Source organism: Ranitomeya imitator, chromosome 2 (genome assembly GCF_032444005.1).
Source record: "Ranitomeya imitator isolate aRanImi1 chromosome 2, aRanImi1.pri, whole genome shotgun sequence".
NCBI lineage: Eukaryota > Metazoa > Chordata > Amphibia > Anura > Dendrobatidae > Ranitomeya > Ranitomeya imitator.
The window spans coordinates 251,459,606-251,734,104 of NC_091283.1; the positions used below are offsets into that span (position 1 = coordinate 251,459,606).

At 47.9% G+C, this 274,499-nt stretch overlaps 2 protein-coding genes and 2 long non-coding RNA genes across 5 annotated transcripts; 2 read left to right on the forward strand and 2 right to left on the reverse strand.

Annotated features, from left to right (window-relative positions):
- Positions 1-1,739: 1,739 nt before the first annotated feature.
- LOC138662929 (gastrula zinc finger protein XlCGF57.1-like) lies at positions 1,740-48,053 on the reverse strand. The gene is made up of 8 exons (XM_069748936.1): positions 47,994-48,053; positions 32,515-32,657; positions 17,007-17,156; positions 16,698-16,877; positions 16,492-16,615; positions 16,310-16,407; positions 16,021-16,111; positions 1,740-3,056 (listed from the first exon to the last, which is right to left on the reverse strand). Exons 3-8 carry the CDS (start codon positions 17,082-17,084, stop codon positions 1,867-1,869), a joined length of 1,761 nt encoding a protein of 586 aa, XP_069605037.1. The 5' UTR covers positions 17,085-17,156; positions 32,515-32,657; positions 47,994-48,053; the 3' UTR covers positions 1,740-1,866.
- Positions 48,054-58,785: 10,732 nt separating this feature from the next.
- Positions 58,786-60,770, reverse strand: LOC138667354 (uncharacterized). The gene is made up of 3 exons (XR_011318723.1): positions 60,691-60,770; positions 60,223-60,283; positions 58,786-60,126 (listed from the first exon to the last, which is right to left on the reverse strand). It is a non-coding gene; the product is annotated as an uncharacterized lncRNA (long non-coding RNA).
- A 23,834-nt stretch (positions 60,771-84,604) lies between these two features.
- LOC138662930 (gastrula zinc finger protein XlCGF57.1-like) lies at positions 84,605-235,465 on the forward strand. 2 transcript variants are annotated; one of them, XM_069748939.1, is made up of 8 exons: positions 84,605-84,870; positions 87,923-88,094; positions 126,115-126,264; positions 126,394-126,573; positions 126,656-126,779; positions 126,863-126,960; positions 127,159-127,249; positions 234,304-235,465. In XM_069748939.1, exons 3-8 carry the CDS (start codon positions 126,187-126,189, stop codon positions 235,410-235,412), a joined length of 1,680 nt encoding a protein of 559 aa, XP_069605040.1. In that variant the 5' UTR covers positions 84,605-84,870; positions 87,923-88,094; positions 126,115-126,186; the 3' UTR covers positions 235,413-235,465. The 2 variants fall into 2 exon arrangements, with proteins under 2 accessions (XP_069605040.1, XP_069605038.1); XM_069748937.1 differs by lacking the exons at positions 84,605-84,870; positions 87,923-88,094 and adding an exon at positions 115,741-115,780.
- On the forward strand, positions 101,250-101,588 carry LOC138667355 (uncharacterized). The gene is made up of 3 exons (XR_011318724.1): positions 101,250-101,292; positions 101,388-101,447; positions 101,556-101,588. It is a non-coding gene; the product is annotated as an uncharacterized lncRNA (long non-coding RNA).
- Positions 235,466-274,499: the final 39,034 nt, after the last annotated feature.

Here is a 274,499-nt window from a genome sequence, read left to right on the forward strand (position 1 = left end):
TGGCCCTATCCTGGATCTCGCCATACCTAACTGACCGAACATTCAGCGTCTCCCATTCACACACCACCTCCTCACCTTGCCCCATATCTGTCAGAGTCCCGCAAGGTTCAGTTCTAGGGCCCCTGTTCTTCTCCCTTAACACTTTTGGCCTGGGACAACTCATAGAATCTCACGGTTTTCAGTATCATCTCTATGCTGATGACACACAGATCTACATCTCTGGACCAGATATCACCACCCTACTAAGCAGAATCCCTCAATGTCTATCCGCTATTTCATCCTTCTCCGCTAGATTTCTAAAACTTAACATGGACAAAACAGAATTCATTGTCTTTCCCCCATCTCACGCAATCCCGCCAACAAACCTATCCATTACAGTAAATGGCTGCCTACTCTCCCCAGTCCCACAAGCTCGCTGTCTCGGGGTAATCCTTGACACTGATCTCTCCTTCAAACCGCATATCCAAGCCCTTTCCACTTCCTGCCGCCTTCAACTCAAAAATATTTCACAGATCCGTACATTCCTAAACCAAGAATCTGCAAAAAACCCTAGTCCATGCTCTCATCTCCCGCCTCGACTACTGTAACCTCCTGCTCTGTGGCCTCCCCTCTAACACTCTCGCATCCCTCCAATCTATTCTAAACTCTGCTGCCTGACTAATCCACCTGTCCCCCCGCTATTCCCCAGCCTCTCCCCTCTGTCAATCCCCTCACTGGCACCCCATTACCCAGAGACTCCAGTATAAAAGCCTAACCATGACATACGATCCTCACAAGATCTCCTTCTCTACTCCCCTCTTATCTCCTCTTTCCACAATCGCATACAAGATTTCTCTCGCGCATCACCCCTACTCTGGAACTCTCTACCACAACATATCAGACTCTCACCTACCATCGAAATCTTCAAAAAGAACCTGAAGACCTACCTCTTCCGGAAAGCCTACAACCTGCAGTAACCACCGATCGACCAAACCGCTGCACGACCAGCTCTATCCTCACCCATCCCTTGTAGATTGTGAGCCCTCGCGGGCAGGGACCTCTCTCCTCCTGTACCAGTTGTGACTTGTATTGTTCAAGATTATTGTACCTGTTTTTATTATGTATACCCCTCCTCACATGTAAAGCGCCATGGAATAAATGGCGCTATAATAATAAATAATAATAATTCCTTGACCACAGCATGGCCATTAGTTAGAGGCTGAGTGGTACATATTGGGCAGTCTGAAAATGGAGTTTAGTCCAGGACAATTTGTCTGCACTACTAATTAACAGCTGTTACAGTACCAAACTAGGGCAGTCCCTATATGAGGAAAAACACAAGAATTATACTGTAATGTCACATACTATCTATTCCGGATACTGCAGTGGCTTATAAACTTATGAAGCATATAGATTGAGGTCTGGGATCTGCCAATATGTGGCTAGTTTTCTGACTGTTTCGGATAACATGATACATGACTTTATTTTTTGTCTAGTCTCGCTTGAATATAGGTCAATATTAAATAGTCTCCTGATGAGTCGCCTTTGGTGAGAACGATGAAACCCGTAGAAATGAGAGGCTTGAAGATTGTGTATACGTCACCTCACCCTATATAGTGAACTGTGGGGTACATGTTTTTTCTATTAGTCACCTACTGACTAACCTTCAGGGGTTGAATTATGGTTATAGTTTTACATTTGGAATTAATAAAGTTTAGTTTTATCCTTTTGTCAGCAAACATGAGGAATGACAAGAGATAACCCATTTAAGAAGATTCAATTTTGGTTAAAACTATTCCAACATTATGAACATAAAAAAGGCTTCTCCCCTATGTGACATCTCTGATGTTTATTAACAGTTGATTTCCAAGTAAAATATTTCCCACATTAAGAAAATGAAAAAGGCTTCTTCTCTGTGTGACTGCTCTGATGTCTATCAAGAAGCACTTTCCATTTAAAACATTTCCCACATTCTGAACAGGAAAAAGGCTTCTCCCCTGTGTGATTTCTATGGTGCCTAACCAAATCTGATTTTTTGATAAAAGATTTCCCACATTCTGAACAGGTAAAAGGTTTCTCCCCTGTGTGGGTTTTCTGGTGAGTAACCAAATCTGCTTTCTGGTTAAAACATTTCCCACATTCTGAACACGAAAAAGGCTTCTCCCCTGTGTGGGTTCTGTGGTGACTAACAAGATACCCTTTCTGGTTAAAACTTTTCCCACATTCTGAACAGGAAAAAGGCTTCTCCCCTGTGTGGGTTCTCTGGTGACTAAAAAGATTCCCTTTCTGGTTAAAACTTTTCCCACATTCTGAACATGAAAAAGGCTTCTTCCCTGCGTGGGTTATCTGGTGAGTAACCAAATCTGTTTTCTGGGTAAAACATTTCCCACATTCTGAACAGGAAAAAGGATTCTCTCCTGTGTGGGTTCTTTGGTGACTAACAAGACGACATTTATGGTTAAAACATTTCCCACATTCTGAACAGGAAAAAGGCTTCTCCCCTGTGTGGGTTCTCTGGTGACTAACAAGATGACTTTTTCGGTTAAAACATTTCCCACATTCTGAACATGAAAAGGGCTTCTTCCCTGTGTGAGTTCTCTGGTGACTAACAAGATTCCTTTTCTGGTTAAAACATTTCCCACATTCTGAACAGGAAAAAGGCTTCTCCCCTGTGTGGGTTCTCTCGTGACTAACAAGATGCGATTTATGCTTAAAACATTTCCCACATTCTGAACAGGAAAAAGGCTTCTCCCCTGTATGGGTTCTCTGGTGACTAACAAGACGACATTTATGGTTAAAACATTTCCCACACTCTGAACATGAAAATGACTTCTTTGCTTTAGGAGCAGTTGGTTTTTTAATGCCTCTTTTGTGACTTTGATTTTCCTTAGTAGTCAATAATGAATCAGAAGATGAGACCTGTTTCATAGGATCAGATGACAAATCTTTGGTGTGAATTAATGATAATATATCTGGAGAAACAGGAATCACTTCAGTTGTATCTTGTAGGATCTCAAGATCATCAGATTTAAAAATTGAAGATGTCAACTGTCCCTCTGATCTCCTGGTGCAGTCATCTGTAAAGATAAACAATTTTTTTTTAACAAAATATCCTTGAGTTTTATATTATTGAACATTTCTACTTAAACTGTCGATAAAAATGGCAAGCTATGTACAACAATATTATTTACTAAGGCAATGACTGTTTACAGTCTAATAGAAACCTTGTTGGATGAGCCAGTAGTGTGTGGTGTTCAATTGTTTGTTCACTCTGCCTCCCATATATCGAATAGAAAGAAACCAATCAATGTTATTGTCACGCTCACGCCCTGACTGATGGGCGTGAGCTTGGGGGGGTTGCGGCCCGACTGTGCCACAAACCAGACTACCCTGGAAGGGGCATAACTATGACAGCTGACTTGGTCTTCACTGGAGCCTCTGATGGTGAGGTCAAGCTTGTGCGGCAGGCAGCTGCCAGGTGCTACTCCAGGGTGGTGTCTGGCTGTGGCTGCTTATCCCACTTGGGAATCAGGAACACCAGGATTGGTGCGGGCATCAGGCAGGACTAGCAGATGAGCACGGATGAGATTCAGATGAGTAGGCTGGCATGGCTGAGACACAGAGCTGGCAGAGACAGGGCTGGCAGGAACGGCAGAGACACAAAGCTGGCAGGAACGGCAGAGACACAGGGCTGGCAGGAACGGCAGAGACAGGGCTGGCAGGAACGGCAGAGACACAGGGCAGGTTGGAACGGCAGAGACACAGGGCTGGCAGGAACAGCAGAGACATAGGGCAGGTTGGTGTGGTGTATGAAGGAACAAGTAGGGACCTGTTCACACTGGAGGTGCAGGTACGGAAACAAGCCAGAAGGAAAGGAGAATGAAGCAACAGGTTGGGACCTGTTCACACAGGAAGAGAAGTGCAAGGCTGCAGATAGAAGCGGAAGAGCAGCAAGAGATAGCATAGCAACAAAAGCTAGGCAGAGCAGAACCGCAAGAAATGCATAGAGGAGCTGCAGCAAAAGGTTTCTGCTGCAGCAAAGCAGAGCAGAACCGCAAGGAATGCGGAGAGGAGCTGCAGCAAGAGATTCCTGCAGCAACAGGAGCAAAGCAGAGTAGAACGGAGCAGAACCTCAGGAGTGCGGAGCAGAGGTAAAGCCACAAAGGTACAGAGCAGGCGGAGTCGCAAGAGTGCGGAGTATAAGTAGACTGAGAATACAAGGAAAGACACAACAAGGAAGGAAGCCATAGACAAGGAGACCAAGATAAGACTAAGTTCAGACAAGGTAATGGAACAAGACAAGGAACAAGAATAAAGACACAGGGACCAGGATATTCTGCCTCCTGGAGGGCGGACAACAAGATCAAGGCAAGAACACTGAGAAAAGCCTCTAGAGAGGGAGTAACACAGAGTAAGGCATGGCAAACTCAGAAGCTAAACACAAACTGAGCTAACACATTGCACAAGCCCAGTCCACTGGGTGGAGCTGCACTAAATACTGAAGTCCTCTTGGTAATTGGTCAGGAACAGATTAGACAGGTGCACCTGGTTCCTATAAGAACCAGAGAGTTCAGGTGCTGCCCCCCTATGCACACAGCCAGGAAGCATGCAGAGAGCAGAGTCACAGAATATGAAGCTGGCAAGAAACAGAAACCACAATATGACCTGGAGCATTGGGTAAGATAGGGTGAGAGATGAGAGGCCATGCCGTGATGCCAACAGAGTTGTTACAGTTATGTAGGCGAAAATAATACCAATTCTCATCTCGCAAAAAACAAGTTCCCACTCAGGTCCATCATCTGTCTATGGAAAAACAGAGGTTTCCACACTATTAGTGGCTCAAAGGCTATTAAAAAGCAACAGAGGTTCTATAAACCAATCCAGCAAAATCCGCTCTCACTTCTGAGTCTTGCAGTCTGCTCAAACAACATTTAGGATCCCTGTATTTAGCAATATTATAGTGAGAAGAATCCACTTAATTTGCAGTGTGTGTCTCCAGGAACACAATCTGGGCACTATGTGCTGGGTAATAAAATGGCAAATGTGTAATTTTCACTCTCCAACATCTACTGCGTCTTAATTTCCAGAAAATGACAGTGGAGTCAAAATAGAGTGAATATTTTGACTCCACTGTCATTTTCTGGAAATTAAGACACACTTGGTCAAAATTGTTGGTACCCCTCGTTTAATGACTGAAAAACTCACAATGGTCACAGAAATAACTTGAATCTGACAAAACTAATAATAAATAAGAGATCTATGATAATGAACAAATTAAAGTCAGACATTGCCTTTCAACCAGGTTTCACAGATTTGAAAAAAAAAATAAAACTCACGAAATAGGCCTGGACAGAAATTATGGTAGCCTTAAAGGGACTCTGTCACCTGAATTTGGCGGGACTGGTTTTGGGTCATATGGGCAGAGTTTTCGGATGTTTGATTCACCCTTTCCTTACCCGCTGGCTGCATGCTGGCTGCAATATTGGATTGAAGTTCATTCTCTGTCCTCCGTAGTACACGCCTGCGCAAGGCAAGATTGCTTTTGCTTCAGGTGACAGAGTCCCTTTAACTTAAGTGCTTTGTGACCACCAACCGTAGATAAACTTCTGCGCTGCTAGCGCCGGCGTTTAGCTACCGTTTGTCTACGGTCGGCGGTTTTGTGCTTAACGGGACCCCCACGTACCTTATAATGAAGGGATTCCGGCGCACAATAGTTCCAGTGATCCCCGACCTCATCGAGACCTGATTGGTTCAGGTCCTGATGACGTCAGCGTCACACCAGCCAATGAGACAAATCACTAGGAAAGTTTGTTGTAGCAACCAACTTTCCCGGGTGATCTGCCTCATAAAAACGCTGTTTCTCCTCAGATCTCCTGTCAGTGAGAGATTAGAGGAGAAACAGTGTTACAAGTGTTGCTGGCAACAGCTGTGTCAGTCAGCGATCTGGTTAAAAAGTAAAAAAAAAATAGATGGCAGGTTATTGTGTTACACAAAAAAGCCGGAAATGCAGATACTTTACTTGATTATCAGGAAAAGATCAGTGAAAATCTTGTTTTTGAAAATGTTGTCCCCGCCAATCCTTTAGAATCTGAAGATGTCAGAAGACTCACTGAGCGACATTTTATTGCACTCATTCCAGCAACTGAAATAGGAAAGAACCCCCAGAGAAGATGTTGTGTATGTTCCAAGAGAGGAATGAGGCATGATACCCGCTATTATTGCCCACAATGCCCATCATTGCAGCCTTATGCCTCCATGACTGATTTACAATCTTCCACACAGAACCACGTTTTTAAACTGTTTTGACAGTCAAGCATTTGGTTTATTTAGTGACAGACACATCTGAGTAGAGCTGACTTAACAATTTCCGGGGGTAGGTGGGGGGATGTCTCCAGAGACACAAGCTGAGCACAATATATTGGGCACTACAATGACATTTTTGCTCTAAAACTTCCACTACGTGTGTCTGGAAATCATCCATGTAGTGAAAATGGTCACAACATCCATAGATGAATTCGCAGAGGGGATTTATTGCCAAAATGGGGTCACTTCAGGGGGGATTCTGTTGTTCTGACACTTTGTGGCTCTCCAAAGTGCCATAACAGCAGAATCCCCCCTGAAGTGACCCCATTTTTGCAATAACACCCCTCTGCGAATTCATCTATGGATGTTGTGACCATTTACCTATGTAGCTATTTTCCAATGTCAATACCACCAAGATAAAAAGACCAACCAGAAAGTCCAAAGAATATATTTCAATATTGTTTTCATATGATTTGTTAAATAACAGGTTTAAAAATAACGACGTCAGGGGTCCCTGATGAAGGCAGCGTGTTGAAACGCGCGTCGGGTGTGGGCGTCAGTCTAGGAGACTGGGCATTTATTACATCACTGTAAGTTTTATGTTATTTTGTTTATTCTGATGATAAATGCTGAGTACTTTATCTTACAGCTACTTTGTCTTCCTGGTCGCACAATATAGTATGTGGAGACACTTACCCCTTGGGGTTTTTTTCTTGCACTATTTTTGCACTTTATCGTTGCTCATTTGGTATTCTTTTTCACTAATGCAATGTTTGCACATGCACATATTATATATATATATATATATATATATATATATATATATATATATATATATATATATACACATATAAATAAAGTTTTTTCGATTGGATTTTTTCATTTTGAGCATTATTATATATAACATATTTTTTAACTCATGTATATAGTTTTTGCACCACATGTATTAACATGTGTTTATGATTCTCTAGTCACATATACAGTGGGGCAAAAAAGTATTTAGTCAGTCAGCAATAGTGCAAGTTCCACCACTTAAAAAGATGAGAGGCGTCTGTAATTTACATCATAGGTAGACCTCAACTATGGGAGACAAACTGAGAAAAAAAAATCCAGAAAATCACATTCTGTTTTTTTATCATTTTATTTGCATATTATGGTGGAAAATAAATATTTGGTCAGAAACAAAATTTCATCTCAATACTTTGTAATATATCCTTTGTTGGCAATGACAGAGGTCAATGACAGAGGTTTCTGTAAGTCTTCACAAGGTTGCCACACACTGTTGTTGGTATGTAGGCCCATTCCTCCATGCAGATCTCCTCTAGAGCAGTGATGTTTTTGGCTTTTCGCTTGGCAACACGGACTTTCAACTCCCTCCAAAGGTTTTCTATAGCGTTGAGATCTGGAGACTGGCTAGGCCACTCCAGGACCTTGAAATGCTTCTTACAAAGCCACTCCTTCGTTGCCCTGGCGGTGTGCTTTGGATCATTGTCATGTTGAAAGACCCAGCCACGTTTCATCTTCAATGCCCTTGCTGATGGAAGGAGGTTTGCACTCAAAATCTCACGATACATGGCCCCATTCATTCTTTCATGTACCCGGATCAGTCGTCCTAGCCCCTTTGCAGAGAAACAGCCCCAAAGCATGATGTTTCCACCACCATGCTTTACAGTAGGTATGGTGTTTGATGGATGCAACTCAGTATTCTTTTTCCTCCAAACACGACAAGTTGTGTTTCTACCAAACAGTTCCAGTTTGGTTTCATCAGACCATAGGATATTCTCCCAAAACTCCTCTGGATCATCCAAATGCTCTCTAGCAAAGTTCAGACGGGCCCGGACATGTACTGGCTTAAGCAGTGGGACACGTCTGGCACTGCAGGATCTGAGTCCATGGTGGCGTAGTGTGTTACTTATGGTAGGCCTTGTTACATTGGTCCCAGCTCTCTGCAGTTCATTCACTAGGTCCCCCCACGTGGTTCTGGGATTTTTGCTCACCGTTCTTGTGATCATTCTGACCCCACGGGGTGGGATTTTGCGTAGAGCCCCAGATCGAGGGAGATTATCAGTGGTCTTGTATGTCTTCCATTTTATAATTATTGCTCCCACTGTTGATTTCTTCACTCCAAGCTGGTTGGCTATTGCAGATTCAGTCTTCCCAGCCTGATGCAGGGCTACAATTTTGTTTCTGGTGTCCTTTGACAGCTCTTTGGTCTTCACCATAGTGGAGTTTGGAGTCAGACTGTTTGAGGGTGTGCACAGGTGTCTTTTTATACTGATAAGTTTAAACAGGTGCCATTACTACAGGTAATGAGTAGAGGAAAGAGGAGACTCTTAAAGAAGAAGTTACAGGTCTGTGAGAGCCAGAAATCTTGATTGTTTGTTTCTGACCAAATACTTATTTTCCACCATAATATGCAAAAAAAAATGATAAAAAAACAGACAATGTGATTTTCTGGATTTTTTTTCTCAGTTTGTCTCCCATAGTTGAGGTCTACCTATGATGTAAATTACAGACGCCTCTCATCTTTTTAAGTGGTGGAACTTGCACTATTGCTGACTGACTAAATACTTTTTTGCCTCACTGTAATTTTGAATTTGAGGGTATTCCACATATACTGTATATATATATATATTTATATATATATATATAAAAATATATATATATATATATTTATATTTATTTATTTATTTATACGAACTGGACTTTGGCGTTCCTGCAGTAACATAAGAAAGTTGTTTTTAAGTACTATCATTCTTTATTATGGATATATTTTTTTTTGATCTCATTGTTTTTAAACCTGTTATTTAACAATGAAATCATATGATAACAATATTGAAATATATTCTTTGGACTTTCTGGTCGGTCTTTTTTCTTCTTCTTGGTGGTATTGATATGGTATTTCCGACTGTACTTCCATTTTGCTAGAGCCACTTCCCAGGAATACATATGGTTCACAATAGTTGACACAATGTGTGTTTGACTTGTGTTAGATATATTTTTTTATAGTATTCTTTGGGTAGTGTCCCTGATTCGTGCTAATTGTTACTATGTTCCAATGTAAATTCTGTGGTTAAACAACATTTTAGTGGTAAAAATGTAATTATTATTTTTTCTTCACTGCCCAATGGTATAATTTTCTATGGAACAGCTGTGGTGTCAGTATGCTCACTGCACCACTAGAAGAATTCATTCAGGGAAGTATTGTGCAAAATGCAGTCACTTTTGGGGGCTTATGCTGTTCTGGCACCTCAGGGGCTCTGACAATGTGACATGTCACCCACAAACAATTCCAGCAAAATCTGCTCTCCAATATGGCGCTCATTCCCTTCTGAGTTCTGCGATGCGCCCAAACAGTAGTTTACCCCCACATATGGGATGTCAGCATACTCAGGACAAATTGCACAACTTTTGGGGAATAATTTCACCTGTTACCCTTTGGAAAAAAATTGAGGGCGCAAAGATCATTTCTTGTGGAACAAATATGATTTTTTATTTTCACAGCTTTACGTAATTAACTTTTGTGAAGCACTTGGGGCTTCAAAGTGCCCACCACACATCTAGATAAGTTCGTTGGGGAGTCTAGTTTCCAAAATGGGGTCACTTGTTGGGGGTTTCCACTGTTTAGACACCTCAGGGGCCCTGACAATGTGACATGTCACCCACAAACAATTCCAGCAAAATCTGCTCTCCAATATGGCACTCCTTCCATTCCGAGCTCTGCCATGCGCCCAAACAGTAGTATTCCCCCACATACGGGGTATCGGCGTGCTCAGGAGATATTGCACAACAAAATATATATAGTCCATTTTCTCCTGTTACCCCCGTGAAAGTAAAAAAAATTAGGTCTTAGGCTGTGTGCCCACGCTGCGTTTTTTAGGCGTTCTGCTAAAAATGCATTCCTATGCAATCCTATGGGATTCTGCAGTTGCTGTGCCCATGCTGCGGATTTTCCCACTGTGGAATCGCATAGCGGTAAAATCTGCAGCATGTTCATTATTTCCGCGTAATCGCGGTGATTCCGCAGCCATAGGATTGCATTGAAACGCTCACTTTACGCATGTGGCTATGCCCACCATGCGTAAAGTGAGCGCTTCATGTGCGGATGGTACCCAGGTCTGGAGGACAGGAGACTCTCCTCCAGGCTCTGCTGAGATCCATATTCATGTAAAAACAAAGAATTAAAAAAAAAAAATAGGGATATACCGTACTTACCATCTGATGGCCCCCGGAGTCCTCCCGCCTCTCAGCAGTGCACGCAGCGGCTTCCGTTCCCAGGGATGCATTGCGATAAGGACCTTTGGGACGTCGCGGTCACGCGACCGTGATGTCACAAACGTCCTTTCGCGCAAAGCATCCCTGGGAACGGAACGTACCAGGAGCAAGGCTGGGGAGATCAGGGGCTATCGGAAGGTGAGAATAGCCATATTTTTTTTTATTATTTTGATTCTATATTTTAACTGTTGATGCTGTAAAAGTTGGTCACACTTGTCAAGCACTATGCACTATGACCAACCTGTCAATCACTTTTCCAAGCAATGCTTCAAATCGCTTGGAAAAAACAAGCATTCTGCAAGCTAAAAACGCTTGCAATATGCTTGTGTTTTGCGGGAAAATGAATGCGAATTCTGCATGCGTTTTACCCGTGGCAGGGAGTTGTGGAAATGCTGCGGAAATTTCTGCAGCATTTCTGCAACGTGGGCACAAAGCCTTAATGAAAATTTTCGTGAAAGAAAAGTAAATCTTTATTTTTTCCTTCCACATTCCATTCATTCCTGTGAAGCACCTGAATGGTTAATAAACTTCTTAAATGTGGTTTTGAGCACCTTGAGGGGTGCAGTTTTTAGAATGGTGTCACTTCTGGGTATTTTCTGTCATATTGACACCCCCAAACTCACTTTAAACTTGATGTGGTCCCTAAAAAAAATGGTTTTGTAAATTTTGTTGTAAAAATGAGAAATTGCTGGTCAACTTTTAACCCTTATATTTTTCTAAGAAAAAAAAAATGTCTTTCCAAAATTGTGCTGATGTAAAGTAGCCATGTAAAAAATGTTATTTATTAACTATTTTGTGTGACATGACTGATTTAAGAGCATAAAAATACAAATTTAGAAAATTACTCGAGTATATATGGTATATTCCAGCCATCAGCCACGCACAGCTCAGAGATATATCATGGCACTGGTGTGATGGATTTATGTAGATTATCACAATCCTCCTGGAAGTTAGTCGGTTTTATTACAAATTGAAAAGTCAGGATAAAGGGAAACTCTGTTATTGTCCAGAAATTCACACTTGGCCTCACTGCACATTTAATGTTGTCGATCATAAAAGTGAAGTTTGGCCAGAAAGACTGGACCTGGTCTTGTAGCGACCATATGATCACATTCAGCAGCACAGAAGGGAGAGAAGGGAGATTCCTCCGATAAGATCTCCGGGTTCTAGGAAGCCACCAGCATCATTACCCTCCGCTTTCTCTTACAGGCCCATCATCATATTTTTCTTCAAGTGATTTTCTATCTACGTACGCTGGCATTTGGCTTTATAGTTCACAGATCTGGGCAGGTAACAGCGTCTCCTAAACCCAGGGGGTAGGTGGATCTACCAGGTTGTAAGTTCTATAGAAAAGGGCTTTCAATGCCCAAAGTCATTAGAACAGTTTTGGGTGGAGGAGAATGTTGTGGTCTAGAGGTAAAATGGTGATCATGGTAATACGGCTGGACTACACCACCGATAAAGCAGCCACAGCCGGTGACTGAGAAGAATCTGTGACCTCTCTGCATTTAGTGGTTACTACTCACCTGGGTAAAGCAGAAACATTACTTGCCACTCACTATTTAAAAAAAATAGATTCCTTCTTTATTGTACATCTGGGCCAAATAAATTAAATGAAACATTTTCAGTCCGTCTTAGGACCTTCATCAGAGTATTCTTATTGGAGAAAACTATATGTCTTATGTAATTATGGGAATAAAGGCGGCTGTATGTGGTCTGGTGACGGTGGTGCCAGCTGGACCTGGTGGGGCTATTCACATAATAGGAGAGGAACCTCCTCACTCACCGGTGGTATCGCCATATGACAGACCTGGGCAATAAGCACCATTCCCCTTGCTAGTTTCCTGCCAAGTTCTGGAGTGCTGACATCCCTTAGCAGCGCTATTCCTGTTGCAGGTTCTTTGCATATTGCATATTGTTCCTCTCCTATTATGTGAATAGCCCCACCAGGTCCAGCTGGCACCACCGTCACCAGACCACATACAGATGCCTTTATTTTGATGAAGGTCCTATGACGGACCGAAAATGTTTAATTTAATTTATCTGGTTTGGATGTACAATAAAGAAGGAATCTAGTTTTTTTCAAATAGTGAGTGCCAAGTATTTTTTTTTGCTTTATTGTATGGGTTGGATACCAGACTTCAGCACCACCAGCCAGGGCCGGCTCCAGGTTTTTGAGGGCCCCGGGCGAAAGAGTCTCAGTGGGCCCCCCCTTTAACACATACCACGATTCATGATCGCTTATAACACAGCCATGTAGTATATAACACAGCCCACTTAGCATATAACAGCCCACGTAGTATATAACACGGCCCACGTAGTACAGGTCCTTCTCAAAAAATTTGCATATAGTGTTAAATTTCATTATTTACCATAATGTAATGATTACAATTAAACTTTCATATATTATAGATTCATTATCCACCAACTGAAATTTGTCACGTCTTTTATTGTTTTAATACTGATGATTTTGGCATACAACTCCTGATAACCCAAGAAACCTGTCTCAATAAATTAGCATATCAAGAAAAGGTTCTCTAAACGACCTATTACCCTAATCTTCTGAATCAACTAATTAACTCTAAACACATGCAAAAGATACCTGAGGCTTTTATAAACTCCCTGCTTGGTTCATTACTCAAAACCCCCATCATGGGTAAGACTAGCAACCTGACAGATGTCAAGAAGGCCATCATTGACACCCTCAAGCAAGAGGGTAAGACCCAGAAAGAAATTTCTCAACAAATAGGCTGTTCCCAGAGTGCTGTATCAAGGCACCTCAATGGTAAGTCTGTTGGAAGGAAACAATGTGGCAGAAAACGCTGTACAACGAGAAGAGGAGACCGGACCCTGAGGAAGATTGTGGAGAAGGACCGATTCCAGACCTTGGGGAACCTGAGGAAGCAGTGGACTGAGTCTGGTGTGGAAACATCCAGAGCCACCGTGCACAGGCGTGTGCAGGAAACGGGCTACAGGTGCCGAAATGGGCTACAGAGAAGCAGCACTGGACTGTTGCTAGGTGGTCCCAAGTACTTTTTTCTGATGAAAGCAAATTTTGCATGTCATTCGGAAATCAAGGTGCCAGAGTCTGGAGGAAGACTGGGGAGAAGGAAATGCCAAAATGCCTGAAGTCCAGTGTCAAGTACCCACAGTCAGTGATGGTGTGGGATGCCATGTCAGCTGCTGGTGTTGGTCCACTGTGTTTCATCAAGGGCAGGGTCAATGCAGCTAGCTATCAGGAGATTTTGGAGCACTTCATGCTTCCATCGGCTGAAATGCTTTATGGAGATGAAGATTTCATTTTTCAGCACGACCTGGCACCTGCTCACAGTGCCAAAACCACTTGTAAATGGTTTACTGACCATGGTATTACTGTGCTCAATTGGCCTGCCAACTCTCCTGACCTGAACCCCATAGAGAATCTGTGGGATATTGTGAAGAGAAAGTTGAGAGACGCAAGACCCAACACTCTGGATGAGCTTAAGGCTGCTATTGAAGCATCCTGGGCCTCCATAACATCTCAGCAGTGTCACAGGCTGATTGCCTCCATGCAACGCCGCATTGAAGCAGTCATTTCTGCCAAAGGATTCCCGACCAAGTATTGAGTGCATAACTGAACATTATTATTTGATGGTTTTTTTGTTTGTTATTAAAAAACACTTTTATTTGATTGGATGGGTGAAATATGCTAATTTATTGAGACAGGTTTTTTGGGTTATCAGGAGTTGTATGCCAAAATCATCAGTATTAAAACAATAAAAGACGTGACAAATTTCAGTTGGTGGATAATGAATCTATAATATATGAAAGTTTAATTGTAATCATTACATTATGGTAAATAATGAATTTTAACACTATATGCTAATTTTTTTAGAAGGACCTGTATGTAGAACAGCCATGTAGAATATAGCACAGCCCACGTAGCATATAACAGCCCATATAGTATATAGCACAGGCATAGTATATAACACAGGCTCTACACACAGCCTTCGTGCACCATCACACAAGCTTTATCCACTATCAGACATGCTCTTTACATTGCTAGACAGCCTTCTTGCTTAACCATACTGGCTTTATCCATTACCGTACAGGCTGCACACACTGCCATACAGCCGTTGTGCATCACCATGCAGGCTTTATCCTTTACTGTACCGGCTCTGCACACTGCCATACAGGCTCTACACATTGCCATAAAGCCATCATGCACGATCATACAGGCTTTATCCACTACCGTACAGGTTCTACACGCTGCCATTAAGGCTCTACACATTGCCATACAGGCTACATGTGTGGAAATCCTTACACTGCCATATAGGCTCCATGCACTGCAGTAATGGCTTTATACATTGCCATATAAGCTCAGTCCACTATACAGATACCCTGAGTTACCATTTAGGTTCTTTTAACTGATGGACAGACTCCACCCACAAGATCCATGCATTGGCATACTGGCTCCATGCACTGCAATACAGATTGCACTGCCATGCAGGCTTCATGCACTGTAATACAGGCTCCTTGTGTTGCCATGCACAGGCTTCTTGCCTAATGCAGAGGCTCCATTTGTGACAGTTCCAGCTTCATACACATGTACAGAATCGCAGCTTTGCCACACAGACTCTGTACACTGCTGTACAGTCTCTGTGCACTACCATGGTTCATGGTAGTGCACAGAGACTGTACAGCAGTGTACAGAGTCTGTGTGGCAAAGCTGCGATTCTGTACATGTGTAACTTCCATGATACATGCTCCATTGCTCCATGCATTGCCGTATACACTCCCACAAAGGCTCTCTGTGTTGCCATACAGGCTTCATGTACTCCCATGCAATGCTGTGATTGGTGTTCCAGGCTCCGCAGGCTGCATCCCCCCGCCCTCGCAATGAATTGGGACTGAAGACTCACTCACTGCTAGACACGGCGCCGTTGCCCCTTTGTGGACACAGGGACAGGGTACACCGACCGTGCAGCTGCTGCTCGTCTTCTGCTTAGCGCTGCCGCTGGACCTGTCCTGGAGGGTGGACGAGGAATCATGGATGATCTTCTCTGAGCTCTTGCCTCTTAGAACGACGAGCTCTCACCCCGGAAGTGACAGGACAGATGACCGCTGGCCCGGAAGTGACTCTCTTCGTATCCATGGTGACGGCAGAGGTATGTATTGCCGCTGTGCAGCGCCAGCGAAACCCTCAGAGAGCTCTGTGGATGTGCTCCGCCAGGCTCCGAGTCCTGGCTGGGAGAGGGATTTGAATGACTGAGTGACAGTCACACACAGCAGGGATGTACTCCGGCTGCGGGGCCCCCAGGAGCGCATGTGTGTGTACAGCACTTGTAAAGTTACTACCATAAATGGGCCCCCCTGTCTCGCCAGGGCCCCGGCATTTGCCCGGGTACGCCGGGTGCTGACGCCGGCCCTGCCACCAGCAGTATTATTCCAGAGTGCCGTGATATTTATTTCCTTTCTACTCACCTGGGTAGCCATATGTAGGAATCTCCTCTTTACACCACTCATCCCCCCTCACATATGTCTCTGTAGTATTAATATGGGTCAGATCTTCACCCTGAAACAAATATTGTAAAAGTCACCGACAGATGGAGAAGTCACATCTATGATCAGCTCTAATCCTGCCATCTCCACCGTTCTCATTACACAAGTATAAAACATATAATACTAGTGGATAAAACAAGACTGAGCACAAGACCTTCACCGGCGTCTACACATCATAGAGGAGATCTCCTGACGCTTTCTCTCCATCTACCTGATGATCCTGAGGAGCATTGGGATCTTCTTGCTTGCAGTCCTGTGGAAGAAGAGGACGGGGACATCTCGCTGGTGTTGTCCTCTTACTGGATAGATCTGGAGGAAACACATACAGGGAGTGAATTCATTCTTTACATACAGATAATTATAAGCCGTGTGTATTTAGTCCTGTCCTATTACCTGGAGATGTGAGGGGCTGGGGAACCTCCATTATGACGTTCTTGTACAGATCTCTGTGTCCTTCTAAATACTCCCACTCCTCCATGGAGAAATAGACAGCGACATCCTGACACCTTATAGGAACCTGACACATACAATGATACCGTCATCTCCCGATCCCTTCATAGTGTTACTGTATAATGTCCCACCATTCCCAGCAGTGTCACCTCTCCAGTCAGCAGCTCAATCATCTTGTAGGTGAGTTCTAGGATCTTCTGGTCATTGATGTCCTCATGGATCAGGGGGTGAGGTGGAGGCCCCGTGATTGGGCTCAGGGGTCTTCCCCATCCCTCAGACACAGGGTCCTGACAGCGATCACTAGAGGTCTTCTTCACCACTGTGTAATCCTGGTAATGGAGAGACACATTAATAAATCTCACTACAGACATCTCCAGAGTCCTCACCTCTCCAGTTCTGTCCATCTGTTATTCCCATAGATAAGAATGATGTAATGTGACGTCATCAGAATCTCTCACCTCTCCAGTAAGCCGGAAGAGGATCTCTAGGGTGAGGTGTAATATCCTCTCCGCCATCTTGTCTCTGTCCATATCCATCTTTGATGGGTAAATCAGGAAAATTCTCTTTTGTAGAAGATCTTCACTGAGAGGATCCGATATTGTAGAGACCTGAATGAGAAGATGAGCTGATGTAACATCATAAGAATCCTGTAATAATACAATTACTGAGATAATAAGGGAAACATATGAGGAGATTTATTATTTTACAGTATTTAGTTTCCTTCTTTACATCTACTAATAAGTCCTATATATTTAGGCCACAGACAACAAGCAGTTTCCTCCTCGGAGTCGGCAGCTGAATACGTTTCTCATAGACTCATCTTCCATAACGCTAATTCTCGTCTCATTTACCGACCCTGGAATCGGCATTAGCAATACTGCAGGAGATAATCATTACACACGACATGAGAAATAACTACTTCATGATGAGGACGACATCTTCATCTTCTACTACGGCTCTAGAGACATATTTGGCCAGAGTCGGTCACTGACTCCATCACCACCGGCCTCTATATGAAGGTTTCCCGTCTTCCCCGCACTGTAATCTTCTATCACGTTAGATCTCAGCTCTGATTCACACACAGAAGTTTGAGGCTTTTAGAAAAGAGTTTTTGTTTCCACAATCAACGCGAACAGAAATGATCTGATCCCAAAGTCTCCATGTACAGTGATTTATGGGGTTTATTTCTGGCCTGAGGCTTTCCTATATGACAGCAAAAACACCAGAAAAAAAAACAGATATTGAAATGTTTCTAAAGAAAATTGGCTCCAACAATTCTTGTAAAAAGAAAAAAAAACATGGAAAACAGAGAAGAGATTTTTTATTTTTTTCACACAAACTATTGTTTTTTGTTTTCCTAAATTAACTCTTTTGGGTCCCAGAACATAGATGTGCACCGCAGGGACGGCGCAGATGAGGCTGCACAAAAACCCTGGCAGTTTAACCACTTGCTGCTGTGAAAAGCAAACATGGCATCTAAGAAGGTGACAGAGTTTGGCTGAATGCTCCCCGCCCCCAAGTACTGGATAGTATGGGGCGGCCTAGTTATTACGATACGCCAATCATAGTTTCAGCAACAAGAAATATCCATCACTATATGGAAAGCAGAGTCACTGCACAATGTTAGTTAAGTCTCGTCCATAACTACTTTATTATACTCTATTATCCTGTACACAGTGGAGGAGATAGAAATCACAGGTCCGACAGCAACAGCTGAAATTGGGCCTCCAACGGAAAGAAAAAAACATCTATATATATATATATATATAAAGCTGAGTGTATGCAAGTACAGTACAAACCAAAAGTTTGGACACACCTTCTGATTTAAAGATTTTTCTGTATTTTCATGACTATTAAAATTGTACATTCACACTGAAGGCATCAAAACTATGAATTAACACATGTGGAATTATATACTTAACAAAAAAGTGTGAAACAACTGAAAATATGTCTTATATTCTAGGTTCTTCAAAGTAGCCACCTTTTGCTTTGATGACTGCTTTGCACACTCTTGGCATTCTCTTGATGAGCTTCTAGAGGTCGTCACCGGAAATGGTTTTCACTTCACAGGTGTCCCCTGTCAGGTTTAATAAGTGGGATTTTTAAATGGGGTTGGGACCATCAGTTGTGCTGAGCAGAAATCTGGTGGATACACAGCTGATAGTCCTACTGAATAGACTGTTATCATTTGTATAATGACAAGAAAAAGCAGCTAAGCAAAGAAAAACGAGTGGCCATCATTACTTTAAGAAGTGAAGGTCAGTCAGTCTGAAAAATTGGGCAAACTTTGAAAGTGTCCCCAAGTGCAGTGGCAAAAAACATCAAGCGCTACAAAAAAAACTGGCTCACATGAGGACCGCCCCAGGAAAGGAAGACCAAGAGTCACCTCTGCTTCTGAGGATAAGTTTATCCAAGTCACCAGCCTCAAAAATCACAGGTTAACAGCAGCTCAGATTAGAGACCAGGTCAATGCCACACAGAGTTCTAGCAGCAGACACATCTCTACAACAACTGTTAAGAGGAGACTTTGTGCAACAGGCCTTCATGGTAAAATAGCTGCTAGGAAACCACTGCTAAGGACAGGCAACAAGCAGAAGAGATTTGTTTGGGCTAAAGAACATAAGGAATGAACATTACACCAATGGAAATCTGTGTTTTGGTTTGACGAGTCCAAATTTGAGATCTTTGGTTCCAACCACCGTGTCTTTGTGCGACGCAGAAAAGGTGAACGGATGGGCTCTACATACCTGGTTCCCACCATAAAGCATGGAGGAGGAGGTGTGATGGTGTGGGGGTGCTTTGCTGGTGACACTGTTGGGGATTTATTCAAAACTTAAGGCATACTGAACCAGCATGGCTACCACAGCATCATGCTATTCCATCCGGTTTGCATTTAGTTGGACCATCATTTATTTTTCAACAGTACAATGACCCCAAACACACCTCCTGTGTTATGACCTGGTGGTCAGGACAATAATGGACCTGGTGGTTAAGAGCACACGAAATGACCTGATAGTTACTGATAATATAGGACGAGCTCTGAGACGTGGGAACTCTGCTGACCGCAATCCCTAAACCTATCAAACACACTAGAAATAGAATTTGCGGTCAGCACAAAAAACTACAAAAAGACCATGCAGAGGGCGCAAAAAGACCCTCCGCACCGACTCACGGTGCGGAGGCGCTCCCTCTGCGTCCCAGAGCTTCCAGCAAGCAAGACAACAATCAAAATAGCAAGCTGGACAGAAAAATAGCAAACCAGAGAAAAACAAGCAGGAACTTAGCTTCTGCTGGGAAGACAGGTCACAAGAACGATCCAGGAGTGAACTAGACCGATACTGGAACATTGACAGGTGGCATGGAGCAATGATCTAGGTGGAGTTAAATAGAGCAGCCAGCTAACGAATTAACCTCGTCACCTGTGGAAGGAACCTCAGAAGCCGCAGAAAAAAGGCGAAACCAAAGTAGCCGAGCTGGCCCGATTATTAAGGGCGAACTCAGCCAAAGGCAAAAAGGACACCCAATCATCCTGATCAGCAGAAACAAAGCATCTCAGATATGTTTCCAAAGTCTGATTAGTTCGTTCGGTTTGGCCATTTGTCTGAGGATGGAAAGACGAGGAAAAAGACAAATCAATGGCCATCCTAGCACAAAAGGCTCGCCAAAACCTCGAAACAAACTGGGAACCTCTGTCCGAAACGATGTTCTCCGGAATGCCATGTAAACGAACCACATGCTGGAAAAACAATGGCACCATATCAGAGGAGGAAGGCAATTTAGACAAGGGTACCAAATGTTAGAGAAGCGATCACAAACCACCCAAATGACCGACATCTTTTGAGAGACAGGGAGATCCGAAATAAAATCCATAGAGATATGCATCCAGGGCCACTTCGGGACCGGCAAGGGCAAAAGCAACCCACTGGCACGAGAACAGCAGGGCTTAGCCCGAGCACAAGTCCCACAGGACTGCACAAAAGAACGCACATCCCGCGACAAAGACGGCCACCAAAAGGATCTAGCCACCAAATCTCTGGTACCAAAGATTCCCGGATGACCAGCCAACACCGAACAATGAACCTCAGAGATAACTCTACTAGTCCATTTATCAGGGACAAACAGTTTCTCTGCTGGGCAACGGTCAGGTCTATCAGCCTGAAATTTTTGCAGCACCCGCCGCAAATCAGGGGAGATGGCAGACAAAATTACCCCCTCTTTGAGAATACCCGCCGGCTCAGGAACACCCGGAGAGTCGGGCACAAAACTCCTTGACAGGGCATCAGCCTTCACATTTTTAGAGCCTGGAAGGTATGAAACCACAAAATCAAAACGGGAGAAAAATAGCGACCAACGAGCCTGTCTAGGATTCAACCGTTTGGCAGACTCGAGATAAGTCAAATTCTTGTGATCCGTCAAGACCACCACGCGATGCTTGGCTCCTTCAAGCCAATGACGCCACTCCTCGAATGCCCACTTCATGGCCAACAACTCTCGATTGCCAACATCATAATTGCGCTCAGCAGGCGAAAACTTTCTAGAAAAGAAGGCACATGGTTTCATCACCGAGCCATCAGAGCTTCTTTGCGACAAAACAGCCCCTGCTCCAATCTCAGAAGCATCAACCTCAACCTGAAATGGAAGCGAAACATCTGGCTGGCACAACACAGGGGCAGAAGAAAAACGACGCTTCAACTCCTGAAAAGCTTCCACAGCCGCAGAAGACCAATTGACCACATCAGCACCCTTCTTGGTCAAATCAGTCAACGGTTTAGCAACACTAGAAAAATTACTGATGAAGCGACGATAAAAATTAGCAAAGCCCAGGAACTTTTGCAGACTCTTCACAGATGTCGGCTGAGTCCAATCATAAATGGCCTGGACTTTAACAGGGTCCATCTCGATAGTAGAAGGGGAAAAAATGAAACCCAAAAATGAAACCTTCAGAACTCCAAAGAGACACTTTGACCCCTTCACAAACAAAGAATTCGCACGAAGGACCTGGAACACCATTCTGACCTGCTTCACGTGAGACTCCCAATCATCCGAGAAGACCAAAATATCATCCAAATATACAATCAGGAATTTATCCAGGTACTCTCGGAAGATGTCATGCATAAAGGACTGAAATACTGATGGAGCATTGGAAAGCCCGAATGGCATAACCAGGTACTCAAAATGGCCCTCGGGCGTATTAAATGCTGTTTTCCATTCATCGCCCTGTTTAATACGCACAAGATTATACGCACCACGAAGATCTATCTTGGTGAACCAACTAGCCCCCTTAATCCGAGCAAATAAATCAGACAGCAGCGGCAAAGGGTACTGAAACTTGACTGTGATCTTATTAAGAAGGCGGTAATCAATACAAGGTCTCAAAGAACCATGCTTCTTGGCCACAAAAAAGAACCCTGCTCCCAATGGTGACGACGACGGGCGAATATGACCATTCTCCAAGGATTCCTTTACATAACTCCGCATAGCGGCGTGCTCTGGCACAGATAAATTGAACAGTCGGCCCTTAGGAAACTTACTACCAGGAATCAAATTGATAGCACAATCGCAATCCCTATGAGGAGGTAGGGCACTGGATTTGGGCTCATCAAATACATCTCGGTAATCCGACAAAAACTCCGGGACTTCAGAAGGGGTGGATGACGAAATAGACAAAAATGGAACATCACCATGTACTCCCTGACAACCCCAGCTGGACACAGACATAGATTTCCAATCGAATACTGGATTATGGACCTGTAGCCATGGCAACCCCAAAACGACCACATCATGCAGATTATGCAACACCAAAAAGCGAATATCCTCCTGATGTGCAGGAGCCATGCACATGGTAAGCTGGGTCCAGTACTGAGGCTTATTCTTGGCCAAAGGCGTAGCATCAATTCCTCTCAATGGAATAGGATACTGCAAGGGCTCCAAGAAAAAACCACAGTGCCTAGCAAACTCCAAGTCCATCAAATTCAGGGCAGCGCCTGAATCCACAAATGCCATAATAGAATAGGATGACAAAGAGCAGATCAGAGTAACGGACAAAAGAAATTTCGACTGTACCGTACCAATGGTGGCAGACCTAGCGAAACGCTTAGTGCGCTTAGGACAATCGGAGATAGCATGAGTGGAATCACCACAGTAAAAACACAGCCCATTCCGACGTCTGTGTTCTTGCCGTTCAGCTCTGGTCAAAGTCCTATCACATTGCATAGGCTCTGGTCTATGCTCAGATAATACCGCCAAATGGTGCACAGCTTTACGCTCACGTAAGCGTCGATCGATCTGAATGGCCAAAGACATAGACTAATTCAGCCCAGCAGGCATGGGAAATCCCACCATGACATCCTTAAGGGCTTTAGAGAGACCCTTTCTGAAAATTGCTGCCAGGGCACATTCATTCCACTGAGTGAGTACAGACCACTTCCGAAACTTCTGACAATATATCTCTACCTCATCCTGACCCTGACACAGAGCCAGCAAGATTTTCTCTGCCTGATACACTGAATTAGGTTCATCATAAAGCAATCCGAGCGCCAGAAAAACGCATCAACATCATGCAATGCCGGATCTCCTGGCGCAAGGGAAAATGCCCAGTCTTGAGGGTCACCACGCAACAAAGAAATAATGATTTTCACTTGTTGAACAGGGTCACCTGAGGAGCGAGGTTTCAAAGCAAGAAACAATTTACAATTATTTTTGAAATTCAGAAACTTAGATCTATCCCCAAAAAACAAATCAGGAATAGGAATCCTAGGCTCTAACATTGGATTCTGAACCACAAAATCTTGAATGTTTTGTACCCTTGCAGTGAGATTATCCATACAAGAGGACAGACCTTGAATGTCCATATCTACACCTGTATCCTGAACCACCCAGAGGTAAAGGGGAAAAGAGAGACAAAACACACTGCAAAGAAAAAAAAATGGTCTCAGAACTTCTCTTATCCCTCTATTGAGATGCATTAGTACTTTGGGCCACCTGTACTGTTATGACATGGTGGTCAGGACAATAATGGACCTGGTGGTTAAGAGCACACGGAATGACCTGATAGTTACTGATAATATAGGACGAGCTCTGAGACGTGGGAACTCTTCTGACCGCAATCCCTAAACCTATCACACACACTAGAAATAGCCGTGGAGCGCTCCTGACGCTCCCTAGGCGCCTCGTCACAGCCTAAGGAACTAGCTAGCCCTAAAGATAGAAAAATAAAGCCTACCTTGCCTCAGGGAAATTCCCCAAAGGAAAAGGCAGCCCCCCACATATAATGACTGTGAGTAAAGATGAAAATTACAAACACAGAGATGAAATAGATTTAGCAAAGTGAGGCCCAACTTACTGAACAGACAGAGGATAGGAAAGGTAGCTTTGCGATCAGCACAAAAAACTACAAAAAGACCACGCAGAGGGCGCAAAAAGACCCTCCGCACCGACTCACGGTGCGGAGGCGCTCCCTCTGCGTCCCAGAGCTTCCAGCAAGCAAGACAACAATCAAAATAGCAAGCTGGACAGAAAAATAGCAAACCAGAGAAAAACAAGCAGAAACTTAGCTTCTGCTGGGAAGACAGGTCACAAGAACGATCCAGGAGTGAACTAGACCAATACTGGAACATTGACAGGTGGCATGGAGCAATGATCTAGGTGGAGTTAAATAGAGCAGCCAGCTACCGAATTAACCACGTCACCTGTGGAAGGAACCTCAGAAGCCGCAGCCCCACTCACCACCACCAGAGGAAGCCCATGGACAGAACCAGCTGAAGTACCATTCATGACCACAAGAGGGAGCTTGACAACAGAATTCACAACACTCCTGGCTGTGTAAGGGCTATGAAAGTGATGGGGTGCTACACCAGATGACCTGGCCTCCAGTCACCAGACCTGAACCCAATCGAGATGGTTTGGGGTGAGCTGGACCGCAGAGTGAAGGCAAAAGGGCCAACAAGTGCTAAGCATCTCTGGGAACTCCTTCAAGATTGTTGGAAGACCATTTCCGGTGATGATCTCTTGAAGCTCATCAAGAGAATGCCAAGAGTGTGCAAAGCAGTCATCAAAGCAAAATGTGGCTCTTTTGAAGAACCTAGAATATAAGACATAATTTCAGTTGTTTTACACTTTTGTGTTAAGTATATAATTCCACATGTGTTAATTCATAGTTTTGATGCCTTCAGTGTGAAATTACAATTTTCATGGTCATGAAAATACAGAAAAATCTTTAAATGAGAAGGTGTGTATGTATGTATGTATAGTAGCATTTCCCTTACTTCGGGTCTTGGGGGACACTCGCTTGGCACGGGATCAACGCACACAGGCTCGGTTTTCTTACAAAACACAGTCTCTTCTCTTAGGTTTATTTCACATCCACATAAACAACATCTTCAGGAACTTGACAACAGCATGAACACCGTCTGTACATATTCATCTTTATCACGGTACCTCACTGATCCCGATCAGCATAACACACATTTTTCAGACCGTTACCCGTTGACAATCTACACGGGTTCCTGGACACCTCTTGGCCTCAAAGGTGTCCCATACACAATGTGTCTCTTTTCATTCACTCTGATCCCGGTCAGTACAACACGGATCTCCATCCGTTACCTGTTGGTGCCGCACAGGTTCTCGGACACCTCTCTTCCTTAGAGGCATCCCACAGACATTTTCACTCTTCCTTTCATTCTGACCCCGGTCAGTACAACACGGATCTCCATCCGTTACCTGTCGTCGCTTCAAAGCTGCACAGGTTCTCGGATACCTCTCTTCTTTCGAGGCATCCTTCCGACATTCCTTCTTTCTGATGTTGCTGTCACTTGGCACTGCCACATCTATTATCACTGCTGTCTTCTGATCCTTGTCTACTATCACAATGTCTGGTTGGTTAGCCACCACCTGCTTATCCGTCTGGATCTTGAAGTCCCACAGGATTTTAGCCCTTTCATTCTCCACAACTATTTTGGAGGTCTCCCAACTGGACTTAGGGGGAATTAGCCCATATGCTGTGCAGATGTTCCAGTATACAATTCCCGCTACTTGACTGTGGCATTCAGTAAACGCTGTTCCTGCTTGCATTTTGCATCCTGCCACTATGTGTTGGACGGTTTCTGAGGTTTCTTTGCATAGTCTGCACCTTGGGTCTTGTCTTGTGTGGTAGATTCCTGCTTCTATGGATCTGGTACTTAGTGGTTGCTGTTGTGCCGCTATGATTAGTGCCTCTGTGCAGTCTCGGAGTCCAGCTTTCTCCAACCATTGGTAGGATTTCTCCATGTCAGCCACCTCCATTATCTGTCGATGATACATCCCATGCAGCGGCTTGTCTTGCCATGGCGGTTCATGTTCCTGTTCTTCCTTCCAGATCTGTTGTTGTTGCTGCCTTAGGCTTTCTCTCAGCATCTCATCTTTTGGTGCCATTTTTCTGATATATTCTTGGATACTCCTTATTTCATCCGTGATGGTGGCTTGGATGCTTATCAAGCCTCGACCACCCTCCTTTCTGTTGGTATACAATCTTTGGGTGTTAAACTTAAGGTACCTTCACACTAAGCGACGCTGCAGCGATACCGACAACGATGTCGATCGCTGCAGCGTCGCTGTTTGGTCACTGGAGAGCTGTCACACAGACAGCTCTCCAGCGACCAATGATGCCGGTAACCAGGGTAAACATCGGGTTACTAAGCGCAGGGCCGCGCTTAGTAACCCGATGTTTACCATGGTTACCATCGTAAAAGTAAAAAAAACAAACACTACATACTTACCTTCAGCTGTCTGTCCCCGGCGCTCTGCTTTCCTGCATTGACTGTGAGCACAGCGGCCGGAAAGCAGAGCGGTGATGTCACCGCTCTGCTTTCCGGCTGACCGGCGTTCACAGCCAGTGCAGGAAGCAGAGTGCCGGGGACAGACAGCTGAAGGTAAGTATGTAGTGTTTGTTTTTTTTACTTTTACGATGATAACCAGGGTAAACATCGGGTTACTAAGCGCGGCCCTGCGCTTAGTAACCCGATGTTTACCCTGGTTACCAGTGAAGACATCGCTGAATCGGCGTCACACACGCCGATTCAGTGATGTCTGCAGGGAGTCCAGCGACGAAATAAAGTTCTGGACTTTCTGCAGCGACCAACGATGGCACAGCTGGATCCTGATCGCTGCTGCGTGTCAAACACAACGATATCGCTAGCCAGGACGCTGCAACGTCACGGATCGCTAGCGATATTTTTGTGAAGTTGCTTAGTGTGAAGGTACCTTTAGGGTTGAAACCTCCATGCATTCTGAGGAGCTTTTGTGTTTTCACATCTGCAGCTTCCATCTCTTCTTTTGGCCAGCACAGAATGCCAGCAGGGTATCTGATAACTGGCAGGGCATATATATATATTGATGTGGTGGATTTTATTCTTCCCATTGAGCTGGTTCTTCAGGACCTGTCTTACCCTTTGATGGTATTTGGATGTTGCTGCTTTCCTTGCCTCCATCATGGTTACCATATCTCTGTGGGATGCCGAGGTACTTGTAGCATGTCTGTACATCTGCTATGTGCCCTACTGGTAATTTCCCCTGGATAACTTGCTAGCTTATCTTGCTGTATTATGTCAGAACGTGCAGGTGATGCGAATGATTTAAATAAATGGATCTTTCTTACTGCCTTGTAGAGATCTATTTTAAAATCTACCATATTGAATTCCATCCGGTAAGCAATAATTTAGACCCTTTGACAAAACAGAAAGATGTGCCTCATTTTTACATCGGCAAGACAATTCGACCTCTGTTTGTCCGAATCAGGGAGCACTTCAATTCAATACGTACAGGGAAGGGGGTGCCCCGATTAATTAAACATGTAAGAGAGCAACATGAAGGTAACGTCCAAGTATTAAGTTTTGCAGGGTTAGAAAAAGTTTCCTTGCCGCAACAAGGAGGAAACCTTCATCGCATCTTGCTGAGAAATGAAGCCAGGTGGATTTTGCGTGCAGACGCATCGGATTCGGGACCAATAGGGTTCAATGAAAAAATTGATGTCAGTTTTTCTGTAAAGGGCTTTGATGTTGAACAATTTGTATCATTGCAGGTAATTTGTTGCGATATGTAATTGTTTTTAATCTTTTATATTGCGTGTTATTTCACTTGTTATTTCACTTGTTTTCCGGTTAGTGGTTATCCAGCCACTGTGACGTGTGAGGAGGAGGGAGGGGTCAGAAGATCTCATAGTTAAAAGGACCCACCTCACTTCCTCCCATCATAGGACCTGTTGAAGTGCTTTAAGCATGAAACGGCCGTCGTCCGTGTGTGTTCACAACCCTCCCTGCAACACATAAGTTATGTCCGAATAAACTTGATGGTTCATCACGGGTGAGTGTGCTTCACTTTTTTTCTTTTTTTGGTATTGTGTTGAGATTTGTCTGTCCGGATCTTGAGTCTTGAGAGACTACTCTATCTACTAGGAGCTGGTGCTTAGAGCCTCTGGTGTCAGTCCCAATGCCTTTCTGAGCTGGATTCATGTACTGGTTCATATGGTTCTGTAGCTTGGTGGCTATGATGCCTGACAGAAGTTTCCATGTTGTTGTAAGGCAGTGTTACCGATGCTGCTCCTCTGCGTCGCCGCTCCTCCGCTGCTCTGCCTGGGGTCCGCAGCTCTCACCGCTCTGTCCCGAGGTCTGCTCCCGCCCGTCCTGCTCCTGGCCCTGTGAGCGCCGGATCCTCCTCTGCTGCAGCGCGCTCCCAGCATTCCATTTCCGAGTCCGTGCGCTTCTGTGATTCCCCAGCACTTCCGGTGTCCGGGTCCTTGGCAGGTACGCTCTCTTTGCGCAGGCGCTCTAGGTTTCCCCAGGGGCGCAGGCGCAGTTTCCCTGTTACCCCTTCCTGAGGTCATTAGGTCAGTCTTCTCTTACCCAATCCTGTTCCTGCCTCTACTATAAGAGGTAGGCTCTCTGGTTCTCTGGTGCCAGATTGTTTTAGCTCTTTTGCTATTGCCTCCGGCTCTCTCCGCTTCCCTCCTCAGCGTGCTCACCGTTTTCGTCTGTGCTTACGCTTCCCTTCCGTTCCTGCCTTCTCTTGGTTTAATACCTTTCTTTTGCTGGTCACCCTGCTTTTGTTCTTACCTTCCTTTTGCTGGTCACCCTGCTTTTGTTCTTACCTTCCTTTGTTGTTTTGTTTGTTTCCTCAGCGGCCTCTTCGTTCCGGCCTCCCGGTCCTCCAGTCACGTCCACGGATACCTGAATGATCTTCTTGTATCCAGCTTCCTCTTTCTTCCTTCTTCCTGGAGCCGTCCCTCCTGGTATCTTCACCGTGGGTGAGTGACCTCTGGGCTTGCTCCTTGCGGTCCCTGTATAGGGGTCGTTTTCTACCTTAGGTCCGCTCGCCCAGGGATAGGTCTCCCCACGGTCCAGAGGGTCCACTCTAGTTTTCTTCTCGGAACGCTATAGTACAATCTGGCCATGGACCCCGCAGGTACCCTTTTTTCGGCCCAGAAGGAGTTAGCCCATTTGCGTGATAATCAGCAGCGCATAATGGCTTTTATGAAGTCTATGGAGTCACGCTTAACCTCCATTCAGACTACTGACCCTGTTAATGCCGCCCAATTGGCTCCAACAGGAGCTTACTCAGCAACGGGATACCCAGGCCCGCATACTGAGCTATATGGCTTCTATCGATGACCGCCTGTTTAGTCTTCAGTCTGCCCCTGCTGCAGCGGCGCAAGCATCCCCTCTCGCCTCCAGTCCTTTGCCTACTCCTCATCCTCCTCCTCGCCTGGGCATACCTCCCAGGTACTCTGGCGATCCTAAGCTCTGTCGGGGTTTTTTAAATCAATGCCGTTTCCATTTCGAGCTTCTGCCTCTTCAGTACCCCTCGGATCGGACTAGAGTGGCATTTATAGTGTCTCACCTGGAAGGAGAGGCGTTGGCTTGGGTTAATCCCTTGTGGGAGCGTGATGATCCCTGTTGTGAATTCAGCTTTTGGGCTCCCTCCGGTGGTTGTAGAGGGTAATGCAGTTTTGCCTGGACTGCAGGAGTGGACAGGTGTATCTACTAATTGCAAAACTGACTGGGGTATAGAGCTTTGCTGGATCCTTTAGTCAGTGCCAGTTGTCCATTGTTCTTGAAGGATTCACTTCCCTGCTGGTCTCTCCAGTTTGCTGTGTTTTTCTACAAAGATAAGTCCTGGCTTTGTTTTTGCTGTCCACCTGCTGTGGACCTTACAGTTCTGTGCATTTTCATGTTTTAGTCTTGTCCAGCTTGGTCTGTGAAGGATTTTTTGCAGCCTAGCTATTTCTCTGGAGATGCAGATATACCCCCCATGTCTTTAGTCAGAGGTGGTGATCCGTATTTTCTGCGGTGGATATTTTCTAGTGTTTTTATACTGACCGCATAGTACTCTGTTCTATTCTTTCTTTTTAGCTAGTATGGCCTCCTATGCTAAAATCTGATTTCATATATGTGTATGTTATTTCCCTCTCCTCTCACAGTTAATATCTGTGGGGGGCTATCTATCCTTTGGGGATTTTCTCTGAGGCAAGATAGGTTTCCTGATTCTGTCTTTAGGGGTAGTTAGATCTTAGGCTGTGCCGAGGGGTCTAGGGAGTGTTAGGTACCCCCCACGGCTACTTCTAGTTGTGCTGCTAGGTTCAGGGTTTGCGGTCAGTACAGGGACCACCTTCTCCAGAGTCCGTCTCATGCTGCTCTTAGGCCACCAGATCATAACAGATCCTGTAGTCTGCCACCTGGAGGATTTTCTTGAGACCTTTCGTAAAGTTTTTTATGAGCCCGGACGTTTAGATTCTACTACCGAGTCTCTCTTTAATTTACGTCAAGGTTCCTCTTCTGTTGGACAATATGCCATTCGCTTCCGTACTCTGGCCTCAGAACTGGGGTGGAACAATGAGGCTCTTGTGGGTGCTTTTTGGCGGGGCTTGTCTAGCCGGATTAAGGACGAGCTAGCCGGTCGTGATACCCCAACTTCTCTTGAGGATCTTATCTCCCTCGCTACCCGGATTAACCTCCGCTTTCAGGAGCGATCTCGGGAGTCTGCTCGAGAGAGGAGACCTAATCCTATCCCTTCTACCTTCCGTCAGTCTAGCAGTCCTCGTGCTCCCGTTTCTGTTCCTTCTTCAGCGCCAACTTCTGAACCCATGCAAGTGGATCGAGTAAAAATGGCGGAACAACGCCGCAAGGAGAGGCGCACCCAGGGCCTCTGCTTTTAATGTGGTAGTGCCGCTCACTTGCTCCGCAGCTGTCCAGATAGACCGGAAAACTCTTCCGCCTAGGACAGGTAAGAGAGGCCTCCCTAGGTGTCCGTGTTTCCTCTCATCCTTTGACTCTTTCTGTTCTTTTTGTCTCTAATCAGTATCCGTCTTCTGAGGTGGCGTATGTGGATTCAGGTACAGCAGGCAATTTTATAAGTCTTGAAGCGGCTCGGAGGCTTCGCGTTCCTGTATTCTCTTTGGACTCTCCTCGCCTGATTGCTTCTGTGGATGGAAGACCTTTACAGGAGGCAATTTCTTTCGTTACAGAGGAAGTGGAGATTCAAATCGGGGCTCTGCATCAAGAAAGGATCGCTTTTTATGTTTTGCCTAACCTCTCTCATGCCTTCTTGCTTGGTCTCCCCTGGCTTCGAGTTCACGAACCTACCCTGAATTGGCGCACAGGAGACGTGCTTCGGTGGGGCCCTTCGTGTCATGATCGCTGTCTTTGGTCAATATGCCCTGTTTCCCCTTCTCAGCCTACTGGAGTTCCTGTTGGTTTGCCTACTCCTTACTGGTCGTATGCTGACGTCTTTGATAAAAAGGAGGCTGAGAGTCTTCCTCCCCATCGTTCCTACGATTGTCTGGTGGATCTTCTTCCCGGTTGCTCTCCACCCAGAGGGAGAATTTATCCGCTTTCAGCAGCTGAGACCAAGTCTATGTCTGAGTACATACAAGAGAACCTTGCTAAAGGATTCATCCGGAAGTCCTCTTCTCCTGCTGGAGCTGGGTTCTTCTTTGTGAAGAAGAAGGACGGTTCCTTAAGACCATGTATTGACTATCGGGGATTGAACAGTATCACGGTCAAGAATAGGTATCCCCTGCCCCTTATACCGGAGCTCTTCGACCGCCTTCGAGGTGCTCGTATTTTTACTAAGCTTGATTTACGAGGCGCCTACAATTTAGTCCGGATCCGCTCCGGCGACGAGTGGAAGACCGCCTTTAACACCCGGGATGGACATTACGAGTATTTAGTTATGCCTTTCGGCCTCTGCAATGCTCCCGCGGTATTCCAAGAGCTCGTCAACGACGTATTCCGAGATCTCCTCTACTCTTGTGTTTTGGTTTATTTGGATGATATTCTTGTTTTTTCTCCAGATCTCCCATCGCATCGCAGGAGTGTTCGTGAGGTCTTGCAATGCCTAAGAGACAACCACTTGTATGCCAAGTTAGAGAAATGTGTGTTCGAGCAAACCTCTTTGCCATTCCTTGGATACATTGTCTCGGACTCTGGTCTTAAAATGGATCCTGAGAAGGTGAATGCCATTATTAACTGGCCGCGGCCCTGCGGAGTGAAAGCCATCCAACGCTTCATCGGATTCGCCAATTACTACAGGCAATTCATCCCGCATTTTTCTTCCGTGATCCGTCCTCTTTGTTCTCTCACTCGCAAGGGTTCCTGCTCCAAGGAGTGGACTCCAGAGGCAGAGGAGTCCTTTGCTCTACTTAAAAAGTCCTTTTCTTCCGCGCCTGTCTTGCATCACCCGGAGAGGAACAAGCCATTTATTCTGGAAGTTGACGCCTCTTCTACAGGTGCTGGAGCCGTGCTCTCACAAAAGACCCCTGAGGGTCGAACAGCTCCATGCGGTTTCTTCTCTAAAGCCTTTTCGACTTCTGAACGGAACTATACCATTGGAGATCGAGAGTTGTTGGCCATCAAATTGGCTTTAGAGGAGTGGAGGTATCTGCTAGAGGGGTCTGTTCATCCTTTTGTAATCTTCTCCGATCACAAGAATCTTACTTACCTGCAAACTGCGCAAAGATTAAATCCACGTCAAGCTAGATGGTCTTTTTTTTTTTGCTCGCTTTGAGTTTGAACTTCGTTTCCGGCCCGGCAACAGGAACATAAAGGCTGACACTTTGTCCAGGTCATTCCAATCGTCAGATTCTGTGGAGGAAACAGCATACATCATTGATCCTACTAAAATTGTAACCGTCGCTCCCTTACAGATGTTACAGACGCTAGTCTCGGATGATGACACTAGAAGGGTCTTATCTTGGGGTCATTCTTCCAAATTGGCTGGTCATGCAGGTACTAAGAAGACTTACCTTCTCATCTCTCGGTACTATTGGTGGCCTACCTTACGTCAGGATGTAAAGGAATTCGTAGCTTCTTGTCCCTCATGTGCCAGAAACAAGGTACCTAGATGACTACCACTTGGGAATCTGCTTCCTCTTCCAGTCCCATCTGCACCGTGGCAGCATATTGCCATGGACTTCATCACCGATCTTCCCTGCTCTTCCGCATGTACGGTCAACCTTGTCGTAGTGGACAGATTCTCTAAGATGGCTCACTTTATTCTGCTGACCGGTTTACCTTCTGCTCCTAAGTTGGCAAACATTTTTATTCAAAACATCTTCAAATTCCATGGTCTTCCTCAGCACATCGTGTCAGACAGAGGGGTACAATTTACTTCCCGCTTTTGGAGAGCTTTGTGCAAACTTTTAAAGGTGAACCTGGACTTCTCTTCCGCATATCACCCACAAACCAACGGTCAGGCGGAACGAACCAACCAGACTTTGGCTGTCTATCTACGGCATTACTCTAATGCTCATCATAATGACTGGGTCAATTTGCTTCCTTGGGCGGAGTTTGCCTACAACAACCATTCCAGCGAGTCCTCTGCAACAACTCCGTTTTTCATTGTTTTTGGACAGCACCCTGGTGTGCCCCTACCAGTCTCTCCTGCCTCTGGTGTTCCAGCAGCTGACTCTATGGCTCTCAAGTTTTCTTCAATCTGGGACGAGGTCAAAGAGACGTTAAAACAAGCTTCTTCAAGAATGAAGAGACAAGTACACAAGAGGCGTTTAGATTCTCCTCCTTTCTCTCCTGGTGATAAGGTCTGGCTTTCTTCAAGATTCATCAGACTCAAGATTCCTTCCTACAACCTAGGTCCACGTTTCATTGGTCCTTTTAAGATTCTGCGTCGAGTCAACAATGTCGCTTACAAGCTGAGATTGCCTGCTTCGCTTCGTATACCCAATACGTTTCATGTCTCTCTTCTCAAACCAGCCATCTTTAACCGTTTTCATCCCTCCTCTTGTACCTCTTCTCAACCAGTCAGCACTGACAACGTCTTTGAGGTGAGGGATATTTTGGCTGTTAAGAGGATTCGGGGAAAGGAATTTTTCTTGGTTGATTGGAAGGGTTTTGGTCCTGAGGAGAGGTCCTGGGAGCCTTTGGAAAACATCGATGCTCCTCGTATTCTTAATAAATGTTTTGCTGCTTTACGTAGGGGGGGTTGTAAGGAGGGGGGTACTGTTACCGATGCCGCTCCTCTGCACCGCCGCTCCTCCGCTGCTCTGCCTGGGGTCCGCGGCTCTCACCGCTCTGTCCCGAGGTCTACTCCCGCCCGCCCTGCTCCTGGCCCTGTGAGCGCCGGATCCTCCTCTGCTGCAGCGCGCTCCCGGCATTCCATTTCCGGGTCCGTGCGCTTCTGTGATTCCCCAGCACTTCCGGTGTCCGGGTCCTTGGTAGGTACGCTCTCTTTGCGCAGACGCTCTAGGTTTCCCCAGGGGCGCAGGCGCAGTTTCCCTGTTACCCCTTCCTGAGGTCATTAGGTCAGTCTTCTCTTACCCAATCCTGTTCCTGCCTCTACTATAAGAGGTAGGCTCTCCGGTTCTCTGGTGCCAGATTGTTTTAGCTCTTTTGCTATTGCCTCCGGCTCTCTCCGCTTCCCTCCTCAGCGTGCTCACCGTTTTTGTCTGTGCTTACGCTTCCCTTCCATTCCTGCCTTCTCTTGGTTTAATACCTTTCTTTTGCTGGTCACCCTGCTTTTGTTCTTACCTTCCTTTTGCTGGTCACCCTGCTTTTGTTCTTACCTTCCTTTGTTGTTTTGTTTGTTTCCTCAGCGGCCTCTTCGTTCCGGCCTCCCGGTCCTCCAGTCATGTCCACGGATACCTGAATGATCTTCTTGTATTCAGCTTCCTCTTTTTCCCTTCTTCCTGGAGCGGTCCCTCTTGGTATCTTCACCGTGGGTGAGTGACCTCTGGGCTTGCTCCTTGTAGTCCCTGTATAGGGGTCGTTTTCCACCTTAGGTCCGCTCGCCCAGGGGTAGGTCTCCCCACGGTCCAGAGGGTCCACTCTAGTTTTCTTCTCGGAACGCTATAGGCAGGTTATTGGGCAGTATTTGGATGGAACTGTTCCTTTGTGAGGATCCTTCATGATCAGCACTGTTCTTCCTTGTGTTAGCCAAGCTGGGTGGTGACCTGCTTCTAGCAGTTGGTTCATCTGCTTTGCCATGCTTTTATGTACCACTGTGAATTTCTTTAGCCAGTAGGTAAGGATCATGTCTGGGCCAGGTGCTGTCCAGCTCTTCATGTTCTTCACCCGCTGTTGGATGTCTTCTTCTGTAATGGTGACTGGTTCTTGCTCTAGGTGGTTGCTGTGCTTCATTCTCAAATATTGCAGCCATATTGCACTCGTGTTGTGTTTTTCCTTCTCCAATATGTTCCTCCAGTTTTGTTTATTATCTGCTATTGGCGGAGTTGCTGCCTTTGTGCTGTTGCTCTGTAGTTGGGAGTACACTTTGGATGGTTCTTTGGAGAACAGGGCATTTATCTGCTTGGCCTCAGCTTCTCTAATGTATCTCCCTTGTCTTGCAGCGAGTGCTGTGAGCCTTTGTTTAGCATTCTCTTCAGTTGGGGTCAGGCCTTTGTACTTGTCCAGCTTGGTTTTATTCTTGATCTTTACACACTTCTGTATTTCTGATAGTTGTCCGACTTCCCTTCGTGGCACCTTGATCTTTGTCTACAGTCTTGTTTTCCAAGGGGGGCACTTCTGCTGTTCTTGCTGGTTGTATAGCCAAGCATTTCCATGATTGCTGAGGCAGTAACATAGATCAGATTATTAGTTTGAGTTATGGTGGTGGTAGGTATTGATGCAAGTGCTTCTCTGTTGGCATCCTCTAGCATACTGTTTGGTGGGCTTTCTTTGCTGAGCCTTGGCAGTCGATCTCTGGTATTGATGGTATTTAGTTTATCTAAGATCTTCTGTTTCAGACCAGCTGCAGTGCTCTCTAGTTGCAGGGTTGGATCAGGATCTTCAGGGGGTTGCACATGTTGTTCTTCCAGGTCTTCATGTGGGGTGGATCTACAGTGAAGTTGATCCATCTCAAGTTGTGATAATAGCTTTCTCTTTATGATATTGATATACAATAACACATTGCATTGTGGTACCGTGTTAGCCAGAAAAATCAATGTGAATATTTTTCTGCCCAATGATAACAGAAGTATTCTAGGAGTGATACCCTTATTGGCTAACCAGAAAATAATATGTTTGCAGCCTTCAGAGCACAGTGGCTCCTTCTTCTGGCAAGATTACAAATAGATTAATTGTAATCTTGCCAGAAGAAGGAGCCACTGTACTCTGAAAGCTGCAAACATATTATTTTCTGGTTAGCCAATAAAGGTATCACTCCTTCTGTCATCATTGGGCAGAAAAATATCCACATCATCTTTATGATATTGAAACGTTGGGTGACTAGTTGTTTCTCAGTTAGTGGTCTTGTATTCATCCAGAGTTTCGTCATACGTTTCATATATCCTCTCTCATTTGGTCTGCTGTTATAGTAGCATTTCATCAGATCCATGTTCTCTTCCTTGTCCATGTAAGGTTTGGTCCATTTATCATCAGATTGTCCTGGTTCCTCGACATCTGATGCGGATCTTATTAATCCAGGCGACGTCTGAGCCGGCATGAATCTCTTTGCTCGTGACACTTTCATGTTTCTTGAGGTAGGCACCATAGTGTTATGGACCATTACTGGTATATTATGTACAACAGGGCAGAACCAGGATGTGATTTTACTAAACGTGGCACATGTATTGCCGGCTTCTATTATATAATTTACCGAATGTTACCTACTTTTTCCGATCATAAGAAAAATGCTTGTGTTACCGATCATGAATCCGAATGTACCATATTCGTGCCGAATTTATGTTTGGCGATCGTTTTCCGAACATATTTGCTCATCTCTAATTATGGCCTCCACAACCTGCTACACAAAATAAAACCCCACTCAGTATGGAGGCATTTACAGTCCACCACAACCCCAGTATAATGGCCCCCACCAGCCACACATTCAGTATGAGAGTCCCAACAGCTCTTCTCTTAACCCCTTAGTGACAGAGCCAATTTGGTACTTAATGACCGAGCCAATTTTTGCAATTCTGACCACTGTCACTTTATGAGGTTATAACTCTGGAACGCTTCAACGGATCCCGCTGATTCTGAGATTGTTTTTTCGTGACATATTGTACTTCATGTTAGTGGTAACATTTCTTCGATATTACTTGCGATTATTTATGAAAAAAAACGGAAATATGGCGAAAATTTTTAAAATGTTGCAATTTTCAAACTTTGTATTTTTATGCCCTTAAATCAGAGAGATATGTCACGAAAAATAGTTAATAAATAACATTTCCCACATGTCTACTTTACATCAGCACAATTTTGGAAACAACATTTTTTTTTGTTAGGGAGTTATAAGGGTTAAAAGTTGACCAGCAATTTCTCATTTTTACAACACCATTTTTTTTTAGGGACCACATCACATTTGAAGTCATTTTGAGGGGTCTATATGATAGAAAATAATGAAGTGTGACACCATTCTAAAAACTACACCCCTCAAGGTTCTCAAAACCACATTCAAGAAGTTTATTAACCCTTTACGTGCTTCACAGGAACTGAAACAATGTGGAAGGAAAAAATGAACATTTAACTTTTTTTTGCAAACATCTTAATTCAGAACCATTTTTTTTATTTTCACAAGTGTAAAAACAGAAATGTAACCATAAATTTTGTTATGCAATTTCTCCTGAATACGCCAATACCCCATATGTGGGGGTAAACCACTGTTAGGGCGCACCGCAGAACTTAGAAGTGAAGGAGCGCCGTTTGACTTTTTCAATGCAGAATTGGCTGGAATTGAGATCGGACGCCATGTCACGTTTAGAGAGCCCCTGATGTGCCTAAACAGTGGAAACCCCCCACAAGTGACACCATTTTGGAAACTAGACCCCTTAAGGAACTTATCTAGATGTGTGGCGAGCACTTTGAACCCCCAAGTGCTTCACAGAAGTTTATAACGTAGAGCCGTGAAAATAAAAAAATCGCTTTTGTTTACACAAAAATGATCTTTTTGCCCACAAATTCTTATTTTCACAAGGGTAACAGGAGAAATTAGACCACAAAAGTTGTTGTGCGATTTCTCCTGAATACGTCGATACCCCATATGTGGGGGTAAACCACTGTTTGGGCGCACCGCAGAGCTTGGAAGTGAAGGAGCGCCGTTTTACTTTTTCAATGTAGAATTGGCTGGAATTGAGATTGGACGCCATGTCGCGTTTGGAGAGCCCCTGATGTGCCTAAACAGTGGAAACCCCCCACAAGTGACACCATTTTGGAAACTAGACCCCTTAAGGAACTTATCTAGATGTGCGGCGAGCACTTTGAACCCCCATGTGCTTCACAGAAGTTTATAACGTAGAGCCGTGAAAAAAAAAAAATCGCATTTTTTCTACAAAAATGATCTTTTTGCCCACAAATTTTTATTTTCACAAGGGTAACAGGAGAAATTAGACCACAAAAGTTGTTGTGCAATTTCTCCTGAGTACGCTGATACCCAATATGTGGGGGTAAACCACTGCTAGGGCGCACCGCAGAGCTTGGAAGAGAAGGAGTGCCGTTTTACTTTTTCAATGTAGAATTGGCTGGAATTGAGATCGGACGCCATGTCGCGTTTGGAGAGCCCCTGATGTGCCTAAACAGTAGAAATCCCCCACAAGTGACCCCATTTTGGAAACTAGACCCCCCATGGAACTTATCTAGATGTGTGGTGAGAACCTTGAATGCCCAAGTGCTTCACAGAAGTTTATAATGCAGAGCCGTGAAAATAAAAAATATTTTTTTTTTCACAAAAAAGATATTGTAGCCCCCAAGTTTTTATTTTTACAAGGGTAACAAGAGAAATTGGACCCCAAAAGTTGTTGTCCAATTTGTCTTGAGTATGCTGGTACCCCATATGTGGGGGTAAACCACTGTTTGGGCGCACGGCAGAGCTCGGAAGGAAGGAGCGCCGTTTTGGAATGCAGACTTTGATAGAATGGTCTGCGGGTATTATGTTGCATTTGCAGAGCCCCTGATGTACCTAACCAGTAGAAACCCTCCACAAGTGACCCCATTTTGGAAACTAGACCCCCCAAGGAACTTATCTAGATGTGTGGTGAGAACTTTGAATGCCCAAGTGCTTCACAGAAGTTTAGAATGCAGAGTCGTGAAAATAAAAAATATTTTTTTTTTCACAAAAAAGATTTTGTAGCCCCCAAGTTTTTATTTTCACAAGGGTAACAGGAGAAATTGGACTGCAATAGTTGTTGTCCAATTTATCCCGAGTACGCTGATGTGCCATATGTGGGGGTAAACCACTGTTTGGGCGCACGGCAGAGCTCGGAAGGGAAGGAGCGCCTTTTTGGAATGCAGACTTTGATAGAATGGTCTGTGGGCATTATGTTGCGATTGCAGAGCCCCTGATATACCTAAACTGTAGTAACCCCCCACAAGTGACCCCATTTTGGAAACTAGACCCCCCAAGGAACTTATCTAGATGTGTGGTGAGAACTTTGAATGCCCAAGTGCTTCACAGAAGTTTAGAATGCAGAGTCGTGAAAATAAAAAATATTTTTTTTTTTCACAAAAAAGATTTTGTAGCCCCCAAGTTTTTATTTTCACAAGGGTAACAAGAGAAATTGGACCCCAGAAGTTGTTGTCCAATTTATCCCGAGTACGCTGATGCCCCATATGTGGGGGTAACCCACTGTTTGGGCGCACGGCAGAGCTCAGAAGGGAGGGAGCACCATTTGACTTTTTGAGCGCAAAATTGGCTGTCGTGTTTGGAGACCCCCTGATGTACCTAAACAGTGGAAACCCCCCAATTCTAGCTCCAACCCCTAACCCTAATCCCAACCTGATCCATAATCCTAATCACTAACCCTAACCATAATCACAACCCTTACCCCAAAACAACCCTAATGTCAACCCTAACCATAACCCTAATCAAAACCCTAAATCCAACACACCCCTAATCCTAATCTCAACCCTAACCCTAATCCCAATACACCCCTAATCACAACCCTAACCTTAACCCTAATCCCAAACCTAACCCTAATCCCAAGCGTAACCCTAATGCCAACCCTAACCCTAATACCAACCCTAATCCAAACCCTAAACCTAATCCCAGCTCTAACCCTAACTTTAGCCCCAACCCTAGCCCTAACTTTAGCCCCAACCCTAACCCTAGCCCTAAGGCTACTTTCACACTTGCGTTGTTTGGCATTCCGTCGCAATCCGTCGTTTTGGACAAGAAACGGATCCTGCAAATGTGCCCGCAGGATGCGTTTTTTGCCCATAGTATTGCCGACGGATCGTGACGGATGGCCACACGTCGCGTCCGTCGTGCACTGGATCAGTTGTGTTTTGGCGGAGCGTCGGCACAAAAAAACGTTCAATGAAACGTTTTTTTGTACGTCGCATCCGCCATTTCTGACCGCGCATGCGTGGCCGTAACTCCGCCCCTCCTCCCCAGGACATAGATTGGGCAGCGGATGCGTTGAAAAACTACAGCTGCTGCCCACGTTGTGCACAATTTTCACAACGTGCGTCGGTATGTCGGGCCGACGCATTGCGACGGCCCCGTACCGACGTAAGTGTGAAAGAAGCCTAACCCTAAATTTAGCCCCAACCCTAACCCTAAATTTAGCCCCAACCCTAACCCTAAATTTAGCCCCAACCCTACCCCTAACCTAACCCTACCCCTAACCCTACCCCTACCCCTAACCCTAACCTACCCCTACCCCTAACCTAACCCTAGCCGTAACCCTACCCCTAACCTAACCCTAGCCCTAACCCTACCCCTACCCCTACCCCTAACCCTACCCCTAACCTAACCCTACCCCTAACCCTACCCCTACCCCTAACCCTACCCCTAACCCTAACCCTAACCTACCCCTAACCCTACCCCTAACCCTACCCCTAACCCTACCCCTAACCCTACCCCTAACCCTAATTTTAGCCCTAACTGCTGTTCTCCTGCCGGCCGGCAGATGGAGACAGATGGCGGGCGCACTGGGCATGCGTCCGCCATGTTCTTCTGCCGGCGGCCAGGAGGAGCAGCAAGAGGATCCAGGGACCTAGGTGAGTATGCTAGGGTCCCCGAATCCCCCTATTTCTCTGTCCTCTGATGTGCGATCACATCAGAGGACAGAGAATTACACTTTACTTTTTTTTTTTTTTTTTTTTTTTTGCGGTCGCCGGTAAACAGTTAATTACCGGCGATCGCAAAACAGGGGTCGCTAAAACCGACCCCCGATCATGCTCTTTGGGGTCTCGGCTACCCCAGGCAGCCGAGACCCCAAAGATTCTCCCGGTGCCGGCCGGCGGGCGCACTGCGCATGCGCCCGCCATTTTGAAGATGGCGGCGCCCACCGGGAGACACGAGGAGCATCGGGGGAGCTAGGTGAGTATTGGGGGGCCACCTGGGACCTCTTTTCTCTGTCCTCCGATGTGCGATCACATCGGAGGACAGAGAAATTAACCCCTTCCCGACCTTTGACGCCACGTAGGCGTCATGAAAGTCGGTGCCATTCCGACCCATGACGCCTATGCGGCGTCATGGAAAGATCGCGTCCCTGCAGATCGGGTGAAAGGGTTAACTCCCATTTCACCCGATCTGCAGGGACAGGGGGAGTGGTAGTTTAGCCCAGGGGGGGTGGCTTCACCCCCTCGTGGCTACGATCGCTCTGATTGGCTGTTGAAAGTGAAACTGCCAATCAGAGCGATTTGTAATATTTCACCCATTATAACGGGTGAAATATTACAATCCAGCCATGGCCAATGCTGAAATATCATCGGCCATGGCTGGAAATACTAGTGTGCCCCCACCCCACCCCTCCGATCGCCCCCCCACCCCCCCGATCTGGCCGGTACACTGCTCCGGCTCCCCTCCGTCCAGTGCTCCGCTCCCCCCCCGTGCTCGTGTCCGCTCCCCCCGTGCTCCAATCACCCCCCCGTGCTCCAATCACCCCCCCCTGCACTCCGATCCACCCCCCCCCGTGCTCCGTTCCACCCCCCCGTGCTCCATTCCAGCCCCCCCGTGCTCCGTTCCACGCCCCCCGCGCTCCGTTCCACCCCTCCCGCGCTCCGATTCCCCCCCCCGTGCTCCGATCCCCCCTCCCCGTGGTCCCCCCCCCACCCTATCATACTTACCGATCCAGCCGTGGTCCCGTCCGTCTTCTCCCGGGCGCCGCCATCTTCCAAAATGGCGGGCGCATGCGCAGTGCGCCCGCCGAATCTGCCGGCCGGCAGATTCGTTCCAAAGTGCATTTTGATCACTGAGATATAATCTATCTCAGTGATCAAAATAAAAAAAATAATAAATGACCCCCCCCCCTTTGTCACCCCCATAGGTAGGGACAATAAAAAAATAAAGAATTTTTTTTTTTCCACTAATGTTAGAATAGGGTTAGGGTTAGGGGTAGGGTTAGGGTTAGGGGTAGGGTTAGGGTTAAGGTTAGGGGTAGGGGTAGGGTTAGGGGTAGGGTTAGGGGTAGGGTTAGGGTTAGGGCTAGGGTTAGGGTTAGGAATGTGCACACGTATTCTGGTCCTCTGCGGATTTTTCCGCTGCGGATTTGATAAATCCGCAGTGCTAAACCGCTGCGGATTTATGGCGGATTTACCGCGTTTTTTTCTGCGCATTTCACTGCGGTTTTACAATTGCGATTTTCTATTGGAGCAGTTGTAAAACCGCTGCGGAATCCGCACAAAGAAGTGACATGCTGCGGAATGTAAACCGCTGCGTTTCCGTGCAGTTTTTCCGCAGCATGTGTACAGCGATTTTTGTTTCCCATAGGTTTACATTGAACTGTACACTCATGGGAAACTGCTGCGGATCCGCAGCGTGTGCACATACCTTTAGAATTAGGCTATGTGCACACGGTGCGGATTTGGCTGCGGATTCGCAGCAGTGTTCCATCAGGTTTACAGTACCATGTAAACATATGAAAAACCAAATCCGCTGTGCCCATGGTGCGGAAAATACCGCGCGGGAACGCTGCGTTGTATTTTCCGCAGCATGTCAATTCTTTGTGCGGATTCCGCAGCGTTTTACACCTGTTCCTCAATAGGAATCCGCAGGTGAAATCCGCACAAAAAACACTGGAAATCCGCGGAAAATCCGCAGGTAAAACACAGTGCCTTTTACCCGCAGATTTTTCAAAAATGGTGCGGAAATATCTCATACGAATCCGCAACGTGGGCACATAGCCTTAGGGTTAGGGTTGGAATTAGGGTTGTGGTTAGGGTTAGGGGTGTGTTGGGGTTAGTGTTGTGGTTAGGGGTGTGTTGGGGTTAGGGTTGTGATTAGGATTATGGCTACAGTTGGGATTAGGGTTAGGGGTGTGTTGGGGTTAGTGTTGGAGTTAGAATTGAGGGGTTACCACTGTTTAGGCACATCAGGGGTCTCCAAACACAACATGGCGCCACCATTGATTCCAGCCAATCTCGTATTCAAAAAGTCAAATGGTGCTCCCTCACTTCCGAGCCCTGACGTGTGCCCAAACAGTGGTTTACCCCCACATATGGGGTACCAGCATACTCAGGACAAACTGCGCAACAATTACTGGGGTCCAATTTCTCCTGTTACCCTTGTGAATCTAAAAAAATGCTTGCTAAAACATAATTTTTGAGGAAAGAAAAATGATTTTTTATTTTCACGGCTCTGCGTTGTAAACGTCTGTGAAGCACTTGGGGGTTCAAAGTGCTCACCACATATCTAGATAAGTTCCTTGGGGGGTCTAGTTTCTAAAATGGGGTCACTTGTGGGGGGTCTCTACTGTTTAGGCACACCAGGGGCTCTGCAAACGCAACGTGACACCCGCAGACCATTCCATCAAAGTCTGCATTTCAAAAGTCACTACTTCCCTTCTGAGCCCCGACGTGTGCCCAAACAGTGGTTTACCCCCACATATGGGGTATCAGCGTACTCAGGAGAAACTGGACAACAACTTTTGGGGTCCAATTTCTCCTGTAACCCTTGGGAAAATAAAAAATTCTGGGCTAAATAATTATTTTTGAGGAAAGAAAACGTATTTATTATTTTCACGGCTCTGCATTATAAACTTCTATGAAGCACTTGGGGGTTCAAAGTGCTCACCACACATCTAGATAAGTTCCTTTCAGGGTCTAGTTTCCAAAATGGGGTCACTTGTGGGGGGTTTCTACTGTTTAGGCACATCAGGGGCTCTGCAAACGCAACGTGACGCCCGCAGAGCATTCCATCAAAGTCTGCATTTCAAAACGTCACTACTTCAATTCCAAGCCCCGGCATGTGCCCAAACAGTAGTTTACCCCCACATATGGGGTATCACCGTACTCAGGAGAAACTGGACAACAACTTTTGGGGTCAAATTTCTCCTGTTACCCTTGGGAAAATTAAAAAATTCTGGGCTAAATAATTATTTTTGAGGAAAGAAAACGTATTTATTATTTTCACGGCTCTGCATTATAAACTTCTATGAAGCACTTGGGGGTTCAAAGTGCTCACCACACATCTAGATAAGTTCCTTTGGGGGTCTAGTTTCCAAAATGGGGTCACTTGTGGGGGGTTTCTACTGTTAAGCCACATCAGGGCCTCTGCAAACGCAACGTGACGCCCACAGAGCATTCCATCAAAGTCTGCATTTCAAAACGTCACTACTTCACTTCCGAGCCCCGGCATGTGCCCAAACAGTGATTTACCCCCACATATGGGGTATCAGCGTACTCAGGAGAAACTGGACAACAACTTTTGGGGTCAAATTTCTCCTGTTACCCTTGGGAAAATAAAAAATTGCAGGCTAAAAGATCATTTTTGAGAAAATAATTTTTTTTTTTATTTTCATGGCTCTGCGTTATAAACTTCTGTGAAGCACTTGGGGGTTCAAAGTCCTCACCACACATCTAGATTAGTTCCTTTGGGGGTCTAGTTTCCAAAATGGTGTCATTTCTGGGGGATCTCCAATGTTTAAGCACACAGGGGCTCTCCAAACGTGACATGGTGTTCGCTAATGATTGGAGCTAATTTTCCATTTAAAAAGCCAAATGGCGTGCCATCCCTTCCGAGCCCTGCCGTGCGCCCAAACAGTGGTTTACCCCCACATATGGGGTATCAGCGTACTCAGGACAAACTGGACAACAATATTTGGGGTCCAATTTCTCCCATTATCCTTGGCAAAATAGGAAATTCCAGGCTAAAAAATCATTTTTGAGGAAAGAAAAATTATTTTTTATTTTCATGGCTCTGCGTTATAAACTTCTGTGAAGCACCTGGGGGTTTAAAGTGCTCAATATGCATCTAGATAAGTTCCTTGGGGGGTCTAGTTTCCAAAATGGGGTCACTTGTGGGGGAGCTCCAATGTTTAGGCACACAGGGGGCTCTCCAAACGCGACATGGTGTCCGCTAACAATTGGAGCTAATTTTCCATTCAAAAAGTCAAATGGCGCGCCTTCCCTTCCGAGCCCTGCCGTGTGCCCAAACAGTGGTTTACCCCCACATATGAGGTATCGGCGTACTCGGGAGAAATTGCCCAACAAATTTTATGATCCATTTTATCCTACTGCCCATGTGAAAATGAAAAAATTGAGGCGAAAATAATTTTTTTGTGAAAAAAAAGTACTTTTTCATTTTTACAGATCAATTTGTGAAGCACCTGAGGGTTTAAAGTGCTCACTAGGCATCTAAATAAGTTCCTTGGGGGGTCTAGTTTCCAAAATGGGGTCACTTGTGGGGGAGCGCCAATGTTTAGGCACACAGGAGCTATCCAAACGCGACATGGTGTCCGCTAACGATGGAAATAATTTTTCATTCAAAAAGTCAAATGGCGCTCCTTCCCTTCCGAGCCTTACCATGTGCCCAAACAGTGGTTTACCCCCACATGTGAGGTATTGGTGTACTCAGGAGAAATTGCCCAACACATTTTAGGATCCATTTTATCCTGTTGCCCATGTGAAAATGAAAAAATTGAGGCTAAAAGAATTTTTTTGTGAAAAAAAAGTACTTTTTCATTTTTACGGATCAATTTGTGAAGCACCTGGGGGTTCAAAGTGCTCACTATGCATCTAGATAAGTTCCTTGGGGCGTCTAGTTTCCAAAATGGGGTCACTTGTGGGGGAGCTCCAATTTTTAGGCACACGGGGGCTCTCCAAACGTGACATGGTGTCCGCTAAAGAGTGGAGCCAATTTTTGATTCAAAAAGTCAAATGGCGCTCCTTCCCTTCCAAGCCCTGCCGTGCGCCCAAACAGTGGTTTACCCCCACATATGAGGTATCAGCGTACTCAGGACAAATTGGACAACAACTTTCGTGGTTCAGTTTCTCCTTTTACCATTGGGAAAATAAAAAAATTGTTGCTAAAAGATAATTTTTGTGACTAAAAAGTTAAATGTTCATTTTTTCCTTCCATGTTGCTTCTGCTGCTGTGAAGCACCTGAAGGGTTAATAAACTTCTTGAATGTGGTTTTGAGTACCTTGAGGGGTGCAGTTTTTAGAATGGTGTCACTTTTGGGTATTTTCAGCCATATAGACCCCTCAAACTGACTTCAAATGTGAGGTGGTCCCTAAAAAAAATGGTTTTGTAAATTTCGTTGTAAAAATGACAAATCGCTGGTCAAATTTTAACCCTTATAACTTCCTAACAAAAAAAAAATTTGTTTCCAAAATTGTGCTGATGTAAAGTAAACATGTGGGAAATGTTATTTATTAACTATTTTGTGTCACATATCTCTCTGGTTTAACAGAATAAAAATTCAAAATGTGAAAATTGCGAAATTTTCAAAATTTTCGCCAAATTTCCGTGTTTATCACAAATAAATGCAGAATTTATTGACCTAAATTTACCACTAACATGAAGCCCAATATGTCACGAAAAAACAATCTCAGAACCGCTAGGATCCGTTGAAGCGTTCCTGAGTTATTACCTCATAAAGGGACACTGGTCAGAATTGCAAAAAACGGCAAGGTCTTTAAGGTCAAAATAGGCTGGGTCTTGAAGGGGTTAAAAAGAGATCGCTTTTTTTTTTTTTTTTTGCGATCGCCGGTAAACGGTTAATTACCGGCGATCGCAAATGCGGGGAGGGTTAAAACCCCCCCGAATCATGTTCTCTGGGGTCTCGGCTACCCTCGGCAGCCGAGACCCCGGAGAAAATCGGCCTGTGGGGGGCGCTATACACTTTTTCCACAGCGCCGTTAATTAACGGCGCTGTGGTTTAAGTACCCTTAGCGGCCGCCGTTAAAAGGCGTATCGGCGGTCGCTAAGGGGTTAATATGATGCCCCCACAATTCCTGATATAAAACCTCACACTACTCAGCCAACCCGGTTCCTGAGGAGCGCTGCTCTGGTCTGTGCGGTGTGAGTACTGAGGCTCCGTACTACAGGTGTGATGTAGTGACGTCATTGTGCCTGCAGTGCACGGAGTCTCAGACTCAGAAGTGAAGGCTGAATGGTGGATCAGGAGCTTTCCACTCCCTGATTCACTAATCTATTCAGCGGTATCACCGTCATGGGAATGTGGATATCACTGAAATTGTGATGATGGGAAGGAGAGGGTGACCAATACCGCACCCCACCGAGCCCTGTCAATTCATAGGCATCATAGCAACCGAGTGGGCTACCTTTATGGATGATGCACTCCTGCCTATCCAACTATTGTATGGTAAATATCTCATAGATCCTGGGTTCATTAGTATCTGCACCAAGAATGAGGCTAAGTGAGTATTTTATTAATGGTCAGAGGTAGTCAGTGAGGTGGATGGTGCCATATTGTGCATGTAGGGGGCAGTATTGTGGGAACATTAGAAAGTGCGGGGATGGCAGTACTGTGAGAACATTATACTGTGTGTGAGGGGGAAGCCACTATTGTGGGAACAAAATACTGTGTGTGGTGGGATGATGGTACTATGAGAACTTTATATTATGTGTGTTTACACTGTGTGGAGCCAAGAAAGGGGCCCTGTACTAGGAGAACAATCCGCTCCCTCACTTCCTGTCCTCCATAGTTGCCTTGTATGTATCTATTACAGGAAACAGAACAACAACGTTATGATTCTTATAAAGTGGCAACAACAACCCCAAAAGAGTCTCCATGCAGAAGGGGTTAATGTCCCCGTGCTCAGTAATGGGGAATCTCCACATACCTCCACCTGCAGAGCCGCACTCCACATATATGGCTGCTCTGTGCGCACAGGACCTGTGATGAGGTCACAGGGGGAGGAGTCAGGGGTCACGTGATCCGCAGTGAAGACGCTACATGGAGACTTCTCCTCAGTCAGTGACATTTCCGCCATTATTCGCCCTCACTACTGGCACAATTACCTCGCGCCGCCTTTTCTACACAATGTTCTGTGTGGAATGTAACGTGTTTTTTCTCTGGAGACAAATAGACCCCACACATGAGGGAATTATTACCGGTTACCGGACGTCTAGTATATGGCGGCATATGATTGTGCTATCGCCTCAACACCAGGAGCTAAAATACCGAAATCTTGCTTATTTACCCCTTCCAGTATCTGGTCATATACGGCCATGCAAATACGAGGATTTAATCATCACCCACCCAGACGTATTAGAGTCCAGTTCTCAGTAGACATGTGCAGAGTTCGGGTCACCACCAAGTTCCTGCCGGCCGACTCCCAGGTGAAAATGGAAATCCCTCACTTCTCCGGGTCATGGAAATACTGAATGGAGATGAAGATAGAATAAAATCATGTCCTTTATTGGGGCATCATAAAAACAAGCTGACGCGTTTCAGGCGATACTGCCCTTAGTCATAGCATAATAAAAACACATTACAGCACGATATATAAAGGCACATAACAAGGCTGCAGCCAATCACAACCATATATCACACACCCGAGTATCCATTAGACGCAGACACCCACCCGCCCAACCTGAGTGTTATACAAATGTTATAGCCACTAAGTCTATATACAAATTGTAAGAATACGACAATTCCCTTCACCTATTCACTACAATCTGCGACATAAACACATTTGTAAGAGGGATAGTACTGTGAAAAGACGTTTTGCACATGATATCGATTGTTCATATGAACCGAATCTGCATAATAATTGTGATTTACTTTCAGTTCACAAAAATGTGGAGTTCAGCAAAGAACATTCTCTGGATGAAATAGTTTCAGTGGTTGCCCTGGATGAATTGCTTTCTGAATCATCATGGTTCAGTAATAATAAAAGCAGTTTTGATATTAGCAGTCTACAACAAAAAAATGTTCCGAATGCATTGTTCTATCCTGTGCAATCCAGGTGTAAAGGTCTGGATATATTCCAACAATAGGTGATGGAAGAAATTAAAGAGCTGTTAGATGTAAAAAATACCGCGGAAAATAAAAAATATAATGTGAGATATGATGAATCCCTTACCGACGTCCGCCGTAGTAGTACTGCAGAGGTCGGATCCCGTGGTTTGATGCCGGCTCCAGCAGTGACATGTCAGCCCGAATAGCCACAGGTGGAATCACGATTCACCCACTGCTATTAACTAGTTAACCCCTTTACCCCCAAGGGTGGTTTGCACGTCAATGACCGGGCCAATTTTTACAATTCTGACCACTATCCCTTTATGAGGTTATAACTCTGGAACGCTTCAACGGATCCCGGTGATTCTGACATTGTTTTCTCATGACATATTGCACTTCATGATAGTGTTAAAATTTCTTTGATAATACTTGCGTTTATTTGTGAAAAAAACGGAAATTTGGCGAAAAGTTTGAAAATTTCGCAATTTTCCAACTTTGAATTTTTATGCAATTAAATCACAGAGATATGTCGCACAAAATACTTAATAAGTAACATTTTCCACATGTCTCCTTTACATCAGCACAATTTTGGAACCAATTTTTTTTTTGTTAGGGAGTTATAAGGGTTAAAAGTAGACCAGCAATTTCTCATTTTTACAACCCCATTTTTTTTTAGGGACCACATCTCATTTGAAGTCATTTTGAGGGATCTATATGATAAAAATTACCAAGTGTGACACCATTCTAAAAACTGCACCCCTCAAGGTGCTCAAAACCACATTCAAGAAGTTTATTAACCCTTCAGGTATTTCACAGGAATTTTTGGAATGTTTAAATAAAAATTAACATTTAACTTTTTTTCACAAAAAATTTACTTCAGCTCCAATTTGTTTTATTTTACCAAGGGTAACAGGAGAAAATGGGCCCCAAACGTTGTTGAACAATTTGTCCTGAGTGCGCTGATACCCCATATGTGGGGATAAACCACTGTTTGGGCACATGACAGAGCTCGGAAGCAAAGGTGCGCCATTTGACTTTTCAATGCAAAATTGACTGGAATTGAGATGGGACGCCATGTTGCGTTTGGAGAGCCACTGATGTGCCTAAACATTGAAACCCCCCACAAGTGACACCATTTTGGAAAGTAAACCCCCTAAGGAACTTATCTAGAGGTATGGTGAGCACTTTGACCCACCAAGTGCTTCACAGAAGTTTATAATGCTGAACCGTAAAAATAAAAAATCATTTTTTTTTCACAAAAATTCTTTTCGCCCCCAATTTTTTATTTTCCCAAGGGTAACAGAAGAAATTGGACCCCAAAAGTTGTTGTACAATTTGTCCTGAGTACGCTGATACCCCATATATGGGAGTAAATCACTGTTTGGGCGCATGGGAGAGCTCGGAAGGGAAGGAGCACCGTTTGACTTTTCAATGCAAAACTGACAGGAATTGAGATGGGACGCCATGTTGAGTTTGGAGAGCCACTGATGTGCCTAAACATTGAAACCCCCCACAAGTGACACCATTTTGGAAAGTAGACCCACTAAGGAACTTATCTGTTGTGAGTTCCGTTCTGGAGCTCCCTCCTGTGGTTGCTAATGGTATTTTTGCGAGTTCTGCCCTTGGGCTCCCTCTGGTGGTTTCGAGTGGAACTGCTGCTCCGTTAGGTAGCTGTAGCAGCTGCCTTCACTAATCGCCTTGCCTGGGTTTGTTATTTAAACCTGCTCTGGGCTTTAGTCCATGCCTGCTGTCAATGTTCTTGGTTGGATTTGATTCTTCCCTTGGATTTCTCATATGGCCAGTCCTTGTCTGCAAAAGATAAGTTTTGCTAGTTTTGTTTGTCCATTTGTTTGGACTCTATTGCTTTGCATTTTGTCTCTTTTGTCCAGCTTGTCACTATGTCTTATTCAGGCTAGCTGGAAGCTCTGGGAAAGCAGATTTGCCCCTCCACACCGTGAGTCGGTGTGGAGTTCATTTTTGTAAACTCTGCGTGGATTTTGTAGTTTTTAATACTGACCGCACAGTATCCTTTGCTCTCTGTCTATCTAGTTTAGTATTGGCCTCCTTTGCTGAATTCTAATTTCATTTCTGAGTTCGTCATTTCCCTCTCCTTTCACAGTCAATATTTGTGGGGGGCTGTCTTTCCTTTTGGGGGTTTCTCTGAGGCAAGATAGCTTTCTATTTCCTTCTTTAGGGGTAGTTATATCTTAGGCTGTGATGAGGTGTCTAGGGAGTGTCAGGAACATCCCATGGCTATTTCTAGTTGTGTTGTTAGGATTAGGGACTGCGGTCAGTAGAGATACCACCTTCTCACAGCTCGTTCCATGTTGCGTTTTAGCCACCAGGTCATTCAGTGTGGCCTCTTAACCACCAGGTCCTAACAGTACAGCAGGCCAAGAATGAATTGAATGCATCCCAAAAGAAGGAAAAAAAAAGAGTTCTGAACCATTTTTTTTTTCTGTGCTCTGTTCTGTCTTCTTTTTCCACTTGATATCTGGGTGGTGCTGGATATATGCTCTGGTATGGAGGTTCAGGGTTTGTTTTCTCATGTGGATCAACTTGCTGCAAGAGTCCAGAGTATCCAAGATTATATTGTTCAGACTCCGGCTCTAGAGCCAAGAATTCCTACTCCTGATTTGTTTTTTGGGGACAGATCCAAGTTTTTGAACTTTAAAAATAGCTGCAAATTGTTTTTTGCTTTGAAACCCCGTTCTTCTGGTGATCCCATTCAGCAAGTGAAAATCATCATATCCTTACTGCGTGGTGATCCTCATGACTGGGCATTTGCTCTTGAAACAGGGAATCCGGCATTATTGAATGTAGATGCATTCTTTCAGGCGCTCGGATTGTTGTATGACGAACCTAACTCTGTAGAGCATGCTGAGAAAACACTGTTGGCCCTGTGTCAGGGTCAGGAAGCGGCAGAGTTATATTGCCAGAAATTTAGAAAATGGTCTGTGCTCCTTAAATGGAATGAAGAGGCGCTGGCTGCTATTTTCAGAAAAGGTCTTTCTGAAACCCTTAAAGATGTTATGGTGGGCTTTCCTACGCCTACCGGTTTGAGCGAATCTATGTCTTTAGCCATTCAGATTGATCGGTGCTTGCGTGAGCGCAAGGCGGTGCACCATATGGCAGTGTCCTCTGAGCGAAGTCCTGAGCCTATGCAATGTGATAGGATTTTGACTAGAGCAGAAAGGCAGAAATTCAGACGTCAGAATGGCCTGTGTTTTTACTGTGGTGATTCAGCTCATGCTATTTCTGAATGCCCTAAGCGTACTAGGAGGGTCCCAAGGTCTGTTACCATTAGTACTGTGCAGCCTGAATTTCTCTTGTCTGTTACCCTGATTTGCTCATTGTCGTCCTTTTCTGTTATGGCATTTGTGGATTCTGGCGCTGCCCTGAACTTAATGGACTTAGAATTTGCCAAGCGCTGTGGTTTTTCCTTGGAACCTTTGCAGAGTCCTATTCCCTTAAGGGGGATTGATGCTACGCCATTGGCCAAGAATAAACCTCAGTACTGGACACAGTTAACCATGTGCATGGCTCCAGCACATCAGGAAAATATTCGTTTTTTGGTGTTGCATAATTTGCATGATGTTGTTGTGCTGGGTTTTCCATGGTTACAGGTACATAATCCAGTGCTGGATTGGAGATCTATGTCTGTGACTGGTTGGGGTTGTCAGGGGATACATAGTGATATTCCTTTGATGTCCATTTCCTCGTCCCCTTCTTCTGAAGTTCCTTAGTTTTTGTCGGATTTCCAGGATGTATTTGATGAGCCCAAGTCCAGTTCCCTGCCTCCTCATAGGGACTGCGATTGTGCCATTAATTTGATTCCTGGCTGTAAGTTCCCTAAGGGCCGACTTTTCAATCTGTCTGTGCCAGAGCATGCCGCTATGCGGAGTTATGTAAAGGAGTCCTTGGAGAAAGGGCATATTCGTCCATCTTCGTCACTGTTGGGAGCGGGATTTTTTTTTGTTGCCAAGAAGGATGGCTCCTTGAGACCCTGTATAGATTATCGCCTTCTCAATAAGATCACTGTCAAATTCCAGTATCCGTTACCTTTGCTTTCTGATTTGTTTGCTCGGATTAAGGGTGCTAGTTGGTTTACTAAAATCGACCTCCGAGGGGCGTATAATCTTGTGCGTATTAAACAAGGTGATGAATGGAAAACAGCATTTAATACGCCTGAAGGCCATTTTGAATATCTTGTAATGCCATTCGGGCTCTCTAATGCTCCATCGGTATTTCAGTCCTTTATGCATGATATCTTCCGGAATTATCTGGATAAATTTATGATTGTGTATTTGGATGATATTTTGGTTTTCTCCGATGATTGGGAGTCTCATGTGAAGCAGGTTAGGATGGTGTTTCAGGTCCTTCGTACTAATGCGTTGTTTATGAAGGGGTCTAAGTGCCTCTTTGGAGTTCAGAGGGTTTCTTTTTTGGGTTTCATTTTTTATCCTTCGGCTATTGAAATGGACCCTGTTAAAGTCCAGGCCATTCATGATTGGACTCAACGTACATCTGTAACGAGCCTTCAGAAATTTTTGGGCTTTGCCAATTTTTATCGTCGCTTTATTGCTAATTTTTCTAGTGTGGTAAAGCCTCTGACCGATTTGACGAGGAAGGGCGCTGATGTGGTGAATTGGTCCTCTGCGGCTCTTGAGGCCTTTCAGGAGCTTAAACGTCATTTTACTTTTGCCCCTGTGTTGCGTCAGCCAGATGTTTCTCTCCCTTTTCAGGTTGAGGTTGATGCTTCTGAGATTGGGGCAGGGGCCGTTTTGTCTCAGAGAAATTCTGATGGCTCTTTGATGAAACCTTGTGCCTTCTTCTCCAGAAAATTTTCGTCTTCTGAGCGTAATTATGATGTCGGCAATCGGGAGTTGTTGGCTATGAAGTGGGCATTTGAGGAGTGGCGACATTGGCTTGAGGGAGCCAAGCATCGCGTGGTGGTCTTGACTGATCACAAGAATCTGATTTACCTCGAGTCTGCTAAGCGGTTGAATCCTAGACAGGCTCAGTGGTCTTTGTTTTTCTCACGTTTTGATTTTGTGGTCTCGTATATTCCTGGATCTAAGAATGTGAAGGCTGATGCCCTTTCTAGGAGTTTTTTGCCTGATTCTCCGGGAGTTCTTGAGCCGGCTGGGATCCTCAAGGAGGGGGTGATTCTTTCTGCCATCTCCCCTGATTTACGAAGGGTACTTCAGGAGTTTCAGGCTGATAAACCTGACCGCTGTCCTGTGGGGAAATTGTTTGTTCCTGATAGATGGACTAGTAGGGTAATTTCTGAGGTTCATTGTTCGGTGTTGGCTGGTCACCCTGGGATTTTCGGTACCAGAGATTTGGTGGCTAGGTCCTTTTGGTGGCCTTCCTTGTCGCGGGATGTGCATTCGTTTGTGCAGTCCTGTGGGACCTGTGCTCGGGCTAAGCCTTGCTGTTCCCGTGCCAGCGGTTTGCCTTTGCCTATTCCTGAGAGGCCCTGGACGCATATTTCCATGGATTTTATTTCTGATCTTCCTGTTTCTCAGAAGATGTCTGTCATCTGGGTGGTTTGTGACCGGTTTTCTAAGATGGTCCATTTGGTGCCGTTGCCTAGGTTGCCTTACTCTTCTGATTTGGTTCCATTATTTTTTCAGCATGTGGTTCGTTTGCATGGTATTCCGGAGAATATTGTGTCTGACAGAGTTTCCCAGTTCGTTTCTAGGTTTTGGCGGTCCTTTTGTGCTAGAATGGGCATTGATTTGTCTTTTTCTTCTGCATTCCATCCTCAGACAAATGGCCAAACGGAGCGAACCAATCAGACCTTGGAAACCTATTTGAGATGCTTCGTGTCTGCTGATCAGGATGATTGGGTGACCTTTTTGCCGTTGGCCGAGTTTGCCCTTAATAATCGGGCTAGTTCGGCTACCTTGGTTTCGCCTTTTTTTTTGTAACTTTGGTTTTCATCCTCGTTTTTCTTCAGGGCAGCTTGAGCCTTCTGACTGTCCTGGTGTGGATTCCGTGGTGGACAGGTTGCAGCAAATTTGGACTCATGTGGTGGACAATTTGACGTTGTCTCAGGAGAAGGCTCAGCGTTTTGCTAACCGTCGTCGGTGTGTTGGTCCCCAGCTTCGTGTTGGGGATTTGTTAAAAAACACAGATGCACCAATAAAATATAAAATGATATATGAATAATAATATAAATCTGAAATCAATAATATCAGTGCTCTGTGAAAGAATAGTGACTAAACACTAGAATGTGAAAGCAAACACTACAACCAAGACCTGGAGCGCCAAAGGGAGTGAATCCACACAGGAGATAAATATTAAATAGCCTTTATTATAGTGAAATGGCAACAAAGTTATACATAAAAATATTAAAAAATCAATAAAAACAAGTACGCGGTTTTATAACAGGACCATTAGAGAAAATATACAATTATGGTGATAAATATATGTGGTGACCTCCAGTACCGGTTAATACAGATAGAACACTAAAAAAATATAAAAATGTGTAAAGAAAAAAATAAAAAATAAAGAATTTTTTAAAAAAAAAAAAAATATATATACAATTATCTGTGTACTAAAACATATGTGCAAAATTGCAAAAACCAAATAATTAAATCGAGCAGCAAAAAATTAGTTATCAAAAGAAACTCACTGAATAGTGGCGTGTATGATATACGATATACCCTGTGTTAAAATATATATGTGCAATATTATAACATAAAATAAGAGCCAAGCTATCGGCTCAAAAGCACCGGATAAAGTGCATACGTACAAAAAAAAGGGGGAGATGCAGGAGATGGGCGAAAAAATAACTACAAAATAATGAAAGTGAAGCAGCACACAATTAGCGTGCTAAAATATGGTGCAAAAATATGAGGGATCTATCCTTGTGCCACATATGTTAGTGTGCAGAGCCACAAAAAACACACAGCCATAATATGCAATGTGCCATGGGTATTTTCTCAATGAGTGCAGAGCCACAAGTGAGACCAGTACGCAGCTGCAGGTAAAGTGAACACACCAGCAAGGTGCAAAGTGCAATGAACAAATAAAAAAGAAAGGTCACTGTCTGTAAATTACCTCTCGGGAGAGTCACCAGGTCCTGACACCGCGCACCCCGACGCGCGTTTCGGAAAACACTTTCCTTCGTCAGGGGGACCTTTCTTTTTTATTTGTTCATTGCACTTTGCACCTTGCTGGTGTGTTCACTTTACCTGCAGCTGCGTACTGGTCTCACTTGTGGCTCTGCACTCATTGAGAAAATACCCATGGCACATTGCATATTATGGCTGTGTGTTTTTTGTGGCTCTGCACACTAACATATGTGGCACAAGGATAGATCCCTCATATTTTTGCACCATATTTTAGCACGCTAATTGTGTGCTGCTTCACTTTCATTATTTTGTAGTTATTTTTTCGCCCATCTCCTGCATCTCCCCCTTTTTTTTGTACGTATGCACTTTATCCGGTGCTTTTGAGCCGATAGCTTGGCTCTTATTTTATGTTATAATATTGCACATATATATTTTAACACAGGGTATATCGTATATCATACACGCCACTATTCAGTGAGTTTCTTTTGATAACTAATTTTTTGCTGCTCGATTTAATTATTTGGTTTTTGCAATTTTGCACATATGTCTTAGTACACAGATAATTGTATATATATATATTTTTTTTTTTTTTAATTCTTTATTTTTTATTTTTTTCTTTACACATTTTTATATTTTTTTAGTGTTCTATCTGTATTAACCGGTACTGGAGGTCACCACATATATTTATCACCATAATTGTATATTTTCTCTAATGGTCCTGTTATAAAACCGCGTACTTGTTTTTATTGATTTTTTAATATTTTATGTATAACTTTGTTGCCATTTCACTATAATAAAGGCTATTTAATATTTATCTCCTGTGTGGATTCACTCCCTTTGGCGCTCCAGGTCTTGGTTGTAGTGTTTGCTTTCACATTCTAGTGTTGGGGATTTGGTCTGGTTGTCTTCTCATCATGTTCCTATGAAGGTTTCTTCCCCTAAGTTCAAGCCTCGCTTTATTGGACCTTATAAGATTTTTGAAATTATCAATCCAGTGTCTTTTCGTTTGGCCCTTCCAGCTTCCTTTTCCATTCATAATGTGTTCCATAGATCCTTGTTGCGGAGATATGTTGTACCTATGGTTCCCTCCGTTGATCCTCCTGCTCCGGTGTTGGTTGAGGGGGAATTGGAATATGTGGTAGAGAAGATTTTGGATTCTCGTTTTTCGAGGCGGAAGCTTCAGTATCTGGTCAAGTGGAAGGGTTATGGCCAGGAGGATAATTCTTGGGTTGTTGCCTCCAATGTTCATGCTCCCGATTTGGTTCATGCTTTCCATTTGGCTCGTCCTGATCGGCCTGGGAGCTCTGGTGAGGGTTCGGTGACCCCTCCTCAAGGGGGGGTACTGTTGTGAGTTCCGTTCTGGAGCTCCCTCCTGTGGTTGCTAATGGTATTTTTGCGAGTTCTGCCCTTGGGCTCCCTCTGGTGGTTTCGAGTGGAACTGCTGCTCCGTTAGGTAGCTGTAGCAGCTGCCTTCACTAACCGCCTTGCCTGGGTTTGTTATTTAAACCTGCTCTGGGCTTTAGTCCATGCCTGCTGTCAATGTTCTTGGTTGGATTTGATTCTTCCCTTGGATTTCTCATATGGCCAGTCCTTGTCTGCAAAAGATAAGTTTTACTAGTTTTGTTTGTCCATTTGTTTGGACTCTATTGCTTTGCATTTTGTCTCTTTTGTCCAGCTTTTCACTATGTCTTATTCAGGCTGGCTGGAAGCTCTGGGAAAGCAGATTTGCCCCTCCACACTGTGAGTCGGTGTGGAGTTCATTTTTGTAAACTCTGCGTGGATTTTGTAGTTTTTAATACTGACCGCACAGTATCCTTTGCTCTCTGTCTATCTAGTTTAGTATTGGCCTCCTTTGCTGAATTCTAATTTCATTTCTGAGTTCGTAATTTCCCTCTCCTTTCACAGTCAATATTTGTGGGGGGCTGTCTTTCCTTTTGGGGGTTTCTCTGAGGCAAGATAGCTTTCTATTTCCTTCTTTAGGGGTAGTTATATCTTAGGCTGTGACGAGGTGTCTAGGGAGTGTCAGGAACATCCCACGGCTATTTCTAGTTGTGTTGTTAGGATTAGGGACTGCGGTCAGTAGAGATACCACCTTCTCAGAGCTCGTTCCATTTTGCGTTTTAGCCACCAGGTCATTTCAGTGTGGCCTCTTAACCACCAGGTCATAACACTTATCTAGATGTGTGGTGAGCACTTTGACCCACCAAGGGCTTTCCAGAAGTTTATAATGCAGAGCCGCAAAAATAAAACAAACATTTTTTCCCACAAAAATTATTTTTTAGCCCCCAGTTTTGTATTTTCCCGAGGGCAACAGGAGAAATTGGACCCCAAAAGTTGTTGTCCAATTTGTCCTGTGTGCGCTGATACCCCATATGTGGGGGGGAACCACCGTTTGGGTGCATGGGAGGGCTCGGAAGGGAAGGAGCACCATTTGGAATGCATGTAGCAATAGTAGACACGGCACTCAGGGCTTCTTGGAGGTGCACAAGTTAGGTATCCAACCCGTCAGATATAAGCAATAAATTACTTGGCACTCAGGAGAATTTTTTCTTGATAAGAAGTGAACAATTCGTTTATTTGGTGCATCCAGTTCATATTTATTATTATTATTATTATTATTTATTGTTATAGCGCCATTTGTTCCATGGCGCTTTACATGTGAGGAGGGGTATACATAATGAAAACAAGTACAATAATCTTAAACAATACAAGTCATAACTGGTACAGGAGGAATGAGGACCCTGCCCACGAAGGCTCACAATCTACAAGGGATGGGTGAGAATACAGTAGGTGAGGGTAGAGATGGTCATGCAGCGGTTTGGTCGATCGGTGTTAACTGCAGGTTGTAGGCTTGTCTGAAGAGGTGGGTCTTCAGGTTCTTTTTGAAAGTTTCGATGGTAGGCGAAAGTCTGATGTGTTGTGGTAGAGGGTTCCAGAGTAGGGGTGATACGCGAGAGAAATCTTGTATACGATTGTGGGAAGAGAAGATAAGAGGGGAGTAGAGTAGGAGATCTTGTGAGGATCGGAGGTTGTGGGTAGGTAAGTACCGGGAGACGAGGTCACAGATGTATGGAGGAGACAGGTTGTGGATGGCTTTGTACGTCATGGTTAGGGTTTTGTAGTGGAGTCTCTGGGAAATGGGAAGCCAGTGAAGGGATTGACAGAGGGGAGAGGCCAGGGAATAGCGGGGGGACAGGTGGATTAGTCGGGCAGCAGAGTTTAGAATAGATTGGAGGGGTGCGAGAGTGTTAGAGGGGAGGCCACAGAGCAGGAGGTTGCAGTAGTCAAGGCGAGAGATGATGAGGGCATGGACTAGGGTTTTTGCAGATTCATGGTTGAGGAATGAACGGATTCGTGAAATATTTTTGAGTTGAAGTCGGCAGGAAGTGGAAAGGGCTTGGATATGTGGTTTGAAGGAGAGATCAGCGTCAAGGATTACCCCGAGGCAGCGAGCTTGTGGGACTGGGGAGAGTGGGCAGCCATTTACTGTAATGGATAGGTTCGTTGGGGGGGTCGCGTGAGATGGGGGAAAGATGATGAATTCTGTTTTGTCCATGTTAAGTTTGAGAAATCTAGCGGAGAAGAAGGATGAAATAGTGGACAGACATTGAGGGATTCTGGTTAGAAGGGAGGCGATATCTGGTCCAGAGATGTAGATCTGTGTGTCGTCAGCATAGAGGTGATACTGAAAGCCATGAGATTCTATGAGCTGTCCCAGGCCAAAGGTGTAAATATTTAAACATTTTCGGTCTAATCACAAGACCTTCAAAAAATTACATGATGCACAGTATATATACAAACGTGATACATTCTGGTCAAAATAATAAATACATCACTTGTTACACGACAGACAACAACAGTGGCGGTCTGAACGGATCCGGCCTGGTGTTCCGTGAGTCGTGAGCTTCGTTCAGGGGATGCTATAGACTGTGAACGTGTATAGGAAAATTGTACAGTGACAGTAACAAATCCTACCAATGGAATAGCCGAGTGGGAGGCAAATTGACCATCCCCAAAGGATACAGAATATGAAGTGACCTCCCAAAACGCGGGGTCACAGAGCTAAGGTGCAAGGTGAAAATGCCTAAAACATAAAAACATAAAAGCATGAACACATGAGTATACACATTGATGCCATAGTGCAGGTATCGTGTGGAGCGACTGGGCATAAGGCCCTGTTAAATATTCTGAGCTAACGGACCAGCCCTTATGTGTGTCCACCTAGAGCCTGTATGTAATGGATACAGATATGTAGGTATAAATATACAGTGTATGAGACCCAGATAGTACGCCTCCAGAGGCCCCAAAATAATACCTGGAAGACACAAAGACTATGTATGGGCCCACAAAGGTGCCGGCGTCAGACGGGGTCCGGGAGAAGAGGGCGCCTGGGAAACAACATGAGGGAGGAGCATGACATATCATATGGAAATGGATAAATTGCCCAAGCCAGGGAAAAAGGGAAAAATACCCTGATGCAGTCACTGTTACCTGGGAGTCCGGAGGTATGGGGGATGAGACCTATAGAGAGGCGAGATATTCGCAGAAGCGGTAGCGCTGTGGAAGAGAGAAGAAAGGGGTCAGTAACGGGGCTAAGGTGAGCGCAGGAGGGAGACGAGCGCTGCTGGGAGAGGGTATAGGAATTACCTAGAACCTCGGAGCGCACCGGCACCGTGCTGTAGGGGTCGCGTTGCTCCCAGGACTGGTGACCGGCAGTGGCACTTCCGGGTTTAAGTGCGTGCTGCCTGGCGGTCACCTGACCAGCCGCGTCATAGGGGACACGTGACCGGGAAGGCTGCGCACGCGCAGAAAAGATGCTGGCATGAGAGGAGCCAGTGAGGTGACCGGGGCCTGCGGCACCTGCGCAGAAGGAATAGAGCCCAAAGAGGCTGTGTGTGTGACAATAGCGGCCATATGTAGGGAGAGCCGCAGCGCCGGTCGGGCCGTAAGATAACCGGAGCGGTGAACAAGGGACTGGAGCAGATGAATGGGCAGGGCTGAAGACAAGTGTTAGAACACTCTGCATAAAAGATAGGCTAACCATGTAGATAAGAACAGGACCCTAAGAGGTGGTCACACAGATGCGATATAGAGATAGGGGTAACACTCTATATCAAAAATGGCATTGTGCATGAATACTGTACCATGTGGGGTAAGACCAGTGCTCGGTGCGAGAGGTGCAATTAACGGTTCTGTGGGGAAAAGACATGAAACAGTTAAAATCAAGACATAACTAGTCAAACAAGGTCAATATACCTGACAAATGTACTAACATCGTACACAGTATGTTACAAAAAAGCTGAGACATCATAGTCCCTATTAAATCCCTTTGGTTCTAGGGTCTGTAATGTGTAGATCCAGTATGCTTCCCTTCTTTGAAGCATTTTAGTACGGTTTTGGCCCCTTCTAGGGATGTCTACCTGTTCCAGAACCTGGAACCTGAGTTGGGAAATGCTATGATTCTTTTCAGAGAAATGATGTGGGAGGGGGAGGTGCGTCTTATTACATCGGATGGTGGACTTATGTTGGGCCACTCTATCCCTCACTGTTTGTGTGGTCTCGCCCACATAGGCCAGACCGCAAGGGCATTTGATAAGATAGACCACGAATGTGGACTCACAGGTGTAAAAGCCTTTTATGGGGATGGCCTTGCCAGTTTGTGGGTAAAAAACAGAGGGACCCTTTTGTACGTTACTACACTGAAGGCAGTTTAGGCAGGGAAATGTACCACGTCTCTGAGTTTGTAGGAAAGTTTGCTTAGGGACCACTGTGCCTGGGCCAACATCTGCCTTGACTAACCTATCCTTAAGGTTCCTAGCTCACTTAAAGCATGACAGGAAAGGCACTTTGAACTCTGGAATTTTGGGGTAGCTTTTGGTTAAAATGATCCAGTGTCTCCTTATGGTAGATTGTACTAGGCCAGAGAATGGGTGGAAAGTAGAAACGAAGGGGATTCTCTTTTGATTATCCTTGGGTTTACTATTTGATAGGTTCCTTTTGGCATCCGTCAGTACCCCAAGGGAATAACCCCTGTCAGTGAATTTATGTTCCATCTCAATGAGTCTAGTTTTTTTTATATTTTCATCGGAGACAATTCTGTCCACCCTATGAAACTGTGATTTCGGGATGGAGTTCTTAATGGAGGGTGGTGAAGGTCTTGTGATTAGACTGAAAATCTTTAAATTTGAACTGGATGCACCAAATAAACGAATTGTTCACTTCTTATCATGAAAAAATTCTCCTGAGTGCCAAGTAATTTATTGCCATTTGGAATGCAGATATAGATGGAATGGTCTGCAGGCGTCACATTGCGTTTGTAGAGCCCCTAATGTACCTAAACAGTAGAAACCCCCCACAAGTGACCCCATATTGGAAACTAGACCCCCAAGGAACTTCTCTAGATGTGTTGTGAGAACTTTGAACCCCCAAGTGTTTCACTACAGTTTATAACGCAGAGCCGTGAAAATACAAAATAAAAAAATTCCCCCCAAAATTATTTTTAGCCCCAGTTTTGTATTTTCCCGAGGGTAACAGGAGAAATTGGACCCCGAAAGTTGTTGTCAAATTTGTCCTGAGTACGCTGATACCACATATGTGGGGGGGAACCACCGTTTGGGCGCATGGGTGGGCTCGGAAGGGAAGGAGCGCCATTTGGAATGCAGACTTAGATGGAATGGTCTGCAGGCGTCACATTGCGTTTGCAGAGCCCCTAATGTACCTAAACAGTAGAAACCCCCCACAAATGACCCGATATTGGAAAATAGACACCCCAAGGAACTTATCTAGATGTGTTGTGAGAACTTTGAACCCCCAAGTGTTTCACTACAGTTTATAACGCAGAGCCGTGAAAATAAACAATCCTTTTTTCCCACAAAAATTATTTTTTAGCCCCCAGTTTTCTATTTTCCCAAGGGTAACAGGAGAAATTGGACCCCAAAAGCTGTTGTACAATTTGTCCTGAGTACGCTGATACCCCATGTGTTGGGGTAAACCCCTGTTTGGGCACACGGGAGAGCTCGGAAGGGAAGGAGCACTGTTTTACTTTTTCAACGCAGAATTGACTGGAATTGAGATCGGACGCCGAGTCGCGTTTGGAGAGCCCCTGATGTGCCTAAACAGTGGAAACCCCCCAATTATAACTGAAACCCTAATCCAAATATACCCCTAATCCCAACGGTAACTGGATCACCCCCAGATGCAGGGCCACAGGTTACTTGGTACCGGTCCTTTCTGTCTCAGTTCTGGGGTTGTCACGTTGGCTGGACCCGGTCCGTGACCCAGCTAAGGGGCGTCCAATAAAGAGTGATGGGATGTAGTGCGAGGAATAACGAGGACACAGGGTTCAGTTTCTTTACCTTTTACTGAAGGTTTCAGGATCCTCAATCCAGGGCACTTTCAACAGGGCTTTCTAAGACCGGCCGGTCCGAAGGCACATCAGAGTTCCCTTTGCAGGTGGAAATCAGTGTCTACCCACTAGCGCCTGTGTGTTGTAGTGCTTCCCTGCTGAGCATTCAGGATAGTCCTCACAACTTCTGTTCTCGTTCGTTCTAGATCTTTCTCTTCTCCGTCCCCCAGGTATGTTATGGCTAGGACGCACCTTTATGACAGATAGGCCTGGAGTTATTCTGGAACCCTAGTGTCGCCCCTCTCCCACGATTGCCTTAGGTGTTGTATGGTAGACAGCCAACCTGTAATTAACTGTCCTGCCGCTGTTTGAAGTAATGCGTGGAGACTGTTACTTCTTCGGCGCTCCGGCCACCGACTATGCGCCTCAGTAAGATGTTGCCGTTCTCAGGGCACGACTCCTACTGGATCTCCTTTATGCTGATCTTGTTTCTCACTGTTCCACAATATCCTTCCTTTCTTGTCTCTTTCTTAGAATACCGCCGCAAGGTAGTGCAGGCGCGGTTCCGTAACAATCTGTCCTTTCGCTAGGTACCTGCCAGATTTCCCAGTTCTGACAGGTCCTCCCTGGAGTTCTCCCAGGCCTCGTTCTGCCTAACTTCCTGTCCGACCCCTAGTTTTACCAATGTGAGAAGTGGCCCAGTAAATAAGCCTTTTGCCCCCCCTAGTGGCCGGAGTGTGAAGTGTAGTGTGTGCTTGGTGATACCTGGTCAGTAGAACTCCTTTAGTGCCATCAGACGTACCATCACTCCCCTTAGTGGCAGAGCGATGTTACTGCAATGACCAGATCTCTGGGGCGCTGCACTCCCCCCCCCCCGTTAAATCCAGTACTCCCGGACTGGGAAAAGAAGAACAACAATACATGTTAATAGAAAACACACAAAAATTCTCATATATATACTATGAACAAATAAACATAACAGTGCTTTCCGTTATGGAAGGTAAGGACGCTTGAACATTGCAAAAGATTGGTCATGCACAGTCCATGACTCCCAGTTCTGAAGGTGTAACCATAGAATACCAGGGACCCCGGGTAAACAAAGGGGCCCCTGTGAAAGTTTTGGAGTGATTCACTGTCCATCACACCATTGTCCATTTTTAACCTATAACACAAATATTTACACAAGCATTTTCAACCAAATAACAACTATCGTTAATATCGCCAAGGTCTATAACGAAATGGAGTCTGGTTCTTGGTGCTACGCGTGGACCTCCGCAGCGCAGGGGTTGCTACTGGCCTGACAGGACCCGCTACGCTTGCTATCGCTAGTGTAGTGCACTGTCTTCTAGCTACACTTCTAGTGATTCTGGGCAGCACTGGCATACTTGTGTCCTCAGTGCTACCACTATTAGTGTTGGGCATGTGTTATGAACTGGTGGTTTAGGAGCAACATGGGATGAGCTCTGAAGGAGGTGGTACCTGTTCTGACCGCAGTCCCTAAGCTCAACACAACAATAGAAGTAGCCGTGGGATGCTCCTGTCACTCCCTAGGCACCTCGTCACAGCCTGAGAACTAACTACCCCTAAAGATAGAAACAGGAAAACTATCTTGCCTCAGAGAAAATCTCCAAAGGATAGATAGCCCCCCACAAGTAATGACTGTGAGTGGAGAGGGAAAAGACATACACAGAATGAAACCAGGATGTAGCACAGGAGGCCAGTCTAGCTAGATAGATAGGACAGGATAGAATACTGTGCGGTCAGTATTAAAAACTACAAAAATCCACACAGAGTTTACAAAAATCTCCCTCCACATCTGACTAAAGGTGTGGAGGGTAAATCTGCTTCCCAGAGCTTCCAGCTTAACTGAATTAATCCCCCACACGAAGCCGGGGACCAACACACCGACGGCGGTTAGCAAAATGTTGAGCCTTTTCCTGAGACAACATCAAATTGTCCACCACATGAGTCCAAATCTGCTGCAGCCTGTCAACCACAGAATGCACACCAGGACAATCAGAAGGCTCAACCTGCCCTGAAGAAAAACGAGGATGAAAACCAAATTTACAAAAGAAAGGTGAAACCAAAGTAGCCGAACTAGCCCTATTATTAAGGGCAAACTCGGCCAACGGCAAGAAAGCCACCCAATCATCCTGATCAGAAGACACAAAGCATCTCAAATAGGTTTCCAAGGTCTGATTAGTTCGCTCAGTTTGGCCATTAGTCTGAGGATGAAACGCCGAAGAAAAAGACAAATCAATGCCCATCCTAGCACAAAAGGCCCGCCAAAACCTAGAGACAAACTGAGAACCTCTGTCAGACACAATATTCTCCGGAATGCCATGCAAACGAACTACATGCTGAAAAAACAATGGAACCAAATCTGAGGAGGAAGGCAACTTAGGCAAAGGTACCAGATGGACCATTTTAGAGAACCGGTCACAAACAACCCAGATAACAGACATCTTCTGGGAAACAGGAAGATCCGAAGTAAAATCCATGGAAATATGCGTCCAGGGCCTCTCAGGGACCGGCAAAGGCAAAAGCAACCCATTACCGCGGGAACAGCAAGGCTTGGCCCGGGCGCAAGTCCCACAGGACTGCACAAAAGCACGCACATCGCGTGACAAGGAAGGCCACCAAAAGGACCTAGCAACCAAATCTCTGGTACCAAAAATCCCAGGATGACCAGCCAACACTGAACAACGAACCTCAGAAATTACCTTACTTGTCCATCTATCAGGAACAAACAGCTTCCCCACTGGACAGCGGTCAGGCTTATCAGCCTGAAATTCCCGAAGCACCCGCCGCAAATCAGGGGAGATGGCAGAAAGAATCACCCCTTCCTTAAGAATGCCAACTGGCTCAAGGACTCCAGGAGAATCAGGCAAAAAACTCCTAGAGAGGGCATCAGCCTGAACATTCTTAGATCCCGGAAGATACGAGACCACAAAATCAAAACGGGAGAAAAACAGGGACCATCGAGCCTGTCTAGGATTCAGCCGCTTGGCCGACTTGAGGTAAATCAGATTCTTATGATCAGTCAAGACCACAACGCGGTGCTTAGCTCCGTCAAGCCAATGTCGCGTAGATATACCCAGACCGGCTAGGTGTTAGCTTTACGTGATCCAGCGCGACCAACTCGAGCGGCCGTTTGGTGATGATGGGCTGCAAGGGAGCCCGTTGGCTGTCACGATCCTTCCGGCGTAGGCTACATGGGCCACACTCTCGACACCACTTCTCGATGGCTTTCTTCATGCCGACCCAGTAGAACCTCCCACGGAGTAGCCTCTCCAGCTTCCTCCATCCGAAGTATCCTGCCCCATCGTGGTACGCTCCCAGGACCATGGGCACATCTTGTCTGGGGACCACAATCTGCCACACTAATTCATGGGTGCGAGGGTCGATGTTCCTTCGGCACAGCTTGCCATCGTGAAGAAACAGTTTGCCCCTCTCCTTCCACAACTGTAATGTCTCCTGTGGATCATCCGGGCAAGGATGCAAACCTGCCTGCGTCAGGAGCTCCTTCACCCGACGGACCGCAGGGTCACCATCCTGGTTCTCTGTCCACCCGTGGTGGGGCAGGGGATTCAACGGGGCGCCCTATTTGTTTCTGCGCCTGTTCTCCACCTGATGGGAACACTGTGTTGCCTTGGGACGATGGAAAGCAGGCAGCTCCACCTCTTCAAATGCTTCTGGGTCTTCCTCAGTTTCGGGTAGGTGAGGCATTCGGGACAGTGCATCGGCATTCGCATTCTTGTGCCCCGCCTGGTACTTGATGGTGAAGTCATAATTGGACAACCGGGCCATCCACCGCTGCTCCAAGGCGCCGAGTTTCGCTGTGTCCAAGTGCGTAAGTGGATTATTATCCGTGAAGACGGTGAATTTCGCTGAGGCCAGATAGTGCTTGAACCTCTCCGTCACGGCCCAAACGACTGCGAGGAACTCCAGCTTAAAGGAACTGTAGTTGTCTGGGTTCCTTTCAGTGGGGCGAAGCTTCCTGCTGGCATAAGCGATTACTCATTCCTTGCCCTTCTGGACCTGGGACAGCACAGCTCCCAGCCCCACGTTGCTGGCGTCCGTGTACAATAAAAATGGTTGGTCGTATTCCAGGTAGGCTAGTACTTCCTCTCCCGTTAATGCCGATTTTAAGCAAGTGAACGATCCTTCCAGTCCGTCGTTCCAATCCAACGGGGTATTCTTACCCTTGGGTTTCTTGGGCTGGCCCACCAACAGGTCTTGCAATGGTGCGGCCTTCTTGGTGAAGTCCTTGATAAACCTCCGGTAGTAGCCCACCAACACGAGGAACTGCCGGACCTCATGAATGTTACTGGGCTGTGGCCAGTCCCTGATCACCGTGACCTTGTCGGGGTCTGGGGCCACTCCTTCGGCACTCACCACAAGGCCCATGTACTGTACTTTGGGTTTGAGCAGATGGCATTTGGACGGTTTCACCTTTAGGCCAAAGTTGGACAGCGCTTCAAAGACCTCGGCCAGGTGCTTCAGATGGTCTTCATAGGTCTTAGAGAAGACAATGACATCGTCCAGATACAGCAGCACGGTCTCAAAGTTCTTGTGTCCCAAACAGCACTCCATCATCCTCTGGAACGTCCCCGGGGCGTTGCACAATCCAAAGGGCATGTAGTTGAACTCGCAGAGACCCATCGGCGTCGTGAAGGCTGTCTTTTCTTTGTCCGCCTCTGCCACGGGAACCTGCCAATACCCACTGGTGAGATCTAAAGTAGAGAAGTAATTAGCAGACTTTAACGCAGCCAAGGACTCCTCTATCCTAGGCAGGGAATATGCATCCTTATGTGTAATGCGGCTTAATTGCCTATAATCCACACACATCCTCATAGTGCCATCTTTCTTTCTAACGAGGACTAATGGAGCTGCACAGGGGCTACAGCTGTCTCTCACTACCCCAGCCTCCTTCATCTCTCGCAACATGTCCTTGGCACACTGATAATGAGCTGGGGGTAAAGGACGGTATCTTTCTTTTACGGGCGGGTGATCTCCTGTTGGGATGTGATGTTGAATCCCTTTTACCCGCCCAAAATCAAGGGGGTGTTTGCTGAATACCCGCTCATACTCGTGAACTACCCTGTAAGCCCCCTGTATCTGGTGAGATGGAGTAGCATCAGTGCCCACATGTAATTCTTGGCACCAATCTTTTGATTGCTCTGCAGAGCCGTTGTCCTCCGCCGACTTGGACGGAGCCAAGGGCCCGGGTGCCTGTATCACACTATTATTAACAGTAAACAGCTTGGCAAGTGTGACATATTTAGTTAGGTGGACTTCCTCCTCCCCGCAGTTAAGAACACGTACCGGCACCCTCCCCTTGCGGACATCAACCACCCCTCTGGCTGTCAGGAGGATAGGCCTATTCTCCGAATACACAGGTTCTACCAGGGCCTGATAGTCTTTACCCCCGAGACCTATGGCTGCCCGACACCAAATTAACATTTCACTCCTGGGGGTATTGCAATGGGGTTCAAATCACTCACTGTGACCCGGCAAATCTCACCACCAGTCAGCTCCACTTGCTGTCTCCGCATTAGGGCTCTGATTTCTTTCTGTAAGGCACGTTGTTCACTGTGACCAGCTCTCTCTGCTACTTGCTGCAACAAAACAATAACTTCTGCAAGACAATTTTCTATGACATTAGTACCGATGGTCATCATGGGGTTACGTTCACGCCGGTCAATATCAACAATGACAATTCCTTGGGCCTCCAATTCTACCCGCCCCACCTTAATAGTGACCTCTTTATATCCCACTTTCGGCAGTGGCTGACCATTGCTAGCTATTATGGTGAAATCATCATCAGGGGCACGGGTGATGTCAGTGTCCTCTCAATAACGCCTATAAAGAATGTAGGGCATAGTTGTCACCTGGGAACCAATTCTAGTATAGATGGTTAGCACTCGACCACTAAAGGCCCCTTCACATTAAGCGACACTGCAGCGATACCGACAACGATCTGGATCGCTGCAGCGTCGCTGTTTGGTCGCTGGAGAGCTGTCACACAGACCGCTCTCCAGCGACCAACGATGCCGGTAACCAGGGTAAACATCGGGTAACTAAGCGCAGGGCCGCGCTTAGTACCCCGATGTTTACCCTGGATACCATGCTAAAAGTAAAAAAAAACAAACACTAGATACTTACCTACCGCTGTCTGTCCTCCAGCGCTGCGCTCTGCTTCTCTGCTCTCCTCCTGTACTGGCTGTGAGCCGGAAAGCAGAGCGGTGACGTCACCGCTCTGCTTTCCGGCTCACAGCCAGTACAGGAGGAGTGCAGAGCACAGCGCTGGAGGACAGACAGCGGTAGGTAAGTATCTAGTGTTTGTTTTTTTTTACTTTTAGCATGGTAACCAGGGTAAACATCGGGTTACTAAGCGCGGCCCTGCGCTTAGTTACCCGATGTTTACCCTGGTTACCAGTGAAGACATCGCTGGATCGGTGTCACACACGCCGATCCAGCGATGTCTCCAGGGAGTCCAGCGACGAAATAAAGTTCTGGACTTTGTTCAGCGACCAACGATCTCCCAGCAGGGGCCTGATCGTTGGTCGCTGTCACACAGAACGATTTCATTAACGATATCGTTGCTACGTCACAAATAGCAACGATATCGTTAACAATATCGTTATGTGTGAAGGTACCTTTAGAGAAATGGTGCCAGTGAAAAGGAACCAAAAGTTCCGTAAAGTCCAAAATAAATATAGAATCACTGCACTCGATGAGAAAATATGCTTTCAAGTGAATACATTTTATTAACGGTGGTGGGTGAAGCAACAGTTTTTTTTGACGTTTCGGCCGGACTCTGGCCTTTATCACATAGTCGCCTTTAAGGTCACCGAAAGATTATTGGCACCGTATTTGGAATTTCTCAAATTGATGATATACATCCAGTTAAATGGATGGTCCAGGCGGGGTTTGTGGCAAGCCAAGGGAACGCTGTCCTGACCGTGACAACTGAGAAGAATTGGTGGTGTAGTAGTCCTGCAGGAGCAACGGCGTGCTAGTGCAGTATATGTGTACTGCACGGGAGCGGCGAGCCAGGGGAGCGCTGTCCTGCCCGTGATAACTGAGTAGGATTGGTGGCGCAGTGGTCCTGCGGGAGCAACGGCGTGCTGGTGCAGCAGGTGTGTCACCAGCACGCCGTTGCTCCCGCAGGACCACTGCGCCACCAATCCTACTCAGTTATCACGGGCAGGACAGCGCTCCCCTGGCTCGCCGCTCCCGTGCAGTACACATATACTGCACTAGCACGCCGTTGCTCCTGCAGGACTACTACACCACCAATTCTTCTCAGTTGTCACGGTCAGGACAGCGTTCCCTTGGCTTGCCACAAACCCCGCCTGGACCATCCATTTAACTGGATGTATGTCATCAATTTGAGAAATTCCAAATACGGTGCCAATAATCTTTCGGTGACCTTAAAGGCGACTATGTGATAAAAGCCGGAGTCCGGCCGAAACGTCAAAAAAAACTGTCGCTTCACCCACCACCGTTAATAAAATTTATTCACTTGAAAGCATATTTTCTCATCGAGTGCAGTGATTCTATATTTATTTTGTCACCTGGGAACCGGTGTCCAGCAAAACGTTCATGGGGATACCGTCGATCACGATGGGGAGAACAGGACGCCCCCCGACGTATTTGTCTCTTCAATTTTTCGGGCCTGGGCGTTCTACTCCTGGGGGTTGGCCCTTGGCCCCTGGGGTTGCTCGATTAACTGACAGTACCTTGCAAGATGCCCCACCTGATGGCAGCGGCGGCAGATAGGTCGTCCATCCTGATGAAAACGATTGTCATCTCGGCCTCTGGTCGATGGAACCCTCCTTGGTCGTTGCCAGGGGACATCCTCTGGACTGGAAGCCAGCTGGATCTTCTCCTTGGGGGCCTCCTGTAGGGACTGGATGGTCCGGGCTAGGGCAGCAACGCTCCTGGTCAGTTCCTGTACCTGGAGGCGTAGTCCTGCAGGGGAGTCGTTGTCCAGGATCTGGACATCGGCCTCGGCGGAGACAGGTGCGTCCGGTGCCACCTCCTGGTGGTATGTGAGGGCTTGCCGCCTGGGAAGTGTGGCACGGCTGTGCTGCCGCTCCGGTAGCGCCTGGATAGCTTTATCTTTGAATTGCGCGAAAGTCAGATCTGGATTCTGCATGGCCAGGAAGTGTAGCTGGGTCCTTTGGTTACTGCACAGGAGCCCTTCGATGAACCGCTCTTTCAGGAGTTTATCTTCATCTTGCATGCTGTTTGGGTCACTTTGCTTGATGGCCCGCAGCGCCTCCTGCAGATTAAGGGCATAGTCCCGTAAGCTATCCTGCGGCCGCTGCTTGCACCCATAGAACGTCAATGTAATTTCCATAGCGGTGCGGGTGTCAAAGGTGGCTTTAAGCTTGGCAAATAATTGATGCTCGGTTTTCTTGTCCGCAGCGGGCCAGGACTTTACTTCCCTCAATGCCGCTCCAAAGAGTTGGCCGATTATCATATGAACCTTCTGAGGCTCCGTCAAGGGATAAAACTCGAGCAGGCTACAAATCCCTTCTTTAAAGTCAGTTAACGTATGAGCTTCTCCAAAGTATCGCGGGAGCCAGGAGACCCCTGGTAGGTACGGCATAGAGAAGGGCATTATGGCTGCTGTAGCGGCGGCACTATCTGGCTGGTTGGTGGGAGCGGTAAGCCCCGCGGCCTCTGGCGGTGATACCGGGTTTGTGGCTGCGCTTACCGCGGAATCCGGAAGTGCTTCCGAGTCTGCAGCTGTGGCCGCCGCCTCCGCTCCTCCGGGGTCCGACATGGCCGTTCCTCCCCCTTGCTAATCGGTCGGGGTCGGGGTTCTCCTTCCGGGGTCGGCGCCTCACCCCGTCTTCCGCTCTGCGCGCTTTTCCAGCCGGCTCCACCCACGAAGCTATGGCTCCTCCCTTCGCGCTCCACACGGCGCGGCAATGGTGGATTTTTGGCGGCAAATAGTGGTACACAGTCTTTGCAATAAGTCACAGTTCCAAGGCACACATGACCTGATTCTTCAGGCTTAAGTAGAATCCTGTTCGTGACGCCAAGTTGGATCACCCCCAGATGCAGGGCCACAGGTTACTTGGTACCGGTCCTTTCTGTCTCAGTTCTGGGGTTGTCAAGGTGGCTGGACCCGGTCCGTGACCCAGCTAAGGGGCATCCAATAAAGAGTGATGGGGCATAGTGCGAGGAATAACGAGGACACAGGGTTCAGTTTCTTTACCTTTTACTGAAGGTTTCAGGATCCTCAATCCAGGGCACTTTCAATAGGGCTTTCTGAGACCGGCCGGTTCAAAGGCACATCAGAGTTCCCTTTGCAGGTGGAAATCAGTGTCTACCCACTAGCGCCTGTGTGTGCTTCCCTGCTGAGCATTCAGGATAGTCCTCACAACTTCTGTTCTCGTTCGTTCTAGATCTTTCTCTTCTCCATTCCCCAGGTATGTTATGGCTAGGACGCACCTTTATGACAGGTAGGCCTGGAGTTATTCTGGAACCCTAGTGTTGCCCCTCTCCCACGATTGCCTCCTATGTCCTTCTTAGGTGTTGTATGGTAGACAGCCAACTTGTAATTAACTGTCCTGCCGCTGTTTGAAGTAATGCGTGGAGACTGTTACCTCTTCGGCGCTCCGGCCACCGACTATGCGCCTCAGTAAGATGTTGCCGTTCTCGGGGCACGACTCCTACTGGATCTCCTTTATGCTGATCACTGTTCCACAATATCCTTCCTTTCTTGTCTTTCTTAGAATACTGCCGCAAGGTAGTGCAGGCGCGGGTCCGTAACAATCTGTCCTTTCGCTAGGTACCTGCCAGATTTCCCAGTTCTGACAGGTCCTCCCTGGAGCTCTCCCAGGCCTCGTTCTGCCTAACTTCCTGTCCGACCCCTAGTTTTACCAATGTGAGAAGTGGCCCAGTAAATAAGCCTTTTGCTCCCCCTAGTGGCCGGAGTGTGAAGTGTAGTGTGTGCTTGGTGATACCTGGTCAGTAGAACTCCTTTAGTGCCATCACTCCCCTTAGTGGCAGAGTGACGTTACTGCAACGACCAGATCTCTGGGGCGCTGCATAACCCTAACCACACCTCTAACCCAGACACACCCCTAACCCTAATCCCAACCCTATTCCCAACCGTAAATGTAATCCAAACCCTAACCCTAACTTTAGCCCCAACCCTAACCCTAACTTTAGCCCCAACCCTAACTGTAGCCTTAACCCTAGCCCCAACCCTAACCCTAGCCCCAACCCTAACCCTAGCCCTAACCCTAGCCCAACCCTAGCCCTAATCCTAACCCTAGCCCTAACCCTAGCCCTAATTTTTATTTTCAACATCAGAAAAAAAGGCAGCAACACTTACCTGCCCAGATCTTAGAACAAATGCACTGCAGGGTGCAGCCAGCCCATAAAGCAAGATGTTAGCAACACAGGTGCAAAATACCAGATCAACAGCCACTCTCCACATACCCACTCCTGGAGGGGGTGACTGCCCAGTATACAATTGCACAATAAAGGCCCACATAGGGCGTTGTTCACACAATGGTACTGCATAGTGTCTGGTTCACAGTCTATTAGTCACGCCCCTACTTTTCGATTAGGCGGGCTGGCCAGTACACACTTATTGCATCCCAATGCGAACACCCCTCATGCGAGACCGAACGTGTTTGGGCTTGGCTGCACCCCGAAAAATATAGTGCAAAAAATAATCAAAAATAGTGAGGTATTGGTTGATATTTTGGCCAAAATACGCAAGCTCATAACCCGCGCCAAGGGTCCCCACGCTTATGAGTCCTACACTAAACTAAATAGCAAAGCCACTAGAGACTCAAGGTCTACAAAAATTCAATTTTCAACAGCAGAAAAAATGGCAGCAACACTTACCTGCCCAGATCTAACCCTAGCCCTAACCCTAACCCTAGCCCTAATCCTAATGGGAAAATGGAAATAAATACATTTTTTTATTTTTTTAATTTTTCCCTAACTAAGGGGGTGATGAAGGGGGGTTTGATTTACTTTTATAGCGGGTTTTTTAGCGAATTTTTATGATTGGCAGCCGTCACACACTAAAAGACGCTTTTTATTGCAAAAAATAGTTTTTGCGTTACCACATTTTGAGAGCTATAATTTTTCCATATTTTGGTCCACAGAGTCATTTGAGGTCTTGTTTTTTGCGGGACGAGTTGACGTTTTTATTGGTAACATTTTCGGGCACATGACATTTTTTGATCGCTTTTTATTCCGATTTTTGTGAAGCAGAATGACCAAAAACCAGCTATTCATGAATTTCTTTTGGGGGAGGCATTTACACAGTTTCGCGTTTTGGTAAAATGAATAAAGCAGTTTTATTCTTCGGGTCAGTACGATTACAGCGATACCTCATTTATATCATTTTTTATATTATGGCGCTTTTATACGATAAAAACTATTTTATATAAAAAATAATTATTTTTGCATCGCTTTATTCTCAGGACTATAACTTTTTTATTTTTTTGCTGATAATGCTGTATGGCAGCTCGTTTTTTGCCGGACAAGATGACGTTTTCAGCGGTACCATGTTTATTTATATCCGTCTTTTTGATCGCGTGTTATTCCACTTTTTGTTTGGCAGTATGATAATAAAGCGTTGCTTTTTGCCTCGGTTTTTTTTTTCTTCTTATGGTGTTTACTGAAGGGGTTAACTAGTGGGACAGTTTTATAGGTTGGATCGTTACGGACGCGGCAATACTAAATATGTGTACTTTTATTGTTTGTTTTTTTTATTTAGATAAAGAAATGTATTTATGGGAATAATATTTTTTTTTCATTATTTAGGAATTTTTTTTTGTTTTTTTGTTTTTACACGTGTGGAAATTTTTTTTTTAACTTTTTTACTTTGTCCCAGGGGGGACATCACAGATCGATGATCTGACAGTTTACACAGCACTCTGTCAGATCACCGATCTGACTTACAGCGCTGCAGGCTTACCAAGCCCTGCTCTGAGCAGGCTCTGTGAAGCCACCTCCCTCCCTGCAGGACCCAGATGCCGCGGCCATCTTGGATCCGGGCCTGCTGCAGGAAGGAGAGGTAAGAGACCCTCGAAGCAACGCGATCACATCGCGTTGCTGCGGGGGTCTCAGGGAGCCCCCTCCCTGCGCGATGCTTCCCTGTACCGCCGGCACACCGCGATCATGTTTGATCGCGGTGGATCGCGCTGGACGTACTATTCCGTCCATGGGAATTAAGGCCCACCCCACATGGATGGAATACTACGTCTAAAGGCAGAAGGGGGTTAAATGCCGCTGTCAAATGCTGACAGCGGCATTTAACTACCGCTTCCAGCCATCAGGCCGGAAATGAGCGCATCGCCGACCCTCGTCATGTGATAGGGGCTCAGCGATGCGTTGGCATGAAAACCAGAGGTCTCCTTGAGACCTCTTTGGTTGTTAATGCCAGACTGCTGTGAGCGCCACCTTGTGGTCGGTGCTCACAGCAATGTAGTAAATCTACTACATAGGGGCGGTCTGACGATCGCTCCTATGAAGCAGAGCCGATCGACTTGTACCAGCTTCTAGCCTCCCATGGAGGCTATTGAGGCATGGCAAAAGTAAAAAAAAAATGTTTTAAAAAATATGAAAAAAAAAAATGAAAGTTTAACCCCCTTACCCCCAAGGGTGGTTTGCACGTTAATGACCGGGTCAATTTTTACAATTCTGACCACTGTCCCTTTATGAGGTTATAACTCTGGAACGCTTCAATGGATCCTGATGATTCTGACATTGTTTTCTCATGACATATTGTACTTCATGATAGTGGTAAAAATTCTTAGATATAATGTGCATTTATTTGTGGAAAAAATGGAAATTTGGCGAAAATTTAGAAAATTTCACAATTTTCCAAGATTGAATTTTTATGCCCTTAAATCATAGAGATATGTCACACAAAATACTTAATAAGTAACATTTCCCACATGTCTACTTTACATCAGCACAATTTTGGAACCAAATTTTTTTTTGTTAGGGAGTTATAAGGGTTAAAAGTTGACCAGCAATTTCTCATTTTTACAACACCATTTTTTTTAGGGACCACATCTAATTTGAAGTCATTTTGAGGGGTCTATATGATAGAAAATACCCAAGTGTGACACCATTCTAAAAACTGCACCCCTCATGGTGCTCAAAACCACATTCAAGAAGTTTATTAACCCTTCAGGTGTTTCACAGGAATTTTTGGAATGTTTTTTTTTTTTTTAAATGAACATTTAACTTTTTTCACAAAAATTTAATTCAGCTACAATTTGTTTTATTTTACCAAGGGTAACAGGAGAAATTGGACCCCAAAAGTTGTTGATAAATTTGTCCTGAGTACGCTGATACCCCATATGTGGGGGTAAACCACTGTTTGAGCGTATGGCAGAGCTTGGAAGAGAAGGAGCGCCATTTGACTTTTCAATGCAAAATTGACTGGAATTGAGATGGGACGCCATGTTGCGTTTGGAGAGCCCCTGATGTGCCTAAATATTGAAGCCCCCACAAGTGACACCATTTTGGAAAGTAGACCCCTTAAGGAACTTATCTAGATGTGTGGTGAGCACTTTGACCCACCAAGTGATTCACAGAAGTTTATAATGTAGAACCATAAAAATAAAAAATCCTATTTTTTCACAAAAATGATCTTTTCGCCCCCAATTTTTTATTTTTCCATGGGTAACAGAAGAAATTGGACCCCAAAAGTTGTTGTAAAATTTATTTTGAGTACGCTGATACCCCATATGTGGGGGTAAACCACTGTTTGGACGCATGGCAGAGCTCAGAAGGGAAGGAGCGCCGTTTGACTTTTCAATGCAAAATTGACTGGAATTGAGATGGGACGCCATGTTGCGTTTGGAGAGCCACTGATGTGCCTAAACATTGAAACCCCCAACAAGTGACACCATTTTGGAAAGAAGACCCCCTATGGAATTTATCTAGATGTGTTGTGAAAACTTTGAACCTCCAAATGTTTCACTACAGTTTATAACGTAGAGCCGTGAAAATAAAAATTCTTTTTTTTCCACAAAATTATTTTTTAGCCCCCAATTTTGTATTTTCTCAAGGGTAACAGGAGAAATTGGACCTCAAAAGTTGTTGTCCAATTTGTCCTGAGCACGCTGATACTCCATATGTGGGGGGAGAACCACCGTTTGGGCACACGGGAGAGCTCGGAAGGGAAGGAGCGCCATTTGGAATGCAGACTTAAATGGAATGGTCTGCTGGCGTCACATTGCGTTTGCAGAGCCCCTGATGTACCTAAACAGTGGAAACCCCCCACAAGTGACCCCATATTGGAAACTAGACCCCCCAAGGAACTAATCTAGATGTGTTATGAGAACTTTGAACCCCCAAGTGTTTCACTACAGTTTATAACGTAGAGCCGTGAAAATAAAAAATATATTTTTTTCCCACACAAATTATTTTTTAGCCCCCTGTTTTGTATTTTCCCAAGGGTAACAGAAGAAATTTGACCACAAAAGTTGTTGTCCAATTTGTCCCGAGTACGTTGATACCCTATATGTGGGGGGGAACCACCGTTTGGGCGCATGGCAGAGCACGGAAGGGAAGGAGTGCCGTTTGGAATGCAGACAAGGAACTTATCTAGCTGTGTTGTGAGAACTTTGAACCCCCAAGTGTTTCACTACAGTTTATAAAGCAGAGCCATGAAAATAAAAAATCTTTTTTTTCCCACTAAAATTATTTTTTATCCCCCGATTTTGTATTTTCCCAAGGGTAACAGGAGAAATTGGACCCTAAAAGTTGTTGTCCAATTTGTCCTGAGTACGCTGATACCCCATATATTGGGGTAAACCACTGTTTGGGCACACGGGAGAGCTCGGAAGGGAAGGAGCACTGTTTTACTTTTTCAACGCAGAATTGGCTGGAATTGAGATCGGACGCCATGTCACGTTTGGAGAGCCCCTGATGTGCCTAAACAGTGGAAACCCCCCAATTATAACTGAAACCCTAATCCAAACACACCCCTAACCCTAATCCCAACCATAACCCTAACCACACCTCTAACCCAGACACACCCCTAACCCTAATCCCAACCCTAATCCCAACCACAAATGTTATCCAAACCCTAACTTTAGCCCCAATCCTAACTTTAGCCCCAACCTTAACCCTAACTTTAGCCCCAACCCTAACCCTAATGGGAAAATGAAAATAAATACATTTTTTTAATTTTTTATTTTTTCCCTAACTAAGGGGTTGATGAAGGGGGGTTTGATTTACTTTTATAGCGGGATTTTTGGCGGATTTTTATGATTGGCAGCCGTCACACACTGAAAGACGCTTTTTCTTGCAAAAGATAGTTTTTGCGTCTCTACATTTTGAGAGCTATAATTTTTCCATATTTTGGTCCACAGAGTCATGTGAGGTCTTGTTTTTGCGGGACGAGTTGACATTTTTACTGGTAACATTTTCGGGCACGTGACATTTTTTGATCGCTTTTTATTCTGATTTTTGTGAGGCAGAATGACCAAACACCAGCTATTCATGAATTTCTTTTTTTTGGGGGGGGGGGGAAGGCGTTTATACCGTTCCGCGATTGGTAAAATAGATGAAGCAGTTTTATTCTTCAGGTCAGTACGATTACAGCAATACCTCATTTATATTTTTTTTATGTTTTGGCGCTTTTATACGATAAAAACTATTTTATATAAAAAATAATTAATTTTGCATCGCTTTATTCGGAGGGCTATAACCTTTTTAATTTTTTCGCTGATGATGCTGTATGGCAGCTCGTTTTTTGCGGGACAAGATGACGTTTTCATCGGTACCATGGTTATTTATATCCGTCTTTTTGATCGCGTGTTATTCCACTTTTTGTTTGGCGGTATGATAATAAAGCGTCGTTTCTTGCCTCGTTTTCTTTTTTTTACCGTGTTCACTGAAGGGGTTAACTAGTGGGACAGTTTTATAGGTCGGGTCGTTACGGACGCGGCGATACTAAATATGTGTACTTTTATTGTTTTTTATTTAGATAAAGAAATGTATTTATTGGAACAATATATATATATATTTTTCTTTATTTAGTATTTTTTTTTTTATCCTTTTTTACATTGCCCCAGGGGGGACATCACATTATAGTGACAGGTCGATGATCTGACACTTTGCAGTGCACTGTGTCAGACCAGCGATCTGACAGACACTGCAGGGAGGCTTCCCTGCGCCTGCTCTGAGGAGGAGGTAGGAGACCCTCGGAGCAACGTGATCACATCGCGTTGCTCCGAGGGTCTCAGGGAAGCACACAGGGAGCCCCCTCCCTGCGCGAAGCTTCCCTATGCCACCGAAACATTGCTTGCAATCATATTTGATCGCAGTGTTTCGGGGCTTAATGTGCCAGGAGCGGTCCGTGACCGCTCCTGGCACATAGTGCCAGATGTCAGCTGCGATAGTCAGCTGACATCCGGCCGTGATCGGCCACGCTCCCCCTCTGAGCGTGGCTGTTCGCGCTGAACGTACTGTCCCATCCCTGGGAATTAAGTCCCAGTTCACATAGACGGGATAGTGAGTCCAATGGGATTAAGGGGTTAAATCACCCCCCTTTCACCCCATTCAAAATAAAACAATAAAAAAACAAACATACACATATTTGGTATCGCCGCATTCAGAATCGCCTGATCTATCAATAAAAAAAGGATTAACCTGATCCCTAAACGACATAGGGAGAAAAAAATTTAAAACGCCAGAATTATGTTTTTTGGTCGCCACGACATTGCATTAAAATGTAATAATGGATGCACCAAAATGGTATCACTAAAAACATCAGCTCGGCATGCAAAAAATAAGCCCTCACCTGACTCCAGATCACGAAAAATGGAGATGCTACGGGTATCGGAAAATTGTGCACATTTTTTTTTCTTTTTTTTAAGCAAAGTTTGGAATTTTTTCTTACCACTCGTAATGACCTGGAGAATCATAATGGCAGGTCAGGTTTAGCATTTAGTGAACCTAACAAAACATGTGGGATTGCACTTTTTTTGCAATTTCATAGCACTTGGAATTTGTTTCCCGGTTTCTAGTACACGACATTGTAAAACCAATGGTGTCGTTCAAAAGTGCAACTCGTCCCGCAGAAAACAAGCCTTAGCATGGCGATATTAACGGAAAAATAAAAAAAGTTATGGCTCTGGGAGTGATGGGGGCAAAAAAATGAAAACACAAAACCTAAAAAGGGCAAGGTCTTGAAGGGGTTAAAATCCCTTGAAGCTAGTGAGCACAATCTAATTGGTCAGTCAGATAAAGATAAAGTGGTGGGGCTGGACAGGGCCTTATAGGGACTGGAGGTCACTGTAATGGTGAATTCGGATGACACATATCAAGTATTGAGCGGTGATCCAACTGCAAGATATCAGGCTGGACTGAAAAGTCTGCTGGTGGAATGCAACATCATGTCGGCTAAAGAAAGAGAACACGTGTGGGTACATGATCCTAAATACCAATGTTTCATTGTATTCCCAAAACACATAAAGAAACATTTCCCCCCAAATTCTGCCCTATAACTTCTGGCTTTGGATCTTTCTCTGCCTGGTAGATCGCTTCATTCAACCTTTGGTATCAGATGCCCCCACATATATCAGAGATACAGAAGCGTTTCTGAATATTATTAAAGAACTAAAATGGAAACCAGAATATGGATGGGTCACCGGCGATGTGGTTTATTCATCTATGCCGCATCATTATGGGCTGTATTCAGGGTGATGACAATGTTCACTATGGTGCCGGAGGGGATCGTAGTCAGGATTGTGAATGTGGCGGCCTCCATAAGAAGCATTTGCAAAGACAAGCAGAAAGTGCAATCATGCAAAAAGATGATGTTTTTAGGCCAGGACCAACCACAAATAGTATTTAAATACATACACCACATATCATGGATTCAAGATCAAACAGTCGGCAAACTACTATACAAAAAAGGTATAGTAAATTGTCTATAGGGGGACTAGCTGCCGCAATGTATCATAATAGTACTGGTATGCGCCTCATCTATACATTCTGGTATCCCATTCTACAATCTAGCCATCTGGGAAGGGCATTGCCCAATATTGAGGACGCTTACATCAATAATCTGATCATATGATCATTGTATTCATATCCGCCATATGCAAAGCATCCGTATAATGCCACTATCATGGGTTTTTACCCCACACAATCTATATAGTGAATATTCCATAGAGAAAAAGGATAAGTATTACCTAGCTGCCAACAGGATGTGCGAGTCCAGGGTCTACACATCTGCCCGACGCGCGTTTCGGAGACGCCCCTTCTAACACCATATTTGAAGATAACCTCATATGTCCACATTGAATGCACAGTAAATATGGCCACCATATGTGTCTTACCATTAATCCTAATTGTTGTGAATTCCGCTCTTGGGCTCCCTCCGGTGGTTGTAAGTGGCACTTTTGTGAGTTCTGCTCTTGGGCTCCCTCTTGTGGTTTCTAGTGGTATGGCTGCTCCTTGGAGTTAGCTGTCATCAGCTGCCTCCACTTATCGTCTCTTCTGCTCGGCTATTTAGGTCTGGCTCTGTCTTCAGCCAGTGCCACTTGTAAATGGTTCCTGGTTGGATTCACATCTCTTTGGAGTTCCCTGTTATCCTGACCAGTTCATCTAAGCTAAGTTTTTGCTTGCTCTTTTCTGTCCATAAATTGTGGACTTGTCCATTCTGTGCTTTCTATGTTTGTCCAGCTTATCAGTGTGAATTAATTCTGTCTTGCTGGAAGCTCTGGGAGGCAGATTTGCCCTCCACACCTTTAGTCAGGTGTGGAGATTTTTTGTAAACTCTGCGTGGATTTTTGTAGTGTTTTATACTGACCGCACAGTATTCCATCCTGTCCTATCTATTTAGCTAGACTGGCCTCCTGTGCTCCTCCTGGTTTCATTCTGTGTATGTCTTTTCCCTCTCCACTCACAGTCATTATTTGTGGGGGGCTAATCTTTCCTTTGGGGATTTTCTCTGAGGCAAGATAGTTTTCCTGCTTCATTCTTTAGGGGTAGTTAGCTCTTAGGCTGTGACTAGATGCCTAGGGAGAGTTAGGAGCATTCCACGGCTCCTTCTAGTGTTGTGTTGAGCTTAGGGACTGCGGTCAGTACAGTTACCACTTCCTTCAGAGCTCGTTCCATGTTGCTCCTAAACCACCGTATCATAACACCTAATATACATAAATCACATGTTTATCCTGATGTCCATTGTCCTATTACCACTCACGTGGGAAAAACCTACCATCAATCAAAACTAAGATATGACAACCTCATATAGTTTAACACAATGGATAATATATATGGTAATTATGCAATATAGATGACACATAATATTATATAGCCTAGAATTATATGGCTGATGTATTTCAATCTTCATGGTGGAACAAAAAAGGGGGCGAAGAGGCAAGGTCCAATCCCAACACCAATACAAATATAGATGTGAATCTAAAATGAAAAAAAAAGTAGTTAAAAACTAGCACAATCTTATAACTGCACGTCACGTCAATGAGCTAGCGATCACAGGAACGGTACAGTCTAGTGGTTAATCCTATGTATATCATTGAACAGGGACAGGATGCATAATGAATGACATTTTTGGACGTACACGTGATGTGTTTCAGTATTTTAAATTCCTTTGTACCAGAAGAGTCCACAAATGTCTCATCTCTAACTATATTTGCGCGTGCCATGCAGTGACCACAGGCCTTACACCCTCCTCTCTTCTTATCCCTAAAGTTGTCTAAAAATGTTTTAGGGGAATCACTCACATAGTGATTACGCGCCAAATGGTCGCGCAAATTTTTGGACCTTCGGTAAGTAATCAATGGTTTATCTGGTATTAGTTTGGCCAACACAGAGTCCGTTTTTAGAATGGACCAAGATTTCGCCAATATTTTCCATACCTCTTCTGCACGGGAATTAAAGTTTATCACCTATCCACATCCGTTTTTTGCGTCACACTACCTGTCCAATATAGTAAGGAATTTCTGTTGCTATGTTTAGCCCGCAGATAGGCTTTTTTAACATTGCGATGACTATATCCCCGGTCTTTAACGCAATTCTTCAGATCCCCAGCCTAAATCTCAAACTCCATGTGATATTTGCGCTAAGTTCACCTATATGAAGCCATAAATAGTTAAAATACTAGGAAATGTCATAAACAAGGTTCCCCATACAGGACTGTGATTAACAAGATGTGTTTACCTTAATATCAAAGAAAAGGAAATCTGTGTCCAGTGCTGACATGTGGAAAGGTCCTTCACTCATGTGCTGAAAGGTTGGTATCTGAAGCCTTCTCTGAATTTCTGTTCCGGAAATATCCAATATGTTGCAGAGCAAATAGTAGTATAGGAGACGCTGTCCCGGCCGGTGACTACCGTGCTCCCCCAGAGCTTGGTAACTGCCGTGCACAGGCAGTGGCGGCCGCTAGTATAGAGCTGAAGCCGAAAAGGTGCAGGACCTTGTGTGACGTCACAGTCACGTGATGTGTACACGTGACCAGCTGCAAAGCTGCGGAGCTGCGGAGTCTTTTTTTCACTATTTTCAATCCAGTGACTAAGATGTCCTCAAGTGAACCCCTGTGATATTTGGCAAAATGTTGAGATAAAGGGTGTTCCGAGAATTTTTTACTAATGTTGCACAAATGTTCTCTAACACCCTTTATCTCAACATTTTGCCAAATATCACGGGGGTTCACTTGAGGACATCTTAGTCACTGGATTGAAAATAGTGAAAAAAGACTGGAGAGGTGGCAACTTTATTCACCAAATGTCAAGAGAAGAAATGAGGTACATATTTGAACTGAATACTTTGGCACCCCACGGTCTAAATACTGAGATAGAACTATTTGCTTTTATCCAATGAGCAAATAAAGAAAAAAAAAAAAAAAAGGCGGCCCGCTATATAAAGCACACATCTTGCACACAGCACCATCCCTGATGAAGGAGTCAGTGACTCTGAAACGCGTAGGATTATTTGGTCCTGTGTGCTATTCGTAGCTCCGTAGCTCTGCAGCTCCGCAGCTTTGCAGCTGGTCACGTGTACACATCACGTGACTGTGACGTCACACAAGGTCCTGCACCTTGTCGGCTTCAGCTCTATACTAGCGGCCGCCACTGCCTGTGCACGGCAGTTACCAAGCTCTGGGGGAGCACGGTAGTCACCGGCCGGGACAGCGTCTCCTATACTACTATTTGCTCTGCAACATATTGGATATTTCCGGAACAGAAATTCAGAGAAGGCTTCAGATACCAACCTTTCAGCACATGAGTGAAGGACCTTTCCACATGTCAGCACTGGACACAGATTTCCTTTTCTTTGATATTAAGGTAAACACATCTTGTTAATCACAGTCCTGTATGGGGAACCTTGTTTATGACATTTCCTAGTATTTTAACTATTTATGGCTTCATATAGGTGAACTTAGCGCAAATATCACATATAGTTTTCTTTGATTAACCACTTCTGGGACGATTGGGAGTGATTTCGTCCATATATTTGCTGCTTATTCACCTGAAGCAACTAAGCAGCGCCTTATGGTTCATTTTTAGACATATAAATCTCAAACTCCTCATCTGTTGAACAAATACGTCGTAGGCGTAAGAACTGGCCCACTGGGATCGACCGGACCATGTGGGTTGGAAGGGAGGAGGACACATGTAGCAACATGTTTGTTGATGTTGGTTTCCTAAAAATGTTGTCTGGATAATACCCTCCATGTGTCTGGTAAGTGTCACATCCAAAAATTCAATTTTGGCCCTATCAGATAAGGCCGTCAGATGTATGTTTCGACTATTGTCATTAATGCCCACCACAAATTCCTCAAATGACTTCGGGCTGCCCTGCCAAATCAGAAAAATGTCATCTATGTAGCGCGTCCATAAGAGGACACGCTCCATAGACAACAGTTGATCAGACAATACGAGGTCTCCTTCCCACAGCCCCAGGAACAGGTTAGCATAGTCGGGCGCAAAGGCCGCTCCCATGGCTGTCCCCTGGAGCTGCAGGAAAATGGACCCCCTAAAGATAAAGAAATTATGTGTTAATGTAAATTCAAGGACCTCCAATATAAGAGCTCTAAGACCAGGGGAGCAATTGGACATTGACAGAAAAAATCCCGTCGCTTGCAAGCCATCACTGTGTCTTATACTAGTGTATAATGACTCAACATCCATTGTTCCCATAATGGTGTCATCGTCAAGTATGAGACTATCTATCTTGCGAAGCAGTTTATTGGTGTCTTTGAGGTGTAGGAGGGTGGTGCTGTTATGAACAGTAAGGAACACGCTGTTACTTTAAGAGACTGCACCCCCTTGTCTGGCATGATGGAATGTTCTTCTCCTCCCCTGCAATAGACTGTATAATGGACTGGACTGTGCAGATGGCAGGGGTGGAGCCTGAATTGTGTGTATGCTGAGGCTCCTGCAGGGAGAACTTTGTGCTAATAGTGGCAAGAGAGAACGGTGTCCTGATATAGCTGCAAGAGATGACCCCCAGTCTGTAACGGAGTGGACTTGTGAGATTTGACAGACGACTTTTCCGGGTGCAGCGAGGGTGGGTATCATTATTATTATTTATTATTATAGCGCCATTTATTCCATGGCACTTTACATGTGAGGAGGGGTATACAGAATAAAAACAAGTACAATAATCTTGAACAATAAAAGTCACAAACAAGTCACAACTGGTACAGGAGGAGTGAGGGCCCTGTCTGCGAGGGCTCACAGTCTACAAGGGATGGGTGAGGATACAGCTGGTCATGCAGCGGTTTGGCCGATCGGTGGTTACTGCAGGTTGTAGGCTTGCCAGAAGAGGTGAGTCTTCAGGTTCTTTTTGAAGGTTTCGATGGTAGGTGAAAGTCTGATATGTTGTGGTAGAGAGTTGCAGAGTAGGGGTGATGCGCGAGAGAAATCTTGTATGCGATTGTGGGAAGAGGAGATAAGAGGGGAGTAGAGAAGGAGATCTTGTGAGGATCGGAGGTTGCGTGCAGGAAAGTACCGGGAGACGAGGTCACAGATGTATGGAGGAGACAGTGAAGGGATTGACAGAGGGGAAAGGCCGGGGAATAGCGGGGGGACAGGTGGATTAGTCGGGCAGCTGAGTTTAGAATAGATTGGTGGGGTGCGAGAATGTTAGAAGGGAGGCCACAGAGCAGGAGGTTAGAGTAGTCGAGGCGGGAGATGATGAGGGCATGGACCAGGGTTTTTGAAGATTCTTGGTTTAGGAATGTACGGATCTGTGAAGTATTATTGAGTTGAAGGCGGCGGGAAATGGAAAGGGCTTGGATATGCGGTTTGAAGGAGAGATCAGTGTCAAGGATTACCCTGAGGCAGCGAGCTTGTGGGACTGGGAAGAGTGGACAGCCATTTACTGTAATGGATAGGTTCGATGGGGGGGTCACGTGAGATGGGGGAAAGACAATGAATTCTGTTTTGTCCATGTTAAGTTTTAGAAATCTAGCGGAGAAGAAGGATGAAATAGCGGATAGAGATTGAGGGATTCTGGTTAGTAGGGAGGTAATATCTGGTCCAGAGATGTAGATCTGTGTGTCATCAGCATAGAGTTGATACTGAAAACCATGAGATTCTATGAGCTGCCCCAGGCCAAAAGTCTAAATGGAGAAGAGCAGGGGCCCTAGAACTGAACCTTGTGGGACTTCGACAGATAGGGGGCGAGGTGAGGAGGTGGTGTGTGAATGGGAGACGCTGAATGTTCGGTCAGTTAGGTATAGCAAGATCCAGGATAGGTCCAAGTCTGTGATGCTAAGGGATGAGAGGGTCTGTAGTAATAGGGAATGGTCCACTGTGTCAAAGGCAGAGGACAGGTCCAGGAGGAGGAGGATAGAGTAGTGTTGCTTGCTCTTGGCGGTTAATAGGTCATTGGTGACCTTAGTTAGGGCAGTTTCAGTGGAGTGGTGTGACCGGAAGCCTGATTGTAAGCGGTCAAAGAGGGAGCAGGAAGAGTGATGGGAAGACAGTTCAAGATAGACATGTTGTTCCAGTAGCTTTGAGGCATAGGGGAGAGGTGATATAGGGTGATAGCTAGATACAGAGGATGGGTCAAGAGAGGGCTTTGTGAGGATAGGTGTGATTGAGGCATGTTTAAAGCTTGAGGGGAAAACACCAGTTGTTAGTGATAGGTTGAAAAGATGAGTTAGAGTTGGGATGAAGACTGTGGCGAGGTTTGGGATGAAGTGGGAAGGGATCGGGTCAAGTGCACAGGTGGTGAGATGAGATCTTGAGAGTAGAGTGGAGAGTCACTCTTCTGTAATGGTGGAGAAGTTGGTTTTGGAGGTGGAGGTCTGGGTAGTTGTGAGGAAGGGCTCTTGGGGTTGTTGACCAAAACTGTCTCTGATGTTCTCAATCTGTTGTCCTGTATTAGTTCGAGGAGCCACGAAGATACCGAGAAAGGGATTTACAGTTTCCAGGAGCACCTCCAGCACCCAGAAGCAAGGAGAAGACCACGTTTCACGTAGCTGGCAGAGAGCCGTGCGCGCCACCGTACTAGACTGGTGGGGGGGCCCTGGGACTGTATCTGAGTCCCCAACATCACCGTGAGTTTGTTCCTGTTTTGTGCACATGTCAGGGCCTAGTGTAGGCTTCAATAGTCAGAACACGGCAGCCGTGTGGCCTGCTTATTAAAGGCCAGGGAGGTTATACGTAGACTAGCATGATTCTTTGTTTATTGTTTGCATTTACTTGTGTAACATATGTTGAATCTGTAACAGTTGGAGCACCGTGCTATTTTACGGACAAGCTAAAGAATATAACTCTTGTAGATTATCTTTTGCTATTGCATACCCCTGTTTGCATCTTCCTCATCACCTTCATTCCTTGCCTTTGAACAAATCTACCCTTTGTTGTTTGCACCTCATCTTGTGTACAGTAGTCTTCTTGCACCGTGGTAGTCCCCCGGCCATCGCTTCAGAGGAATGATGGTAATTCCTCTACAAGGGGTTGTAATATGGAATCAATCCATTTGTTTACGCATTCCAAATAGTTCCCCCACCCAGAAATAATTGGGCGCCCCGGTGAGGCTTTATAGATTTTTATGTGTTTTGGGGAGCAGATAGAATGTAGGTATGGTTGGTTCCGTCACAATAATTGCTGTGAAAAGCTCCTTAGTAATGATATCGATTTCAGTGGCTCTAGTCAAAATCTCCCTGAGTTGTGCACAAAAGGCGGACAAGGGATTGTATGTAAGCTTCTTGTAACACGCTACATTTAGCAATTGGCGCATAGCTTCTTTTTCGTACATACTTTCAGGCCATATTACAATGTTCCCTCCCTTGTCCGCCGGTTTGATCACAACGTCAGGGAGACTGCACAAATGGCCGAGCCGTAACCTCTCTTCCCTACTTAGATTATCAGAATATATGGATCGAGGGATTTGGGCAAGTTCATTACTTACTACTTTGACAAATAGATCAATGGCACTATAATTGGACAGAGGGGGGAACTTTTTGGAATGCACACGAATAGACTGAGTTATTCTACCTCCTTCTGTTGTTGAATGTTCGCTAGACAGTTCCTCTAGAATCCTCAACCCTGACTGTTCGGTTTCTGTAGGGAACAATTTGTGTAAGTCATCATCATAAAAATAACGTTTAAATAGTAATGAACGAGCAAAAATATGGAGGTCCTTGACCTTGTTTTTAACTACTTTTTGATCATTTTAGATTCACATCTATATTTGCATTGGTGTTGGGATTGGAACTTGCCTCTTCGCCCCCTTTTTTGTTCCACCATGAAGATTGAAATACATCAGCCATATAATTCTATGCTATTTAATATTATGTTATAAAGGCACAGATGATTGGCCTCGGGGAGACCAAAACATCCAACACCGCGGAGACACCATCACGTGTTTCTCAACGCAGTGATTCCAGAACACTGCCCCCATCCCTTATGGGAAATATGCAGATGCAAGTAAAGAAGCTGCGGAGACACCATCACGTGTTTCTCGACGCAAGCAGTGAATAGCCAGGCCTTTCCCCGGGAAGGAACAACCACGGGAAGGGCAGCATCCTATGAAGGAAAGCCACCTATGCCAAGCATGGTATCCATCCACAGACAGCTGTTTCGGGGTTTTTGCCCCTCATCAGTGTGGAGTAGGAATGCTTGGCATAGGTGGCTTTCCTTCATAGGATGCTGCCCTTCCCGTGGTTGTTCCTTCCCGGGGAAAGGCCTGGCTATTCACTGCTTGCGTCGAGAAACACGTGATGGTGTCTCCGCAGCTTCTTTACTTGCATCTGCATATTTCCCATAAGGGATGGGGGCAGTGTTCTGGAATCACTGCGTTGAGAAACACGTGATGGTGTCTCCGCGGTGTTGGATGTTTTGGTCCCCCTGAGGCCAATCATCTGTGCCTTTTTTAGCCTTTTTACTAGGCACTGCTCCTAATAGCCAGATTCCTACTCCACACTGATGAGGGGCAAAAACCCCGAAACAGCTGTCTGTGGATGGATACCATGCTTGGCATAGGTGGCTTTCCTTCATAGGATGCTGCCCTTCCCGTGGTTGTTCCTTCCCGGGGAAAGGCCTGGCTATTCACTGCTTGCGTCGAGAAACACGTGATGGTGTCTCCGCAGCTTCTTTACTTGCATTTAATATTATGTGTCATCTATATTGCATAATTACCATATATATATTATCCATTGTGTTAAACTATATGAGGTTGTCATATCTTAGTTTTGATTGATGGTAGGTTTTTCCCACATGGGTGGTAATAGGACAATGGACATCAGGATAAACATGTGATTTATGTATATTAGGATTAATGGTAAGATGCATATGGTGGCCATATTTACTGTGCATTCAATGTGGACATATGAGGTTATCTTCAAATATGGTGTTAGAGGTGGGTGGGTTGTTTTGTTTTATCTATCCATTTATATATGGGTTGATTTTCTATTTCTCTCACTGATTTTCTATGTCGTTTTATAACCTTCCCTTCCGGTAGTATCCTCACAGCAGAACTAGCGTGGACACGGCCATGTACACGCGCGCACCTGGTCCCGACACGCTGGGCGGCCTTTGGCGTCTACATGCTGAGGTGGTTGCCATGACTGTGGCGATGCCTCCGCATGATGCCGACGCTGCCTAGCGTTGTGGGTTACCATGGTGATGGGTGCATCACTTCCGCTACGCGTCACCGCTACTTCCGGTCTAGCGGTAATTTAAACCCGGCACTACATTTACTCACACACCCCCTGACGAAGGAGCACGTCTCCGAAACACGCGTCGGGCAGATGTGTAGACCCTGGACTCCCACATCCTGTCGGCAGCTAGGTAATACTTATCCTTTATCTCTATGGAATATTTACTATATAGATTGTGTGGGGTATAACACTTAAAACCCATGATACATCTCTGATAGTGGCATTATACGGATGCTTTGCATATGGGGATATGAATACAATGATCATGTGATCAAATTATTGATGTAAGCGCCCTGAATATTGGGCAATGCCCTTCCCAGATAGCTAAATTGTAGAATGGGATACCAGAATGTATAGATGAGGCGCATACCAGTACTATTATGATACATTGCGGCAGCTAGTCCCCCTATAGACAATTTATTATACCTTTTTTGTATAGTAATTTGCTGACTTTTTGATCTGGAATCCATGATATGTGGTGTATGTATTTAAATACTATTTGTGGTTGGTCCTGGCCTAAAAACGTCATCTTTTTGCACGATTGCACTTTCCGCTTGTTTTTGCACATGCTTCTTATGGACCCCCTCCCTTGTTCTGTCCTATATATGTAATAAAGAAATCTTTTATATATATATATATATATATATATATATATATATATATATATATATATATATATATATACAGGTCCTTCTCAAAAAATTAGCATATAGTGTTAAATTTCATTATTTACCAAAATGTAATGATTACAATTAAACTTTCATATATTATAGATTCATTATCCACCAACTGAAATTTGTCAGGTCTTTTATTGTTTTAATACTGATGGTTTTGGCATACAACTCCTGATAACCCAAAAAACCTGTCTCAATAAATTAGCATATTTCACCCATTTAATCAAATAAAAGTGTTTTTTAATAACAAACAAAAAAACCATCAAATAATAATGTTCAGTTATGCACTCAATACTTGGTCGGGAATCCTTTGGCAGAAATGACTGCTTCAATGCGGCGTGGCATGGAGGCAATCAGCCTGTGACACTGCTGAGATGTTATGGAGGCCCAGGATGCTTCAATAGCGGCCTTAAGCTCAACCAGAGTGTTGGGTCTTGCGTCTCTCAACTTTCTCTTCACAATATCCCACAGATTCTCTATGGGGTTCAGGTCAGGAGAGTTGGCAGGCCAATTGAGCACAGTAATACCATGGTCAGTAAACCATTTACCAGTGGTTTTGGCACTGTGAGCAGGTGCCAGGTCATGCTGAAAAAATGAAATCTTCATCACCATAAAGCATTGACCCTGCCCTTGATGAAACACAGTGGACCAACACCAGCAGCTGACATGGCACCCCACACCATCACTGACTGTGGGTACTTGACACTGGACTTCAGGCATTTTGGCATTTCCTTCTCCCCAGTCTTCCTCCAGACTCTGGCACCTTGATTTCCGAATGACATGCAAAATTTGCTTTCATCAGAAAAAAGTACTTGGGACCACTTAGCAACAGTCCAGTGCTGCTTCTCTGTAGCCCAGGTCAGGCGCTTCTGCCGCTGTTTATGGTTCAAAAGTGGCTTTACCTGGGGAATGCGGCACCTGTAGCCCATTTCCTGCACACGCCTGTGCACGGTGGCTCTGGATGTTTCCACACCAGACTCAGTCCACTGCTTCCTCAGGTTCCCCAAGGTCTGGAATCGGTCCTTCTCCACAATCTTCCTCAGGGTTCGGTCTCCTCTTCTCGTTGTACAGCGTTTTCTGCCACATTGTTTCCTTCCAACAGACTTACCATTGAGGTGCCTTGATACAGCACTCTGGGAACAGCCTATTTGTTGAGAAATTTCTTTCTGGGTCTTACCCTCTTGCTTGAGGGTGTCAATGATGGCCTTCTTGACATCTGTCAGGTCGCTAGTCTTAACCATGATGGGGGTTTTGAGTAATGAACCCGGCAGGGAGTTTATATAAGCCTCAGGTATCTTTTGCATGTGTTTAGAGTTAATTAGTTGATTCAGAAGATTAGGGTAATAGGTCGTTTAGAGAACCTTTTCTTGATATGCTAATTTATTGAGACAGGTTTTTTGGGTTATCAGGAGTTGTATGCCAAAATCATCAGTATTAAAACAATAAAAGACCTGACAAATTTCAGTTGGTGGATAATGAATCTATAATATATGAAAGTTTAATTGTAATCATTACATTATGGTAAATAATGAAATTTAACACTATATGCTAATTTTTTGAGAAGGACCTGTATATATATATATATACAGTTAGGTCCATATATATTTGGACAGAGACAACGTTTTTCTAATTTTGGTTATATACATTACCACAATGAATTTTGAACAAAACATTTCAGATGCAGTTAAAGTTCAGACTTTCAGCTTTTATTTGAGGTTATGCACATTAAAAATGGATAAAGGGTTTAGGAGTTTCAGCTCCTTAACATGTGCCACCCTGTTTTTAAAGGGACCAAAAGTAATTGGACAGATTCAATAATTTTAAATAAAATGTTCATTTCTAGTAATTGGTTGAAAACCCTTTGTTGGCAATGACTGCCTGAAGTCTTGAACTCATGGACATCACCAGATGCTGTGTTTCCTCCTTTTTGATGCTCTGCCAGGCCTTCACTGCTGTGGTTTTCAGTTGCTGTTTGTTTGTCGGCCTTTCGGTCTGAAGATTAGTCTTTAACAAGTGAAATGTATGCACAATTGGGTTGAGATCAGGTGACTGACTTGGCCATTTAAGAATATTCCACTTCTTTGCTTTAATAAACTCCTGGGTTGCTTTGTCTTTATGTTTTGGGTCATTGTACATCTGTAGTATGAAACGACGACCAATCAGTTTGGCTGCATTTGGCTGGATCTGAGCACACAGTATGGCTCTGAATACCTCAGAATTCATTCGGCTGCTTCTGTCCAGTGTCACATCATCAATAAACACTAGTGACCCAGTGCCACTGGCAGCCATGCATGCCCAAGCCATCACACTGCCTCCGCCGTGTTTTACAGGTGATGTGGTATGCTTTGGATCATGAGCTGTACCACACATTCGCCATACTTTTCCCTTTCCATCATTCTGGTAGAGGTTGATCTTGGTTTCATCTGTTCAAAGAATGTTCTTCCAGAACTGTGCTGGCTTTTTTAGATGTTTTTTAGCAAAGTCCAGTCTAGCCTTTTTATTCTTGATGCTTATGAGTGGCTTGCACCGTGCAGTGAACCCTCTGTATTTACTTTCATGCAGTCTTCTCTTTATGGTAGATTTGGATATTGATACACCGGAGAGTGGTGTTCACTTGGTTGGCTGTTGTGAAGGGGTTTCTCTTCACCATGGAGATTATTCTGCGATCATCCACCACTGTTGTCTTCCATGGGTGCCTAGGTCTTTTTGCATTGATGAGTTCACCAGTGCTTTCTTTCCTTCTCAGGATGTACCAAACTGTAGATTTTGCCACTCCTAATATTGTAGCAAATTCTCGGATGGGTTTTTTCTGTTTTCGCAGCTTAAGGATGGCTTGTTTCACCTGCATGGAGAGCTCCTTTGACCACATGTTTACTTCACAGCAAAACCTTCCAAATGCAAGCACCACACCTCAAATCAACTCCAGGCCTTTTATCTGCTTTTTTGAGAATGACATAACAAAGGGGTTGCACACACCTGTCCATGAAATAGCCTTGGAGTCAATTGTCCAATTACTTTTGGTCCCTTTAAAAACAGGGTGGCACATGTGAAGGAGCTGAAACTCCCAAACCCTTCATCCAGTTTTAATGTGGATACCCTCAAATGAAAGCTGAAAGTCTGAACTTCAACTGCATCTGAATTGTTTTGTTTAAAATTTATTGTGGTAATGTCTATAACCAAAATTAGAAAAATGTTGTCTATGTCCAAATATATATGGACCTAACTGTATATATATATATATATATATATATATATATATATGTATATATATATACACGATGGTGAATCCTATCAGGAGTGCAAAGTAATTACAAGGAGATTCAGGCAGCGCGGTTATTCCCAGGCTTGTGTGAACAGGGCCAGAGACATCGCATGCAGTAGAATCAGAGAACAATGGTTAATGGGTCGCAGTACACGGGATTCTCATCACACGTCATTTTCTCTACACCATTGTCCATTGAATATCCAGAAATCGTCAATATAATAACACGGCATCTTCCAGACAGGATAAAAAACGAATACCATCTTAGATAATGGAGTGCGATTTGTAGCCAAAAATCCAATACTTTAGCCAACATGTTGTCACCCAGTTTATATGTGGGATCAAATAATTCAGGAAAAAGAGCTTATTCATGGTTAGAAAGTGCGGGGAACTACAAATGTGGCAGAGTAGATGTGGATTGTGCCAATATATGCAGAAAACACCAAATTTAGAGCATAAGATGCTCAGCACGAGTATACTATCACATTGTAACTCCAGATCTGTCGTATATCTGGTTCTTGTCAGGCCTGTAATGGGCAATGGGATCGACCACACATAAATTACACCAGAGGATATAAGAGCATGAATCAGGAGCCGCTACAGGTAATAGCCATGATAAACGCTCTGTGTCAGGAGGGTCCGGACACCAAGGAGGTTCATGCTGGTGCCACGACGTCCATGAGAGTAACCGCCATCGAACACGTACAGAGGGCGTCAGAGGAGGGTCCAGACACCAAGGAGGTTCATGCTCGTGACACGACGTCCATGAGAGTAACCGCCATCGTACAAGTACAGAGGGCGTCAGAGGAGGGTCCGGACACCAAGGAGGTTCATGCTGGTGACACGACGTCCATGAGAGTAACCGCCATCGAACACGTACAGAGGGCGTCAGAGGAGGGTCCAGATACCAAGGAGGTTCATGCTGGTGACATGACGTCCATGAGAGTAACCGCCATCGTACAAGTACAGAGGGCGTCAGAGGAGGGTCCGGACACCAAGGAGGTTCATGCTGGTGACACGGCGTCCATGAGAGTAACTGCCATCGTACAAGTACAGAGGGCGTCAGAGAAGGGTCCAGACACCAAGGAGGTTCATGCTGGTGACACGGCGTCCATGAGAGTAACCACCATCGTACAAGTACAGAGGATGTCAGAGAAGGGTCCAGACCCCAAGGAGGTTCATGCTGGTGACACGGCGTCCATGAGAGGAACTGCAATCCCTAATCCTCTCCAACCACACTAAAGGCAGCCGTGGATTGCGCCTAACGCTCCCTATGCAACTCGGCACGGCCTGAGAAACTAGCTAGCCCGAAGATAGAAAATAAGCCTACCTTGCCTCAGAGAAATATCCCCAAAGGAAAAGGCAGCCCCCCACATATAATGACTGTGAGTTAAGATGAAAAGACAAACGTAGAGATGAAATAGATTTAGCAAAGCGAGGCCCAACTTTCTGAACAGAGCGAGGATAGGAAAGGTAACTTTGCGGTCAACACAAAACCCTACAAAAACCACGCAAAGGGGGCAAAAAGACCCTCCGTACCGAACTAACGGCACGGAGGTACACCCTTTTCGTCCCAGAGCTTCCAGCAAGCAGGAAAAAACAAATAGACAAGCTGGACAGAAAAAAACAGCAAACAAATAGCAAAGAATAACTTAGCTATGCAGAGCAGCAGGCCACAGGAACGATCCAGGAGGAGACAGGTCCAATACTAGAACATTGACTGGAGGCCAGGATCAAAGCACTAGGTGGAGTTAAATAGAGCAGCACCTAACGACTTCACCATATCACCTGAGGAAGGAAACTCAGAAGCCGCAGTACCACTTTCCTCCACCAACGGAAGCTCACAGAGAGAATCAGCCGAAGTACCACTTGTGACCACAAGAGGGAGCTCTGCCACAGAATTCACAACAGGCGTCCATGAGAGTAACCGCCATCGTACAAGTATAGAGGGCGTCGGAGAAGGGTCCAGACACCAAGGAGGTTCATGCTGGTGACACGGCGTCATGAGAGTAACTGCCATCGTACAAGTACAGAGGGCGTCAGAGAAGGGTCCAGACACCAAGGAGATACATGCTGGTGACACGGCATCCATGAGAGTAACTGCCATCGTACAAGTACAGAGGACGTCAGAGAAGGGTCCAGACACCAAGGAGGTTCATGCTGGTGACACGGCGTCCATGAGAGTAACCGCCATCGTACAAGTACAGAGGGCGTCAGAGGAGGGTCCGGACACCAAGGAGGTTCATGCTGGTGACACGGCGTCCATGAGAGTAACCGCCATCGTACAAGTACAGAGGGCGTCCGACAAGGGTCCAGACACCAAGGAGGTTCATGCTGGTGACACGACGTCCATTAGAGAAACTGCCATTGAACAAGTACAGAGGGGGTCAGAGGAGGGTCCGGACACCAAGGAGGTTCATGCTGGTGACACGGCCTCCATGAGAGTAACTGCCATCGTACAAGTACAGAGGGCGTCAGAGAAGGGCCTAGACACAAAGGAGGTTCCTGCTGGTGACACGACGTCCATGAGAGGAACTGCCATCGTACAAGTACAGAGGATGTCAGAGAAGGGTCCAGACCCCAAGGAGGTTCATGCTGGTGACACGGCGTCCATGAGAGCAACTGCCATCGAACAAGTACAGAGGACGTCAGAGGAGGGTCCGGACACCAAGGAGGTTCATGCTGGCGACACGGCGTCCATGAGAGTAACCGCCATCGTACAAGTACAGATAGCGTCAGAGGAAGGTCCGGAGACCAAGGAGGTTCCTGCTGGTGACACGGCGTCCATGAGAGTAACCGCCATCGTACAAGTACAGATGGCGTCAGAGGAGGGTCCGTGTCATGATCCCAATGGCAGGGGATCACAAAAAGGACAAGCACAAAAAACAAAACAAGCTCTAGGGTGATGGAAACTGAGCTGACCGCGATCCTGAACCTAAACACACAACTAGCTGTAGCCGGGGAACGTGCCTACGATGATTCCTAGACGTCTCGCGCCAGCCGAAGGACTAACTTCCCCTATTAGAAGAAACACAGACCTCTCTTGCCTCCAGAGAAACACCCCACAGAAATAGCAGCCCCCCACATGTAATGACGGTGAAATGAGAGGAAAGCACATACGTAGTTATGAAAACAGATTCAGCAAAATGAGGCCCGCTAAAGCTAGATAGCAGAGGATACAAAATTGAACTGCGCGGTCAGCGAAAAACCCTACAAAAAACCATCCTGAAATTACTTGAACTCATGTGCCAACTCATGGAACATGAGGAGTAATATCAGCCCACTAGAGCAACCAGCAAAAAGGAATCACATATCTGCAAGCTGGACTAAGACAAAAATTAAGCAAAACGTGGAACAGGAAAATCAAAAACTTAGCTTGTCCTGAAGATTACAGAAGCGGGAAGCAGAGGTAACAAGACACACTGATTACATTGATAGCCGGCGAGGAAATGACAAGAAAGCCAGGTTAAATAGGAAACTCCCATATCCTGATAGAACAGGTGGACACCAGAGACCGCAGAGAACACAAGTCACCCAGTACCATCTGTAACCACCAGAGGGAGCCCAGAAACAGAATCCACAACAGTACCCCCCCCTTGAGGAGGGGTCACCGAACCCTCACGAGAACCACCAGGGCGACCAGGATGAGCCCTATGAAATGCACGGACCAAATCAGCAGCATGAACATCAGAGGCAACCACCCAAGAATTATCCTCCTGACCATAACCCTTCCACTTGACCAAATATTGGAGTTTCCGTCTGGAAACACGAGAATCCAAGATCTTCTCCACAACATACTCCAATTCTCCCTCCACCAGCACCGGAGCAGGAGGCTCAAGCGAAGGAACAACAGGTACCTCATACTTCCGCAACAACGACCGATGGAACACATTATGAATAGCAAACGATGCCGGGAGATCCAAATGAAACGACACAGGGTTAAGAATTTCCAAGATCCTATAGGGACCGATGAACCGAGGCTTGAACTTAGGAGAAGAGACCTTCATAGGAACAAAACGAGAAGACAACCACACCAAGTCCCCAACACGAAGTCGAGGACCCACGCGGCGACGGCGATTAGCAAACTGCTGAGCCCTCTCCTGGGACAACTTCAAATTGTCCACCACATGACTCCAAATCTGATGCAACCTATCCACCACCATGTCCACTCCAGGACAATCAGAAGGCTCCACCTGACCAGAGGAAAAACGAGGATGAAACCCCGAATTACAAAAGAAAGGAGAAACCAAGGTAGCAGAACTAGCCCGATTATTAAGGGCAAATTCGGCAAGCGGCAAAAAGGTAACCCAGTCATCTTGATCAGCAGAAACAAAACACCTTAAATAAGTTTCCAAGGTCTGATTAGTTCGTTCCGTCTGGCCATTCGTCTGAGGATGGAATGCAGACGAAAAGGACAAATCAATGCCCATCTTAGCACAGAACGTCCGCCAAAATCTAGACACAATCTGGGATCCCCTGTCAGAAACGATGTTCTCCGGAATCCCATGCAAACGAACCACGTTCTGAAAAAACAGAGGGCCAACTCAGAGGAGGAAGGTAACTTAGGCAAGGGTACCAGATGAACCATCTTAGAAAAGCGGTCACACACAACCCAGATGACGGACATTTTTTGAGAGACAGGGAGATCCGAAATAAAGTCTATGGAAATGTGCGTCCAAGGCCTCTTCGGGATAGGCAAAGGTGACAACAATCCACTGGCCCGAGAACAGCAAGGCTTAGCCCGAGCGCAAACTTCACAAGACTGCACAAAAGAACGCACATCCCTCGACAAGGAAGGCCACCAAAAAGACCTGGCCACCAAGTCTCTAGTACCAAATATTCCAGGATGACCTGCCAACGCAGAAGAATGGCCCTCGGAAATGACTCTACTGGTCCAATTATCCGGAACAAACAGTCTTTCAGGCGGACAACGATCAGGTTTATCCGCCTGAAACTCCTGCAAAGCACGTCGCAAGTCTGGGGAGACAGCCGACAAAATCACCCCATCCCTAAGGATACCAGTGGGCTCAGAATTTCCAGGGGAGTCAGGCACAAAACTCCTAGAAAGAGCATCCGCCTTCACATTCTTTGAACCTGGCAGGTATGAAACCACAAAATCGAAACGGGAGAAAAACAGTGACCAACGAGCCTGTCTAGGATTCAGACGCTTGGCAGACTCAAGGTAAATGAGATTTTTGTGATCAGTCAAGACCACCACACGATGTCTAGCACCCTCAAGCCAATGACGCCACTCCTCAAATGCCCACTTCATGGCCAAAAGCTCCCGATTACCAACATCATAATTCCGCTCAGTGGGCGAAAACTTTCTAGAAAAGAACGCACATGGCTTCATCACTGAGCAATCGGAGCTTCTCTGTGACAAAACCGCCCCCACTCCAATCTCGGAAGCATCAACCTCAACCTGAAAAGGAAGCGAAACATCTGGCTGACGCAACACAGGAGCAGAAGAAAACCGGCGCTTAAGTTCCTGAAAGGCCTCCACAGCCGCAGGAGACCAATCAGCAACATCAGCACCCTTCTTAGTCAAATCCGTCAAAGGCTTAACAACACTAGAAAAATTAGTTATGAAACGACGATAAAAATTAGCAAAGCCCAAGAACTTCTGTAGACTCTTAAGAGATGTAGGCTGCGTCCAGTCACAAATAGCCTGAACCTTGACGGGATCCATCTCAATAGTAGAAGGGGAAAAAATATACCCCAAAAAAGAAATATTCTGGACTCCAAAGAGACACTTTGAACCTTTTACAAACAAAGAATTGGCCCGCAGGACCTGAAACACCTTCCTGACCTGCTGAACATGGGACTCCCAGTCATCAGAAAAAACCAAAACATCATCCAAATACACAATCATAAATTTATCCAGATATTCATGGAAAATATCGTGCATAAAGGACTGGAAGACAGAAGGAGCATTAGAAAGTCCAAAAGGCATCACCAAATACTCAAAATGGCCCTCAGGCGTATTAAATGCGGTTTTTCACTCATCACCCTGCTTTATCCGCACAAGATTATACGCACCCCGAAGATCAATCTAAGGCTGGGTTCACATTGCGCTAGGTGTGTCCGTCTAACGGACTCGTTTTTAAGTAGTAAAAACGCAATGTAACGCACATACTAACGCGCCCATAGACTTGCATTGTCTGACGCATCGTGACGCATCCCTAAATTGGTATGCGTTTGTCACATAACGTTTTTTTTCTGACGGACCTTCAACGCGGCTTGCAGCGTTTTCGGGTCCGGATAAGCTAACGCACTACTAACGGAAGCGTTCATTCTGCCATAGAAGGCTATGGCAAACGCAGTCAGATGCAAATCATGAAAAATTTCCAAATAGGACCACACGTTTTAATAGCGTTTGAGGGTGGTCACATGTGGTCATGTGACAGGAAATGTGATTTCGGCCATTAAAATATCCCACTCACACAAAGTCTCCTGCAAGTGACAGAGTGTTTTGCCGTAGCTAAAATGTAAGTACATTTCTATATATTATATATCTCTGTATACATCATGGGAGTCTGTAATGTCCGTCGGATGTGTGTGTACTAAACATGTATTGTTTTGTTGCACACAGATGTCGAATACAGATGTCAGCAGCAGCAGCAGCAGCGTGTCTGCGATTTTTTCGTCTCAGTCGGTAGGCTTGCACTTTAAAAAACCACAATAATGTTGTGTGAAACTCCATTGTATTGAGCTAGGCATAAAAATCCTGTTTATTGTTTTTGTGAATAGGAGTCTTCTGAGCCCGAGGCTGCTAGACCTCCCCCCAAAAAACATGCAAAAACCACAAAGGTACATAACAGACATGTTGAATTTTTCAGGCATAAATTTATTGATCCAATGAATGTTAACATTATTTAATGTTAAAATAATTTTTTTTACATTTTACATACACAATAGGTTGTGGCACAAGGAGGACAAAAAAGAAAAAAGGTCCCTAGACGTCTGTCGTCGCCACAACTGCCAGTGGTAAATATAAAACTAGAAATATTCTATCCAATATTTACCAACAATCTATCTATTCACTTTCTATCTACTATATCTATAAACTATCTATCAACTATCTATTGCTCCATCTATTTGTCTATCTATATCTATGTATCTATCTATCAATATCTATCTATCTACCTATCTATCTATATCTATGTATCTATCTATCTATATATCTATCTATCTATATCTATGTATCTATCTATCTATATATCTATCTATCAATATCTATGTATCTATCTATATATCTATATCTATCTATCTATATCTATGTATCTATCTATATATCTATCTATCAATATCTATCTATCTATCTATCTATCAATCTATATCTATCTATCTATGTATCTATATATCAATATCTATGTATCTATCTATCTATCTATATATCTATCTATCAATATCTATGTATCTATCTATCTATATCTATCTATCTACATCTATCTATCTATATATCTATATATTGCTATATCTATGTATCTATCTATCTCTGTATATATGAATATGGCCATCCAGTGAAATTGACACTATCAACATAACGTTTTGTGTTTACATAGTCCAAGTCAGCGACAAAAAAAAAAAGGATTGTCGTTGACGAAGAGCCATTGACTATCCACAATGAGACACTTATTAACCTTGTGGAAGCCAACCCCTCCATATGGGACCAGAGCGACAGCTCCCACCATGACATCGTGAAGAACCGGAAGTTGTGGGATCAAATAATCTGTCACTTTGATCCCCGATACATGGAGAAGTCGACAACCTCAAAGAAAAAAATTGGTAAATATTGGTGACGTAACATCGGAAAATGTTTTAAAAAAAAAATTTTTCTATCCTATCAACCTATCCACTTGTTGTCTGCTATCTATCTCTCAATTATCAACTATCTGTACACTATATATCTATCTATCTATACACTATTTCTACACTATTTCTTATCTAACAACTATCTATCTACTATTTATATATCAACTATCGTAGCAAACTATGAACAATTTTTCCTATATCTTAACACAATCTACTATTTTTATTTATTTATTTTTTTAATTTAAAGCCGATGCTGTCCATACCCGTTGGAAGTCCATCCGCGATCGCTTTGTCCGTGACTACCGGAACAGTCAGAATGCACCAAGCGGATCAAGTGGCAAACGGGTGACACCGTATGTGCATTATGACCAACTGCTCTTTCTTCAGAAAACAGTGTCTCAGTGCTCGTAAGTACAAGAAGGTCTGTGTGCGAGACTAAATTGTTTAAAGGAAAATAAGTAATTTTTTTGGGGGGTTACAGCACGATATGCAGTACCGCTGCTCCTAGACCAGCAGAGGAACTTGAGCCTTCTTCAGTGGAACCAACGCAACCTGAAGATGTGTCTGGCATCAGCGAGCCACGATCTGCGGATAGAAGCACTGTTGCTGCAGGTGTGAGTGCTCGGTTGCAATCACAGCGTGGACGCAAGCGAGCATCTCAAAAAGATGAAGCAGATGCAATTATCGTGGATGGACTCCAACGGGTAGAGGACATGTGTCGCAGTGAGCTCAAAGACCTGAGACGAGAAATTACCGAGCTGCAAGCACGCGAGTCTGTCTACTCTGCTAATGAGTGGAAGCTACTTTTATTATCCTATGTGCCTGTAGTACAAAATATCCCGGCACATAGAAACCTTATGTTTCGACAAAGACTTAACGAGCTTGTAGAGGAATTTGTGGGCACCGAGGAACCCGCTCCATCGGGAAGAAGAAGACTGGACATGCCGCCCTACAACCCTCAATATAGAGGCCGGGGTGAAACGAGCGTGGAACCTCAAAGACAATGTAGCAGTCCATCATATAGTTGGGCAGACAATACTCCCGTGCAGTACCAAAGTCTTTAGTACAGTTCACTGTCCACAGCCAGGTGCAATTACCGCGTTGCAATTTTTTTTTGGGGGGGGGGTTTTGTTGTTAATTTCTATTTTCCTTTTTTTTTTCATCCCTATGGGATATCATATGTTACACCTGTGTACCAACAGTTTGTTGGGAAAATACAAAAACATTTAGTAAACTGTTTCAAATTTCAGATTCTTGTATGACTTTAACTTTTTACACGACATAAGGTAACTTTTTACACGACATCAGGTTAAACAACATAACTTTTTACACTACGTAACTTTTTACACGACATCAGGAAGACTTTAAATTATTTTCACACGTGTCTGTCTTGCCATGGAACCTGGCCTTCACGTGTGAAGTAGTGTGCAAATTGATCACGAATCCTCATTATTTGTGATGCAGAACGAACTGTAGTCGATTCAATGCTACTGAGGTTCGACTCACAATCATTGGGGTCTACCAACTGGGGTTCATGTCTCGCCACAAAATTGTGCAGACAGATGCATGCCTTCACAAAACGGTCCACATTGTCTGGTTGCAGTTGCATGCAGGTTAGTAAAATCCGCCATTTAATGTCAAAATCCCAAATGCACACTCCACATAACGTCTAGCCCGGCTCAAGCGATAATTAAAAATGCGCCTGCTGGAGTCTAGACTATGGCTTGAGTAGGGCTTGAGGAGATTTTGTCCTAGTTGGAAGGCCTCATCACCAACTAAAACATAGGGCAAACTTGGGCCTTCGGTCCCCGGAAGAGGTCGGGATGACGGTATGTTTAAACTTTGGCTGTACAAACATTGGCCCATGTTGGAGTCTCTGAATACTCTGGAATCGTTAGTCCGGCCATAAGCTCCAATATCCACAGCAACAAAACGGTACCTGGCATCCGCAATCGCCATCAATACTATAGAAAAGTATTTCTTATAGTTATAGTAGAGGGAACCACTATGTGCAGGTTTCTGAATCCGAATGTGCTTTCCGTCCACGGCACCAATACAATTGGGGAAATTAGCCACATCCTCGAACTGTTGGGAAATTGCTAGCCACATTTCTGATGTTGGTGTTGGTAGCACAAGTGGTTGCAAGTTGTTCCAAATGGCATCACAAGTTTCCCGAACCAGTTGACAAATTGTTGACTTCCCAAGTCGAAACTGGTAATGCAGTGACGCAAAAGTTTCTCCGGTAGCCAGATATCTGTTGACATTCAAAAACAAAAAAAAAAAAAATAGGATTTTAATGATCATCTAAAGGCTAGTTTACAATATAATATACAATTGCAAAATGAACATTAGGCCACACGATACCGAGATCTAGTCTTTGTCAATAGAATGATAAAAAAAATGTATAATTACCTCACAGTCACTACTAAACGTTGCTCCGCACTGATGCTTTCACGAAAAGTGCTGCGATGATGATGTATCTCATCCTTCACATGTGAGAGCAGAACATCAAAGGTCTCAATGGACATCCGTAGATAGCGTTGGAATTTGAAGGGATGATCCCGAAGCTGCACATACAGGGTGTGAAAGGCACCATATGTACTCCGCAAGAAATTCACTTCGTGGATCCAATATCTCCTTTGCGAACTACGCTTTCTCTGCCGAAGTCGCAACCGCATCAAGCGAAATCTGACGAGCTCAGACACAAACATCTTGCTAGCAGAAGTTCACTCAATGCTTTCAAAATGGAGAATGAGTCTGTGCCCACACCCGACAATGACAAAAGGGAAAAAAAAAAAACAACTTTATTGACAGTGACAAACGCAGACAAACGGATACTTCGTAAACGGACATCAAAATGAAAAAACGCGATCACATGCGTTAACGCTAGCGTTACCGTGACGACGAATTTCACATATTTTGGCTCCGTTTCTGTACATGCGTTTAACGCATCCGTTTAACGCCATGTACTTGACGCAATGTGAACCTAGCCTTAGTGAACCATTTAGCCCCCTTAATGCGAGCGAACAAATCAGTCAACAATGGCAAAGGATACTGATATTTGACTGTAATCTTATTCAAAAGACGGTAATCTATACAAGGCCTCAAGGAACCATCTTTTTTGGCCACGAAAAAAAAAACCTGCTCCCAAAGGGGACGAAGATGGATGGATATGTCCCTTTTCCAAGGACTCCTTAACATAATCCCGCATAGCAGTATGCTCTGGAACTGACAGATTGAACAAACGACCTTTAGGAAATTTACTGCCAGGAATCAAATCTATAGCACAATCGCAATCCCTGTGAGGAGGAAGCGAATTGAGCTTAGGCTCCTCAAAAACATCCCGATAATCAGACAAAAATACAGGAACCTCAGAAGGAGTAGATGAAGCGATAGAAATCGGAGGTGCATCATCATGAACCCCCTGACATCCCCAGCTTAACACAGACATCGTTTTCCAGTCCAAGACTGGGTTATGAGTTTGTAACCATGGCAGACCAAGCACTAAGACATCATGTAAATTATACAGTACCAGGAAGCGAATCACCTCCTGATGAACGGGAGTCATACGCATGGTCACTTGTGTCCAGTACTGAGGTTTATTCATAGCCAAAGGTGTAGAGTCAATTCCTTTCAAAGGAATAGGGACTTCCAGAGGCTCCAGACTAAACCCACAGCGGTTGGCAAATGACCAATCCATAAGACTCAGGGCAGCGCCTGAATCCACATAGGCATCGACGGAAATGGCTGATAATGAACAAATCAGAGTCACAGACAGAATGAACTTAGACTGTAAAGTACTAATGGCAACAGACTTATCAACCTTTTTTGTGCGTTTAGAGCATGCTGATATAACATGAGCTGAATCACCACAATAAAAACACAACCCATTTTTCCACCTATAGTTTTGCCGTTCACTTCTGGACTGAATTCTATCACATTGCATTGTCTCAGGTGCCTGTTCAGAAGACACCGCCAAATGGTGCACAGGTTTGCGCTCCCGTAAACGCCGATCAATCTGAATAGCCATAGTCATAGACTCATTCAGACCTGTAGGCGCAGGGAACCCCACCATAACATCTTTAATGGCCTCAGAAAGGCCATCTCTGAATCTTGCAGCCAGGGCGCACTCATTCCACTGAGTAAGCACCGACCATTTCCGAAATTTCTGACAATATATTTCTGCTTCATCTTGCCCCTGAGAGAGAGCCAATAAAGCTTTTTCAGCCTGAATCTCTAGGTTAGGTTCCTCATAGAGCAAACCCAATGCGAGAAAAAACGCATCCACATTGAGCAACGCAGGATCCCCTGGTGCCAATGCAAATGCCCAATTCTGAGGGTCACCCCGCAGGAAAGATATAACAATCCTGACTTGCTGAGCAGGGTCTCCAGAGGAGCGAGATTTCAAAGAAAGAAACAACTTGCAATTGTTCCTAAAATTCAGAAAACTAGATCTATCTCCAGAAAAAAACTCTGGGATAGGAATTCTAGGTTCAGACATAGGAGCATGTACAACAAAATCTTGTATATTTTGAACCTTAGCAGCAAGATTATTCAGGCTGGAAGCCAAACTCTGGACGTCCATGATAAACAGCTGAGGTCAGAGCCATTCAAGGATTAAGAGGAGGTAAGACGCAGCCAGGCTGCAATTAAGGCTAGGCAGCAAACTCTGAGGGAAAAAAAAAACAAAAACTTCCTCCTACTTCAGCCAATACGATTACCACTTTTTGGCCGGCCATACTGTCATGATCCCAATGGCAGGGGATCACAAAAAGGACAAGCACAAAAAACAAAACAAGCTCTAGGGTGATGGAAACTGAGCTGACCGCGATCCTGAACCTAAACACACAACTAGCTGTAGCCGGGGAACGTGCCTACGATGATTCCTAGACATCTCGCGCCAGCCGAAGGACTAACTTCCCCTATTAGAAGAAACACAGACCTCTCTTGCCTCCAGAGAAACACCCCACAGAAATAGCAGCCCCCCACATGTAATGACGGTGAAATGAGAGGAAAGCACATACGTAGTTATGAAAACAGATTCAGCAAAATGAGGCCCGCTAAAGCTAGATAGCAGAGGATACAAAAGTGAACTGCGCGGTCAGCGAAAAACCCTACAAAAAACCATCCTGAAATTACTTGAACTCATGTGCCAACTCATGGAACATGAGGAGTAATATCAGCCCACTAGAGCAACCAGCAAAAAGGAATCACATATCTGCAAGCTGGACTAAGACAAAAATTAAGCAAAACGTGGAACAGGAAAATCAAAAACTTAGCTTGTCCTGAAGATTACAGAAGCGGGAAGCAGAGGTAATAAGACACACTGATTACATTGATAGCCGGCGAGGAAATGACAAGAAAGCCAGGTTAAATAGGAAACTCCCATATCCTGATAGAACAGGTGGACACCAGAGACCGCAGAGAACACAAGTCACCCAGTACCATCTGTAACCACCAGAGGGAGCCCAGAAACAGAATCCACAACAGGTCCGGACACCAAGAAGGTTCATGCTGGTGACACGGCGTCCATGAGAGTAACTGCCATCGTACAAGTACAGAGGATGTCAGAGGAGGGGACACAGGGTCTACTCTGCGAGCCGGAGAGGCAGCTCGGATCTTACAATTAGATACTAGTTCCCCCAAAGGAATGAATTATAGAACAGATCTGATGTGTTTTTATTAAGTGATGATCTCATGTATAATGTAATAAAGATAGGTGGTTTATAATAATAATATTTTTATTTATATAGCGCCAACATATTCCGCAGCGCTTTACAAATTATAGAGGGAACTTGTACAGACAATAGACATTACAGCATAACAGAAATCACAGTTCAAAATAGATACCAGGAGGAATGAGGGCCCTGCTGCTCACAAGCTTACAAACTATGAGGAAAAGGGGAGACACGAGAGGTGGATGGTAACAATTGCTTTAGTTATTCGGACCAGCCATAGTGTAAGGCTCGGGTGTTCATGTAAAGCTGCATGAACCAGTTAACTGCGTAAGTATGTAACAGTACAGACACAGAGGGCTATTAACTGCATAAAGTGTATGAGAACATGATACGAGGAACCTAATTATGTTTTTTTTTTTTAATTTTTTATGATAGGCCACACAGGGATCGTTAGGTTAATGCGTTGAGGTGGTAAGCCAATCTGAACAAATGAGTTTTTAGGGCACACTTAAAACTGTGGGGATTGGGGATTAATCATATTAACCTAGGTAGTGCATTCCAAAGAATCGGCGCAGCACGTGTAAAGTCTTGGAGATGGGAGTGGGAGGTTCTGATTATTGGGGATGCTAACCTGAGGTCATTAGCGGAGCGGCGGGGACGGGTAGGGTGGTAGGCTGAGACCAGAGAGGAGATGTAGGGTGGTGCTGACCCATGGAGTGCTTTGTGGGTGAGGGCAGAGGCGTAGCTAGGGGTTCAGCTCAGGGGGGGCGAGACATCTGAGTGGGCCCCTAACCCATGATTACAACTACGGTGTCACACTGTAATTGTGGGTATAAGAACCTCAGCCGATGATCCTCCTGTAACTAAAAAAAAATCTCCACAAAGACCAACACTGATATTACCTCCATTTTGTGACCATACAGTGGTAGATACCAGTCCTACAGAACATATAAGAGATCACAGCACAGTTATAGATGGTGATTTACCGCAGACGTTCTTTCTGATGGAATCGTTAACTTTTCCAGTTTTTTCCATCTGGCCCAGACCGACATGACAACTTCTCCCAGCCAGTACTCATCTGCAGAGAATGCAACAAAGACACATTTCACTTCTCAAATTCCTGCACCATCACCATCTATTCCCAACCTGCACAAACCCCTCATCCTGCTGATACCCCAATACTGAGCCGCTCCTGCCATATGTGTCCCTATTACTACACCTGATACCCCATACTGATACCCCGCTACTGCAGTATGTGTCCCTATTACTGCACCTAATACCCCAATACTGAGCCACTGCTGCCATATGTGTCCCTATTACTACACCTGATACCCCAATACTGAGCCACTGCTGCCGTATGTGTTCCTATCACTGCCCCTGATACCCCAATACTGAGCCTCTGCTGCTGTATGTGTCCTTAATACTGCACCTGATACCCCAATACTGAGCCACTGCTGCCGTATGTGTCCCTATTACTGCCCCTGATACCCCAATACTGATCCTGTGCTGCCGTATGTGTCCCTATTACTACACCTGATACCCCAATACTGAGCCGCTGCTGCTGTATGTGTCCCTATTACTGCACCTGATACCCCAATACTGAGCCGCTGCTGCCGTATGTGTCTCTATTACTGCACTTGATACCCCAATACTGAGCCACTGCTGCCGTATGTGTTCCTATTACTGCACCTAATACCCCCATACTGAGCCACTGCTGCCATATGTGTCCCTATTACTGCCCCTGGTACCCCAATACTGAGCCGCTGCTGCCGTATGTGTCCCTATTACTGCACCTGATACCCCAATACTGAGCCGCTGCTGCCGTAGGTGTCCCTATTACTGCACCTGATACCCCAATACTGAGCCTCTGCTGCCGTATGTGTCCCTATTACTGCACCTGATACCCCAATACTGAGCTGCTACTGCCGTATGTGTCCCTATTACTGCACCTGATACCCCGATACTGAGCCGCTGCTGCCGTAGGTGTCCCTATTACTGCACCTGATACCCCAATACTGAGCCGCTGCTGCCGTATGTGTCCCTATTACTGTACCTGATACCCCAATACTGAGCCGCTACTGCCGTATGTGTCCCTATTACTGCACCTGATACCCCAATACTGAGCCTCTGCTGCCGTATGTGTCCCTATTACTGCACCTGATACCCCAATACTGAGCCACTACTGCCGTATGTGTCCCTATTACTGCACCTGATACCCCAATACTGAGCCGCTGCTGCCGTAGGTGTCCCTATTACTGCACCTGATACCCCAATACTGAGCCTCTGCTGCCGTATGTGTCCCTATTACTGCACCTGATACCCCAATACTGAGCCGCTGCTGCCGTATGTGTCCCTAATACTACACATGATTTCCCAATACTGAGCCGCTACTGCCGTATGTGTCCCTTTTACTGCACCTGATACCCCAATACTGAACTGGATGGACAAATGTCTTTTTTCGGCCTTACTAACTATGTTACTATGTTACTATGTAATACTGAGCCGCTGCTGCCGTATGTGTCCCTATTACTGCACCTGATACCCCAATACTGAGCCGCTGCTGCCGTATGTGTCCCTATTACTGCACCTGATACCCCAATACTGAGCCTCTGCTGCCGTATGTGTCCCTATTACTGCACCTGATACCCCAATACTGAGCCGCTGCTGACGTATGTGTCCCTATTACTGCACCTGATACCCCAATACTGAGACGCTGCTGCCGTATGTGTCCCTATTACTGCACCTGATACCCCAATACTGAGACGCTGCTGCCGTATGTGTCCCTATTACTGCCCCTGATACCCCAATACTAAGCCGCTGCTGCCGTATGTGTCCCTATTACTGCCCCTGATACCCCAATACTGAGCCGCTGCTGCCGTATGTGTCCCTATTACTGCACCTGATACCCCAATACTGAGCCGCTGCTGCCGTATGTGTCCCTATTACTGCACCTGATACCCCAATACTGAGCCGCTGCTGCCACGTGTTCCTATTACTGCACCTGATACCCCAATACTGAGCCGCTGCTGCCGTATGTGTCCCTATTACTGCACCTGATACCCCAATACTGAGCCACTGCTGCCGTATGTGTCCCTATTACTGCCCCTGATACCCCAATACTGAGCCGCTGCTGCCGTATGTGTCCCTATTACTGCACCTGATACCCCAATACTGAGCCGCTGCTGCCGTATGTGTCCCTATTACTGCACCTGATACCCCAATACTGAGCCGCTGCTGCCATGTGTCCCTATTACTGCACCTGATACCCCAATACTGAGCCGCTGCTGCCGTATGTGTCCCTATTACTGCACCTGATACCCCAATACTGAGCCGCTGCTGCCGTATGTGTCCCTATTACTGCACCTGATACCCCAATACTGAGCCGCTGCTGCTGTATGTGTCCCTATTACTGCACCTGATATCCCAATACTGAGCCACTGCTGCCGTATGTGTCCCTATTACTGCCCCTGATACCCCAATACTGAGCCGCTGCTGCCGCATGTAACCCTATTACTGCACCTGCTGTGTGCATTGTTCCTGATACTGTTTCACATAGCAATGCCACCATTGTGCCCTTAAGTAGTAAAATGTCTATGTGCCTTCACAGTAGCTCCAAACTCTTTACAGCCCCCCACAGTAGTCCCCACACTGTATAATGACCCCCACAGTAGCTCCCACACTGTATGTATGCCCCTACACTGTGTGATGGTCCAACAGCAGCCTCCAAATAGTATAACGGCCCTTGCATTATCTCTCACACTGTATAATGAACCCCTCAGTAGCTCTCATGTTGTATGACCTCCACATTAGCTCCCATGCTGTATAATGACCCCCACATTAGCTCCCATGCTGTATAATGAACCCCACAGTAGCTCCAACATTGTATAATGGAACCCGCAGTAGCTCCCATTCCTAAGAATCTGGTCACTGTCTGTCCCTGTCTGTGGCCTGCTACTTGTACAGCCCTGATATACTTAACAAAGAGCTAAATAGAAGAAAATAGAAACAGCCAGTGGGTGCGTATAGAGGCCAGTGTATGAGTATAGCCCCCTGAATGTATACTGGTAACCCTAAAACAATACTCTTGTCTGGACAAGACTCCAAAGAGGGAAAAGGAAAGGAGGCAACCAGAAGAAAGAGGGGGAGATAAAATATTACCAATCTAAAGAAGAAAGTACACCCCCTCGCTCGTCTGCTCCTCTCTTTTTCCCTTCTCCCCCTTTGGGGTCTTGTTGTGTAGACTGAATATATGTTCAGCGGCCCGCACCCATATGTGATTTTCTGTACACACTTGTGTTTATTTTTTCTTCTGTCTGGCTATTTATCATACCGTATAAACTCACCCATAACTTTTTTTTAAATAAAAGGTTTTATAATGGGGGTTTTGTGTTTACAACCTTGGATTTACTGATCTGAGATCATACAGACACTGGACTGATAGATCCTGACCCCGGCTATAAGACTGCATCACATTATAAATATATCTCCTATAGTAGGGGTCAGGATCCTACCAGTCCAATGTCTGTATGATCTCATATCAGTAAATCCAAGGTATATATACTGACAAGACTGGTCAGTAATGTTCACTGATAGACATGACCCCGGCTGCAGGACCCCACAGATGAGGATATGTGTGTATATATATTATAGGAAAGAGACCTATATCGTCATCTGTGGGGTCCTGCAGGAGGGGTCACGTCTATCATTGCACATTACTGACTAGTCTTGTCTCTCTCAGGAACCATTAGATTTATATCAGCTGCTCTGAAGTTTTTTACAGATTGGGTCATGCTGGGGCGATTTGTACTGACAGTGACCCGATCTGTGTAAAAGTTCAAGATGCCGCCATAAATCTACAGTGTTTCAGAGACTGCAGATACAGCATGTGGCTGGGTGTTATCTGGAGAGGAGGAGCGTCCTGCCACCTCCTCCCTGCACAGTTCAGACACCTCCGGCTGCACAGGCAGAAGTGTGAGCGGTTACTTACAGCACTGTGTCCCCTGTCCTGCTCCTCTCTGGAGCGAAGCCCCAGCGCCATGGTCCTGACTGCTCTGCCGCAGACACGTTCACTTCACTGAGCGTGCAATGTGGGCGTGTCTGCTGGACACAGGTACAGTGTCAGCACTGGGGGAGGGGGCATAGCTTCACTGCCTGTCTCCAGCCCCTGCCCTAGGTAGAGCAGGGAGATCGTATCTCCCTGCTCTACCACCAAGCTAATTATAAGTGTAGTGTAGCTCCGGGTGGGCCCCTGTGAGCGGTGGGCCCGGGGCGGCCGCACCCTCTGCCCCCCTGGTAGCTACGCTACTGGGTGAGGGTAATAAGTTTGTATTGGATTCTGGAGTGGATGGGTAGCCAGTGTAATGACTGGCACAAGGTAGAGGCATTGGTGTAACGGTTGGTGAGGAATATGATCTTGGCAGCAGCATTCAGGACAGATTGGAGCGGGGAGAGTTTGGTAAGAGGGAGGCCGATTAGTAGAGAGTTACAATAGTCCAGACGAGAATGAATAAGTGAAACAGTAAGAGTTTTTGTAGAGTCGAAAGTAAGAAAAGGGCGAATTCTAGAAATGGTGTTGATATGCAGATAAGAAGACCGAGCCAGTGACCAGATGTGGGGGGTGAATGAAAGCTCGGAATCAAGGATGACCCCAAGGCAGCGGGCATGTTGCTTTGGAGTAATGGTGGATCCGCACACGGAGATGGCAATGTCAGGCAAAGGTAGGTTAATAGAGGGAGAAAACACAAGGAGTTCAGTTTTTGACAGGTTCAGTTTCAGATAGAGGGAGGACATGATGTTAGAGACAGCGGTAAGACAATCACTGGTGTTTTTACTAAAATGGTCGGCGTGATAACAGGAGAAGAGGTGTATAATTGGGTGTCGTCAGCATAGAGATGTTACTGGAACCCAAATCTACTGAGTGTTTGTCCAATAGGGGCAGTATACAAAGAGAAGAGGAGGGGGCCTAGGACTGATCCTTGAGGAACCCCAACAGTAAGGGGAAGGTGAGAGGAGGAGGAACCAGCAAAACATACAGTGAAAGATCGGTCAGAGAGATAGGAGGAGAACCAGGAGAGAACGGTGTCCTTGAGGCCGATGGAGCGGAGCATAGTGAGGAGGAGCTGATGATCCACAGTATCGAATGCTGCAGAGAGATCAAAGAGAATTATATATATATATATATATATATATATATATATATATAGTATATGAGATATATGTGGTATTTTATGTATTTACATATATCAGTGAAGGGTAGTGTTTACTGATGAGCGAATATACTCGTTATATACTATATATATATACATATATATATATCAAACAAAAAAAGGAAGGCAGCCTTGAGAAAGGCTCAATGCGAGCCGAAACGTCGCGAGATGTGGGTCTGAAATAAACTTCACAGCTTTTTCACCTTCATAATCTATTGGAGTGCTGCCTTCCTTTTTTTGTTTGACATATTACGTGGATGGACATGAGGATGGTCTTTTCCAGGAGGCCTGGCACCCATATATATATATATACGAATATACTCATTTTTTAGTGCTTGGAGATTTAGTTTTCATCACCTCAACTGGATGATTTACATCTGTTAGCCAGCATAAGTACATGTGGGGGTTGCCTGGTTGCTAGAGAACCCCCACATGTACTTATGCTGGCTAACTGATGTAAATCATGCAGCTGAGGTGATGAAAACTAAATCCCTGAGCATGCTCGGGAAATCTTGAGTAACGAGTATATTCGCTCATCACTAGTAGTGTTGTATTCTTACAATTTGTATATAGACTTAGTGGCTATAACATTTGTATAACACTCAGGTTGGGCGGGTGGGTGTCTGCGTCTAATGGGCACTCAGGTGTTTGATATATGGTTAATGGACATGTATTGTGATTGGCTGCAGCCTCGTTATGTGCCTTTATATATTGTGCTGTAATGTGTTTTTATTATACTATGACTAAGGGCAGTATCGCCTGAAACGCATCAGCTTGTATTATGATGCCCCAATAAAGGACAAGATTTTATTCTATCTTCATCTCCTCCATTCATTATTCCCATGAGCCGGAGAAGGGAGGGATTTCCATTTTCACCTGGGAGTCGCCAGCAGGAATTTAGTGGTGATCAGAGCTCTGCACATGTCTACTGAGGACTGGACTCTAATATGTCTGGGTGGGTGATGATGAAATCCTCGTATCTGCACGTTTGTACACCGCTCATCGTGCCCCCTGAAGTGCCATATTAATGCCAGCATGACGGAACAAGAAGAGCCAACGTTATGTGACCCTTAGGCGGACAGTGGAAGGGGGTAAATAAGCGAGATTTCGGCATTTTAGCTCCCGGTGTGGAGGCGATAGCACAATCATATGCCGCCATATACTAGACGGTAACCGGTAATAATCCCCTCATGTGTGGGGTCTATTTGTCTCCAGAGAAATCACACGTTACATTCCACACAGAACATTGTGTAGAAAAGGCGGCGCGAGGGAATTGTGCCAGTAGTGAGGGCGAATAATGGCGGAAATGTCACTGAGGAGAAGTCTCCATGTAGAGTCTTCACTGCGGATCACATGACCCCTGACTCCTCCCTCCTGTGACCTCATCACAGGTCCTGTGCGCACAAAGCAGCCATATATGTGGAGTGCGGCTCTGCAGGTGGAGGTATGTGGAGATTCCCCATTACTGAGCGCGGGGACATTAACCCCTTCTGCACGGAGACTCTTTATAAGAATCATAACGTTGTTGTTCTGTTTCCTGTAATAGATACATACGAGCCAACTATGGAGGACAGGAAGTGAGGGAGCGGATTGTTCTCCTAGTACAGGGCCCCTTTCTTGGCCCCACACAGTGTAATGCCCCCATTATGCCCTGTAAGCAGGTTCTGCCCCACACCCAGCTGCCTCGGGCACTTTACCATGAGCTGGTACCTCACATTCTTCCCCGCACCCCTTTCCTTTGTTGGCGCCAAATCTGTTCTGCCTTTGGGGCTCTGGCCTTTATAATATCAGTAAGGCTACGTTCACATTAGCGTTGCGTCGGGGGCAGCCGCGGCGACGCATGAGTCATGCGCCCCTATATTTAACATGGGGGGCGCATGGACATGCGTTGCTATTGCGTTTTGTGACGCATGCGTCACTGTGGCGCAAGCATCAGGGCGCAGAGGACGCTGCATGATGCAGTTTTTCTGCGCCAAAAAGCATGCAAAAGTGAACGCATGCGTCACAAAATGCTGCGTTGTGCATGGGTTTACATTTGCGTTGTGCGTTGCGTTGCCGACGCTGCACCGCACAACGCAAATGTGAACATAGCCTTACTGCGTCATCAAGGTCTCCTGACCAGGTGTACCATCGATAACGTATAATGTTCAGTATTGCCATACCCTCACACACACTATAATGTTCTCATAGTACCGCCATACCCCCACACACAGTATAGTGTTCTCATAGTACCGCCATACCCCCACACACAGTGTAATCTTCTCATAATACCGCTGTACCCCCACACACAGTATAATGTTCTCACAGTACCTCCATACCCCCACACACAGTATAATGTTCCTACAGTACCGCCATACCCCCACACACAGTATAATGTTCTCAGTACTGCCATACCCCCCCACACACAGTATAATAATCTTTATTTTTAATAATAATCTTTATTTTTATATAGCGCTAACATATTCCGCAGCGCTTTACAGTTTTGCACACATTATCATCACTGTCCCCGATTGGGCTCACAATCTAGAATTCCTATCAGTATGTCTTTGGAATGTTCTCATAGTACCACCATACCCCCACACACAGTATAATGTTCCTACAGTACCGCCATACCCCCACAGAGTATAATGTTCTCATAGTACTGCCATACCCCCCCACACACAGTATAATGTTCTCATAGTACCACCATACCCCCACACACAGTATAATGTTCCTAGAGTACCGCCATACCCCCACACACAGTATAATGTTCCTACAGTACCGCCATACCCCCACAGACAGTATTTTCTCATAGTACCGCCATACCCCCACACACAGTATAATGTTCTCATAGTACCTCCATCCCACCACACACACAGTATAATCTCATAGTACCGCCATACCCCTATACACAGTATAAAGTTCCCCAGTACCATCATCTCACCGCACACAGTATTTTGTTCCCACAATAGTGGCTTCCCACAGACCCAAGATAATGTTTCCACAGGACTGGCATCCCCCTCACACAGTATAATATCCCCACAGTACTGCCATGCCCCCACTATATAATGTTTCCACAGTACTGCCCCCTAAATGCACAATATGGTACCATCCACCTCACTGACTACCTCCGACTACCGACAATTAATAAATACTCACTTAGTCTCATTCTTGGTGCAAATACTAATGAACCCAGGATCTATGAGATATTTACCATACGATAGTTGGATAGGCATGAGTGTATCATCCATAAATGTCGCCCACTCGGTTGTTATGATGACTATGAATTGACAGGGCTCGGTGGGGTGTGGTGTTGGTCACCCTCTCCTTCCCATCATCACAATTTCAGCGATATCCACATTCCCATGACGGTGATACTGCTGAATAGATTAGTGAATCAGGGAGTGGAAAGCAGTGAGAATCTGGAATTGCTTGCCTGAGGAGGTGGTGATGGCGAACTCAGTCGAGGGGTTCAAGAGAGGCCTGGATGTCTTCCTGGAGCAGAACAATATTGTATCATACAATTATTAGGTTCTGTAGAAGGACGTAGATCTGGGGATTTATTATGATGGAATATAGGCTGAACTGGATGGACAAATGTCTTTTTTCGGCCTTACTAACTATGTTACTATGTTACTATGTTAAAGCTCCTGATCCACCATTCAGCCTTCGCTTCTGAGTCTGAGACTCCGTGCACTGCAGGCACAATGACATCACTACATCACACCTGTAGTACGGAGCCTCAGTACTCACACCGCACAGACCAGAGCAGCGCTCCTCAGGAACCGGGTTGGCTGAGTAGTGTGGTTATTTTTTTTCAAATAGCAGGAATTGTGGGGGCATCATATTAAGAGAAGAGCTGTTGGGACTCTCATACTGAATGTGTGGCTGGTAGGGGCCATTACACTGGGGTTGTGGTGGACTGTAAATGCCTCCATACTGAGTGGGGATTTTTTATTTTGTGTAGCAGGTTGCGGTGGCCATAATTAGAGATGAGAATATGTTCAGTAAACGATCGCCAAACATAAATTTTCCGGATTCATGATCGGTAACATGAGCATTTTTCTTAAGATCGGAAAAAGTCGTTAACATTCGGTAAAGGATATAATAGAAGCCGGCAATACATGTGTTTAGTAAAATCACAGCCACCAATGAGGGAGACTGGGGATCAAATCCTGGCTCTGCCCTGTTGGACATAATATACCAGTAGTGGTCCATAACACTATGGTGCCTACCTCAATAAACTTGAGAGTGTCACAAGCAAAGAGAGTCATGCCGGCTCAGACGTCGTCTGGATTAACAAGGTCCACGTCAGATGTCGAGGAACCAGAACAATCTGATGATAAATGGGCTACTGGACCAAACCATACATGGACAAGGCAAGAGAACCTGGATCTGATGAAATGCTACTGTAACAGCAGACCAAGTGTGAGAGGCGATATGAAGCGTATGAGGAAACTCTGGGTGGATACAAGACCTGCATGTCCACTAGCTGAGAAACAACTAGTCACCCAACGTTTCAATATCGTAAAGAGAAAGCTATTATCACAACTTGAGATGGATCAACTGCACTGCAGATCCACCCCACATGAAGACCTGGAAGAATAACATGTGCAACCCCCTGAAGATCCTCATCCAACCCTGCAACTAGAGAGCACTTGAAGACACAAAAGCACAGAAAGGTAAAAAAATACTCTGTTGTTAAAAAAAGTCACAATAAATAAGCAAGTGCTAGTCAAAAAATGAAAAAATACAGGGTATTTAGTTAATACTTTTTTTGCAAAAAAAGTATGTTAAGCTGCTCCACCAATCACCAAGGTATACCCATAATAGAGCAGTCCTATCTAATGTATATAATCCCTATCTGATGTATTTAAAAACCTGATCATCTGTATAGTACCTGTATGAACAGGGTTCAGAGAGAAAATATCCATGTAGAACATGCAAGATGGAACAGCTACAATGCAAATGACCCACAGGAGTGGTGGACTCCCCAGTCTTGTAGAAACAAGAGAACAATTATAAAACCAAAAACACATGGGCTACTTGCACAGTGAACAAGACAGGACTGCTCTATTATGGGTATACCTTGGCGATTGGTGGAGCAGCTTAACATACTTTTTTTTGCAAAAAAAATGTATTAACTAAATACCCTGTGTTTTTTCATTTTTTGACTAGCACTTGCTTATTTACTGTGACTTTTTTACAACAGAGTATTTTTTTGACCTCTCTGTGCTCTTTTGTGTCTTCAAGTTCTTTGGTGGTGTGAAGAGGTTTCTACAGACTTGTTCACTGTGCAAGTAGCCCATGTGTTTTTGGTTTTATAACTAGAGAGCACTGCAGCTGGTCTGAAACAGAAGATCTTAGATAAACTAAATACCATCAATACCAGAGATCGACTGACAAGGCTCAGCAAAGAAACACCGCCAGACAGTATGCTAGAGCAGAGGTCCCCAACTCCAGTCCTCAAGGCCCACCAACATGTCATGTTTTCAGGATTTCCTTAGTCTTGCACAGGTAATAATTGCATCACCTGTGCAATGCAAAAGAAATCCTGAAAACATGACCTGTTGGTGGGCCTTGAGGACAGGAGTTGGGGATCCCTGTGCTAGAGGATGCCAATGGAGCAGCACTACCTACCACCACCATAACACAAACTAATAACCTGATCTACGCTACTGCCTCAGCAATCATGGAAATGCTTGGCTATACAACCAGCAAGAACAACAGAAGTATGTGCCCCCCTTGGAAAAGAAGACTGTAGACAAAGATCAAGGTGCCACGAAGGGAAGTCAGCCAACTATCATAAATACAGAAGTGTGTAAAGATCAAGAATAAGACCAAGCTGGACAAGTACAAAGGCCTGACCTCAACTGACGAGACTGCTAAACAATGGCTCACAGCACTCACTGCAAGACTAGAGCGATACACTAGAGAAGCTGAGGCCATGAAGATAAATGCCCTGTTCTCCGAAGAACCATCCAAAGTGTACTCCCAACTACAGAGGAACAGCACAAAGGCAGCAACTCCACCAATAGCAGAGACTGAACAATACTGGAGAAACATATGGGACAAGGAAGAAACACAACACCAGTGCAATGTGGCTGCAATATCTGAGAATGAAACACAGCAACCACCTAGAGCAAGAACCAGTCACCATTACAGAAGCAGACATCCAACAGCGGGTCAAGAACATGAAGAGCTGGACAGCACTTGGCCCAGACATGATCCTCACCTACTGGCTAAAGAAATTCACAGCGGTATATGAATGCATGGCAATGCAGATGAACCAACTGCTAGAAGCAGGCCACAACCCAGCTTGGCTAACACAAGGAAGAACAGTCCTGATCATGAAGGATCCTCACAAAGGAACAGTTCCATCCAACTACACCCAATAACCTGCCTTACAATAACATGGAAACTTCTGTCAGGCATCATAGCCACCAAGCTACAGAACTATATGAACCAGTACATGAATCCAGCTCAGAAAGGCATTGGGACTGACACCAGAGGCTCTAAGCACCAGCTCCTAGTAGATAGAGAAGTCACTCAAGACTCAAGATCCAGACAGACCAATCTCAGCACAGCCTGGATTGACTACAGGAAAGCCTATGTCTCAATGCCACACACATGGATCTGTGAATGCTTGGCTCTGTACAATGTCAACAGGAAATTAAGAACCTTCCTCAGAAACTTAATGGGTCTATGGAGAACAACATTTGAAATCAACTCAAGACAACTAGCACAAGAGACCATCAAATGCAGCATATAATAAGGTGGTGCACTGTCCCCATTGATGTTCTGCATAGGCTTGAACCCCCTCAGTCAGATAATTACAAAGTCTGGCTATGGATACAAGTTCAAGAGTGGAAGCACCATCAGCCACCTCCTCTGCATGGATGACATCAAGCTGTATGCAAAAAGCGAACGGGACATCAATTACTGATCCACATGACAAGATCTACAGTGAAGACATCGGGATGTCCATCATACTGGAGAAGTCCGGCCAGTTTGTAATAAAGAGAAACAAGGTAGTCAAGACTGATGGAGTAGAATTACTAGCAGGGCATATAGCAGATGTACAGACATGATACAGGAACCTCGCCATCCCACAGGTATATGGTAACCATGATGAGGAAGCAAGGAAAGCAGCAACATCCAAATACCATCAAATGGTAGGACAGGTCCTGAATAACCAGCTCAATGGGAAGAATAAAATCTGTGCCATCAATATATATGCCCTGCCAGTTATCAGATACCCTGCTGGCATAGTGTGCTGGCCAAAAGAAGAGATGGAAGCTGCGGATGTGAAAACACGAAAGCTCCTCACAATGCATGGAGGTCTCCACCCTAAGTCTAACACCCAAAGATTGTATACCAAGAGAAAGGAGGGTGGTCAAGACTTGATAGGCATCCAAGCCACCATCACGGATGAAACAAGGAGTATCCAGGAATACATCAGAAAAATGGCACCAAAAGATGAGATGCTGAGAGAAAGCCTAAGGCAGCAACAACAACAGATCTGGAAGGAAGAACAGGAGTATGAACCGCCATGGCAAGACAAGCCACTGCATGGGATGTACCATCGACTGATAATGGAGGTGGCTGACATGGAGAAATCCTACCAATGGCTGGAGAAAGCTGGACTCCGAGACAGCACAGAGGCACTAATCATAGCGGCACAAGAGCAAGCACTAAGTACCAGATTCATAGAAGCAGGAATCTACCACATAAGACCCAAGGTGCAGACTATGCAAAGAAACCTCAGAAACCGTCCAACATATAGTGGCAGGATGTAAAATGCAAGCAGGAACACCGTTTACTGAACGCCACAACCAAGTAGCGGGAATTGTATACAGAAACATCTGCACAGCATATGGGCTAATTCCCTCTAAGTCCAGGTGGGAGACCCCAGAAAAAGTTGTGGAGAACGAAAGGACTAAAATCCTGTTGGACTTCAAGATCCAGATGGATAAGCAGGTGTTGGCTAACCAACCAGACATTGTGATAGTAGACAAGGATCAGAAGATAGCAGTGATAATAGACGTGGCAGTGCCAATTGACAGCAACATCAGAGAGAAGGAATATGAGAAGCTGGAGAAATACCAGGGCCTCAAAGGAGAACTGGAGAAGATGTGGAAGGTGAAGGCAACAGTGATTCCAGTGGTGATAGGAGCACTTGGAGCAGTGACCCCCTAAGTGGGATGAATGGCTACAACAGATCCCAGGAGCAACATCTGAGCTCTGTGTCCAGAAAAACGCAATGCTGGGAAACAACTAAGATCCTGCGCAGAACCCTCAAACTCCCAGACCTCTGGTAGAGGACCCGAGAATGAGAAAGGACAACAAAGACCACCTCTATTGGGGGTGAGAAGGAAGTTTTTTTTATGGATGTCCATGACACCGTGTATATATATTACATAGATAGAAGAAAAGGCGGTAATTCAGCAGCCGCGGTAGTGTAAAATCAGTGCAGGAGCCAACAAGATAGATGACATGAATTACGTACAGTAAATAGAATAGATAGATATATAGATGTCAGTGACAAATACAATTAGTACAGTGTGTGCAGCTTACTGTACATGTATTTAATAAAAGATCATTTTACTGAAAAAAATGGCATGGGCTCTGTGAGATCCCCGCTAGCACCGTGAGGAAGTCACACGATGCAGAGGTGAGTTCACCGGGAGGATTTCACTGCGATGAATTTCAACTCTCCTCTGCACTGTGCGACTTTCTCATGGTGCTAGCGGGGATCTCACTGAGGTCACAGCAGTACAGCCCGGCTGGGAGCGCAGCCTCAGTGATGTCACCGCTAGTCACTGACGCTGCGTTCCCAGCAGCTCACTCACCAATGGTTCTCGGACTGGACGGTCATATCTTGGCACCATCCAGGTTGAAAACTATTTCTCCCCCAGACATGGATTACGGCATAGGAGAGAACGACAGACAGGTATGGTATATTGTTGTTTTTTTATTTTAGTTTTAGTACAGGAGATCGAGAGCATCGGTGGAATTAGGCGAGGTCGTAAATATGGTTTAATTGAGATTATTAAAGGAGTTTTTGTCATTTTTTCAATACACTTTATTCTTGCTGTGTCTTTATTTACCATATAACTATAGGATTAGTAATGGATAGCTGTCTTACTCTCTATTACTAAGCCGTGGGCTTGATGTCACCTGACAATACAAAGGTGACATCAACTACACAAATTTGAACCCACTTGCCACCGCTACAGGGCAAGTGGGAAGAGTTGGGCAAAGCACCAGAATTGGCGCATGTAATAGACGTGCCTTATCTGGGCAGCTGCCGGCTGCTATTTTATGGCTGGGGGGTCAATATCCATGGCCCCTTAGCAGCCTGAGAATACCAGACCCCAGCTGTCAGCTTTAGAAAAGCTGGTTGTTAAAAAATGGGGTGGACCCCATGCCATTTTTTTAAATTATTTATTTAAATAATTAAAAAGCGTGGGGACTCCTTTATTCTTGATAACCAAGATTGCTGAAGCTGACAGCTAAGGGTTGAAGCCCCCAGCTGTGAGTTTTGCCTGGCTGGTTATCAAAAATAGGGGGGAACCCATGCAGTTTCTTTTATTATTTATTTACAGCGCAAGAGCAGCTTATGAATACTCCCCATCATTCGCTCCTGCTCTCACGGGTATGTTCACACTGGGCGTTTTTGCTGCATTTTTATATGCTAATTTTCAGCTGCTTTTTCCATTACCAGCAAAGTCTATAAGATTTCAGAAATCTCATACACACACATTGTTTTTTTTGTCATCAGGATTTTGTGCTTTGCAGCATTTTTTTTTTTACATAGAGCATGTCACTTCTTTCAGCGATTTTGCAGTGTTTTTCACACATTGACTTGAATGGTTGTAAAAAAAACGGTTGACCTTTTTTTTGCAGCGTATTTGCAGTATAAAAGTCAAGGACAGCCGGATGTGACCTCACACTCGATGACGGGCTGCGTGATGCATCCAGCCTGTCATTGAGCAGACTAGACTCGAACCCCGTTCTCTTGAATGGGGGGCCGACAATACAGTGTTGGACATGCTGTCATATGCATGACAGCACGGCAAGCACCACTTCTGAACGGTGGTGAAACTGTCCTCGCCGGTCAGAGATCCACAGTTCCCCCACTGTCAAAAGACAGCGGCAGCACTCAGCTGTGATCGGAGATACAGGTTACTTCCGGTCACTGGTGTCAGCTGATGGAACAACTGCTCCCATCATCCGACACCTGCTAATAAAAGTGAGAGCAGGAGCAGATGATAGGAGTATTCATCAGCTGCTTCTGTGCCGTAAATACATAATTAAAACAAAAACCTGTGTGGGTTCCCCCTATTTTTGATAACAAGCCAGGCAAAACTCACAGCTGGGGGCTGCAACCCTCATCTGTCAACTTCAGCAAGGCTAGTTATCAAGAATAGAGTGGTCCCCACACTGTAGTTTTTAATAATTCTCCCGGTGAACTCTCCTCTGTACCGTGCGACTTTCTCACGGTGCTAGCGGGGTTTCTCACCAAAGTCACCGCAGTTCAGCCCGGCTGGGAACAGAGCATCAGTGATGTCACTGCTAGACACTGAGGCTGCGTTCCCAGCAGCTCATTCACCAGTGGTTCTCAGCCTGGAGGGTCACATCTTGGCACCATCCAGGTTGGAAACTATTTCTCCCCCAGACATGGATTGCGGCGTGGGGCAGAATGATGGAGAGGTGATGGATATTGTTGTTATATTATTTTTGGTTTATTACAGGAGTTCGAGGGCTTCGGTGGAATTAGGCGAGGTCGTAATTATGGTTCAATTGAGATTATTAAAGGAGTCTGTGTCATTCTTTCAATTAAAGGACTTTTTCTGTCTGTGTTTTCTTACAATGTGACTATGGGGTTAGTAATAGGGGCATCTTATTGATGCCTCTCCATTACTAACCTCGGAGCTTGATGTAACCGGACAATACAAAGGTGACACCAACCCCATAACTATTACCCCACTTGCCACCGCTAAAGGGCAAGTGGGAAGAGAAAGGCTAAGTGCCAGAATTGGTGCATCTTAGAAATGTGCCTTTTCCGAGGTGGCTGAGAGCTGTTGTTTTTAGCCTAGGGGGGCAGTGTCCATGGCCCCTTCCTAGGCTTTTAATAACAACCCACAGCTGTCTGCATAGCCTTTGCTGGTTATTAAATACAGGGGGAACCTAGGTCACTTTTTTGGGGGTCCCCCATTTTATTAGCCACTAAAGGCTAAGTATACAGTTGTGAGCTGATAATAATAGCCTGGGAAGCTCCGTGGGTATAACCCCCTTCCTAGGCTATAAACAATCTTCTGTGTGTAAATCAGAGCTGAGATCTAACGTGATAGAAGATTACAGTGCGGGGAAGACGGGAAACCTTCATATAGACGGCCGGTGGTGATGGAGTCAGTGACCGACTCTGGCCAAATCTGTTTCTAGAGCCGTAGTAGAAGATGAAGATGTCGTCCTCATCATGAAGTAGTTATTTCTCATGTCGCGTGTAATGAATATCTCCTGCAGTTTTGCTAATGCCGATTCCAGGGTCGGTAAATGAGACGAGAATTAGCGTTATGGAAGATGAGTCTATGAGAAACATATTCAGCTGCCGACTCCGAGGAGGAAACTGCTTGTTGTCTGTGGCCTAAATATATAGGATTTATTAGTAGATGTAAAGAAGGAAACTAAATACTGTAAAATAATAAATCTCCTCATATGTTTCCCTTATTATCTCCAGTAATTGTATTATTACAGGATTCTTATGATGTTACATCGGCTCATCTTCTCATTCAGGTCTCTACAATATCGGATCCTCTCAGTGAAGATCTTCTACAAAAGAACATTTTCCTGATTTACCCATCAAAGATGGATATGGACAGAGACAAGATGGCGGAGAGGATATTACACCTCACCCTAGAGATCCTCTTCCGGCTTACTGGAGAGGTGAGAGATTCTGATGACGTCACATTACATCATTCTTATCTATGGGAATAACAGATGGACAGAACTGGAGAGGTGAGGACTCTGGAAATGTCTGTAGTGAGATTTATTAATGTGTCCCTCCATTACCAGGATTACACAGTGGTGAAGAAGACCTCTAGTGATCGCTGTCAGGACCCTGTGTCTGAGGGACGGGGAAGACCCCTGAGCCCAATCACGGGGCCTCCACCTCACCCCCTGATCCATGAGGACATCAATGACCAGAAGATCCTAGAACTCACCTACAAGATGATTGAGCTGCTGACTGGAGAGGTGACAGTGCTGGGAATGCTGGGACATTATACAGTAACACTATGAAGGGATCGGGGGATGACGGTATCATTGTATGTGTCAGGTTCCTATAAGGTGTCAGGATGTCGCTGTCTATTTCTCCATGGAGGAGTGGGAGTATTTAGAAGGACACAGAGATCTGTACAAGAACGTCATAATGGAGGTTCCCCAGCCCCTCACATTTCCAGGTAATAGACCGGACTAAATACACACGGCCTATAATTATCTGTATGTAAAGAATGAATTCAGTCCCTGTATGTGTTTCCTCCAGATCTATCCAGTAAGAGGACAACACCAGAGAGATGTCCCCGTCCTCTTCTTCCACAGGACAGTAACCAAGAAGATCCCAATGCTCCTCAGGATCATCAGGTAGATGGAGAGAAGGTGTCAGGAGATCTCCCCTATGATGTGTAGACGCCGGTGAAGGTCTTGTGCTCAGTCTTGTTTTATCCACCAGTATTATATGTTTTATACTTGTGAAATGAGAACGGTGGAGATGGCAGGATTAGAGCTGATCATAGATGTGACTTCTCCATCTGTCGGTGACTTTTACAATATTTGTTTCAGGGTGAAGATCTGACCCATATTAATACTACAGAGACATATGTGAGGGGGGATGAGTGGTTTAAACAGGAGATTCCCACATATGACTACCCAGGTGAGTAGTAATATACGGGTTCTTGGTATCTTTTAATTCATTCTTAGTTTTACACTGTGTCCCACTATAGGACAATCATTTTGTGCAGGTTGATCGCTTCTATACACTGACCTGAGAGACTTCCTGATCATCACTGTGCATGACAGGAAGCCTTTCAGGTCTGGAGACGCGGATGTCATGACAACATTGGCCCTCCATGGCAGCGATCGGGTCCCTATGTCATGCCACAGGGTCTCCTATCCAAAGGCAGAGGGGCTGTCAGCCTCTGTAGTGAGGGATCAGTGACCTGTCATAAGCCAATACAGATGAATATGTAATCAGAGCACCACATAAAGCCCCGCCCAGAGCACCACATAAAGCCCCGCCCCAGAACACCACATAAAGCCCCACCCACAGCCCTGCTTCAGAGTACCACATAAAGCCCCACCCCAGGGCACGACATAAAGCCCCGCCCCAGAGCACGAGAACCTCGAAAACTATAAATACAGATTAAACAACCACAAGACGGATTTCATCACCAGGTATCAGTGCAATCAGTATAACGGCACCGACCTGACAGTGTCTGTAGTCACTGAGCTCAATCCTGCTGACAGGTTCCCTTTAAGACATCTCCGCTCTGCACTATTATACACAGTTCTCTTTAAATGTGTAATATTTCTTCTTGAAACTCATCTGACAGAAAATATTGGAGCTTCCGATAGTTTAGATTGTGAAGTCACCGAGCCCCGTGCTCTAATTCCCCCAGAGAGGTTTCACCACTAGCTGCTCATTTATTACTGATGGAGACTGTTCAGTTTGAGCATTTCAGTAGATATTATTGTCTATAGTCAGTGTTTGATTACAGTAGTGTCCAGAATCCTCTGATTTATGCTCTTCCTGCAGCCAGTTTTGTGTTCTTAATCAGGCCCCATTTTTACAATCTGACGTGTGTCACTTTATGTGGTGATAACTTTGGAATTATTCACAAAGGATAATAGAAAACAAATGGATCTTACAAATTATTTTCCAGCTTCTCACAATACCCTACATACGATTGTACACTACTCTCTGAGCACATGGCCGTGTTCAGAAGGGAAGGAGCGCCATTTAGCTGTTTGACTGCAGATCTAGCTGGAATAGTTTGCAGACACAATGTATTGGGAGCAATGTTCATTGTCAACTGGCAGCTCAAAAGATCTCCACCATGAACATGCTTGGCACTATCTTCTCTGCTTTCCATATCCCAACGATCGCCTTGCTCATCGCCCTTTAACACCATTACATGGATCTGGACTTACACTGGGACCCCTAGGCTTGGACCATGGTGTTACCTGCTATTCTGTGGTATTAGATGGCAAGAAGAATAGTCAGGTAGCTGGGTCAGAACTAGAAGGACACAATACAGAATCAGAAGACACAAGAGTAGTCAGTAAACGGGCCACGGTCACAACAGGAAACAAATACACAAGCCACAAGCTGAGCACAGAGGACTGAACCAGAGGAGAACAACGCTGTTTCTGGCAGATTTCGGCCATGTGCTTTGAGCTTTAGTAGGGTGTGATACTTTCCAATTGGCTGAAGTAGGGAGCCGATTACTCCAGCTGGGCAGCAGGAACAGATCCCAGATGAGATTGGACACACCATATGCAGAAGCCCTAATATAACTAAATGACAGAAAACCAGTATAGTTGAAATCCTCATAAAGTGATTCCATTTTATAAATTAATTCACTGAGGGTTATAATCTATACATATGGGGTCAAAATTCTTGGTGCCCCTCGTTTAATGACAGGAAAAACCACAATGGTCACAAAAATAACTTGAATCTGACAAAAGTAATAAGAAATAAAAGATCTATGAAAATGAACAAATGAAAGTCAGACATTTATTTTCAACCATGCTTCCACAGAATTAAAAATATAATAATAGAACTCATGAAACAGGCGACAGAAATGATGGTACCCATGAAAATAATGTGACAAAAGGGACATGTTATATCACGGTGTGTCCAGTAACTAGCATCACAGAGTTCTCCAATCTTGGAATCAGTGAGTGGCCTGTATATAGGGCTACAGATACTCACTGTGCTGTGCGGTGACATGGTGTGTATCACACTCAACATGGACCAGAGGAAGCGAAGGAAAGAGTTGTCTCAGGAGATTAGAAAGAAAATTATAGACAAACATGTTAAAGGTAAAAGTTATAAGACCATCTCCAAGCAGCTTGATGTTCCTGTGACTACAGTTGCACATATTATTCAGAAATGTAAGATCCATGGGACTGTAGCCGACCTCCCTGGACACAGGAAGAAAATTGATCGCAAAGCAAAGAAACGGATAATACTAATGGTAACAAAAGAGCCCAGAAAAACTTCTAAACAGATTAACCCCTCTCTGACCTTAGACGTACTATCCCGTCGAGGTGACCTGGGCCTATCTGACCCTCGACGGGATAGTACGTCATAGCGATCGCAGCTGACATCCGGCGCTATGTGCCAGGAGCGGTCACGGACCGCCCCCGGCACATTAACCCCTGGCAAACCGCGATCACACATGGTCGCGGTGTGCCGGCGGTATAGGGAAGCGTCGCGCAGGGAGGGGGCTACCTGCGGGCTTCCCTGAGACCCCCGCAGCAACGCGAGGGTCTCCTTACCTCCCTCCCTGCAGCAGGCCAAGATCCAAAATGGCCGCGGCATCCGGGTCCTGCAGGGAGGGAGGTGGCTTCACAGCGCCTGCTCAGAGCAAGCATTGTGAAGCCTGCAGCTGTGCATGTCAGATCGCTGATCTGACACACTGTACAGCAAGGTGTCACATCAGCGATCTTACACTAAACATGATGCCCCCCCTGGGGCAATGTTATAGTGTAAAAAAAAAAAATCCAATTTGTAAAAAAAATTTAAAAAAAAATTCCAAAAAAATCCCCCCCCCCCCCCAAATATTGTTCCTATAAATACATTTCTTTATCTAAATAAAAAAACAAACAATAAAAGTACACATATTTAGTATCGCCACGTCCGTAACGACCCCACCTATAAAACTATATCACTAGATAACCCCTTCAGTGAACACCGTTAAAAAAAAAAAAAAAGAAAACGAGGCAAAAAACAACGCTTTATTCTCATACCGCCAAACAAAAAGTGGAATAACACGCGATTAAAAAAAGACGGATATAAATAACCATGGTACCGCTGAAAACGTCATCTTGTCCCACAAAAAACGAGCCACCACACAGCATCATCCGCAAAAAAATAAAAGGTTATAGTCCTCAGAATAAAGCGATGCAAAAATAATTATTTTTTCTATAAAAGTTTTTATCGTATAAAAGCGCCAAAACATAAAAAAATGATATAAATGAGGTATCGCTGTAATCGTACTGACCCAAAGAATAAAACTGCTTTATCAATTTTACCAAACGCGGAACGGTATAAACGCCCCCCCCCCCCCCCCCAAAAGAAATTCATGAATAGCTGGTTTTTGTTCATTCTGCCTCACAAAAATCGGAATAAAAAGCGATCAAAAAATGTCACGTGCCCGAAAATGTTACCAATAAAAACGTCAACTTGTCCCGCAAAAAACAAGACCTCACATGACTCTGTGGACCAAAATATGGAAAAATTATAGCTCTCAAAATGTGGTAACGCAATAAATATTTTTTGCAATAAAAAGCGTCTTTCAGTGTGTGACGGCTGCCAATCATAAAAATCCGCTAAAAAACCCGCTATAAAAGTAAATCAAACCCCCCTCATCACCCCCTTAGTTAGGGAAAAATTAAAAAAAATGTATTTATTTCCATTTTCCCATTAGAGTTAAGGTTAGGGCTAGGGTTAGGGTTGGGGCTACAGTTGGGGTTGGGGCTAAAGTTAGGGTTAGGGTTTGGATTACATTTACCGTTGGGATTAGGGTAGTGATTAGGGTTAGGGATGTGTCAGGGTTAGGGGTGTGGTTAGGGTTACCGTTGGGATTAGGGTTAGGGGTGTGTTTGGATTAGGGTTTCAGTTATAGTTGGGGGGTTTCCACTGTTTAGGCACATCAGGGGCTCTACAAACGCGACATGGCGTTCGATCTCAATTCCAGCCAATTCTGCGTTGAAAAAGTAAAACAGTGCTCCTTCCCTTCCGAGCTCTCCCGTGTGCCCAAACAGGGGTTTACCCCAACATATGGGGAATCAGCGTACTCAGGACAAATTGGACAACAACTTTTGGGGTCCAATTTCTCCTGTTACCCTTGGGAAAATGCAATACTGGGGGCTAAAAAATAATTTTTGTGGGAAGAAAAAAGATTTTTTATTTTTACGGCTTTGCGTTATAAACTGTAGTGAAACACTTGGGGGCTCAAAGTTCTCACAACACATCTAAATAAGTTCCTTGGGGGGTCTAGTTTCCAATATGGGGTCACTTGTGGGGGGTTTCTACTGTTTAGGTACATTAGGGGCCCTGCAAACCCAATGTGACGCCTGCAGAAAATTCCATCTAAGTCTGCATTCCAAATGATGCTCCTTCCCTTCCGACCTCTGCCATGCGCTCAAACGGTGGTTTCCCCCCCACATATGGGGTATCAGCGTACTCAGGACAAATTGGACAACAACTTTTGGTGTCCAATTTCTTCTCTTACCCTTGGAAAAATAAAAAATTGGGGGCAAAAAGATGATTTTTGTGAAAAAATATTATTTTTTTATTTTTACGGTTCTGCATTATAAACTTCTGTGAAGCACTTGGTGGGTCAAAGTGCTCACTACACATCTAAATAAGTTCCTTAGGGGGTCTACTTTCCAAAATGGTGTCACTTGTGAGGGGTTTCAATGTTTAGGCACATCAGTGGCTCTCCAAACGCAACATGGTGTCCCATCTCAATTCCTGTCAATTTTGCATTGAAAAGTCAAATGGCGCTCCTTCGCTTCCAAGCTCTGTCATGCACCCAAACAGTGGTTTACCTCCACATATGGGGTATCAGCGTACTCAGGACAAATTGTACAACAACTTTTGGGGTCCATTTTCTCCTGTTACCCTTGGTAAAATAAAACAAATTGGAGCTGCAGTAAATTTTTTGTGAAAAAAGGTTAAATGTTCATTTTTATTTAAACATTCCAAAAATTCCTGTGAAATACCTGAAGGGTTAATAAACTTCTTGAATGTGGTTTTGAGCACCTTGAGGGCTGCAGTTTTTAGAATGGTGTCACACTTGGGTATTTTCTATCATATAGACCCCTCAAAATGACTTCAAATGAGATGTGGTCCCTAAAAAAAAAAATGGTGTTGTAAAAATAAGAAATTGCTGGTCAACTTTTAACCCTTATAACTCCCTAACAAAAAAAATGTTGGTTCCAAAATTGTGCTGATGTAAAGTAGACATATGGGAAATCTTACTTATTAAGTATTTTGTGTGACATATCTTTGTGATTTAATTGCATCAAAATTCAAAGTTGGAAAATTGCGAAATTTTCAAAATTTTCGCCAAATTTCCGTTTTTTTCACAAATAAACGCAGGTGTTATCAAAGAAATTTTACCACTATCATGAAGTACAATATGTCACAAGAAAACTGTCAGAATCACTGGGATCCATTGAAGCGTTCCAGAGTTATAACCTCATAAAAGGGACAGTGGTCAGAATTGTAAAAATTGGCCCGGTCATTAACGTGCAAACCACCCTTGGGGGTAAAGGGGTTAGAGGTGAACTCAAGCTGAAGGAACATCAGTGTCAGATCGCGCCATCTGTCGTTGTATGACCCAAAGTGGGCTTCATGGGATATGACCAAGGAGGACACCATTGTTGAAAACAAATTATACAAAAGCCAGACTGGAATTTGCCATATTACATGTTGACAAGCCACAAAGCTTCTGGGAGAATGTCCTATGGACAGATGAGACAAAAATGGAACTTTTTGGCAAGGTACATCAGCTCCATACTCACTGAGGGAAAAATGAAGCATATCAAGAAAAGAACAATGTCCCTACTGTGAAACATGGAGGAGGCTCTATGTTATGGGGCTGTTTTACTGCATCTGGCACATGGTGTCTAGAATCTGTGCAGGGTACAATGAAATCTCAAGACTATCAATGGATTCTAGGGAGAAATGTGCTGCCCAGTGTCAGAAAGCTTGGTCTCAGTCGCAGGTCATGGGTCTTGCAACAGGATAATGACCCAAAACACACAGCTAAAAACACCCAAGAATGGCTAAGAGGAAAATATTGGACTATTCTGAAGTGGCCTTCTATGAGCCCTGACTTAAATCCTATTGAGCATCTTTAGAAAGAGCTGAAACAAGCCGTCTGGAAAAGGCAACCTTCAGGCACGAGACAACTGGAGCAGTTTGCTCTTGAGGAGCGGCCAAAATACCTGTCGAGAGGTGCAGAAGTCTCATTGACGGTTACAGGAATTGTTTCATTGCAGTGATTGCCTCAAAAGGTTGTGCAACAAAATATTACGTTAAAGGGAAGGTGCCATCAAAAAATGTTTTTTTCCATCTAATATATAAAGCTGAATGTGTGTGTATGTATGTGTGTATGTGTGTATGTCCGGGATTGGCATCTGCACCGTCGCAGCTACAGCCACAAAATTTTGCACACTCACACGTCTGGACCCCGAGAGTGTCATAGGCTATGTAGTGAGGCGAAATTTTAACCCCGCGCGTTCCAATTCCGCAAACAATTTTGCCCCTATCTACATAATGGGGAAAAAGTGAAAGGAAAAGTGTTGGAGGCAAATTGACAGCTGCCAGATCTGAACAAGGGGGACTTAAAATGAGAGCGATGGCGCCAAAGAGTATATACCGTACAGTTGCTAAGGTGGGGCCCCAACATGGGATACTCGCCACACACGGGGATATGAACACACACACAAAAGGCGCCACACACTACCACGTGCTTGAACACATATACCACCCTTAGCACACATTTCACCACACATACACCAACCTCGCCACATAAAAGTTGAAACACAAAAGTCGCCTCTCAAAACTCGCCACATGCAAAACTATAGGCTCGCGCAAAACTCGCCACACGTGCAAAACTCACCTCATGGAAAACTCGCCACACGCAAAACTTGCAAACGTGGAAAAATTGCAACATGCACAAAAGTTGCAACACATGCAAAAGTTGCCTCACTCAAAACTTGCACATACTCAAAATGCACCACACATAAAACTCGCCACGCGCAAAACTCGCCATGCGCAAAACTTGCTGCACACAACTTGCTACACTAACCTGTCACATGCAACTCGACACACAAAAAGTTGCTACACGCATGTCGCCACACGCAACTCAACACACACAACTTGAGAAACGAAACTCGCCCTAAAACACACACAAGTCTGGTATTATCCTTTAAAAATAAAAATCTGATTAATAAGCAGACACACTACAAGAGCAACAAATGTACCATATAGGAAATACGGCAGCTGTCATTCACATGACCTGTCTATTATGTGTATGTGTGAGCTAATATATACTGCCAGGGGAGAGGGCTTCCTGTTGGCTGGGGATTTATCAGGCTGCCAATTTAGTTCTATATACAGAAGAGATGACACCCAGGTATATACTATATACAGGAGGAGATGACACACAGGTATATACTATATACAGGAGCAGATGACACACAGGTATATACTATATACAGGAGCAGATGACACACAGGTATATACTATATACAGGAGGAGATGACTTACAGGTACATACTATATACAGGAGGAGATGACACACGTATATACTATATACAGGAGGAGATGACATACAGGTTGTTGTGAATTCTGTTGTCGAACTCCCTCCTGTGGTCGTGAATGGTACTTCGGCGAGTTCTGTCCATGGACTCCCTCTGGTGGCTGTGAGTGAAGCTGCTGCTTCTGAGGTTCCTTACACAGGTGACGTGGTTTATCCTTTGGTTGGCTGCTCTATTTAACTCCACTCAGATCATTACTCCATGCCAGCTGTCAATGTTCCTGCATTGGTTCAGTTCGCTCTTGGATCTTTCTGGTGACCTGTCTTCTCCAGCAGAAGCTAAGTTCCTGATAGTTATTATTTGTTCATTGTTTCCTTGTCCAGCTGGATATCATGATTTTGTCTTGCTAGCTGGAAGCTCTGGAATGCAGAGTGGCATCTCCGCATCGTTAGTCGGTGCGGAGGTCTTTTTGCACACTCTGCGTGGTCTTTTGTAGTTTTTTGTGCTGACCGCAAAGATACCTTTCCTATCCTCTGTCTGTTTAGTAAGTCTGGCCTCCCTTTGCTGAAACCTGTTTCATTTCTGTGTTTGTGACTTTCATCTTTACTCACAGTCAATATATGTGGGGGTTGCCTTTTCCTTTGAGAAATTTCTCTGAGGCAAGGTAGGCTTTATTTTCTATCTCTAGGGCTAGCTAGCTCTTAGGCTGTGAAGAGGCATCTAGGGAGAGTCAGGAACGCTCCTCGGCTATTTCTAGTGTGTGTGATAGGATTAGGGTCTGCGGTCAGCAGAGCTCCCACATCCCAGAGCTTGTCCTGTGTCAGTTTAACTATCAGGTCGTGCCGGGTGCTCCTAACCACCAGGTCCATAACAGTACAGCTGGCCCAAAGTATTAACGCATCTCAATAGAGGGATAAGAGAAGTTCTGAGACCATTTTTTTTTCTTTGCACTGTTTTGTCTTTCTTTTCCCCTAAACCTTTGGGTGGTTCAGGACACAGGTGTAGATATGGACATTCAAGGTCTGTCCTCTTGTGTGGATCATCTCACTGCAAGGGTACAAAACATTCAAGATTTTGTGGTTCAGAATCCTATGTTAGAGCCTAGAATTCCTATTCCTGATTTATTTTCTGGGGATAGATCTAAGTTCTTGAATTTCAAAAATAATTGTAAACTGTTTCTAGCTTTGAGACCCCGCTCCTCTGGTGACCCCGTTCAACAAGTAAAAATCATTATTTCTTTGTTGCGTGGTGACCCTCAAGACTGGGCATTTTCCCTTGCGCCAGGAGATCCTGCATTGCGTGATGTTGATGCGTTTTTTCTGGCGCTTGGATTGCTTTATGATGAACCAAATTCAGTGGATCAGGCAGAGAAAATCTTGCTGGCTTTGTGTCAGGGTCAGGATGAAGCGGAGGTGTACTGTCAGAAGTTTAGAAAGTGGTCTGTTCTTACTCAGTGGAATGAATGTGCCCTGGCGGCAATTTTCAGAAAGGGTCTTTCTGAAGCCCTTAAGGATGTCATGGTGGGATTTCCCACGCCTGCTGGTCTGAATGAGTCTATGTCCATGGCCATTCAGATCGATCGGCGCTTGCGTGAGCGCAAAGCTGTGCACCATCTGGCGGTATTCTCTTAGCATAGGCCTGAGCCTATGCAGTGTGATAGGACTTTGACCAGAGCTGAACGGCAAGAACACAGACGTTGGAATGGGCTGTGTTTTTACTGTGGTGAATCCACTCATGCTATCTCCGATTGTCCTAAGCGGTTCGCTAGGTCTGCCACCATTGGTATGGTACAGTCTAAATTTCTTTTGTCCGTTACTCTGATTTGCTCTCTGTCGTCCTATTCTGTTATGGCATTTGTGGATTCAGGCGCTGCCCTGAATTTGATGGACTTGGAGTTTGCCAGGCGCTGTGGTTTTTTCTTGGAGCCCTTGCTGTATCCTATTCCATTGAGAGGAATTGATGCTACGCCTTTGGCCAAGAATAAGCCTCAGTACTGGACTCAATTGACCATGTGCATGGCTCCTGCACACCAGGAGGATATTCGCTTTTTGGTGTTGCATAATCTGCATGATGTGGTCGTTTTGGGGTTGCCATGGCTACAGGTCCATAATCCAGTGTTGGATTGGAAATCTGTCTGTGTCCGGCTGGGGTTGTCAGGGGGTACATGGTGATTTTCCAGTGTTGTCAATTTCGCCTTCCACTCCTTCTGAAGTCCCTGAGTTTTTATCAGATTACCGGGATGTATTTGAAGAGCCCAAATCCGGTGCCCTACCTCCTCATAGGGATTGCGAATTTGCTATTAATTTGATTCCTGGTAGTAAGTTTCCTAAGGGCCGTCTGTTTAATTTATCTGTGCTAGAGCACGCCGCTATGCGGAGTTATATAAAGGAATCCTTGGAGAAGGGTCATATTTGCCCGTCGTCGTCACCATTGGGAGCAGGGTTCTTTTTTGTGGCCAAGAAGGATGGCTCTTTGAGACCTTGTATTGATTACCGCCTTCTTAATAAGATCACAGTCAAATTTCAGTATCCTTTGCCGCTGCTGTCTGATTTGTTTGCTCGGATTAAGGGGGCTAGTTGGTTCACCAAGATAGATCTTCGAGGGGCGTATAATCTTGTGCGAATTAAACAGGGCAATGAATGGAAAACAGCATTTAATACGCCCGAGGGCCATTTTGAGTACCTGGTTATGCCATTCGGGCTTTCTAATGCTCCATCTGTGTTTCAGTCCTTTATGCATGACATCTTCCGAGAGTACCTGGATAGATTCATGATTGTATATTTGGATGACATTTTGGTCTTTTCGGATGATTGGGAGTCTCATGTGAAGCAGGTCCTTCGTGCGAATTCCTTGTTTGTGAAGGGGTCAAAGTGTCTCTTTGGAGTTCAGAAGGTTTCATTTTTGGGTTTCATTTTTTCCCCTTCTACTATCGAGATGGACCCTGTTAAAGTTCAGGCCATTTAAGATTGGACTCAGCCGACATCTGTGAAGAGCCTGCAGAAGTTCCTGGGCTTTGCTAATTTTTACCGTCGCTTCATCGCTAATTTTTCTAGTATTGCTAAACCGTTGACTGATTTGACCAAGAAAGGTGCTGATGTGGTCAATTGGTCCTCTGCGGCTGTAGAGGCTTTTCAGGAGTTGAAGCGTCGTTTTTCTTCTGCCCCTGTGTTGTGCCAGCCAGATGTTTCGCTCCCGTTTCAGGTCGAGGTTGATGCTTCTGAGATTGGAGCAGGGGCTGTTTTGTCGCAAAGAAGTTCTGATTGCTCGGTGATGAAACCATGTGCCTTCTTTTCTAGAAAACTCTCACCTGCTGAGCGCAATTATGATGTTGGCAATCGAGAGTTGTTGGCCATGAAGTGGGCATTCGAGGAGTGGCGACATTGGCTTGAAGGAGCTAAACATCGCGTGGTGGTCTTGACGGATCACAAGAATTTGACTTATCTCGAGTCTGCCAAACGGTTGAATCCTAGACAGGCTCGATGGTCGCTCTTTTTCTACCGTTTTGATTTTGTGGTTTCATACCTTCCGGGATCTAAGAATGTGAAGGCTGATGCCTGCTGACGTGTGTGATGTCTCCTCCCCTCCCTTTTGGGTGTTTGCTAAGGGATAAGAGCGGATGAGATTTAGGAACCCAGTGAGCAGTCATTTTGTTGGTGACTGCAAAGTTAGACTGACATGTAGACGGTCACAGAGGATGGCAGGCAGCAAGGATTCTGGGAGATATATGATGGAGGGAGCAGGGTGACAGCAGCACTGAGTATTTCAGGAGAGCAGTGTGCTGGTCTATGGAGGTCACAGAGGGAGATATATGGTGGAGGGAGCAGGGTGACAGCAGCACAGAGTATTTCAGGAGAACAGTGTGCTGGTCTATGGGGAGGTCACAGAGGGAGATATATGGTGGAGGGAGCAGGGTGACAGCAGCACAGAGTATTTCAGGAGAGCAGTGTGCTGGGCTAAGGGGGTCACAGAGGGAGATATATGGTGGAGGGAGCAGGGCAGGGCTGGACTGGCAATTGGGCACTTCTGGCAAATGCCAGAAGGGCCGGTGCCAGTAGTGGGCCGCTGCACTCTTCCCCCCCCCTCCCCCGCCAGTGCCGCCGCATTCAACTATACCGGCGTCTATGACGCCGTTATAGTTCAATGCAATGATGGAGGAGAGCGCATCCGCTGACGCTCCCTCTCCCATCATTCCCCGCTCTGCCTCTGACACTGCGGGTGCACGATGACGTCATATCATCGCACACCTGCTGTGTCCCGGGCAGACTGCAGCCGCTGAGACAGGAGCAGCGCGGGCAAGAGGAAAGGTGAGGAGAGTTTTTTTTTTTTTTTTTTTATAACTGGACTGTGGAGCCATTATCGGCGGGATTAGATGTGGGTTGTGCTGTATATACCACTGTGTGGGCTGTGTTGTGTATATACCACTGTGTGGGCTGTGCTGTGTATATACCACTGTGTGGGCTGTGCTGTGTATATGCAGCGCCCCAGAGACCTGGTCGTTGCAGTATGGCACTCTGCCGCTAAGGAGAGTGGCGGTACGTCTGATGGCACTAAAGAGTTGTCCTGACCAGGTATCACCAGAACACATTACACTTCACACTCCGGCCACTAGGGGGAGAAAAAGGCTTTATTTATTGGGCCACTCCTCACACTGGTAAAACTCGGGGCTGGTGAGGAAGTTAGTTAGAAGCTGACTGGGTTGGAACCAGGCAACATCCCTTGGCAGGGGGTGTTGCAGGGAGAAGGCACAGGGGGGTCCCTGTCAGGCGTGGGAACCTGGCAGGTGCCTAGCGAATAGAACGTAACGGAACCGCGCCTGCACACCCTGCGGCGGTATCCAGGAGAGAGACACGAAGGGAAGGATATTGTGGAACAGTGTAAACGAGATCAAGCACAAAGGAGAGCCAGTAAGAGTCGTGCCGAGAGAGAGAGGCAACATCTTACTGAGGCGCGTAGTCGGTGGCCAGATCACCGTAGGAGTAACTGACTTCAGGCCTTACTTCAAATTCCGCTAGACAGTTAATTATAGGTTGGCTGTCTACCTACTACACCTACGAAGACATAGGGGGCAACATTGGGAGAGGGGCGTCTCTAGGGTCCCGGAAGACCTCCAATCCTTCCCGTCAAACGGGTGGCGTCCTAGCCATAACATATCTGGGGGACATTAGAAACTAGTAACATCTGGAACCAAACAACGAGAGAGAAAGAAAGCTGTAGAGAACGAACGAACGAGAACAGCAGTTGTGAGGACTATTCCGAATGCTCAGCAGGGTAGGACTACAACACACAGGCGTTATTGGTAGGCAACGATTTCCATCTGCGAGGGAAACTCTGGATGTGCCCATCGGACCGGCCGGTCTCTGATAGCCCGGTTGAACGTGCTCTGGACTGAGGATCTTGAAGCCTTCAGTAAAGAGGTAAAGAGACTGCAACCTTGTGTCCTCGTTATTGCCTGCACCTCACACCATCACCATCCACCTTACTGGGAAGCCCTGGGGATATACTTCACCTGTGGGAAGTTATACCATCCAGCTGCCATTCCACCACCCCAGCGGACCCCACAGCAGCGTCGGTCACCCTGACCGAACACCACAGGTGGCGTCACGAACCTCTGACAGACTGTACTATCACCTTTATTGGACGCCCCTTAGCAGGGTCCAGCCACTGTGACAACCCCAGAACCGAGAAGAAAGGACCGGTACTGAGTAACCCGTGGCCCTGTGTCTGGGGGCGCTCCAACTTGGCGTCATGAACAGGACCGTACTTATGCCTGAAGAATTGGGTCATGTGTGCCTTGGAACTGTGATTGAGACGTGTTGGAATTGTGATTTATTGCAAGGACTGTGCATTGCTATTGACGCATGATTCCCGCCATTGCCGCGCCACGAGGAGTGCAGGAAAAGGAGGGCGTGTCATGGGAGGAGATCGAGAAAACGGCGCGAACAGCAAGACCCACCCACTCCGACTACGGCTACAGGATGACGAGCTCAGGAATAGAGGAGCTCAAACCCCAGAAAATGACGGAGCCTCGTGTGTGCTGCTGCAGACCCAGGAGCAGAGCTGATGACCAGCGGGTACCTGAACGACGACAAGGTGACCCCGGAGCACTGCAGCCCAGCGGAGCTGGTCCAGGGCTTGCCATAACAGGGGAACCCAGATCCCCTGGAGTTGCCGGAGGAGGCCTCGGACCACCCGACTTCAGACGGGGGGTCGGCGACGGCGAGGAAATGGAAGTCGGAGCTGTGCTGGAAGGCCGCCCGGGGGAAGCCTTGGTCAGGGCCGCAGCAGACTCCAGCGTCCTCGTCAGCGGAGCCGACCGACATCGGTGGAACCACATCAGACGCAGGTATCAACGGCGCCCCTGCCCCATCGACCGCTCCGGCTTCGGTGACCGCTCCCCAGCCCATTGATGACTGGTCTCCCGCTACTGAGATCGTGGTGGCGGCCCTTTACGCCAGGAAGGGGATCCTGCCCCCACTACCGACACCTCTGGGTACACAGATCAACATCAGCCCCAGGGGAGTGGTCTTTGAGTGGAATGCCCCCCGGTTTCAGCCAGACGGGTCCCGACAGGAGGGCTCCTATGTCATCAGGCTCACCTGGGATCAGTATAGGCGAAGCCTGATCTCACAATGGGAAGATCGGGAAAGAATGGAACAGACTGTCTGACCCGAGGAACGGGTGCCCCTTGTCAATTGTTGCCCTGAGAGTTTGATAAAACGGGATTGTGCTGGCCTTCCACCGGGGGAGGGGTTGTGGCTTCATATTGGAGCCAGGGCTGCTGACCGAGGTCTATGTGACTAGCTGCAACGTGGAACCCCAGTCCCGCAGTGTACCTCCACTCCGAAACTTGTACCGATGGGACCATGTGACCTACACCCGCCACTGGAGTGAGCGAGGGTGGTATGCCAAGAGAGTCAAACGCTGTGCGCTAGTGGTCGCGCCATCTAGAATCACGACCGAAACTGGTGGCGGGACTCCCCTGACCCCTGATCCCACAGGACCCAGCACTACCACCCTGGCGTATGGTGCCCTGGTTGCGAAGTCTGCCGCTGGCATCACCGCCCGTGCCCAGACCGCTGCTGATCCGACGACGGTGCTGGACAGTGACACACAGCCAGACCTTCCCCGGCCGGGATGTGGTCACCACCGGCTGATGTCGTGTCACCTATTACAGCACTAAACCTCGAAACACCGACAGATGTAAATAGTTCACTGTTTCTTGCTGCTACTTTAAACCCGACCAGGGTTAACTCCTAGGTACCCTTTGTTTACCCGGGGTCCCTGTTGTTTCTACTATTGTTTTCTACTGTTGCACCACGTTTATCATTGTTTTAAAGACTGCCGGATCATGAACGGTGAATGATTCAGAACTGCCTTGTATATAGTTTGCACCTTCTTAAAGGTGCTCCCTACTGGTTTTATAAGCCAAAGAAGACTTTGCGAAGACATGATGCAGAAGGACTTGCTTGCTGTGAACTTGCTTGCTGAAAGAGAATCTGCACCAGAGACTTGGGTCCCTCTTAAAGGGAGTGTTTGATAATTGCTTTAATAAAGGTTGAAACGTTAATAATGTTGAAGAATTTAGACAGTTTAATAATTTTGACAAAGATTGAGGACAGGAAAGTTTGGAAGTGAACCCGTAGGGGTTAGAGAGAGTCCTCCTGAGAGATGTAGAAAGATGGCCGGCACAATGACAGTAGGCCCAGCCAAGGAGCTAGGTGGTCCTGCATTGAGGAAGTTGGAACAGAAAGAAAAGTTGAGTTATGTAGAATTCTATGGTAGGCTTTTAGTGGGTTCAGCGAATACGCCCTTAAAGGGAACCTGTCACCCCGTTTTTTCAGATTGAGATAAAAATACTGTTAAATAGGGCCTGCGCTGTGCGTTACAATAGTGTATGTAGTGTACCCTGATTCCCCTCCTATGCTGCGAAATACATTACCAAAGTCGCCGTTTTCGCCTGTCAATCAGGCTGGTCAGGTGGGCGTGGTGACATCACTGTTTCTTCCCCAGCTTTCCGTGGGTGGCGTAGTGGTGTGCGCATGTCCAAGTTCCCAATCCACTGTGCACAGGTGAAGAAAAAGTGCGCGATCTGCGCTATTACCCTTGTCATCGGTGGGGGCGGCCATCTTCCTGATGCCGCGCGTGCGCAGATGGAGTGCTCTGCTGCACGGGGCTTCAGGAAAATGGCCGCGGGATGCCGCGCGTGCGCAGATGGAGATCGCGGCGGCCATTTTCCCAAAGCCGAGTTTGCATCTGACAGACTGTACTATCACCTTTATTGGACGCCCCTTAGCAGGGTCACGACCGGGTCCAGCCACTGTGACAACCCAAGAACCGAGAAGAAAGAACCGGTACTGAGTAACCCGTGGCCCTGTGTCTGGGGGCGCTCCATATATACCACTGTGTGGGCTGTGCTGTGTATATACCACTGTGTGGGCTGTGCTGTGTATATACCACTGTGTGGGCTGTGCTGTGTATATACCACTGTGTGGGCTGTGCTGTATATATACCACTGTGTGGGCTGTGCTATATATACCACTGTGTGGGCTGTGCTATATATACCACTGTGTGGGCTGTGCTGTGTATATACCACTGTGTGGGCTGTGCTGTGTATATACCACTGTGTGGGCTGTGCTGTATATATACCACTGTGTGGGCTGTGCTGTGTATACACCACTGTGTGGGCTGTGCTGTGTATGTACCACTGTGTGGGCTGTGCTGTGTATACACCACTGTGTGGGCTGTGATGTGTATATACCACTGTGTGGGCTGTGCTGTGTATATACCACTGTGTGGGCTGTGCTGTGTATATACCACTGTGTGGGCTGTGCTGTATATATACCACTGTGTGGGCTGTGCTATATATACCACTGTGTGGGCTGTGCTATATATACCACTGTGTGGGCTGTGCTGTATATACCACTGTGTGGGCTGTGCTGTATATACCACTGTGTGGGCTGTGCTGTGTATATACCACTGTGTGGGCTGTGCTGTGTATATACCACTGTGTGGGCTGTACTGTGTATATACCACTGTGTGGGCTGTGCTGTGTATATACCACTGTGTGGGCTGTGCTGTGTATACACCACTGTGTGGGCTGTGCTATGTATATACCACTGTGTGGGCTGTGCTGTATATATACCACTGTGTGGGCTGTGCTGTGTATATACCACTGTGTAGGCTGTGCTGTGTATATACCACTGTGTGTGTGTGCTGTGCTGTGTATACTACTACGCGGGCTGTGCTGTGTATACTACTACGTGGGCTGTGCTGTATATACCACTGTGTGGGCTGTGCTATATATACCACTGTGTGGGCTGTGCTGTGTATATACCACTGTGTGGGCTGTGCTGTGTATATACCACTGTGTGGGCTGTGCTGTGTATATACCACTGTGTGGGCTGTGCTGTGTATATACCACTGTGTGGGCTGTGCTGTGTATATACCACTGTGTGGGCTGTGCTGTGTATATACCACTGTGTGGGCTGTGCTGTGTATATACCACTGTGTAGGCTGTGCTGTGTATATACCACTGTGTGGGCTGTGCTGTGTATATACCACTGTGTGGGCTGTGCTGTGTATATACCACTGTGTGGGCTGTGCTGTGTATATACCACTGTGTGGGCTGTGCTGTGTATATACCACTGTGTGGTCTGTGCTGTATATATACCACTGTGTGGGCTGTGCTGTGTATATACCACTGTGTAGGCTGTGCTGTGTATATACCACTGTGTGTGTGTGCTGTGCTGTGTATACTACTACGCGGGCTGTGCTGTGTATACTACTACGTGGGCTGTGCTGTATATACTACTACGCGGGCTGTGCTGTATATACTACTATGCGGGCTGTGCTGTATACTACTACACGGGCTCTGCTGTATACTACTACGCGGGCTGTGCTATATTATGCAGGCTGTGCTATATACTATGCAAGTTGTGCTATATTATATGCGGGCTTTGATATATTCTATGGGAGGTATATTATATTCTATGGGGGAGGCCGTGTTATATACTATGTGGCTGTGTTATATACTATTGCGGGGGTATATTCTATTCTATGGGGGAGGCTGTGTTATATACTATGGGGGGTATATTATATTCTATGGGGAAGCTGTCTTATATACTAGGGGGGGCTGGATTATATTCTATGGGGGGCTGTATTAGATTTTATGAGGGATGATTGCATCATACTCTTTGATGGGGCTGCATTATATTCTATGGGGAGGTGGGCTGTATTCTATTCTATTAGGGGTACATTATATTCTATGGGGGGCTGTATTATATATATATTCTATGAGGGGTGATTGCATCATACTCTATGGGGGGGCTGCATTATATTCTTTGGGGGGTTACATTATACTCTGGTCTGGGGTGGCTGCATTATATTCTGTAGGGTGGTGGCTGCATTATACTATTTATGGGCTGCATTGAAGACTATGGGGAATACGTTATACTATATGAAGAACTATGGGGTGCATTATACTATGGGAAGTGAATTTTACTACATGGATGACTATGGCGGAGCATTATATTATATGGAGCATTATGAGGAGCGTATTATGCTGTATGAAGGACTATGAGGAGTGTAATATACTATGTGGAGGACTATGGGGTGTATTTTACTAAACAAGTAAAATGCTGCATATTCAGATTGTTTTTGCTGGAACAACAATCATTGTTCTCAGCAACGCATCGCCGGTGTAAGGCTGGGTTCACACTTTGCGGTTTTTACCGCGGAACTGCCACGATTTTGATGCTGCGGGTCCGCAGCAGTTTCCATAGCGTTTCCATTTACATGTAAACCCTATGTAAACCGCAAACCGCTGTGCACATGCTGCGGGAAAAACCGCGTAGAAACGCAGCGGTTTAAAACCCGCAGCATGTCACTTCTTTGTGCAGAATCGCTGCGATTCTGCACCCATAGGAATGCATTGAACCGCTTACTTCCCGCATGGAGCTGTGCCCACGTTGCGGGAAGTAAGCGGATAATGTGCGGTTCCTACCCGGGGTGGAGGAGAGGAGACTCTCTTCCAGGCCCTGGGAACAATATTTGGGGTAAAAAAAGAATAAAAATAAAAAATCATGTTATACTCACCTCTCAGCACTGCACGCGGCCGTCCGGTCAGAGTTGCTGTGCGACCAGGACCTGCGGTGACGTCGCGGTCACATGACCGTGACGTCGCGAAGGGTCCTTCTCGCACAGCATCTTTGGAACCGGACCGCCGGGTGCAGCGTCGAGGAGATCCGGACATCAGAGGGTGAGTATAACCAATTTTTATTATTTTTAACATTACTATTGATGCTTCATATTGCTGCATATGCAGCATCAATAGTATAGGCGGAAACCCGCAGTGGAAACCGCGGAACAAACCGCGATAAATCTGCAGGGAGAACCGCAGCGGTTTTGCCCTGCAGGTTTATCAAATCCGCTGCGGGAGAACCCGCAGAGGGACGCCGCAAAGTGTGAACGTGGCCTAAACTGTAGATGTGCTGCTGATATCATGATGATCAATTAGTGATCTATTAGTGATCGTTCTGTCCCATCATTATTCCTCAGCTGGTGGAAAGAGGCCGGGACACAAGTGTTGAACAACTTCAGTATTGTCGATCAAACTCATTTAGCGGCCTGAACTCAGCGCTTGTAAATACAACCGAAATGCTTTTGTGTGATGTGCAATATGTTAGCATTTGGGGCCCCATTATAAACTTTGCCTAGGGCCCCACTTTGCCTAAATCCAGCCCTGCCTACAAGTGTACAAAGATATTATACAGTCACCATGTGACAAGTGGGCCTGTGTAACTTCAAATGCCAGGGCTGAATTTTAGTCCCAGTCCGGCCCTGGAGCAGGGTGACGGCAGCACAGAGTATTTCAGGAGAGCAGTGCGATGGTCTATGGGGGGGTCACAGAGGGAGATATATGGTGGAGGGAGCAGGGTGACAGCAGCACAGAGTATTTCAGGAGAGCAGTGCGATGGTCTATGGGGGGGTCACAGAGGGAGATATATGGTGGAGGGAGCAGGGTGACAGCAGCACAGAGTATTTCAGGAGAGCAGTGCGATGGTCTATGGGGGGGTCACAGAGGGAGATATATGGTGGAGGGAGCAGGGTGACAGCAGCACAGAGTATTTCAGGAGAGCAGTGCGATGGTCTATGGGGGGGTCACAGAGGGAGATATATGGGGGAGGGAGCAGGGTGACAGCAGCACAGAGTATTTCAGGAGAGCAGTGTGCTGGTCTATGAGGGTCACAGAGGGAGATATATGGTGGAGGGAGCAGGGTGACAGCATCACAGAGTATTTCAGGAGAGCAGTGCGCTGGTCTATGGGGGGTCACAGAGGGAGATTTATGGTGGAGGGAGAAGGGTGACGGCAGCACAGAGTATTTCAGGAGAGCAGTGCGCTGGTCTATGGGGGGTCACAGAGGGAGATTTATGGTGGAGGGAGAAGGGTGACAGCATCACAGAGTATTTCAGGAGAGCAGTGCGCTGGTCTATGGGGGGTCACAGAGGGAGATATATGGTGGAGGGAGCAGGGTGACGGCAGCACAGAGTATTTCAGGAGAGCAGTGTGCTGGGCTATGGGGGGTCACAGAGGGAGATATATGGTGGAGGGAGCACGGTGACAGCAGCACAGAGTATTTCAGGAGAGCAGTGTGCTGGTCTATGGGGGTCACAGAGGGAGATATATGGTGGAAGAAGCAGGGTGACAGCAGCACAGAGTATTTCAGGAGAGCAGTGCGCTGGTCTATGGGGGGTCACAGACTGAGATATATGGTGGAGGGAGCAGGGTGAGAGCAGCACAGAGTATTTCAGGAGAGCAGTGTGCCGATCTATGGGGGTCACAGAGGGACATATATGGTGGAAGGAGCAGGGTGACAGCAGCACAGAGTATTTCAGGAGAGCAGTGTGCTGGTATATGGGGGGTCACAGAGGGATATATATGGTGGAAGGAGCAGGGTGACAGCAGCACAGAGTATTTCAGGAGAGCAGTGTGCTGGTATATGAGGGGGTCACAGAGGGAGATATATGGTGGAGGGAGCAGGGTGACAGCAGCACAGAGTATTTCAGGAGAGCAGTGCGCTGGTCTATGGGGGGTCACAGAGGGAGATATATGGTGGAGGGAGCACGGTGACAGCAGCACAGAGTATTTCAGGAGAGCAGTGCGCTGGTATATGGGGGGTCACAGAGGGAAATATATGGTGGAGGGAGCAGGGTGACAGCAGCACAGAGTATTTCAGGAGAGCAGTGTGCTGGTATATGAGGGGGTCACAGAGGGAGATATATGGTGGAGGGAGCAGGGTGACAGCAGCACAGAGTATTTCAGGAGAGCAGTGTGCTGGGCTATGGGGGGTCACAGAGGGAGATATATGGTGGAGGGAGCAGGATGACAGCAGCACAGAGTATTTCAGGAGAGCAGTGCACTGGTCTATGGGGGGTCACAGAGGGAGATATATGGTGGAGGGAGCACGGTGACAGTAGCACAGAGTATTTCAGGAGAGCAGTGCGCTGGTCTATGGGGGGTCACAGAGGGAGATATATGGTGGAGGGAGCAGGGTGACAGCAGCACAGAGTATTACAGGAGAGCAGTGCGCTGGGCTATGGGTAGGTCACAGAGGGAGTTATATGGTGGAGGGAGCAGGGTGACAGCAGCACAGAGTATTTCAGGAGAGCAGTGCGATGGTCTATGGGGGGGTCACAGAGGGAGATATATGGTGGAGGGAGCAGGGTGACAGCAGCACAGAGTATTTCAGGAGAGCAGTGCGCTGGGCTATGGGGGGTCACAGAGGGAGATATATGGTGGAGGGAGCAGGGTGACAGTAGCACAGAGTATTTCAGGAGAGCAGTGCGCTGGGCTATGAGTAGGTCACAGAGGGAGTTATATGGTGGAGGGAGCAGGGTGACAGCAGCACAGAGTATTTCAGGAGAGCAGTGCGCTGGGCTATGGGGGGTCACAGAGGGAGATATATGGTGGAGGGAGCAGGGTGACAGTAGCACAGAGTATTTCAGGAGAGCAGTGCGCTGGGCTATGAGTAGGTCACAGAGGGAGTTATATGGTGGAGGGAGCAGGGTGACAGCAGCACAGAGTATTTCAGGAGAGCAGTGCGCTGGGCTATGGGGGGTCACAGAGGGAGATATATGGTGGAGGGAGCAGGGTGACAGTAGCACAGAGTATTTCAGGAGAGCAGTGCGCTGGGCTATGAGTAGGTCACAGAGGGAGATATATGGTGGAGGGAGCAGGGTGACAGCAGCACAGAGTATTTCAGGAGAGCAGTGCGCTGGTCTATGGGGGTCACAGAGGGAGATATATGGTGAAGGGAGCAGGATGACAGCAGCACAGAGTATTTCAGGAGAGCAGTGCGCTGGGCTATGGGTAGGTCACAGAGGGAGTTATATGGTGGAGGGAGCAGGGTGACAGCAGCACAGAGTATTTCAGGAGAGCAGTGCGATGGTCTATGGGGGGGTCACAGAGGGAGATATATGGTGGAGGGAGCAGGGTGACAGCAGCACAGAGTATTTCAGGAGAGCAGTGTGCTGGGCTATGGGGGGTCACAGAGGGAAATATTTGGTGGAGGGAGCAGGGTGACAGCAGCACAGAGTATTTTAGGAGAGCAGTGTGCTGGTCTATGGAGGTCACAGAGGGAGATATATGGTGGAGGGAGAAGGGTGACAGCAGCACAGAGTATTTCAGGAGAGCAGTGTGCTGGTCTATGGGGGGTCACAGAGGGAGATATATGGTGGAGGGAGTACGGTGACAGCAGCACAGAGTATTTCAGGAGAGCAGTGCGCTGGTCTATGGGGGTCACAGAGGGAGATATATGGTGGAGGGAGCAGGGTGACAGCAGCACAGAGTATTTTAGGAGAGCAGTGTGCTGGTCTATGGAGGTCACAGAGGGAGATATATGGTGGAGGGAGAAGGGTGACAGCAGCACAGAGTATTTCAGGAGAGCAGTGTGCTGGTCTATGGGGGGTCACAGAGGGAGATATATGGTGGAGGGAGCACAGTGACAGCAGCACAGAGTATTTCAGGAGAGCAGTGCGCTGGTCTATGGGGGTCACAGAGGGAGATATATGGTGGAGGGAGCAGGGTGACAGCAGCACAGAGTATTTCAGGAGAGCAGTGCGCTGGTCTATGGGGGTCACAGAGGGAGATATATGGTGGAGGGAGCAGGGTGACAGCAGCACAGAGTATTTCAGGAGAGCAGTGTGCTGGGCTATGGGGGGTCACAGAGGGAAATATTTGGTGGAGGGAGCAGGGTGACAGCAGCACAGAGTATTTCAGGAGAGCAGTGCGCTGGTCTATGGGGGTCACAGAGGGAGATATATGGTGGAGGGAGCAGGGTGACCGCAGCACAGAGTATTTCAGGAGAGCAGTGTGCTGGGCTATGGGTAGGTCACAGAGGGAGTTATATGGTGGAGGGAGCAGGGTGACAGCAGCACAGAGTATTTCAGGGGAGCAGTGTGCTGGGCTTTTGGGGGTCACAGAGGGAGATATATGGTGGAGGGAGCAGGATGACAGCAGCACAGAGTATTTCAGGAGAGCAGTGCACTGGTCTATGGGGGGTCACAGAGGGAGATATATGGTGGAGGGAGCACGGTGACAGTAGCACAGAGTATTTCAGGAGAGCAGTGCGCTGGTCTATGGGGGGTCACAGAGGGAGATATGTGGTGGAGGGAGCAGGGTGACAGCAGCACAGAGTATTACAGGAGAGCAGTGCGCTGGGCTATGGGTAGGTCACAGAGGGAGATATATGGTGGAGGGAGCAGGGTGACAGCAGCACAGAGTATTTCAGGAGAGCAGTGCGCTGGTCTATGGGGGTCACAGAGGGAGATATATGGTGGAGGGAGCAGGGTGACAGCAGCACAGAGTATTTCAGGAGAGCAGTGTGAAGGTCTATGGGAGGTCACAGAGGGAGATATATGGTGAAGGGAGCAGGATGACAGCAGCACAGAGTATTTCAGGAGAGCAGTGCGCTGGGCTATGGGTAGGTCACAGAGGGAGTTATATGGTGGAGGGAGCAGGGTGACAGCAGCACAGAGTATTTCAGGAGAGCAGTGCGATGGTCTATGGGGGGGTCACAGAGGGAGATATATGGTGGAGGGAGCAGGGTGACAGCAGCACAGAGTATTTCAGGAGAGCAGTGTGCTGGGCTATGGGGGGTCACAGAGGGAAATATTTGGTGGAGGGAGCAGGGTGACAGCAGCACAGAGTATTTTAGGAGAGCAGTGTGCTGGTCTATGGAGGTCACAGAGGGAGATATATGGTGGAGGGAGAAGGGTGACAGCAGCACAGAGTATTTCAGGAGAGCAGTGTGCTGGTCTATGGGGGGTCACAGAGGGAGATATATGGTGGAGGGAGTATGGTGACAGCAGCACAGAGTATTTCAGGAGAGCAGTGCGCTGGTCTATGGGGGTCACAGAGGGAGATATATGGTGGAGGGAGCAGGGTGACAGCAGCACAGAGTATTTTAGGAGAGCAGTGTGCTGGTCTATGGAGGTCACAGAGGGAGATATATGGTGGAGGGAGAAGGGTGACAGCAGCACAGAGTATTTCAGGAGAGCAGTGTGCTGGTCTATGGGGGGTCACAGAGGGAGATATATGGTGGAGGGAGCACAGTGACAGCAGCACAGAGTATTTCAGGAGAGCAGTGCGCTGGTCTATGGGGGTCACAGAGGGAGATATATGGTGGAGGGAGCAGGGTGACAGCAGCACAGAGTATTTCAGGAGAGCAGTGCGCTGGTCTATGGGGGTCACAGAGGGAGATATATGGTGGAGGGAGCAGGGTGACAGCAGCACAGAGTATTTCAGGAGAGCAGTGTGCTGGGCTATGGGGGGTCACAGAGGGAAATATTTGGTGGAGGGAGCAGGGTGACAGCAGCACAGAGTATTTCAGGAGAGCAGTGCGCTGGTCTATGGGGGGTCACAGAGGGAGATATATGGTGGAGGGAGCAGGATGACAGCAGCACAGAGTATTTCAGGAGAGCAGTGCGCTGGGCTATGGGAAGGTCACAGAGGGAGATATATGGTGGAGGGAGCAGGGTGACAGCAGCACAGAGTATTTCAGGAGAGCAGTGCGCTGGTCTATGGGGGGTCACAGAGGGAGATATATGGTGGAGGGAGCAGGGTGACAGCAGCACAGAGTATTTCAGGAGAGCAGTGCGCTGGTCTATGGGGGTCACAGAGGGAGATATATGGTGGAGGGAGCAGGGTGACAGCAGCACAGAGTATTTCAGGAGAGCAGTGCGCTGGTCTATGGGGGGTAACAGAGGGAGATATATGGTGGAGGGAGCAGGGTGACAGCAGCACAGAGTATTTCAGGAGAGCAGTGCGCTGGTCTATGGGGGTCACAGAGGGAGATATATGGTGGAGGGAGCAGGGTGACAGCAGCACAGAGTATTTCAGGAGAGCAGTGTGCTGGTATATGGGGGTCACAGAGGGAGATATATGGTGGAGAAGCAGGGTGACAGCAGCACAGAGTATTTCAGGAGAGCAGTGCGCTGGGCTATGAGGGGTCACAGAGGGAGATATATGGTGGAGGGAGCAGGGTGACAGCAGCACAGAGTATTTCAGGAGAGCAGTGCGCTGGTCTATGGGGGGGTCACAGAGGGAGATATATGGTGGAGGGAGCAGTGTGACAGCAGCACAGAGTATTTCAGGAGAACAGTGCGCTGGTATATGGGGGTCACAGAGGGAAATATATGGTGGAGGGAGCAGGGTGACAGCAGCACAGAGTATTTCAGGAGAGCAGTGTGCTGGTATATGGGGGTCACAGAGGGAAATATATGGTGGAGGGAGCAGGGTGACAGCAGCACAGAGTATTTCAGGAGAGCAGTGCGCTGGTCTATGAGGGTCACAGAGGGAGATATATGGTGGAGGGAGCAGGGTGACAGCAGCACAGAGTATTTCAGGAGAGCAGTGTGCTGGTCTATGGGGGTCACAGAGGGAGATATATGGTGGAGGGAGCACGGTGACAGCAGCACAGAGTATTTCAGGAGAGCAGTGTGCTGGTTTATGGGGGTCACAGAGGGAGATATATGGTGGAGGGAGCAGGGTGACAGCAGCACAGAGTATTTCAGGAGAGCAGTGTGCTGGTCTATGAAGGTCACAGAGGGAGATATATGGTGGAGGGAGCAGGGTGACAGCAGCACAGAGTATTTCAGGAGAGCAGTGTGCTGGGCTATGGGTGTCACAGAGGGAGATATATGGTGGAGGGAGCAGGGTGACAGCAGCACAGAGTATTTCAGGAGAGCAGTGCACTGTGCTATGGGGGGTCATAGAGGGAGATATATGGTGGAGGAAGCACGGTGACAGCAGCACAGAGTATTTCAGGAGAGCAGTGTGCTGGGCTATGGGTGTCACAGAGGGAGATATATGGTGGAGGAGCAGCGTGACAGCAGCACAGAGTATTTCAGGAGAGCAGTGTGCTGGTATATGGGGGGTCACAGAGGGAGATATATGGTAGAGGGAGCAGGGTGACAGCAGCACAGAGTATTTCAGGAGAGCAGTGTGCTGGTCTATGGGGGTCACAGAGGGAGATATATGGTGGAGGGAGCAGGGTGACAGCAGCACAGAGTATTTCAGGAGAGCAGTGTGCTGGTATATGGGGGTCACAGAGGGAAATATTTGGTGGAGGGAGCAGGGTGACAGCAGCACAGAGTATTTCAGGAGAGCAGTGCACTGGTCTATGGGGGGTCACAGAGGGAGATGGTGGAGGGAGCAGGGTGACAGCAGCACAGAGTATTTCAGGAGAGCAGTGCGCTGGGCTATGGGGAGGTCACAGAGGGAAATATATGGTGGAGGGAGCAGGGTGACAGCAGCACAGAGTATTTCAGGAGAGCAGTGCGCTGGGCTATGGGGGGTCACAGAGGGAGATATATGGTGGAGGGAGCACGGTGACAGCAGCACAGAGTATTTCAGGAGAGCAGTGTGCTGGTCTATGGAGGTCACAGAGGGAGATATATGGTGGAGGGAGAAGGGTGACAGCAGCACAGAGTATTTCAGGAGAGCAGTGCGCTGGTCTATGGGGGTCACAGAGGAAGATATATGGTGGAGGGAGCAGGGTGACAGCAGCACAGAGTATTTCAGGAGAGCAGTGCGCTGGTCTATGGGGGTCACAGAGGGAGATATATGGTGGAGGGAGCAGGGTGACAGCAGCACAGAGTATTTCAGGAGAGCAGTGTGCTGGGCTATGGGGGGTCACAGAGGGAAATATATGGTGGAGGGAGCAGGGTGACAGCAGCACAGAGTATTTCAGGAGAGCAGTGCGCTGGGCTATGGGGGGTCACAGAGGGAGATATATGGTGGAGGGAGCAGGGTGACAGCAGCACAGAGTATTTCAGGAGAGCAGTGCGCTGGTCTATGGGGGGTCACAGAGGGAGATATATGGTGGAGGGAGCAGGATGACTGCAGCACAGAGTATTTCAGGAGAGCAGTGCGCTGGGCTATGGGAAGGTCACAGAGGGAGATATATGGTGGAGGGAGCAGAGTGACAGCAGCACAGAGTATTTCAGGAGAGCAGTGCGCTGGTCTATGGGGGGTCACAGAGGGAGATATATGGTGGAGGGAGCAGGGTGACAGCAGCACAGAGTTTTTCAGGAGAGCAGTGCGCTGGTCTATGGGGGGTAACAGAGGGAGATATATGGTGGAGGGAGCAGGGTGACAGCAGCACAGAGTATTTCAGGAGAGCAGTGCGCTGGGCTATGGGGAGGTCACAGAGGGAGATATATGGTGGAGGGAGCAGGGTGACAGCAGCACAGAGTATTTCAGAAGAGCAGAGTGCTGGTCTATGGGGGGGTCACAGAGGGAGATATATGGTGGAGGGAGCACGGTGACAGCAGCACAGAGTATTTCAGGAGAGCAGTGCGCTGGTATATGGGGGTCACAGAGGGAAATATATGGTGGAGGGAGCAGGGTGACAGCAGCACAGAGTATTTCAGGAGAGCAGTGTGCTGGTATATGGGGGTCACAGAGGGAAATATATGGTGGAGGGAGAAGGGTGACAGCAGCACAGAGTATTTCAGGAGAGCAGTGCGCTGGTCTATGGGGGGGGTCACAGAGGGAGATATATTGTGGAGGGAGCAGGGTGAGAGCAGAACAGAGTATTTCAGGAGAGCAGTGCGCTGGGCTATGGGGGGTCAAAGAGGGAGATATATGGTGGAGGGAGCAGGGTGACAGCAGCACAGAGTATTTCAGGAGAGCAGTGCGCTGGTCTATGGGGGTCACAGAGGGAGATATATGGTGGAGGGAGCAGGGTGACAGCAGCACAGAGTATTTCAGGAGAGCAGTATGCTGGTCTATGGGGGGTCACAGAGGGAGATATATGGTGGAGGGAGCAGGGTGACAGCAGCACAGAGTATTTCAGGAGAGCAGTGTGCTGGTCTATGGGGGTCACAGAGGGAGATATATGGTGGAGGGAGCAGGGTGACAGCAGCACAGAGTATTTCAGGAGAGCAGTGTGCTGGTATATGGGGGTCACAGAGGCAAATATATGGTGGAGGGAGAAGGGTGACAGCAGCACAGAGTATTTCAGGAGAGCAGTGCGCTGGTCTATGGGGGGGGGTCACAGAGGGAGATATATTGTGGAGGGAGCAGGGTGAGAGCAGAACAGAGTATTTCAGGAGAGCAGTGCGCTGGGCTATGGGTGTCACAGAGGGAGATATATGGTGGAGGGAGCAGGGTGACAGCAGCACAGAGTATTTCAGGAGAGCAGTGCGCTGGGCTATGGGTAGGTCACAGAGGGAGTTATATGGTGGAGGGAGCAGGGTGACAGCAGCACAGAGTATTTCAGGAGAGCAGTGTGCTGGTATATGGGTAGGTCACAGAGGGAGTTATATGATGGAGGGAGCATGGTAACAGCAGCACAGAGTATTTCAGGAGAGCAGTGCGCTGGTCTATGGGGGTCACAGAGGGAGATATATGGTGGAGGGAGCAGGGTGACAGCAGCACAGAGTAATTCAGGAGAGCAGTGTGCTGGTCTATGGGGGTCACAGAGGGAGATATATGGTGGAGGGAGCAGGGTGACAGCAGCACAGAGTATTTCAGGAGAGCAGTGTGCTGGTCTATGGGGGTCACAGAGGGAGATATATGGTGGAGGGAGCACGGTGACAGCAGCACAGAGTATTTCAGGAGAGCAGTGTGCTGGTCTATGGGGGTCACAGAGGGAGATATATGGTGGAGGGAGCAGGGTGACAGCAGCACAGAGTATTTCAGGAGAGCAGTGTGCTGGTCTATGGGGGTCACAGAGGGAGATATATGGTGGAGGGAGCACGGTGACAGCAGCACAGAGTATTTCATGAGAGCAGTGTGCTGGGCTATGGGTGTCACAGAGGGAGATATATGGTGGAGGGAGCAGGGTGACAGCAGCACAGAGTATTTCAGGAGAGCAGTGTGCTGGGCTATGGGTGTCACAGAGGGAGATATATGGTGGAGGAGCAGGGTGACAGCAGCACAGAGTATTTCAGGAGAGCAGTGTGCTGGTATATGGGGGGTCACAGAGGGAGATATATGGTAGAGGGAGCAGGGTGACAGCAGCACAGAGTATTTCAGGAGAGCAGTGTGCTGGTCTATGGGGGTCACAGAGGGAGATATATGGTGGAGGGAGCAGGGTGACAGCAGCACAGAGTATTTCAGGAGAGCAGTGTGCTGGTATATGGGGGTCACAGAGGGAAATATATGGTGGAGGGAGCAGGGTGACAGCAGCACAGAGTATTTCAGGAGAGCAGTGCACTGGTCTATGGGGGGTCACAGAGGGAGATATATGGTGGAGGGAGCAGGGTGACAGCAGCACAGAGTATTTCAGGAGAGCAGTGTGCTGGTTTATGGGGGTCACAGAGGGAGATATATGGTGGAGGGAGCACGGTGACAGCAGCACAGAGTATTTCAGGAGAGCAGTGCGCTGGTCTATGGGGGTCACAGAGGGAGATATATGGTGGAGGGAGCAGGGTGACAGCAGCACAGAGTATTTCAGGAGAGCAGTGTGCTGGTGTATGGGGGTCACAGAGGGAAATATATGGTGGAGGGAGCAGGGTGACAGCAGCACAGAGTATTTCAGGAGAGCAGTGTGCTGGTCTATGGGGGGTCACAGAGGGAGATATATGGTGGAGGGAGCAGGGTGACAGCAGCACAGAGTATTTCAGGAGAGCAGTGGGCTGGTCTATGGGGGGTCACAGAGGGAGATATATGGTGGAGGGAGCAGGGTGACAGCAGCACTGAGTATTTCAGGAGAGCAGTGCGCTGGGCTATGGGGGGTCACAGAGGGAGATATATGGTGGAGGGAGCACGGTGACAGCAGCACAGAGTATTTCAGGAGAGCAGTGTACTGGGCTATGGAGGTCACAGAGGGAGATATATTGTGGAGGGAGCAGGGTGACAGCAGCACAGAGTATTTCAGGAGAGCAGTGCGCTGGTCTATGGGGGTCACAGAGGGAGATATATGGTGGAGGGAGCAGGGTGAGAGCAGCACAGAGTATTTCAGGAGAGCAGTGCGCTGGTCTATGGGGGTCACAGAGGGAGATATATGGTGGAGGGAGCAGGGTGACAGCAGCACAGAGTATTTCAGGAGAGCAGTGTGCTGGTCTATGGAGGTCACAGAGGGAGATATATGGTGGAGGGAGAAGGGTGACAGCAGCACAGAGTATTTCAGGAGAGCAGTGTGCTGGTGTATGGGGGGTCACAGAGGGAGATATATGGTGGAGGGAGCACGGTGACAGCAGCACAGAGTATTTCAGGAGAGCAGTGCGCTGGTCTATGAGGGTCACAGAGGGAGATAAATAGTGGAGGGAGCAGGGTGACAGCAGCACAGAGTATTTCATGAGAGCAGTGTGCTGGTCTATGGGGGGTCACAGAGGGAGATATATGGTGGAGGGAGCACGGTGACAGCAGCACAGAGTATTTCAGGAGAGCAGTGCACTGGTCTATGGGGGGTCACAGAGGGAGATATATGGTGGAGGGAGCAGGGTGACAGCAGCACAGAGTATTTCAGGAGAGCAGTGTACTGGGCTATGGAGGTCACAGAGGGAGATATATTGTGGAGGGAGCAGGGTGAGAGCAGCACAGAGTATTTCAGGAGAGCAGTGTGCTGGTCTATGGGGGGTCACAGAGGGAGATATATGGTGGAGGGAGCACGGTGACAGCAGCACAGAGTATTTCAGGAGAGCAGTGCGATGGTCTATGGGGGGGTCACAGAGGGAGATATATGGTGGAGGGAGCAGGGTGACAGCAGCACAGAGTATTTCAGGAGAGCAGTGCGCTGGTCTATGGGGGGTCACAGAGGGAGATATATGGTGGAGGGAGCACGGTGACAGCAGCACAGAGTATTTCAGGAGAGCAGTGCGCTGGTATATGGGGGGTCACAGAGGGAAATATATGGTGGAGGGAGCAGGGTGACAGCAGCACAGAGTATTTCAGGAGAGCAGTGCGCTGGTCTATGGGGGGTCACAGAGGGAGATATATGGTGGAGGGAGCACGGTGACAGTAGCACAGAGTATTTCAGGAGAGCAGTGCGCTGGTCTATGGGGGGTCACAGAGGGAGATATATGGTGGAGGGAGCAGGGTGACAGCAGCACAGAGTATTACAGGAGAGCAGTGCGCTGGGCTATGGGTAGGTCACAGAGGGAGTTATATGGTGGAGGGAGCAGGGTGACAGCAGCACAGAGTATTTCAGGAGAGCAGTGCGATGGTCTATGGGTGGGTCACAGAGGGAGATATATGGTGGAGGGAGCAGGGTGACAGCAGCACAGAGTATTTCAGGAGAGCAGTGCGCTGGTCTATGGGGGTCACAGAGGGAGATATATGGTGAAGGGAGCAGGATGACAGCAGCACAGAGTATTTCAGGAGAGCAGTGCGCTGGGCTATGGGTAGGTCACAGAGGGAGTTATATGGTGGAGGGAGCAGGGTGACAGTAGCACAGAGTATTTCAGGAGAGCAGTGCGCTGGGCTATGGGTAGGTCACAGAGGGAGTTATATGGTGGAGGGAGCAGGGTGACAGCAGCACAGAGTATTTCAGGAGAGCAGTGCGATGGTCTATGGGGGGGTCACAGAGGGAGATATATGGTGGAGGGAGCAGGGTGACAGCAGCACAGAGTATTTCAGGAGAGCAGTGTGCTGGTCTATGGGGGGTCACAGAGGGAGATTTATGGTGGAGGGAGCAGGGTGACAGCAGCACAGAGTATTTCAGGAGAGCAGTGTGCTGGTCTATGGGTGTCACAGAGGGAGATATATGGTGGAGGGAGAAGGGTGACAGCAGCACAGAGTATTTCAGGAGAGCAGTGTGCTGGTCTATGGGGGTCACAGAGGGAGATATATTGTGGAGGGAGCAGGGTGACAGCAGCACAGAGTATTTCAGGAGAGCAGTGCGCTGGGCTATGGGGGGTCACAGAGGGAGATATATGGTGGAGGGAGCAGGGTGACAGCAGCACAGAGCATTTCAGGAGAGCAGTGCGCTGGGCTATGGGGGGTCACAGAGGGAGATATATGGTGGAGGGAGCAGGATGACAGCAGCACAGAGTATTTCAGGAGAGCAGTGCGCTGGGCTATGGGGAGGTCACAGAGGGAGATATATGGTGGAGGGAGCAGGGTGACAGCAGCACAGAGTATTTCAGGAGAGCAGTGTGCTGGTCTATGGGTGTCACAGAGGGAGATATATGGTGGAGGGAGCAGGGTGACATCAGCACAGAGTATTTCAGGAGAGCAGTGTGCTGGGCTATGGGGGGTCACAGAGGGAGGTATATGGTGGAGGGAGCACGGTGACAGCAGCACAGAGTATTTCAGGAGAGCAGTGTGCTGGTCTATGGGGGTCACAGAGGGAGATATATGGTGGAAGAAGCAGGGTGACAGCAGCACAGAGTATTTCAGGAGAGCAGTGTGCTGGTCTATGGGGGTCACAGAGGGAGATATATGGTGGAGGGAGCAGGGTGACAGCAGCACAGAGTATTTCAGGAGAGCAGTGCGCTGGTCTATGGGGAGGTCATAGAGGGAGATATATGGTGGAGGAGCAGGGTGACAGCAGCACAGAGTATTTCAGGAGAGCAGTGTGGTGGTCTATGGGGGTCACAGAGGGAGATATATGGTGGAGGAGCAGGGTGACAGCAGCACAGAGTATTTCAGGAGAGCAGTGCGCTGGTATATGGGGGGTCACAGAGGGATATATATGGTGGAAGGAACAGGGTGACAGCAGCACAGAGTATTTCAGGAGAGCAGTGTGCTGGGCTATGGGTAGGTCACAGAGGGAGATATATGGTGGAGGGAGCAGGGTGACAGCAGCACAGAGTATTTCAGGAGAGCAGTGTGCCGGTCTATGGGGGTCACAGAGGGATATATATGGTGGAAGGCGCAGGGTGACAGCAGCACAGAGTATTTCAGGAGAGCAGTGTGCTGGTATATGGGGGGTCACAGAGGGATATATATGGTGGAAGGAGCAGGGTGACAGCAGCACGGAGTATTTCAGGAGAGCAGTGTGCTGGGCTATGGGGGTCACAGAGGGAGATATATGGTGGAGGGAGCAGGGTGAGAGCAGCACAGAGTATTTCAGGAGAGCAGTGTGCCGGTCTATGGGGGTCACAGAGGGACATATATGGTGGAAGGAGCAGGGTGACAGCAGCACAGAGTATTTCAGGAGAGCAGTGTGCTGGTATATGGGGGGTCACAGAGGGATATATATGGTGGAAGGAGCAGGGTGACAGCAGCACGGAGTATTTCAGGAGAGCAGTGTGCTGGTATATGGGGGGTCACAGAGGGAGATATATGGTGGAGGGAGCAGGGTGACAGCAGCACAGAGTATTTCAGGAGAGCAGTGCGCTGGTCTATGGGGGGTCACAGAGGGAGATATATGGTGGAGGGAGCACGGTGACAGCAGCACAGAGTATTTCAGGAGAGCAGTGCGCTGGTATATGGGGGGTCACAGAGGGAAATATATGGTGGAGGGAGCAGGATGACAGCAGCACAGAGTATTTCAGGAGAGCAGTGCGCTGGTATATGGGGGGGTCACAGAGGGAGATATATGGTGGAGGGAGCAGGGTGACAGCAGCACAGAGTATTTCAGGAGAGCAGTGTGCTGGGCTATGGGGGGTCACAGAGGGAGATATATGGTGGAGGGAGCAGGATGACAGCAGCACAGAGTATTTCAGGAGAGCAGTGCACTGGTCTATGGGGGGTCACAGAGGGAGATATATGGTGGAGGGAGCACGGTGACAGTAGCACAGAGTATTTCAGGAGAGCAGTGCGCTGGTCTATGGGGGGTCACAGAGGGAGATATATGGTGGAGGGAGCAGGGTGACAGCAGCACAGAGTATTACAGGAGAGCAGTGCGCTGGGCTATGGGGGGGTCACAGAGGGAGATATATGGTGGAGGGAGCAGGGTGACAGCAGCACAGAGTATTTCAGGAGAGCAGTGTGCTGGTATATGGGGGTCACAGAGGGAAATATATGGTGGAGGGAGCAGGGTGACAGCAGCACAGAGTATTTCAGGAGAGCAGTGTGCTGGGCTATGGGGGGTCACAGAGGGAGATATATGGTGGAGGGAGCAGGGTGACAGCAGCACAGAGTATTTCAGGAGAGCAGTGCACTGGTCTATGGGGGGTCACAGAGGGAGATATATGGTGGAGGGAGCAGGGTGATAGTAGCACAGAGTATTTCAGGAGAGCAGTGTGCTGGGCTATGGGTAGGTCACAGAGGGAGTTATATGGTGGAGGGAGCAGGGTGACAGCAGCACAGAGTATTTCAGGGGAGCAGTGCGATGGTCTATGGGGGGGTCACAGAGGGTGATATATGGTGGAGGGAGCAGGGTGACAGCAGCACAGAGTATTTCAGGAGAGCAGTGTGCTGGTCTGGGGGTCACAGAGGGAGATATATGGTGGAAGGAGCAGGGTGACAGCAGCACGGAGTATTTCAGGAGAGCAGTGTGCTGGGCTATGAGGGGTCACAGAGGGAGATTTATGGTGGAGGGAGCAGGGTGACAGCAGCACAGAGTATTTCAGGAGAGCAGTGTGCTGGTCTATGGGGGTCACAGAGGGAGATATATGGTGGAAGGAGCAGGGTGACAGCAGCACAGAGTATTTCAGGAGAGCAGTGTGCTGGTCTATGGGGGTCACAGAGGGAGATATATGGTGGAAGGAGCAGGGTGACAGCAGCACAGAGTATTTCAGGAGAGCAGTGTGTTGGGCTATGGGTAGGTCACAGAGGGAGATATATGGTGGAGGGAGCAGGGTGACAGCAGCACAGAGTATTTCAGGAGAGCAGTGTGCTGGGCTATGGGGGTCACAGAGGGAGATATATGGTGGAGGAGCAGGGTGACAGCAGCACAGAGTATTTCAGGAGAGCAGTGCCCTGGTCTATGGGGGGTCACAGAGGGAGATATATGGTGGAAGGCGCAGGGTGACAGCAGCACAGAGTATTTCAGGAGAGCAGTGCCCTGGTCTATGGGGGGTCACAGAGGGAGATATATGGTGGAAGGCGCAGGGTGACAGCAGCACAGAGTATTTCAGGAGAGCAGTGCCCTGGTCTATGGGGGGTCACAGAGGGAGATATATGGTGGAAGGCGCAGGGTGACAGCAGCACAGAGTATTTCAGGAGAGCAGTGCCCTGGTCTATGGGAGGTCACAGAGGGAGATATATGGTGGAGGAGCAGGGTGACAGCAGCACAGAGTATTTCAGGAGAGCAGTGCCCTGGTCTATGGGGGGTCACAGAGGGAGATATATGGTGGAAGGCGCAGGGTGACAGCAGCACAGAGTATTTCAGGAGAGCAGTGCTCTGGTATATGGGGGGTCACAGAGGGATATATATGGTGGAAGGAGCAGGGTGACAGCAGCACGGAGTATTTCAGGAGAGCAGTGTGCTGGGCTATGGGGGTCACAGAGGGAGATATATGGTGGAGGAGCAGGGTGAGAGCAGCACAGAGTATTTCAGGAGAGCAGTGCCCTGGTCTATGGGGGGTCACAGAGGGAGATATATGGTGGAAGGCGCAGGGTGACAGCAGCACAGAGTATTTCAGGAGAGCAGTGCCCTGGTCTATGGGAGGTCACAGAGGGAGATATATGGTGGAGGAGCAGGGTGACAGCAGCACAGATTATTTCAGGAGAGCAGTGCCCTGGTCTATGGGGGGTCACAGAGGGAGATATATGGTGGAAGGCGCAGGGTGACAGCAGCACAGAGTATTTCAGGAGAGCAGTGCCCTGGTCTATGGGAGGTCACAGAGGGAGATATATGGTGGAGGAGCAGGGTGACAGCAGCACAGAGTATTTCAGGAGAGCAGTGCCCTGGTCTATGGGGGGTCACAGAGTGAGATATATGGTGGAAGGCGCAGGGTGACAGCAGCACAGAGTATTTCAGGAGAGCAGTGCTCTGGTATATGGGGGGTCACAGAGGGATATATATGGTGGAAGGAGCAGGGTGACAGCAGCACGGAGTATTTCAGGAGAGCAGTGTGCTGGGCTATGGGGGTCACAGAGGGAGATATATGGTGGAGGGAGCAGGGTGAGAGCAGCACAGAGTATTTCAGGAGAGCAGTGTGCCGGTCTATGGGGGTCACAGGGATATATATGGTGGAAGGAGCAGGGTGACAGCAGCACAGAGTATTTCAGGAGAGCAGTGCGCTGGTATATGGGGGGTCACAGAGGGATATATATGGTGGAAGGAGCAGGGTGACAGCAGCACAGAGTATTTCAGGAGAGCAGTGTGCTGGTATATGGGGGGTCACAGAGGGAGATATATGGTGGAGGGAGCAGGGTGACAGCAGCACAGAGTATTACAGGAGAGCAGTGCGCTGGGCTATGGGTAGGTCACAGAGGGAGTTATATGGTGGAGGGAGCAGGGTGACAGCAGCACAGAGTATTTCAGGAGAGCAGTGCGATGGTCTATGGGGGGGTCACAGAGGGAGATATATGGTGGAGGGAGCAGGGTGACAGCAGCACAGAGTATTTCAGGAGAGCAGTGTGCTGGTATATGGGGGTCACAGAGGGAAATATATGGTGGAGGGAGCAGGGTGACAGCAGCACAGAGTATTTCAGGAGAGCAGTGTGCTGGGCTATGGGGGGTCACAGAGGGAGATATATGGTGGAGGGAGCAGGGTGACAGCAGCACAGAGTATTTCAGGAGAGCAGTGCACTGGTCTATGGGGGGTCACAGAGGGAGATATATGGTGGAGGGAGCAGGGTGATAGTAGCACAGAGTATTTCAGGAGAGCAGTGCGCTGGTCTATGGGGGTCACAGAGGGAGTTATATGGTGGAGGGAGCAGGGTGATAGTAGCACAGAGTATTTCAGGAGAGCAGTGTGCTGGGCTATGGGGGTCACAGAGGGAGTTATATGGTGGAGGGAGCAGGGTGACAGCAGCACAGAGTATTTCAGGGGAGCAGTGCGATGGTCTATGGGGGGGTCACAGAGGGAGATATATGGTGGAGGGAGCAGGGTGACAGCAGCACAGAGTATTTCAGGAGAGCAGTGCGCTGGTCTATGGGGGTCACAGAGGGAGATATATGGTGAAGGGAGCAGGATGACAGCAGCACAGAGTATTTCAGGAGAGCAGTGCGCTGGGCTATGGGTAGGTCACAGAGGGAGTTATATGGTGGAGGGAGCAGGGTGACAGCAGCACAGAGTATTTCAGGAGAGCAGTGCGCTGGTATATGGGGGGTCACAGAGGGATATATATGGTGGAAGGAGCAGGGTGACAGCAGCACAGAGTATTTCAGGAGAGCAGTGTGCTGGGCTATGAGGGGTCACAGAGGGAGATATATGGTGGAGGGAGCAGGGTGACAGCAGCACAGAGTATTTCAGGAGAGCAGTGTGCTGGGCTATGGGGGGTCACAGAGGGAGATATATGGTGGAGGGAGCAGGGTGAGAGCAGCACAGAGTATTTCAGGAGAGCAGTGCGCTGGTATATGGGGGTCACAGAGGGAGATATATGGTGGAGGGAGCAGGGTGACAGCAGCACAGAGTATTTCAGGAGAGCAGTGTGCTGGGCTATGGGGGGGTCACAGAGGGAGATATATGGTGGAGGGAGCAGGGTGAGAGCAGCACAGAGTATTTCAGGAGAGCAGTGTGCTGGTCTATGGGGGTCACAGAGGGAGATATATGGTGGAGGGAGCAGGGTGACAGCAGCACAGAGTATTTCAGGAGAGCAGTGCGCTGGTATATGGGGGGGTCACAGAAGGAGATATATGGTGGAGGGAGCAGGGTGACAGCAGCACAGAGTATTTCAGGAGAGCAGTGTGCTGGGCTATGGGGGGTCACAGAGGGAGATATATGGTGGAGGGAGCAGGATGACAGCAGCACAGAGTATTTCAGGAGAGCAGTGCACTGGTCTATGGGGGGTCACAGAGGGAGATATATGGTGGAGGGAGCACGGTGACAGTAGCACAGAGTATTTCAGGAGAGCAGTGCGCTGGTCTATGGGGGGTCACAGAGGGAGATATATGGTGGAGGGAGCAGGGTGACAGTAGCACAGAGTATTTCAGGAGAGCAGTGTGGTGGGCTATGGGTAGGTCACAGAGGGAGTTATATGGTGGAGGGAGCAGGGTGACAGCAGCACAGAGTATTTCAGGAGAGCAGTGCGATGGTCTATGGGGGGGTCACAGAGGGAGATATATGGTGGAGGGAGCAGGGTGACAGCAGCACAGAGTATTTCAGGAGAGCAGTGTGCTGGTATATGGGGGTCACAGAGGGAAATATATGGTGGAGGGAGCAGGGTGACAGCAGCACAGAGTATTTCAGGAGAGCAGTGTGCTGGGCTATGGGGGGTCACAGAGGGAGATATATGGTGGAGGGAGCAGGGTGACAGCAGCACAGAGTATTTCAGGAGAGCAGTGCACTGGTCTATGGGGGGTCACAGAGGGAGATATATGGTGGAGGGAGCAGGGTGATAGTAGCACAGAGTATTTCAGGAGAGCAGTGTGCTGGGCTATGGGTAGGTCACAGAGGGAGTTATATGGTGGAGGGAGCAGGGTGACAGCAGCACAGAGTATTTCAGGGGAGCAGTGCGATGGTCTATGGGGGGGTCACAGAGGGAGATATATGGTGGAGGGAGCAGGGTGACAGCAGCACAGAGTATTTCAGGAGAGCAGTGCGCTGGTCTATGGGGGTCACAGAGGGAGATATATGGTGAAGGGAGCAGGATGACAGCAGCACAGAGTATTTCAGGAGAGCAGTGCGCTGGGCTATGGGTAGGTCACAGAGGGAGTTATATGGTGGAGGGAGCAGGGTGACAGCAGCACAGAGTATTTCAGGAGAGCAGTGCGCTGATATATGGGGGGTCACAGAGGGAGATATATGGTGGAAGGAGCAGGGTGACAGCAGCACGGAGTATTTCAGGAGAGCAGTGTGCTGGGCTATGGGGGGTCACAGAGGGAGATATATGGTGGAAGGAGCAGGGTGACAGCAGCACAGAGTATTTCAGGAGAGCAGTGCGCTGGTATATGGGGGGGTCACAGAAGGAGATATATGGTGGAGGGAGCAGGGTGACAGCAGCACAGAGTATTTCAGGAGAGCAGTGTGCTGGTCTATGGGGGGTCACAGAGGGAGATATATGGTGGAAGGAGCAGGGTGACAGCAGCACGGAGTATTTCAGGAGAGCAGTGTGCTGGGCTATGAGTGGTCACAGAGGGAGATTTATGGTGGAGGGAGCAGGGTGACAGCAGCACAGAGTATTTCAGGAGAGCAGTGTGCTGGTCTATGGGGGTCACAGAGGGAGATATATGGTGGAAGGAGCAGGGTGACAGCAGCACAGAGTATTTCAGGAGAGCAGTGTGCTGGTCTATGGGGGTCACAGAGGGAGATATATGGTGGAAGGAGCAGGGTGACAGCAGCACAGAGTATTTCAGGAGAGCAGTGTGCTGGGCTATGGGCGGTCACAGAGGGAGATATATGGTGGAGGGAGCAGGGTGACAGCAGCACAGAGTATTTCAGGAGAGCAGTGTGCTGGGCTATGGGGGTCACAGAGGGAGATATATGGTGGAGGAGCAGGGTGACAGCAGCACAGAGTATTTCAGGAGAGCAGTGCCCTGGTCTATGGGGGGTCACAGAGGGAGATATATGGTGGAAGGCGCAGGGTGACAGCAGCACAGAGTATTTCAGGAGAGCAGTGCCCTGGTCTATGGGGGGTCACAGAGGGAGATATATGGTGGAAGGCGCAGGGTGACAGCAGCACAGAGTATTTCAGGAGAGCAGTGTGCTGGTCTATGGGAGGTCACAGAGGGAGATATATGGTGGAGGAGCAGGGTGACAGCAGCACAGAGTATTTCAGGAGAGCAGTGCCCTGGTCTATGGGGGGTCACAGAGGGAGATATATGGTGGAAGGCGCAGGGTGACAGCAGCACAGAGTATTTCAGGAGAGCAGTGCTCTGGTATATGGGGGGTCACAGAGGGAGATTTATGGTGGAGGGAGCAGGGTGACAGCAGCACAGAGTATTTCAGGAGAGCAGTGTGCTGGTCTATGGGGGTCACAGAGGGAGATATATGGTGGAGGGAGCAGGGTGAGAGCAGCACAGAGTATTTCAGGAGAGCAGTGTGCCGGTCTATGGGGGTCACAGGGATATATATGGTGGAAGGAGCAGGGTGACAGCAGCACAGAGTATTTCAGGAGAGCAGTGTGCTGGTATATGGGGGGTCACAGAGGGATATATATGGTGGAGGGAGCAGGGTGACAGCAGCACAGAGTATTTCAGGAGAGCAGTGTGCTGGGCTATGGGGGGTCACAGAGGGAGATATATGGTGGAGGGAGCAGGGTGAGAGCAGCACAGAGTATTTCAGGAGAGCAGTGTGCTGGTATATGGGGGTCACAGAGGGAGATATATGGTGGAGGGAGCAGGGTGACACCAGCACAGAGTATTTCAGGAGAGCAGTGTGCTGGGCTATGGGGGGGTCACAGAGGGAGATATATGGTGGAGGGAGCAGGGTGAGAGCAGCACAGAGTATTTCAGGAGAGCAGTGTGCTGGTCTATGGGGGTCACAGAGGGAGATATATGGTGGAGGGAGCAGGGTGACAGCAGCACAGAGTATTTCAGGAGAGCAGTGCGCTGGTCTATGGGGGGTCACAGAGGGAGATATATGGTGGAGGGAGCAGGGTGACAGCAGCACAGAGTATTTCAGGAGAGCAGTGCGATGGTCTATGGGGGGGTCACAGAGGGAGATATATGGTGGAGGGAGCAGGGTGACAGCAGCACAGAGTATTTCAGGAGAGCAGTGTGCTGGTATATGGGGGTCACAGAGGGAAATATATGGTGGAGGGAGCAGGGTGACAGCAGCACAGAGTATTTCAGGAGAGCAGTGTGCTGGGCTATGGGGGGTCACAGAGGGAGATATATGGTGGAGGGAGCAGGGTGACAGCAGCACAGAGTATTTCAGGAGAGCAGTGCACTGGTCTATGGGGGGTCACAGAGGGAGATATATGGTGGAGGGAGCAGGGTGACAGCAGCACAGAGTATTTCAGGGGAGCAGTGCGATGGTCTATGGGGGGGTCACAGAGGGAGATATATGGTGGAGGGAGCAGGGTGACAGCAGCACAGAGTATTTCAGGAGAGCAGTGCGCTGGTCTATGGGGGTCACAGAGGGAGATATATGGTGAAGGGAGCAGGGTGACAGCAGCACAGAGTATTTCAGGAGAGCAGTGCGCTGGGCTATGGGTAGGTCACAGAGGGAGTTATATGGTGGAGGGAGCAGGGTGACAGCAGCACAGAGTATTTCAGGAGAGCAGTGCGCTGGTATATGGGGGGTCACAGAGGGAGATATATGGTGGAAGGAGCAGGGTGACAGCAGCACGGAGTATTTCAGGAGAGCAGTGTGCTGGGCTATGAGGGGTCACAGAGGGAGATTTATGGTGGAGGGAGCAGGGTGACAGCAGCACAGAGTATTTCAGGAGAGCAGTGTGCTGGTCTATGGGGGTCACAGAGGGAGATATATGGTGGAAGGAGCAGGGTGACAGCAGCACAGAGTATTTCAGGAGAGCAGTGTGCTGGTCTATGGGGGTCACAGAGGGAGATATATGGTGGAAGGAGCAGGGTGACAGCAGCACAGAGTATTTCAGGAGAGCAGTGTGTTGGGCTATGGGTAGGTCACAGAGGGAGATATATGGTGGAGGGAGCAGGGTGACAGCAGCACAGAGTATTTCAGGAGAGCAGTGTGCTGGGCTATGGGGGTCACAGAGGGAGATATATGGTGGAGGAGCAGGGTGACAGCAGCACAGAGTATTTCAGGAGAGCAGTGCCCTGGTCTATGGGGGGTCACAGAGGGAGATATATGGTGGAAGGCGCAGGGTGACAGCAGCACAGAGTATTTCAGGAGAGCAGTGCCCTGGTCTATGGGGGGTCACAGAGGGAGATATATGGTGGAAGGCGCAGGGTGACAGCAGCACAGAGTATTTCAGGAGAGCAGTGCTCTGGTATATGGGGGGTCACAGAGGGATATATATGGTGGAAGGAGCAGGGTGACAGCAGCACGGAGTATTTCAGGAGAGCAGTGTGCTGGGCTATGGGGGTCACAGAGGGAGATATATGGTGGAGGGAGCAGGGTGAGAGCAGCACAGAGTATTTCAGGAGAGCAGTGTGCCGGTCTATGGGGGTCACAGGGATATATATGGTGGAAGGAGCAGGGTGACAGCAGCACAGAGTATTTCAGGAGAGCAGTGCGCTGGTATATGGGGGGTCACAGAGGGAGATATATGGTGGAGGGAGCAGGGTGACAGCAGCACAGAGTATTTCAGGAGAGCAGTGTGCTGGTATATGGGGGGTCACAGAGGGAGATATATGGTGGAGGGAGCAGGGTGACAGCAGCACAGAGTATTTCAGGAGAGCAGTGTGCTGGGCTATGGGGGGTCACAGAGGGAGATATATGGTGGAGGGAGCAGGGTGAGAGCAGCACAGAGTATTTCAGGAGAGCAGTGTGCTGGTATATGGGGGTCACAGAGGGAGATATATGGTGGAGGGAGCAGGGTGACAGCAGCACAGAGTATTTCAGGAGAGCAGTGTGCTGGGCTATGGGGGGGTCACAGAGGGAGATATATGGTGGAGGGAGCAGGGTGAGAGCAGCACAGAGTATTTCAGGAGAGCAGTGTGCTGGTCTATGGGGGTCACAGAGGGAGATATATGGTGGAGGGAGCAGGGTGACAGCAGCACAGAGTATTTCAGGAGAGCAGTGCGCTGGTCTATGGGGGGTCACAGAGGGAGATATATGGTGGAGGGAGCAGGGTGACAGCAGCACAGAGTATTTCAGGAGAGCAGTGTGCTGGTCTATGGGGGTCACAGAGGGAGATATATGGTGGAGGGAGCAGGGTGACAGCAGCACAGAGTATTTCAGGAGAGCAGTGCGCTGGTCTATGGGGGGTCACAGAGGGAGAAATATGGTGGAGGGAGCAGGGTGACAGCAGCACAGAGTATTTCAGGAGAGCAGTGTGCTGGTATATGGGGGTCACAGAGGGAAATATATGGTGGAGGGAGCAGGGTGACAGCAGCACAGAGTATTTCAGGAGAGCAGTGTGCTGGGCTATGGGGGGTCACAGAGGGAGATATATGGTGGAGGGAGCAGGGTGACAGCAGCACAGAGTATTTCAGGAGAGCAGTGCACTGGTCTATGGGAGGTCACAGAGGGAGATATATGGTGGAGGGAGCAGGGTGATAGTAGCACAGAGTATTTCAGGAGAGCAGTGTGCTGGGCTATGGGTAGGTCACAGAGGGAGTTATATGGTGGAGGGAGCAGGGTGACAGCAGCACAGAGTATTTCAGGGGAGCAGTGCGATGGTCTATGGGGGGGTCACAGAGGGAGATATATGGTGGAGGGAGCAGGGTGACAGCAGCACAGAGTATTTCAGGGGAGCAGTGCGCTGGTCTATGGGGGTCACAGAGGGAGATATATGGTGAAGGGAGCAGGGTGACAGCAGCACAGAGTATTTCAGGAGAGCAGTGCGCTGATATATGGGGGGTCACAGAGGGAGATATATGGTGGAAGGAGCAGGGTGACAGCAGCACGGAGTATTTCAGGAGAGCAGTGTGCTGGGCTATGAGTGGTCACAGAGGGAGATTTATGGTGGAGGGAGCAGGGTGACAGCAGCACAGAGTATTTCAGGAGAGCAGTGTGCTGGTCTATGGGGGTCACAGAGGGAGATATATGGTGGAAGGAGCAGGGTGACAGCAGCACAGAGTATTTCAGGAGAGCAGTGTGCTGGTCTATGGGGGTCACAGAGGGAGATATATGGTGGAAGGAGCAGGGTGACAGCAGCACAGAGTATTTCAGGAGAGCAGTGTGCTGGGCTATGGGCGGTCACAGAGGGAGATATATGGTGGAGGGAGCAGGGTGACAGCAGCACAGAGTATTTCAGGAGAGCAGTGTGCTGGGCTATGGGGGTCACAGAGGGAGATATATGGTGGAGGAGCAGGGTGACAGCAGCACAGAGTATTTCAGGAGAGCAGTGCCCTGGTCTATGGGGGGTCACAGAGGGAGATATATGGTGGAAGGCGCAGGGTGACAGCAGCACAGAGTATTTCAGGAGAGCAGTGCCCTGGTCTATGGGGGGTCACAGAGGGAGATATATGGTGGAAGGCGCAGGGTGACAGCAGCACAGAGTATTTCAGGAGAGCAGTGTGCTGGTCTATGGGAGGTCACAGAGGGAGATATATGGTGGAGGAGCAGGGTGACAGCAGCACAGAGTATTTCAGGAGAGCAGTGCCCTGGTCTATGGGGGGTCACAGAGGGAGATATATGGTGGAAGGCGCAGGGTGACAGCAGCACAGAGTATTTCAGGAGAGCAGTGCTCTGGTATATGGGGGGTCACAGAGGGATATATATGGTGGAAGGAGCAGGGTGACAGCAGCACGGAGTATTTCAGGAGAGCAGTGTGCTGGGCTATGGGGGTCACAGAGGGAGATATATGGTGGAGGGAGCAGGGTGAGAGCAGCACAGAGTATTTCAGGAGAGCAGTGTGCCGGTCTATGGGGGTCACAGGGATATATATGGTGGAAGGAGCAGGGTGACAGCAGCACAGAGTATTTCAGGAGAGCAGTGTGCTGGTATATGGGGGGTCACAGAGGGATATATATGGTGGAGGGAGCAGGGTGACAGCAGCACAGAGTATTTCAGGAGAGCAGTGTGCTGGGCTATGGGGGGTCACAGAGGGAGATATATGGTGGAGGGAGCAGGGTGAGAGCAGCACATAGTATTTCAGGAGAGCAGTGTGCTGGTATATGGGGGGTCACAGAGGGAGATATATGGTGGAGGGAGCAGGGTGACACCAGCACAGAGTATTTCAGGAGAGCAGTGTGCTGGGCTATGGGGGGGTCACAGAGGGAGATATATGGTGGAGGGAGCAGGGTGAGAGCAGCACAGAGTATTTCAGGAGAGCAGTGTGCTGGTCTATGGGGGTCACAGAGGGAGATATATGGTGGAGGGAGCAGGGTGACAGCAGCACAGAGTATTTCAGGAGAGCAGTGCGCTGGTCTATGGGGGGTCACAGAGGGAGATATATGGTGGAGGGAGCAGGGTGACAGCAGCACAGAGTATTTCAGGAGAGCAGTGCGATGGTCTATGGGGGGGTCACAGAGGGAGATATATGGTGGAGGGAGCAGGGTGACAGCAGCACAGAGTATTTCAGGAGAGCAGTGTGCTGGTATATGGGGGTCACAGAGGGAAATATATGGTGGAGGGAGCAGGGTGACAGCAGCACAGAGTATTTCAGGAGAGCAGTGTGCTGGGCTATGGGGGGTCACAGAGGGAGATATATGGTGGAGGGAGCAGGGTGACAGCAGCACAGAGTATTTCAGGAGAGCAGTGCACTGGTCTATGGGGGGTCACAGAGGGAGATATATGGTGGAGGGAGCAGGGTGACAGCAGCACAGAGTATTTCAGGGGAGCAGTGCGATGGTCTATGGGGGGGTCACAGAGGGAGATATATGGTGGAGGGAGCAGGGTGACAGCAGCACAGAGTATTTCAGGAGAGCAGTGCGCTGGTCTATGGGGGTCACAGAGGGAGATATATGGTGAAGGGAGCAGGATGACAGCAGCACAGAGTATTTCAGGAGAGCAGTGCGCTGGGCTATGGGTAGGTCACAGAGGGAGTTATATGGTGGAGGGAGCAGGGTGACAGCAGCACAGAGTATTTCAGGAGAGCAGTGCGCTGGTATATGGGGGGTCACAGAGGGAGATATATGGTGGAAGGAGCAGGGTGACAGCAGCACGGAGTATTTCAGGAGAGCAGTGTGCTGGGCTATGAGGGGTCACAGAGGGAGATTTATGGTGGAGGGAGCAGGGTGACAGCAGCACAGAGTATTTCAGGAGAGCAGTGTGCTGGTCTATGGGGGTCACAGAGGGAGATATATGGTGGAAGGAGCAGGGTGACAGCAGCACAGAGTATTTCAGGAGAGCAGTGTGCTGGTCTATGGGGGTCACAGAGGGAGATATATGGTGGAAGGAGCAGGGTGACAGCAGCACAGAGTATTTCAGGAGAGCAGTGTGTTGGGCTATGGGTAGGTCACAGAGGGAGATATATGGTGGAGGGAGCAGGGTGACAGCAGCACAGAGTATTTCAGGAGAGCAGTGTGCTGGGCTATGGGGGTCACAGAGGGAGATATATGGTGGAGGAGCAGGGTGACAGCAGCACAGAGTATTTCAGGAGAGCAGTGCCCTGGTCTATGGGGGGTCACAGAGGGAGATATATGGTGGAAGGCGCAGGGTGACAGCAGCACAGAGTATTTCAGGAGAGCAGTGCCCTGGTCTATGGGGGGTCACAGAGGGAGATATATGGTGGAAGGCGCAGGGTGACAGCAGCACAGAGTATTTCAGGAGAGCAGTGCTCTGGTATATGGGGGGTCACAGAGGGATATATATGGTGGAAGGAGCAGGGTGACAGCAGCACGGAGTATTTCAGGAGAGCAGTGTGCTGGGCTATGGGGGTCACAGAGGGAGATATATGGTGGAGGGAGCAGGGTGAGAGCAGCACAGAGTATTTCAGGAGAGCAGTGTGCCGGTCTATGGGGGTCACAGGGATATATATGGTGGAAGGAGCAGGGTGACAGCAGCACAGAGTATTTCAGGAGAGCAGTGCGCTGGTATATGGGGGGTCACAGAGGGAGATATATGGTGGAGGGAGCAGGGTGACAGCAGCACAGAGTATTTCAGGAGAGCAGTGTGCTGGTATATGGGGGGTCACAGAGGGAGATATATGGTGGAGGGAGCAGGGTGACAGCAGCACAGAGTATTTCAGGAGAGCAGTGTGCTGGGCTATGGGGGGTCACAGAGGGAGATATATGGTGGAGGGAGCAGGGTGAGAGCAGCACAGAGTATTTCAGGAGAGCAGTGTGCTGGTATATGGGGGTCACAGAGGGAGATATATGGTGGAGGGAGCAGGGTGACAGCAGCACAGAGTATTTCAGGAGAGCAGTGTGCTGGGCTATGGGGGGGTCACAGAGGGAGATATATGGTGGAGGGAGCAGGGTGAGAGCAGCACAGAGTATTTCAGGAGAGCAGTGTGCTGGTCTATGGGGGTCACAGAGGGAGATATATGGTGGAGGGAGCAGGGTGACAGCAGCACAGAGTATTTCAGGAGAGCAGTGCGCTGGTCTATGGGGGGTCACAGAGGGAGATATATGGTGGAGGGAGCAGGGTGACAGCAGCACAGAGTATTTCAGGAGAGCAGTGTGCTGGTCTATGGGGGTCACAGAGGGAGATATATGGTGGAGGGAGCAGGGTGACAGCAGCACAGAGTATTTCAGGAGAGCAGTGCGCTGGTCTATGGGGGGTCACAGAGGGAGAAATATGGTGGAGGGAGCAGGGTGACAGCAGCACAGAGTATTTCAGGAGAGCAGTGTGCTGGTATATGGGGGTCACAGAGGGAAATATATGGTGGAGGGAGCAGGGTGACAGCAGCACAGAGTATTTCAGGAGAGCAGTGTGCTGGGCTATGGGGGGTCACAGAGGGAGATATATGGTGGAGGGAGCAGGGTGACAGCAGCACAGAGTATTTCAGGAGAGCAGTGCACTGGTCTATGGGGGGTCACAGAGGGAGATATATGGTGGAGGGAGCAGGGTGATAGTAGCACAGAGTATTTCAGGAGAGCAGTGTGCTGGGCTATGGGTAGGTCACAGAGGGAGTTATATGGTGGAGGGAGCAGGGTGACAGCAGCACAGAGTATTTCAGGGGAGCAGTGCGATGGTCTATGGGGGGGTCACAGAGGGAGATATATGGTGGAGGGAGCAGGGTGACAGCAGCACAGAGTATTTCAGGGGAGCAGTGCGCTGGTCTATGGGGGTCACAGAGGGAGATATATGGTGAAGGGAGCAGGATGACAGCAGCACAGAGTATTTCAGGAGAGCAGTGCGCTGGGCTATGGGTAGGTCACAGAGGGAGTTATATGGTGGAGGGAGCAGGGTGACAGCAGCACAGAGTATTTCAGGAGAGCAGTGCGCTGATATATGGGGGGTCACAGAAGGAGATATATGGTGGAAGGAGCAGGGTGACAGCAGCACGGAGTATTTCAGGAGAGCAGTGTGCTGGGCTATGAGTGGTCACAGAGGGAGATTTATGGTGGAGGGAGCAGGGTGACAGCAGCACAGAGTATTTCAGGAGAGCAGTGTGCTGGTCTATGGGGGTCACAGAGGGAGATATATGGTGGAAGGAGCAGGGTGACAGCAGCACAGAGTATTTCAGGAGAGCAGTGTGCTGGTCTATGGGGGTCACAGAGGGAGATATATGGTGGAAGGAGCAGGGTGACAGCAGCACAGAGTATTTCAGGAGAGCAGTGTGCTGGGCTATGGGCGGTCACAGAGGGAGATATATGGTGGAGGGAGCAGGGTGACAGCAGCACAGAGTATTTCAGGAGAGCAGTGTGCTGGGCTATGGGGGTCACAGAGGGAGATATATGGTGGAGGAGCAGGGTGACAGCAGCACAGAGTATTTCAGGAGAGCAGTGCCCTGGTCTATGGGGGGTCACAGAGGGAGATATATGGTGGAAGGCGCAGGGTGACAGCAGCACAGAGTATTTCAGGAGAGCAGTGCCCTGGTCTATGGGGGGTCACAGAGGGAGATATATGGTGGAAGGCGCAGGGTGACAGCAGCACAGAGTATTTCAGGAGAGCAGTGCCCTGGTCTATGGGGGGTCACAGAGGGAGATATATGGTGGAAGGCGCAGGGTGACAGCAGCACAGAGTATTTCAGGAGAGCAGTGCCCTGGTCTATGGGGGGTCACAGAGGGAGATATATGGTGGAAGGCGCAGGGTGACAGCAGCACAGAGTATTTCAGGAGAGCAGTGTGCTGGGCTATGGGGGTCACAGAGGGAGATATATGGTGGAGGAGCAGGGTGACAGCAGCACAGAGTATTTCAGGAGAGCAGTGCCCTGGTCTATGGGGGGTCACAGAGGGAGATATATGGTGGAAGGCGCAGGGTGACAGCAGCACAGAGTATTTCAGGAGAGCAGTGCTCTGGTATATGGGGGGTCACAGAGGGATATATATGGTGGAAGGAGCAGGGTGACAGCAGCACGGAGTATTTCAGGAGAGCAGTGTGCTGGGCTATGGGGGTCACAGAGGGAGATATATGGTGGAGGGAGCAGGGTGAGAGCAGCACAGAGTATTTCAGGAGAGCAGTGTGCCGGTCTATGGGGGTCACAGGGATATATATGGTGGAAGGAGCAGGGTGACAGCAGCACAGAGTATTTCAGGAGAGCAGTGTGCTGGTATATGGGGGGTCACAGAGGGATATATATGGTGGAGGGAGCAGGGTGACAGCAGCACAGAGTATTTCAGGAGAGCAGTGTGCTGGGCTATGGGGGGTCACAGAGGGAGATATATGGTGGAGGGAGCAGGGTGAGAGCAGCACAGAGTATTTCAGGAGAGCAGTGTGCTGGTATATGGGGGTCACAGAGGGAGATATATGGTGGAGGGAGCAGGGTGACACCAGCACAGAGTATTTCAGGAGAGCAGTGTGCTGGGCTATGGGGGGGTCACAGAGGGAGATATATGGTGGAGGGAGCAGGGTGAGAGCAGCACAGAGTATTTCAGGAGAGCAGTGTGCTGGTCTATGGGGGTCACAGAGGGAGATATATGGTGGAGGGAGCAGGGTGACAGCAGCACAGAGTATTTCAGGAGAGCAGTGCGCTGGTCTATGGGGGGTCACAGAGGGAGATATATGGTGGAGGGAGCAGGGTGACAGCAGCACAGAGTATTTCAGGAGAGCAGTGCGATGGTCTATGGGGGGGTCACAGAGGGAGATATATGGTGGAGGGAGCAGGGTGACAGCAGCACAGAGTATTTCAGGAGAGCAGTGTGCTGGTATATGGGGGTCACAGAGGGAAATATATGGTGGAGGGAGCAGGGTGACAGCAGCACAGAGTATTTCAGGAGAGCAGTGTGCTGGGCTATGGGGGGTCACAGAGGGAGATATATGGTGGAGGGAGCAGGGTGACAGCAGCACAGAGTATTTCAGGAGAGCAGTGCACTGGTCTATGGGGGGTCACAGAGGGAGATATATGGTGGAGGGAGCAGGGTGACAGCAGCACAGAGTATTTCAGGGGAGCAGTGCGATGGTCTATGGGGGGGTCACAGAGGGAGATATATGGTGGAGGGAGCAGGGTGACAGCAGCACAGAGTATTTCAGGAGAGCAGTGCGCTGGTCTATGGGGGTCACAGAGGGAGATATATGGTGAAGGGAGCAGGATGACAGCAGCACAGAGTATTTCAGGAGAGCAGTGCGCTGGGCTATGGGTAGGTCACAGAGGGAGTTATATGGTGGAGGGAGCAGGGTGACAGCAGCACAGAGTATTTCAGGAGAGCAGTGCGCTGGTATATGGGGGGTCACAGAGGGAGATATATGGTGGAAGGAGCAGGGTGACAGCAGCACGGAGTATTTCAGGAGAGCAGTGTGCTGGGCTATGAGGGGTCACAGAGGGAGATTTATGGTGGAGGGAGCAGGGTGACAGCAGCACAGAGTATTTCAGGAGAGCAGTGTGCTGGTCTATGGGGGTCACAGAGGGAGATATATGGTGGAAGGAGCAGGGTGACAGCAGCACAGAGTATTTCAGGAGAGCAGTGTGTTGGGCTATGGGTAGGTCACAGAGGGAGATATATGGTGGAGGGAGCAGGGTGACAGCAGCACAGAGTATTTCAGGAGAGCAGTGTGCTGGGCTATGGGGGTCACAGAGGGAGATATATGGTGGAGGAGCAGGGTGACAGCAGCACAGAGTATTTCAGGAGAGCAGTGCCCTGGTCTATGGGGGGTCACAGAGGGAGATATATGGTGGAAGGCGCAGGGTGACAGCAGCACAGAGTATTTCAGGAGAGCAGTGCCCTGGTCTATGGGGGGTCACAGAGGGAGATATATGGTGGAAGGCGCAGGGTGACAGCAGCACAGAGTATTTCAGGAGAGCAGTGCTCTGGTATATGGGGGGTCACAGAGGGATATATATGGTGGAAGGAGCAGGGTGACAGCAGCACGGAGTATTTCAGGAGAGCAGTGTGCTGGGCTATGGGGGTCACAGAGGGAGATATATGGTGGAGGGAGCAGGGTGAGAGCAGCACAGAGTATTTCAGGAGAGCAGTGTGCCGGTCTATGGGGGTCACAGGGATATATATGGTGGAAGGAGCAGGGTGACAGCAGCACAGAGTATTTCAGGAGAGCAGTGCGCTGGTATATGGGGGGTCACAGAGGGAGATATATGGTGGAGGGAGCAGGGTGACAGCAGCACAGAGTATTTCAGGAGAGCAGTGTGCTGGTATATGGGGGGTCACAGAGGGAGATATATGGTGGAGGGAGCAGGGTGACAGCAGCACAGAGTATTTCAGGAGAGCAGTGTGCTGGGCTATGGGGGGTCACAGAGGGAGATATATGGTGGAGGGAGCAGGGTGAGAGCAGCACAGAGTATTTCAGGAGAGCAGTGTGCTGGTATATGGGGGTCACAGAGGGAGATATATGGTGGAGGGAGCAGGGTGACAGCAGCACAGAGTATTTCAGGAGAGCAGTGTGCTGGGCTATGGGGGGGTCACAGAGGGAGATATATGGTGGAGGGAGCAGGGTGAGAGCAGCACAGAGTATTTCAGGAGAGCAGTGTGCTGGTCTATGGGGGTCACAGAGGGAGATATATGGTGGAGGGAGCAGGGTGACAGCAGCACAGAGTATTTCAGGAGAGCAGTGCGCTGGTCTATGGGGGGTCACAGAGGGAGATATATGGTGGAGGGAGCAGGGTGACAGCAGCACAGAGTATTTCAGGAGAGCAGTGTGCTGGTCTATGGGGGTCACAGAGGGAGATATATGGTGGAGGGAGCAGGGTGACAGCAGCACAGAGTATTTCAGGAGAGCAGTGCGCTGGTCTATGGGGAGTCACAGAGGGAGAAATATGGTGGAGGGAGCAGGGTGACAGCAGCACAGAGTATTTCAGGAGAGCAGTGCGCTGGTCTATGGGAGGTCACAGAGGGAGATATATGATGGACGGAGCAGGGTGACAGCAGCACAGAGTATTTCAGGAGAGCAGTGTGAAGGTCTATGGGGGTCACAGAGGGAGATATATGGTGGAGGGAGCAGGGTGACAGCAGCACAGAGTATTTCAGGAGACCAGTGTGCTGGTCTATGGGGAGGTCATAAAGGGAGATATATGATGGACGGAGCAGGGTGACAGCAGCACAGAGTGTTTCAGGAGAGCAGTGCGCTGGTATATGGGGGGTCACAGAGGGAGATATATGCTGGAGGGAGCAGGGTGACAGCAGCACAGAGTATTTTAGGAGAGCATTGTGCTGGTCTATGGGGAGTCACAGAGGGAGATATATGGTGGAGGGAGCAGGGTGACAGCAGCACAGAGTATTTCAGGAGAGCAGTGCGCTGGTATATGGGGGTCACAGAGGGAGATATATGGTGGAAGGAGCAGGGTGACAGCAGCACAGAGTATTTCAGGAGAGCAGTGTGCTGGTCTATGGGAGGTCACAGAGGGAGATATATGGTGGAGGGACCAGGGTGACAGCAGCACAGAGTATTTCAGGAGAGCAGTGCGCTGGGCTATGGGGGTCACAGAGGGAAATATATGGTGAAGGGAGCAGGGTGACAGCAGCACAGAGTATTTCAGGAGAGCAGTGTGCTGGTCTATGGGGGTCACAGAGGGAGATATATGGTGGAGGGAGCAGGGTGATAGCAGCACAGAGTATTTCAGGAGAGCAGTGTGCTGGGCTATGGGGGGGTCACAGAGGGAAATATATGGTGGAGGGAGCAGGGTGACAGCAGCACAGAGTATTTCAGGAGAGCAGTGTGCTGGTCTATGGGGGGTCACAGAGGGAGATTTATGGTGGAGGGAGCAGGGTGACAGCAGCACAGAGTATTTCAGGAGAGCAGTGTGCTGGTCTATGGGTGTCACAGAGGGAGATATATGGTGGAGGGAGCAGGGTGACAGCAGCACAGAGTATTTCAGGAGAGCAGTGTGCTGGTCTATGGGGGTCACAGAGGGAGATATATGGTGGAGGGAGCAGGGTGACAGCAGCACAGAGTATTTTAGGAGAGCAGTGTGCTGGTCTATGGGGGGTCACAGTGGGAGATATATGCTGGAGGGAGCAGGGTGACAGCAGCACAGAGTATTTCAGGAGAGCAGTGTGCTGGGCTATGGGGGGTCACAGAGGGAGATATATGGTGGAGGGAGCAGGGTGACAGCAGCACAGAGTATTTCAGGAGAGCAGTGCGCTGGTATATGGGGGGTCACAGATCGAGATATATGCTGGAGGGAGCAGGGTGACAGCAGCACAGAGTATTTTAGGAGAGCATTGTGCTGGTCTATGGGGGGTCACAGAGGGAGATATATGCTGGAGGGAGCAGGGTGACAGCAGCACAGAGTATTTCAGGAGAGCAGTGTGCTGGGCTATGGGGGGTCACAGAGGGAGATATATGGTGGAGGGAGCAGGGTGACAGCAGCACAGAGTATTTCAGGAGAGCAGTGCGCTGGTATATGGGGGTCACAGAGGGAGATATATGGTGGAAGGAGCAGGGTGACAGCAGTACAGAGTATTTCAGGAGAGCAGTGCGCTGGGCTATGGGGGTCACAGAGGGAGATATATGGTGAAGGGAGCAGGGTGACAGCAGCACAGAGTATTTCAGGAGAGCAGTGCGCTGGGCTATGGGGGTCACAGAGGGAGATAAATGGTGAAGGGAGCAGGGTGACAGCAGCACAGAGTATTTCAGGAGAGCAGTGCGCTGGGCTATGGGGGTCACAGAGGGAGATATATGGTGAAGGGAGCAGGGTGACAGCAGCACAGAGTATTTCAGGAGAGCAGTGCGCTGGGCTATGGGGGTCACAGAGGGAGATATATGGTGAAGGGAGCAGGGTGACAGCAGCACAGAGTATTTCAGGAGAGCAGTGCGCTGGTCTATGGGGGGTCACAGAGGGAGATATATGATGGACGGAGCAGGGTGACAGCAGCACAGAGTATTTCAGGAGAGCAGTGTGCTGGTCTATGGGGGTCACAGAGGGAGATGGTGGAGGGAGCAGGGTGACAGCAGCACAGAGTATTTCAGGAGAGCAGTGTGCTGGGCTATGGGGGGTCACAGAGGGAAATATATGGTGGAGGGAGCAGGGTGACAGCAGCACAGAGTATTTCAGGAGAGCAGTGTGCTGGTCTATGGGGGGTCACAGAGGGAGATTTATGGTGGAGGGAGCAGGGTGACAGCAGCACAGAGTATTTCAGGAGAGCAGTGCGCTGGTCTATGGGGGGTCACAGAGGGAGATATATGATGGACGGAGCAGGGTGACAGCAGCACAGAGTATTTCAGGAGAGCAGTGTGCTGGTCTATGGGGGTCACAGAGGGAGATATATGGTGGAGGGAGCAGGGTGATAGCAGCACAGAGTATTTCAGGAGAGCAGTGTGCTGGTCTATGGGGGGTCACAGAGGGAGATTTATGGTGGAGGGAGCAGGGTGACAGCAGCACAGAGTATTTCAGGAGAGCAGTGTGCCGGTCTATGGGGGGTCACAGAGGGAGATTTATGGTGGAGGGAGCATGGTGATAGCAGCACAGAGTATTTCAGGAGAGCAGTGCGCTGGTCTATGGGTGTCACAGAGTGAGATATATGGTGGAGGGAGCAGGGTGACAGCAGCACAGAGTATTTCAGGAGAGCAGTGTGCTGGTCTATGGGGGTCACAGAGGGAGATATATGGTGGAGGGAGCAGGGTGACAGCAGCACAGAGCATTTCAGGAGAGCAGTGTGCTGGTCTATGGGGGGTCACAGAGGGAGATATATGGTGGAGGGAGCAGGGTGACAGCAGCACAGAGTATTTCAGGAGAGCAGTGTGCTGGTCTATGGGGGGTCACAAAGGGAGATATATGGTGGAGGGAGCAGGGTAACAGCAGCACAGAGCATTTCAGGAGAGCAGTGTGCTGGTCTATGGGGGGTCACAGAGGGAGATATATGGTGGAGGGAGCAGGGTGACAGCAGCACAGAGTATTTCAGGAGAGCAGTGTGCTGGTCTATGGGGGTCACAGAGGGAGATATATGGTGGAGGGAGCAGGGTGACAGCAGCACAGAGTATTTCAGGAGAGCAGTGCGCTGGCTATGGGGGTCACAGAGGGAGATATATGGTGGAGGGAGCAGGGTGACATCAGCACAGAGTATTTCAGGAGAGCAGTGTGCTGGTCTATGGGGGGTCACAGAGGGATATATATGGTGGAGGGAGCAGGGTGACAGCAGCACAGAGTATTTCAGGAGAGCAGTGTGCTGGGCTATGGGGGGTCACAGAGGGAGATATATGGTGGAGGGAGCAGGGTGACAGCAGCACAGAGTATTTCAGGAGAGCAGTGTGCTGGGCTATGGGTAGGTCACAGAGGGAGATATATGGTGGAGGGAGCAGGGTGACAGCAGCACAGAGTATTTCAGGAGAGCAGTGCGCTGGTATATGGGGGGTCACAGAGGGATATATATGGTGGAAGGAGCAGGGTGACAGCAGCACGGAGTATTTCAGGAGAGCAGTGTGCCAGTCTATGGGGGTCACAGAGGGAGATATATGGTGGAGGGAGCAGGGTGAGAGCAGCACAGAGTATTTCAGGAGAGCAGTGTGCCAGTCTATGGGGGTCACAGAGGGAGATATATGGTGGAGGGAGCATGGTGATAGCAGCACAGAGTATTTCAGGAGAGCAGTGTGCTGGTATATGGGGGTCACAGAGGGAGATATATGGTGGAGGGAGCAGGGTGACAGCAGCACAGAGTATTTCAGGAGAGCAGTGTGCTGGGCTATGGGGGGTCACAGAGGGAGATATATGGTGGAGGGAGCAGGGTGAGAGCAGCACAGAGTATTTCAGGAGAGCAGTGTGCTGGTATATGGGGGTCACAGAGGGAGATATATGGTGGAGGGAGCAGGGTGACAGCAGCACAGAGTGTTTCAGGAGAGCAGTGTGCTGGTCTATGGGGGGTCACAAAGGGAGATATATGGTGGAGGGAGCAGGGTGACAGCAGCACAGAGTATTTCAGGAGAGCAGTGTGCTGGTCTATGGGTGTCACAGAGGGAGATATATGGTGGAGGGAGCAGGGTGAGAGCAGCACAGAGTATTTCAGGAGAGCAGTGTGCTGGTATATGGGGGTCACAGAGGGAGATATATGGTGGAGGGAGCAGGGTGACAGCAGCACAGAGTATTTCAGGAGAGCAGTGTGCCGGTCTATGGGGGTCACAGAGGGAGATATATGGTGGAGGGAGCAGGGTGACAGCAGCACAGAGTATTTCAGGAGAGCAGTGTGCTGGTCTATGGGAGGTCACAGAGGGAGATATATGATGGACGGAGCAGGGTGACAGCAGCACAGAGTATTTCAGGAGAGCAGTGTGGTGGGCTATGGGGGGTCACAGAGGGAGATATATGGTGGAGGGAGCAGGGTGACAGCAGCACAGAGTATTTCAGGAGAGCAGTGTGCTGGTATATGGGGGTCACAGAGGGAGATATATGGTGGAGGGAGCAGGGTGAGAGCAGCACAGAGTATTTCAGGAGAGCAGTGTGCTGGTATATGGGGGTCACAGAGGGAGATATATGGTGGAGGGAGCAGGGTGACAGCAGCACAGAGTGTTTCAGGAGAGCAGTGTGCTGGGCTATGAGGGGTCACAGAGGGAGATATATGGTGGAGGGAGCAGGGTGACATCAGCACAGAGTATTTCAGGAGAGCAGTGTGCTGGGCTATGGGGGGTCACAGAGGGAGATATATGGTGTAGGGAGCAGGGTGACATCAGCACAGAGTATTTCAGGAGAGCAGTGTGCTGGGCTATGGGGGGGTCACAGAGGGAGATATATGGTGAAGGGAGCACGGTGACAGCAGCACAGAGTATTTCAGGAGAGCAGTGTGCTGGTCTATGGGGGTCACAGAGGGAGATATATGGTGGAGAGAGCAGGGTGACAGCAGCACAGAGTATTTCAGGAGAGCAGTGTGGTGGGCTATGGGGGGTCACAGAGGGAGATATATGGAGGAGGGAGCAGGGTGACAGCAGCACAGAGTATTTCAGGAGAGCAGTGCGCTGGTCTATGGGAGGTCACAGAGGGAGATATATGATGGACGGAGCAGGGTGACAGCAGCACAGAGTATTTCAGGAGAGCAGTGTGAAGGTCTATGGGGGTCACAGAGGGAGATATATGGTGGAGGGAGCAGGGTGACAGCAGCACAGAGTATTTCAGGAGAGCAGTGCGCTGGTCTATGGGGAGGTCATAGAGGGAGATATATGATGGAGGGAGCAGGGTGACAGCAGCACAGAGTGTTTCAGGAGAGCAGTGCGCTGGTATATGGGGGTCACAGAGGGAGATATATGGTGGAGGTAGCAGGGTGACAGCAGCACAGAGTATTTCAGGAGAGCAGTGTGCTGGTCTATGGGGGGTCACAGAGGGAGATATATGCTGGAGGGAGCAGGGTGACAGCAGCACAGAGTATTTCAGGAGAGCAGTGTGCTGGTCTATGGGGGGGTCACAGAGGGAGATATATGGTGGAGGGAGCAGGGTGACAGCAGCACAGAGTATTTCAGGAGAGCAGTGTGCTGGTCTATGGGGGGTCACAGAGGGAGATATATGCTGGAGGGAGCAGGGTGACAGCAGCACAGAGTATTTCAGGAGAGCAGTGTGCTGGTCTATGGGGGGGTCACAGAGGGAGATATATGCTGGAGGGAGCAGGGTGACAGCAGCACAGAGTATTTCAGGAGAGCAGTGCGCTGGTATATGGGGGGTCACAGAGGGAGATATATGCTGGAGGGAGCAGGGTGACAGCAGCACAGAGTATTTCAGGAGAGCAGTGCGCTGGGCTATGGGGGTCACAGAGGGAGATATATGGTGGAGGGAGCAGAGTGACAGCAGCACAGAGTATTTCAGGAGAGCAGTGCGCTGGTATATGGGGGGTCACAGAGGGAGATATATGCTGGAGGGAGCAGGGTGACCGCAGCACAGAGTATTTCAGGAGAGCAGTGCGCTGGGCTATGGGGGTCACAGAGGGAGATATATGGTGAAGGGAGCAGGGTGACAGCAGCACAGAGTATTTCAGGAGAGCAGTGTGCTGGTCTATGGGGGTCACAGAGGGAGATATATGGTGGAGGGAGCAGGGTGACAGCAGCACAGAGTATTTCAGGAGAGCAGTGCGCTGGTTTATGGGGAGGTCATAGAGGGAGATATATGGTGGAGGGAGCAGGGTGACAGCAGCACAGAGCATTTCAGGAGAGAAGTGCGCTGGGCTATGGGGGTCCAAGAGGGAGATATATGGTGGAGGGAGCAGGGTGACAGCAGCACAGAGTATTTCAGGAGAGCAGTGCGCTGGTCTATGGGGGTCACAGAGGGAGATATATGGTGGAGGGAGCAGGGTGAAAGCAGCACAGAGTATTTCAGGAGAGCAGTGCGCTGGCCTATGGGGGTCACAGAGGGAGATATATGGTGGAGGGAGCAGGGTGACAGCAGCACAGAGTATTTCAGGAGAGCAGTGTGCTGGTCTATGGGGAGGTCACAGAGGGAGATATATGGTGGAGGGAGCAGGGTGACAGCAGCACAGAGTATTTCAGGAGAGCAGTGTGCTGGGCTATGGGGGGTCACAGAGGGAGATATATGGTGTAGGGAGCAGGGTGACAGCAGCACAGAGTATTTCAGGAGAGCAGTGTGATGGTATATCGGGGTCACAGAGGGAGATATATGGTGCAGGGAGCAGGGTGACAGCAGCACAGAGTATTTCAGGAGAGCAGTGCGCTGGTCTATGGGGGGTCACAGAGGGAGATATATGGTGGAGCTAGCAGGGTGACAGCAGCACAGAGTATTTCAGGAGAGCAGTGCGCTGGGCTATGGGGGTCACAGATCACAGAGGGAGATATATGGTGAGGGGAGCAGGGTGACTGCAGCACAGAGTATTTCAGGAGAGCAGTGTGCTGGGCTATGGGCGGTCAGAGGGAGATATATGGTGGAGGGAGCAGGGTGACAGCAGCACAGAGTATTTCAGGAGAGCAGTGTGCTGGTATATGGGGGTCACAGAGGGCGATATATGGTGGAGGAGCAGGGTGACAGCAGCACAGAGTATTTCAGGAGAGCAGTGTGCTGGGCTATGGGGGGTCACAGAGGGAGATTTATGGTGGAGGGAGCAGGGTGACAGCAGCACAGAGTATTTCAGGAGAGCAGTATGCTGGTCTATGGGGGGTCACAGAGGGAGATATATGGTGGAGGGAGAAGGGTGACAGCAGCACAGAGTATTTCAGGAGAGCAGTGCGCTGGTCTATGGGTAGGTCATAGAGGGAGATATATGGTGGAGGGAGCAGGGTGACAGCAGCACAGAGTATTTCAGGAGAGCAGTGCGCTGGGCTATGGGGGGTCACAGAGGGAGATATATGGTGGAGGGAGCAGGGTGACAGCAGCACAGAGTATTTCAGGAGAGCAGTGCGCTGGTCTATGGGGGTCACAGAGGGAGATATATGGAGGAGGGAGCAGGGTGACAGCAGCACAGAGTATTTCAGGAGAGCAGTGTGCTGGTCTATGGGAGGTCACAGAGGGAGATATATGGAGGAGGGAGCAGGGTGACAGCAGCACAGAGTATTTCAGGAGAGCAGTGCGCTGGTCTATGGGAGGTCACAGAGGGAGATATATGGTGGAGGGAGCAGGGTGACAGCAGCACAGAGTATTTCAGGAGAGCAGTGTGCTGGGCTATGTGAAGTCACAGGGAGATATATGGTGTAGGGAGCAGGGTGACAGCAGCACAGAGTATTTCAGGAGAGCAGTGTGATGGTATATGGGGGTCACAGAGGGATATATATGGTGGAAGGAGCAGGGTGACAGCAGCACAGAGTATTTCAGGAGAGCAGTGTGCTGGTCTATGGGGGGTCACAGAGGGAGATATATGGTGGAGGTAGCAGGGTGACAGCAGCACAGAGTATTTCAGGAGAGCAGTGCGCTGGTCTATGGGGTGTCACAGAGGGAGATATATGATGGACGGAGCAGGGTGACAGCAGCACAGAGTATTTCAGGAGAGCAGTGCACTGGTCTATGGGGGGGTCACAGAGGGAGATATATGGTGGAGGGAGCAGGGTGACAGCAGCACAGAGTATTTCAGGAGAGCAGTGTGCTGGTCTATGGGGGTCACAGAGGGAGATATATGGTGGAGGAGCAGGGTGACAGCAGCACAGAGTATTTCAGGAGAGCAGTGTGCTGGGCTATGGGGGTCACAGAGGGAGATATATGGTGAAGGGAGCAGGGTGACTGCAGCACAGAGTATTTCAGGAGAGCAGTGTGCTGGGCTATGGGCGGTCACAGAGGGAGATATATGGTGGAGGGAGCAGGGTGACAGCAGCACAGAGTATTTCAGGAGAGCAGTGTGCTGGTATATGGGGGTCACAGAGGGCGATATATGGTGGAGGGAGCAGGGTGACAGCAGCACAGAGTATTTCAGGAGAGCAGTGTGCTGGGCTATGGGCGGTCACAGAAGTAGATATATGGTGGAGTGAGCAGGGTGACAGCAGCACAGAGTATTTCAGGAGAGCAGTGTGCTGGTCTATGGGGGGTCACAGAGGGAGATTTATGGTGGAGGGAGCAGGGTGACAGCAGCACAGAGTATTTCAGGAGAGCAGTATGCTGGTCTATGGGGGGTCACAGAGGGAGATATATGGTGGAGGGAGAAGGGTGACAGCAGCACAGAGTATTTCAGGAGAGCAGTGCGCTGGTCTATGGGGACGTCATAGAGGGAGATATATGGTGGAGGGAGCAGGGTGACAGCAGCACAGAGTATTTCAGGAGAGCAGTGCGCTGGTCTATGGGGTGTCACAGAGGGAGATATATGATGGAGGGAGCAGGGTGACAGCAGCACAGAGTATTTCAGGAGAGCAGTGTGCTGGTCTATGGGGGTCACAGAGGGAGATATATGGAGGAGGGAGCAGGGTGACAGCAGCACAGAGTATTTCAGGAGAGCAGTGCACTGGTCTATGGGAGGTCACAGAGGGAGGTATATGGAGGAGGGAGCAGGGTGACAGTAGCACAGAGTATTTCAGGAGAGCAGTGCGCTGGTCTATGGGGGTCACAGAGGGAGATATATGGAGGAGGGAGCAGGGTGACAGCAGCACAGAGTATTTCAGGAGAGCAGTGCGCTTGTCTATGGGAGGTCACAGAGGGAGATATATGGTGGAGGGAGCAGGGTGACAGCAGCACAGAGTATTTCAGGAGAGCAGTGCGCTGGGCTATGGGGGGTCACAGAGGGAGATATATGGAGGAGGGAGCAGGGTGAGAGCAGCACAGAGTATTTCAGGAGAGCACAGTGCTGGTCTATGGGGGTCACAGAGGGAGATATATGGAGGAGGGAGCAGGGTGAGAGCAGCACAGAGTATTTCAGGAGAGCAGTGCGCTGGTATATGGGGGTCACAGAGGGAGATATATGGAGGAGGGAGCAGGGTGACAGCAGCACAGAGTATTTCAGGAGAGCAGTGCGCTGGTATATGGGGGTCACAGAGGGAGACATATGGTGGAGGGAGCAGGGTGACAGCAGCACAGAGTATTTCAGGAGAGCACAGTGCTGGTCTATGGGGGTCACAGAGGGAGATATATGGAGGAGGGAGCAGGGTGACAGCAGCACAGAGTATTTCAGGAGAGCAGTGTGCTGGTCTATGGAGGTCACAGAGGGAGATATATGGTGGAGGGAACAGGGTGACAGCAGCACAGAGTATTTCAGGAGAGCAGTGCGCTGGTCTATGGGGGGTCCCAGAGGGAGATATATGGTGGAGGGAGCAGGGTGAAAGCAGCACAGAGTATTTCAGGAGAGCAGTGCGCTGGTCTATGGGGGGTCACAGAGGGAGATATATGGTGGAGGAGCAGGGTGACAGCAGCACAGAGTATTTCAGGAGAGCAGTGTGCTGGGCTATGGGGGTCGCAGAGGGAGATATATGGTGGAGGAGCAGGGTGACAGCAGCACAGAGTATTTCAGGAGAGCAGTGTGCTGGGCTATGGGGGTCGCAGAGGGAGATATATAGTGGAGGGAGCAGGGTGACAGCAGCACAGAGTATTTCAGGAGAGCAGTGCGCTGGTCTATGGGGGGTCACAGAGGGAGATATATGGTGGAGGGAGCAGGGTGACAGGAGCACAGAGTATTTCAGGAGAGCAGTGTGCTGGGGTATGGGAAGTCACAGGGAGATATATGGTGTAGGGAGCAGGGTGACAGCAGCACAGAGTATTTCAGGAGAGCAGTGTGATGGTATATCGGGGTCACAGAGGGAGATATATGGTGGAGGGAGCAGGGTGACAGCAGCACAGAGTATTTCAGGAGAGCAGTGTGCTGGTCTATGGGGGTCACAGAGGGAGATATATGGTGGAAGGAGCAGGGTGACAGCAGCACAGAGTATTTCAGGAGAGCAGTGTGCTGGTCTATGGGGGTCACAGAGGGAGATATATGGTGGAGGGAGCAGGGTGACAGCAGCACAGAGTATTTCAGGAGAGCAGTGTGCCGGTCTATGGGGGTCACAGAGGGATATATATGGTGGAAGGAGCAGGGTGACAGCAGCACAGAGTATTTCAGGAGAGCAGTGTGCTGGAATATGGGGGTCACAGAGGGAGATATATGGTGGAGAGAGCAGGGTGACAGCAGCACAGAGTATTTCAGGAGAGCAGTGTGCTGGGCTATGGGGGGTCACAGAGGGAGATATATGGAGGAGGGAGCAGGGTGAGAGCAGCACAGAGTATTTCAGGAGAGCAGTGTGCTGGTATATGGGGGTCACAGAGGGAGATATATGGTGGAGGGAGCAGGGTGACAGCAGCACAGAGTATTTCAGGAGAGCAGTGTGCCGGTCTATGGGGGTCACAGAGGGAGATATATGGTGGAGGGAGCAGGGTGACAGCAGCACAGAGTATTTCAGGAGAGCAGTGTGCTGGTCTATGGGAGGTCACAGAGGGAGATATATGATGGACGGAGCAGGGTGACAGCAGCACAGAGTATTTCAGGAGAGCAGTGTGAAGGTCTATGGGAGTCACAGAGGGAGATATATGGTGGAGGGAGCAGGGTGAGAGCAGCACAGAGTATTTCAGGAGAGCAGTGTGCTGGTATATGGGGGTCACAGAGCGAGATATATGGTGGAGGGAGCAGGGTGACAGCAGCACAGAGTGTTTCAGGAGAGCAGTGTGCTGGGCTATGGGGGGTCACAGAGGGAGATATATGGTGGAGGGAGCAGGGTGACATCAGCACAGAGTATTTCAGGAGAGCAGTGTGGTGGGCTATGGGGGGTCACAGAGGGAGATATATGGTGTAGGGAGCAGGGTGACATCAGCACAGAGTATTTCAGGAGAGCAGTGTGCTGGGCTATGGGGGGGTCACAGAGGGAGATATATGGTGAAGGGAGCACGGTGACAGCAGCACAGAGTATTTCAGGAGAGCAGTGTGCTGGTCTATGGGGGTCACAGAGGGAGATATATGGTGGAAGGAGCAGGGTGACAGCAGCACAGAGTATTTCAGGAGAGCAGTGTGCTGGGCTATGGGTAGGTCACAGAGGGAGATATATGGTGGAGGGAGCAGGGTGACAGCAGCACAGAGTATTTCAGGAGAGCAGTGTGCTGGTATATGGGGGTCACAGAGGGAGATATATGGTGGAGAGAGCAGGGTGACAGCAGCACAGAGTATTTCAGGAGAGCAGTGTGGTGGGCTATGGGGGGTCACAGAGGGAGATATATGGAGGAGGGAGCAGGGTGAGAGCAGCACAGAGTATTTCAGGAGAGCAGTGTGCTGGTATATGGGGGTCACAGAGGGAGATATATGGTGGAGGGAGCAGGGTGACAGCAGCACAGAGTATTTCAGGAGAGCAGTGTGCTGGTCTATGGGAGGTCACAGAGGGAGATATATGATGGACGGAGCAGGGTGACAGCAGCACAGAGTATTTCAGGAGAGCAGTGTGCTGGTCTATGGGGGTCACAGAGGGAGATATATGGAGGAGGGAGCAGGGTGACAGCAGCACAGAGTATTTCAGGAGAGCAGTGCACTGGTCTATGGGAGGTCACAGAGGGAGGTATATGGAGGAGGGAGCAGGGTGACAGTAGCACAGAGTATTTCAGGAGAGCAGTGCGCTGGTCTATGGGGGTCACAGAGGGAGATATATGGAGGAGGGAGCAGGGTGACAGCAGCACAGAGTATTTCAGGAGAGCAGTGCGCTTGTCTATGGGAGGTCACAGAGGGAGATATATGGTGGAGGGAGCAGGGTGACAGCAGCACAGAGTATTTCAGGAGAGCAGTGCGCTGGGCTATGGGGGGTCACAGAGGGAGATATATGGAGGAGGGAGCAGGGTGAGAGCAGCACAGAGTATTTCAGGAGAGCACAGTGCTGGTCTATGGGGGTCACAGAGGGAGATATATGGAGGAGGGAGCAGGGTGAGAGCAGCACAGAGTATTTCAGGAGAGCAGTGCGCTGGTATATGGGGGTCACAGAGGGAGATATATGGAGGAGGGAGCAGGGTGACAGCAGCACAGAGTATTTCAGGAGAGCAGTGCGCTGGTATATGGGGGTCACAGAGGGAGACATATGGTGGAGGGAGCAGGGTGACAGCAGCACAGAGTATTTCAGGAGAGCACAGTGCTGGTCTATGGGGGTCACAGAGGGAGATATATGGAGGAGGGAGCAGGGTGACAGCAGCACAGAGTATTTCAGGAGAGCAGTGTGCTGGTCTATGGAGGTCACAGAGGGAGATATATGGTGGAGGGAACAGGGTGACAGCAGCACAGAGTATTTCAGGAGAGCAGTGCGCTGGTCTATGGGGGGTCCCAGAGGGAGATATATGGTGGAGGGAGCAGGGTGAAAGCAGCACAGAGTATTTCAGGAGAGCAGTGCGCTGGTCTATGGGGGGTCACAGAGGGAGATATATGGTGGAGGAGCAGGGTGACAGCAGCACAGAGTATTTCAGGAGAGCAGTGTGCTGGGCTATGGGGGTCGCAGAGGGAGATATATGGTGGAGGAGCAGGGTGACAGCAGCACAGAGTATTTCAGGAGAGCAGTGTGCTGGGCTATGGGGGTCGCAGAGGGAGATATATAGTGGAGGGAGCAGGGTGACAGCAGCACAGAGTATTTCAGGAGAGCAGTGCGCTGGTCTATGGGGGGTCACAGAGGGAGATATATGGTGGAGGGAGCAGGGTGACAGGAGCACAGAGTATTTCAGGAGAGCAGTGTGCTGGGGTATGGGAAGTCACAGGGAGATATATGGTGTAGGGAGCAGGGTGACAGCAGCACAGAGTATTTCAGGAGAGCAGTGTGATGGTATATCGGGGTCACAGAGGGAGATATATGGTGGAGGGAGCAGGGTGACAGCAGCACAGAGTATTTCAGGAGAGCAGTGTGCTGGTCTATGGGGGTCACAGAGGGAGATATATGGTGGAAGGAGCAGGGTGACAGCAGCACAGAGTATTTCAGGAGAGCAGTGTGCTGGTCTATGGGGGTCACAGAGGGAGATATATGGTGGAGGGAGCAGGGTGACAGCAGCACAGAGTATTTCAGGAGAGCAGTGTGCCGGTCTATGGGGGTCACAGAGGGATATATATGGTGGAAGGAGCAGGGTGACAGCAGCACAGAGTATTTCAGGAGAGCAGTGTGCTGGAATATGGGGGTCACAGAGGGAGATATATGGTGGAGAGAGCAGGGTGACAGCAGCACAGAGTATTTCAGGAGAGCAGTGTGCTGGGCTATGGGGGGTCACAGAGGGAGATATATGGAGGAGGGAGCAGGGTGAGAGCAGCACAGAGTATTTCAGGAGAGCAGTGTGCTGGTATATGGGGGTCACAGAGGGAGATATATGGTGGAGGGAGCAGGGTGACAGCAGCACAGAGTATTTCAGGAGAGCAGTGTGCTGGTCTATGGGAGGTCACAGAGGGAGATATATGATGGACGGAGCAGGGTGACAGCAGCACAGAGTATTTCAGGAGAGCAGTGTGAAGGTCTATGGGAGTCACAGAGGGAGATATATGGTGGAGGGAGCAGGGTGAGAGCAGCACAGAGTATTTCAGGAGAGCAGTGTGCTGGTATATGGGGGTCACAGAGCGAGATATATGGTGGAGGGAGCAGGGTGACAGCAGCACAGAGTGTTTCAGGAGAGCAGTGTGCTGGGCTATGGGGGGTCACAGAGGGAGATATATGGTGGAGGGAGCAGGGTGACATCAGCACAGAGTATTTCAGGAGAGCAGTGTGCTGGGCTATGGGGGGTCACAGAGGGAGATATATGGTGTAGGGAGCAGGGTGACATCAGCACAGAGTATTTCAGGAGAGCAGTGTGCTGGGCTATGGGGGGGTCACAGAGGGAGATATATGGTGGAGGGAGCAGGGTGACATCAGCACAGAGTATTTCAGGAGAGCAGTGTGCTGGGCTATGGGGGGTCACAGAGGGAGATATATGGTGTAGGGAGCAGGGTGACATCAGCACAGAGTATTTCAGGAGAGCAGTGTGCTGGGCTATGGGGGGTCACAGAGGGAGATATATGGTGGAGGGAGCAGGGTGACAGCAGCACAGAGTATTTCAGGAGAGCAGTGTGCTGGGCTATGGGGGGTCACAGAGGGAGATATATGGTGTAGGGAGCAGGGTGACATCAGCACAGAGTATTTCAGGAGAGCAGTGTGCTGGGCTATGGGGGGTCACAGAGGGAGATATATGGTGGAGGGAGCACGGTGACAGCAGCACAGAGTATTTCAGGAGAGCAGTGTGCTGGTCTATGGGGGTCACAGAGGGAGATATATGGTGGAAGGAGCAGGGTGACAGCAGCACAGAGTATTTCAGGAGAGCAGTGTGCTGGGCTATGGGTAGGTCACAGAGGGAGATATATGGTGGAGGGAGCAGGGTGACAGCAGCACAGAGTATTTCAGGAGAGCAGTGTGCTGGTATATGGGGGTCACAGAGGGAGATATATGGTGGAGAGAGCAGGGTGACAGCAGCACAGAGTATTTCAGGAGAGCAGTGTGGTGGGCTATGGGGGGTCACAGAGGGAGATATATGGAGGAGGGAGCAGGGTGAGAGCAGCACAGAGTATTTCAGGAGAGCAGTGTGCTGGTATATGGGGGTCACAGAGGGAGATATATGGTGGAGGGAGCAGGGTGACAGCAGCACAGAGTATTTCAGGAGAGCAGTGTGCTGGTCTATGGGAGGTCACAGAGGGAGATATATGATGGACGGAGCAGGGTGACAGCAGCACAGAGTATTTCAGGAGAGCAGTGTGAAGGTCTATGGGGGTCACAGAGGGAGATATATGGTGGAGGGAGCAGGGTGACAGCAGCACAGAGTATTTCAGGAGAGCAGTGCGCTGGTCTATGGGGAGGTCATAGAGGGAGATATATGATGGAGGGAGCAGGGTGACAGCAGCACAGAGTGTTTCAGGAGAGCAGTGCGCTGGTATATTGGGGTCACAGAGGGAGATATATGCTGGAGGGAGCAGGGTGACAGCAGCACAGAGTATTTCAGGAGAGCAGTGTGCTGGTCTATGGGGGTCACAGAGGGAGATATATGCTGGAGGGAGCAGGGTGACAGCAGCACAGAGTATTTCAGGAGAGCAGTGTGCTGGTCTATGGGAGGTCACAGAGGGAGATATATGGTGGAGGGAGCAGGGTGACAGCAGCACAGAGTATTTCAGGAGAGCAGTGCGCTGGTCTATGGGAGGTTACAGAGGGAGATATATGATGGACGGAGCAGGGTGACAGCAGCACAGAGTATTTCAGGAGAGCAGTGTGACGGTCTATGGGGGTTACAGAGGGAGATATATGGGGGAGGGAGCAGGGTGACAGCAGCACAGAGTATTTCAGGAGAGCAGTGAGCTGGTATATGGGGGGTCACAGAGGGAGATATATGCTGGAGGGAGCAGGGTGACAGCAGCACAGAGTATTTCAGGAGAGCAGTGTGCTGGTCTATGGGGGGTCACAGAGGGAGATATATGCTGGAGGGAGCAGGGTGACAGCAGCACAGAGTATTTCAGGAGAGCAGTGTGCTGGTCTATGGGGGGGTCACAGAGGGAGATATATGGTGGAGGGAGCAGAGTGACAGCAGCACAGAGTATTTCAGGAGAGCAGTGCGCTGGTATATGGGGGGTCACAGGGAGATAAATGCTGGAGGGAGCAGGGTGACAGCAGCACAGAGTATTTCAGGAGAGCAGTGTGCTGGTCTATGGGGGTCACAGAGGGAGATATATGGTGGAGGGAGCAGGGTGACAGCAGCACAGAGTATTTCAGGAGAGCAGTGTGCTGGGCTATGGGGGTCACAGAGGGAGATATATGGTGGAGGGAGCAGGGTGATAGCAGCACAGAGTATTTCAGGAGAGCAGTGTGCTGGGCTATGGGGGGTCACAGAGAGAAATATATGGTGGAGGGAGCAGGGTGACAGCAGCACAGAGTATTTCAGGAGAGCAGTGCGCTGGTTTATGGGGGTCACAGAGGGAGATATATGGTGGAGGGAGCAGGGTGACAGCAGCACAGAGTATTTCAGGAGAGCAGTGCGCTGGGCTATGGGGGGGTCACAGAGGGATATGTATGCTGGAGGGAGCAGGGTGACAGCAGCACAGAGTATTTCAGGAGAGCAGTGTGCTGGGCTATGGGGGTCCAAGAGGGAGATATATGGTGGAGGGAGCAGGGTGACAGCAGCACAGAGCATTTCAGGAGAGAAGTGCGCTGGGCTATGGGGGTCCAAGAGGGAGATATATGGTGGAGGGAGCAGGGTGACAGCAGCACAGAGTATTTCAGAAGAGCAGTGCGCTGGTCTATGGGGGTCACAGAGGGAGATATATGGTGGAGGGAGCAGGGTGACAGCAGCACAGAGTATTTCAGGAGAGCAGTGCGCTGGCCTATGGGGGTCACAGAGGGAGATATATGGTGGAGGGAGCAGGGTGACAGCAGCACAGAGTATTTCAGGAGAGCAGTGTGCTGGTCTATGGGGGGTCACAGAGGGATATATATGGTGGAAGGAGCAGGGTGACAGCAGCACAGAGTATTTCAGGAGAGCAGTGTGCTGGTCTATGGGGGTCACAGAGGGAGATATATGGTGGAGGGAGCAGGATGACAGCAGCACAGAGTATTTCAGGAGAGCAGTGCGCTGGTCTATGGGGGTCACAGAGGGAGATATATGGTGGAGGGAGCAGGGTGACAGCAGCACAGAGTATTTCAGGAGAGCAGTGCGCTGGGCTATGGGGGGGTCACAGAGGGATATGTATGCTGGAGGGAGCAGGGTGACAGCAGCACAGAGTATTTCAGGAGAGCAGTGTGCTGGTCTATGGGGAGGTCACAGAGGGAGATATATGGTGGAGGGAGCAGGGTGACAGCAGCACAGAGTATTTCAGGAGAGCAGTGTGCTGGTCTATGGGGGGTCCCAGAGGGAGATATATGGTGGAGGGAGCAGGGTGAAAGCAGCACAGAGTATTTCAGGAGAGCAGTGTGCTGGGCTATGGGGGGTCACAGAGGGAGATATATGGTGGAGGGAGCAGGGTGACAGCAGCACAGAGTATTTCAGGAGAGCAGTGTGCTGGGCTATGGGGGGTCACAGAGGGAGATATATGGTGGAGGGAGCAGGGTGACAGCAGCACAGAGCATTTCAGGAGAGCAGTGCGCTGGGCTATGGGGGTCACAGAGGGAGATATATGGTGAGGGGAGCAGGGTGACTGCAGCACAGAGTATTTCAGGAGAGCAGTGTGCTGGGCTATGGGCGGTCACAGAGGGAGATATATGGTGGAGGGAGCAGGGTGACAGCAGCACAGAGTATTTCAGGAGAGCAGTGTGCTGGGCTATGGGGGGTCACAGAGGGAGATATATGGTGGAGGGAGCAGGGTGACAGCAGCACAGAGAATTTCAGAAGAGCAGTGCGCTGGTCTATGGGGGTCACAGAGGGAGATATATGATGGAGGGAGCAGGGTGACAGCAGCACAGAGTATTTCAGGAGAGCAGTGTGCTGGTCTATGGGGGTCACAGAGGGAGATATATGGTGGAGGGAGCAGGGTGACAGCAGCACAGAGTATTTCAGGAGAGCAGTGTGCTGGGCTATGTGAAGTCACAGGGAGATATATGGTGTAGGGAGCAGGGTGACAGCAGCACAGAGTATTTCAGGAGAGCAGTGTGATGGTATATGGGGGTCACAGAGGGATATATATGGTGGAAGGAGCAGGGTGACAGCAGCACAGAGTATTTCAGGAGAGCAGTGTGCTGGTCTATGGGGGGTCACAGAGGGAGATATATGGTGGAGGTAGCAGGGTGACAGCAGCACAGAGTATTTCAGGAGAGCAGTGTGCTGGTCTATGGGGGGGTCACAGAGGGAGATATATGGTGGAGGTAGCAGGGTGACAGCAGCACAGAGTATTTCAGGAGAGCAGTGCGCTGGTCTATGGGGTGTCACAGAGGGAGATATATGATGGACGGAGCAGGGTGACAGCCGCACAGAGTATTTCAGGAGAGCAGTGTGCTGGTCTATGGGGGGTCACAGAGGGAGATATATGGTGGAGGTAGCAGGGTGACAGCAGCACAGAGTATTTCAGGAGAGCAGTGCGCTGGTCTATGGGGGGTCACAGAGGGATATATATGGTGAAGGGAGCAGGGTGACTGCAGCACAGAGTATTTCAGGAGAGCAGTGTGCTGGGCTATGGGCGGTCACAGAGGGAGATATATGGTGGAGGGAGCAGGGTGACAGCAGCACAGAGTATTTCAGGAGAGCAGTGTGCTGGTATATGGGGGTCACAGAGGGCGATATATGGTGGAGGAGCAGGGTGACAGCAGCACAGAGTATTTCAGTAGAGCACTGTGCTGGTCTATGGGGGTCACAGAGGGAGACATATGGTGGAGGGAGCAGGGTGACAGCAGCACAGAGTATTTCAGGAGAGCAGTGTGCTGGGCTATGGGCGGTCACAGAAGTAGATATATGGTGGAGTGAGCAGGGTGACAGCAGCACAGAGTATTTCAGGAGAGCAGTGTGCTGGTCTATGGGGGGTCACAGAGGGAGATTTATGGTGGAGGGAGCAGGGTGACAGCAGCACAGAGTATTTCAGGAGAGCAGTATGCTGGTCTATGGGGGGTCACAGAGGGAGATATATGGTGGAGGGAGAAGGGTGACAGCAGCACAGAGTATTTCAGGAGAGCAGTGTGCTGGTCTATGGGGGGTCATAGAGGGAGATATATGGTGGAGGGAGCAGGGTGACAGCAGCACAGAGTATTTCAGGAGAGCAGTGCGCTGGTCTTTGGTGGTCACAGAGGGAGATATATGATGGAGGGAGCAGGGTGACAGCAGCACAGAGTATTTCAGGAGAGCAGTGTGCTGGTCTATGGGGGTCACAGAGGGAGATATATGGAGGAGGGAGCAGGGTGACAGCAGCACAGAGTATTTCAAGAGAGCAGTGCGCTGGTCTATGGGAGGTCACAGAGGGAGGTATATGGAGGAGGGAGCAGGGTGACAGTAGCACAGAGTATTTCAGGAGAGCAGTGCGCTGGTCTATGGGGGTCACAGAGGGAGATATATGGAGGAGGGAGCAGGGTGACAGCAGCACAGAGTATTTCAGGAGAGCAGTGCGCTGGTCTATGGGAGGTCACAGAGGGAGGTATATGGAGGAGGGAGCAGGGTGACAGTAGCACAGAGTATTTCAGGAGAGCAGTGCGCTGGTCTATGGGGGTCACAGAGGGAGATATATGGTGGAGGGAGCAGGGTGACAGCAGCACAGAGTATTTCAGGAGAGCAGTGCGCTGGGCTATGGGGGGTCACAGAGGGAGATATATGGAGGAGGGAGCAGGGTGAGAGCAGCACAGAGTATTTCAGGAGAGCACAGTGCTGGTCTATGGGGGTCACAGAGGGAGATATATGGAGGAGGGAGCAGGGTGAGAGCAGCACAGAGTATTTCAGGAGAGCAGTGCGCTGGTATATGGGGGTCACAGAGGGAGATATATGGAGGAGGGAGCAGGGTGACAGCAGCACAGAGTATTTCAGGAGAGCAGTGCGCTGGTATATGGGGGTCACAGAGGGAGACATATGGTGGAGGGAGCAGGGTGACAGCAGCACAGAGTATTTCAGGAGAGCAGTGTGCTGGGCTATGGGCGGTCACAGAGGGAGATATATGGTGGAGGGAGCAGGGTGACAGCAGCACAGAGTATTTCAGGAGAGCAGTGTGCTGGTCTATGGGGGGTCACAGAGGGAGATATATGGTGGAGGTAGCAGGGTGACAGCAGCACAGAGTATTTCAGGAGAGCAGTGTGCTGGGCTATGGGCGGTCACAGAGGGAGATATATGGTGGAGGGAGCAGGGTGACAGCAGCACAGAGTATTTCAGGAGAGCAGTGTGCTGGTATATGGGGGTCACAGAGGGCGATATATGGTGGAGGAGCAGGGTGACAGCAGCACAGAGTATTTCAGTAGAGCACTGTGCTGGTCTATGGGGGTCACAGAGGGAGACATATGGTGGAGGGAGCAGGGTGACAGCAGCACAGAGTATTTCAGGAGAGCAGTGTGCTGGGCTATGGGCGGTCACAGAAGTAGATATATGGTGGAGTGAGCAGGGTGACAGCAGCACAGAGTATTTCAGGAGAGCAGTGTGCTGGTCTATGGGGGGTCACAGAGGGAGATTTATGGTGGAGGGAGCAGGGTGACAGCAGCACAGAGTATTTCAGGAGAGCAGTGCGCTGGTCTATGGGGGGTCACAGAGGGAGATATATGGTGGAGGGAGAAGGGTGACAGCAGCACAGAGTATTTCAGGAGAGCAGTGCGCTGGTCTATGGGGAGGTCATAGAGGGAGATATATGGTGGAGGGAGCAGGGTGACAGCAGCACAGAGTATTTCAGGAGAGCAGTGCGCTGGTCTTTGGTGGTCACAGAGGGAGATATATGATGGAGGGAGCAGGGTGACAGCAGCACAGAGTATTTCAGGAGAGCAGTGCGCTGGTCTTTGGTGGTCACAGAGGGAGATATATGATGGAGGGAGCAGGGTGACAGCAGCACAGAGTATTTCAGGAGAGCAGTGTGCTGGTCTATGGGGGTCACAGAGGGAGATATATGGAGGAGGGAGCAGGGTGACAGCAGCACAGAGTATTTCAGGAGAGCAGTGCACTGGTCTATGGGAGGTCACAGAGGGAGGTATATGGAGGAGGGAGCAGGGTGACAGCAGCACAGAGTATTTCAGGAGAGCAGTGCGCTGGTCTATGGGGGTCACAGAGGGAGATATATGGTGGAGGGAGCAGGGTGACAGGAGCACAGAGTATTTCAGGAGAGCAGTGCGCTGGTCTATGGGGGGTCACAGAGGGAGATATATGGTGGAGGGAGCAGGGTGACAGGAGCACAGAGTATTTCAGGAGAGCAGTGTGCTGGGGTATGGGAAGTCACAGGGAGATATATGGTGTAGGGAGCAGGGTGACAGCAGCACAGAGTATTTCAGGAGAGCAGTGTGATGGTATATCGGGGTCACAGAGGGAGATATATGGTGGAGGGAGCAGGGTGACAGCAGCACAGAGTATTTCAGGAGAGCAGTGTGCTGGTCTATGGGGGTCACAGAGGGAGATATATGGTGGAGGGAGCAGGGTGACAGCAGCACAGAGTATTTCAGGAGAGCAGTGTGCCGGTCTATGGGGGTCACAGAGGGATATATATGGTGGAAGGAGCAGGGTGACAGCAGCACAGAGTATTTCAGGAGAGCAGTGTGCTGGAATATGGGGGTCACAGAGGGAGATATATGGTGGAGAGAGCAGGGTGACAGCAGCACAGAGTATTTCAGGAGAGCAGTGTGCTGGGCTATGGGGGGTCACAGAGGGAGATATATGGAGGAGGGAGCAGGGTGAGAGCAGCACAGAGTATTTCAGGAGAGCAGTGTGCTGGTATATGGGGGTCACAGAGGGAGATATATGGTGGAGGGAGCAGGGTGACAGCAGCACAGAGTATTTCAGGAGAGCAGTGTGCCGGTCTATGGGGGTCACAGAGGGAGATATATGGTGGAGGGAGCAGGGTGACAGCAGCACAGAGTATTTCAGGAGAGCAGTGTGCTGGTATATGGGGTTCACAGAGCGAGATATATGGTGGAGGGAGCAGGGTGACAGCAGCACAGAGTGTTTCAGGAGAGCAGTGTGCTGGGCTATGGGGGGTCACAGAGGGAGATATATGGTGGAGGGAGCAGGGTGACAGCAGCACAGAGTATTTCAGGAGAGCAGTGTGCTGGGCTATGGGGGGTCACAGAGGGAGATATATGGTGTAGGGAGCAGGGTGACATCAGCACAGAGTATTTCAGGAGAGCAGTGTGCTGGGCTATGGGGGGGTCACAGAGGGAGATATATGGTGAAGGGAGCACGGTGACAGCAGCACAGAGTATTTCAGGAGAGCAGTGTGCTGGTCTATGGGGGTCACAGAGGGAGATATATGGTGGAAGGAGCAGGGTGACAGCAGCACAGAGTATTTCAGGAGAGCAGTGTGAAGGTCTATGGGAGTCACAGAGGGAGATATATGGTGGAGGGAGCAGGGTGAGAGCAGCACAGAGTATTTCAGGAGAGCAGTGTGCTGGTATATGGGGTTCACAGAGCGAGATATATGGTGGAGGGAGCAGGGTGACAGCAGCACAGAGTGTTTCAGGAGAGCAGTGTGCTGGGCTATGGGGGGTCACAGAGGGAGATATATGGTGGAGGGAGCAGGGTGACATCAGCACAGAGTATTTCAGGAGAGCAGTGTGCTGGGCTATGGGGGGTCACAGAGGGAGATATATGGTGTAGGGAGCAGGGTGACATCAGCACAGAGTATTTCAGGAGAGCAGTGTGCTGGGCTATGAGGGGGTCACAGAGGGAGATATATGGTGAAGGGAGCACGGTGACAGCAGCACAGAGTATTTCAGGAGAGCAGTGTGCTGGTCTATGGGGGTCACATAGGGAGATATATGGTGGAAGGAGCAGGGTGACAGCAGCACAGAGTATTTCAGGAGAGCAGTGTGCTGGGCTATGGGGGGGTCACAGAGGGAGATATATGGTGAAGGGAGCACGGTGACAGCAGCACAGAGTATTTCAGGAGAGCAGTGTGCTGGTCTATGGGGGTCACATAGGGAGATATATGGTGGAGGGAGCAGGGTGACAGCAGCACAGAGTATTTCAGGAGAGCAGTGTGCTGGGCTATGGGTAGGTCACAGAGGGAGATATATGGTGGAGGGAGCAGGGTGACAGCAGCACATAGTATTTCAGGAGAGCAGTGTGCTGGTATATGGGGGTCACAGAGGGAGATATATGGTGGAGAGAGCAGGGTGACAGCAGCACAGAGTATTTCAGGAGAGCAGTGTGGTGGGCTATGGGGGGTCACAGAGGGAGATATATGGAGGAGGGAGCAGGGTGAGAGCAGCACAGAGTATTTCAGGAGAGCAGTGTGCCGGTCTATGGGGGTCACAGAGGGAGATATATGGTGGAGGGAGCAGGGTGACAGCAGCACAGATTATTTCAGGAGAGCAGTGCGCTGGTCTATGGGAGGTCACAGAGGGAGATATATGATGGACGGAGCAGGGTGACAGCAGCACAGAGTATTTCAGGAGAGCAGTGTGAAGGTCTATGGGGGTCACAGAGGGAGATATATGGTGGAGGGAGCAGGGTGACAGCAGCACAGAGTATTTCAGGAGAGCAGTGCGCTGGTCTATGGGGAGGTCATAGAGGGAGATATATGATGGAGGGAGCAGGGTGACAGCAGCACAGAGTGTTTCAGGAGAGCAGTGCGCTGGTATATTGGGGTCACAGAGTGAGATATATGCTGGAGGGAGCAGGGTGACAGCAGCACAGAGTATTTCAGGAGAGCAGTGTGCTGGTCTATGGGAGGTCACAGAGGGAGATATATGGTGGAGGGAGCAGGGTGACAGCAGCACAGAGTATTTCAGGAGAGCAGTGCGCTGGTCTATGGGAGGTTACAGAGGGAGATATATGATGGACGGAGCAGGGTGACAGCAGCACAGAGTATTTCAGGAGAGCAGTGTGACGGTCTATGGGGGTTACAGAGGGAGATATATGGGGGAGGGAGCAGGGTGACAGCAGCACAGAGTATTTCAGGAGAGCAGTGAGCTGGTATATGGGGGGTCACAGAGGGAGATATATGCTGGAGGGAGCAGGGTGACAGCAGCACAGAGTATTTTAGGAGAGCAGTGTGCTGGTCTATGGGGGGTCACAGAGGGAGATATATGCTGGAGGGAGCAGGGTGACAGCAGCACAGAGTATTTCAGGAGAGCAGTGTGCTGGTCTATGGGGGGGTCACAGAGGGAGATATATGGTGGAGGGAGCAGAGTGACAGCAGCACAGAGTATTTCAGGACAGCAGTGCGCTGGTATATGGGGGGTCACAGAGGGAGATAAATGCTGGAGGGAGCAGGGTGACAGCAGCACAGAGTATTTCAGGAGAGCAGTGCGCTGGGCTATGGGGGTCACAGAGGGAGATATATGGTGAAGGGAGCAGGGTGACAGCAGCACAGAGTATTTCAGGAGAGCAGTGTGCTGGTCTATGGGGGTCACAGAGGGAGATATATGGTGGAGGGAGCAGGGTGATAGCAGCACAGAGTATTTCAGGAGAGCAGTGTGCTGGGCTATGGGGGGTCACAGAGAGAAATATATGGTGGAGGGAGCAGGGTGACAGCAGCACAGAGTATTTCAGGAGAGCAGTGCGCTGGTTTATGGGGAGGTCATAGAGGGAGATATATGGTGGAGGGAGCAGGGTGACAGCAGCACAGAGCATTTCAGGAGAGAAGTGCGCTGGTCTATGGGGGTCACAGAGGGAGATATATGGTGGAGGGAGCAGGGTGATAGCAGCACAGAGTATTTCAGGAGAGCAGTGTGCTGGGCTATGGGGGGTCACAGAGAGAAATATATGGTGGAGGGAGCAGGGTGACAGCAGCACAGAGTATTTCAGGAGAGCAGTGCGCTGGTTTATGGGGAGGTCATAGAGGGAGATATATGGTGGAGGGAGCAGGGTGACAGCAGCACAGAGCATTTCAGGAGAGAAGTGCGCTGGGCTATGGGGGTCCAAGAGGGAGATATATGGTGGAGGGAGCAGGGTGACAGCAGCACAGAGTATTTCAGAAGAGCAGTGCGCTGGTCTATGGGGGTCACAGAGGGAGATATATGGTGGAGGGAGCAGGGTGACAGCAGCACAGAGTATTTCAGGAGAGCAGTGCGCTGGCCTATGGGGGTCACAGAGGGAGATATATGGTGGAGGGAGCAGGGTGACAGCAGCACAGAGTATTTCAGGAGAGCAGTGTGCTGGTCTATGGGGAGGTCACAGAGGGAGATATATGGTGGAGGGAGCAGGGTGACAGCAGCACAGAGTATTTCAGGAGAGCAGTGCGCTGGGCTATGGGGGGGTCACAGAGGGATATGTATGCTGGAGGGAGCAGGGTGACAGCAGCACAGAGTATTTCAGGAGAGCAGTGTGCTGGTCTATGGGGGGTCCCAGAGGGAGATATATGGTGGAGGGAGCAGGGTGAAAGCAGCACAGAGTATTTCAGGAGAGCAGTGTGCTGGGCTACGGTGGTCACAGAGGGAGATATATGGTGGAGGGAGCAGGGTGACAGCAGCACAGAGTATTTCAGGAGAGCAGTGTGCTGGGCTATGGGGGGTCACAGAGGGAGATATATGGTGGAGGGAGCAGGGTGACAGCAGCACAGAGTATTTCAGGAGAGCAGTGTGCTGAGATATATGGTGGAGGGAGCAGGGTGACAGCAGCACAGAGTATTTCAGGAGAGCAGTGTGATGGTCTATGGGGGGTCACAGAGGGAGATATATGGTGGAGGGAGCAGGGTGACAGCAGCACAGAGTATTTCAGGAGAGCAGTGCGCTGGTCTATGGGGGGTCACAGAGGGAGATATATGGTGGAGGTAGCAGGGTGACAGCAGCACAGAGTATTTCAGGAGAGCAGTGCGCTGGGCTATGGGGGTCACAGAGGGAGATATATGGTGAGGGGAGCAGGGTGACTGCAGCACAGAGTATTTCAGGAGAGCAGTGTGCTGGGCTATGGGCGGTCACAGAGGGAGATATATGGTGGAGGGAGCAGGGTGACAGGAGCACAGAGTATTTCAGGAGAGCAGTGCGCTGGGCTATGGGGGGTCACAGAGGGAGATTTATGGTGGAGGGAGCAGGGTGACAGCAGCACAGAGTATTTCAGGAGAGCAGTATGCTGGTCTATGGGGGGTCACAGAGGGAGATATATGGTGGAGGGAGAAGGGTGACAGCAGCACAGAGTATTTCAGGAGAGCAGTGCGCTGGTCTATGGGGAGGTCATAGAGGGAGATATATGGTGGAGGGAGCAGGGTGACAGCAGCACAGAGTATTTCAGGAGAGCAGTGCGCTGGTCTATGGGGGGTCACAGAGGGAGATATATGGTGGAGGGAGCAGGGTGACAGCAGCACAGAGTATTTCAGGAGAGCAGTGCGCTGGGCTATGGGAGGTCACAGAGGGAGATATATGGAGGAGGGAGCAGGGTGACAGCAGCACAGAGTATTTCAGGAGAGCAGTGTGATGGTATATGGGGGTCACAGAGGGATATATATGGTGGAAGGAGCAGGGTGACAGCAGCACAGAGTATTTCAGGAGAGCAGTGTGCTGGTCTATGGGGTGTCACAGAGGGAGATATATGATGGACGGAGCAGGGTGACAGCAGCACAGAGTATTTCAGGAGAGCAGTGCGCTGGTCTATGGGGGGGTCACAGAGGGAGATATATGGTGGAGGTAGCAGGGTGACAGCAGCACAGAGTATTTCAGGAGAGCAGTGTGCTGGGCTATGTGAAGTCACAGGGAGATATATGGTGTAGGGAGCAGGGTGACAGCAGCACAGAGTATTTCAGGAGAGCAGTGTGCTGGTCTATGGGGTGTCACAGAGGGAGATATATGATGGACGGAGCAGGGTGACAGCAGCACAGAGTATTTCAGGAGAGCAGTGCGCTGGTCTATGGGGGGGTCACAGAGGGAGATATATGGTGGAGGTAGCAGGGTGACAGCAGCACAGAGTATTTCAGGAGAGCAGTGCGCTGGTCTATGGGGTGTCACAGAGGGAGATATATGATGGACGGAGCAGGGTGACAGCAGCACAGAGTATTTCAGGAGAGCAGTGCGCTGGTCTATGGGGGGGTCACAGAGGGAGATATATGGTGGAGGGAGCAGGGTGACAGCCGCACAGAGTATTTCAGGAGAGCAGTGTGCTGGGCTATGGGGGGTCACAGAGGGAGATATATGGTGGAGGTAGCAGGGTGACAGCAGCACAGAGTATTTCAGGAGAGCAGTGCGCTGGGCTATGGGGGTCACAGAGGGAGATATATGGTGAAGGGAGCAGGGTGACTGCAGCACAGAGTATTTCAGGAGAGCAGTGTGCTGGGCTATGGGCGGTCACAGAGGGAGATATATGGTGGAGGGAGCAGGGTGACAGCAGCACAGAGTATTTCAGGAGAGCAGTGTGCTGGTATATGGGGGTCACAGAGGGCGATATATGGTGGAGGAGCAGGGTGACAGCAGCACAGAGTATTTCAGTAGAGCACTGTGCTGGTCTATGGGGGTCACAGAGGGAGACATATGGTGGAGGGAGCAGGGTGACAGCAGCACAGAGTATTTCAGGAGAGCAATGTGCTGGGCTATGGGCGGTCACAGAGGTAGATATATGGTGGAGTGAGCAGGGTGACAGCAGCACAGAGTATTTCAGGAGAGCAGTGTGCTGGTCTATGGGGGGTCACAGAGGGAGATTTATGGTGGAGGGAGCAGGGTGACAGCAGCACAGAGTATTTCAGGAGAGCAGTATGCTGGTCTATGGGGGGTCACAGAGGGAGATATATGGTGGAGGGAGAAGGGTGACAGCAGCACAGAGTATTTCAGGAGAGCAGTGCGCTGGTCTATGGGGAGGTCATAGAGGGAGATATATGGTGGAGGGAGCAGGGTGACAGCAGCACAGAGTATTTCAGGAGAGCAGTGTGCTGGTCTATGGGAGGTCACAGAGGGAGATATATGGTGGAGGGAACAGGGTGACAGCAGCACAGAGTATTTCAGGAGAGCAGTGTGGTGGTCTATGGGGGGTCACAGAGGGAGATATATGGTGGAGGGAGCATGGTGACAGCAGCACAGAGTATTTCAGGTAAGCAGTGCGCTGGGCTATGGGAGTCAAAGAGGGAGATATATGGTGGAGGGAGCAGGGTGACACCAGCACAGAGTATTTCAGGAGAGCACTGTGCTGGTCTATGGGGTCACAGAGGGAAATATATGGTGGAGGGAGCAGGGTGACAGCAGCACAGAGTATTTCAGAAGAGCAGTGTGCTGGTCTATGGAGGTCACAGAGGGAGATATATGGTGGAGGGAGCAGGGTGACAGCAGCACAGAGTATTTCAGGAGAGCAGAGTGCTGGTCTATGGGGGTCACAGAGGGAGATATATGGTGGAGGGAGCAGGGTGACAGCAGCACAGAGTATTTCAGGAGAGCAGTGCGCTGGTCTATGGGGGGTCACAGAGGGAGATATATGGTGGAGGGAGCAGGGTGACAGCAGCACAGAGTATTTCAGGAGAGCAGTGTGCTGGGCTATGGGAAGTCACAGGGAGATACATGGTGTAGGGAGCAGGGTGACAGCAGCACAGAGTATTTCAGGAGAGCAGTGTGATGGTAGATCGGGGTCACAGAGGGAGATATATGGTGGAGGGAGCAGGGTGACAGCAGCACAGAGTATTTCAGGAGAGCAGTGCGCTGGTCTATGGGGGGTCACAGAGGAAGATATATGGTGGAGGTAGCAGGGTGACAGCAGCACAGAGTATTTCAGGAGAGCAGTGCGCTGGCTATGGGGGTCACAGAGTGAGATATATGGTGAAGGGAGCAGGGTGACTGCAGCACAGAGTATTTCAGGAGAGCAGTGCGCTGGTATATGGGGGTCACAGAGGGAGATATATGGTGAAGGGAGCAGGGTGAGAGCAGCACAGAGTATTTCAGGAGAGCAGAGTGCTGGTATATGGGGGTCACAGAGGGAGACATATGGTGGAGGGAGCAGGGTGACAGCAGCACAGAGTATTTCAGGAGAGCAGTGTGCTGGTCTATGGGGGTCACAGAGGGAGATATATGGTGGAGGGAGCAGGGTGACAGCAGCACAGAGTATTTCAGGAGAGCAGTGTGCTGGGCTATGTGAAGTCACAGGGAGATATATGGTGTAGGGAGCAGGGTGACAGCAGCACAGAGTATTTCAGGAGAGCAGTGTGATGGTATATGGGGGTCACAGAGGGATATATATGGTGGAAGGAGCAGGGTGACAGCAGCACAAAGTATTTCAGGAGAGCAGTGTGCTGGTCTATGGGGGTCACAGAGGGAGATATATGGTGGAGGGAGCAGGGTGACAGCAGCACAGAGTATTTCAGGAGAGCAGTGCGCTGGGCTATGGGCGGTCACAGAGGGAGATATATGGTGGAGGAGCAGGGTGAGAGCAGCACAGAGTATTTCAGGAGAGCAGTGCGCTGGTCTATGGGGGTCACAGAGGGAGACATATGGTGGAGGGAGCAGGGTGACAGCAGCACAGAGTATTTCAGGAGAGCAGTGTGCTGGTCTATGGGGGTCACAGAGGGAGATATATGGTGGAGGGAGCAGGGTGACAGCAGCACAGAGTATTTCAGGAGAGCAGTGTGCTGGGCTATGTGAAGTCACAGGGAGATATATGGTGTAGGGAGCAGGGTGACAGCAGCACAGAGTATTTCAGGAGAGCAGTGTGATGGTATATGGGGGTCACAGAGGGAAATATATGGTGGAAGGAGCAGGGTGACAGCAGCACAAAGTATTTCAGGAGAGCAGTGTGCTGGTCTATGGGGGGTCACAGAGGGAGATATATGGTGGAGGTAGCACGGTGACAGCAGCACAGAGTATTTCAGGAGATCAGTGTGCTGGTCTATGGGGTGTCACAGAGGGAGATATATGATGGACGGAGCAGGGTGACAGCAGCATAGAGTATTTCAGGAGAGCAGTGCGCTGGTCTATGGGGTGTCACAGAGGGAGATATATGATGGACGGAGCAGGGTGACAGCAGCACAGAGTATTTCAGGAGAGCAGTGTGCTGGTCTATGGGGGGTCACAGAGGGAGATATATGGTGGAGGTAGCAGGGTGACAGCAGCACAGAGTATTTCAGGAGAGCAGTGTGCTGGGCTATGGGGGTCACAGAGGGAGATATATGGTGGAGGAGCAGGGTGACAGCAGCACAGAGTATTTCAGGAGAGCAGTGTGCTGGTATATGGGGGTCACAGATGGCGATATATGGTGGAGGAGCAGGGTGACAGCAGCACAGAGTATTTCAGGAGAGCAGTGTGCTGGTATATGGGGGTCACAGAGGGCGATATATGGTGGAGGAGCAGGGTGACAGCAGCACAGAGTATTTCAGTAGAGCAGTGTGCTGGTCTATGGGGGTCACAGAGGGAGACATATGGTGGAGGGAGCAGGGTGACAGCAGCACAGAGTATTTCAGGAGAGCAGTGTGCTGGGCTATGGGCGGTCACAGAGGTAGATATATGGTGGAGTGAGCAGGGTGACAGCAGCACAGAGTATTTCAGGAGAGCAGTGTGCTGGTCTATGGGGGGTCACAGAGGGAGATATATGATGGAGGGAGCAGGGTGACAGCAGCGCAGAGTATTTCAGGAGAGCAGTGTGCTGGTCTATGGGGGTCACAGAGGGAGATATATGGAGGAGGGAGCAGGGTGACAGCAGCACAGAGTATTTCAGGAGAGCAGTGCGCTGGTCTATGGGGGGTCACAGAGGGAGATATATGATGGACGGAGCAGGGTGATAGTAGCTCAGAGTATTTCAGGAGAGCAGTGCGCTGGTCTATGGGAGGTCACAGAGGGAGATATATGGTGGAGGGAGCAGGGTGACAGCAGCACAGAGTATTTCAGGAGAGCAGTGCGCTGGTATATGGGGGGTCACAGAGGGAGATATATGGTGGAGGGAGCAGGGTGACAGCAGCACAGAGTATTTCAGGAGAGCAGTGCGCTGGTCTATGGGAGGTCACAGAGGGAGATATATGGTGGAGGGAGCAGGGTGACAGCAGCACAGAGTATTTCAGGAGAGCAGTGCGCTGGGCTATGGGGGGTCACAGAGGGAGATATATGGTGGAGGGAGCAGGGTGACAGCAGCACAGAGTATTTCAGGAGAGCGGTGTGCTGGTCTATGGGGGGTCCCAGAGGGAGATATATGGTGGAGGGAGCAGGATGACAGCAGCACAGAGTATTTCAGGAGAGCAGTGCGCTGGGCTATGGGGGGTCACAGAGGGAGATATATGGTGGAGGGAGCAGGGTGACTGCAGCACAGAGTATTTCAGGAGAGCAGTGCGCTGGGCTATGGGGGGTCACAGGGAGATATATGCTGGAGGGAGCAGGGTGACAGCAGCACAGAGTATTTCAGGAGAGCAGTGCGCTGGGCTATGGGGGGTCACAGAGGGAGATATATGGTGGAGGGAGCAGGGTGACAGCAGCACAGAGTATTTCAGGAGAGCAGTGTGCTGGACTATGGGGGTCACAGAGGGAGATATATGGTGGAGGGAGCAGGGTGACAGCAGCACAGAGTATTTCAGGAGAGCAGTGCGCTGGGCTATGGGGGGTCACAGAGGGAGATATATGGTGGAAGGAGCAGGGTGACAGCAGCACAGAGTATTTCAGGAGAGCAGTGCGCTGGGCTATGGGGGTCACAGAGTGAGATATATGGTGGAGGGAGCAGGGTGATAGCAGCACAGAGTATTTCAGGAGAGCAGTGTGCTGGGCTATGGGCGGTCACAGAGGGAGATATATGGTGGAGGGAGCAGGGTGACAGCAGCACAGAGTATTTCAGGAGAGCAGTGTGCTGGTCTATGGGGGTCACAGAGGGAGATATATGGTGGAGGGAGCAGGGTGACAGCAGCACAGAGTATTTCAGGAGAGCAGTGCGCTGGTCTATGGGGAGGTCACAGAGGGAGATATATGGTGGAGGGAGCAGGGTGACCGCAGCACAGAGTATTTCAGGAGAGCAGTGCGCTGGTCTATGGGGAGGTCACAGAGGGAGATATATGGTGGAGGGAGCAGGGTGACAGCAGCACAGAGTATTTCAGGAGAGCAGAGTGCTGGTATATGGGGGTCACAGAGGGAGACATATGGTGGAGGGAGCAGGGTGACAGCAGCACAGAGTATTTCAGGAGAGCAGTGCGCTGGGCTATGGGCGGTCACAGAGGGAGATATATGGTGGAGGAGCAGGGTGAGAGCAGCACAGAGTATTTCAGGAGAGCAGTGCGCTGGTCTATGGGGGTCACAGAGGGAGATATATGGTGGAGGGAGCAGGGTGACAGCAGCACAGAGTATTTCAGGAGAGCAGTGTGCTGGGCTATGGGCGGTCACAGAGGGAGATATATGGTGGAGGGAGCAGGGTGACAGCAGCACAGAGTATTTCAGGAGAGCAGTGTGCTGGTCTATGGGGGTCACAGAGGGAGATATATGGTGGAGGGAGCAGGGTGACAGCAGCACAGAGTATTTCAGGAGAGCAGTGCGCTGGTCTATGGGGAGGTCACAGAGGGAGATATATGGTGGAGGGAGCAGGGTGACCACAGCACAGAGTATTTCAGGAGAGCAGAGTGCTGGTCTATGGGGGTCACAGAGGGAGATATATGGTGGAGGGAGCAGGGTGACAGCAGCACAGAGTATTTCAGGAGAGCAGTGAGCTGATCTATGGGGGGGTCACAGAGGGAGATATATGGTGGAGGGAGCAGGGTGACAGCAGCACAGAGTATTTCAGGAGAGCAGTGTGCTGGGCTATGGGGGTCACAGAGGGAGATATATGGTGGAAAGAGCAGGGTGACAGCAGCACAGAGTTTTCAGGAGAGCAGTGTGCTGGTCTATGGGGGTCACAGAGGGAGATATATGGTGGAGGGAGCAGGGTGACAACAGCACGGAGTATTTCAGGCGATCAGTGTGCTGGTCTATGGGGGTCACAGAGGGAGATATATGGTGGAGGAGCAGGGTGACAGCAGCACAGAGTATTTCAGGAGAGCAGTGTGCTGGTCATTGGGGGTCACAGAGGGAGATATATGGTGGAGGAGCAGGGTGACAGCAGCACAGAGTATTTCAGGAGAGCAGTGTGCTGGTCTATGGGGGTCACAGAGGGAGATATATGGAGGAGGGAGCAGGGTGACAGCAGCACAGAGTATTTCAGGAGAGCAGTGCGCTGGTCTATGGGGGGTCACAGAGGGAGATATATAGTGGAGGGAGCAGGGTGACAGCAGCAGAGTTTTCAGGAGAGCAGTGCGCTGGTATATGGGGGGTCACAGAGGGAGATATATGGTGGAGGGAGCAGGGTGACAGCAGCACAGAGTATTTCAGGAGAGCAGATTGCTGCTCTATGGAGGTCACAGAGGGAGATATATGGTGGAGGGAGCAGGGTGACAGCAGCACAGAGTATTTGAGGAGAGCAGTTCACTGGTCTATGGGGAGGTCATAGAGGGAGATATATGGTGGAGGGAGCAGGGTGGCAGCACAGAGTATTTCAGGAGAGCAGTGCGCTTGTCTATGGGGGGGTCGCAGAGGGAGATATATGGTGGAGGGAACAGGGTGACAGCAGCACAGAGTATTTCTGGAGAGCAGTGTGCTGGGCTATGGGGGGTCACAGAGGGAGATATATGGTGGAGGGAGCAGGGTGACAGCAGCACAGAGTATTTCAGGAGAGCAGTGTGCTGGTCTATGGGGGTCACAGAGGGAGATATATGGTGGAGGGAGCAGGGTGACAGCAGCACAAAGTATTTCAGGAGAGCAGTGTGCTGGACTATGGGGGAATGTGCTCATACTCGCGCCTATACTCACACACTCACAACTGTATATTTAGCCTTTACTGGCTATTAAAATGGGGGACACCCCCCAAAAAAAGTGGGGTCCCCCTATAATTAATAACCAGTAAATGCTATGCAGACAGCTGCGGGCTGACATTAATAGCCTAGGAAGGGGCCATTGATATTGTCCCCCCACAGCCTAAACACATCAGCTCTCAGCCGCCTATAAGATGCGCCTTTTCTGGTGCTTTGCCTGGCAATTCCCACTTACCCTGTAGCGTTAGCAAGTGGGGTTCATATTTGTGGGGTTGATGTCACCTTTATATTGTCAGGTGACATCAAGCCCATGGCTTAGTAATAGAGAGTAAGACACCTATCCATTACTAATCCTATAGTTATATGGTAAATGAAGACACAGCAAGAATAAAGTCCTTTATTAATCTTAATTAAACCATACTTACTGAATGCAGAATCCCTGACTCCCTCGTCTTCTCTGCAACAAAAATAATAAACCACAATGGCGAAAGACATGCAGGGGGGAGAGGAGTGCATAGGAGGGAGAGCGACCCATGGGGAGAGAGGAGTGTATAGGAGAGGATTAGATACTGACTGCTGAGCTGCGTATCTAATACTGTGATGTGTATCTAATCCTATCCTGTGTGATACTGTGCTGAGCCGTGTTTCTAATCCTATCCTGTGATACTCTCTGCTACACAGGACAGGATTAGATACACAGGACAGAGGTAGCAATGGTAGGTGGTATATATAGAGGCAGGTGGCAGTGGTAGGTGGTATATATATATGGGCAGGTAGCAGTGGTAGGTGGTCACATGTGTGGGGTCACACGCATTCAGCAAAGCATCGCATTAGCTAAGCATCAAGTTATAGCAGTTATTCCATGGCAGTTAGGGCAGGAGTCAGGTAACCCACACTCTGCTCTCTCTTCTATCCATGTGCTTTATTCCTATCCTCCTATGTTCCCTTGCAATCCACATCCACTGCCCAATCCCCCCTCCATCACGACTTATATACATCAGCTCCTCTCCCCTTCCCTCTCCCATGTACAGCTCCCATGCACTTCTCACCTTCCTGAAAAACCTCAGCCCATCTTGCCCAAACACACTGCACAAAAAACTTCTTACAATTCCAAAAGCTTCTTGCTTTTTATCTTCCTACTGATTTCGGGAGGCATCTCCCCCAACCCTGGTCCACCATCCAACAACTTCAACCGCTACCCTACCTCACATCAAAACCATTCTAACCTTATTAATATTACTTGCACTCCCTCATCTTCTTTTAATTGTGCCCTTTGGAATCCACGGTCTGTATGTAACAAGCTTCCTTTCCTGCACAATTACTTTCTGAACAACTCTCTAAATCTATTGGCCCTCACTGAAACACTGTCTCCCTTGCTGCCATTTCCCATGGTGGCCTACAATTCTCTCATTCCCCAAGACCCACAAGCAGACCTGGTGGTGGAGTCGGCATACTCTTGTCCCCCCAATGCACCTTCCAGGTCATCCCACCAACTCCATCACTCTCATTCCCTTCTTTTGAGGTCCACACCAGGCTCTTTCGTCCTCTCTCCCTAAGAGTAGCGGTCATATACCGGCCCCCAGGCTCACCAACCCACTTCCTGGACCATTTCTCTGCCTGGCTGCCACACTTCATGTCCTCAGAACTCCCAACCCTTATCCTGGGAGACTTCAACATCCCCATAAACAGCCCCACTTCTACATCTGCATCCCAGCTTCTATCACTAACAACTTCGCTCGGCCTCTCACAGCTCTCAACCTCTGAGACACACAAGGACGGTAACACCCTTGACCTGGTCTTTGTCCGGCTGTGTTCAATCTCCTACCTAAATAACTCACCGCTTCCCCTTTCTGACCATAACATTCTCTCCTTCATGCTCACAAATCCTCGCTCACCCCAGCACCCTCCTACCTACCATTCAGCCAGAAATCTACATGCCATTAACCCTCATACACTTTCAGATTCCTTACACTCATCACTGTCCCCAATCTCCTCTTTTTCCTGTCCTGATCTGGCAGTACATCACTACAATGACACTCGTAGAAGCACCCTAGACCAATTAGCGCCCCTCACCCTCAGAACCTCCAAGCACAGAGTGAAACAGCCCTGGCTCACATCGCAAACCCGATTTCTCCAGCGATGCTCTAGGTGTGCTGAACGCTTATGGAGGAAAAGTCGCACACCAGAAGACTTCATACACTTCAAATTTATGCTAAGAACCTATAATTCTACCCTTCTCCTCGCCAAACAGACCTACATCACCACTCTGATCTCCTCACTATCCAACAACCCCAAGAAACTTTTTGACACCTTTCACTCCCTCCTCAGGCCAAAAGCTCAAGCCCCTATCACAGACATTTGTGCTGATGACCTAGCCTCCCACTTTATAGAGAAAATAGACAATATCCGTCAGGAAATCCGCTCCCAATCACCAAGTTCAGTGACTCCCATCCCTCCCTGCATTTCCCCTGGCTCACTCTCCGCATTTGATCCCATCACAAAAGAAGAAGTCTCCAGGCTCCTCTCTTCTTCTCATCCGACTACATGCACTACCAACCCCATTCCCTCTCATCTCCTCCAGTCTCTCTCTGCAGTCGTCACTACTCACCTAACTACAATCTTTAATCTCTCCCTCTCCTCTGGCATTTTCCCCTCCTCCTTCAAACACTTTATCATTACTCCGTTACTAAAGAAACCCACTCTCGACCCATCCTGCACAAACAACTACAGACCAGTCTCCAATCTCCCCTTCATCTCTAAACTCTTGGAGCGCCTGGTCTACTCCCGCCTTACCCGTTACCTCTCCATTCACTCCCTCCTACTGTAGACCCTTCACAGTCCGGCTTCTGCCCGCTACACTCGACAGAAACTGCACTCATCAAAGTGACCAACGACCTTCTGACAGTAAAATAACGGTGACCACTCTCTGCTCATTCTTCTCGATCTTTCGGCAGCTTTCGACACTGTTGACCACCCTCTCCAACTCTCTAGGCTCCAGTCACTAGACATTAAGGACACTGCTCTCTACTGGTTCTCCTCCTATCTTTCTGACCGCTCCTTCAGTGTTCTGTTCTCTGGCTCCACTTCATCTCCTCTTCCTCTCACTGTCGGGGTACTTCAGGGCTCAGTCCTTGGCCCCTTCTCTTCTCCCTCTACACGGCCCCAATTGGACAGACCATCAGCAGATTTGGCTTTCAGTACCAACTTTATGCCGATGACACACAACTATACACGTTATTCCCTGACCTTACCCCCGCTGTACTACAGAACACCACTGACTGTCTGTCCGCAGTGTCCGACATCATGTCTGCTCTCTATCTGAAACTCAACCTCTCCAAAACTGAACTTCTTCTGCTCCCACCATCTACTAACCTCCCTAAATCTGACATTTCCCTCTCTGTGGGTGGCACCATAATAACACCCCGACAGCAGGCGCGCTGTCTGGATGTTATGTTTGACTCCGATCTCTCCTTCACATCCCATATACAATCTCTTGCCTGCTCGTGCCGCTTACACCTAAAGAACATCTCTAGAATCCGCCCTTTTCTCACTATAGAAACAACAAAAACCCTCACTGTCGCCCTGATCCACTCCCGCGTGGACTACTGTAACGCTCTACTAATTGGCCTCCCCCTCACTCGACTTTCCCCTCTCCAGGATATCCTCAATGCAGCAGCCAGGGTTGTCTATCTAGCTAATCGTTACTCGGACGCGTCCGCTCTTCGCCAGTCGTTACACTGGTTGCCCATTCATTACAGAATACAATTCAAAGTACTTGTTCTCACCCACAAAGCTCTCCACAGTGCGGCACCCCCTTGCATCTCCTCCCTCATTTCTGTCTATCGGCCTAACCGACCGTTGTGCTCTGCAAATGACTTTCCACTAACCTCTGCACTAATCCGTACCTCCCACTCCCGACTCCAAGACTTCTCCTGCGCTGCGCCAATCCTCTGGAATGCTCTACCCCAAGAAATTAGGACCATCCACAATTTGCATAGTTTTAGGCGCTCGCTCAAAACACATTTGTTCAGAGCGGCCTACCACGTTCACTAATCAAAGTCATTTTATGTGTGTGTGTAGCCCATTCACTATCTCGATCTATCCCCCATCCCCTGAACATGGCTGGACCATCATTGTAAATACATCATTGTAAATACACATCTGTGCTTTGTATCTCCCCCACCTCATTGTAGATTGTAAGCTCTCACGAGCAGGGGCGGCTTATTTCGCTTTAATTATTGTATTGTTAACATTGTTACTTATAACTAGTGTTGAGCAATACCTTCCGATATCCAGAAGTATCGGTAACGGATTGGATCGGCCGATAACCAAAAAATATCGGATATCGCCGATACCAATGCAAGTCAATGGGACAAAAATATCGGAACTTAAATAAGCCCTTTCTGTCCTTCTCTACATCCTATTCCGGAGGGGGGAAGAGTGTGGGCGGTGTGTGGGCGGACACTGTGCGTGTCTGTGTGTGCGGGCGGGGTCTGTGCAGGCCTGCCGGGGATCTGTACGGGCCTCTCGGGGGTCTGAGCGTGCCTGCCGGGGGTCTGAGCGTGCCTGCTGGGGCTCTGTGTGGCGTGCCGGGGCTCTGTGTGGCGTGCCGGGGCTCTGTGTGTGTGTGCCAGGGCTCTGTGCGTGTGTGCCGGGGCTCAGTGCGTGTGTGCCGGGTCTCTGTGCGGCGTGCCGGGGCTCTGTGCGGGCATCGTCCGATGGGACTAAGAGTCCCATCGGATGATGCCTACTACAGTGACAGTGATTGACACATTTGCCAATGAAGGGACAGTAGTAGTCCCATCATTCGGCTAATGTGTTGAATGAAAAAAAAACATGCATACTACATACATTACATACAATACATACATATAGACATACAGTACATTAAACATAGAGTTCATACTCACCATTACTTGTCACTTTGTTCCCCGAAGCCAGTGTCATCTGTAAAAAAATATGAAACTAGCAAACAACCAATATACTCCCTGCCCGCAGAAATCCACGAGTGTCCCACGACGATCTCCCGTGGAGAATGGCAGCATCAGCTGATGCGATCGCTCTCTAGGGGCCCCAGAAACACAATGACGGGAGGAAGGTATCCTTCCGCACTGTATTCCTCCACCGCTGTAAAAAAAAATAGTCCCTAGTCTCACTTTTGGCATTGCTGTGTGAGAAATTTTCCCACACAGCAATTGCCATAAAGTAAGACTTTGAACTATAGTAACTTCAGTGATGCACTGCAGAAGCCATTGTCTCCCATCAGTGTTGTCACTGAGGGTCCTATAGAGCAGTGACATCACACGATGTCACTGTTCTATAGGGGAGATCGTCGTGGGACACTCGTTATTAATTGGACTACGGCGGACAGGTAGTATACGGTTTATTATTTTACGTTTTTTGCAGACGCTGAAGTATGGTAAGTATGGTTCAATGAAGAATATGAAAATACTTTTTTCCTAATGTGTGCGTGTTTTATTAACCCTTTCTTACTATTGGATTAATAATGGATAGGAGTCTTATTGACGTCTCTCCGTTATTAACCCGGCTTAATGTCACCTTACAATAGCAAGGTGACATTAACCCCTTATTACCCCATATCCCACCGCTACACGGGAGTGGGAAGAGAGAGGCTAAGTGCCGGAATTGGTGCACCTCACAGATGCGCCATTTCTGGGGCGGCTGCGGACTGGTATTTGTAGCCGGGGGGGGGGGCAATATCCATGGCCCCTCTCTAGGCTATGATTATCAGCCCGCAGCTGTCTGCGTAGCCTTTCTGGCTATAAAATATAGGGGGACAGCACGTCATTTTTTTCAGGGGGTCCCTCTATGTTAATAGCCAGTAAAGGCTACGCAGACAGGGCTGATATTCATAGCAAATATTCGCCTCCGGCCGTCGGCTTTCCCCCTCTGGCGCAGAAAATTGTGCGGGAGCCCACACCGCTTTTTTCTGTTTTTTTTAAATTAAACGCTCATTAAGGCCTCTTTCACACTTGCGTCGGTACGGGTCTGTCGCTATGCGTCGGGCCGACGTACCAACGCACGTTGTGAAATTTGTTTTTTTTCCGTTTTTTTTCAAAACTCGCCGGATTGTGCCTGACGGCAAAAACCTGATGTGTGAAAGCAGCCAGATATATGGATAGATACATCTATGTATCTATAGATATATCCATCTATAAATATATCTATAGATAGATATATCCATAGATGTATAATAGAAAGGCCGATGTTTCTAAGGCTACTTTCACACTTGCGTTTTTAGCAATCCGTCGTTTTGGGAAAACGGATCCTGCAAATGTGCTCGCAGGATGCATTTTTTACCCATAGACTTATATTAGCGACGGATGGCCACACGTCGGATCCGTCGTGTTTTGGCGGACCGTCGGCACGAAAAAACGTTCAAGTGAAGGTTATTTTGTCCGTCGCGTCCGCCATTTTCTACCGCGCATGCGCAGCTGAAACTCCGCCCCCTCCTCCCGTGACTTCAGAATCGGCAGCGGATGCATTGAAAAACTGCATCCGCTGCCCACGTCATGCACAAATTTCACAACGTGCGTCGGTATGTCGGCCCAACGCATAGCGACAGACCCGTACCAACGCAAGTGTGAAAGAGGTCTTAATGAGCGTTTAATTAAAAGGAAAAAACGGCATGGGCTCCCACGCAATTTTCTGCGCCAAAGCTGACGGCTGGGGGCCAATATTTGTAGCCTGCTATATCATCCCACAGCTGTCTGCGTAGCCTTTACTGGCTATTAAAATAGGGAGACCCCCCAAAAAATGACGTGGGGTCCCCCTATATTTTATAGTCAGAAAGGCTACGCAGACAGCTGCGGGCTGATATTCATAGCCTAGAGAGGGGCCATTATTATTATTTTTTTATATAGCACCATTAATTCCATGGTGCTGTACATGAGAAAGGGGTTACATACAGAGTTATAGATAACGTTTACAGTAAACAAGTTTACAGTGACAGACTGGTACAGAGGGGAGAGGACCCTGTCCTTGTGGACTTACATTCTATGGGATAGTGGGGAAGAGGCAGAAGGTAAGGGCGAGGCGGCAGCTCTGGCGATGGCAAGGCGGCGGCTCTGGCAATGGCAAGGCGGCAGAATGGTTATTGCAGGCTGTAGGCTTTCCTGAAGAGATGGGTTTTCAGGTTCCGTCTGAAGGATCCGAGGGTGGTGGATAGTCGGACATGTTGAGGCATGGAATTCCAGAGGATGGGGGATATTCGGGAAAAATCTTGGAGGCGGTTGTGTGAGGAACGAATAAGTGTGGAGGAGAGAAGGAGGTCTTGGGAGGACCGGAGATTATGTGAGGGAAGATATTGGAAGATTAGTTCAGAGATATAGGGAAGGGACAGGTTGTGGATGGCTTTGTAGATTAGTGTTAGTAGTTTGAACTGGATTCGTTGGGGAATTGGGAGCCAGTGGAGGGATTTGCAGAGGGGAGAAGCAGGGGAGTTGCGAGGAGAGAGGTGGATTAGCCGGGCAGCAGAGTTGAGGGCAGACTAGAGTGGTGCAAGAGAGTTAGCGGGGAGGCCACAGAGGAGGCTGTTGCAGTAGTCGAGGCGGGAGATTATGAGGGCATGCACAAGAGTTTTGGTAGATTGTGGGCTGAGGAAGGAACGGATTCTGGCAATATTTTTGAGTTGGAGGCAACAGGAGGTGGCAAGAGTTTGGACATGCGGTTTGAAGGACAGGGCAGAGTCGAGAGTTACCCCGAGGCAGCAGATTTCAGGTGCGGGAGAGAGCGTGATGCCGTTTACCATAAGAGATAGGTCAGGTTGGGGGGATACGTGAGATGGGGGAAAGATGATGAGTTCGGTTTTGTCTACATTGAGTTTTAGGAAGGGAGAGGTGAAGAAGGAGGATATGGCTGACAGACACTTTGGGATTCTGGACAGCAGAGAGGTGACATCTGGGCTAGAGAGGTAGATCTGAGTGTCATCCGCATACAGGTGGTACTGGAAGCCATGGGACTTTGAGTTGTCCTAGGCCAAGGGTATAGTCTGAAAAAAGTAGGGGCCCTAGGACAGAGCCTTGAGGGACTCCAACAGAGAGAGGGCGGGATGAGGAGGTGGTGTGGGAGTGGGAAACGCTAAATGTGCGGTTGGAAAAGTATGAGGCAATCCAAGACAGGGCAAGGTCTTTGATGCCAAGGGAAGAAAGAATCTATAGCAGTAGGCAGTGATCGACTGTGTCGAAAGCAGAGGACAAGTCAAGAAGGAGGAGAATGGAGAACTGTCTGTTAGCTTTGGCTGTAAGTCATTAGTAATTTTTGTCAGGGCAGTTTCGGTGGAGTGGTGGGGGCGGAAGCCAGATTGGAGGTTGTCAAGGAGAGAGATGAGATGTGGGAGGAAATTTGAGCATGGACATGTTGCTCAAGGAGTTTTGAAGCAAACGGGAGCAGTGATATGGGGCGGTAGCTGGGCATAGCAGTTGGGTCAAGGTTAGTTTTTTTTGAGGATGGGTGTGATGGTGGCATGTTTGAAGGCTGAGGGGAAGGTACCGGAAGATAGCGATAGGTTGAAGAGATGGGTTAGGGCTGGAATAAGCATGTTAGTGAGGTTGGGGAGCAGATAGGAGGGGATAGGGTCAAGTGCACAGGTGGTGAGGTGCGATTTGGAAAAAAGCTCTCCTTCAGTGATGTTGGAGAGGGAGGTTATTAGGGAAGGGCAGAGGTCTGGTATATGGAGTGGATGGGGTTGTGTAACATTTAGGGTTTGCCTTGTTTGGTCGATCTTGTTTTTGAAGTAGGTGGCAAAGTCCTCGGAGGAGATGAGGGGAGTTGGAGGTGGCAGTGGTGGCCGGAGGAGGGAGGTAAATGTGCTGAATAGTTGTTTTGGGCTGTAGGATAGTGAAGATACAAGGTTTGTGAAATAAGTCTGTTTAGCAGAGGTGAGGGCTAATTTGAAGTCAAATGTAGCTTGTTTGAAAGCAGTGAAGTCGTCTGGCAGGCGTGTTTTCTTCCAACGCCGCTCTGCTACCCTGGATGCTTGTTGAAGTTTTTTTGTGAGATTGTTATGCCAAGGTTGTCTATTGGTTTGTCGCCCTGTGCCATGGATAAGAGGGGCGACTGAGTCTATGGCTGATGTGAGGGTGGATGTATAGTAAGTGGTGACGCTGTCCGTGTCGTGGAGTGAAGATATGGAGGACAGGGGTAGGAGAGAGTCTGAGAGTCTGTGAATGTCTAGATGTGCGAGGTTTCTGCGAGGATGTGGTAATGGCTGGACATGGGGGGCAGGTGAGGAGGGCAAGGATGAGAAGGTGAGTAGATGGTGGTCAGATAGGGGGAACGGAGAGGTTGTGAGATTAGTTGAGGAACAGAGGCGGGTGAAGATGAGGTCTAGTGCAGGGGTGTCAAACTGCATTCCTCGAGGGCCGCAAACCATGCGTGTTTTCAAGATTTCCTTAGCATTGCACAAGGTGCTGCAATCATTATGTGTAGGTGAATAAATTATCACCTGTGCAGTACAAGGAAATCCTGAAAACATGACCTGTTTGCAGCCCTCGAGGAATGCAGTTTGACACCCCTGGTCTAGTGTATGTCCATCTGTGTGGGTGGCTGTGGAGGACCACTGAGTGAGTCCAAAGGATGAAGTAAGGGCCAGTAGCTTGGAGGCTGCTGGCTGGCGGGTGTCAGTAGGGATATTAAAGTCACCCATGATGATGGTGGGGATGTCAGCAGAGAGAAACTGAAGGAGCCAGGTGGAGAATTGGTCGATAAAGGCAGTGGCTGAGCCTGGTGGTCGGTATATGACAGCCATTTGGAGATTAGAGGGAGAGTAGATACGGACAGAGTGAACATCGAAAGAAGGGAGGATAAGGGAGGGTGGGGGTTGGATAGGGTTGAAGGAACAGTTTTTAGAAAGAAGGATATCCACTCCTCCACCATGTCTGTTGCCAGAGCGAGAAGTGTGGGTAAATTGGAGCCCACCGTAGCTCAGTGCTGCAGGCGAGGCCGTGTCAGGGGGGGTCAGCCAGTTCTCAGTGAGGGCCAGGAAGGAAAGGTTGCAGGAAGTAAAGAGATCATGGATCACGTGGAGCTTGTTGCATATAGAGCGGGCATTCCAAAGTGCCCCAGAGAGAGGAAGCAGGGGGGTGGGTGTCAGTGGCACAGATTTTAAGTGTCAGGGGTTGCGATAGTGTGAGAAGGATAGGGGTGAGAATTAAGGTACCATCACACTCAGCAACTTTGCAAAGAGAACGACAACAATCCGTGACGTTGCAGCGTCCTGGATAGCGATCTCGTTGTGTTTGACACGCAGCAGCGATCTGGATCCCGCTGTGCCATCGCTGGTCGAAGCTAGAAGTCCAGAACTTTATTTCGTCGCCAGGTCGGCGTGTATCGTCACGTTTGACATCAAAAGCAACGACGCCAGCAATGAGCATGGGGCCCCTAGATGTGTGTCGGATCAGTACACTCCGGCTGTTTGACATGGAGCTAACAACCAGCGAGAGCGAGAAGTGAGTCGCCCTTACGTCACTGGTTCGCTCCTGCATCGTTCTGGAGTTGCAGCGTTTGACATCTCTACAGCGACCTAAACAGCGACGCTCCAGCTATCTAGTTTAGGTCGGCTCGTTGTCTATATCACTGCAGCGTCGCTGAGTGTGACGGTACCTTTAGTGGTGAATGAGGCGGGGGGGTGGGGGGCAGGATTGGGGGATGTGTCGCCAGCAGTGAGAATAAGCAGAGAAAGAAGCAGGTGGGTGAAGGAGAGTAATTGGCTTATATTATATTTTGGTGGTAGAGGTCTGAGGATAGAGAGCAGGTCTGCAGATGAAGCGAGGTGGGGGGTAAAAGAGAGGGGGAGATGGTTATGTGGTTTGAGGGTGCGAGGGTATGGGGTTAGTGGAGGAGAGTGAGGATTAGTGGAGAAAAAACAGTGGGGAAATGTGAGCATGGTTAAAGAGCAGGGGTGAAAAGGAAAGGCAAGTAAAATTAGAGTGTTTAGTCTTACCGTCTGGCTGATTTCTGGACTATTTCTGGTATATTTCAGATGATACACTTAAAATATGTCACTTGAAATTATGTCACATCTGACTAAAGTCAGATCTGACCCGCTGCATGCAACATGGATATCCCCCCCCCCCCCCTCCCCGGCTACAAATACCAGCCGCAGCCGCCCCAGAAATGGTGCATCTGTAAGATGCGGCAATTTCGGCACTTAGCCCCTCTCTTCCCACTCCCGTGTAGCGGTGGGATATGGGGTAATAAGGGGTTAATGTCACCTTGCTATTGTAAGGTGACATTAAGCTGGGTTAATAACGGAGAAGCGTCAATAAGACGCCTATCCATTATTAATCCAATAGTAATAAACGGTTAATAAAACACACACACACACATTAGGAAAAAAGTATTTTAATATTCTTCATTTAACCATACTTACCATACTTCAGCGCCTGCAAAAAAACGTAAAATAATAAACTGTATACTACCTGTCCGCCGTAGTCCAATTCAATTAATAACGAGGGTCCCACAAAGATCTCCCCTATAGAACAGTGACATCGGGTGATGTCACTGTTCTATAGGACCCTCCGTGACACACTGACAGGAGACAATGGCTCCTGCAGTGCATCACTGAGAGGTTACCTTAGGACAAAATCTCACTTTATGGCAATTGCTGTGTGGGGAAATTTCTCACCCAGCAATGCCAAAAGTGAGACTAGGGACAATTTTTTTTACAGCGGCGAAGGAAAACAGTGCGGAAGGATACCTTCCTCCCATCATTGTGTTCCTGGAGCCCCTGGAGAGCGGTCGCATCAGCTGATGCTGCCGTGCTTCACGGGAGATCGTCGTGGGACACTCGTGGATTTCTGCGGACAAGGAGTATATTAGTTGTTTGTTGTTTTCATATTTTTTACAGGTTGACACTGGCTTCGGGGAACTAAGGCTACTTTCACACATCAGGTTTTTGGTTTCAGGCACAATCCGGCAAATTTGCTAAAAAAACGGATCCGGTGTACATAGTGAAAAAACAGATGCAAACTGATGCACCGGATCCGTTTTTTAGCTGGATCCGGCTCTATGTACTGCGCATGGTTTTTGAGTTCGAGAGATTTTTTTTTTCTTCTGGGCATGCTCAGTGTGTTAAAAACGGATTCAGTCACCGGAAATGTTCTTTCACACATCAGTTCCATGCGTTTATTGCCGGAAATGTCCCTTCAGGCTTTTTCGCCGCACACAAAAAACGTTGCAGTTGACGTTTTTTGTATCCGGCAAAAAAGCCTGAAGGGAAGGATCCGACACAAAACGGATGAAACGCATGTCCTTCAGGCACAATCCGGCAGTAATAAAACTCTATTGGGAAAAAACGGATCAGGCATCAGAAAAAAAACTGATCCAGATTGTGCCTGAATCTGCCGGATTGTGCCTGAAACCAAAAACCTGATGTGTGAAAGCAGCCTAAGTGACAAGTAATGGTGAGTATGTACTCTATGTTTAATGTACTGTATGTCTATATGTATGAATTGTATGTAATGTATGAATGTATTGTATGTAGTATGTATGTAGTATGTGTGTAGTATGTATGTTTTGTTTGTTTTTTTACATTCAACACATTAGCTGGATGATGGGACTACTAGTGTCCCATCATTGGCTAATGTGTCAATCACTGTAAGTGTAGTAGGCAGGAAGCCGCCTGGTTTATGGCGATACGCGTGGGATCCTATCCAGTACCTGCTTCCCCCAGACCATCCCCCCCCCCTTCCCCTTTGCTCATGCTGGCTCCATCTCCAATATCTGGACTCCTGGTATCTGGGCATATTTATCCTTAGATTCTGGCTATTTTTTTTCTGCCGCCTCTATCTGCTTTCTTATCATTCATTGTGCATTGCATTTTTCCTTGCAAGGATGTTATTTAACATCTTTTTGCACCCATACGGTACTGTGACATCGGTTTAGGCATATATATTTTCCATCTGCACATTGTGTCTGGATATATGCATATTGAGATCTGTATGGTACATTACTTAGGAGCCAGTCTTTGTATTTTTCCACATATTTTGCACGTTTGCATTTTTTGCACATTATTTGCATATTGTTTTCTGGGTGCTAGTCATCATTGCCCCTACACTAGGGTATGGTTTCTTGTATCGGTATCTGTTTGTATTTTAGTGTTTTTAACTGTTGTTTGTGCTGTGTATTCCTACCAATAATGCTTTTTTGACTTTTATATAATCTGAGGTGTTCCCAATATATGGGCATGATCTTTTTTCTATGTGTTTTCATGTTGTTTCCAAGCCCATGATGAACTCTCTGGCTGATTAATCAGTGTGTGGTGCTCTCCGTATCTCTGATTACTACTGTCCCATCATTGGCTAATGTGTCAATCACTGTCACTGTAATAGGCATCGTCCGATGGGACTTGTAGTCCCATCGGACGATGCCTGCACACACGCACAGAGCCCCGGCACGCCGCACAGATCCCCGGCACACACGCACAGCCCCGGCACACACGCACAGAGCCCCGGCACACACGCACAGAGCCCCAGCACACACACAGCCCCGGCACACACGCACAGAGCCCCGGCACACACGCACAAAGCCCCAGCACACACACACAGAGCCCCGGAACACACGCACAGAGCCCCGGCAGGCCCGCACAGACCCCCGGCAGGCCCGCACAGAGCCCCGACACACACGCACAGAGCCCCAGCACACACGCACAGAGCCCCAACACACACGCACAGAGCCCCAGCACACACGCACAGAGCCCCAGCACACACGCACAGAGCCCCGGCACACACGCACAAAGCCCCGGCAGGCCCGTACAGAGCCCCGGCACGCCGCACAGATCCCCGACACACACGCACAGAGCCCCGGCACACACGCACAGAGCCCCGGCACACACGCACAGAGCCCCGGCAGGCCCGTACAGAGCCCCGGCACACCGCACAGAGCCCAGGTAGGCCCGCACAGACCCCCGGCAGGCACGCACAGACCCCCCCACAGTCACGCACAGACCCCGACCGCACACACACACGCAGTCTCTGCCCACGCACCGCCCACACTCCATTATAGTGCATCATTGCACTATAGGAACTTCCGATTCCGATATCCTATATCACAAAAGTATCGGAACTGCGTATCGGAAATCCGATAAAGCGAATATCGGCTGATACCCGATATTTGCAGTATCGGAATGCTCAACACTACTTATGACTGTTGTGTTTGAAGCTGTTAAACTGTAAAGCGCTGCGGAATATGTTGGCACTATATAAATAAAGATTATTATTATTATTATATAGAGGCACGTAGCAGTGTTAGGTGGTATATAGGGGCAGGTAGCAGTCGTAGGTGGTATATATAGGGGTAGGTAGCAGTGGTAGGTGGTATATAGGTGCAGGTAGCAGTGGTAGGTGGTATATAGGAGCAGGTAGCAGTGGTAGGTGGTATATATAGGGGTAGGTAGCAGTGGTAGGTGGTATATATAGGTGCAGGTAGCACTGGTAGGTGGTATATAGAGGCAAGTAGTAGTGGTAGGTGGTGTATATAGGGTCAGGTAGCAGTGGTAGGTGGTATATATAGGGGCAGGTAGCAGTGGTAGGTGGTATATATAGGTGCAGGTAGCAGTGGTAGGTGGTATATAGGGGTAGGTAGCAGTGGTAGCTGGTGTATATAGGGACAGGTAGCAGTGGTGTATATAGGGGCAGGTAGCAGTGGTAGGTGGTATATATAGGTGCAGGTAGCAGTGGTATATATAGGGCCAGGTAGCAGTGGTAGGTGGTGTATATAGGATCAGGTAGCAGTGCTGGGTGGTATATATAGGAGCAGGTAGTGCAGCGCCCCAGAGACGTGGTCGTTGCAGTATGGCGCTCTGCCACTAAGGGGAGTGATGGTACGTCTGATGGCACTGAAGGAATTCTCCTGACCAGGTATCACCAGAACACATTACACTTCACACTCCGGCCACTAGGGGGAGAAAAAGGCTTTATTTATTGGGCCACTCCTCACACTGGTAAAACTAGGGGTTGGGGAGGAAGTTAGTCAGAAGCTGACTGGGTTGGATTCAGGCAGCATCCCGTGGCAGGGGGTGTTGCAGGAAGAAGACACAGGGGGGTCCCTGTCAGGCGTGGGAACCTGGCAGGTGCCTAGCGAACAGAGCAGAACGTAACGGAGCCGCGCCTGCACCTCCTTGTGGCGGCATCCTAAGAAAGAGACACGAAGGGAAGGATATTGTGGAACAGTGTAAACGAGATCAAGCACAAAGGAGTACCAGTAGGAGTCGTGCCGCGAGACCGAGGCAACATCGTACTGAGGCGCGTAGCCGGTGGCCGGAACACCGCGGGAGTAACTGACTCTAGGCCTTACTTCGAACTCCGCAGGACAGTTAATTATAGGTTGGCTGTCTACCTTAAATTTCCTAAGAAGACATAGGGGGCAACAGTGGGAGAGGGGCGTCTCTAGGGTCCCGGAAGACATCCAGGCCTTCCCATCATACGGGTGCGTCCTAGCCAAAACATACTGGGGGACGAGAAACTAGCAACATCTGGAACTAAAGAGAGAGAGAGCTGTAGAGAACGACGAACGAGAACAGCAGTTGTGAGGACTATTCCGAATGCTCAGCAGGGTAGGACTACAACACACAGGCGCTAGTGGTAGGCAACGATTTCCATCTGCGCAGGAAACTCTGGAAGTGCCCATCGGACCGGCCGGTCTCTGATAGCCCTGTTAAACGTGCTCTGGATTGAGGATCCTGAAGTCTTCAGTAAAGAGGTAAAGAGACTGCAACCCTGTGTCCTCGTTATTGACTGCACCTCACACCATCACCATCTACCTTACTGGGAAGCCCTGGGGACATACTTCACCTGTGGGAAGGTATACCATCCAGCTGCTATTCCATCACCCCAGCGGACACCACAGCAGCGTCGGTCACCCTGACCGAACACCACAGGTGGCGTCACGAACCTCTGACAGACTGCACCACCTTTATTGGATGCCCCTTAGCAGGGTCACGGACCGGGTCTAACCACCGTGACAGCCTCAGAACTGAACCAGAGAGGCCCGGTACCGAGAACTCGTGGCCCTGTGTCTGGGGGCGCTCCAGTAGCGGTGGTAGGTGGTGTATATAGGAGCAGGTAGCAGTGGTAGGTGGTATATATAGGGCCAGGTAGCAGTGGTAGGTGGTGTATATAGGAGCAGGTAGCAGTGGTAGGTGGTATATAGGAGCAGGTAGCAGTGGTAGGTGGTATATATAGGAGCAGATAGCAGTGGTAGGTGGTATATATAGGAGCAGGTAGCAGTGGTAGGTGGTATATAGGGGCAGATAGCAGTGTTAGGTGGTATATAGGGGCAGGCAGCAGTGGTAGGTGGTATATAGGGGCAGGTAGCAGTGGTATATAGGGGCAGGTAGCAGTGGTAGGTGGTATATAGGGGCAGGTAGCAGTGGTAGGTGGTATATATAGGGGCAGGTAGCAGCGGTAGGTGGTATATAGGGGCAGGTAACAGTGGTAGGTGGTATATAGAGGCAGGTAGCAGTGGTAGGTTGTATATATAGGAGCAGGTAGCAGTGGTAGGTGGTATATAGGAGCAGGTAGCAGTTGTAGGTGGTATATTGGAGCAGGTAGCAGTGGTAGGTGGTATATATAGGGGCAGGTAGCCGTGGTAGGTGGTATATATAGGAGCAGGTAGCAGTGGCAAGTGGTATATAGGGGCAGGTAGCAGTGGTAGGTGGTATATATAGGGCAGGTAGTGGTGGTAGTTGGTATACAGAGGCAGGTAACAAGTGGTAGGTGTTATATAGAGGCAGTTAACAGTGGTTCGTGGTATATAGGGGCAGGTAGCAGTGGTATATAGGGGCAGGTGGCATATATAGGGGCAGATAGCAGTGGTAAGTGCATAATATAAATTAACAAAACATGTACTTACCTTCCCTCCTCTCCCAGGAAGTGCTGCATCCTGTTCAGAGCAGAGCAGTGCGACGATCTCCCTGCTGTGCTCTGAACAGGTCGGCAGTGAGCAGTGATTGCAGCCTGTGCTGTAATACTAAGTACAGGCTGCAATCACCACTCATCGCTGCAGATACTTACCCCGAACCCTCGCTTCCCAGCAGCAGCTTCTTCCCGACAGCTCCTGCCATCGCACGCACTGAGCTGTGTGTGCGATGACAGAGGAAAGTAAAGCCCACCGCTTTGGGCTACAACAAAATGGCCATGATCTCCTCCCACAGCTGTGACCTAGCAGCCCAGTGACCGTGCCCAGGCCACTAGGGTTGAGCGACTTTTCTTTTTATAGGGTCGGGTTTCACGAAACCCGACTTTTTGAAAAGTCGGGTCGAGGGAAATCGGCCAATCCTATAGAAAAGTCGGGGTCGGGGTCGGCCGAAACACGAAACCCAATGCAGTGCATTGGGTTTCTAATGGTTCCCAGGGTCTGAAGGAGCGGAAACTCTCCTTCAGGCCCTGGGATCCATATTTAAGTGTAAAATAAAGAATCAAAATAAAAAATATTGATATACTTACCCTCGGACGGGCCCTGGTTCTCACCGGCAGCCTTCCTTCCTAAGAATGAGCGCCTGAAGAACCTTCGATGACGTCGCGGCTTGTGATTGATCGCGTGAGCGGTGACATGGGCGTCACGTGACCAATCACAAGCCGCGACATCATCGAAGGTCCTTCAGGTGCTGATTCTTAGGAAGGAAGGCTGCGGGTTAGAACCAGGGCGCGTCCGAGGGTGAGTATATACCTATTAGGAATATACTCACCCTCGGACGCTTCCTTCCTAAGAATTAGCACCTGAAGGACCTTAGATGACGTCGCGGCTTGTGATTGGTCGCGTGACGCCCATGTGACCGCTCACGCGACCAATCACAAGCCGCGACGTCATCGAAGGCCCTTCAGGTGCTGATTCTTAGGAAGGAAGGCTGCCGGTGAGAACCAGGGCGCGTCCGAGGGTGAGTATATCAATATTTTTTTTTTTTATTCTTTATTTTACACTTAAATATGAATTCCGATACCGATTCCCGATATCTTAAACATATCGGAACTCGGTATCGGAATTCCGATTCCAGATCAGAAGATCGCCGACCTCATAGCCGACCCAACACAGGGGTCGGGGTCGGGTTTCGGCGACTTCTGAATCTGGCCGACCCGTTTCGCTCAACCCTACAGGTCACAGCTAAGAGGCAGGAGGAGCGGCCTCAATGTAAGGGATGCGGTCGGAGTCCGTAAGTGAAGTGTGCAGGTGTCATGCCCTGACACTTACACCCCCACAAAAGAAAATGGCAGCCTCCAGTGGCAAAAATAAAGGGGAATAAATACAAAAATATAAAAGTAGTTAATTTAATTTTGTATTAAAAATAATTGATTATATAATCAATAATTATTAATACAAAAACTAAAATCACGGCACCTTCCCTTTTAAGGGTCCTATAATTTCTGTCTAGGCCTACTTCATTAGTTTTATTTTTTTTAATTATCTAGAAGCATGGTTGAAAAGCAATGTCTGACTTTCATTTGTTAATTTTCATAGATTATTTATTTCTTATTACTTTTGTCAGATTCAAGTTATTTCTGTGACCATTGTGGTACCAACAATTTAGACCACGTGTGTAGGAGGAATGAATATTTTGACTCCACAGTCACTTTCCTGAAATTAGCATGGTGGATGTTGGAGAGTTAAAATTACACATTTGCCATTTTATTACCCAGCACATAGTGCCCAGATTGTGCTCCAGGAGAGACACACCGCAAATTAAGTGGATTCTTCTCACTATAATATCGCTAAACACAGGGATCCTAAATGTTGTTTGAGCACACTGCAAGACTCCGAAGTGAGAGCAGATTTTGCTAGATTGGTTTATAGAAACTCTTACTTTTCAACAGCCTTTGAGCCACTAGTAGTGTGGGAACCTCTGTTTTTCCATTGACAGATGATGGACCTGAGTGGGGACTTGTTTTTGTGAGATGAGAATTGGTATTATTTTCGCCTACATAACATTGATTGGTTTCTTTTTATTTGATATTTGGGAGGCAGAATGAACAAACAGTTGAACACCACACACTACTGGTTCATCCAACAAGGAGCCCTTGCCTCCTCTTGCCGATTCCAACTCAAAAACATTTCCCGGATCCGTGCATTCCTTGACCATGAAACCACACTAGTACATGCCCTTATCATCTCCCGCCTCGACTATTGCAACCTCCTACTCTCTGGCCTCCCCTCTAGCACTCTGGCACCACTCCAATCCATCCTAAACTCTGCTGCCTGACAAATCCACCTGTCTCCCCGTTACTCCCCAGCCTCTCCTCTCTGCCAGGCCCTTCACTGGCTTCCTATTGCCAGAGGCTACAGTTCAAAACACTAATAATGACATACAAAGCCATTCACAATCTGACTCCTCCATACATCTGTGACATCGTCTACCGTTACCTACCTGCACGCAACCTTCGATCATCTCATAATCTCCTTCTCTACTCTTCTCTCATCTCTTCCTCCCACAACCACATCCAAGACTTCTCCTGTGCTTCCCCTATACTCTGGAACTCTCTACCCCAACACATCAGGCTCTCACCTACCACGGAATCCTTCAAAAGGAACCTGAAGACCCACCTCTTCCGACAAGCCTACAACCTGCAGTGATCCCCAGTCTACTGAACTGCCACATGACCAGCTCTACCCTCACGTAGTGTATCCTCACCCATCCCCTGTAGACTGTGAGACCTCGCGGGCAGGGTCCTCTCTCCTCCTGTACTTGTGTGTGCCTTGTTTTACTCATGTTTATTGTACTTGTCTATATTTGCCCCTTTCACATGTAAAGCGCCATGGCATAAATGGCACTATAAAAATGAATAATAATATAAGACTGAACAGTCATGGTCTTGGTAAATAACATCATGTGACACAATTTTTGTTCCTGGCTTCCAAGTGTAATATTTTAACTGCTTATGTTTAAAGACTATGGAAAAACAACTACATTCAGCACAAACTTAGATTATATGACCACAGCCCGGAAAAATTGCGTATTTATTTTGACAAAAAAAGGAAATTATATTTTCGTTCATGCGGTCTGATAAAAAACAACACTTGCATGGTAAATAGACAAAGACAGTCAAAAATCTCTCAAAAAGGTTCAGAAATGAGTAGGTGTTCTAGATTTGCGAGTGTACTGCAAATCACTTTCTCAAAGAAGCCCCCAAATGTAGTCCCCCATCATGTTTTCGTTATACTGTGCTTGGTAAAGACGTTCAAATTCCAATATACAGTATAGATCAAAAGTTTGGACACACCTTCTCATTTAAAGATTTTTCTGTATTTTCATGACTATGAAAATTGTACATTCACACTGAAGGCATCAAAACTATGAAATAACAAGTGGAATTATATACTTAACAAAAAAGTGTGAAACAACTGAAAATGTCTTATATTCTAGTTTCTTCAAAGTAGCCACCTTTTGCTTTGATGACTGCTTTGCACACTGTTGGCATTCTCTTGATGAGCTTCAAGAGGAAGTCACCGGGAATGGTTTTCACTTCACAGGTGTGCCCTGTCAGGTTTAATAAGTGGGATTTCTTGCCTTATAAATGGGGTTGGGGCCATCAGTTGTGTTGTGCAGAAGTCTGGTGGATACAAAGCTGATAGTACTACTGAATAGACTGTTAGCTGCTTTTTTCTTGCCATAATACAAATTCTAAGTTAAGAAAAACAAGCGTCTCATAAATATTTTTCCTAATGTTCAAAAAGCCATTTTGCTATTCATATTTCATGTGTTTCATATTCGACATGCTTTGGCACGATAGAGTGCAACCTTTTTTGTACCAGATCTAAATCATTGAAATTCTACAAAGTAAAGCACTGCTATCTAAATGAGCAGCAGTTGTTCACCTTCCCTTCAAGAGTTTTCTTGCAATATTTGTATGTGAAATGAGGTTCCCAGAACTTGTCTTGATCCCCAACAGGCATGCCGAAATATGCCTTGTAGGCCTCGCACATCTTACGACATGCTTTCATGGAATACTTTCTAGCTTATCTTTAGAAATTGTCCACACTCGTAGCAAAATGCATCTGCTGGGCAACCTCTTGATGCCATCTAAAAAAAAAAAAAAATAGCTCTTTAACTACGATCCGTTATTATCTTACTAAAGAAATAACAAACCTAAATGATGGTTCGAGAAGAAAAGTTTTGGTGGAACAACATCTATTTTCTATTTGTTTTAGGCATAACGAGTTAGAAAAACACACATTCTACCCAGGAAAAAAATTGTTTCATAGTGTAATTAATTTTTTTTTACATAGCTTGCCATTTTTATGGACAGTTTAAGTAGAAATAGTCAAAAATATAAAACTCAAGGATATTTTATTATAAAATATTTTTTTATCTTAGCAGATGACTGTACCAGGAGATCAGAGGGACAGCTGACATCTTCAATTTTTAAATCTGATGATCATGAGATCCTGCAAGATACAACTGAAGTGATTGCTGTTACTCCAGATATATCATCATCCATTCACAGCAAAGATCTGTCATCTAATCCTATGAAACAGGTCCCATCTTCTGATTCATTACCGACTACTAAAGAAAATCAAAGTCACAAAAGAGGCATTAAAAAACAAACTGCTCCTAAAGCAAAGAAGTCATTTTCATGTTCAGAATGTGGGAAATGTTTTAGCCTCAAAGAGAAACTTGTTAGACACCATAGAACTCACACAGGGGAGAAGCCTTTTTCCTGTTCAGAATGTGGGAAATGTTTTGCACGTAAATCACATTTTGTTAGGCACCAAAGAACTCACACGGGTGAGAAGCCTTTTTCATGTTCAGAATGTGGGAAATGTTTTACCCTCAAAGAGAAACTTGTTAGGCACCAAAGAACTCACACGGGTGAGAAGCCTTTTTCATGTTCAGAATGTGGGAAATGTTTTAGCCAGAAAGAGAATCTTGTTAGTCACCAGAGAACTCACACAGGGGAGAAGCCTTTTTCATGTTCAGAATGTGGGAAATGTTTTAACCAGAAATCAGATTTGGTTAATCACCATAGAACTCACACAGGGGAGAAGCCTTTTTCCTGTTCAAAATGTGGGAAATGTTTTACCTACAAAGGGAATCTTGATGAACACCAAAGAACCCACACAGGGGAGAAGTCTTTTTCCTGTTCAGATTGTGGGAAATATTTTAACCGGAAAGCGCATCTTGTTAGACATCAGAGCAGTCACACAGGGGAGAAGCCTTTTTCATGTTCAAAATGTGGAAAATGTTTTAACCAGAAATGGCATCTTGTTAGTCACCAGAGAACTCACACAGGGGAGAAGCCTTTTTCCTGTTCAGAATGTGGGAAATGTTTTACCCTCAAAGAGAATCTTGTTAGACACCAAATAACTCACACAGGGGAGAAGCCTTTTTCCTGTTCAGATTGTGGGAAATGTTATAATTGGAAACAGCTTCTTGTTAGACATCAGTGCAGTCACACAGAGGAGAAGCCTTTTTCATTTTCTTAATGTGGGAAATATTTTACTTGGAAATCAACTGTTAATAAACATCAGAGATGTCATATAGGGGAGAAGCCTTTTTTATGTTCATAATGTTGGAATAGTTTTAACCAAAATTGAATCTTCTTGAATGGGTTGTCTCTTGTCATTCCTCATGTTTGCTGAAAAAAAGGATAAAACTGAACTTCATTAATTCCAAATGTAAAACTATAACCATAATTCACCTCCTGAAGATTAGTCAGTAGGTGACTAATAGAAAAAACATGTACCCCACAGTTCAGTATATAGGGTGAGGTGACGTATACACACTCACTCTCCAAGCCTCTCATGTCTACGGGTTTCATCGTCCTCACCAAAGGCGACTCATCAGGAGACTATTTAATATTGACCTATATTCAAGCGAGACTAGACAAAAAAAAAGCTAAAATCAGGTATCATGTTATCGGAAACAGCCGGAAAACCAGCCACATATTGGCAGATCCCAGACCTCAAACTATATACTTCGTAAGTTTATAAGCCACTCCAGTGTCAGGAATAGATAGTATGTGACAATACAGTATAATTCTTGTGTTTTTCCTCCTATAGGGACTGCCCTAGTTTGGCATTGTAACAGCTGTTAATTAGTAGTGCAGACAAACTGTCCTAGACTAAACTCCGTTTCCAGATGGCCCAATATGTACCACTCAGGGAAAACTTACCTGCTCCAAAGATCAATAGCAGCTTCTAACTAATGGCCATTGTTGTGAATTCTGTGGCAGAGCTCCCTCCTGTGGTCACAAGTAGGGTTGAGCGAAACGGGTCGAACATTTTCAAAAGTCGCCGACTTTTGACAAAGTCGGGTTTCATGAAACCCGATCCGACCCCTGTGCGGGGTCGGCCATGCGGTACGCGACTTTCGCGCCAAAGTCGCGTTTCAATGACGCGAAAAGCGCCATTTCTCAGCCAATGAAGGTAAACGCAGAGTGTGGGCAGTGTGATGACATAGGTCCTGGTCCCCACCATCTTAGAGAAGGGCATTGCAGTGATTGGCTTGCTGTCCGCGGCGTCACAGGGGCTATAAAGGGGCGTTCCGGCCAACCGCCATGTTACTGCTGCTGATCTGAGCCTAGGGAGAGGTTGCTGCCGCTTCGTCAGAAGCAGGGATAGCGTTAGGCAGGGTCCATTAACCACCAAACCGCTTGTGCTGTAGCGATTTCCACTGCCCAACACCACCTTCGGTGTGCAGGGACAGTGGAAGCTACATTTTTTTTTTTCCCTCAGCGCTGTAGCTCATTGGGCTGCCCTAGAAGGCTCCCTGATAGCTGCATTGCTGTGTGTACGCCGCTGTGCAAACCAACTGCTTTTTTCAAAGCACAAATCCTCTTGTTCCTTCCTTTCTGCACAGCTACCTTGTTTGTTTGTCCACACTTTTTATTTAATTTGTGCATCAGTCCACTCCTTATTGCTCCCTGCCATACCTGGCTGAGATTACTGCAGGGAGATAGTAATTGAAGGACAGTTCCTTTTTTTTTTTTTTTTTGTGGGAGATTAAGATTGGCATTTCTGCTAGAGTGCCATCCCTGTCTGTGTCATCTCTCACTCAGTGGGCCATAGAAAGCCTATTTATTTTTTTGCTTGATTTGGGTTCCAAATCTACCTGAAAAAATCAATAAATCAATCAGTGGGAGATTAATATTGGCCTTTGGGCTTGTGTGCCAGTCCTAAGCGTGCCATCTCTCTCTCTCAGATAGTGGGCCATAGAAAGCCTATTTATTATTTTTTTTATTGGGTTTATAAATTTTCCCTGGAAAAAAAAAAAAAAGTGGGAGATTAATATTGGCCTCTGGGCTTGTGTGCCAGTCCTGAGCGTGCCATCTCTCTCACAAATAGTGGGCCATAGAAAGCCTATTTATTTTTTTGGTTGATTTGGGTTCTAAATTCTACCTGAAAATATCAATAAATCAATCAGTGGGAGATAAATATTGGCCTCTGGGCTTGTGTGCCACTCCTGACTCCTGTGTGCGTCCTCTCTCACTCAGTGGGCCCTAGAAAGCCTATTTTTTGTTTTATTTGTTTTCTAAATTCTCCCTGAAAAAATCATTTTATTTTATTTGGTTTCTAAATTATTCCTGAAAAAAATCATTTTTTTTGTATTTTTTTTTTCTAAAGTCTCCCTGAAAAAAAAAAAAATCAGTGGGAGATTAATATTGCCCTTTCTGCTTGTGTGCCAGTCTTGACTCCTGGGTGTGCCATCTCTCTCTCTCTCTCTCCAATTGTGGGCCATAGAAAGCCTATTATTTTTTTAGCTTGATTTGGGTTCCAAAATCTACCTGAAAAAATCACTACATCAATCAGTGGGAGATAAATATTGGCCTCTGGGCTTGTGTGCCACTCCTGACTCCTGTGTGCGTCATCTCTCACTCAGTGGGCCATAGAAAGCCTTTTTTTGTTTTATTTGTTTTCTAAATTCTCCCTGAAAAAATCATTTTATTTTATTTGGTTTCTAAATTCTTCCTGAAAAAATCATTTTATTCTATTATTTTTTTTTCCTAAAGTCTCCCTGAAAAAAAAAAAAAAAATCAAATCAGTGGGAGATCAATATTTACATTTGTGCTTCAGTGACAGTCCTGCGTGTGTGGCATCTCTCTCATTTGTTGCCACCAACAACAGAGTGTGTAACATTGTGCCTGATTTTCGTTGTGGTCTCACTCACCTGTAAAGGGGTAGCTAAATCATACTGAAGTTATAGCTCACCGTGTAATTTGTGTGACAGCAACAAATACCGTTAGTTTGTTTACGTTTTTAAAACAATGAGGAAGTATGGTGGAAGAGGTCGTGGCCGGGGTCGTTCATTGTCAGCTGGTAATGAGGGTAGTGGTAGTGGTGGAGCATCAGCTGGTCGTGGGAAAAAAAATATTGCACCTAAGTCTGGAGCTGTGGAGCCAGGTTCGTCGTCTGGCTACACAAGGCCTCGAACGCTCCCTTTTCTGGGAGTAGGAAAACCGCTTTTAAAGCCGGAACAGCAAGAGCAAGTTTTGGCTTATCTTGCTGACTCAGCCTCTAGCTCTTTTGCCTCCTCTCGTGAAACTGGTAAATGTCAAAGCAGCGCGTCGTTAGTGGATGTTCACGGTCAGGGACAAGTCGCTTCCTTGTCCTCTTCAGCAAAAACAACAACAGAGAAGAATGCAGCAGGCGACACAACGGGTTACTCCATGGAGCTCTTTACACATACCGTCCCTGGCTTAGAAAGTGAAGCAGTTAACAGTCCATGCCCATTACAAGTTGAATCTGACATGGAGTGCACTGATGCACAGCCACAGCCAGACTACTATGCTGGTCCTTTGACTCAGACCACAACATTGCCCTCGCAGGGTAATGATCAAGAATCAGACCCTGATGAGACTATGTTGCCCCATCACGAACGCTATACCACCGACCGACACGGTGACACAGACGAAGTTGCACACGAGCTACAAGAAGAGGTAATAGATGACCCAGTTCTTGACCCCGATTGGCAGCCATTGGGGGAACAGGGTGCAGGCGGCAGCAGTTCTGAAGCGGAGGAGGAGGGGCCGCAGCAGGCATCAACATCGCAACAGGTTCCATCTGCCGGGCCCGTATCTTGCCCAAAACGCGTGGCAAAGCCAAAACCTGTTGGAGGACAGCGTGGCCATCCGGTTAAAGCTCAGTCTGCAATGCCTGAAAAGGTATCCGATGCTAGAAAGAGTGCAGTCTGGCATTTTTTTAAACAACATCCAATTGATCAGCGCAAAGTCATCTGTCAAAAATGTTCAACTACCTTAAGCAGAGGACAGAATCTGAAAAGTCTCAATACAAGTTGCATGCATAGACATTTAACCACCATGCATTTGCAAGCCTGGACTAACTACCAAACGTCCCTTAAGGTTGTAGCACCCTCGGCCAATGAAGCTAGTCAGCAACGCAACATCCCTTCCGGCAGTGTAGGGCCACCATTTTCCGCACCACCTGCAGTATCTGTGCAGGTTTCTTTGCCAGGCCAAAGCAGTCAGGGTCAGGGAATCACCAGTTTCGTAGTAGGAAACACTGCATCTAGGGCACCGGCGGCAACAATACCATCTCCCACCGTCTCTCAGTCTGCCATGTCCACCGGCACCCCCGCTAGTTCCACGATCTCCAGCTCTCCAGTCCAGCTCACCCTACATGAGACAATGGTTAGAAAAAGGAAGTACTTAGCCTCGCATCCGCGTACACAGGGTTTGAACGCACACATAGCTAGACTAATCTCGTTAGAGATGATGCCCTTCCGGTTAGTTGAAAGCGAAGCTTTCAAAGCCCTGATGGACTACGCTGTACCACGCTACGAGCTACCCAGTCGACACTTTTTTTCCAGAAAAGCCATCCCAGCCCTCCACCAGCATGTTAAAGAGCGCATCGTCCATGCACTCAGGCAATCTGTGAGCACAAAGGTGCACCTGACAACAGATGCATGGACCAGTAGGCATGGCCAGGGACGTTACGTGTCCATCACGGCACACTGGGTAAATGTGGTGGATGCAGGGTCCACAGGGGACAGCAAGTTTGGGACAGTTATGCCTAGCCCACGGTCTAGGAAACAATTGGCTGTAGCCGTTCGCACCCCCTCCTCCTCCTCTTCGTCCTCCTGCAGAAGCGAGAGCTCGTCCACAGACCGCAGTCGCACAACCACTCCATCCGCAGCTGCCACTGTTGCACACCAGGTCTCCCATTATGGGGCAGCTACTGGCAAACGTCAGCAGGCTGTATTGGCTATGAAGTGTTTGGGCGACAACAGACACACCGCGGAAGTTCTGTCCGAGTTCTTGCAGAAAGAAACGCAGTCGTGGCTGGGCACTGTAGATCTTGAGGCAGGCAAGGTAGTGAGTGATAACGGAAGGAATTTCATGGCTGCCATCTCCCTTTCCCAACTGAAACACATTCCTTGCCTGGCTCACACCTTAAACCTGGTGGTGCAGTGCTTCCTGAAAAGTTATCCGGGGTTATCCGACCTGCTCCTCAAAGTGCGTGGACTTTGCTCACATATCCGCCGTTCGCCCGTACACTCCAGCCGTATGCAGACCTATCAGCGTTCTTTGAACCTTCCCCAGCATCGCCTAATCATAGACGTTGCAACAAGGTGGAACTCAACACTGCACATGCTTCAGAGACTGTGTGAACAGAGGCGGGCTGTTATGTTTTTGTGGGAGGATACACATACACGGGCAGGCAGTAGGATGGCAGACATGGAGTTGTCAGGTGTGCAGTGGTCGAAGATTCAAGACATGTGTCAAGTCCTTCAGTGTTTTGAGGAATGCACACGGCTGGTTAGTGCAGACAACGCCATAATAAGCATGAGCATCCCCCTAATGCGTCTGCTGATGCAAAGTTTGACGCACATAAAGGATCAGGCGTCTGCAGCTGAGGAAGAGGAAAGCCTTGATGACAGTCAGCCATTGTCTGGCCAGGGCAGTGTACAGGACGAGGTAGCGGGCGAAGAGGAGGAGGAGGACGAGGAGGATGATGGGGATGATTATATTTTTAATGAGGAAGCTTTTCCGGGGCCACTGGAAATTGGTGGCGCGGCAAAGCAGGGTTCTGGTTTTTTGAGGGACACAAGTGACGTGGATTTGCCTGAAACTGCCCCTCAACCAAGCACAACCGCAGATTTGAGAACTGGAACTTTGGCCCACATGGCGGATTATGCCTTACGTATCCTCAAAAGGGACACACGCATTACTAAAATGATGAATGATGACGATTACTGGTTGGCCTGCCTCCTTGATCCTCGCTATAAAGGCAAATTGCAAAATATAATGCCACATGAGAACTTGGAACTAATATTAGCAACCAAACAATCAACTCTTGTTGACCGTTTGCTTCTGGCATTCCCTGCACACAGCGCCCGTGATCGTTCTCACACGAGCTGTAGGGGCCAGCAGACCAGAGGAGTTAGAGGGGCAGAAATCAGAAGTGGCGTTGGCCAGAGGGGTTTTCTGACCATGTTGTGGAGTGATTTTGCTATGACCGCAGACAGGACAGGTACTGCAGCATCAATTCAAAGTGACAGGAGACAACATTTGTCCAGTATGGTTACAAACTATTTTTCATCCCTTATCGATGTTCTCCCTCAACCGTCATTCCCATTTGATTACTGGGCATCAAAATTAGACACCTGGCCAGAATTGGCAGAATATGCATTGCAGGAGCTTGCTTGCCCGGCAGCTAGTGTCCTATCAGAAAGAGTATTCAGTGCTGCAGGTTCAATACTAACAGAAAAAAGGACTCGTCTGGCTACCCAAAATGTAGATGATCTAACCTTCATTAAAATGAACCACAACTGGATTTCGAAATCTTTTGCCCCACCTTGCCCGGCTGACACCTAGCTTTCCTATGAAAAGGTCTTGCCTGTGGACTATTCTGAATGCCTTTTCCAATCTCGTAATGTTCTGCACCTGATTGTCCAGCATACGACATGTTTACACCTCACTAAATGGCCAAACTCCCCACACGGGGCCGTGGTATCGACACTTGGTGACAGCACCCGTGAGAGTGCAGTTTGTCTGAAGAGGTGGGTGAGCCCGCTTTTGGTCGACGGCACTGCCACTGGGTCCCTCCTAGTACAATAAAGTGTCTCTGGCGGTGGTGGTGCGCACCCAACGTCAGACACACCGTTGTAATATGAGGGGCCCTGGGCCTGTACCGCCGGCCACAAGACAGTTCCCCCCCCTCAGCTCAAACCGTGCTCTACCACTTGCAAAATTATCTCACAGCTCCACCAATGTTTAGTCTATGCGCTGACATCCTTCAATGCCTGCCACTGACAATACCATTGTATTGACATTTTTGTTATGTTAGGCCTTCGATGCCTGTCTGTGGTCACTCCTTCCACTAGGCCTCCACTGACCACACCACTGCTGCCCGTGTACCCCTGGAACCAATTTAAAATTGCCTACAGCCATGTGTTATTATTTTAGGCCTTCGATGCCTGTCTGCGGTCACTCCTTCCACTAGGCCTCCACTGACCACACCACTGCTGCCCGTGTACCCCTGGAACCAATTTAAAATTGCCTACAGCCATGTGTTATTATTTTAGGCCTTCGATGCCTGTCTGCGGTCACTCCTTCCACTAGGCCTCCACTGACCACACCACTGCTGCCCGTGTACCCCTGGAACCAATTTAAAATTGCCTACAGCCATGTGTTATTATTTTAGGCCTTCGATGCCTGTCTGCGGTCACTCCTTCCACTGGGCCTCCACTGACCACACCACTGCTGCCCGTGTACCCCTGGAACCAATTTAAAATTGCCTATAGCCATGTGTTATTATTTTAGGCCTTCGATGCCTGTCTGCGGTCACTCCTTCCACTAGGCCTCCACTGACCACACCACTGCTGCCCGTGTACCCCTGGAACCAATTTAAAATTGCCTACAGCCATGTGTTATTATTTTAGGCCTTCGATGCCTGTCTGCGGTCACTCCTTCCACTAGGCCTCCACTGACCACACCACTGCTGCCCGTGTACCCCTGGAACCAATTTAAAATTGCCTACAGCCATGTGTTATTATTTTAGGCCTTCGATGCCTGTCTGCGGTCACTCCTTCCACTAGTCCTCCACTGACCACACCACTGCTGCCCGTGTACCCCTGGAACCAATTTAAAATTGCCTACAGCCGTGTTATTATTTTAGGCCTTCGATGCCTGTCTGCGGTCACTCCTTCCACTAGGCCTCCACTGACCACACCACTGCTGCCCGTGTACCTCTGGAACCAATTTAAAATTGCCTACAGCCATGTGTTATTATTTTAGGCCTTCGATGCCTGTCTGCGGTCACTCCTTCCACTAGGCCTCCACTGACCACACCACTGCTGCCCGTGTACCCCTGGAACCAATTTAAAATTGCCTACAGCCATGTGTTATTATTTTAGGCCTTCGATGCCTGTCTGCGGTCACTCCTTCCACTAGGCCTCCACTGACCACACCACTGCTGCCCGTGTACCCCTGGAACCAATTTAAAATTGCCTACAGCCATGTGTTATTATTTTAGGCCTTCGATGCCTGTCTGCGGTCACTCCTTCCACTAGGCCTCCACTGACCACACCACTGCTGCCCGTGTACCCCTGGAACCAATTTAAAATTGCCTACAGCCATGTGTTATTATTTTAGGCCTTCGATGCCTGTCTGCGGTCACTCCTTCCACTAGGCCTCCACTGACCACACCACTGCTGCCCGTGTACCCCTGGAACCAATTTAAAATTGCCTACAGCCATGTGTTATTATTTTAGGCCTTCGATGCCTGTCTGCGGTCACTCCTTCCACTAGGCCTCCACTGACCACACCACTGCTGCCCGTGTACCCCTGGAACCAATTTAAAATTGCCTACAGCCATGTGTTATTATTTTAGGCCTTCGATGCCTGTCTGCGGTCACTCCTTCCACTAGTCCTCCACTGACCACACCACTGCTGCCCGTGTACCCCTGGAACCAACATCAGAAAATATAAAAATAAGTATTTTGCTTATAAAAAAGAAAATACTGGAGAGATATCAAATGCAGACATTTTAACATTAAAAACAAACACATACAACAAAAATCTGGTACAGTACTAAAAATGGCCACCAGCTACAATAACTTTCTCCTGCAAGTAGTTAACTGAAAGGTTTTTGCAATTTTAAACACAGATATGGCATCCACCGAGTGTTGTCCTGTCGCGTCTTCTTTATATTATTGCCAAGAAGATGCAAAACAATGAAAATAATAAAATCATTATTTACCAAAAAAATAGAGTAAGTCAAAACCACATTGCAAATAAACATTCATTACAAATAAAGAAGCAAGGCGCGTCCGAGGGTGAGTATATACCTAATAAGAATATAATCACCCTCGGACGCGCCCTGCTTCTTTCCGACAGCCTTCCTTCCTAAGAATCAGCCCTTCCCTGGTGTAGAGAGAGGGTTTGTTACACTCCAAGGTGTTCCCCAGGTTGCCTTTCCTGAGCTTCGATCTTCCGGCTCTCGTTTAGTAGTTGTTGGAAACTACGCTGCATTAGGCCTACAAATTGGGTATGGGGTGTAGAGAGATGGTGTGTTCCACTGTAGAGAGATGGTGTGTTCCACTCCAAGGTGTTCCCCAGGTTTCCTCGCCAATGCTTCGATCATCATGCTCTCGTTTAGTAGTTGTTGGAAACTACGCTGCATTAGGCCTACAAATTGGGTATGGGGTGTAGAGAGATGGTGTGTTCCACTCCAAGGTGTTCCCCAGGTTTCCTCGCCAATGCTTCGATCATCATGCTCTCGTTTAGTAGTTGTTGGAAACTACGCTGCATTGGGCCTACAAATTGGGTATGGGGTGTAGAGAGATGGTGTGTTCCACTCCAAGGTGTTCCCCAGGTTGCCTTTCCTGAGCTTCGATCTTCCGGCTCTCGTTTAGTAGTTGTTGGAAACTACGCTGCATTAGGCCTACAAATTGGGTATGGGGTGTAGAGAGATGGTGTGATCCACTCCAAGGTGTTCTCCAGGTTGCCTTTCCTGAGCTTCGATCTTCCGGCTCTCGTTTAGTAGTTGTTGGAAACTACGCTGCATTAGGCCTACAAATTGGGTATGGGGTGTAGAGAGATGGTGTGTTCCACTCCAAGGTGTTCCCCAGGTTTCCTCGCCAATGCTTCGATCATCATGCTCTCGTTTAGTAGTTGTTGGAAACTACGCTGCATTAGGCCTACAAATTGCGTATGGGGTGTTGAGAGATGGTGTGTTCCACTGTAGAGAGATGGTGTGTTCCACTCCAAGGTGTTCCCCAGGTTTCCTCACCAATGCTTCGATCATCATGCTCTCGTTTAGTAGTTGTTGGAAACTACACTGCATTGGGCCTACAAATTGGGTATGGGGTCTAGAGAGATGGTGTGTTCCACTCCAAGGTGTTCTCCAGGTTGCCTTTCCTGAGCTTCGATCTTCCGGCTCTCGTTTAGTAGTTGTTGGAAACTACGCTGCATTAGGCCTACAAATTGGGTATGGGGTGTAGAGAGATGGTGTGTTCCACTGTAGAGAGATGGTGTGTTCCACTCCAAGGTGTTCCCCAGGTTTCCTCGCCAATGCTTCGATCATCATGCTCTCGTTTAGTAGTTGTTGGAAACTACGCTGCATTAGACCTACAAATTGGGTATGGGGTGTAGAGAGATGGTGTGTTCCACTCCAAGGTGTTCCCCAGGTTTCCTCGCCAATGCTTCGATCATCATGCTCTCGTTTAGTAGTTGTTGGAAACTACACTGCATTGGGCCTACAAATTGGGTATGGGGTCTAGAGAGATGGTGTGTTCCACTCCAAGGTGTTCTCCAGGTTGCCTTTCCTGAGCTTCGATCTTCTGGCTCTCGTTTAGTAGTTGTTGGAAACTACGCTGCATTAGGCCTACAAATTGGGTATGGGGTGTAGAGAGATGGTGTGTTCCACTGTAGAGAGATGGTGTGTTCCACTCCAAGGTGTTCCCCAGGCTTCCTCGCCAATGCTTCGATCATCATGCTCTCGTTTAGTAGTTGTTGGAAACTACGCTGCATTAGGCCTACAAATTGGGTATGGGGTGTAGAGAGATGGTGTGTTCCACTCCAAGGTGTTCCCCAGGTTTCCTCGCCAATGCTTCGATCATCATGCTCTCGTTTAGTAGTTGTTGGAAACTACGCTGCATTAGACCTACAAATTGGGTATGGGGTGTAGAGAGATGGTGTGTTCCACTCCAACGTGTTCTCCAGGTTGCCTTTCCTGAACTTCTATCTTCAGGCTCTCATTAAATTGTGGTTAAACGGAACAACTGCATTTGGCGTACTAGTTGGTTTGGGGCCTACTATCGGTGTCTGCCGCTCCTTGCTGTTCTCCTGGTTTCCTGTCCTGAAATTCCGTTTTCAGGCGCTCGTTAAGTAGTTGTTAATGTTAGACTGCATTTGGCCTACTAGTTGGGTTGGGGCCTACTATCGGTGTCTGCCACTCCTTGCTGTTCTCCTCCACTGAACAAAGCTGTGCCGCCTGTTTACTACTGTTGCCAATTTTGAACTGCATTTCGACTACTTACTGATTTGGGCCTACTCTCTGTGTCAGCCTCTCATTCCAGTTGTCCTCCACTGCAATGCCCCCTGGTTATTCCTGTGTTACCAATTTTGAACTGCATTTAGCCCACTTTATTATTTGGGCCTATATATGTGTTTCCTCCTCATCCTGCCCATTGCCCAGCCAGTGATAGATGAGTCTGCTGGTACATTGACCCATAACGCAACATTCCCCGTGCACGCTACACAACAACATTGTGACCCTGCTGAAAGTCAGGTTGCTCTTCCCGCATACCATACCACCTTACACGGGGACAAAGAGGAAGGTGCAGATGAAAGTGCAGGTTCCTTCATCAGGTGGAGGGAGGAATACTAGTTGGCGACGTCACTGGCACAGGGCCTCTCATAGTACGCAAAAGTGTTGCTGCCGGTGGGAGGCGCCCCCGCCGTGCAAACACACCGCTGTACTTTGAGGGGCCCTGTGCCAGTGCCAATGCCAACGAGTGGGCCCCCCCTGCTTGCTCAGGATCACAGCACTTGCAAAGTTGAAATACTTACCTCTCCCTGCTCCACTGCCGTGACGTGGTCCAGATTTCCTGGGCCCACTAATTACTTGAACCAGCCCTACCCACCACAACTTTAGCCAAATGACCCCCAATTTCAAATGCCTTCCAATTATTATAAGGTAAATTACGCTTGACAAGCTTCATTAAGAAGAATGGATGGTTTTTACATTAAAATGGGCACTCTAGGTGTTTTCCTGGCCCCCACTCACTGCCGACTATGCTGCCCCATTGACTTGCATTGGGTTTTGTGTTTCGGTCGATCCCGACTTTACGTCATAATCGGCCGATTTCACTCGACCCGACTTTTGAGATAGTCGGGTTTCGCGAAACCCGGCTCGACTCTAAAAAGGTCAAGGTCGCTCAACTCTAGTCACAAGTGGTACTTCGGCTGATTCTCTCTGTGAGCTTCTGTTGGTGGAGGGAAGTGGTACTGCGGCTTCTGAGTTTCCTCCCTCAGGTGATCTGGTGAGGTCGTTAGGTGCTTCTCTACTTAACTCCACCTAATGCTTTGATCCTGGCTTCCTGTCAATGTTCCAGTGTTGGACTTGCTTTTCCCTGGATCATTCCTGTGGCCTGCTGCTCTGCATAGCTAAGTTCTTCTTTGCTATTTGTTTGCTAATTTTTCTGTCCAGCTTGTCTAATTTTTTGCTGGAAGCTCTGGGACGCAAAGGGTGTACCTCCGTGCCGTTAGTTCGGTACGGAGGGTCTTTTTGCCCCCTTTGCGTGGTTTTCTTTAGGGTTTTGTGTAGACCGCAAAGTTACCTTTTCTGTCCTCGCTCTGTTAAGAAAGTCGGGCCTCAGTTTGCTGAATTTATTTCATCTCTACGTTTGTCTTTTCATCTTAACTCACAGTCATTATATGTGGGGGGCTGCCTTTTCCTTTGGGGTATTTCTCTGAGGCAAGGTAGGCTTATTTTCTATCTTCAGGCTAGTTAGTTTCTCAGGCTGTGCCGAGTTGCATAGGCAGAGTTAGGCGCAATCCACGGCTGCCTCTAGTGTTGTTTGGAGAGGATTAGGGATTGCGGTCTGCAGAGTTCCCACGTCTCAGAGCTCGTTCTATGATTTTGGGTTATTGTCAGATCACTGTATGTGCTCTGACCGCTATGTCCATTGTGGTACTGAATTGCCTTTCATAATAGGCCATGCTGCGGTCTGTCAAGGAATGAGTGCAATATCGTTATAAAGACTAGGGATGTGTGCAATCATAATGTCTGGAAGATCTGTGCCATTATTTAGTATGAATATGGAGATTATCTCTGAAAGTTAAGTGGTCCCTGAGCGGTATATACTGTATTTTCACATACTATCTATTCCAGACACTGGATATATAGTATATAGTTTGCAGTCTGGGATCTGCCAATATGTGGCTGGTTTTCTGACTGTTTCGGATAACATGATACATGATTTTAGTTTTTTTTTTCGTCTAGTCTCGCTTGAAAATAGTTCAGTATTAAATAGTCTCCTGATGAATGAATCCAATGAATATTCATTTCTCTTAACCCCTTAATCCCATATGACGTACTATCCCGTCGAGGTGGGGTGGGCCTTAATTACCACCGACGGGATAGTACGTCATAGCGATCGGACGCGCTCACTATCGCAGCTGACATCTGGCACTATGTGCCAGGAGCGGTCACGGACTGCTCCCGGCACATTAACCCCCGGCACACCGCGATCAAACATGATCGCGGTGTGCCGGCGGTACAGGGAAGCATCGCGCAGGGAGGGGGCTCCCTGCGTGCTTCCCTGAGACGATCGGTACAAGGTGATGTGCCCACCTTGTACCGAGCGTCTTCTCCCTGCAGTCCCCGGATCCAAAATGGCCGCGGGGCTGCATCCGGGTCCTGCAGGGAGTACTTCCGGGTCGACTGCAGGTGCTGGTAAGCCTGCAGCGATGTGAGTGAGATCGCCGATCTTACAGAGTGCTATGCAAACTGTAAAATCGGCGATCTGTGATGTCCCCCCTCTGGGACAAAGTAAAAAAGTTAAAAAAAACAATTCCACATATGTAAAAAAAAAAAAATTACTTAATAAAAAAAAAAAAATATTCCCATAAATACATTTCTTTATCTAAAAAAATAATTAACGTACACATATTTAGTATCGCTGCGTCCGTAACGACCCAACCTATAAAACTGTCCCACTAGTTATCCCCTTCAGTGAACACCGTAAGAAAAAAAAAAAAAACGACCCAAAAAACAACGCTTTACTATCTTACGCCAAACAAAAAGTGGAATAACACACGATCAAAAAGACGGATATAAATAAGCATGGTACCGCTGAAAACGTCATCTTGTCCCGCAAAAAAACGAGCCACCACAAAGCATCATAAGCAAAAAAATAAAAAAGTTATAGTCCTCAGAATAAAGCGATGCCAAAATAATTATTTTTTCTATAAAATAGCTTTTATCGTATAAAAGCGCCAAAACATAAAAAAATGATATAAATGAGATATCGCTGTAATCGTACTGACCCGCCGAACAAAACTGCTTTATCAATTTTACCAAACGTGGAATGGTATAAACGCCTCCCCAAAAGAAATTCAGGAATAGCTGGTTTTTGGTCATTCTGCCTCACAAAAATCGGAATAAAAAGTGATCAAAAACTGTCACGTGTCCAACAATGTTACCAATAAAAACGTCAACTCGTCCCGCAAAAAACAAGACCTCAGATGACTCTGTGGACCAAAATATGGAAAAATTCTAGGTCTCAAAATGTGGAGACGCAAAAACTTTTTTGCTATAAAAAAGTGTCTTTTAGTGTGTGACAGCTGCCAATCATAAAAATCTGATATAAAAAACGCTATAAAAGTAAATCAAACCCCCCTTCATCACCCCCTTAGTTAGGGAAAAATAATAAAATAAAAAAAATGTATTTATTTCCATTTCCCCATTAGGGTTAGGGCTAGGGTTAGGGTTGGGGCTAGGGTTGGGACTAGGGTTGGGGTTAGGGCTAGGGTTAGGGTTGGGGCTGGGGTTGGGGTTGGGGCTAGGGTTGGAGCTAAAGTTAGGGTTGGGGCTAAAGTTAGAGTTAGGGTTTGGATTACATTTACGGTTGGGATTAGAATTAGGGGTGTGTCAGGGTTAGGGGTGTGGTTAGGGTTACCGTTGGGATTAGGATTAGGGGTGTTGTTGGATTAGGGTTTCAGGTAGAATTGGGGCATTTCCACTGTTTAGGCACATCAGGGGCTCTCCAAACGCAACATGGCGTCCGATCTCAATTCCAGCCAATTCTGCGTTGAAAAAGTAAAACAGTGCTCCTTCCCTTCCGAGCTCTCCGGTGCGCCCAAACAGGGGTTTACCCCAACATATGGGGTATCAACGTACTCGGGACAAATTGGACAACAACTTTTGGGTTCCAAGATCTCTTGTTATCCTTGGGAAAATAAAAATTTGGGGGGCTAAAAATCATTTTTGTGGGAAAAATAAGATTTTTTTTATTTTCACGGCTCTGCGTTGTAAACTGCAGTGAAGTGAAACACTTGGGGGTTCAAAGTCCTCACAACACATCTAGATAAGTTCCTTGGGAGGTCTAGTTTCCAATATGGGGTCACTTGTGGGGGGTTTCTACTGTTTGGGTACATCAGGGGCTCTGCAAATGCAATGTGACGCCTGCAGACCAATCCATCTAAGTCTGTATTCCAAATGGCGCTCCTTCCCTTCCGAGCTCTGCCATGTGCCCAAACAGTGGTTCCCCCCCACATATGGGGTATCAGCGTACTCAGGACAAATTGGACAACAACTTTTGGGGTCCAATTTATCCTGTTACCCTTGTGAAAATACAAAACTGGGGACTAAAAAATCATTTTTGTGAAAAAAAAAAAGAATTTTTATTTTCACGGCTTTGCGTTATAAACTGTAGTGAAACACTTGGGGGTTCAAAGCTCTCAAAGCACATCTAGATAAGTTCCTTAGGGGATCTACTTTCCAAAATGGTGTCACTTGTGGGGGGTTTCAATGTTTAGGCACATCAGTGGCTCTCCAAACGCAACATGGCGTCCCATCTCAATTCCAGTCAATTTTGCATTGAAAAGTCAAATGGCGCTCCTTCCCTTCCGAGCTCTGCCATGCGCCCAACAATGGTTTACACCCACATATGGGGTATCAGCGTACTCAGGACAAATTGCACAACAACTTTTGTCATCTTATTTCTTCTATTACCCTTGGGAAAATAAAAAATTGGGGGCAAAAAGATCATTTTTGTGAAAAAACATGATTTTTTATTTTTACGGCTCTGCATTATAAACTTCTATGAAGCATTTGGTGGGTCAAAGTGCTCACCACACATCTAGATAAGATCCTTAAGGGATCTACTTTCCAAAATGGTGTCACTTGTGGGGGGTTTTAATGTTTAGGCACATCAGGGGCTCTCCAAACGCAACATGGCGTCCCATCTTAATTCCAGTCAATTTTGCATTGAAAAGTCAAACGGCGCTCCTTCCTTTCCGAGCTCTCCCATGCGCCCAAACAGTGGTTTACCCCCACATATGGGGTATCAACGTACTCAGGACAAATTGTACAACAACTTTCGGGGTCCATTTTCTCCTGTTACCCTTGGTAAAATAAAACAAATTGGAGCTGAAATAAATTTTGTGTGAAAAAAAGTGAAATGCTCATTTTTATTTAAACCTTCCAAACATTCCTGTAAAACACCTGAAGGGTTAATAAACTTCTTGAATGTGGTTTTGAGCACCTTGAGGGGTGCAGTTTTTAGAATAATGTCACACTTGGGTATTTTCTATCATATAGACCCCTCAAAATGACTTCAAATGAGATGTGGTCCCTAAAAAATAAATGGTGTTGTAAAAATGAGAAATTGCTGGTCAACTTTTAACCCTTATAACTCCCTAACAAAAAAAAATTTTGGTTCCAAAATTGTGCTTATGTAAAGTAGACATGTGGGAAATGTTACTTATTAAGTATTTTGTGTGACATATCTCTGTGATTTAACCCTGCTGTTCTGTTGGTCAAAAATGACCGACTTTGAACTTCAATATTCTTTAAAATATTCAAGATGCGGCTCTGAAACCCGTGGCCGACCGACCCATCCTCATTTAAGTCAATCAACCACAAGTTTCAGAACCGCATCTTGAACACCCCAAAAAATATCAAAGTTCAAAATAGGTCTCCCAAGACCGAACAGAACAGCAGGGTTAAGGGCATAAAAATTTAAAGTTGGAAAATTGCGAAATTTTCAAAATTTTCGCCAAATTTCCGTTCTTTTTCTCAAATAAACGCAAGTTATATCGAATAAATTTTACTACTAACATGAAGTACAACATCTCACAAGAAAACAGTGTCAGAATTGCCAAGATCCGTTGAAGCGTTCCAGAGTTATAACCTCATAAAGGGACAGTGGTCAGAATTGTAAAAATTGGCCCGGTCATTAACGTGCAAACCACCCTCGGGCTTAAGGGGTGAAGTAGCGGCACACGTGACTGCCGGCAGCAGCAGGAAGCTGCTGTCTGACACTGCGCACTACTGAAGAGCAATGAATATTCACCGCTCTCTGTGCGCACAGTCCCGGCGAGTACTCCGGCAGCTGTTCTCTGCTTGTGATGTCCCTGCCATGTGCTGCTCACAAGCATAAAGCAGCTGACGGCATCGGAGCAGGACGCTGCGAGGGAGCGCCGGGTAGGTAAGTGTAATGGGTTTTTTTTAAATGTTTTCTAATGGGGCCATGCAGATCAGGATGGGGATGAGGGGACCATGTATACCAGGATAGGGGGATAGTAAGTACAGAATTGACCACATTTTTTACTTCTATTTTTTTTACCTTATTTCCTCCTCTAAAACCTAGGTTCATCTTATAGTCCAAAAAATACGGTATATACTGTATATCTTTTTTTTTTCTCAGTGAACTCATTCCTCATGTTTTGCCTCATTAAAATAAAAACAAAAAAATAGAAGAAAAGAGACATACAGAAAATGGAGGAATGCCCCATATGCACAATATTTGAAAAAAATAATTTATTTGAGAGTACAAAAGCAAACAAACCACACAAACAATAACCTAAAAACATGAATGTTAAAAACAGTAAATTAAACCCCAAAAAGAGAAATAAAGCCCCCTAGGTGCTGGACAAAATAGACCAGGGCCCAACGATATGGGTATTGCACTATTATGCTATACAATTAAGGACATAGGGCATGACAGTATGCGGGAGGAAATAAGTATGTCCAAAAAATGACAGACTGTAATAATGAATGGCACACAAGAAACATATAATCAATATTAATATAGAAATACCCCAATGCCTATGTGGTATGAGGGGTAAAAATCCCCAATACAAGCAATCAAATCACTATTGCAATGGAGACATGTACAGGTCTAGAAATTATGCAGAGTTGAAAGATCTAATATGACCAGTCAAACTACACAAAATGAATGGCCTATAATACGCTGCAGGCTGTAATAAACAGAAAACACGCCTACCTACAACAGACCTCTACCAGAAGATATCAATAGACTCAATATGAATGAATTTCTTATTATTCAAATATAGTAGAGGTTTTATTTGCAGGATATATAGACAAAAATGGAGTGGGTATATATATGCAGTCGTATCAAAAATACCCTCATTATTAGTATAGAGAGAATGTCTGACAGTAGGGCTCTAGGATCAAGTTGCATGCACAAAGCGGAAATATATATACGGCATGTGGTCATATGCATCAGCTGAATGAACCCCACAACTAGGCCGTTATGTGCAAACATCTAACACATCAAAAATCCCTATATTGTCAGTATGTGTGTAAATTACTGACAACAGAATAATTAAATGACATTAACATAGACAGGAGTATGTGTGCGACATATGGAATGTGCAGTTATAATGTGCACCAGATAGTCTGTCCAACAAGTAGTTAGCTGCCCTGCACAACCCAACCCGCATGCTAAAGGGTGTGCATGTGAATCTATAAGACATGCACTAGTCAAACCTGCCTGTCAATTAGCATAACCGCAAAAAGAGTGCAGCCCTAGTCTAGTTATATGAAAAAGTTTGGGCACCCCTATTAATCTTAAGCTTATTGTTTTCTAAAAATTGTTTTTTTTTTTGCAACAGCTATTTCAGTTTCATATATCTAATAACTGTTGGACACAGTAATGTTTCTGCCTTGAAATGAGGTTTATTGTACTAACAGAAAATGTGCAATCTGCATCCAAACAAAATTTGACAGGTGCATAAGTATGGGCACTCCACCAGAAAAGTGACATTAATATTTAGTAGATCCTCCTTTTGCAAAAATAACAGCCTCTAGTCGCTTCCTGTAGCTTTTAATGAGATCCTGGATGAAGGTATTTTTGACCATTCCTCTTTACAAAACAATTCCAGTTCAGTTAAGTTTGATGGTCGCCGAGCATGGACAGCCCTCTTCAAATGATCCCACAGATGTTCAATGATATTCAGGTCTGGGGACTGGGATGGCCATTCCAGAACAGTGTAATTGTTCCTCTGCATGAAAGCCTGAGTAGGTTTGGAGCGGTGTTTTGGATCATTGTCTTGCTGAAAGATCTATCCCCTGCGTAACTTCAACTTTGTCACTGATTCATGAACATTATTGTCTGTGAGGAATCCATGCGTCCCTCAACATTAACAAGATTCCCGGAGCCGGCATTGGCCACACAGCCCCAAAGCATGATGGAACCTCCACCAAATTTTACTGTGGGTAGCAAGTGTTTTTCTTGGAATGCTGTGATTTTTGGCCGCCATGCATAACGCCTTTTTGTATGACCAAACAACTAAATCTTGGTTTCATTAGTCCACAGGACCTTCTTCCAAAAAGAAATTGGCTTCTCCAAATGTGCTTTTGTATACCTCAGCCGACTCTGTTTGTGGAGTGCTTGCAGAAATGGCTTCTTTTGCATCACTCTCCCATACAGCTTCTCCTTGTGCAAAGTGCGTTGTATAGTTGACCGATGCACAGTGACACCATCTGCAGCAAGTTGATGCTGCAGCTCTCTGGAGGTGGTCTGAGGATTGTCCTTGACTGATCTCACCATTCTTCTTCTCTGCCTTTCTGATGTTTTTATTGGCCTGCCACTTTTGGCCTTAACAAGAACTGTACCTGTGTTCTTCCATTTCCTTACTATGTTCCTCACAGTGGAAATTGACAGGTTAAATCTCTGAGACAGCTTTTTGTATCCTTCCCCTAAACAACTATGTTGAATAATCTTTGTTTTCAGATCATTAGACAGTTGTTTTGAGGAGCCCATGATGCCACTCTTCAGAGGAGATTCAAACAGGAGAACAACTTGCAAGTGGCCACTTTAAGTAGCTTTTCTCATGATTGCATACACCTGGCTATGAAGTTCAAAGCTCAATAAGGTTAGAAAACCAAAAAAAGTGCTTTAGTAAGTCAGTAATAAGTAGGTAGGAGTATTTAAAACAAGAAAATGATAAGGGTGCCCATACTTATGCACCTGTCAAATTTTGTTTGGATGCAGATTGCACATTTTCTGTTAGTACAATAAACCTCATTTCAAGGCTGAAACATTACTGTGTCCAACAGTTATTAGATATCTGAAACTGAAATAGCTGTTGCAAAAAAAAACAACTTTTATAAAACATTAAGCTTAAGATTAATAGGGGTGCCCAAACTTTTTCACATAACTGTATATGACGGCTGTAACGGAAATACCACACTGGCAAATCTGTGGCCTTTCAATTTTTTTGGTGCAAAATAGTGCTGTATAGAATTTGACTATCACACAGCCAAAAAATAAGTACACCGGCCTCCAATGACCAAACATGGAGCACGCAGATATATGAGACCTTTTTCTGTGAATTTAAAACACCAAAAAAAAAAAAAAAGGGGCACAAGGGTCGCACACACAACTATGCTACGTATGCCTGGACACACATACAGTGCCTGCAGGCCTTGCACTGATGTGGATATGCTGTGCCCTGCCTGCCTAGCGCTGCAATATCGGGACCCACGAATTAGCCCTAAAAAGAGCTGTTGAATCAGGAGCAGAATGCAGCGAGCAGGGCGGCACCAAGACTCTTATACTCAGGATGATACTGTATGGCCCAGCCAATCACTGCACAACACAACAAAGATTGCTGCCGCGTTTCATGGCCTGGCAGACAATCCCTGCACCATGATTGGGTCTCTAAAGTCCACCAAAACTTCTGGGTGGAGACTGCAGTTACCGCAGAATAATCCTGGAAATGCTCGCTGCTCGCCGAGTACCCCGATACTTGGGCGAGTAATGAGTAGTGGCGAGCACGTTCACTCGCTGTGAAACATATAATCCCTTAAAAAGATATACTTTAATAATAATATTAAAAATACCTATTCCCAGTGAAAAACAATAATAGACCTAACCGTGCACATAACCTACCAGATATCCCTACGCTTTGCTGCTATCACTACCTAGTAGTGGAGGTTGGCACCCTGATAGAATGATTTTTTGGCGCCCCCACTCCGCAGCGGCTATCCCCAACTCGCCCTATTTGTTCCTAGCGGGCTATAGGTGGGAAAACAATGAGCAAACAAAAGAGATGAAGGAAAGCGTTTAGGTAAAGAGAACGCTATAATGCACAAACTATTTTACTCCCCCATGCATGTATTCCTAATAACCAAAAAATGGATTATGACTCAATAATACATTTGCATATATCCACATAAAGTCCTATGATGTGTTTAGCTATGATGGCCACTCCACAGATACACACAGCTTATGTTTTCACAGTACTCAGAGAAAAAGTAAATGTGAAAAAGACAGCAAGGGGATCAAACAATAAACAAGCCTGGTTCAAATAGTAATGAACAGTCCATCATATCTGACATCAGCCATTATCAGTGATATGCAATTTTAGCAGGTACTGATGGATAATTTAGAGGAAAGCAAGGGAGGCTATTAGTCTAAAATCACTTAGCTTCCAACCGATCACCTCAACGCGTTTCCCCGTCATACAGTTCATCAGGAGGCACAAATGTAGAACCAGTGATGCATAGATGCAGGTGTCCTGATGTATGGACAGACTTGTGATCCCTGATCTTATATATTTTTTCCGTTCGTGTTACAAGCATGTTCACTCATCACTATTTCTGAACTGTTCCTGAGATAAAACATTAGTACTGTTGTTTCTAAATGATTATGAACTTGTTTTCTTTGCATTATTTGAGGTCTGAAAGCACTGGGGTTTTTTTATTTTGACCATTTTTCTTTGTTAGAAAAAAATACTAAATTTATTGCTTGAAAATTCTGAGACGTCAGAAGTTTATAGAACAAAAGAAGAGGGGACGGGAAGAAAAACATTAGACTCGAACAACGAAGACCCAGGAAAACATACTCAGATGGGAGGTAAGAACATTTCTAAAACAATCCACAGCGAGGAGATTGGAACAAAACAAAATCCTCTAAACTGCATGCTCGCAAACGCCAGAAGCCTGACAAACAAGATGGAAGAATTAGAAGCAGAAATATCTACAGGTAACTTTGACATAGTGGGAATAACCGAGACATGGTTAGATGAAAGCTATGACTGGGCAGTTAACTTACAGGGTTACAGTCTGTTTAGAAAGGATCGTAAAAATCGGAGAGGAGGAGGGGTTTGTCTCTATGTAAAGTGTAGGGATTCGGACAGAAATCCGAGAGTGGACCCTCTGGGTCGTGACTCTAGAGCCCCCGGGGTCGAGCGGACCAGATGGAATCACCCCCTATACAGGGAGTGTTAGGAGCAGGACCTCGGGGGATTGGAGACACAACAGCTAGAGCCAAAGGGGCGACCCAAGATATAGAAGGAGACCACAGAGCTATTAGAATGGTGGGGAATATTAGGAAAACAAGACTTAACTGATAATGACAGGAACACGGAACTTGGCAGGACACGGCAGGAACACGGAACTTGACAGGACACAGCGGGAACACGGAACTTGGCAGGACACAGCAGGAACACGGAACTTGGCAGGACACAGCAGGAACACGGAACTTGGCAGGACACAGCAGGAACACGGAACTTGGCAGGACACAGCAGGAACATGGAACTTTGGCAGGACACAGCAGGAACACGGACTTTGGCAGGACACAGCAGGAACACGGAACTTTGGCAGGACACAGCAGGAACACGGAACTTGGCAGGACACAGCAGGAACACGGAACTTGGCAGGACACAGCAGGAACACGGAACTTGGCAGGACACAGCAGGACACTGAGACAAATCGAGAGCTAAGCTGGGAAAAGACACAGATACAGGGGAGCCTAGGGCATAGGAACACTGACGGAAGACAGTGCACCTACAAAGCAAAGGCGTCTTACCTAGGAAGACGCCGAGAAGAAATAGCCGACGGGCGCCGCCATGTTGGGGCGGAGCTATCGAGTCGCGACCTCCCAGAGGGCTCAGCGCCGGAGGAGACGCGACCACGCATGCGCAAAGACGCTGGACGCCGAGAGCCAGTGAAAGAAGATGCAGAGCGGCGAGGGACAAGATCGTGAGTGCGCCGCGGGATGGAAGAAGATGGGTAAGTATGTGCGGGCGTGACAGTACCCCCCTCCTTAGTCCCCCTTTTTTTAAGGCTAGAAAGGAATCTTTTCATGATAAGGGGAGCATTGATGTTCTCTCGGGGCTCCCAGGACCTCTCCTCAGGACCAAATCCCTCCCAATCAATCAAAAAATAGGTTTTACCCCTAACTACCTTTTTAGCAAGAATATCTTTAACATTAAAGATTCCATCAGAAGTACAGAGCTGAGGAGAGAGAGAGGTAGCGGAGTGAAAACGATTAAACACTGCGGGCTTGAGAAGAGACACATGGAAGGCATTGGGAATGCGTAAAGAGGCAGGTAGCTTCAATTTATAAGAGACATCATTAATGCGACCCAAGATAGGAAAAGGACCAATATAGCGAGGACCCAGTTTGTAAGAGGGAATTTTAAGCTTGATATAGCGAGAGGAGAGCCAAACTCTATCACCCGGAGAATATGGAGGAGCATCCAAACGCTTCTTATCAGCAAACTTTTTCATATTAAGGCTAGCTCTCTCAAGAGCCACTTTGGTCTCATTCCAAATCTTAGAGAATTCCCGGGACAAGAAATCCGCTGCAGGTACCCCCGAGGAAAGAGAAACAGGAAGAGGAATGTTCGGATGTTGACCATAGACTACAAAAAAGGGAGATTTGGAGGAAGACTCACTGGGAAGATTGTTATATGAGAATTCAGCCCAGGGGAGAAGGGAGACCCAGTCATCTTGGTGTGCATTGGAAAAATGTCGCAGATATGTAGTCAGAACTTGATTAACTCGCTCCACTTGACCGTTGGACTGAGGGTGATAGGCAGAAGAGAAGTCTAAGTTAACCTTCAATAGACTGCAGAGAGCTCTCCAAAAACGTGAGGTAAATTGTACTCCACGGTCTGAGACTATATGATGTGGAAAACCATGAAGACGGAAGACTTGGTGTAAAAAGATCTTTGCCAACTCAGGAGCGGAAGGCAGACTAGGCAATGCGATGAAGTGAGCCATCTTAGAGAACCGATCTACAACAACCAAGATGACAGAGCAATTAGAGGAACAAGGTAGATCAGTGATGAAGTCCATAGCGATATGGCTCCAAGGGACGGAAGGTACAGGCAGAGGATGCAGGAGACCGGAAGGAAGCTGCCTAGGAACTTTATTTTTGGCACAAGAAGAACAAGAAGCGATGAATTCGGTGACGTCTTGTCGGAGAGATGGCCACCAGTAGTGCCGAGAGATAAGAGAAAGTGTCTTCTTGACTCCTACATGACCCGCAATTTTGGAGGAGTGACCCCAACGTAAAACTCTCTCCTTGTCTTGATTAGCCACAAGAGTCTTGCCAGGAGGAGCAGAAATCACTCTTAGAGGAGCAAGAGTGACGATCTTCGCTGGGTTAATGATGTGAGCCGGAGAATCCTCAATGTCCTGAGGCTGAAAGGATCTTGAAAGAGTATCCGCTTTGACATTCTTATTTCCGGGTCGGAAATGAAGTTCAAATTCAAATCGTCCGAAGAATAAAAACCATCTGGCTTGTCGTGGATTTAGTCTTTGGGCAGACTGAATATAGGCCAGATTCTTGTGGTCTGTGTAAATGGTGAATGGATGAAGAGACCCCTCAAGGAGATAACGCCACTCTTCCAAGGCTAGCTTGATAGCCAATAGTTCTTTATCCCCAATAGAGTAGTTACGCTCAGGAGCAGAAAAGGTTTTAGAAAAAAAACCACAGGTCACCAAACGTCCGGACGAAGATCTTTGCAAAAGTACTGCTCCAGCTCCAACAGAGGATGCGTCGACCTCAAGGACAAACGGTCTATTAGCATCAGGACGATGAAGCACAGGGGCCGTAGCGAAACTTTGTTTAAGGGACTGAAAGGATTCTTCAGCCTCAGGGGTCCAAAGACTGGAGTTGACTCCCTTGTGAACTAGGGCAGAGATAGGCTTGATCATGGAAGAAAAATGAGGAATAAATTGTCTATAGTAGTTGGCAAAGCCAAGGAAACGTTGGATTGCTTTTGTTCCAAGAGGACGAGGCCAATTCAGGACAGCAGAAACCTTCTCTGGATCCATCTCTAAGCCAGATCTTGAGACAATATATCCAAGGAAGGGAAGTGAAGATTGCTCAAAGACGCACTTCTCAATCTTAGCAAACAGATGATTCTCTCTTAGCCGTTGCAGAACACGGCGGACATCTCGCCTATGAGTGGAGAGATCCGGAGAAAAGATGAGAATGTCGTCAAGGTAAACTACGACTGAGGAGTAGAGAAGATCCCGAAATACATCGTTCACAAATTCCTGGAAAACCGCGGGGGCGTTGCAGAGACCAAACGGCATAACTAAGTGTTCGTAGTGACCGTCACGAGTATTGAAGGCAGTCTTCCACTCATCGCCTGCACGAATTCGAACCAGATTGTATGCGCCACGTAGATCTAATTTGGTAAAAATTTGCGCACCCCGAAGACGGTCGAAGAGTTCCGGAATGAGTGGCAGAGGATATTTGTTCTTCACCGTGATGTTGTTTAGGCCTCGATAATCAATGCAGGGACGAAGAGAACCGTCTTTCTTCTTCACGAAAAAAAACCCTGCTCCGGCGGGAGAAGAAGACTTGCGAATGAATCCTTTAGCAAGATTTTCTTGAATGTACTCAGACATAGCTTGAGTCTCAGCAGGAGAGAGAGGATAGATTCTTCCCCTGGGCGGGTTAGTTCCAGGCACGAGATCTATGGGACAATCATAGAGACGGTGAGGCGGGAGACCCTCAGCCTCCTTCTTGTTGAAGACATCAGAAAAAGCGCTGTAGACACAAGGTAAGGCGGGAAAAGAAGAGGAAGGAGAAGAATTAGAGGAAGACCCCACAGGACGCACCGGCAGCAGACAACATTCCCGACAAAGCTCTCCCCAGCGCAAGATATTGCCATTGCGCCAATCTAAAATGGGCTCATGATTCCGTAACCAAGGAAGACCTAAAAGCATAGGATGAGACAGACCCGCTAAAACATAAAATGCAATTCTCTCCTTTTGCAGAGCCCCAACTTGAAGTTCCACCTCAAGTGTTACTTGAGTAATGGTCTCCTGTAAAGGTTTACCATCCACAGATGCAAGAATCACAGGAGCCTCTAAGGTTTTGACTGGAACGGAGAATTTCAAAACCTCTTCCAACCTGATAAAATTCCCTGCTGCGCCTGAATCCACATAAGCATCCAAAGAAATGCCCTTGCCAGCAATATGCAAAAGAACGGACAAAGTGAGGGGTTGAGAGGGATCACACACACCTAGGGAGGCCTCTCTTACCTGACCTAGGCGGAGAAGTTTTCCGGACGTTCAGGGCAAGACCGCAATAAATGAGCAGCACTCCCGCAGTAAAAACATAACCCCTGAGTGCGCCTCTCTTTACGTCGTTGTTCGGACATCTTAAGACGGTCCACTTGCATAGGTTCCGGTGCGGACGCCTGAGAGGAAGTTCTAGGCTGTGGGCTGAGTGGCTTATGGGTGGCAGGAGAAGGACGAAGAGATCTCCGCTCTCGGGCGCGTTCTTGGAACCGAAGGTCAATGCGGGTAGCTAAGGAAATTAATTCCTCCAAAACTGTAGGGGTGTCCCGACCAGCTAACTCATCTTTTATGCGCCCAGAGAGACCTCGCCAGAAAGCACCCACTAACGCCTCATTGTTCCAGCCTAAGTCAGAGGAGAGGGTGCAGAACTGAATAGCATACTGGCCTACGGATAACGATCCCTGATGGAGAGACAGTAGAGCTTCAGTAGTAGAGGCCAGACGTCCAGGTTCGCCAAAGACAAGACGGAAAGTCTCCAAAAATTCAGACAACCGGGAGACTAGGGGATCGTCTCCCTCCCAGAGTGGATTAACCCATGCCAAGGCGTCACCCTCCAGATGGGAAATCAAAAAAGCAACCTTGGACCGATCCGTTGGGTAATGCTGGGGCAGAAGCTCAAAGTGAAGACGGCATTGGTTTAAAAATCCTCGGCAGGATTTAGGATCCCCATTGTACCGAGGCGGTTTAGCCAAGCAGGGTGGAGGGTGGGAAGCCGGAGCAGATGTAGAAGCGGCTGTCTGGATAGAAAGCAGCCGATCGTCTATTGAAGACATATAACTAAGAATATGGGCCTGGGTGTCACGCTGCTGAGCTAACTCTTGCTGTAAGCCAACGAGTAGAGCGGCGTTGCCAGGATCAGAGGGCAGGAGTGTAGACAGGCGAGAATCCATAGCTTTCATAAAGGACATTATACGGGACTGATTCTCCCGCAAAAAGAGTAGCTCTTTTTGCGCAGCAGAGGCCCCAGTGGGGTCCATGGCCTTTGCTTACTGTAGGGATTCGGACAGAAATCCGAGAGTGTTAAGTAAATAGGGCAGCACACTGCAGCGCCAAAACATGCAAACTTGAGAACACGAAATTTGAACTGCATTACTGCACTAGAAATATGAAAAATGAGAGCTTTTAGCGCATAAAAATGGCCAATTTTATGTGTACCTCGTAGCCACTTTACGGCATCTCTCTTATACGAGGTCCTACGCTTGACCTACCTCGCTGAGAATAAACGTCTCCATCTGAATGGGTACATGTGAAACCTCTTCTTGGACTCAAATTCTCTCTCTCTGTGGAGGGGAATTGGACCTACTATAATTAAAACACCTGAAGCTAGGAGGCGGGGAGTGCACGATCAGAAGGCTAGAGAATACATTTCAAAAACCTGACCTGCACATCCAAACATAGACTAAGTGTGAACAGGTGCTGAACCCAGAGTCGCCAACTCGTATATAGTTAAGTAAATAGGGCAGCACACTGCAGCGCCAAAACATGCAAACTTGAGAACACGAAATTTGAACTGCATTACTGCACTAGAAATATGAAAAATGAGAGCTTTTAGCGCATAAAAATGGCCAATTTTATGTGTACCTCGTAGCCACTTTACGGCATCTCTCTTATACGAGGTCCTACGCTTGACCTACCTCGCTGAGAATAAACGTCTCCATCTGAATGGGTACATGTGAAACCTCTTCTTGGACTCAAATTCTCTCTCTCTGTGGAGGGGTATTGGACCTACTATAATTAAAACACCTGAAGCTAGGAGGCGGGGAGTGCACGATCAGAAGGCTAGAGAATACATTTCAAAAACCTGACCTGCACATCCAAACATAGACTAAGTGTGAACAGGTGCTGAACCCAGAGTCGCCAACTCGTATATAGTTAAGTAAATAGGGCAGCACACTGCAGCGCCAAAACATGCAAACTTGAGAACACGAAATTTGAACTGCATTACTGCACTAGAAATATGAAAAATGAGAGCTTTTAGTGCATAAAAATGGCCAATTTTATGTGTACCTCGTAGCCACTTTACGGCATCTCTCTTATACGAGGTCCTACGCTTGACCTACCTCGCTGAGAATAAACGTCTCCATCTGAATGGGTACATGTGAAACCTCTGCGAGGTAGGTCAAGCGTAGGACCTCGTGTAAGAGAGATGCCGTAAAGTGGCTACGAGGTACACATAAAATTGGCCATTTTTATGCGCTAAAAGCTCTCATTTTTCATATTTCTAGTGCAGTAATGCAGTTCAAATTTCGTGTTCTCAAGTTTGCATGTTTTGGCGCTGCAGTGTGCTGCCCTATTTACTTAACTATCTACGAGTTGGCGACTCTGGGTTCAGCACCTGTTCACACTTAGTCTATGTTTGGATGTGCAGGTCAGGTTTTTGAAAAGAAATCCGAGAGTGGACCCTCTGGGTCGTGACTCTAGAGCCCCCGGGGTCGAGCGGACCAGATGGAATCACCCCCTATACAGGGAGTGTTAGGAGCAGGACCTCGGGGGATTGGAGACACAACAGCTAGAGCCAAAGGGGCGACCCAAGATATAGAAGGAGACCACAGAGCTATTAGAATGGCGGGGAATATTAGGAAAACAAGACTTAACTGATAATGACAGGAACACGGAACTTGGCAGGACACGGCAGGAACACGGAACTTGACAGGACACAGCGGGAACACGGAACTTGGAAGGAAACAGCAGGAACACGGAACTTGGCAGGACACAGCAGGAACACGGAACTTGGCAGGACACAGCAGGAACACGGAACTTGGCAGGACACAGCAGGAACACGGAACTTGGCAGGACACAGCAGGAACACGGAACTTGGCAGGACACAGCAGGACACTGAGACAAATCGAGAACTAAGCTGGGAAAAGACACAGATACAGGGGAGCCTAGGGCATAGGAACACTGACGGAAGACAGTGCACCTACAAAGCAAAGGCGTCTTACCTAGGAAGACGCCGAGAAGAAATAGCCGACGGGCGCCGCCATGTTGGGGCGGAGCTATCGGGTCGCGACCTCCCAGAGGGCTCAGCGCCGGAGGAGACGTGACCGCGCATGCGCAAAGACGCTGGACGCCGAGAGCCAGTGAAAGAAGATGCAGAGCGGCGAGGGACAGGATCGTGAGTGCGCCGCGGGATGGAAGAAGATGGGTAAGTATGTGCGGGCGTGACATAAAGTCTTGTCTAAAGTCCACTTTACGTGAGGATATTAGCGAAGGGAATGAGGATGTCGAGTCCATATGGGTCGAAATTCATGGAGGGAAAAATGGTAACAAAATTCTCATTGGGGTCTGTTACAAACCCCCAAATATAACAGAAATCATGGAAAGTCTACTTCTAAAGCAGATAGATGAAGCTGCAACCCATAATGAGGTCCTGGTTATGGGGGACTTTAACTACCCGGATATTAACTGGGAAACAGAAACCTGTGAAACCCATAAAGGCAACAGGTTTCTGCTAATAACCAAGAAAAATTATCTTTCACAATTGGTGCAGAATCCAACCAGAGGAGCAGCACTTTTAGACCTAATACTACCTAATAGACCTGACAGAATAACAAATCTGCAGGTGGTCGGGCATCTAGGAAATAGCGACCACAATATTGTACAGTTTCACCTGTCTTTCACTAGGGGGACTTGTCAGGGAGTCACAAAAACACTGAACTTTAGGAAGGCAAAGTTTGACCAGCTTAGAGATGCCCTTAATCTGGTAGACTGGGACAATATCCTCAGAAATAAGAATACAGATAATAAATGGAAAATGTTTAAGAACATCCTAAATAGGCACTGTAAGCGGTTTATACCTTGTGGGAATAAAAGGACTAGAAATAGGAAAAACCCAATGTGGCTAAACAAAGAAGTAAGACAGGCAATTAACAGTAAAAAGAAAGCATTTGCACTACTAAAGCAGGATGGCACCATTGAAGCTCTAAAAAACTATAGGGAGAAAAATACTTTATCTAAAAAACTAATTAAAGCTGCCAAAATGGAAACAGAGAAGCACATTGCTAAGGAGAGTAAAACTAATCCCAAACTGTCCTTCAATTATATCAATAGTAAAAGAATAAAAACTGAAAATGTAGGCCCCTTAAAAAATAGTGAGGAAAGAATGGTTGTAGATGATGAGGAAAAAGCTAACATATTAAACACCTTCTTCTCCACGGTATTCACGGTGGAAAATGAAATGCTAGGTGAAATCCCAAGAAACAATGAAAACCCTATATTAAGGGTCACCAATCTAACCCAAGAAGAGGTGCGAAACCGGCTAAATAAGATTAAAATAGATAAATCTCTGGGTCCGGATGGCATACACCCACGAGTACTAAGAGAACTAAGTAATGTAATAGATAAACCATTATTTCTTATTTTTAGGGACTCTATAGCGACGGGGTCTGTTCCGCAGGACTGGCGCATAGCAAATGTGCCAATATTCAAAAAGGGCTCTAAAAGTGAACCTGGAAATTATAGGCCAGTAAGTCTAACCTCTATTGTTGGTAAAATATTTGAAGGGTTTCTGAGGGATGTTATTCTGGATTATCTCAATGAGAATAACTGTTTAACTCCGTATCAGCATGAGTTTATGAGAAATCGCTCCTGCCAAACCAATCTAATCAGTTTTTATGAAGAGGTAAGCTATAGGCTGGACCACGGTGAGTCATTGGACGTGGTATATCTCGATTTTTCCAAAGCGTTTGATACCGTGCCGCACAAGAGGTTGGTACACAAAATGAGAATGCTTGGTCTGGGGGAAAATGTGTGTAAATGGGTTAGTAACTGGCTTAGTGATAGAAAGCAGAGGGTGGTTATAAATGGTATAGTCTCTAACTGGGTCGCTGTGACCAGTGGGGTACCGCAGGGGTCGGTATTGGAACCTGTTCTCTTCAACATATTCATTAATGATCTGGTAGAAGGTTTACACAGTAAAATATCGATATTTGCAGATGATACAAAACTATGTAAAGCAGTTAATACAAGAGAAGATAGTATTCTGCTACAGATGGATCTGGATAAGTTGGAAACTTGGGCTGAAAGGTGGCAGATGAGGTTTAACAATGATAAATGTAAGGTTATACACATGGGAAGAAGGAATCAATATCACCATTACACACTGAACGGGAAACCACTGGGTAAATCTGACAGGGAGAAGGACTTGGGGATCCTAGTTAATGATAAACTTACCTGGAGCAGCCAGTGCCAGGCAGCAGCTGCCAAGGCAAACAGGATCATGGGGTGCATTAAAAGAGGTCTGGATACACATGATGAGAGCATTATACTGCCTCTGTACAAATCCCTAGTTAGACCGCACATGGAGTACTGTCCCAGTTTTGGGCACCGGTGCTCAGGAAGGATATAATGGAACTAGAGTACAAAGGAGGGCAACAAAATTAATAAAGGGGATGGGAGAACTACAATACCCAGATAGATTAGCGAAATTAGGATTATTTAGTCTAGAAAAAAGACGACTGAGGGGCGATCTAATAACCATGTATAAGTATATAAGGGGACAATACAAATATCTTGCTGAGGATCTGTTTATATCAAGGAAGGTGACGGGCACAAGGGGGCATTCTTTGCGTCTGGAGGAGAGAAGGTTTTTCCACCAACATAGAAGAGGATTCTTTACTGTTAGGGCAGTGAGAATCTGGAATTGCTTGCCTGAGGAGGTGGTGATGGTGAACTCAGTTGAGGGTTCAAGAGAGGCCTGGATGTCTTCCTGGAGCAGAACAATATTGTATCATACAATTATTAGGTTCTGTAGAAGGACGTACATCTGGGGATTTATTATGGAATATAGGCTGAACAAATGTCTTTTTTCGGCCTTACTAACTATGTTACTATGCTGCATAAACGTTATGGCCCCATAAGATGCTCCATACAGTCACTTGCCGCTTATAGTGCTGCACAATCGTTATCGCCCCATAAGATACTCTGTACAGTCACTTGCCCCTTATAGTGCTGCACAATCGTTATTGCCCCATAAGATGCTCCGTACAGTCACTTGCCCCTTATAGTGCTGCACAATCATTATGGCCCCATAAGATGCTCTGTACAGTCACTTGCCCCATATAGTGCTGCATAAACGTCATGGCCCCATAAGATGCTCCGCACAGCCACTTGCCCCATATGCTTTTGCTGCGATAAAAAAAAAAATCACATACCTCTCTTCGCTCAGGACCCCGGCACTTTCAATATTTACCTGCTCCTCGTTCGGGTGTGGCTCCGTCTTCGGCACTGACGTTCAGCAGAGGGCGCGCACTGACTACGTCACCGCGCCCTCTGACCTGAGAGTCACAGCCAGAGGACGCTGAAGACGGAGCCGCACTGGAACAAGGAGGTAAATATCGCGCAGCGCTGCGCTCCCCCTCCCCGTATACTTACCTGCTCCTGGCGCGGTCCCTGCTTCCACCGCTGCATCTTCTTCCTGTATTGAGCGGTCACAGTTACCGCTCATTACAGAAATGAATATGTGGCTCCACCCCTATGGGAGGTGGAGCCGCATATTCATTGCTGTAATGAGCAGTACCATGTGACCGCTCATTACAGGAAGAATATGCAGCGCTGGAAGAAGCAGGGACCTGCAGGGACCGCGCCAGCAGTAGGTATTATTACATCCCCGCCCAATTCCCCTCCCCTGCTGACCCCTGGGTATGACTGAAATATAAGCCGAGAGGGGGACTTTCAGCCCCCAATAATGGGCTGAAAGTCTCGGTTTATATTCGACTATATACGGTATATATATTTATATATATACACACATTCTATGTGTAGACATTTATTTTAGCTATTCTATTCTAACCTGTCAGTGTGATTTTACTGTACACCACACTGAATTACCGGCTTTTCTATAGAACACCGCTGCGTATTTCTCGCAAGTCACACTGCTGGTCCGTGTGTAATTCGTATTTTTCTCTCCCCCATAGACTTTCATTGGCGATTTTTTTTTGCGCAATACGGTGACAAATGCAGCATGCTGCGATTTTCTACGCCCGTAACATACCGTATATTACGGATGCGCAATATACGGCAGATAGGAGCTGCCCCATAGAAAATCATTGGGCCGTGTGCAATGCGTATTTTTTTGGACGTATTTTCTGCGCTCATATGTCCATAAAACTCTCTAGTGTGACGCCGGCCTTAGAGTACTGAGAGCCAACCCTTGTTCCAGACCCTTTTGTAGGAATTTAAGTATCTTATTAAATGAAGCCCCGTCCTGGACTTTCACCTTGGAGACAGATAGGAATTTTCTCCAGGTTTTCCCGTAGGCTTTAGTAGTAACTGGTTTTCTACTTTTTAATAATGTAGCTACTAAGTTGTACGAAAAACCCCTTTCCCTTAATAGTCCCCGTTCAAAATCCAGGCTGTTAAATGTAAGTTCATCGCCTGGGGGTGGAAGATCGGTCCTTGCTGTAGGAGGTCGGGTAGATCCGGCAGGATCCATGGTTCTGAGAACGATAGTATCCTAAGCCAGGAAAACCATGTTCTTTTTGACCAGAACAGAGCTATAAGGATCATTTTTGCTTTGTCCTCTCTAATTTTCCGAATAACTGCCAAAATCAGAATAATTGGAGGAAAAGCGTATGTCAGCTTGTGGGTTCACGGGATCAGGAAAGCATCCAGAGACTGGGGATTTCCTTTCGGGTTCAGTGAGCAAAACGTGTTTACTTTCTTGTTTTCGAAATTGGCAAATAAGTCTATTGTTGGGGTCCCCCACATTTCTTTAATCTGGTTGTAGATAGATTGGTTTAGAGTCCACTCGCCCTGTTGTAACTGAATATGATTTAAGTAATCTGCTTTTTGGTTCTTTGACCCCTGAATATGTAGTGAAGAAAGGGATAGTAGATTTTCCTCTGCAAGACTGATAATTTTGGCGGAGGAATTCATCAGTGTTCGAGACCTTGTTCCTCCCTGGTGATTTATATATGCTACTGTTACTTTGTTGTCCGAAAATATTCGGACATGTTGTCCTCGAATATAAGTTAGAAAAAATAGAAGAGCTTGATGCACCGCCCAAAGTTCTTTTTGGTTTGAGGATGCTGATAGTTCCTGGTTTGTCCAGTTTCCCTGAGCCACTCTGTCTCCCATGTGAGCCCCCCAACCCATGGAACTCGCATCGGATGTTATTACTCGAGATACCTTTGCTATCCTAGGGATTCCCCTTGATAGGTTTTGGTGTTTTCCCCACCAGAGAAGGGAATGAGTAACAGAAGAACTTAGAGTGATGCGACCCTCTAAATAGTTTTTTAGTATTGACTGCATTTCCAGTATATTCCATTGAAGCTCTCTCGTGTGGAATTGTGCAAAAGGTACTGCTGGCAGGCATGAAGACAGAGAGCCCAGTAGCGACATTGCCTTCCTTAGTGTCATGGAGGGATTGTGTAGGGTTTACGCTACCATACGCATTATGTTTTCTTTTTTGGAAACTGGGAGCCGGCATTCTTGAACGTGGGAGTCTAATGTTAGTCCCAGAAACTCTTGAATTTGGCAGGGTTCTAACCTTGATTTTTTTATATTAGCCAGCCTAAGTCCGTCAGAATAGTTATCACTCGGTCCCGCTGTTCCCTGCGGCTTTGAGCCGAGTAGCTTGCAATAAGGAAATCGTCTAAGTAAGGGATTATTAATATATTTTGTTCCCTTATGTGAGCCATCATTTCCGCCACTATTTTTGTGAATATCCGGGGAGCTATTGATATTCCAAACGGGAGGGCTCTTTATTGGAAATTTCTTACTTGTCCCTCTATGGAGACTGCCATCCTGAAATGAAAAATTTTCGGGATTGTTTGTGAATGGGCACATGGTAATATGCATCACTTGGGTCTAACACAATCATGTAGCAGTTCGGGAAGAGGATTTTTATGGTGGATTTTATTGTTTCCATTTTGAACTTTTGTTTTTTTACATATTTGTTCAGGTTTTTTAGATTATCGTTCGATAAGTGCCATCCGGTTTTGGCACTAGGAATAATGGGGAGTAGAATCCCTTCCCTATCTCTTGAGGGGAGATCTCCTGAATTACAGACTTCTGTAACAGAGTTATTTCCTTTTCTAGTGCGGTTTGCTCCGCTGCTGAGGACCTTGTTTTCGTTATTACGTAATTTTGGGGGGGTAAAGAGAAAAATCTATTTTTATTCCGGACTGTATAAGGCTAGTTTCACATTTGCGCTTAATATGCATCCACAAGTGGTGGAAAAAACTCATATAAACGCGTACAAACACAGCGTTTTTTAGACGCATGCGTTATCGCATGCGGTTAAAAAAACGCCGCGTTTGTGCGTTTTTTTCCTGCGTTTGCGTTTTTGGTGCGCATGATGAGAAATTTCACAAGAGAAAAATCTAGACAACCAGACACCGCCAATGGGACTACAGAGGGCGTGTATTATGGGATTTCTTTATATAGACCCCTGAACAGCTGTAATCTTCAGATTTTGCTCCTGTATCCTGTGTCATGATGGATCTTCGCATGGAGAGCTTTTATTTTAACCTGGATTTAAGCATCAAGCTGTTTCTTGCCTGTGCTTTTGCTTGGGAGCAAGACAGAAATCGCGAAAGATGGAGGAGACAACGTAGGCATTTTTGGAGACACCCCATTATCGAACTACGTGAGAGCCGTGGAGCCTATCACACGCTGTATGGCGAGCTTAATGCCAACCCGGAGAAATTCCATGAATATACAAGGATGTCGCAAGACTCGTTCCGGGATTTGCTTGCTCGTGTCCAAGGAGCCATACGGAGACAGGACACCCAGCTCCGAAGAGCGATTCCACCGGAGGAACGTCTGCTGGTTACATTAAGGTACATTCGAAATCTAAACCAATGACAGCCCAAATTTTGTGTTTTCTGACATGTATGTTTTTGGTATTTTCCTTTCTTTAGCGTAACCACACCATAAATAGAATAGATTGTAATTTTTGGGGGGTTTGTTTTTCTTACAGATTTCTGGCAACCGGAGAGAGTTTATCATCCCTCCACTTCCAATACCGGCTTGGAGCATCCACCCTGTCCGGAATAGTTGCGGACACCTACCGGGCTTTGTAGAATGTACTCCGGGATGAGTTTATACCCCTACCCACCTTGGACATGTGGCTTGAAATTGCGGAAAAATTCAGTGTGTGTGATTTCCCCAACTGTTTAGGAGCGGTGGATGGAAAGCACATCCGCGTTATCAAACCTGCCAGAACAGGATCGAAGTTTTTCAACTATAAAAAATATTTTTCTGTTGTGCTCATGGCAATAGCTGATGCGAACTGTCGCTTCATTGCCGTGGACATTGGAGCTTTTGGCCGTGGCAACGATTCCCAGACTTTCAAGAACTCGGATATGGGGCGCCGTGTGTATGGCAAAAATTTCAATTTTCCCCCGCCACAACCTCTCCTCCACACTCAAGGTCCACCGATGCCATTTGTTATGGTTGGGGATGAGGCCTTTCAGATGTGTGAAAACCTACTGAAGCCCTATTCCAGTCGTGACATGAACCACACTAGAAGGATCTTTAACTACAGACTGACCAGGGCCCGAAGAACAGTAGAGTGTACCTTTGGCATTCTGGTCTCAAAATGGCGCATTCTTGCATCAGCCATTAATCTAAAAATGGAGACAGTCGACGAGGTGGTCAAAGCCTTTGTGGTTCTGCACAATTATATAATGGCTAAGGAGCAACCCAACATTGAACTGGATGAACCAGTTGCACACCCACTGCCCGATTTCCAGCACCACCCGCTGCAGTCAACTGCAGCCGTTGGTCATGCGGGACCAATTTGCTGCATTTTTTATTCAGATATTGGGCGTGTGTCAAGGCAGGACAATGTTGTGTAAATGTCCTGTTGTAATTAGATCTGTACCAGTAATTTTCTGAAATGATAACATTTCTCATTAATAAACTTTAGTTTTGGTTGTGTTGACCGTGTCTCCTATGTTTTGCCTCTACAAACCAAGGGTGCCCTAAAATTAGCAGTATTTGGTTTCTATTTAATATCAGTTTTTGTAATCCAAAACCAGGAGTGGGTGTTAAAGGCAGAGGTGCTAGTTATTATGTTAATATAATTTACCTCTAATTGCTCCACTCCTTGTTTTGGCTTACAAATACTGATATAAAACACTGGCCACATACTGCTAGTGTGACGGCAGCCATGTTGCTTTAAGCTTGGTGACGTCATTGCGCCTTGATTCTGTTCTGCAATATCCATTGGACACAGACTGAAGAGACAATGTCACATTAAAGAGATCTGTACTCATCAAGTCAGGTGTCAGAAATAATGAATTCATGATGCACATATAACAGCCTCATTAATTCACTATTTCTGACACCTGTGCAGGTGAGCATAGCTATGCCGTGTGTGACCACCATTGTCCCTTCAATTTGTGTGTAATAGATTATGTACACAGAAGAGAAAATGGAGGTTATACAAGGCAGTTCTCTACTCACCAGGTCAGGTGTCCCAACTAATGAGTTTTTTTACACCTGACCTGTTCAGTAGAGTTCTGCACTGAATTTCCACCATTTTCTCTTCAGACTGCCACACTAGTCACAGACTAAGCAGAAAGAAGAGATTATTGAGATAATACATCTAATATTTTTGGGCCCACCTCATATCTGTATACTAAAGACACACAAAGCTGCAGTCTTTTTTTATAACTACTGGAGATATGATGTGGCCCAAAAATTAAGATGTGTGGCGAAGTTTCTTATTTGGCGCACGGTGTGTGTTGCCGGCAGCGATAGACACAATAAACCAAACCTAATTGGGGCAAATCAAATTGTATTTTTTTTTTTAACAACCAAAAAAATTTATTTAACTGCGCCGGCTTGGGGTAGAGTGATGTAAAGGGGGGGTGTGAAGCACTGAGGCCTGGCTAACCGTGGATGACGCAGAGGTGGCAGGAGAATGGGCAATGAAACTAGAAGGGTCTGGAAGTTCGGGGATGGGGCTTGACACATGAGAGGCTTGAGACGCACTGGAAGGGTGAGACAAAACTGACATTACAGACACATTGGTAGGTGAAGGGGGAGGAATGCGAAGAGTCCTCTGTTTTCTTTTTCTGGGTTTTTTTGGGTTTGCCTGGTTGGGGGACGTCTTGTTGGGCTCATATGTGGTGGCGGGTGACCTGTCAGGGTCCTTGCTGCACTGTGTCAGAGTTCATATTGCTCGTAGAGCGTGCAGCCATGCCAGAGTCCATAGCGCTTGGAGAGCGGAAGGCCATGCCAGGGTCCTGCTGCATAGTGGTGGGGGTGGTACGGAAAGCCACGCCAGGGTCCTGCTGCATCGTGGTGGGGGCGGTACAGAAAGCCACGCCAGGGTCCTGCTGCATCGTGGTGGGGGCGGTACGGAAAGCCACGCCTGGGTCCTGCTGCATCGTGGTGGGGGCGGTACGGAAAGCCATGCCAGGGTCCTGCTGCATTGTGGTGGGGGCGGTACGGAAAGCCATGCCTGGGTCCTGCTGCATCGTGGTGGGGGCGGTATGGAAAGCCATGCCAGGGTCCTGCTGCATTGTGGTGGGGGCGGTACGGAAAGCCATGCCTGGGTCCTGCTGCATCGTGGTGGTGGCGGTACGGAAAGCCATGCCTGGGTCCTGCGGCATCGTGGTATCAGTGGAGGAGGTCCAAGCAGGAGCAGCGGTTGTCACGGTGGTGGCGGTGGGATGTCCAACTGCACTCGTCATGGTGCTGGCGCTGTAGTGGAGTCCGCCTGTGGAAGGAATTGAGGTGGCCGTGCAGTGGTATGCAGCAGAGGTCGGCATTGAGGTTAATTGTGACAGT

Coding starts and splice junctions, on each gene's coding strand:
- LOC138662930 (XM_069748937.1), top strand. CDS start 115,754: ATGTGGAGTGCGGCTCTGCAGGTGGAG. Junction 115,781..126,114: donor GTGCGGCTCTGCAGGTGGAG/GTATGTGGAGAT, acceptor CTTCTCATTCAG/GTCTCTACAATATCGGATCC. Junction 127,250..234,303: donor TCCCACATATGACTACCCAG/GTGAGTAGTAAT, acceptor TTTTTATCTTAG/CAGATGACTGTACCAGGAGA.
- LOC138662929 (XM_069748936.1), bottom strand. CDS start 17,084: ATGGATATGGACAGAGACAAGATGGCGGAGAGGATATTACACCTCACC. Junction 16,112..16,309: donor ATGCTCCTCAGGATCATCAG/GTAGATGGAGAG, acceptor TATTTGTTTCAG/GGTGAAGATCTGACCCATAT. Junction 3,057..16,020: donor TCCTACATATGGCTACCCAG/GTGAGTAGAAAG, acceptor TTATCTTTACAG/ATGACTGCACCAGGAGATCA.